The 287,422-nt window shown below is 42.6% G+C and overlaps 10 protein-coding genes and 2 long non-coding RNA genes across 24 annotated transcripts in view; 5 read left to right on the forward strand and 7 right to left on the reverse strand.

Moving 5' to 3' along the window:
* Nucleotides 1–3,563: 3,563 nt before the first annotated feature.
* sdk2a (sidekick cell adhesion molecule 2a) lies at nt 3,564–96,442 on the forward strand. 4 transcript variants are annotated; one of them, XM_065964919.1, is made up of 45 exons: nt 3,564–3,873; nt 52,289–52,448; nt 54,035–54,141; nt 54,418–54,565; nt 56,890–57,023; nt 62,032–62,143; nt 62,574–62,764; nt 63,032–63,115; nt 63,233–63,427; nt 63,946–64,062; nt 64,306–64,473; nt 64,924–65,026; nt 65,905–66,081; nt 66,378–66,514; nt 67,172–67,319; nt 68,610–68,750; nt 69,079–69,260; nt 72,776–72,891; nt 73,165–73,360; nt 73,457–73,555; nt 73,673–73,864; nt 74,049–74,170; nt 74,315–74,424; nt 74,807–74,957; nt 77,525–77,762; nt 77,870–77,985; nt 78,408–78,597; nt 78,957–79,055; nt 79,262–79,456; nt 80,005–80,206; nt 80,335–80,438; nt 80,661–80,731; nt 80,819–80,954; nt 81,278–81,334; nt 82,147–82,248; nt 82,376–82,491; nt 82,618–82,804; nt 85,155–85,292; nt 85,978–86,160; nt 86,262–86,387; nt 86,481–86,645; nt 86,743–86,883; nt 88,611–88,779; nt 92,160–92,289; nt 94,397–96,442. In XM_065964919.1, exons 1-45 carry the CDS (start codon nt 3,717–3,719, stop codon nt 94,814–94,816), a joined length of 6,732 nt encoding a protein of 2,243 aa, XP_065820991.1. In that variant the 5' UTR covers nt 3,564–3,716; the 3' UTR covers nt 94,817–96,442. The 4 variants fall into 4 exon arrangements, with proteins under 4 accessions (XP_065820991.1, XP_065820993.1, XP_065820992.1 ...); XM_065964921.1 differs by having other exon boundaries at nt 3,565–3,873; nt 88,635–88,779; XM_065964920.1 differs by having other exon boundaries at nt 3,565–3,873; nt 85,999–86,160.
* On the reverse strand, nt 71,394–85,119 carry LOC136183061 (uncharacterized). Its single transcript, XR_010668887.1, has 3 exons — nt 84,564–85,119; nt 74,761–74,989; nt 71,394–71,728 (listed from the first exon to the last, which is right to left on the reverse strand). It is a non-coding gene; the product is annotated as an uncharacterized lncRNA (long non-coding RNA).
* Nucleotides 96,443–103,138: 6,696 nt separating the features above from the next.
* cdc42ep4a (CDC42 effector protein (Rho GTPase binding) 4a) lies at nt 103,139–117,988 on the forward strand. 2 transcript variants are annotated; one of them, XM_065964885.1, is made up of 2 exons: nt 103,139–103,436; nt 115,316–117,988. In XM_065964885.1, exon 2 carries the CDS (start codon nt 115,447–115,449, stop codon nt 116,515–116,517), a length of 1,071 nt encoding a protein of 356 aa, XP_065820957.1. In that variant the 5' UTR covers nt 103,139–103,436; nt 115,316–115,446; the 3' UTR covers nt 116,518–117,988. The 2 variants fall into 2 exon arrangements, with proteins under 2 accessions (XP_065820957.1, XP_065820958.1); XM_065964886.1 differs by lacking the exon at nt 103,139–103,436 and adding an exon at nt 112,846–113,074.
* A 19,285-nt stretch (nt 117,989–137,273) lies between these two features.
* On the forward strand, nt 137,274–140,033 carry pmp22a (peripheral myelin protein 22a). Its single transcript, XM_020647769.3, has 5 exons — nt 137,274–137,433; nt 138,180–138,271; nt 138,450–138,543; nt 138,673–138,813; nt 138,951–140,033. The coding sequence occupies exons 2-5, from the start codon at nt 138,194–138,196 to the stop codon at nt 139,100–139,102; spliced, it is 465 nt and encodes a 154-aa protein (XP_020503425.1). The 5' UTR covers nt 137,274–137,433; nt 138,180–138,193; the 3' UTR covers nt 139,103–140,033.
* Nucleotides 140,034–166,388: 26,355 nt separating this feature from the next.
* Nucleotides 166,389–181,633, reverse strand: hs3st3b1a (heparan sulfate (glucosamine) 3-O-sulfotransferase 3B1a). The gene is made up of 2 exons (XM_065965007.1): nt 180,822–181,633; nt 166,389–168,289 (listed from the first exon to the last, which is right to left on the reverse strand). The coding sequence occupies exons 1-2, from the start codon at nt 181,313–181,315 to the stop codon at nt 167,671–167,673; spliced, it is 1,113 nt and encodes a 370-aa protein (XP_065821079.1). The 5' UTR covers nt 181,316–181,633; the 3' UTR covers nt 166,389–167,670.
* Nucleotides 181,634–200,298: 18,665 nt separating this feature from the next.
* Nucleotides 200,299–232,023, forward strand: arhgap44a (Rho GTPase activating protein 44a). Of its 6 annotated transcripts, none has more exons than XM_020655392.2 (23): nt 200,299–200,625; nt 213,085–213,124; nt 214,614–214,733; nt 214,857–214,933; nt 215,069–215,180; nt 215,365–215,441; nt 215,551–215,665; nt 215,850–215,918; nt 216,106–216,187; nt 216,674–216,801; nt 217,733–217,844; nt 218,309–218,390; nt 218,562–218,642; nt 219,274–219,387; nt 219,508–219,599; nt 220,821–221,004; nt 222,421–222,438; nt 222,544–222,732; nt 223,848–224,360; nt 226,288–226,433; nt 226,532–226,606; nt 227,570–227,621; nt 228,675–228,814. In XM_020655392.2, exons 1-22 carry the CDS (start codon nt 200,573–200,575, stop codon nt 227,575–227,577), a joined length of 2,487 nt encoding a protein of 828 aa, XP_020511048.1. In that variant the 5' UTR covers nt 200,299–200,572; the 3' UTR covers nt 227,578–227,621; nt 228,675–228,814. The 6 variants fall into 6 exon arrangements, with proteins under 6 accessions (XP_020511048.1, XP_020511047.1, XP_020511046.1 ...); XM_020655390.2 differs by having other exon boundaries at nt 200,301–200,625; nt 226,532–226,933; XM_020655391.2 differs by lacking the exon at nt 227,570–227,621 and having other exon boundaries at nt 200,300–200,625; nt 228,675–232,023.
* Nucleotides 232,024–233,901: 1,878 nt separating this feature from the next.
* On the reverse strand, nt 233,902–236,236 carry LOC110000191 (RING finger protein 222). Its single transcript, XM_065964459.1, has one exon. The coding sequence runs from the start codon at nt 235,516–235,518 to the stop codon at nt 234,892–234,894; it is 627 nt and encodes a 208-aa protein (XP_065820531.1). The 5' UTR covers nt 235,519–236,236; the 3' UTR covers nt 233,902–234,891.
* A 245-nt stretch (nt 236,237–236,481) lies between these two features.
* Nucleotides 236,482–246,184, forward strand: ndel1b (nudE neurodevelopment protein 1-like 1b). The gene is made up of 9 exons (XM_020655386.3): nt 236,482–236,640; nt 239,719–239,815; nt 242,108–242,261; nt 243,013–243,161; nt 243,360–243,496; nt 243,606–243,773; nt 243,873–243,964; nt 244,167–244,312; nt 244,430–246,184. Exons 2-9 carry the CDS (start codon nt 239,730–239,732, stop codon nt 244,518–244,520), a joined length of 1,023 nt encoding a protein of 340 aa, XP_020511042.1. The 5' UTR covers nt 236,482–236,640; nt 239,719–239,729; the 3' UTR covers nt 244,521–246,184.
* A 185-nt stretch (nt 246,185–246,369) lies between these two features.
* Nucleotides 246,370–254,408, reverse strand: LOC110000193 (medium-chain acyl-CoA ligase ACSF2, mitochondrial). Of its 3 annotated transcripts, none has more exons than XM_065964458.1 (16): nt 254,179–254,408; nt 251,204–251,399; nt 250,931–251,059; nt 250,588–250,641; nt 250,318–250,436; nt 249,627–249,789; nt 249,437–249,532; nt 249,202–249,353; nt 249,021–249,112; nt 248,860–248,936; nt 248,643–248,750; nt 248,411–248,562; nt 247,127–247,268; nt 246,850–246,960; nt 246,675–246,743; nt 246,370–246,623 (listed from the first exon to the last, which is right to left on the reverse strand). In XM_065964458.1, the coding sequence occupies exons 1-16, from the start codon at nt 254,298–254,300 to the stop codon at nt 246,483–246,485; spliced, it is 1,923 nt and encodes a 640-aa protein (XP_065820530.1). In that variant the 5' UTR covers nt 254,301–254,408; the 3' UTR covers nt 246,370–246,482. The 3 variants fall into 3 exon arrangements, 2 of the variants coding, with proteins under 2 accessions (XP_065820530.1, XP_020511039.2); XM_020655383.3 differs by having other exon boundaries at nt 246,370–246,601; nt 254,179–254,406; XR_010668849.1 differs by lacking the exon at nt 246,370–246,623 and having other exon boundaries at nt 246,706–246,743; nt 246,850–247,026; nt 254,179–254,407.
* A 701-nt stretch (nt 254,409–255,109) lies between these two features.
* Nucleotides 255,110–261,947, reverse strand: LOC110000195 (medium-chain acyl-CoA ligase ACSF2, mitochondrial-like). The gene is made up of 16 exons (XM_020655385.3): nt 261,686–261,947; nt 260,592–260,787; nt 259,905–260,033; nt 259,435–259,488; nt 259,215–259,333; nt 258,110–258,272; nt 257,925–258,020; nt 257,690–257,841; nt 257,509–257,600; nt 257,353–257,429; nt 257,140–257,247; nt 256,908–257,059; nt 256,649–256,790; nt 256,411–256,521; nt 256,244–256,312; nt 255,110–255,547 (listed from the first exon to the last, which is right to left on the reverse strand). The coding sequence occupies exons 1-16, from the start codon at nt 261,802–261,804 to the stop codon at nt 255,497–255,499; spliced, it is 1,830 nt and encodes a 609-aa protein (XP_020511041.2). The 5' UTR covers nt 261,805–261,947; the 3' UTR covers nt 255,110–255,496.
* Nucleotides 261,948–277,394: 15,447 nt separating this feature from the next.
* metrnla (meteorin like, glial cell differentiation regulator a) lies at nt 277,395–284,118 on the reverse strand. Its single transcript, XM_020655382.3, has 4 exons — nt 283,777–284,118; nt 281,631–282,019; nt 278,405–278,464; nt 277,395–278,262 (listed from the first exon to the last, which is right to left on the reverse strand). The coding sequence occupies exons 1-4, from the start codon at nt 283,872–283,874 to the stop codon at nt 277,949–277,951; spliced, it is 861 nt and encodes a 286-aa protein (XP_020511038.1). The 5' UTR covers nt 283,875–284,118; the 3' UTR covers nt 277,395–277,948.
* Nucleotides 284,119–287,073: 2,955 nt separating this feature from the next.
* Nucleotides 287,074–287,422, reverse strand: part of LOC136183009 (uncharacterized) — a 32,029-nt gene continuing 31,680 nt past the window's right edge. Inside the window, exon 4 of one of the 2 annotated variants that reach the window (XR_010668853.1) lies at nt 287,074–287,328. This is a non-coding gene — a long non-coding RNA (uncharacterized lncRNA). The other variant, XR_010668854.1, reaches the window with a different exon arrangement.

A 287,422-nucleotide genomic window follows, 5' to 3' on the forward strand; every position in this document is an offset into this window, starting at 1 on the left:
ACTCTGCTGGTGACATAAAATTAACTGCTAGTGTGATACAGTGAAACTCAAATGAAAGGCTTTTTGACTGCATGGTGAATGAATCCAGTAATACCGGCACGTGTGTGATAAATTCAGCCGATACCAATCGTCACTTGTATTGCTAATATCGTCCGATGTTATCGGCTGTCCGATTAATCGGTCAGGCTCTAGAGATTATATAGATGAGGTGACAAGACTGATGCAGCAACATAGCTCAGTGTATCTACTGGACACATGCGTATATGTGTGCATGCTTACACTTTTGAAAGAATGCTTTTTATTTCTAAAGAAAGCACATCCATGTTGAGGGAGAATCAGTATCATATTAGACAAATGGCAGCCAGTTATAAAGAGGTCCACAGAAAACAAAAGAACAAAGCTGAAGTGAACGGCTGAACTGTTTTCCTGCTCAAAACAGATACACCAAAGGAACTTCACTGTTTGTACCCTGCAGATTTTGATGGGCAGAGGCTGGTATTTCATGGCCATTTTATTTCCCTTTGCACTATCATGCCTGCATGCATAAGTGAGGCAGGCAGAGGGGCCAATCTCAAATGAAGCTCATTTCAATCAAGCCATTTCAAATCAGGCGAGCTGATGGGAAGAGAACAGCTTTCTAAAGGCCAATGTGCGTTCCCCCCATCTCCCACACCAACTCGAGCATTTATTTAGTCGTGGTGCGACATGAGAGTGCATCTCTGTCACAGTCCCGCCGCTCTGCCGAGGAACTTCCAGTGACCCTGAGAAACATCTGCAAAGTTTGAACATCCAGCCATCCTGATGCTATGACGAAAAAAGAGTCAAAATGCCCATTAAAAAAAGTTATCTTAAAAGGACTGATCTACACTGCACAGAGCACCTGCTGTCTTTGTAAGTTGTTCTTTTTCTCAGACAATCTCCAATGTTACAAAGGAAATGACACTCTATTGAAACGCAAGTGTACTCCTTTCACAACCTGTTGAAAGGGAGCCTAAAATACCTATCCAAGGTTTCAAAATGAAATTATAGGGTTGTGTTAAAAAGAACAATGTATGTGTTTTTTTTCCCTTCCATTTTGTCAGTCAATGTAACAAAGTAACTCATTCTGTGAATATCTATACTCAATTAGTCCATTAAGGACTCCTGGGGTACATTTTGATAAAATGTTGTCACTCAATAAACTGCTTTGGCTCTTTTTGAATCTACGTTGTAATTTTGTGTTTTTGTGATATTTTGAAAATCAAGGAATTCTCTCTTTATGCTTGCATCAACAGTGGATGGAGCAGTTATAATGTTAGTAGATGAGTAAATTCTGTATATTTTTAAAGGTCCTGTGAGGTGTTCATAGCTGGTTATGAAACAGACTGAAACTACTTTTGTCGCTTCATGACAGGACATGCCAGCAATAAGGTTTATTATACGTATTGGTATTATTAGTGCCTGAAACTGCTGACTCAGGGTAGGTGGCAGACAAGGAAATGAACTGCACACTGCTATGACAGCCTTTGTCTACATCTTCCACAGCAGAGAGTCTCAATGAGAGACGCATTAGAAGAAGAAATATAACATAAGGTGTACTGCTTTGTCCACAGGGGCTGCCAAAATTACCACAAAGCAAAAGTTCCTCCCAGGAGCTTTAATGTTCTGAGTAACACAGCTGATTCTGACTTAGCCAGTAAAAGTAACCGTTTCCTGTGAGCAAGAATGACTGTCAGCTACACAATAATACCCAGAATGTAGTGTCCCCGATTCTCTCTCCAGTGTGCCTTGTAGCATCACACAGCCTCTGTTCCCTCTGCTAACAGTTATAGAGCCGGAGACAGAGCACCTGCCCTCGCGCCTGAGCACCGTTCCCAGCAGCTTGCTAATGTCAACCTGCCTGCTACGCACAGCGGGGTGGGGGCTCCAAGACAGCAGCAATTTTCCACTGCATGCGAATGAGTCTGGAGAGCAATCTGCTGGCCTAAGAGCCTCATAATCAGCACATCATTATCAGGAGGGGGTGGGGGGGAAGGTTGGTGCTTGGGGTGGCAGCAGGGTGGGGGGTATGGGGAGAGGAAATAAAGGGAGTGATGACACCAGACGAGCCCCTGGTAGCAATGAGATGCTGTAAGGCAGAGGGGGAATGTGAAGTTGGTTATTTGTAGAGCAAAGGACAGAGGGCAGAATCACTGTGGGACTACACAAAGCACACAAAAAAGGGAAGCATCCAGCAGTCAGAGAGCTCTACATTTGAAAAGCAGCAGCAGGCTTTACCTGGCTCATGGTAGCCTGGATGTTCCCTGCTAGTCAGTATAAAAGCTGGTTCTCCAAAACTCGCAAAATCTAATGGCACACATACAGGTAGGGGTTTTTTTTTGAGGCAGAAATATTGTGACGGCTCTTTGAAGCTTACCTTGCCCTGCATGCATTTTTCAGTGTGCTCAAAAGGAACCAAGCACAACAAAGCTGATATTACAGCTCGTGTGTTGCCCGTCAGAAGTGGCCACCATTTCTGTGTCCTTAAACTCCCCCCTTTCATCCTTTTGTCTGCTGATAGAGGGAGCGTGAGCGTTCACAGACAGTCTGCCATCCTGCTTGATCTCAAACTGACTTCTGAGTCAATTGAAATTGTTCAAGTGTAAGCTATTTCATATGCTATTTGTCAGTGCAATGATTCTGCCTCTCTGCTTTTAAACCACACCACAGAGTCAGGGCTTAACCGGGGCCAATGCAGAATAAATAGATTTACAGAAAAAGGGTGCATGCCATTTACTCTTAGCCTGTGGCCCAGTTACTGCTTTATCCCAAGCAGTGGCAACATCCAAAAACAGCTTTTTTAGGGCAAAAAAATAAATAAAGATTGAGTTGTCATAGGTAGTCTCGAAATCCAGGCATTTTGGTTTTAACTTGTCAACTATCAATCATATCTGTTCAAATAGACGTTTCCTACCGCTCTCAGCCGCGTGGTGGCAATAGCGTACAGGGCACATGTATGTCAAGCCAGTGTACGGCTCAGGCTGTGCGCACTGCTTACATCTATGTGATGGTCAACTGTTGGAAAAAAAACTACCTGAATGTTTAGCCAGTGGACACCCCGAATGAAAACAGAATAGTGTCGTTTTTTAAGTAGAAGAAAAAAAACATTTTGACCTCTGTAGGAAGGTGGAGAAAATCTATTTACACTCTTAAACAACACAGACTCACCTGGGAGTTTTTGCTACCTACAACTGGATGATGAAAAGGGGCAGCTTGCTGAAGCTCAAGGAGGACAATATGCAGTGGACCTGACACCCCCCCCCAGATGACTGATATATGAGTGGTATGAAATTAGGCAAAAAAAACTGGCATGACAAAAACTTGGAGACTGTGTTCAGCCACCTCTTTCTTACTAATGCCATGTCACTATAGGCTATATCTCTGTGTAACATTCAGAGGTTACAGGGGCAGTGAAACAAAAATGATGTCAATATTCCGTCTCGCACACTTGACAGCCGAGCAAATTCAATTGGACTGACTCCGCCTTGCTCATGCGGGACTTGTCCACAGGCTCCTCATACTACCGCGTGCTTGTCTGCATGCCTGGTGCTCTCTGACGGCGTGAGCGCTCTCCACAATCCTAGTCACTCACACCATATCGCCAGTGAGGAGCAGTCTGACGCACAGGACCAGCGGCAGCAGAAGCAGCAGCAGCAGCAGCCAGGACTCTTCCCGGGAGTGTTTGGCCACTGAGCAACATGTTCCCAGCGCGGAGACCGGGAAGGCGCACCGGGGGCTCGGCGGTGGCGCCGCGGACCATGGTTACATCTGGACGGACCGGACAGGTCGGACAGGTGTGGGTCTCCTGTTGGATTCTGCTTTGTGCTACTTGTATCCTCAGCGCTCAGGCTCAAGGTAAGATGCGCCTCTCTGGATATTTTCTCCACGTTGTGTTGTTGGAGAGGAGCAGAAAAAAAGGCGCACAAGAAAGTCTGTGGTAGTGTTAAATTGTTGGCACAGAATGTGAGGCGAACAAAAAACTGTTCAAAGATGATACAGTTCTGTTTTTTAAAGACATTGTCCTCAAGGCAAATTTGAAAACCAAATCATATCAAATGGCACACACTAGATAAGATGTAATTCGTCAAATGTTAAATGCGTTTCCTCGTGCAGGGACGTGTTCAAACTGCCACTTTCACCTCATTCCCTCTGTAGCAACAAGGCAATTTACATCGTCCAAAAGCCAAGCAGCACAGCCTCCTCTGCAACACTTGATACTTCGCTACATTAATGATAAATGCATGTTGGTGAAAATGAGCTTGTCATTGTGAATAACTAAAATTCATCAAACGGTCACCCTTGAGTCATTATGGCACATTATGTTGCTCTTAAGTGGTCGTCTGTGACTTTAAATCTGCTAGATATCACATTTTATATGCAATTACTTGAGCTGTTTTACAACATTAGTAAAAAAGGCTAAGGATCAGGGTCCTTGTGATCTGTCAAAATGTACTTAATCCCCAGTGAAAGCTATAAAAAACCCCAGTGGCCCTGGCTGAGAAACCTCAGAACAGATTGTTTTACAGCTTCTACATTGTGCCGCCCCTCCAGCCTATAGGCCACCTTAATAGCCTAGCTGAACCAGCCATTAACTTGCATGAATATGGCTATGGGACAATGAAGCAGGGCCATTATTTGAAGGCTGTGTTACATTTCCCTAATGTCCCCTTTTTGCTCTCCTGCTCACAGGCTGTGTGAAAGTAATCTGCATGCTCGGAAATGAATAACCACAACATGCAGCAGCCACAGACATGTAGGATAAAGGCATGGACATGTTCTACAATAATCACATTATTACTGTGACATTGGTACAGCTTGTCACTTTCCATCTGTGAATGCATGACCTGTGCCTCCTGACCAATGAGAATGTGATGAGACATTCAGTGTGGATGGTAGATCAAGACAAAGAAAGCAAGCGAAAGAAAATCCTTCCTTCCTCCATATTTCATAATTTGGAAAGCATTTCTCAATAGAAGTGAAGGTAAGTTGATGAAGGACAAGGATTATTATGGGCGGCTTACTGGACTGTGAATTTAATCACCACTGTTGCTGTACATTCACATTAATGGGTATTTACTCTTGTGTTGAAGAATTCAACCACAGGGTCATGTTTTTTCATTAGAGGGTCATTGTGAATGGCAAAAAAGAAAGATGCATGTTTGACTTTCAGTTCCTTGAGGCATGTACTTCAATAGGTCCCAAAAGAGAAAAAAAAAAGTCTCTCATATGAAAGCTGATTCATATGAGAAGTGGCGTCTCCATACAATCCCCATCTTCTAATCACAACACTCAGAGCAGCAGAGTGCTAAAAGCAGCATAATCCCTTTGCTTGTTTGTCTTTGAACAGGTCGCATTGCTCTAAAGTGCTCCCAACCTTATCTAAAAGGAGTCTCAGGCGTGTCTTATTATGCAGGGCGACGTTCCTCTAGCTGTTATTATCATCCTTTGCTCGAGCTAACATGCCTGGAGTCTGTGAGGATCTGTTTAGCGCTTCAAGGCTACTTCACAGGGCTTTACCTTTCCTCCCCAAACAGACCTCTTTCTCATCCGTGCAGTTGGTATTCAGGCCCCTTGAATGTTCCCGGCTGCGCATTAGCATTGCTGAGAGATTCACTCCTCTGTCTGCCTGCTCTTTCAATTGAGAAGGACCTCCTCTATCGGGCACAGTCGTTGCTTCAGGTTCTTTAGTGATGATGCAGTCGAAGTCCGTGCAGGGGGTCCTCAGCAGCCAGAGAGGGCTTGTTCTTCTGAAGTAGGAAGCAGGTCTCGTCCTCATGGGGCATCCTTGTTTGCAAATGACTGGCAGTGCAGCTGTGCCTTTGCATAAAGTTGGAGGTGCTGCTGTAGTCGTTCCCTGAGAGCCGGGGACCTCTGAGGATGTCATAAATTAGGTGACATGCAGGCACAAGAGGCCCCCGGGGAACTGGAGGCATGTACTTGTTTTTCAGCAGGTTCCTACTGAGGCTCCTGCTGCGTTTAGTACTGCTGGCTGCTCAGTTTCTCGAGAGGATACCTGATAAAGACCACAGGGGAACCTCTCTTCTGCTGCAGGCTGCTCTCAGCAGGCTTTTTTGAAGACTAATTTAGACCCACTCAACGAAATACCAAGTAAATAGATGTTAGGTGTTGTCTTTCTTCATCAGTAGCCTTCGTATCCTTTCACTCGTCCTCAAAGTCTCTCAGACTAAAATCTACCCTTGTGTCTTGTAATAGATTGTGTTTCTATGCTGTGTGCAGCAGTGTGTGTGTGTGCAGGAGCTTACTGTATGTTCCTGTCTATTGAGCTTTAATCTAGATAGCAGCATTGACATTCTGCCAACAGGCAGCTGCTATAATTTTCTGGACCTTCGTTATTATGCAGCCTGACAGCTGTCAGCCATTTCCAAATCTTTAAATCTTATGATAATCCACCATGCTTACAAAAAAGCATTTGTTTAAAACACTCTGAATCCTTGTGTGATTAAAACTGCCTGCTCTAATGCCGGCACCAGATCATAATTCGTCTACATCAGTGACACACTAACACACACACACACATGCATACGTGCGAACACATCCACCGAAAGACAGAAAAATCAATGTGTACACGATTACACAACTCCATCAAGAGAAATATAATACACTTTTAATGGAATCAAAGGCATCTCCTAGTTCCAACAAAGACTGATGACAAACCCGATCGTCTGCGCCCACACGTACAACACTCCATCACAAATAATAGAAAGCTTAATCCGTTTTGCATGTAGCTTCACAAAAGTAGCCCCACATTCTCACATTGACGCCACACTGGCTGCAGGCGTCTGATTTTCAACATGATATCAATTCTGAGCCCCATGTGATGAAATAATTGCGTCTCCTCCAACTTAAAGCACATTGATCACGTCACAAGTTCCATATGGGGCACGGTCGGTGACATGGGAGTGGGAGTGCTGAAACTTCTGAGCTACCATACCATAATTACACACCGTGCATATTTATGACATATGTATATCCCTGTTTGGTGAAATCCAGTTAATTAAACATGTTTACAGCTCCAGAGAGCTAGCAGATGTCTGCAGAAATTTGGACTAAATGCTTGTTTTTCTTCTCGCCGTGCATGGCTCGTGCCCAGGAAAAGCCCAGCTCGTGGCTCGCAGAGCCTCAGGTGAAATGCAGTGGCAGCCTGACTTCCAATTCAGACTTCTTGTGTGTCTTCAGAGCACCTCCTCCCATGTCTGGCTGGTTGGTTGGATGCTTTTTCCCTGGCTGCCAAATTCTGTCTCCACATGTTTATTCATGTTGCCACAGGATGCTTTATTCACCAAGATGGAACATATCACAACTAAATTGGAAAAAAAAAAGGAGAAAATCTGTGCTCATTGGCAGCGACATTTGAAATAAATGACTGGAAAACAACCTGACAGAAAATATGTTAAATAAATAATGGTAATTTCTATGAAAAAGAAAGAACATAGAATTTGCCTCAAACCTGTTTAAGGGTGACAAATGATTTCCATCTTCTGTATTGTTGGAGAACAATGTGGCCACTACGCTGTCAGTTTTTTTTTTTTTTTTTTTTTAAAGCTTCAGGAGGCCTTTAATTGGCTCAGTCGAGCAGCAAAACTGTGTTTATAGTTCATAATGGAAATGTAATCAAATTAACTTGTACCACAGGGTTTTGGCATTCACCCTTTGCCCAGTAATTGCCGTTTGCCCAAAGGGGTATGGTAATGGCTATTTGCATGGGGCAAAGGGGCCTTTTTCCCACCATGTTTCTGTCGTCCTGCCATATTAGGGTAGCTGGATGAAATCATACTGCAAGAGTTTAGTTTTACACTGCTAGTTTTTGGTCTTTTTTTATTATGGGATCTTTGTATTGATAATTCTGTGGGTTGAAACAGGCACACAGTAAACCAAACCTGTGTCTTTTTAATGATTAGCTGCTGGCAAATAAGGCAAATCCTGGGGAAGGTATATGCTTCGTCTATGAAAATATTCAATAATAGCAGCATTGACTGAGGAGGCATGTTCTTCATCTGGAGCCAGTTTTAATCACATAGCTGAGAGTGGTTCTGTTTTCATGTCTCCTTGTTTACTGATGAGACTAAAGGGGAGAAGCGCTGCAGGGGGAAACAGACAAATTCTTCACATATTAATTCTCCTGGCTGAAAGTCTAATCAATCTGACACAGGACCAGGAGCCACCTCTTTAACTATCAAGAACACAAAAAAGAGAAAAGAGAGAGGAATGTCTCAGAACAGGCCTCGAGCTGGGACAGAAATTAAAAGTGGAAATGACCTTGTGAGTGGGAGTGGGATTTCGAAAGAGGAACTATTGGTTTCATTTGTCTGATATCATTTTGACAAGGGAGCAAAGATAGAAAAGCACGCCGCTTAATCAAAGCATCATCCTAAGGAACGATTTTGAAAAAAGCCCTCAAAATGGTGTCATTACTTTCATCCGGGGAAAAGAGGGATTGTAGTGAGTCAGTATACTTGGACCATACATCTGTCTTCAAGCCCCCGAGCTGTTCCATGTAAACATTTGAAGGAACACAAAGGCAATTCAAGGAAAGCTGTGGTGAGGAACAATGCTTTTTACAGCATCATGTCAGCATTGAATCTCTGCTCTCATTCAGCATGCCCCTCCTGGGGACTGTTGAGTGTATTCTTGTGTTGTGAATAAAATGGCAAAAGAGGCAAAGAAATAGAAAAATGCGATGGGGGGTGCATGGCAGGCCCATGTTTTTTCTCTCTCTAAAAAAACAACTGGTCCTACCAGTCCTTTGTTTTTTTGTACTTTCATGCGAATGAATTCACATCTTGTCATTCTGCTTTGTTTAGTTGCAAAACCACAAACCAAACCAATCACAGCACTCGGTTAGGTTGCCGAGTCCAGCAGCAGCAAGTTCCTCTGCTTAAGATTGTGTCTAAAAAAAAACAATGTAGCTGTTTCAGTTAGGTTAGAAACATTGGAACCAGACAAATTTCAAGATCTCATGTCTCTCGTTCCAATCCTTTTTCCAGATTTCCAACTGACCTGATTCCAGTTCGGACAATCACATCTTTCTACGTAATATTGGGCATGTTTTATACCTTAACTGACTCTTCAGAGAGCACTGTTGCAATGCGGTACATTATTCTTTGAGGGAGGCGTGCACTTCCTTCAAGATGGACCGGGATGTACATCTTAATTCATTAGCTTGATGCTATTACATAACTGAAATTGCCTTTGATGGGCTAACAGGACTAGCATTACAATGTTGTCATTCTAACTTTAGAAACCATCTATTTGTCTTGATAATATAAAGTAAAGCAGATGGTTTCTTCAGTAATGAGATTCTCAATGAGTTTTCTAAGTATCTCCACAGTCAGTAACGCTACTGTTGTGTCGTTGGTCAAAAAGTCGGAGAAGCGAATCAAGGGTGGCGTGCCATGAAACCTGCCGCTCTTCTACACCAAGTGAATGAAAGAGAACACTATGGTGCTTGGTGGACTGTAACAAAAATGGCCATTAAGAGGTATCACTTTCTTTTCTTGTAGATTCAGTTGCCACTCTAGGTTCTACTCAAATATAAACCAATCTGTTCTGGTACACTCAACATCTGTGCTTAATGTTAAAATAGAGGCTATATCAAATGGGTGTTGGAAACAGCTCCCTAGCCTAGCAGGCATCTACAAAACAAGTTACTCGATCTGATTGGTTGTAACGAATCTTGGAAATCAATAAATGAACCGGGTGGTTTCAGAGTCTTTTACATTTACGTATTATGAGGCTTAGCCACAATACAGAAACATTAAAAAAAGGAAAATACAAGTGAGATACAACAAGTTAACAGGATCTTAGGAAGACTTTTAAAAATACATATTTTTTTGGCTGCATTGATGTCTCCATCAACTGATGATTCAAAGTACGCATTTTCTTGTATACGACCCATGTGTGTAGATGGGGTTAGAGGTCACATGGTTGGCAGGGTTGTGTGAACGGATAAATGATTGGGGGGCCATGGCATACTTTCTGTCCATGCGCAGGGTCTCGTCTGGAGAGAGGGAGCCTTCATGCTCTCCATCTGCAGGGCTGACTTTGCTGCTCCGCTAAGACTGTGCTTGGCAGCACGCCTACCGGTCCCGCTAGGAGGCCTGGCAAAATGCCTCAAGCTGCATCTCAATGCCTTGTGCTCAGTATTGATTAGGGCCAGAGCTGACTCTCACTCCCCATTGTCCTGTTCTCAAACACAAGGGATTCGATATCATGTTTGATATCACTTTTTGTTTCCTTAAGCCTGCCTTCTTCCTCTTCCCTGAGAAAGGCATAAGCACAGCATCAGGCCCTCCCTGCTCCTGTCCCATTTTGACAGTTCTCCACCTTCACTGTAAACAAATGGTTCACGATAGAGATACCAAGGGATGTCAGAGTGAATGTTAAAGCACAGAACATGCAAAAGGCATCAACTTAGACACAACGAATAGAAATATTTACCTACAATCTCATCCAACAGATGTTTCCCTATGTTTGTTGATAAGGAATTCCTGTCTGGTATGCATAACAGAGTAGATCGGGTTGTCATTGTAGCATGGCAGCACTTCAATACACACATATCTTTGATCACTGTCCTTGCCTCTAACATCAACAGAGTTTCAGTTAAGAAGTGTGCTGTTGATGGGAGCTGACAGCAGAAGAGGGCTTCTTCTCTCTGGCTCGTGTCACATCTGGATTCCCTTTCCTTGGCCCGTCAGCACGAGCCATGAAAGCGCTTCAGGTGCGAGACTGATAGCATATGGAAGGATTCAACCTTGAGTGAAAGCCCAGACTCCAGCCTTCATCCAACGCATGGCAGCTATCTTTCCTCTCATAAGGCGCAGTGCATGTAGAGAGAGATATTCAGACGTGAAAAAAATTAAAATAAAATTCAACCTCATTATTTCTGTGGCATTTTTTCTCCTCTGTCACAGTAATGGGATGTTTATGCATCCTCCCTTTTTTTAGGTGACAAAGAGTGACAACATATTTGACCATAATTCCCTGTGCTGATAATGTCCTGGATCATTACGTTTTCATTTATATGCTAAGCAAAGAATTGTGTGGTACACGTCGCATGGCTTTAATTGAAACATACAAAATGAATGAGGATGGCAGAAAAAGAAAAAAAAGGTTTCTGAGAGCTTGACTGCTTAAATGAAAAGAATTATGTAAGTGTACAGTACATAGGAGAATCAGTACGGAGAAGCGGCTACTTTTAAAAATCAGCAAATTGAGAAACTAGCGGTATTATCTCGGCTTCTACATGCATACAGGATTAATTGGTGCTGGGCCATGGAGAGCCAGTGTTTCACAATGAAGCATTGGATCTGCCAATTCGCACGCCGAGTCTGTCGTGCGTCTTCTGCTTGGCGTGATTTAGGATCAGTTTGGGAGAGCTCCTCAGGGGTTAAATGGGAAGTCTGTGGGGCATTGCACCTCTGAAAGCAACCAGTACTGACAAAGACTAAAGAGATCCCGTGCAGATACAGATGCCTATTTATTTTCATTCTCAAAGCCAGCTTGAAAGAGGAATCTAATAAAAGTGCCTTTATTGCTCTAATGCATGTAAGCAGATGCACAAACATGCACACACCCAAAGCGTGCATGTACACTAATACACAAATACATCTTCCTCCCTCTAACACATGGATCTGCACACAAACACACATGCAGATTGATTCATTATTGCTAAATGGAGCTTTCTCAAAAGATCAGTATTTGAATGCTGTGTTTTTTTCTTTTCTTGGCTCAACTGATGAAAGTGGGGCACATCCTCTGTGCCTCGTGTGAAAAGACAAAATCAGAATCAGCTTTTTTTGTCAGTGTGAAGCGTCATGCTCGGATGGCCCTCTGTGCAAATATTTTCCAATTTAACCTGTCTCCCTACCGTGTCACATTCGCCGCCAACTGCGGTGATGTGGGGGAGATAGAGGAACAGAAAGAGAAATGAATATTGCTGTGGACATTGTATGGTGGCAATAGGTGGGGGGGGGGGGAGCAGGGGTATTGATGGAGGATAGAAAGGAGAGCGCTGCATCAGTGGGGTAGAGATTGCTGTGGTGTACAGTAGCACAAATCCCAAATTCTGTGCAGATCCGATGGTAGCTAGGAAACAGCTGACAGTAAAATGGGGGGATCAAAGGGATTAGTGTGCCCAGTTTGAGTCCAAACAGTAACCCTTCCACTTCTCCCGCACTGCCGGCCTTTTTAGACATTCACCCGCTGATTTCAGTAGTGTGCTCGGCCTCTTAGGCACAATCCATTTCTGGCTATACTCTCCCAATTTTTTAAAACACTCTTTAGCTCTTACGTACTTTCACAGACAGGTGATAAGTAGAATAAAAGGTCACAGTTTCAATTATAGAAGTGAAGTAGGTTAAACAGAGGAAGGCACTCCTTCTCCAACACACAAGGACACACGCAGATAAAGCTGCACAAAAAGAAATGCGGATGCCAACGCAGGAGTGATCCAGACTAAACAAAGACATCGCATCTGAGGGAAGAGGATGCACATGTCAGACTCAATCAGCGGGGCCCTTTGTGATCTGAGTGAGATTTCCTGTCACAGGGGTTTGAGACACAGCCTGTTTAATTCTGCAGGGGACCGCCATGTCCCAAAAGCTTCGGTCACTGTCTCCTCTTGTCTCGGAGCCAAAGAGACGTACCTAAACCAACGAGCCAAAGCGTCCCATGTTGGGGACCTTTACTGTACTGCAACAGAAGGACTTCTGACAGTACCCCTCCTCCCTACACTGGAGATGCAGCGGACATGTGAACACACTCAGGGTTTGACAGAAAGCTTTACCCAAGAGAGTAAAGCCAAATCGGATCTCCATCACATGTGACGTACATATGACGGCTCAAAACCGATTTGTGATGCCTGACTTAAGCAAAAGCGCTTCAACAAAGACGGTGGATGGCTGTCGTCGTTCCTCTCTGGGAGCAGACTCTGCATACGGACACATGGTGGCTGCAGCTGCTTTGGCTTGTGCTTCCGGAGAAGCGGCCTCGGGATACATTTCTGTTTCTTTGTGCTCAAAGCTTTCACAAATTGCCGGTCAAGCTATTTTAATTTGCAATCCGAGTGGGGCTTTTCAAATAGTAATTTCCCTGTTCTGTGAAAGGAAACGTTTGAGAACATATCTTCGTGTAGAAACATGTACTCCGCCTGTGGGGACAGAGGAAACGGGGAGAGTCAGTGGGATTATATCAGTTTAATGAAGTTGCTCCAGCCCCATGTTTAATTTCATGAAATTCAATTAAAAAAGCCTTATTTCCAATTCTGTAATCACTCAAGAGGTCACCGTCATTACAAGGGATTGTAAGAAGTGACCAATCTAAAATATGTTCTTTGAGTGCACTTTATGCTGATCCGCTTTCAAGTGCTTCACAGTAAATATTGTGGCTCTTTTAAGGAGGGAAAAGCTCCAACAGAAGACATCATTTAATGGTGGGTAAAGAAACAAAGTTTGACTAAGAGCATGGCTAAGTTTGTGAGGGATGCAAAGATAGGATGAAGAACAACTGCAAGTAGAAGCAATCAGTGTAGCACATCTACTTTTAACACACGTGTCTTCCTCTGTGGACCCTGCTCTTTATGCTCTGGTTTTATTGTTGTACGTCCTGTAATTGCTATATATGGCGCAGCACTTTCCTTTCCCGTCGGTGCATTAGCAGGGAATAGCGAAGAATAGAAACAAGAGACAAGGTAAACGACAGAGAGAACATGCAGCCCACCAGCCTTCCTACAAACACGGACTGCAGAGCTGACATATGCAAACTCAAAGGGTGGCGGTGTTTAAAAGCTTTAATCACACCGCTGCTCAGAGCCCAATGTGGCGTTGCACTCTGCATCATTGAAAGCTTGTTTTATTAATGTTGTCCAGAGTGAGGTACGGCGGGGTAGCGAGGGGAGGGGAGGGGGGTGTTGCATTGTGCTCTTGATTTAAAGTGGGGTGGAGCAGAAACAATGGCCATGAAAAAAACATGGCAAGGCTGTGAGAAGCAGGCAGCACTTCCATTACTTTAGAAGGCACCGTGCCCAAAACGGTGCATGAGAAAATGGATAGAAAGCATCAAGGAAAAAACACTCACAATTCTTTCTAAAAAAACAACAACATTTAAAGGTCAAAATTGTATTGTCATGTCAGTCTTAGCAGAGAGGAGGAGTAGGTGTTCCCAAGATATTAGGCATTGAGATGTCTTTGACTCCTGCGCTCTGTAGTTGACTCTGAAGGATTAGTTCATCATTTGCTTTATGTGACACATACAAGCCAATCAAGGCAAAGCGTGCTGTCTTGGAGCGAGTGGGTGAAGTCAAACCTCGTGTGAGTCTGATGCCTAATTGCTCTCATTAGCAGCCGACGTTCGCACCAGTTATTCTGCGCAATTAACTGGCTGCCACCAAGGTGTTATGAGGCGGAATATTGCGGTGGGTCAAAGGGAAAAAAAAAAAAAAGAAGTTGTAATTAATTCTCACTTAAATGAATGATTCCATATTTCAACGGCTGGTACAATGGCATTTTTTCTGTAAAGATTCCCTAAGGGGAGACGACTGATGAGTGTGTGTTTTTTTTTTCTCCCCTCCGTATGTCATGTGGAAATGAGGAAGTGCGTGCAGTTGATGGAAATCAGGAGCCATTGTTGTTTGACAGTAGGCACCTTTGCAGTGATTGCCTGTGTTATTAATTTGTGAGATGAGAGGCGGCAGGCTCCTCTAGCCTCTGATGGTTACACTCGGCATTAAAGAACTGCTGCCATGAATGACACTCGGGGCTAATGAATATGAATACATTTACCAAAATAGGCGCGGGCTCCCCTCTCAGTGCAGATTGGGAGTGACAGTCACATTGGCTGGGCATGGTTGATGAGAGAGGGAGCCGCTGCCCCTGGAGAGGGAGGATGTTGCAGGGATCAGACAAACAACCCACACACACACACACACACACACACACACACACACACACACAGAGCCACACACACACACACAGAACCACACACACACACAGATGGATGCCCTAGTATGATGACATTCAAAAGCCTCCAGTATTTAAGAATGCCAACCCTGTCATCTTGTGATACAATAACCGCTGGACACAAACAATCTGCTATATCAAAGCCTGTATCTACCTCATTGTTATGTACCTGCAATAATAACTATCTCAGTATCCATCACAGCTAATTACCGTTTAAAAAAAAAAGAATTTATTAAGTTGCAGCAAATAGATCATTTATTATTATGCATAACGCATCGAGCAGGTGGGTGGCTTGAAAGAGGATTTCTCTTACTTTTGAAACTCCACAGGTGTCATGTTGTTAGCTATTGATTTATGCTGCACAAGAAACACATTCACATTGCCTGTCAACCAATTTATAGACCGTTTCCTGTGGAAACAAAGTGCAGTCATTTATTGTCATTATGCACAATTCATTACTTTGCGACTGACTTTGGGGACACAGAGAGATGTCAATTTGTCTCTCTGTGGTTGTAGTTGGCATTTAAATACAGTCATTATCGTACATTGCCATTAATAATGAACCAATGTTAACCGACTGTCTCATATTGTGTCCAATATATGGAGGAGGACGATTTGTGTTCTGCAGTTTGCTTCTGTGCAGCATGTTGTTACTGTGTGGAAAACGTTTCTTTTGTACTTTTTAGAAAAAAAAAAAAAAGAAAAGTCACTGAGTAATCTATCACATGTTCAGTCTGTCTCACCAGGCCCTTTCCTTCAAAAATCTATTACATTTTTCTATTTCTCAGCATCAGCTACTCTGACCTAAAAAAAAAAAAAAATTGTCATTCCAGCGTGCTGTCATCAGAGAAATTTGGTCTATCACTGAGTGTCTTAAACACAGATGAGAGATATGACAAACAAGAATATGCAAATGTGCTCATGTCTCCCTCGGCAGGCGATGCTTTTTAATTGATTAATAGAAAAAGTTTATTTGTGTTTCCGCGGCTTAATAAACCAGAATGTTATTTGTCAAGCTGTTCAGTTTAGGTGCATGAGTGTGGCTGATTCCCCTGCTTTTCCTCTCCCCCCCATGTAAGTAAATGTCCTTATTTTTGGAAAAAAGAAAAAAGACACAAGCAAGACCAATCCCTGAAAGATTAGTGAAGGACTTTGATTGAGATAAGTGGGATACTCATTGGCTCTGACAGACGTAACCTTGGTGAGTGTTCTCTGGCAGCCACTTGAGGAGCGTGGCAGACTGTGAGCGCCGGACATCGGGGCTTGACTGACACTGTGGTACTAACCTTGAGCCAGGTTTCCTGTAGAGCGGCGGCTCAGTATTTAACGCCCAGAGAAAACTCATTGAGCATCTGACTTAACTGGGTTAGACTTGCACCCATGGATGCAAGCCATCAAACTGAACTAATTAACAGCTGAAACAACCTTGAAAGCTGCAGACAACAGTGTATTAGCGGCGTTTACCCCTACCGCTCTCATTCCCCCCGCCTTTTCTCTGGCGTTGCTGGTGCTATGTGCCATGCTACTCATTTCATTTATTTTGCACTTGAACAACAGTTACTTTATAATCTTTTCTCCCCGGCTGAAATTAGGTTAGAAGTACCTACCCATCAAACCGTTGTGTTGAAAATTGGAGAGGCATAAAAGACAGATAAAAGCACTACACGTCGCCCTTGAAAAAACATGTTAGTTTGTCAGGTTTTAGACACAAAGTGAGAGAAAGTGAGAGCAGATGCAAGAGCAGGAGAAAAAAACGTTCACAACTTTCTAGGATGCTCTTTAAAAGAATCTGCTAAATAGGGTGACTCATTTATTTACTTTTTTTTTGTATGTTGGCATGTTGGTCTTTATGTTGCTGCCGTGGAAAGTGAGAAGTCTTTGGTTTTGACTTATGTTCGCTTGAATCAAAGGCAGCGAAAAGGATTTACTGAAAAGGGGAGGCTCATCAAATTCTGTCAGATTTGAACTCTCATACCACGGAGCCCCAGGGGTTCTGTTTGATTTCCCCCTGAATCAGCACGGCTGCCATTTCTTTCTGCTGGTAGTTTGCTGCAAAAGGGGGGGGGGGGGTCAGGGGGCAATACATCGTTATTGAATAATAAATAAATAGAACTGTGTTCCGGCTGTCGTTGATCCCTGTTGTTTCTACGCCTCTCACTTCCCTGTGCAGACAGACAGCAGCTGCGGCCTTGTATTCGCTGTAATGGCCTGTATATATGCAGGGTTTCATATTTCAATCACTGCCACGGCAGCTGAAATTGGTGGTTTAAGATGAAGTTGAAATTGGAAAGTGGCTATCGTGTCTGCATGAGGAAACACATTTGAATCCCGGCAGAGAAGGTGCTTGGCAGCTGCATCTGGAACGCAGACAGTCGAGTCCTTAGGAGTGGAGTTAAAGTTAGAGCCACAAGTGCTCCGGCGCCTTTCAAGCCTTAGCCAAATGATTTTCCAGCGGAGGTCGCATCGGGGACGGGAGATTTGAGGAAGTATTTCATAATAACCCCCGTAATCAATGATTCATCACTGGAAATATTAATGAGCCATAAATGATGTATTGGACTCTGATGAGGTAGATCTACAATCGCATCGTTAAATGTCACGGGGCTGTTCATTCATGGTAATAAGGTATTTGTAATAATTAATGTTTCCCGTTATTTGTCTTGAAAGTCTGCATGGAGAATGATATCCCAGCGCACGCTCCTCTGCCTTTTTGTTCTCCTTCTGTGAGGGCCGCGGAAAAAAACGAGTCACAGAATTCCACCTTTCATTTCTCGCTGTCACTTATTTCTGTAACTCGCTCGGTCTCCTCTCCCTGCTACATTTACTGAATATTCATTATGTGGCTAATAGTGGTGCCTTTGAAGAGGAATGATCATATTTAATTTTCTCGCCTGAGAAGGAACAAGTCGGTGAGGAGAGGAGTGTACGGGAGAGATAAAGGGGAGGGAGTGAGAGAATTAGATCAAGCGATGAATGAAGTGGCAGCGGGGCATGGAGTTTATGGACTGTCAGGGGTGGGAGGATGGTGGGGTGGGCTCAGGTTGTGGGTGGGGAGGTGTGTGTGTGTGTGTGTGTGTGTGTGGGGGGGGGTGGGGGGTGGGGGGGGGGAGTCTCCATGTGCCTGATAGTATTGATTGACCTGCACCTGGGGCTCCTCAGCTCCTCCCTGTCTTAATGCCAGTGCAGCATATGAAGGTGAATTGTTCTCCCCCCCTCCGGCGTTGTGCCTCTCCTCCTAGAAAGAACACACTCTTTCTCTTTCTACTTTCCCCCTCTTATACTCTTGGCAAGAGGGGATCAGATTATGAGGGGTGGAAAAGAACTCAACCAGTGGCCACCAGTAGTTCCTCGCTCCAGCAGCTGCAGTCCCTCTCCGTGTTTATCGCTTTATCGATTACCATCACAAGGCAGTAATTTGCCGGGACTTGCAGGGACATGATTAAAGATCCACAAGCGATGCAAGGTGGCTGGATTTGGTTCCGGTGGGGGGGGGGGGGGGGGGGGTCGTCATGTTGATGAACACGCGCTGACACACAGACACATAACACGCTGGGAAGCAGGGAGGGTGGTGGAGGGGGGAGCGAGGGTTGCATTCCTGTCATAGACATCAATGGCTTTAAATCTCCTGAGCTAACCTTTTAATGCTCTCAGATCCTTATGGCTGGCTGGATAATTGATTGTGTTTGGTCTAATGGGATTAAGAGGCAGCAGTGGCCTTGGGCTGGACACAATGGTAGTGGCAGGAGAGGTAGATGCATTGGAAGATGGAGAGGTAGATGAAAGCACAGGGTGAATGCTGTGAATCCAGAGGTGTTAGTGTCTGTGTGTGTGTGTGTGTGTGTGTGTGTGTGTGTGTGTGTGTGTAAGACGGACAAAGACAAAGAGTGACAGAGACAGACAGGTAGGGCAGAGACGGCGAGAAAGATTGAGAGGAGAAAGGATAAAAACAGCGAGGAGAGATAGCTGGAGGTCTACTTCTCAGTCCATCCCTAATTAGCTGTATGAGAAACGCAGGGAGCTGACGGTAACCCAGAGGGAAATGCTTGTTAGCGTAAGAGATGCTATCTGCCGGCTATTGGTTTTGGTTGTGTTTTGCACACTGGGTGAGTCACCGGGTCCTCTGTGTGCAGCGAGATGAAAGCGGCGGGAAAATGAGAGCCAAGGTGGTGAGGCCCACCCCCTCACCCCCCTCCCCTCCTCTCATCACCCAGGATAAAGCCTGTCCCATCCTAACTCATCAACAACCGCTGTGCTTCAGCTTCATCCCAAACTCCAGAGCTTGTTTGAATGTGTCAGTCTGCTAGCCCCCCTTTCTTCTCTGAATTATTTTTAACTTCCCTCCACACTTGGGATGAGATAAAAGCAGAAGTTTGTGTGGGAGAGAAGCTAGGGATGAGGCTGTGGTTAGTCCATTTTTTTTATTTTTTATTTTTTGCTGGAGTCTTCACTGACTGCTCGTCGCCTGTATGTTGCGGGGCGTGTGTGTGGAATCCCTCGCCTCTTTATGTGGCGCATGGCTCTATCGTGAGCGCACACGCAACACAGAGCTGTCATCATCAGTGCCAGTTTTCTTTCTGTTTTTTTTTTTTTTTTTATGTTTCCCTGTTCTCTTGTTCACACACAGGAAAAACATCCCTCTCCATCTATGTTGCATACAGGCTTTCACAGCCTCATAGTATATGGGTTAACAGAGTCTGTAATTGCAGGATTGCTGGCTCTATTCAGAAGTCCAGCCGGCCAGATCATGCCACAGATCCAGGTTTTGTCTCCAGTGAATAGAGAGGCGGCTGCAGCCCACCGGCCCTTTATGCGGGCCCGCGTTTCACTTTGGCTCAGAATATGCCAGGTCAGGATAACAGTTGCCATTTTGATGGGCGACGGAAGGCACTTTGCCAGCTTCCTGTTGTGAGGGTAGTGAAACTAAAATGTGTTATTGTGCGCGTAGTTCTGTGTGTGCAGTGACACTGCGAGCGCTGGTGAAAATGACTCAAACAGAGGAACGAGAAGAGCGGGTGTGATAAAAAGTGGATAATAAATTCGATGAGCATGCTATGTGTGTCTACTTGCGCTCTTGCAGGATATGAGAGAGAATTGGGGACCGGGCGGCACATGAAAAATCATGCCGTGTGTGAGTTAGAGAAAATGTGTCACTCTGACCTGGCTGTCTGCCTATTCTTGTCGAGGAGACGACAGGTGAGGGGTTTCTATGGTTACCTGGAGTAGGGGTAGGGTTGGAATGAGTGGGTTTTTTTGTGCGGTGGCCTTGCAATTTCGCAGTTCAAACTTTTTTTTTTTTTTTTACGCTTCACATGTTCCAGTTTTGTTTAGGTGATGGGTGATATTGTTGCGCCATATGGGTGCAGCAGGTGTTCCTGGTAACTGAGTGCCAGTCCCTGCATATAGTGGATGTGAGAAAAGAGCTATCAGTCAGCCCCTTTCTCGCCCCCCAGAGAGACTTCCCAGAGAGCCGTGTTGTCCCGACAAGGGCCAGATGCTTCCTTGGTTTGCTCTGCTGCCCTCTTTCCTCTCTTCCCTCGTTCCCAGGCCCACATCAAAAAACGTGCAGCCCATTTTCCCCCCACAGCTCTAAATCTCTTTAATTCCATCATCTGTTGCCCATTGAGGGCAGCAATTTAGTCTTAACACAGCATTTTAGTGTGCCATTAAAAAATTCTGTGAGGTTGGTGGCCAGGCCCTGTAGCAGAGAGGTGGCCGGTCTTCAATCTGTGTCTAACCTCTGCATGGCTCTCTCGAGGGACACATCCACCATTAAGAGAGTGTTTGAACAGCGCAGCCTGGACACATAGAAAATACATTACACAACCTCTACACGCCAAGCTCAGACACTTCATCACTACGGCTGTTTCTACATCATTCATATATTGTGACCGAGGCCACACTATTGGGTAGAAACTGGCTGCCTGAGCAGTTATCAGATTGTTCCTTGGATTTCTGCTAACCAGATGAGCTCTGACCTCAACCATCATCTGTACAGGAACTTTATAAGCACTGCTTCTTGCCTTTTATAGACACTAGTTTTATGCTATTTCCAGCAACTTCACCATTATTTTTTACAGTGATTGGAAACTGACTTTGCTCCGTTAATGACTTCCCTAACTCCCACATGGAGAGCAACACCCACACTGAAAACAATGACAGAACAATGAGTCGCAAAATAATTCTGCCTCTGAGAATTATACCAGTATGAATTGTTTACATTCTTACAGCAGCAGCACTCTAGACTAACCTCAAGCAGCCCCAGCTTAATGGGCAGGCGGTTTGGCCCATGGACAGTGTCAGAGGGGTCTCCTGAGGTTGGGTTTCATTGGCTTACTCCCACTAATGCCGGGATGGTTGAACTGGTGTCGGCTCCCTGCTGTTCTGGACGGATACTCTCCTCCTCCAAGGTGAGAGCGAGGGTATGTCCTCAGTAGGCCCGACAAAGACACAAAGAGTGATTGGCCGGTCTTAATCAGTGGAGTGTCTCGCAGCAGCAGGGAGTCCCGATGCGTGGTGCCGACCTGACCTGTCCTAATGCCCTGCTGCCCGGCTCTCTTCCTCACCCCTGGTGGGTTGGAAGGAAATGATGAGCTTCATACTATTGTCTTTTAAACCTTCTAAGGCCTCTGGAGTCGTTATAAAACATTCTAAAAGAATGAATTAAGAGATTAATTTTGTCATATTTTTTTAACCACTGGAACTTCAAACCTTTTATTCCGCCCTCCAAGACTCTTTTCTTTTTCTTTGCCATCCTTGACTGTTTTGTTGTTATTACCATCTTTGTTTCAGCACTTAACCCTTCCTAAAATTGACCAAAAATACTACATTTGTTTTTAATATTTAGAAATTGATCAGTTTTTGGTAAAAAAAAAAGATTTGGGAAAAGAAAATAATGAGACAGTGACTCATGAAAACTATCCAACTACTCACATTACAACAGATTGAGTATAAAAAAAAAACACAATATCATCCATATTAAGCATAGTGTCCTCCCTCAATATATCAAACTACGTCTACAATTAGTCTACTTCAATATGCAAAAGAGGCGACATTGCCTTATGGAATGCATACTGCATAAAGTGCAGAAACTGAATCTCCTTAAATACCTGATGAATCCATTACGATACATGTTGACCTTGTATACCTGCTTTTTCAAATTTGATACACAAATATATGACACAATTTTATATATCGCCTCAATCCAGCACACATCCCTGATGACATATCAGTCACTATTTGAGTTTCCGTCTTATTCTTTTTCAGAACTGGGGAAAATTAGATCCCGACCGATATGGTATTGGGGCCAATACTGACAGTCACTTGATCTTGATATCGGCCGATATTATTGGCTGGCCGATTAATCGGTCAGGCTCTCGAGAAAATATTCTTAAAAAGCCACATGTATCGCTGATCGATTTTTTTAATAAGCTTTACTAAGGTCCTATGATTTCGGTCCCCTGGTAAATGATTTGTGCACTGCATGTATCTGGTTGTATTCACAAGGTTTTTTCAAGGATAAAATTATCTAAATGAGGAAGCAGGTGGTCTAAAAAAACACAGTTAATTGAAACTTTAAAGTACTCTTCTAGAAATACCCAAGCAGAAAATATAGCAGTACATAATATGTTCAAATAATATGTTATCTTTTAATTACTTTACTCGGCTGGAATATCTTATTTCACCCAAATCATTCTCCCTGATTTGCTGATGCCAGTTTAGAAACCGTAAAAAAAAAAAAAAAAATCCCTCTGGATGTCTAAGAAACCATAATCTTATCAGGACTCGCACAATCTTAGAGGGTTCACAGTGACCAAATGTGAGAGATCAGTGTCAAGTGTCCCTGAAAGGAGCAGTGCTACCAAGACACACTTAGTGAATGAGTCAGAACTTATCAAAAAGAAAAAGACAGAATGAATCATTGTTCTATCTGTGGCACAATGTGAATCATTCCCTTTCAGTCTAAGTGTATGTTACGGAAACTATGTTTTGGTGCATTTTTATCACATTCCCTGCATTTACCAGGACAGATGCAGGATGTGTTGTTTCACACTGTGTTCCTGCCAGTCTAACACAACAAAGAAGATGTTTGTTGTTGAGGAACGGGAACCTTCATTCATCTGTTTGATAAGATTATTATCAGTAAATATTTCCTGTCTACCTATTTACTCTGGTATGTCATTGGCAGCGGCAGGCTCCCATCTGGGAGTGTTTTTCACCCGGTATCTCACTGACAAAGATAAACACTGGGGTTGTTTGCTGGTGAGCCGATGTCAACACCAGTGATGTCACGGATACCCATTGTAACAAACAAAATCACGGAACAATGATACAGGATTAGCCGCCCGCCGATCAGGGACAGCTCAAGGGTAGCAGAGAGATACGGGTGCGGACTGCAAAGCGCCTCAGTTTAGCAACATCTTGCTGACAGCTGTCTGTCCACATGTCAGCCGGGGCAACAGACCTAATCCAAGGCTGTGAGGCACCTCGAACATACAACAACAGTGACAGTAAGGGGAGCAACAACATGCCCCCCTCCCTCCCTATCACCGTGGAATTGCTAGGTGCGAGATTCTTCTTGGTGTGGCAGATCATCCGCGGCCCTCTCACCCGGCATCAGAGGTGGATTAGCGACCTGGTAATCTGACTGTGTGTAGTGACACATGTCAGCCATGGCATGCTTAGAGAGAGGAAGCGGGGGGTGAATTGGAAATGTTGGAATAATCCAGGCCATGCAGCCAAAGGGTCTTCCACTTTATCCCCACATTGAAACACATACGCATAAAACTCACATGTAAAGGCACATATTGCACACTTGCGCTGACATTCTGGGCCTGTGGGCTTCCTTGACATTACCTCCCTGACATTCCCTCCCCAGCAACAAGCCCGGCCTGGGATTCTTGCTGCAGCCCACCATGGGCAAGACTCACATTTTCATTACAGCAGAGCCAGTGGCGCCGTGCAACCTTTTTCTCCTCTCTTCTTCCCCTCTTCTTCCTCTTCATCACGGTGTCAATCATCACAATGCTGTCACTCCGGATCTGTCTCTGAACTAAGCCGTCTCTGAGCTAAGATCCAGACACACTTGAGAGACCGAGGCAGACTACCCACCCAGACGCTTCTCTCTTGAAGTTGTGCCAGTATCTCACTCCTTTCTGCCTCTCGACACTTCCCTAAGTTCCTTTTTTTTCCCCCCAGATGTTCCGTTATTTCTTTTTTTACTGATCTAATTTGCAATATTTCCACATATTAGATGAAGCCTGTACATGCGGAACAGAGTACACATGGCCAGGGAATTGAGAAGTGCAAATAATTCCCTCATGTGGAAAGGCTGCAATTAACTGGGGATGTCAGCCTTTGTAAAATATAATTGAGTTCAGGACGAAATGAACGTCTCTAATCCGGCCGACAGAGCACTGTCAATCAGCGTTCCTCGCATCCCCAAAACCAACTGTCATGCTTGTTTATGACTGTCTCTGTACTGAATTTTGGACACTAATGCTCTGGCAGCTGCCTCTTTTTAATGCGTGGATGACTCTGTGACTCTGTGCACGCCCGGTGGGAGCAGGATGAAGCTCTATGGGGAGACGCCGGACATCTGTTTTCTCTGGTCGAGCTGAAGATAACATTGTGAGCTCAGGCATTGTGTCAAACACCTGTGTGATTGAGGAAACTTTTTTCCCCCCTGTTAGCGAGCATAAATCTCCTCTTGTGACATGTGGAATGATATAAGCAGGGTATGAGGCTATTAGCATAGCCTCAAACTCCTCAATTCACCTCAATTTTCAGGGGGTCAAATTACAGTCAGCTGTCTCTCTTGTCAATATGCACCTTCCTCTCCCATAGATATTGTATGTGAATTACCCTCCCCATCATCGCAGTGCTGCGCTAAGCATCTTCAAGACATCCTCCTCCTGGAAATGTCAACCGTTTTCTATGCTCAAATATTGCCTGTCATGGCAGAAAGACAAGTGTTGACCTTAAAGTGCCAGGATAAATGAGTCCACTTAGAGAACAATCATTTTTTTCCCCTCTTTAATGCCTTTCCGGCTGTCTCTCCTACTGTGGCGGCTGCTTCAGGCTCTGATCTTTGGCCTTTGTCTAATCAACCCTCTTACACTGAGGCTAAAGTGTTGTGAACACATCAGATACCTCGGTGTCACTCAAATCAGGCCTCTTTGTCTTGTGCGTGTCACACAGTTCGCTTGTGTGTGTCTAATGATTGCCTTTCAAGGGCCTCCTCAGTGATCCCAACAGACCCCCAGCAGGCTCCCATGGAAATGGATTAATTACAGGGCGCCTGACAAATGGCTGTCCGTGGTTGCGACAGCTTTGTAAACTCTCCCGACTAATCAGCTGCAGACAGGACCCAGTCACTCAACACGACCTCATCACCAACCTGACACTGTGGCTGTGGCTGAAGGGCCTCAGGCCGGAGATTAATTGTGTTGAACTCTCAATGTTGTCCACCGCGAACTGATGCTGTCATCTTAGTGCCGTCGGTGAAAGCGGCGGTTCTTCACCCGAGACACCTGGAGACCTGTTGTGATTGAGAAAAATCTCTCTGGTGCTCTTCAAAGCCTTTATCTCTAAGAGTTTTGATCTCTTAGGGAGAAGAGATTTTCGATTGATTGTGTGCGTTCTGCGGTTGGTTCACTAAGAGTTTCTGTGTTTGTTATGTGCACTCATGCTTTTTGTGCTGCTCTGTTGTCTCCGGGATTGTTGAGCAGCTGAATGCTCTGTTTGTTTTTCTTTTCTTTTGAGGCATCAAGATGAAATTTTAGTAGATGTTGTTCTTATCGTAACCCCTCAGAATCTGTGTGCCAGATGCACAATGTGCACCCCGTGCACAGCGGATACGGAAATGTGTTAATACTAACAAGCCATGTGCAAATATCCAACATGGTTTGGTTAAAATATTAACCACAATTCTTTGTGTTTCATTCTCAAACCCTCTCAGACATGCTTTTCAGTCTGTAGCCTGTTTTCTCAGCTGCATACCTACCATATGTTCCCTTTGAATGTAGTTTCTTATCCAAAGCTTCAAAATTAGATATTCAAGTCGGAATACTCATTTAATATATTCAGTCGGCATTTTCTGAAATTCAGAGGAATGCCTGCAGCGTTGTTTATGAATTTGAATAACCCCTAAAATCATAAGAAAAAACAGCAGGAGTGCAGAGCAATGCCCCGATGTACCTCTAAGAACACCTTTGTAAGTAAATGTGTGTGTCTCTGTGTGTGTGTGTTTACAGAGAGAAAGAGAAAGAGAGAGAGAGAGTGAGAGAGAGAGGAGGAAGTGGATGAGAGAGGGTTGGTGGGGTGTTGGGCATGCGTGATCCCCTTGACTGGGATCCAGATCCACAGGCGGAGCACGCTGAGCCCTCAGTCAGCACATCACATAAAAGCACCCGGCTTTGCAGGATTGCAAACCAAGAGTTTATTTTTTCCTCATTTGTTTCCCCTCCTCTCGGTGAGGACAGGTTTTCTACTCTTGTGAGGAGCGCACAAAAGAATCTACCATTATCACAGCCGTAATCGACCATTACGCTTTCTCTCGCATCAGAGTGCTCGTTAACTGCGGGACAAAAAGCCTCCAAAACAGACAGCGTGTCCTGGTGCAAACAACAGGGTGGCTCATCGTGCCAGCTTAAACCAACAGCTTGTAAATTGAATCCTGTGGCATACAGTCAAGTTTACAGTGTTCAGTGAAGCTTTGCCACTATCAAGCAGCCAGCAGAGCCCCAAACTGACCCTGAGGCTCAACAACACCTGGCTCTTCCCTTGTTAATCACGGGCAAACATTCAATCCAAACAAAAAGTGTCTGTGTAGCTATCGCCTTTCTTGTCAAATGGCGACCAAGATTCAACAATCCGGTATATTTTTATACTTCAAAATATATGCTTTCCCTTCATGTGTGCAGGTTTATAGTCTATGTCAGCTGTGCTGCATTGCGCCTCTTTTTCAGGGTTACTTTAATTCACTGTGCTTCTCACCATGTCTGCATCCATTTGAGGTTTTTGTTCCCTTTGTCAAAGCGTTTCATTGATGCTAATGGACTTAGATGCCGTACATGATTGGAACTGTTGGCATCTGGATAAAAATAAAGGCCAGTTGAAGACGGAGTTTGTGTTGTTCACGTGTGTGTCTGTGTCTTGTGTGTTTGGGGGACACAAACTGTTACCTGTGTGGATGTGTGCATGCAACTTTACCTACGCTTCGGGTGGCTCATTCTGCGGGGCGCACTCACGACAAATATCCAGCCGCATCAGAGAAATGATGTGCGACAGCAATCACTTTACATCCCCAGAACTGAGCAGATGGAGCGTGCCATACAGTGAAATAAACACACTGGTGAGCATTACGCTGGTTAGATCAAGCCGGCTCTGTCGGGAAGGGGGAAGCATGGAGAAAACAACATTTGGCAGGGCTTTTGTTCAAGGGGGCCTTGATGGACTTAAGGTAGAGAATTAATCTGTTGTTCAAAGTCACATTTGTCCTTAACACAATGTCATCCGTTTATTTCAAACACATCTTTTCATCCCTCAATCAGCGCTCTCCTCTTCAGATGTCTTCCACTTTAAGTGTTGTGGTCAAATGGGATTACAAGGGGACTGGACCACATATGGCCTGTGCTGGTCCCCATCCCCTGTCGGGGGATGTAATCCTACTCCCTACCCCCCTTGGCTCTGCCTCATTATCAGATGGCCAGCATGTGTAGCAGTATTACACCACATAGCAGCAGTTTTAGCAGCTCTCTCTTTCACAGAGAACATCTTCAAGTTTTTCCTCGGCTAACTGCCTCCTTTGTCTTCCTTTGTCTCCCCCTGATTGTGGCTGACCAGGGTGTTTGATTTTCTATATTTGGTGGATTGGAGGAGGGGGGGGGCAGAATGGACTTGCAAGGAGATTACAGTGAGAGAAGTAGAACAACAACAATGTACGGATTACAGACAGGATTTGTGTGAGGAACACATGATATCCTCTCTCATCCCTTTATCAGATTGGCCGTGATGGAGCGGCAGAAGTGGCTGAGACCAGAGAGAGGAGTAGGTTTGGATTCATTAGGACGGAGCCAGATCAGGACAGGGAGCGATATAGCGGTTCATAATTCAATAGAGAATCATCTCACAGTCGAGACGACGTGGCTGACTGCAAAGTCCATCATAACAAGTTATGTTAGAATTTTCTTTTTTTCAAAACAAGAGACAAGATTTGCCACTTAGATTGGATAATTGTAGCAATCTATGATTCAGCTTGACTTGATTCATGTGTACGCGTGATTAATTCCCTTCACTGTGTTTTAGAACAAGTGCAGTGATTTCACAGACAATGGCACTTGTTCCTGAAGCAAGAGAAAACACCAGAGTTAAATATGTTCCGTTAACTAAGATTTTAAATGCCCACATTATTTTTTATTTTTTTACAAGACATTTTTCAAAAGTGTCCTCTGCAGGATAATGACAGCTTCAGTCGTTTCGACAATTCATCTTGTCTGTAGCAAATGAGGAAGTCAGGTGAAGTCACTTAAGACTAATTTAATCTGCACAGGGAGTATTTCAAGGTGCCTTGGTGAGTCAAAACCTTGGCAGGCCAGTCTTCATATTTTGTACACTTTTGTATTTTTTTGTACACTCTCCTAAAACAAATTTTAAAACAACAATAACAACCAAACAAACACAAAGCTCTCATGCTCATGTCAGCTAGAGAAACACCAACCTTATGTGAACCCAAGTGGTGATATTTTCCTGATAATCAATCATTCAGTTTGGGAATGAACATAACCAAACCTTTACCATAAACCTATTTTTCCAACATTGTTTTCAAAGGGACTGATTGATTATGTGATGTGCTGATAGAAGTAAGTTATCAGATGCAGTGCCAATTCTAGAGTTGGTTGGAGCCCTCTGCAAAAATCAGTTGGGGGGGCCCTCCAACCGGCGTTCGTCACCATCATGTCTGCCAGTGTCCCAACGCTTACTCCTCTTCCTCTCTTTTCTTCTCTCGTATAGATTGATAATTCCTCTTAATTTTTCTTTCACTTTGACAAACTTTGGTTTTCAAAGCAATCATGCATGCAATAGAGCAATCAAGGAGGGCCAAAGGGCTGGATGTGCTAACATTGCTAACTAGCCACAATCAGCAAATCTGTATGACATCACTTACTCGCTGTATTAGATAAACTGTGTTCAGTTTAAGCTGTTCTCTGAGTGTTTTCTTAACTTTAGTCTGGATGATTAGTCTGAAATCAAATTGGCTTTATTTTGAAAGGGAAATAAGTCACATTTGGGAGCACACCTCTTCAGTATGTGTTGCTCTTCAGGTCAGTAAGTGTTTTTATAAATTGACTTAAAAACACAAGTTTTTTATCTCCCAGGCAAACATTGGGTTGATTTCAGTTGTTGTCAAAGTTACCTGAATGTTCCTGGTACACTGTGTCTATAATGTTCTCTACTATAGACTTGTTTGTATTTGAATGGTGGGAAATAAATCCAAGGTTTGTTAGTTGATTGCTAAAGCTGTATAGAAACAGAAGCAAACACAGGAACACAGGATGGGTTTTTTTCTGCAGTGAAGGCGGCTGAATGGTTAATGGGAACCTCAGCAGTGAGGGAATTATAATTTAACCTATACAGACAGAAAATCTATTCTTTACCTCCCATGAAGCCGTACGCAAACACAGAGCAATCAACAACTTGCCCTTTACCTATAGTTATCTGCACAGTTTGAAGAGAGGGAAATGAATAAACAGTTCCTCAACGCATTTACGGTGCTTGTTCTGGAGGAAACCCGTCTGTTTTTCGGCAGCATCAAAAAGACAAGGCTGCGTCCATCACTCGTCAAAGCCAATACACCTTCTCACGGCGCTGTCCTCCCACGCCTTCTCTCGGCTCCCTTCACTTGTCTCCGCCGAATAGCCACAGTACATGTTCGCAATGCTTTGCAATCACTGGAAAAGACAAAACCGGCTACGGTTGACTCTCTGCTGCTCCGTCACAATGGCAGACAGAGAGAGTCGGGGAAAGTGATTTACAAATGAAAAGCGCAAAAGAAATGAAATAGCTCGAGAAAGAGGGGAGAATGGGGAAACTAAGAAGGCAAAGAGTTTCGGAGGAATAATGGAGTGAGAGGAATTGGGAAGGAAACAGATCGAACAAGAGGATGCCATGACAATTATAGGCAACAGAGCCCCGAACGTCAAAGTGGAACCCTATTTCGGGGAGCCTGTCTATTCTTCGAAATGTGAGACAGTAAATACCTTGTTTCTATCTTCCCCAGACGTCATTGTGACCACCAGAGCCACAATGGAAACCCTGATGAGGAGCACATGCAATTGCGCTCTCTTAATAAAATCTCACAGTTCCCATTACACTGCAGCACAATGGGCCTCTCGTCTGGCCACTGATTGAGTTCCTACTCTCCAGGAGCTATAATAGCAGCCAAACCACTCCCTCCCAGCACCCTCACCCATCCTCACCCTGCATCCTTCCCCCCCGTCTTTACACCTCCTATACTCTTATTTTTCGCTCCCCTCTCCCCTTTCCTCACTTAATTTCCCTTCCTTTCCTTACATTTCCTTTTCCTTTCTAAGAGACGAATACCTGCTATTGATCTGATCGATAAGCAACTACTTTTGAGAGTGTTACCCCAGCATATTGATGTGAGGCACACCCTCATCAGGGCGGACTCAGTAGCCGTGGAGACCGAGTCTGTCAAGGAGCAGGCGCTGATTATGAGGGATTGTGAGGAGGTTTGCTCAAAGAGTCACGAGGTGGGCTGGATTCCTGTGCAGGGGAAAAGGGCGAGATGGTTCTCAGAAGTGGGTTAGGGGTGTGGGAAAGAGGATTTATTCCGAGTAATTGAACTTTCTATTCTAGCAGCACTTTGGCCTCAAGCACACACAGACCTTGAGGGCGATTTTTAGCCCAGAGCAGAAACACAGCTTACAAATGTAACAGTGAATGCCGACACAAATAAGTGTGAGTTTTAATAATGAGCGGTTCAATGACAGGTCACGTTCACATGGATGAGACACATTCAACTTCTGCAGAATATAAAACTCAAAACAAGCTGTAAATTGCCTAAATATGTCTGTTAAAAAGGGTTCTTATGATGCAAGAATAACATGAACCTTGTTTGAAATTTTGCAACCAGTGGATCCTACTTGGGAAATTAACATTGAAATGTTGTCGAAAACAGGTCTGAACCACTGAGAACTAAACTCTTCTTTTACCCCCTTACATATGGTTGTAACATCAATGTGTCAGAAGCACCATTTGTTTTTTTTTAATTATGACTATTTGGTAATTTAAGCTGCATCGGAAGGGTGATGGGAATCATGGTTGTAGGGGCGTTCGTCCAAATGTCTTTTCTCAACGGTGTTTGAAATCCCGTCTTTGAAAGATTTCATTTCAATCCATTTTATTTTGTGTACAAAAAACATTTATACAGCACTTTATACGGGCTGAGTGTTGTGATCAAGAAGGCTCAGCGACATCGTAAAGAGATCATTTTTTCAACATCCAGAGACAAAACAAGAATAAAGAAGACATAGAAGAGGCTATACACATCTGAGTACCAAAGCAGAAAGAACCCTGGGTGCCGGTGCAGTTACTTGGTACCTATAAGTGAAGAAATTCAAAGATATGTAACTTGAATGCATGCAGTTTAAATAACCTTAACAGGTTTCTCTTGAACACATTTTTTCACTGGTCGCTGTGATACTCTGCTCACTTAATGATTTTTCTTCTGTAATTATCATGGCATCCTCTTCTTTTTCGATCTGTTTCCTTCCCAATTCCTCTCACTCTTTTTAGTTATTCCTCAAACTCTTTACCTTCTTAGTCAGAAATCTGGGAGAGAGAGAGAGTGGGGGGGATGTCATATGGTAAGGAGCCACAGTTCAGATTCTAACCTGGGCCGTCCGCTTTGAGGACTATACCCTCTGTACATGCGTGCATGCAAACCACTAGGCTACCAGCACCGAAATCTGGTCTTAACATAAAAGTTTTATCAACGTGACATCACACTTATGGAACCGCCCACCTGGCGGCCAAGAAAGGCTTCCTACTGCTGCATGCTACATAGAGGATGCTGGTCTCAATTTCAACTCTTAGAGACCGGTCTCAGTTGCCACTTCTGAGCTTTAACCAGTTTTATCTTTTGAATTTTTAAACAAAAAACAGTAGTTCTTCAATGGAATGCACCACCCATTGAGGAAACTGTACTTCTACAAGATCCCATAGAAAACCCAGAGAGGAGGGGGGATTGTGGATTAATACTTTAGACTAGAGGTGGGCGATATAGGAAAAAATATCATATCACAATTTTTTTGACCAGTTCAACCTAACTTATTTCCCTGTATAATGTTTTTAAATGCACAAAAGCTGTGCTGACAAGTTTAATCTATTTGAAAAACATCTTTGTAGAAGGTCTGGAGGTCTCACCCAGAACATCTTTAGCAACAGAAATGTCTTTCCCTCAATTTGATCAATATTTATGCACAATTTGAAGGTTTTCCTCACCACTTTGAAATGATGATTTAGTTATGTGTCCTCTTTTTGTGTTCATCAGGAACATTTTCACACAGTGATGCATTCATTTAAAAACATGTAGACTTCGAGTTCTTGTGTTTCTGTTCTATTTAGCCCTGCAGAGTTCCTTCAGCTGTAGCTTCATACAGGCTCTGCAGCCTTTGTTGTTTTTTATGACATCATTTAGTTTGGTTTATATAATCAAACATAATACAGAATGTGTTCATTCTGTGACACATGATCAAAGTAAGTTTTACTGACAGAAGAGTTTAATTCATAGAGGGGGTGGTACATCGTTGATTGACAGACAGACAGTCACCATGGTTACTCACCTGCCTGCTGCTTTGTAACATCATTTAGCCTAATCCCTATAGGTTCCGTTATCACAAGAGGTGAGCTTCGGGTGGAGAGGCTTGATAAGTAACTTTTAAAAACTGAGAGAGAGCAGAAAACACCGACAGCAACATTTTAAACACCAGGGTTATATCTCTCATCACTGTCTGTCTGAGCTCCTCTCTGTCTGACTCTCTACAGGACTGTTAACGTCTCTCTGGCTCGTATAACGGTTTCTTGTGTCGCTATCTGAGATGTAAACTTATCTGTGCACACTATGCAGATAAGTTAACTGTTGCTCACAGCGTGTCGGTTTGGAAAATCATCAGAACAGTTGCATATAACCGAGATGGAGTTGTTTTTGCGGACTTAAGTTTCGTTTTCGTTTTCACCGCTGCGGAGCAAAAAAAGGAGGGAGGGAGACGCGTCTTTGTAGGAGCATAAACTGCAGCATGATAGAATAAACACATTAGCCCGGTTCTATGATCTCTCTGCTTTGGCAGATCGTCAGCAAGTTAAAATCCTTCACGATCTAATATCGTTATATCACCCACCACTACTCTAGACCACTCCACTGTCCCTGTGAGGAAACAAACAAACACACTTGTCTTAACCCTGCCATGAAATATTGTGTGAACTTGAGCTAAAGATTATTTTCTTTTCACTAACATCACTGCCCCGGAACACTGACTGAGAGTGACAGCTGACTCTGATCCTGATGCTGACATTCTGTGAATTTTGTATTATTCTCTGTCTTGCTGCTGCAACGCCCAAATTGCCCAAATAATCTTATCTTATTAGGTAAGGTGAACTAGCAAATGTTAACTATTTTGTACTCACCTGTGCTTTGATGATGAAGAAATTCTTGCACTTCCCAAATGGCAGCATTATTGACCCTGCCACGTCTGGACTTTTAGACTTTCATCCTGGCGGCGTTGTAAGGATTCTCCTCTAAACATATGTAAACATCCTCAAAGAAGTGCAGTTCTGATGAGGACTTTGCTGTTTGTAGTGATTGAAATAGTGTCGCAGGTGCTGTATCTTAATATCTCTGTTTTTCTGTGGTTTTCAGGTGATGTAAACATGCATCATTTTGAAAGAGACGGAAAGTAAACAAGCCTGTGCTGCAGCTCCGCGGGGTTCAATGGTGGCTGCGAGTTTTTAGCCCACCAGGCTTCTGAAAACTATAAAGAGTGGGAGAAAATACTGTAATTTTCAGCATCTTTTTATCGGTCGCCATAGTCGTCTTTGCAACGTCTTTTCAGCGGAAAAAATGTTTGCTGGGGAAGTTGTGGTTTTGGTGTTCAATGCAATAGCGGTTGTAAAACTCTTGTTACTAGAAATGAAATGTTTATCAATAAAGTTAAACTTGATTTATTTATTTACTGTTGCTCACGTCCACTGAGGGCATTTGTAGAAGAGCTTATATGCTAAGACACTTTGTAGTGGGTCAAACATTTTCTTTTCCCTGTTGACTTTTTAATCAAAGCGTTTTGAGAGTATGTAACCCAAACGTATACACACATGCAGAAACATCAGTAAACGGATACGCACACGCGCGCGCACACGCACGCACGCACGCACGCACGCACGCACGCACGCACGCACACACGCACACACACACACACACACACACAGCTCCTCACAGGTGGAAGCCCATTAGAGACATTTTTGATTAGCTGTTTTCAAGATGTGAGTCAGGTAAACCGAGGTGCTCCCCGCCGCTGTGTGATGTTTAGTAAAGGTCAGCAGCTGGTGGCTCTGCTCCTGTCTTCAACACGCTCCCTCCCCCGAGCAGAGCTCAGACACCCGGGGAGTGAAGAGAGAGGGTGGGGAGGGAAAGAAAAAGAAAAGCTTGTGTTCACAAGCCGGCTGCATGTATCCTCCAGAGAGGACACACAGAATTGTAAGCAGACGTCTTAAAAAAAATCACAAATGCGATGTGCAATTTTGTGCTTTACACCGCTTTTTTTTTTTTTAGATAAGAGCATTGCTTCCAGATATCTTTTTTTTTTTTTTTTCCTGGCAGGGATGATTTCAGATTCTCAAACTTGGCAGGGTGTTTGAAAGCGAGGAGGAGAGATAGAGGAAGGGAGAATGTGCGTTTTGGCACTGTCCAGTCCACTGTTTAACTTCACTGAAGCTGTTTGTAGGTCAGGACTCTGGATGCTGGCTTTCCCTAACTCTGATACTCCCGGGGCCTGACATCAGCTGCTTATGTCGTATTAACTTCATATGGAACAGTAGATGGGCAGCCTTTGATGTACTTTATATTGATTTTTTGTTTGTTACTTATATTTGCTTCGGTTGGCTGCCTTGTCTATGTGCGAGGGGGAACAGATACCATGAAGATAAGGGTGTCAGATCAGTCGGGGTGCCATGCTTTATTTCCCCCTCGACAAATCTGCGCAAGTTTTTCCGCATCTCATCCCGGCGCCGCGGTGACAGGCCCGACAGGAGGGGTCCGGCCCGGCACACAACGACAGACAGCTCACGCTGACAATAATGCCACCGTTGCTCATGCTGACAGAGCCCATCCCCTCTCATTTCATTGAGAAGGGATGTGGAGTGAGAAAAAAACAGAGAGATGGAGGAGGGGAGCGTGGAGAGGTGGGTGAAGAGAGGGAGGCTGACTGGCATCCAGTCAAGGAAAAAATACCGATTTTGGAGCTCCAGACAGACTGTCACCGCAATGGGTAATCCTTCAGTAACACCCCTCTTCTGCTGTGTAGGTAGACTGTCAGACTGATAAACACATGCAAACACAAACACAGATTATATAAACGGGGCCTTCAGATACAGTATACGGAAGCAACTTGAACGCATTATAACACATCACTCAGTTATATTCTGATGCAGAAATCCCTCTCTCAAGTTCAGAAATAAAAACACGGATTCCGATTCAAATATAACACCACACCTCTTCTCATGTGTCTTAAAAAACACAACACCTACTGAGACATTTCCAACAAGTTTACTGTAAAACTAATTTATATGCATTCAATCCCCTTTTGAAAACTTTTCCCACCATTCTCTTTGACATTACCCGGCTATCAAAATGCAATTTACATCAGCAAATGGGAAATTCCAGTTTGTTATTGAACGCAGACTCTGACCTCGTAGGAACAATGATTGCTCATCTCGTTTACGCTTGTTTGTGTACACAGTGATGTTGCCCTCGTCAGCAACATAGCCTTAGCTGTCTTAAAGAGTCTGAAAACATTGGTCAGTGGGTTGTTTTCACCCACGTTAGAAAATCATTAAACACACGCTTTCTCTCCCCCCCCCCCCCAAAGTGCAGAAAGAAATGTCGAACTCCCCTCCAGCGAGAACCTTGCCAAAATCACGAGTGATTTCATACCACACTGAAAAAGCAAGCAGTGATTTGTTGTTTTCTAAATGTGGGTGTGTGGCTCTCCGGTGCTAATGTGATTAAGCTCCCGCACAAATAAGTTCAAGTTGAATCCGTTATTAGGGGTTGGACCTGTGATTACTTTCAGCCTGAATGTCACCCAATTTTTACTCATTCAAATGACACACTCCATTTTAAGATACATTTGATAACTTTTCCTTGAATTTGAAGTCAAAATTAAAAATGTTAAGAATGTATTTCATCCTTTTTTGATCGACTAATGACCTGTCCAGCCTGCTCTATTCAACAGGGAATTTCAAAGTTAACCTTTTATGAATAAAATAAAAAAATGAATGCAAGCAGTTATTTCATGCATTTACAAAAGAAGAGCCATGAAGTAATCAGGGAAAGGATTAATAAAATGAATAGGACAAAAACCTCAAATAGCAGCATGTAATGAATACCTTTGTGGTAAAGGATCCTTACCATTTTATAGCGTCGCATGGGACAGCACAGCTAAACCCCGAGCTCTCCATATATAAACATGCCTTTCTGTGGCTGATATGCATTGGATTAGATGTGAGTGGATTAGAGGAATGTGGAGGCAGGTTGGTGAGAACAGATCACCTAGATTGAAGAGGGATTTTTAACACTTCCAAATGAGATATGAGCACGCATTCAGAGATAAGACGCCGCACATGAAAATGGGTCAATTGTTCTGCAGGTTTAGCTCGTGATTAAGAAGATTACGTTCCACCATCGCAACAACAATGGCGAAGTCAGACAGCGGCCCAGTTGTACTTAGCCACTCCGTCAGCCTGGCTGATCCCTATTCTGTCCTTTCTCACCAACATCCAGACTTTCATGTCTTGAGCGATGGGACTTAAGTACCGAGGCATTGCTTGTCAGGCTGCAGATTTTCCGCCGGAGCAGAACATAACAAAGTGCAGTGTAATTTGACTCATTCCCAGACCAAAGAGTGTTTTGATGAAAGTTTGTGCGAGTGTCTTGCTGGTCCCTGAACCTCACCCTCCATATTTCAGAGGAGAGAGATTAGAGCAGGAGCACTTAGGCCACAGAGACTGGGCTGCTATTGATTGATCAAACCTGGCCGTTCGGTCCTGGAGAGAAGGGAGGTTTTTCGACACAGTTCTCTATCCCCTCCTAATGAAAGGGAGGCAGAGCTTGCTGTCTCCTTTGATCCAGAAGGGATTAAAATAGTGTTGCTTATGGAAGTAGAAAGATCAGGGCTGCCTGTTTTCGCCGGACTGCTGGGAAATATATACAACTCTCCTCTGTGGAGTCTGGGGTTGGGTCAGTTCACAGTGGGGGCAGGACGTCTTATAGTCAACTAATAAGAAAACTGCTCAATGCTGTGATCGCAAGCATCACTTGCTCCTCTTTTATTTATTTTCAACCTTTGTTTTCTCTCTTCAGTGGGGTTTTTCAAGATATTGGCTGTGCCTCTATATCTCCTTTCTGTGTTTGTTTCTAATTTCCTTCCAGAACCATATCTGTGTTTGCTACCATTACATGTTTCCTGTGTCTACAAACAGTTGTCTTTGTAATGCATCACAGGCTTTACTTTGGCAGCAACAGATCTGATTTTTTTTTTTTTTCTGACATTGATTCAAACCTGCTTTCCTTGTTGCAAACAGACAGATTGACTGAGATCGTCTTTGATATGCACAACGGCTCCTTGGACAGCTATTTGAAGGAAGTCCTGAAAAAAAAAAACCCCACTAATAAACTTAAAACCATGCTCTCAATAATTAAAGCTGATTTTCTCTGGGAGAAAATATTTTGGAGGGGAGTTGGTGAGGTGGAAGGCTTTGATACAGCCTGGAAGCCTTCATAAAAGTTTTAGATGTAGGGAGAGTAATTGACATTTTTCGCAAGTTGGCAGTCAGAACCACACGCGCTTTGCCAAGTGGGCCCTGAAGTTGGTGCGGTCAGCCTCTCGCTCCTTTTCTCTCTTGCTCTCTTCTTTTTTTACTCTGTCTCTTTTACACACACACATGGATTATGGATTATGGATTTCCTGCATGGCTCGCTTGAAAATTCAATTAATTGAGCCGTGCTGTGAAATATCTATCAGATCAGGATGTAGTTGTTTTTTTGCCAGAGAATGAACCAAGCAGTTTTCATATCTGCATGATGCATAGAGAGTGCAAAAAATAGAAAATAAACTACGGCAGAACAGCTGATTTATGCACGTATCTGCCTGATTTATCTCTGCTGGTGCACGCACACATACACGGTGGCAGGCACTTTAGGTGATGAAACAATCGGCCAGGTACTTAAGTTTTCAAGCCTCGGGGCGGTGTGATGTGTAAGGTGACATGTGGCTTCGCTATTAACCGTGCACTTGTTGTATGCCCGAGTGAGGCCACTGTTTGTGCAGCCTTCAAGCAATTTCCAATGGTCTGTTTATGCTAAATCCAGCCACCAGAGGGTTTATGCATGGCCATTTAACACACACAAACACACACACACACACACACATACAGTTTTCCAGTGTGCTACTGCAGAGAGAAGGTGGAGTTGTTAAAGAGACACTGATAGCCGCTGGCAGAAGCTGTAGTTCTGTCTGATTGTTCTCTCTCGGAGCGTTGTGCATGAGAGAGCGAAAACACAGCAAGTGGCATCAGAGAGAGAGAGAGAGAGAGAGAGAGAGAGAGAGAGAGAGGGGAAGCTCCGTTCATCCTCTTCCCCCAACTACCTGCTCATTAGGTTGGAGACCGGGGAGCTGCGTTAGGCCTGTTAACTGCGCGCCTACCGGAGGAAAAAGCTGACATTATCGCCTATTTATCAGAAGTCGCAGAACTCGTCAATGTGCTACCAGACATCAGCGCATCAATAAATCAGCGATCACTCTGGGCGGTCCTGACTTCTATAGCTTCCTGCCGCCCTGACACACTTTTATATACTCCCTTTTATTCACTTTTTATGTGCTGGGTTGATGTATTTTATCGAGCTAGTTACTACAGAACATAAACTAGGGATTACAACCTTGTGCATAAAAAAAATCTGCCCCCAGAGAGAAATGGAAGCAATCTGTTTTTAATATACCCTACTTCTTATTCTCTGCACTGCCTCCACACTTCACTTTCCGTCACTCAGCCTGACTTCCTTCTCCGCCTCCCGATGTATGCAGAAAAGGAGCAACATTGTTTTTATATCCTATTATCCAGAGTATTTGCCTGGCCTTCTCACCCCTCCGTTTCCCCGGTACCTTTCCGTTTTCCTACCTGTTAAGACTTCCAGAGGCAGCCGCTGTTATCTCCCAGGCTTTCAAACAGCCTGTCACATCCACTAGCTTCTCCCTTCTTCAAAAGCTGTCTCCCACTACTTTTCTGGATGCACTCCCTGCGGTTGCTAATGCCTATTGGGAGGCGCAGTCTGCGATGTCAAACTTGGGAAAAAAACGGAGTGAACCAACACAGGGGTCAGAAGAATGATGGAAGGAAGGCGAGAGGGTATGATTGAAAGACTGAGGGGGGGCTGCTGCAATAAGGTTGTTATTTATTTCTTTCCTTCTGTTTCCAGAGCTGACGTTATTGATTTTTTAACCTGAAACACAGCCACAGTAGAACCTTCCATCGTCCTATGGATTGGAATTGATTGCCTTGAGGCTCTCTTGTCCTGTAAATATTTGCAAGGCTTTATTGATTCCATTAGCAGCTATGGATGGTTGCTGTTGGTGGGACTTGACCAATGGTGGGAGGCTGATGCCTTTTTTCACAGCACGTTAATGTCTCGTTTCACACGTGTATTGTTGTATACGAGCTTTCATCGCAGCCATTATAAGGCGAATGGTCATTGTTTGAATTGTGTCCCACCTTTTGAAAGCAAGCCTTTCAGGTGGATGATTTACAAGCTCACAGCCCTTCTCATTAGTGCATTTATCCATCTCCAGAGAAGGCATCGATACTCTATTTACTGCCAGGTGCTTCTGTCTATACGTTTCTGGAGAGACTTTTTTTTGTTGTTGGATGGTATAAAGGGCCTAACCTTGGATGTGACCCTCACTTGCCAGAGCTGATTTCCACATGATAGACATTGAAGGGAGGAGCTCTAAAAGAGCTGTTGTCTCACTCTCGTAAAGCCCGGACACAATGCTCGTATAGGGGCCAATGATGTACAGCACATATAGACTGTGGGTGTATCATCTAAGGAAGCGAAGGGCCGGGAGAGCGCCGCTTAAGAGCACATGGGAGAGCAAGGTGGCCCACGCACTGCTGCTCTGTTAACCCGCATCTCCTCAAACTCCCCACCTCCTGCATATTCTCCTGTTGTCTCAGGAACACAAAGACTATTTTCAGGCAGCCAATCCACAGAAGAGTGGGAAACTGCAGCCCTGCATGCCCCTAAAAGCCTTCATGACTTTTTAATCGGTGGCTCAGGGCTCTGCGTCCGGCGGTTGGAGAGTGGACCCCACAGCTAGAGCTGGGCTCCACGGAGGGATCAAATCCCCCCTGCCTGAATCTCTGGCCTGTCAAAGCAGTCAGGCATGGAGGCATCGGACGGGTGGCATCTGAAGGTGAGAGAGGGGGAGAGAGAGAGAGGGATTTGGCAGTGGAAAAGAGCAGTTTGCGGTTGAGTAGGGCGCATGGTAGAAGGGAGCCAGGAGGGTATGTTTGTAAAGAGAGAAAGAATTTATGTGAAACTGCTGAGAGAAGGAATAGCCCTGCACCAAAATAGCAATTTCTGAGGTGAGAAAGAGTTTGTTCAGTGGAGTCGTAAGAGAAAAGTGATGTATGTGCGTGTGTTTGTGTGTGCAGGGTACATCGGTAGCACAGCATTTGGAGGTGATGGATTGTTACAGCATACCAAACAGAGTGGGAAAGGTGGGTGGTGGATTTTATTGGAGAGCTGGAAAGGTTTTGTGATGAATAATAGTCATGAGTGAATTGGTCATTGTCAGAACCCTCCAGAGCCTATTGAATCAGCAAGGCAAGGGTTTTACAATGAGCTTCAGCCATGAAGATCGGCCTGTTGGGTCGTAATAGATGGAAAGTGAGTTGATGGAGGCAGGGGGTACAATAGATGAGGCTGGCTCTCACCGCTGGAGCGGCATTTGTCTGTGGGGAAATGGGCCTCAGGAGAGACCTGTGTTCCGCCCACACGCTGTGCAGAGATCAGAGAGCAATATGGATGCATTTGATGATCGCATACAAGCGCGCACTATGGCACAGGTGCACACACACACACACATACAATAGGACTCAGGAAGTAAACACGCTGCATGGGTAGCATGCTGCCTAATGATACCCTGTTGACCCATCGCTAATGATCCCCCTAAACTCAGCCAGGAACATGATGCGCTTTGATCTGTCTGTCATTAAAGGACTGTGGAGTACATGCACGTCTCTTTAATCTGATGAAGAATTCAGATATACATGGATCAACTCACAGGAGACACACAAACACACAAACACACACACACACACACACACACACACACACACACACACACACACACACACACACATACACACAAACACACACACACACACACACACACACACACACACACACACACACACACACACACACACACACACACACACACACAAACACACACACACACACAGGTTTGCAGGCATGTATCCACAAATGAATAATTATACATGCACACACTCACATGTGAAGACACCTAATGTTTAAGCACCTACTGCGCCCACACATCTGCATTTTTTGTGTATTAAGGTCAACAAGTATGCAGGCGCTTACAAAGTTAGGCTTTTATGCACTCACACACACACACACACACACACACACAGGACAGCACAAAAAGCCCTTGAATCCATGACAGAGATTAAACATGTCATTTACTCGCTGTGGTAAAAGAGCAGTAATAAATAAAACAGATGATTTATTAATATCCACTTGTAATCCACTGCATTATATGTGTATTAAAGCACATTACTTACCATGGCATGGTGAGCGGTAAAGTGCTTCTAATAAAATTCTGAAGTGCGTACAGGCATTTCAAAGCAGCGGCAGCAAATCTCGAAGCAGAATCTCCTCCGTGTCTCACTAATGGGACTGATGTAAATATGTTCATTTGTGAATCTTCCTTCCAATTTAGCAACGCTCACATTGTAGATGAAGATTATCCTGGGATTATGAGGTTAGAAAAAAAATGCTATTTGATGTGTATTTATGCACGGCTTATAGATGTAGTAATATGGAATTAGGTTCTCATCATGGGCGGAATATACAAATGTGAAAGAAAAAAAAAAGTGTCCTCCCCCATCTGTGTCCCCGTCAGGTTGTCACTGAGAGATATTCATTTTCCAAAAGTGGAAATTTACCAGACGTTTATGATGCAAATCACAAGCTATAACTCTGTGTGGTGTGGAGAGCTGCATTAAGCCTTCAAATCACTCATGCTGCCGCTTGGGCTCCATGTACTTTATGCCACATCGGCTTGATCGTACGCGTGTATTTCAGCGTGTGATTGCAGCCAACAACATTCAATGCCTCCCGCCTCGCAGGTCCTCAGAAGTGGAGAAAGTTCAGTGAATTATAGACATGGTTTGTTTTACACTGGTGTGTTAAGAGCAGTGATGGGAATATTTCAGTAACATAGCATGTGGGAAAATGCTCTCTGAATACATTAACCTGATGGAAGATGGTGTTACTATTTAAATTTATGTAATTTTTAATGATAACCTCCAGGAATATGTGACATTGTGTGAAGACTGAAACTGCTGTGGTTGTAATTCCTTTTTTTTCTAATATAAAGAGCTCTTGCATATGTATAAGACCGTGTCATAAAAAAAAATAGAGCTAACCTTGGTTTTTCCTTTTCAATTCCAAACTTATTTACAGCTTCCCATTCTTCACACCCTCTTGCATATGAGAAGGAAAAATGTTACCATGTTGAGGTGCAAGAGAGTTGAAGTTTCAAATCCAGAATGGGACAGAGTGCATTCCCTTTAGCAAGGTTCTTAATATTTACTCCCGTCCCAAATGGAAGAAACCAACCCTGCCAACATCTATGCAGCAACACTTGGAGCAAAGTAAGCTTGAGTGCAATCCTAAGAATATCATAAGAAAAACATCATCAGCCTTTTGTATTGGATAGCGTCGTTGGCAAAGGGATCCAAGCTGGAGCTCGTGCCATTGTTATGAAATCTATTGATCCACTGCAGCGGTATGTGGTTTTGTTTTCTTGTTAGACAGCTTGCATTTTTTTAACAAGATGACTCAATGTTTACAAGTGGAAGTGTGGGCCTGTTGTGGACAGATGACAGGATTTTAGAAGGATAAGTTTGATTAAGTATATGGGGAATTTGATTGTAACAAACAAATGAATTGGTTATCCTTAAATGTGTTCTTCATTAACCGAGAGAAATATACACTACAATGTTCTGGTTTGGTCTGTGAGGATAAAGCGTCTCATCATCCTTTATTAATTTAATTTTCAGGCGTGCATAATTTCATCGTATTCACTTAGGCTGTGATTATGCACACCCGATTTTAACAAGTTGTATTTTTCACACTAAACCATCCAGGATCATGTGGAGGGGGCACAACAATTAGTATCTCTGACTAAGATTTTTTTCCCCCACGCTTTGTACAAATTGCATGCATCTCACTGAACAGCCGCTACTGTATCTGATAATTGAGATGAGCAATGTGGTGTGAAGTCATGTACGAACCAGCCAAACGCTGCTATTAGCATAATGTCAGGGCGTTCAGATCTTTGTCTGCCTGCTGGCATAGTGGCTGCCTGTCTTTACACAATACCACCAAGCTGTGTTCTGTCGTTCCTTGCTTGAGGAGGGGCGGCATGTGCACTTCAGACGCAAAGGAGTCTCTTCCCCCTGCGCCGATGCCACAGAGGTCACCGATGAGGCCTGGCGGGGATGTTGGGTATGGAGGCTGACAGCTTTGAGGATCCATCTTAAGGAAGTGATTTGGGGCTGATGCCGTGGCTATCACACCATCACGGAGCAGGTCTTGGTTCTCTAGCATGGATGATGGAAGAAAATAGTGGTCAGAGGGGCCTCCCTGTAATGTGCTGTAGAGAGGCAGTGATGTGACAAGCTCCACTCTGTCAGCTCTCACACTCCAGAGGTCTCCATTAGGAGCAGGGAGTCTGAGCTCCCACAGGCTTTGCTGCTTACAAAGGTGATGATCCTGCTTCACATCACCTCAAACCACCCCCACCAAAAAATCGCACACAAAAAAATCCCATTCCATCTTCCATCCACTCTTCAAATCTACTCATCTTTCATCTCCATCTCTTCCCTGCAGACGATCTGTTTTTTGCTCAATTGAATCAGTGTGACGTATTGTCAATTTAAGAAACTCCTGAGATGCCAATGCCGGGCGTGGATGATGCATTGACACCGGAGAAGGTGTTTGTCTTCTGCAGAAACAGGTAAATAAAGCATTGCCAATACCGATTGCCGTTCACGCTTTCTCCCAGAGGAAGGAAGTGAGACAGACAGCCAGGCTGTGTAAATGTAATGAAGGGAGATAATAATTCTTTTCTCTGTCAGCTGCTCTCTGCCATTAGCATTTACTGCCAGCCCCTGCCACTCACTGCTTGGCGCCCATGCACTCTGCCACACTGATAAGAATCACAATCACCAGCCTTTCCACACGCATATATTACAATGGCAGCCGCCCCTGATACCTCGCACCTAGCAAAACACTATTAGCATGCCAGCGGTATCTCTTAAATTCACAGATTCAAAGGGATCGGCTGGGGAGGAAGGCACGGATGGGACATGGCAGTTTGAGTCCATGCATTTTGTCTGATAATATTCTGGTGTCTGTCTTTTTTAAACACGCAAGGAAGAGCATATTTACTCGTTTTTTTATGCACAGGCACACAACCTGCATGCACACTTGTGAACAGGGTGCTGACAGGTATTCATAATGTCAAGAGCAAAGATGAATCTCTCCTCAAGAAAAGTACAACTCTATCTTTATTTTAATGGTGGGAGGGAAAGATCCAGTTAGTGTCTGGTGCATCAGGGCAGTTGAATCAAGGTGGGTTTTTTTTGTGATGTACTTGTTCGTGGAGCTGCCCACAGAGGTCCCAGGATGGACAGACAAAAACAGCATCGCAGGTGCATCTGATCATCTCCATCTCAATGCGTGTGAAGTAATGTTTCCCTCACCATACCATCCACTAATTAGGATCTAATTATCCGGGCTAGTGTAAACAATCGCAGCAGATGGCATAGCGCGCAGTATTAACTCTAATGACCCGGGGCCCTGTGGAATTCACATTTCAGCGCGTTTGTTTATTTTCCTCCATTAGTCTTTGCCCTACTTTCTAAATTCACTTAGGCCTATTTCCAACCTTCTCTTGCCTTGAGAAAAAGCGGCCCGCCTCCTATTCCCGATGCTGCTCTAGTTGTTGTTTTTTTTTATTTGCCGTTGCTTCCACTTATTGTCGTTTATCTGTTTTTTGTTGCCTTTTCTCTATCGTTCTTTTTTTTTTTTAACAATGTCAATTAGCTCTCACAGAGATCAAGTGAGAATTTGTACCTATTGTCTCCCCCACCCATCACTATCTCCCCTCTCCCTAGTGAGAAGAGAAAGTCAGAGAAAGAGATGTATGTGATCTGGCACACTAAAAAAAACCTTTACTTCTTCTTCCAAACTGTAGAAGCCTGTCTCACCTGGGAAATAATACTGTGATGTCAGTCACACACGCACTACAACGGATGGGAAGCCTGGATTATTTCCCATTGTTTTCCACCCTAAAAAAGCTCTGCAAACCTCACTTCTGTAAGAAGTAACACTTTCATATATCTTGTCCTTAGAAAGGAAGAAATTGCCACAGTGTCTGGCTTACATTTCTAAGTTGATACATTGATCTGTTGGCTCCGAGAATATGCTCACAGCTCAGTGTTGCAAGACATAAATCTTATCAGTGTCACAACATCAGACAAGAATCCGTGCTTTGTCTTTTACAAAGCTACGACTATCCCTCTGTGATTTAAGACACAACTTTCTTACAACCAGCTACAGTTGTTCGGCTGCGTTTTTTGCTGCTGTTCATCGGACATGGCTGAGCTGACTCGAGGCACGATGCTGCAGAGGGCGTGTAATGGTGGCCGTGGGTGTGTGAGGTCTCATTAATTGACGCCGGGCCTTGTGCCTGTGCTCCTCTGCGTGCCGTGTTCCCTGCCAGGAGCTGGACTTGCTAATTAGGCTCCTGGATATCACAGACACGTCCCGAGGTACGCCATACAATACACTGCGAGTGACTCAGAAACAAGAGTGCGAAAGGGGAGGAGAGAGCGGGGCAATAAGGGGGAGGAGGGGGGAGGGAGAGCCAAGGAATTAGGAGTAAAGCAGACAGACAGAAAAGGATGGAGGGACATCTTGACTGAGATCTGTGAAGAAAAGTATGTGAGGAAAGTGAGAGAGATGACAACTGATGAGGGAGCAAGGCGAGAGAGAGAGAGTATAGAAAACTATTGTACTGGGAGATATCAAGGCGGCCAAGGGAGAGAGACTGCCATAACACACAGAGAGGATACCATTATGTGGCGGGGGAAAGAGGAAAGAAACTTAGGATGGGAAGAGAAAAAGAAGAAGAAAATCAAAAAGAAAAAGGTACTTTGAGACAGGCAGAGCATGGCAGTGAGGAAGAGGAAGACACTCAGAGGAGCAGCGAAGCAAACAGAGAAGAATCCCTAACAGAAAAGAGTTTGTGTGCGACTGTGAATTTGTCTGCGCTGCCCTCTGGAGTGTGTGTCCAGATAATTCAATCTGCTGCCCATTGACTGGCCTCTCCGCTCCATCTTCACTCCTAATTAAATCTCCATTTGTTGGCTGCATGCTACTGCCTCTAATTGTGTTGCTGTAGCATCAGATAGGTACACCTCAACCCACATACACACACACACAAACACACACACACACACACACACACACACACACACACACACACACACACACACACACACAGACCCCACGGCAAGTGGGATCCCACTACCGTCACTGCGCTACATTACACCTCAATTAATCTCACATCAATTACACATCAATTAACCCGTAGCGATCCACTAAACACAGCTGGGACGCCGGCAGTATTTCATCTGAGGGGACCTGAGGACTTTTTCTTCCGAGACATCAAAGCAGACGCATCATTTTTTTTTTTTAAAGCTTAAAAAGAAAATCCATATCCCTTCTTCGTCTCTTCCTCAGAGTATTGAGCACGACTGTTCCAGCTTTTTAAAGTCATGCTACTTGGGCCATGAAGTCTATATTGCCACAGCACAGTTACCCAGAGATCTTGTGTAGTTCGCAGTCCTACAAACATGTTGAAGGGACTATAAATATGAAGAGGGGGAGGGACATATCGAGCTCTGACGGACTGGCACTCGCATGCGGCATGCAGATGTTGATCCATGGGCCATTTTCTGAAATGAATATATAGGGGTTGATGGAGGCTCTCCGTCTCCCTCCCCGTCTTTCAAGCCTGGCCTGCTTGTTTGGCTGTAATGGGTCGCTTCACCTTGCTGCCTTGTGTTGGAGGACACCCTCCTCTTCTCTCTTTTACCCCCCCCCCCCGCCTCACAGTCTCTCACCTTGTACTGTGCCTACATCACTTCCCGATCTCGAATCTCTGCATATCTCTCACCATCTTTCCCAGTGTCACTCCATCTTCGTCCTCTCTGTCTTTTCTTGTACACGCTCTTTCTTAATCCCTCCCTTTGTGTCTGCCTGCTTTCTGACTCACCTAAGTGATGGAGTGTAAATCGGTGTGGTGCCTGTTGTCCCGGTGACAGCAGCTTGTGACAGAGTGACAGATCAGTCTGACCTTCAGGACGGGCTATGTTTTCATGGGGGAAGGTGTGAATATCTGTAGGTGTGTGTGTTGGTGTGTGTTGGTGTGTTTGCAGAGCTTCATTTTCCTGGCTCAAAGATGCTCAGATCAACTTGTAAAGCGACAAATGAACTTGAGAATACAACTCAGCATGTGTGTGTGTGTGTGTATGCATGTGATGTGTGTGTGCATTTATGTGCACGTGTGTACCCATAAGGGAAATGTTTCATCAGCTTTTAAGATGCTTTTAACCTCCCTCCATCGACCACACAACACAAAACCTTTTCACCAACCCATTACTAGGCCAAGGTCAGTGCCATGACTGTTACATAACCCCCATCAGAGAGGCTAACCATGACCCATCTCGCGCATTAAAGTCCAATTGTGGAGGCTAAAGGATAGCTCTAAATTTTCCTGGGTGACACACGATGCTCCACAAGGCGGATTGGAGGAGGTGGCTGGTGCAGGGGAGTTGTGTCTTCTTGGAGCGAGAGTGTCTCAGAAGAGAAAAGAAAGGTGTAGAGACAGAAAGCAGAAAGGGTGGTAAAGTGAGTGAGGTCTGGAGAAAAAAGTGAGTGGATATCAAGAGTGGACCTCAAAATGTTTCAACAGGCAGGGGCTCCACTCTATCGATGCATTTCAGTGATACAGTTGTTGCTGAGTGCCACCTAGGATGTGGTTACATCGGTTCAATCGCAGGTGCCTGAGGATTAAACAGCAGGCAGGAAGAGCTTCCTGCTGCTGGAGAGGAGCAGGGGTAAGGAGGTGAGCGCCCAAAATAAGCAAGAGAGAGGATACAAGACAAAAGTGGAATGTGAACACCATCTGTGTGATAGCATGCCAGCATGGCACGATGGGGAGCACAATGGGCCTCGGTTTTATAAAGCTGCCCCAATGCCTGTGGTCTTTGTCTTACAGCTATTAAAATTCTGCGTATGCAGCGGGGGGACCCGGCTGGAGCCATGCCACCATTCAAGCTCAGCTGTCAGGTTAGAGTAAGGTGTTTTATATCTGCAGTGAATAGGCCGCGGTGGTCCAGCTTGACTGTTGGGGGCAGCTGCTACACACAGCAGCCACATGAAAGCCATCCCGGTCCTCCCATGCCGCTTTTTGGTCTTCCCTAGATCTGTCGACCCAGATCGGTTGCCTTTTTATTTGTGCTCAAAGTGATGCAGGAATTCCTCGGTACAGAACAACGGCCCTCTGGCTTTCCATCTGGATGTGAAGCCCGCGTCATGCACTGCCATGAATCCAAAATGCACCAGGGTCCCTTTGTTCATGACAGTAAAGGAGGAAGCGACAGTTATTCCCAGCCAGTGCTGTTCCAATTCCTACTCCTGTCTCTGCATGAGGGATGATAGCTTCTCCTTCTCTCAATGCAGCCAATCAGAAGTACACAAGGTCTCCAGTAATTAAGCCGAGTCTATAGTTCCCTTTTTGTACATTCCTGTGTTTGTGTCTTCAGGCTCTGTTCTGTTGCTTTAATACAAGTTGACAACTGAGACAAATTACGGATCACATCAAAGTGGAGGCAAACACATCGACCTGACACATTAGTGACAAAAGCGTACTCATCAACAATGAGCCATCTCTACTGTACATACTGTACGTATCAACAGAGCATTGTACTGTAAGCGCCTATACGCGCCTAAGTGTTCTCCATGAGCAAAAATAGACACAGATGGTCCCACATTGACATACACATACAACCACTCTCCATACACTTAAAGGGCAAGGAAATCTGAGGAAACTGAGAGAACACACCTGAATGGCATACAGTGTTTGTCTTCCTCGGACACAAATACGTTGCTGTTCGATCGCGGTGGCTCACTGTGAAGAGCGGAGGAATAGGCCCTATCTGATTCTTTCCTCAGCAGTAGGAACGGTTAGCGCTCAGTGGTCAGCTGCAATTTCAGTTCTCGCCGAGTCTCGAAAAGGAGATCACGTAACCGAGTGTGTTACAATCTGTGGAATCTGTGGAACAATCTTTGTGATGTTAAAACGTTTTTTAGCAGTGGAATTTTGTCATAAGTTCTGCAGATGCGACTGTTTGGGGATTTATAATCGGAGTCCAACTGGATGGGCAATTTGAGGCAGAAACGGATGTGAACACATAAAATTGCACTCAAACTGCTTACCACGGCGATGATTCCTGTGCACTCAATTTCCCAGTTATGTCATTTCACATCGGTAACTTGGTATTATGTATATTCCTTGCTTCAGACGATTAATGTGCGAGTCTGGGTTTGGCGTTTACGGGTCTCTAATGGAGGCACGTTGATGGAGCTGCATTGCTAAGTGCACGATGCCACAGAGCCCCTAAACCAGCTGGGAGTGGTTGGTGATGCCTGTGCGCATTTGTTCAGGCATAAGTGAATGTTCTCGAGTTGTCTGTGTGTGTGTGTGTGTGTGTGTGTGTGTGTGTGTGTGTGTGTGTGTGTGTGTGTGTGTGTGTGTGTGTGTGTGTGTGTGTGTTTACATTGTGTGTGTGTGTTTACAGAGTGCCTTTTTTTTGTGTATGTGCGTGTTTCAAGTGCGAGTGCATTTTTCTGGTGGATGGAATTACCATAAAGCCACCACTCCAGCAGCATGTGCTTGGGGAAAATGTGGATGGCTCCTCCATTGGGGCTCAAACAGGGATCAATTTCAAGTGCCTGGTCGGGTTTGGTGGTGATTGTTTCTAAGGGTTTTTTTTTTTGTTTGTTTTTGCGATGGTGGTAGAAAGAACAGATTAGCCAGGTAGAGGAGTGTTGTTGCTACCAAACAGTGAAAAATGTTGGGACTGGTTTTGAAACAGAGAGCAATGAATTGGCTGTTGTTTGTTTGCCTCTGTTTATGAGTGCTGTGCTTGTGGGTTATAGATTGGGGAGTAAGCTGCAGCTTTCGGAAGTGTGCTGGTGTGTGTGTGTGTGTGTGTGTGTGTGTGTGTGTGTGTGTGTGTGTGTGTGTGTGTGTGTGTGTGTGTGTGTGTGTGTGTGTGTGTGTGTGTGTGTCCTGGGTTTTTCTGTGTCTATGTGTATATGCACACTGAGTGCATGGCTGCTTGTGTGAAACACAGAGGTGCACAGTCATTCTTTTATTTACAGTTTCAATCAGGTTCAATTTTCTGTCTCCTCTTCCCTGCTCGGCACGCCTGCCCTCACATGCACTCTCTTCTGCCTGCTGCCGCCACACCATCCTCCGTTTCAGCTCCATAAATCTCTGGTGTGAACTTGCGTACGGACGTGGGGAGAGACGGCGAGGAAGGAGCTCCAGTAATCAGACATGAGAGTGAGTCAGCTAGTGTGGAAGACCTAGAACCAGGCGTGCTTGAGGCCTTGGCGGCTTACTGCAACTATTAATACAGACTTTAATTAGCCCGCCACAAACACTGGCACAATCGGCTCAGTGTCGCCCGTGGCTGGTGAGGCAGACAGATCAATAGGTCTGATCATGCCTTTTTCATCAGCTCAAATGAAAGCACTTTGTCTCCGAGCTGAGCCCTGGACCTTGTGTATCACCTTAAAGGCTTTCTGCGACTGCACTGGCTGTGTGCAGTGTTGCGGATGGGGCTTGTATAATCTGGCTGCATTAGGGAACTATAAAGATAAATGAAGGGAAGCACAGAGCATAACTCATCCTGTCAGAGAAGGGGGGTTTAAGGCTGTGAAACTTTGTGTTTTCTAAACCCAGCCCCTACCCCCATGGCTTCCCAGTTTCACACTCTTTCTTCCTCCTACTTGCTTGTGTTTCTTCTTTTTTTGTTGTGTGTGTTTGTGAACAATCTCGGCTGTATTTTTCTCCATCTGCTTTCTGTCTATTTTCTCTCCCAACCTCTTTCAATCTCCCTTCTCCCGCCCCGTCTCTCCACTCTCTCTTCACCCATCCTTTTTAGTGATCTAGAGGTATGGACGTGTTCATTTACACTCCCTCTGCTGCACAAATTGCTCCTCTATACCTCTTTGCCAGCGCGTTTCAAATGAAATAAAAGAGTAAGCTGCTTTTGCAGTAACAACTTATTCCATGTGCTTTTTTGGCAGGCTTCTCTGTTGACCTTCAAGTTCCCCAATCAGTGCACAAGAAAAATGGAAATAGCTTGTTCTGAGCCCTCATTTCCTGTGAATTGCTGGAATTGTGTTGTGTGTCTGCTCGGAGGGGTTACTGAATCACCGCCTTTTTCACCAACTATTCTCTGCTTCTCTTTTTTTTATTTTCTGTCAGTCTTTTCTTGTGTCTTTTTATATCACAGTAACCCTCTTTTGTCTGTCTTGTCCCACTTTTCAATAGATGATGTCCCACCTTATTTCAAGATGGAGCCTCCTCAAACCCAGGTTCATCTGGAGGGAAACCGCCTGGTCCTCACCTGCATGGCAGAGGGCAGCTGGCCGCTGGAATTCAAATGGATCTACAATGGGACCGAGCTGACACGCTTCTCCCTGGAGTACAGGTGAGGAATGCAACCCTGTCTGCCAGAACTGATTCTCTTATCGTTCTTTGATTATTATTATTCATCAACTATAATTAGCTTACTACACAAGGACATTTCAGCAGCGTTTAATTGTAACTAATAGCTCAATTGCTCATTTTTATTCATATTCGTGACTCATTTCTATGGAATTATTCAGGACCGATTTGGCTGCATGTCTCCCTTGAGACATAACAACCTGCGTTTGGGGGATTGTCAGATTTATTCCCGATTTGTATCTCGCACTGTATTCAACATTCAGAGATGGTGGGAGCTGATAACTATTCTACTCTCTGCTGTTTGTTCAAACTATCATCGCCTGCAACAAAACCTCACAATGCATATTGTTTATCAGATTGTATAGCGTGTGGATGTTGGCCTACTCCGCGATGTCAGCAGAAAGATGCTGTTTCACTGACCGGGGAGTTCTTCAGGGCACTTACTTCAGCCTGTAAACACAACGCTGAGCAGTTTTACTAACAGCGCAGGAGTGTGGCAGGAAAAAAGCCTCAGCCTGCGCTAACAAGGCGTCTCTGTGTGTATCTGCGCCTATGCATCAGTACGCCTATGTACTGTATAAGTGTGGTTCCAGTTCCAGTCCATAGAAAAAGTCAGTCTCTCTCTCACTCTAGGTGTTTTTTTTCTTCTCTCTGCTCCACTCACAGTCAGACTCGTCCCTGAGACATGGACAGACACTCTCTGGTGGCATTGTCTGATTGCTATCAGGAGCTACAACCCTCCTTAACCACACACTCATTCCTTCCTCTGTCCGTCTCTCTACCTCTCTCAAATCCTCTCCCTCTCCCCCTGTCTCACCCCTCATCTTCTTCTTCTTCTTTTTTTTTTTTTACTCAGCATTTGGCTGAGCTCTCACGTGGCTTAGTCTCTGGCTCTGCTTTGCAGGCCAGCCCTCTGCTTGTTATTCTTCACCAGCCCTGATCAAAGAGGAGAACTGGAATCCATTTAATCAGACCCCCTACACCCCCTCACCCCACCCACCCACAACCACCACCACCCTTATCCAAATTGCAGTGCAGAGGGGAACATGGCAGGGGCGGACAACACACTCCTTAGTGGCTGTAGCAAACCAATTAAAAGGGGACTCTGCTCTGGGGTTGTCTCGCTCGCATTTCACACAGCCCATTTAACATGAATGCACATGAGGGGATAGACAGACAGACTGTATATGGCTGCACATGTGAGAGGTGCTCGTATGATTGTATTCCCCTGACTGGAGATACAAGATAACAATGAGGTTTTTGTGAGTCCTGCCAGTCTGGAGCTCTGCTGTCTTTGCTGTACACTCCAAGGAGAGCTTTAAAAAAAAAACACATTTCCGCTGCTTTAGTTTGCTATTTACCGGGAAGAAGTACATCAGCAACAAATCTCCCTTCAAGGCTTCTCTAAGTAGAATGCCATTTAAGACGTGCTTAAGGTGCCCAGTGAAACATCTCCATTAATTTAACATCTTGAGAGTGCCGGACAAAAGAGCCGCCGAGATGACGAATGTCGCTGTCTGTCATGTTGATGATGACTAACGGCACTTTGTTTTTATGTGTGCCCGTTAGGTACTTGATCCCGACGCTGGACCGAGCGAATGCTGGCCACTACCGCTGCATTGTGAGGAATCGAGTGGGTGCTATAATGCAGTGCAGCACTGAAGTGCAGGTCGCCTGTAAGTGTGGGCTCCTTTCCATACATCTGCAGCTCTGACAGAATAAGGGGAGGACAGTGTTTTTGTTGAAGGCTTGTCATGGGGATGAGTCACTCTGAGTCAAGTATAGTGAAAAAAAAATCTACAAGACTGGGTACTAATGACAATTCCACCTTTTCATCTTCATTGTTGCAGGCATGCATTTGCAACATTTGGGCAACAGTTTCTCTCACGAGTTTTCATATTGAACTTTTCTTGTCTCTCCCTTAAAAAAAAACATTTCTTTATGTCCGCAAGACATGGGTGGTTTCGTGGAGGGCGAAAGGTCTCAAACTGTATCCCAGGGTGACGGTGCTCTCCTCCACTCTCCGCGGATACACAGCTTCCCCAGGCCACAAATCACGTGGTTCAGAGACGGACGTAAGATTCCCTCCAGCAGCCGTATGTGAGTCTACTCTCTTCCCTCGGCTTGGTTTGTGTGGTGTGTGAAGAAGAGCCTGTGTGAGTTTGACATGTGCGTTTCTTTCTGAGTTGCTGGTGAAAGACGGAATGTTTTTCAACCTCACAGAACTCTGAGATGGCTGATACTGCTCACAGATTTTCTCTGAACCCCCCCTCACACCAAAAGCAAAAGTTTAGCAGGGTAGTAGTTGATGAACGAGTTTTGGCCCTGTGTTCATCATGGAATCACCTCTCAGTGATAAAGCAGGTTATTATAGTTCCCCTATTGACTCTGCGAGGCAGAATGATTGAAGGGTAGCGATAGAGCAGGCAGCGGGGGAACCAATTAGACAAAATTGGACAAAGGGCCTCAATTGATGATATGTTTGACTGACAGCTCTCACCCCTGGGTGGATTTGTGTGTGAAAGGGCGGGTGTGTGCATACTGTATGTGCATGTAAGAATCATTGTGAGGCTGTATGTGCAGAGTGGGAGTTTCTGTGGGTGACGGCATATATCTCTATGCTCCATTTGTCAGTGTGTGTTTGCTGCTTTTTTTTGTTTATGCATGTCAGATTCATGTTCAGTTATGCATTTTTCCTGAAGACAAAACTGTGAAGGGAACCACCTGAGATTAATTTTGCCATCCCGACAAATAGAGGAAGGCAGCATACAACTCCTCCGAAACCTCCTCCTCATCGATTATTCATTGACAAGCTCTAGCATGTCGTAGCTGACATGAAGATTTCGACTCTGAAAAATGCTGCATGCTCTGGCTTGAAGGTCGGATTGTATCGTCTGCCTGGGGGCCGCTCCAAAAAAAGCAAGTACAAGCAGTGAGGGGAATTGAAATAATGATAATAATAATAATAAAAAAGAAACAACAAGCTCAACCTCTTCCATGAATGTTTGGACCAGTTCCAGAGCTGGTTTACTATGCCGCTGACTCTTATCAGAAGTGAAGCGCTGAAGCCTTGCTCTGTGACAATGAGAGGCACTGACAGGACACTCTGCATTTACTGCTTGTTTGCCCGCTTTGTGTCGAGCCACATTGATATTCCCAGCCGTGTGTGTATGAACCGTTGTTTGTGTGTGTTTGTGTAAAGTGTCTGTTGACTGGGTGAAAAAAGTACAGCTTGTAATTGTCCAGGAGTGTGTCTGTTTATCCTGAACCGATCGCTCAGATGCCTGCAGATACCGAGAGGCTAATCTGGCCGTGTGCTTAGCATCAGCTCTCGTTTAATGGGGTCCTTCTCAGGCGCTTCAGAACCATCAGCCTAACCAATCCCAAGGCCACTGAGACCCAACAGTCATAAAAGTCTGAGTAGCTTGATATTTTCAGGCTAATTGCTTGTATACGTTTCTACAAGTGTTGATCCTTATTATTACAAATGTTTGAATCAATGTGGGATCATCTTACATGACGCTCATATAACATGTTTCAGTACGTTTAAAGGCTCGAGCATTTAAAGAAAATAAAAGCTAATTCTGCACATCACTTAATTAAGGACTTGCGCTCCTTTTAACATCTGCCTTTAGCAATTATTAATATCTATACTCGTGGGCATCATGTCTCACAAAGATGGACTTTGACTGTTGTTACATCTTACAAACATACTTCAAATATGTAGACATCCAAGTTCATCAGTTTCACAAAGCTGTTGAGGGACCAATTAATTTGTCGGGATTTATTAGAATTTCTTTATAAGTGGAGGGAAAAAAAGAACCACACATCCAACCGCGGAGCTTTCTCTATGAACCTAGAGTATCTCACAAGACCAGCCTAACTGATCTCAGCCCCCCCTGGGTTTCTACAGTGATTATAATTATGGTTCAAATTTGTACTAATAACCAAGAATATGCAGAAATGGAAAAATTCTCTCTTAATTTTATTCTCACTGAGATATTCCTTTAAGACTATGCAATACCTTGTAGAGTGAAGGGCTCATAAAAGTTGTTTTTGTGCACTTTTTTTTTTCTTCAGATAATAATATATGCGTACATGTGTGTGAGTCAGTCTACCCTCAGGATTTATTGACTGTGAGAAACTACTTCACACTGATTTAATGATATGAGCATGTCTGTGTGCGGATGAATGTGTGTATGCCTGCAGTTTGGGGTGTTCAAGGGCTTTTTTTTTTTTTTTTCAATTCACACCAGTTGTCTGTTTAATTAGGAGCCAAATTGGTGATCCCAAATTAATTTAACTACATTCAACACCAACTAAATCTTTTTTGTGTCTTTATTAAGCTAGGGCGTTTGTCATGACTGGCACAGCAGTGTCCTCAGAAGTATGCTAAGCTAACGTCCTCATGAATATTTCCTCAGTGCCATCACTCTGGACAACACGCTGGTCATCCTGTCCACCGTGGCCCCTGATGCGGGACGTTACTACGCCCAGGCGGTCAACGACAAGAACGGGGAGAACAAAACCAGTCAGCCTGTCGTACTCACAGTGGAGAGTAAGTACACACACACACACACACACACACATGAAAAACACACACTCTTGCATCCACACAACAACACACTTTGTCGCACACTTAGCGATGCACACTTCACTGGCAGATTGTTCATGTCATCAACAGGTTGTTGCAGATGATAGAAAAGAAAAAAAGTTTCATCCTTTATTCTTCTTTAGCTCAAGCGCTTCAACACACATGCATCAGAGCAGCAACACAACAGGTGGCTCAGGCAGACAAAAGAAACAGAGATAGCGCCCTCTACTGGCAGTCCCTTCCTTCATTCTTTCTTCCCCCTTTTTCCTGCAGATGCAATCATACCCATTGCCTTCAGCTCAATAGTTGTCCTCTTGCTCCTATAACCTCCGGCCCCAGCGGTGAATCACTGTCATATAAGGTTGTGTTTTAGCTCCAGCAGCATCTCCACGGCTGCCTGGATGTAAAGGCCTCATAAAGAGGACCTTCAGTTTAATCACTCCTCACAAAAAAGCAGATTTATGAAAATGACACTGAGCGAACAGGGAATGATTTAAACATGCACACACCCACACTAAACACACACTCTGGATTAGAGGTCGGCCTCACTTTAGAACTTTAAATAAGGTTTGGCACATTTCATGCAGGCATGGTTCCACGTGGAATCACAAACTCAACCAGTTGCACCCTTTTCATTGTCACCTTTCATCCAAACAAAGTCAAATAAATTCTCCCGCCTGCTGTTAATACTGTATTTAGGATGATATTTCATACCACCTACATTGCAGCCTTTGAGAACAGATAACACATGATCCCTTGTGATATGCATTATTCATCACGGTGTATGAGATTTTTGAACCTGTTCAAATGTAGTGCTGCACATTTTAATATCTCGCTGGCGCCTGCTCCATGCTCATCATGCCATTAATACAGTGTTTGTAATTCAGCGCTCAATACGCATGACACAGCAATCTGCGGGGACCAGATATCACAGAATCTCTCTCCGAGACTGGCCTTGTGGATCACACACGTATTTTGCATCTGAAAGTCAATACGGCTTTTTTTTTTACTGCTGGATTTGTTCATTTTAGCAACTCTGCGGAGGGGAAAATATGCAGTAGAGGAAAGAGTGTCGATCCAGAGGGAGCATACAAATGAGACACTGCTGAGTCTAATAGAAAAAAGCAAACTGACAGTGGCTAATGCTCCAACTGGGCAGACATTTTGTTTTCCTTTTATTCCTTAGAGTGTGAAAGTCACTACCACTGACTTGGGTTTTACCACTGTCTTTGGACAGGGACACATGTAAAACAATATGGTGACATTAGTTGTGAGGATTTGCTATGCAGGTCATCAGGTTGTTTACTTCCCCCTTTTAATTAGGAGATTACACACTCGAAGTATTCTCGACACTGAGAGTTTATGAACTGCAATACATTAATTAGTGTCTGTCAAGCAGAAGCAGTCATGTCTTGTGGAAAATAAAATGAGTTGTGCGACTAGTCGAATGGATTCCCCCTTCTCATTGTGTTATTGGCAAAGAAGAATGTTGTGGAATTGGAAAAAAAAATACTTGAAGAACTTTAAATAACACCAAAAAAACATGATAAGTTTTGTTTGTTATGTTAGCACAAGAACATCTTGTACATCTTGAAGAGGTTTTAAGGGATTATCAAGACTTTCTTTACAAGGACGGATTTCACAAAAATTGCAGCAACAATCCATCCATTATTTATAGTGCTTGTCCCGTGCAGGATGTTGGTGGGGTGGGGGGTGGGGGGGCTGAAGGTGATCTGAGCTGTCAGTGGGCGAGAGGCGGGGGTACAACCTGGACAGGTCGATACTCGATCAGAGGACTGACATATAGAGACAAACAACCTGTCACACTCACACCTATGGACAACTTAGAGTCACCAATTAAGCTAATGAGCATGACTTTGGATTGTTGGGGGGAATTTCCCCGGATTTCCAGGAAACTAAGTCTGACTAGAGATTCAGACAAGGAGCTTCTTACTGAGAGGCGGCAGAAATAACCACTGCACCAATTCAAATCAATAAATCCACATATTATGTATATATGATGTGCTGTTCATGGCACTTTCATCTTATCTTTGGCCCGTTTCAGCATGCATCTGTACATGTACATTACATCTATGTACATTCATATTGTGATTCTGGAACGACGTAATGCTGGTGTCCCAGACTGTGAATTTGCATATGGTTACATGATGAGGAAGCACGACGTGAAGGGAAACAGCAGGAGCTGTACATGCACATGCACACACACGCACAGTGCTGTTTGCCCCGCTGCCCCACAGCCGATCCCATCACGCCCCTGTAACGCTGTCGCTACTTCAGAAGGTGTTTCAGAAGTAGAACCACTCTGTCCATACATTACACCTCTGAGACATTCACAGTGAAGCGGAAAAGTCACAGGGACGTACAGTCTGATAAGGGCTTTTTTTATCTCTTCCTCATGTTTGTAGAAGTTGAACATTGTTGTTAATAGAATTCTCCGTCTCCGGCCTTCACCTATCAATTCTTCTCCTCTCTCTCGGTCTGCTTTGTCTCCATTAAATCAGAAGCTTAGAGACCACAAGACTTACGCCGATCAAACTCTCCTGCATAATCTCATGTTAATGAGGCAACACAAATTACATCACAGGTCAGCCTGTGATCTTTCATTTGAGCCAATACCTTCTGATTCCAAGTGATTACGTTTTTTTTCCTCCCAATCCTTTTGGACCCTATCGAAGCCCGTTTGATTTCTTCATTTTTTTATTTTTCCGGTTCTTCTAAAAGCTTGACAGGAAGCCGTTTTCCTCTGATTTATTGTTATTCACTATGCTAATTGATGATCATGTCAATAATGCCCTCAAGATGCTCGCACAAACCGTGATGAAATGGATTAATCGAGAGGTCTAGTAGGATTCTTAAAGCTTTTCATCAGCCAAAGCATCGCGTCAGTCAATTGGCACATCGTCTGCTTCCACACATGTTTTTGAAAATAGAGCGCATCTCTTTGAAAGGACACGTTTTGCTGTTCGTCAGTGGAGTCCAACCTTTCAGATTCCTCACTTCAAAACTACTGAACACCGTGAAAAGCCTTCACAGGTCAGGGTCCATCATTTAAATGTAGCCGTTTTATACTCTTCAGGCTACTGTACAGAATCATCTTTTCAATCTGTGTGGAGGTATTCTGAATGCATCAAGGTTAATTAAAATGTACCTCTAAAATGTTAAATGCATTCGCTAAATGTTCTCGTAAATGTCAGCAGCAGTTTAATATGACGTTTTTTCTTTTGCTTTGTTTAACTATTTGTGCATTAAGCTGCACAGTCATAGGTAATAGTGTTTGAATCATCTTAGGCTGTCTCTCATTTTCACATAACACCTAACAACAATGGGCTTTCCTTGTCGGGCGGGGGCTGTCTCAGGAGGCAGGATGTGCAGAAATGGCAGACGAAGCAAACAGTGTCCCTGACCCTATGAAGATATAAGATAGTTTTTGTCTTGATATCAATGCTAACTGTTTTTGGAGGTATTCACAGCTTCACTTTATTCACAAACGCTCGCACTGGTCATTCACTAGAAGCATAACTTAAATGCTCTGTGAATTTCCTGGATATTTCTTGCTGCATTCACAAATGCTCACCTAGACTTCACGCACCAAAATTTGGCTTTGAGGCTGGCAGGTAAAGTTGCAGTTTGAGTCAACCCCAGAAATGTTGGGACATTTTTCAAGGAGTTCTGTGTATGGGTGAAAACATCACTTGTCTGTTCAACATCTGAACTGATTTCAAAACTTAAAGCTCCTGTGAGGACTTTCAGACTGGTAATGAAACAGACTGAAATTAGTGATGTCTCTTTATGAGCTACAAGAGGAAAAAAGTGACCTTCAGAGATAAGATTCCTTTTTTTAATGCATCATTTTTTTTTTTACATGCCTGTTGCTCCTGTCAAGGGGTCGGTGTCAAAATAAGCACCCTGCCGAAAATGGCTTTTGTTACATTTTGCCCAGGAAAGATTTATGTTTTTGAAAATTAGAAGAATGAACGATATGTGATATGTTTGGAGAAACATTTTATTACCTACACATGTACAAGATAAAATTAGCAAAGACCACTTTGTCCACAAGGGGCGCCAGAATCACCACACATTAGAAGTTTGGCACAGGAGCTTTAAAAAAAACATTTTAAGTATTTGTATTGCAACTTCTTTAATTTACTGGATTGAATTTGTTTTTGTTTTTATGGTGTGCCACTGAAATCAGCCAAAGAACGAGATATCTGAATGAAGCAATGAAATAGGGAGCAGAACCGAACAATTACCCATGAGGAGGGCTGCCCCACATTCAAGTTGTGTTTGTAGAGGAAGCTTTGTCATTGCTCTGCTGAGATCCCCACACAAAAAAATTGCCTTCATAGGGTGGGATTTACAATGATGTAGCACAAAATAAGAAGTGATTCTAAAAACTGGATTAGGACCCTTATTAATCTTGGGTAGCTCTGAAAAAAAAAAAAATTGGGACTTCATACGCACAATTACAAGACACTGTATAGGCGCACAATCAGTCAACACACATTGACGCACACAGGCTCTGGTACCCGTACACAGGGGAGGTGGGGGAAAATGAGATCAGATTCAGAGAGAGATCACTGATTGAGGGCAGTGAATCGATGGCTGGCTGGAGGCTCCGTGAAACCCGTGAGTGATGGTGCTGCATTTAATCGCCTTTTGTGTTTGTCTCAATTATGCTACATAATGGCTTCTAACACCTGGGCTAACACTGTGCTCAGGAAAAGCTGTGTGCACTAGAAAAAGGATCCAAAGTAAAGACAGGGGTGTTAATAGTTGGCTGATAGCATGCTGGCTACCTGCTGGTGATAGTGACAGATTGTCAGCCTCCATGTACAGATCTGCTCATACTCAACTGGCTGTATCAGGCACACATGCACGGGCTTAATCTAAGGTGTGCATAGAGTTTATAGATTTTTCACTTTTCTTTCTGTCTGCCTCGTGTGCGTGATAGATGTGGGAGGACCTGCGGACCCCATCGCCCCGTCTATCATCATCCCCCCCAAGAACACAAGCGTAACAATGGGCAGGAACGAGGCGATCATGGAGTGCGTTGCAAATGCAAGGTAATATTTCCCACAGACACACACGGATTCAGAGGATTTAGTCATGAATGCGCAAATTATCAAAACAAACCCCGCCATCTCTCCCCTCGCCGTCTGGTATTTTTTCATTTGAATGAATCCGGACATCTTTTGTTTGAACATGATAGAAAAGTATTTTGTTCGTCCTTTATTTTCACACCTCAGCTTCATTCTTCGCTTTGATTCAAGACTTCACTCTTTTCTCCCGATCTTGCGCCATCCCGGTCTTGAATTCTGACTATTATCTCCAATTCAAAGACTTAATCAGACTGACAGATGTATCGCATCGCTCCCCCAATGCTCTGTAACCTTGAAACAGAATATGAATCAGTATTAAAAACCAGACGCCTCACTATCTATTGCTCTCTTTTTCTCCTTTTCATGTTTTTTTTTCCTTCTCCTCCTCCTTCAGGCCCCTTGTCAAGATGAATATTACTTGGAGGAAAGACGGCGCAGTGGTCAATACAGGGATCCGAGATTTCGGCCGTAGGTTGGTGATCAGTTTGCCTGCGGTCAGTGACAGCGGCTACTACGAGTGCGAGGCTTCTCTCCGCAGCAGCAGCGTCCCCTCAGTCACTGCCGGGGCTTTTCTGCATGTTCTTGGTAAATAACCCACGGTTTGCATTTGAAGCTCCACACAGCAGCTGGGCCCAAATCATCCAAATATTGCATCAGCTTGTTAACTCCCATGTTCTCCCAGAGAACATTTTGTTGCCATTTTAGACTACTGTAATTGAAGAGATGTTGTGATCCGTGCTCGTTTTTTTAGAGAAGGGCCAAGTTACAAAGAAAAAAAAACTCAGATGATTTGTGAGTTGTTTTTAAAGATTTTTATTGAGCGCTGTTTTTTTTTTTTCTTTTACACAATAGAGTATCCTCTGTTTGTCAAAGAGCCGCCGAGTCACATCAGCGCAGAGATGGAGAAGGTTGTGGATATCCCCTGTCAGGCGAGAGGTGAGCCGTGTTTGTTTTTCTTTCTACTATCGTGTGTGTGAAAGAGCAGGAAGAAGATAAAAAAGGTGGGGTCACTGTGACAAGGGAAGAAATTAATCCTCTCTCTTTCCTCTGCAGGCACACCGCAGCCAGACATAGTGTGGTACAAAGATGCCGTGCCCATCAGCCCGGTGAAGATCCCCAGGTACAGGGTGTTGGTAGGAGGCAGTCTGCAGATCAACGGCCTCCTGCCGGATGACACAGGGATGTTTCAGTGCTTTGCCCGTAATCTCGCAGGGGAGATCCAGACAAACACCTACCTTGCTGTTACTAGTACGTCCCCTTGGAAAAATGTCAAAACCATCTACACGCCTGCTGCTTAATTCTGCTCATCTTTCCCTCTCTGTTCCCTGCCTGCTTTTTTTATTCTTAAATCCGCTTCACTGTTCTCGTTCCCTAATCCTCTTTTCTGCCTCTCTCTGTCTTGCCTCCTACACCCATCTATCTTTATATCTCTCCGCATTGACAGATTTGTCACCTTGGATGCTCGGGCAATTATCGGCTATTTTTGAATCAGAGTATGAGCAGGAGACGCAGAGAGACGGGGGCGCCCTGTCAGACTCTCAGAGCTGTCCCCGAGAATGAGACCTGACAGCCGCCCCTTTTTGTCAAGTCTATTAAGCTCTCAGCTGCCGTCTGCTTTGTTAGGGAGAAAGCTGTTTATGTCCCTCATTATCACCTCTGTCTCACCTCATTTTGTTTGCATGTGTGTGTGTTCCTGTGTGTGTGTGTGTGTGTGTGTGTGTGTGTGTGTGTGTGTGCGCGCGCGTGACTGAACCTTCCCCTTACAGGTATCGCTCCAAACATCACCGCTGGCCCCTCTGACAGCGCCGTGATTGACAGCATGTCAGTCATCCTGCATTGTGAGACCTCAGGAGCCCCAAGGCCAGCCATCACCTGGCAGAAAGGTGCGTTTGGCAAACAGCATGGTGCTCATTATGCCGCGTTGTCAAAGCTAGAAAAGAGTTATGGATAGGATTCAGAATATTTACTTCATCCAAATAAGCTACTTTTGCTTGCATCACTTTCCCTGCTGTTTGTTTTTCCATGACATTTCTCCAATAACCCTAATTCCCTCCTTCACCTTGTTCCCCCCCCCCCCCCCCGTCCTCCATGCCATACCATAAATCACCCACGCCCCTTCCCTGCAGGTGAGCGTGTCTTGGCCAGCGGCTCGGTCCAGCTGCCCAGGTTTACCCTGTTGGAGTCGGGCAGCTTGCTAATCAGCCCCTCCCACCTTTCCGACGCCGGTACCTACACCTGCATGGCCAGTAACTCCAGGGGCATCGACGAGGCTTCCTCCGACCTGGTTGTCTGGGGTGAGAAGAAACAGAAACTCTCTGCACATCATTTATGATGTTTGTTCTGCTTGTGTCTACATTTCCTCACTTGTCCAGTGAAAAATACTCCCACAATTCTGAGTCCCAGCTGTTTGGGAAAATATAAAAATAATAAAATGAAATGTCCTCCTTTTTTTTTTAAATGCCTGACTTGTTTACTTGAAAATGCTTGGATTCTGGAGGTCATTATCGAGATATTCCGTCTATGGTCTAATGACTCATCCATGTGCTTATTTTTTTTACTGCATAAATTCATATAATCAGTCCCTAAAAGCCTAATACTGCACCCGTCAGAAAAATCCTGTATGATTCACCGTCTCTCAGAAAAGACGTTGAGTGAAGGACGAGACTGAGTCCAGGAAGTAAGCTCTGTTCAATCCGCTGTTCAAACACAGTCTCTTGAATAACAACCTCTGTGTGTGTTCGCAGCACGAACCCGCATCACTAAACCCCCGCAGGACCAAAGTGTCATCAAAGGGACCAAGGCTGTTATGACCTGCGGCGTGACCCACGATCCTAGTGTGACTATCAGGTAATGATGACATCAGCTTCAAAATCTCCCGCAATTATGGTGTTCGTTTTTTTTTTAAATCACATACAATTTCGATAAATGTCTGACTTTTCTTTTGCAACTATTTCTTGATGCAACCCCGGCTTAGGAAACAAGCTCGGCTATCTTGTCGTGCTTAATTAGTTTATGAAATCTGCAAGCGATCTTGCGGTGTTTATCCACCCTTAGACGACCTCCTATGGGAAGATTTTGAAACTCTTAGAGAGCCTGATTGAGGAATTAGTCCATCGCGTTCCCCCTCACTCTTCAGACCGTCTTGAGCATGATAGAGTGCGTATACATGCATCTGTCTCAGAGGGAGCCGAATGATGTCTGTGGAGCCCAGTGATTAGAGTGCCTGTCACCTGTGGGCCCGCGGCATTGATCAGATCGCGGGGTAAACAGATGAATATGTAAACAGAGTAATAACTTCAGACAGCGCCTTTAATTAAACGCAACACAGAGGAGATTAGCTGGAAAGCCCGAACAGTCGCAATTAATCACAGGCGCTCCTTGTGTGTGCATGTGTGTGGGGCTGGGTGCAGGAGGGAGTGGGGGGGGGGGGGGGGGGGGCGGGGGGGGGGGTTCCATATGTGCTGTTGGGTATGTGACAAGTAGAGGAATGCATGCAGGGAAAGGTGGAGTACTGTATGTGTGACAGAGCGAGATGGTGTTCAGATTCAAATCACTTCACCATCAGACTTCCGAGGCTTTTGATCGGTGTCAGCGCCTCTCTGTGTTCTGCTGTATGACCTGACACAAAAAAAAAAACTGTCACAACACTCACACACACACACACACACATCATTCAAATGTGTACGCGCGTGTGTTTGTGTACCGCTCTTTGTTCACACCTCTAGGTATGTGTGGGAGAAAAGCAGCTCGGTGATCGACGTGAACAGCTCGCCCCGCCTGCGGCTGGATCCCGACGGGACCTTACACATCTCCCAAACGTGGTCGGGTGACATCGGAACATACACCTGCAGGGTGACCTCAGTCGGCGGCAATGACTCCCGTAGCGCCCACCTCAGAGTCAGGTCTGTATTTTTTATTTTTTTTTGCTTGTTTCATGTCTCCCCTTGTTTTATCTTCCCTCCTGTATTTTTTTTCCTCCCTCTTATTTACGTCTGATGGGGACATGATGGATGGATGTTTTCTCCGCTGTGGTGCTTTATCGCTCCTCTCCTCTCTAATCCATCAAATGTTCGAATATTTACAATGCAAGGCCCTCGCTTTGGCTCTTTAATTCTGTTATTTGCCGCTTCTCTTGTCTGATTTTATTTCTCTTTATCACTTTTTCCCCCTTCCCTCGTACACACATATGTCAATATAGGCAGCTGCCACATGCTCCAGAAAACCCAATAGCAGTTCTGAGCACCACAGAGAAGAGGGCCATCAACCTTACATGGGCCCAGGCTTTTGACGGTAACAGCCCCCTGATCCGCTACATCCTGGAGGTCTCAGAAAACAGTGAGTAGAGGTCATAAACAATGCGTGTTGCTGTTGTTTCTTCCCTTTTTAAAGGTAATATTGTTCCTTCATACTCCCCCGAAAGCTTGTATTTGCCAGCCTTGTTACTGTAATATATATTTCCATTGTGTCCTTAAATTGGCTGCACAGTCCCCTCTTACCTTCTGCAATCATTAAAACACAGTTGCCTTTGCTTGGGAGTGATCAGGGGAGGTAAAATTGTGTTGATGCCCGATGCTTCTTCTCCACTTCCTCTGGCTGATAAAAATCAAAGCAAGTCGGAAACACTCTCACCCACGGAGAGTAAATCGTTCAGCCGTTTCTCATCGAAGCTCAGGCTAACTGAGAGGATGACAACTCATTAAGGGGAAAATGAATCCGAAGATGCAGATGGGATCTGCTTTTTCTGGATAATTGAATTTCAATCTGATCTTTAGAGGGAGTGTACACAAAATAAATGACTTGTTTTTTTATCAGTAGCCGCAATATTATTATTGAAAATGAGCAAACAGTGTGCAATAATAGTCCGGGATAACACTGAACTCAAATCAAAGTTTCGCTGAGGAGATATTTTCCTCAGGAATGTAAATGCTCTTGCAAGGTCATTCACCGTTCACTCGCCGTGCCTCACAGCGCCGTCTGTTTTCTCCACCTCAGATGCCCCTTGGACGGTGCTGCTGGCCAATATTGAACCGGAGTCCACCGGGGTGACTGTCGGTGGCCTGATCCCAGCACGCTCGTACCAGTTCCGGCTGTGTGCCATCAACGACGTGGGCAGAGGCCAGTTCAGCAAAGAAACTGACCGGTTGGTGCTGCATATTAGCAGTTCTTCTGCATCCTCTGCATATTAAATATGCTGCTGTGTGTCTGTGTAACGTCGTGTTGACGCTGGCGGTGAGAACAGCTTTGCACTTTGAGGGCTTTCACAGTTCTAGAACAACCCGTTCTCCCTGCATCCCACCCCACCCCCCCACCCCCCCCCCCCCACCCCCCCCACCCCCATCGTCTTGGCAGTTCAATAGAAAACCCTGTGATTATTTCCTGTAAGTCCACTTTTTGGTCCTCACTCCTGTGAAAGATGAAGCGGCTTTGGGACGGGCCTTTTTTAAGATAAAGCTGTGAATGAGCTGAAATTGTGCTTTGTGAAGACTTGATGGGTGTGCTGACCCAACTTCATTTCTCTCCCCTTCTATTAACTGTCTTTGGCTGGTACTTCATGAGTGAAATACAGAGAGGCTTATAAGAGCCGGAGCTGCACACACAGACTCCAATCTCAAGTAAATTCTCCTGACGAGCAGGACGCAGCTGCCACACTCATTCACACTGCGTCTACACATACTCGCAAACACACATAGACACACACACATGTTTTGAACTTATCACAATACACCTACACATACACGCTGTTTGACCTTGTCCACATCAACACAATCATCGCAGCTATTGAACCTGCAGGAAGTCACCACGCACCTCCTGCACCACACGCTCATTCACAGGAGCTGTAGTCGTGTGTGTGTTAATGTTTCCCAGACAAGAGTGCACTGCAGGAGGGTGACTAAGCGTCAGAGAGAGAGAGAGAGAGAGCGAGAGAGAGAGAGAGAGTGCCGGGCTTTTCTAAAGGCATCTCTCGGGCACACCTCTTTGATCCTAAACACTCTGCTTCATCTCCTCCAGAGCAGTGCTCCGGTGGACTGGGAAGAAATCAAGATGTCATCTTAAATTGACTTAAGGGAAAAGTCTGCCTGGATCGCTCTTTCTTGTTCTTTTATATCTTTCCCTCACCCTCTGTCTTCGCTTTGTGCTGCTCGCATCTTCACCAAGGCCTCTTTGATCCTTGTCATGCCACTGCGAGACGTCCCTCTGCGGACAGCAGTATAGAGGATATGTTTCGGACAAAGACACAGCCACCCTCATCCCAACTTTCCTTCATGGTGTTTCTTTTAAAAAAAAGAAGTACAGCTGTGTTATGATTTGATGTCTATGATGAAATGGGATAGAAATATGCAGAAACTCACAATAATTAATGCATGCTTGTGTCTCTTGTCTCTTATTTCACCTCTGTTTTTTTTCTGCCCTCCTCCCTCGCTGTTTGCAGACTGACTCTCCCCGAAGAGCCCCCCAGCGCCCCCCCTCAGACAGTCATTGCGAGTGGCCGCACCAATCAGTCCATCATGATCCAGTGGCAGCCACCCCTGGAGAGCCATCAGAATGGTCCGCTCCAAGGCTACATCATCAGGTAAGAAGACCGTGACAACCTGCCTAATTCCTACCCAGGGATGGGTGCCTGTCTGGGCGAGAGCCATTCACAAGTGACAAAAACTGCTATGGAGGCTCCTTTTCTTCCTCTCCATTTCACTTCGTTCTCGCTCTCTACTGCGATAGAATAATTGGTGCCAATTAAATACCTTCCTCTCCATTCATCTGTTGTCACCTCTCTTTTAGTTACCATTTCATAACCTCTCTGCATGGCTTCTCTTCTGTTAAAATTCCCCCCACAGAGAATTTGTCATATTCATATCTGTCTCTCCCTCCCTTTGTATATTGATTCCTCCCTCTGCTGCCAGGTACTGTCTGTCGGGGCTTCCTGTTGATTGTCAGATGAAAAACATCACCAACCCGGACCAGACCAGCCTACTCCTGGAGGACCTCATCATCTGGACCAACTACGAGATCGAGGTGGCAGCTTACAACGGAGCAGGCCGGGGCACCTACAGCCATAAAGTCACCGAATGGACACTGCAGGGAGGTGAGGGCAACACAACAGAGGGTGTGCATCGTCATACTGCAAAACTGTGTATCCCCCCAAGGGAGCCTGCCAGCAAACCCCAAGCAGCAATACTCAACTTTAAGAATGTCTGCAATCTTCAGGCTATTAGATAAAAGTTTATCAGATTTAACAAGTTCCATTTATCACCTGCAGCCTCATCATCTCAGTGCCTCCGCTAATGTCGAGCCTCGCGACTGTTAATCCAATCATCTCTTTTTTTAAATATCAAATTAAAAGATGTAAAAGTCATGCTTTATTTCGCCCACCTTGAAAAAACGAGGATTCATACAAGTTGTCAGCAGTGAGTTTAGACTCTGGCAGAAAAAGCTTTCACAGAAATGTAAAGGAAGGCAAGGCCGTCTAAGTGCTCTCCGCCAAACACCACTCCTTGTTTGTTTTTGTCAGGTTCAGTGTAGTTAATTTTCGCAATAAGTGCTGCAGTACAGCAGAACAAATCGTGTGGAGGAATGAGCTGAATGCCTCCCAACAGCCTGTTTTTTTTTTTTATAAACTCCTCTAGAGGCTTTTACTTTGGATCTGAGAACATCACTTTATTCTTCAGATTTTTGCTGCATCATGTCATAGCATTAGATTTGTTTTTACATTGATAAAAAAGCAGTCTCTCCTCAAAGCTTTATCTTTTCCAGCTGCGGCCTTTCAACAAAAACACATATTTTGATCCTGTTTTGACCACCTGGAGATGTCTGTCGACCCTCAAGAAGCATGTTTTTTTTTTTTTTTATCAATCGTGCACATATACTACCAGGTGATGATGTGCGTCTGACTTTCTACATACCTTCCACTGTTCCCTGCCAAAAGGAAGCTGCCTCGCTTGACTTCTCTTCTCATTGAACATGCTGAGTAGAATAATTAGAACACACATTGTGAACTTTCCCGGGTGTCATACAGCTACGTTATTTCTGTCACGGCTGTTGATTCCGACACCTTATGTTCCTTGCACGCCTGTCTATTCAAATTCCCCGTCTATTCAACGTCTTCAGAGGGCGAGAGTCACATTTTGATACTGTGGAAGCATACTAAAGCGAATCTGAGAGAACCATTTGCACCAAAACTCAAAAGAGAACACAGCTTCAGAATCTCTTCAGAGGAAAATGAAGAACGTGTGATTTTGACAATGTGACTTGCACCTTAAAACAGCACATTAAAATGCTATTTGTCATTAAGAATTAAAGCCTATGTAAGCTTTTGTTAATGCATGAGGACGTTGAAAAGTTAATCCATGTTTTTTTATCACAAGAATACTGAATGAAGCTCTCTTTCCTGGCTTTCCTAGAAAGTCAATTCATAGATTACAGCGAGGGAGAATTGCTGCTGCTGCAGCTGCTCGACTTTTAACAAACACAAGGAAAAAAAAAAAGGGATGTGGCTCCTGGTTTAAGATATGCTGTGCTGGCTTCCAGTTTGATTTGAAATTCCTTTAACTTGTACATAAAGCTTTGAGAGGCTTAACACACTCACATATCTCTGAATCCCTGTCATGTAAAATCCACTCCATGAACAGAGACCCTCAGCGACAGACTCCCTAAATATTCTCAAGAGCACTCACAGGAAAATTGGGGAGTGTTTCCATTTCCTATTCTGTTCCACTCCCTGCTCGCATACAGCCATTAGAGGGGGTGAATCAGCAGATATTTTGATTTAATTAGGTTTCGCAGGTGTTCATGATTCCTTATATCTGCCTGCGACACTTTAATTACATTTTACCTTTGTATGACTAAGACGTCCCACTGTAATGTAAAAACCCATTTCTGAAAGAGGAGGGTATAACAGGCAAAATACAAAAAAGGACAGGGCACCAGAAGCAGAGAGGTTAATGCTTGCACACCATGTACAGGGTCTTTAGCCCTCCGAGCGGGCGGCCCTGGTTTGAATCTGACCTGTGGCTCCTTTCCCCCATGTCATTTCCCTCTCTCTCTACCTGATTTCTGACTCTATCCACTGTCCTATCGCTACAATAAGGACACAAAAAGCCTCAAAATAAGCTGTAAAATAATACAACACAGAGAGACAACAACAGGTCTCTATCATTTGTAATGCCCTTTAAATTGATTAATGGATCACATGTACACTAACAAAGTCATTAAGTGTTCATTTATTTATATTGCTTTTGGTATTATTAGGTCTCAAATAATGAATAGGGACAAACAATTTGAGAAAATAGACAGAAAATGTTGGGTACCACAGATCACTTTTATACCAACAGCTGTGACTCACTTGGTAGAGTCGGTCATCTCTTAACCAGAAGGTTGGGGGTGCGATCCCCAGCTCCTGCAGCCACATGTCCAATTGGGCAAGACACTTCACCCCAAATTGCTTGGTAGACGTAGGTGAATGTGTCTGAATGGGATTAGTTGCTTCTGGTTGTTACTTTGCATAGCACTCATCAGTCTGCCAATCTGCCATGGGTGTGAACGGGTAGGTGTGACCTGTGAAGAAAACTGCTGTGAGTAGTCAGACTCTGCTCAAATCCATTTACCATTTACTGATACCTCACAGGGGCCCCTTCCCTTGCTATGCATGCAAACACAGAAAAGTGCTCCTGATGATGTCACTGATTCACCGTTCTTATTTATTCATATGTGTGTTAAAAAAATATGGCTTCAATTTCTGTCGCTTTCATTGGCTGGATGGTTTTAAAACACTTGAAATGCTTCAGGATAGCTTGATGGATTATTTCTGGCACAGGTTATCGTTAAAATCTTGGATCCTTCTGCATACGTTTTGTGAATCCTGATCAGTCGCTTGATCAAAGACTCGAGTATGTATCTACAAATGAACCAATGTACCGCAGTGGTAAACAAACAACAAGCTTGCTGTGTTTTGTATGCACAGCTAAAAACTTTGAAAAAAAAACCTCGACAGCTGGAAGGTTTGGCATCCTGACCTTGGTTCCAAAAAATTAAAAGACAATAATTTCATCATCCAGGTCTGTGTCAGTGAAAACAGACAGGAAACAAGTCGGCCATGCTGTGTAGCTCGGCTCTCATTAATTGCATGTTTCCGTCACTCACTCCATTAAATGCAAAAGAGCAGATCATGTTCCGAATTCAAATCCATTCAAAGAGAATGCCGGATAGCATAAGGATGAGAGGACCAATACTGGCCAATCAGCTCCATTAAAGCGGGACTGCCCGACTGTTTTTCCTCTGTTACATCAGAATCGCACGCTCACTTCAAACAAACTGCTGCAGGGTTCACCTGGAAGCTGCCTGAGGCAACCGCTCTCACACCCGGTTTGATTGGCATGTTCTTACCTCCCCAAATGAGCCCCCCCTCAAAAAAAAATCAAATAAATAACTTCAGCCTGATTCTCACGCTCTGGTCTGCAAATGCCTGTTGTACATTTTCAAGTTATTCCCTTCCCTATCTCATCACTATTCTCTTCTTTCCTCACTCCCTCTGCTTTTCTGCTTTTCCCTCCCCCACCTCTTTATTTTTCCCCCTGTCTCCGTTTTCTTCTTCCTCTGGATCAGTGCCCACTGTGCCACCAGGAAATGTACAAGTCGAGGCTGTCAACTCCACCACGGTGCGATTTACCTGGAGTGCCCCGAGTCCTCAGTTTATCAATGGAATCAACCAGGGATACAAGGTGAGCAGCCCCTTTCTGTCCACCGGTGCTCTCTAGTGGCCGGAGGCAGATTAGCACTGTGTTGGCCAAGTCTCATTATGTTGTCAGATTGATGACTCTAAAAGCCGAAGTCTCTCAATATATCATGAACCTGACAGATGTTCACAGTTTCATGACGAGTTTACTCCATGAAAGTAAATCTTGGCATCTCTTAGTGTCCTTGGTTGTTTTTCTGGAACTAAAATCTACAAATGGATACATTTGTCTTTTATTGCATCTTTTTTTTTTTTTCAGCTTTTGGCGTGGGAACCTGGAAGAGCAAATGATGTCACCGTGGTAACAGTGCGTCCCAACTTCCAGGACAGTGTCCACGTGGGCTACGTCTCCGGCCTGAAAAGGTTCACAGAATACTACACGTCAGTGCTGTGCTTCACCACCCCTGGAGACGGCCCACGCAGCCCGCCGCAGCGCTCGCGCACCCATGAGGATAGTAAGTGTTCCCATTCAGGATATTATAAAGTTTTTGCAGATAATTACACGTCAGGCTGTTGGTTTAGTTGCCTGATTTTTTATTCTTTTTTTACAGCCCCTGGTGCTGTGGGACACCTCAGCTTCACTGACATCTTGGACACCTCACTAAAAGTCAGCTGGAAGGAGCCGCAGGAGAAAAACGGCGTTCTCACAGGTGACCATTAAAATCTAACTATGTATCATTAACGAGTCCTCTCTGCCTCTACCAATTTAGAAGTCCCCCCAGCATGTGTTGACTAAACGAGAGCTCACTATGTGACACTTCTTCCAGGCTATCGGATCTCCTGGGAGGAGTTCAACAGGACCAATACTCGAGTGACCCATTATTTACCCAACTTAACTCAGGAGTACAAGGTGACAGGGCTCACTGCCTTGACCACTTACACCATCCAGGTGGCAGCCATGACCGCAAAGGGCCAGGGCCTGCTCTCCGCATCCACCATCTCCTCGGGTGTACCACCAGGTCAGTTGTTAAAATGAGGAGATTAGCTGTTTGACTTTTAGCAGAACATTTATAAGTACTTCCAAGTATCCACTCAAGTGCTGCAGTCTGCCTCCACTGATTTCTACTCCTCTATTTCTGAAAGTGCTGATAATTGGATGTTTTTTTTTTTTCTTAAGTGTCTCCTCTCATTCCTCCACCGCAGAGCTGCCTGGTCCTCCGACTAATTTAGCTATCTCCAACATCGGCCCTCGCTCAGTCACACTGCAGTTCAAACCAGGTTATGATGGCAAAACATCCATTTCCCTATGGCTGGTTGAAGCGCAGGTAAGTCTCACCCTTTATACTTGATTGTATGTTTTTCTGTCAAGCTTTAAAATATGTCAGTACTGGTTTGAACGTTTTTCAATACCTGTTAATGTATGTTATTTTACTCTGCTGCTTTACATCTATTTCCCATGTGCATTTCAGATTGGTATAATCGGAGAGAATGAAGAGTGGCTGATGGTTCACCAGATGACTAATGAACCTGATGCTAGATCACTGGAGGTGCTGGACTTGAACCCATATACTTTCTACAGGTAAGCACACACACACACACACACACATAAACACACACATATATACAGGTGAAATGAGGACAAAATCCTGCACAGCAGTCTTTAAAAAAAGAAGTGAAAAATCCTCTCTCCTCTAAAGTTATTACTGATTATCTTTGATCTTAAAGAATCAATTAAACTGTTATCTAGGATGTGTTGCTTTCTTAACATTTATCTTCTCTGTTCTCTCCTCATAAGATAAATCATATTCTCTGGCACTATAATGACCCAGTTTTCATTTGCACAGCATTAAAGTTTCATCTAATCTAATCTAAAGTAATCTAATCCTTTCCCGTATCATCATGATTAAACGCCCACCTTTAGACTCGTTTATCCAGCATCAGCTGTTTCTTCCTTGCTCCAGGTTTCGAATGCGTCAGGTAAACATTGTGGGCACCAGTCCGCCAAGCCAGCCCTCCAGGAAGATCGAGACCCTGCAGGCCCCTCCAGACATCTCCCCGGCTAATGTCACGCTGCGCACAGCCAGTGAGACCAGCCTGTGGCTGCGCTGGGTGGTAAGTTTGTCATGAAGCATTGCACACTGGGCCTGAATCAGGGATACAAAAAGTTATGAAGGTGAAGCAGAGATTTATCCCTGTTGGTTTAGGAATGCATGCTTAGACGCTGTTTGAAATTGCTTTTTTTTTTTTTCATATTCTTTATGAAAAATCACATAGCGGCTCAGCTGGCAATACACCCTTGAGATTATAATTAAAAACATTCAGAAGATAGAATGTGCTTAACAACATTTAGGCCATTTCATTTTCCCAATCAATAATAATTCAAATTTTTACACAATAAAAGTTTGAAAAGAAATAACGACTGAGTTGCCTTAAACTCAAATGACTCCCTATTGGAACACTCAAATCACCATGTTGGTGAAATGCGGGCTATTTCTGTAAATCTGTCCTTCTCATGCTGTTATGTGATGAATACAGGCGATGGCATTGATAATGTTTAGAAAGCTGCATGCGCTCAATCCTTGATTAGTGCTTCTGTCTGCGTCAGCATTTGGACGGTGTACTCTTTGCTGCATCTGTCCATTATCATCGCTTTGCCAGGAAGTGAGAGAGACAGAGGCAGGGTCGTCCTGCAGCTCCTGCAGGATTTAAACAAGTGCATGTTACCTGGACTTATCTGCAGAGGAGTGTCAGCTCTGTGGGATACTGCACTCACATAGCTCCATTATTACAGCTAGTTTTTTAAATCTCTGCATTATGTTGTCAAACTTTGTGGTCCACTTCATCGCCGTGTCACTGATGTCTTTCATCAAGGCAATGTTAAAGCTCCTGTTTATGTCACAGAATTAAATTAATACTGATGCATCTTCAAGACCTACAAAATAAAAAGTGACCATCAGTAAGAAGATAATTCCTTATTCCTTGATTATTTCTAAAGAGTTACTTAATGTGCCTGTCATCACTGCCACAGTTTAGGTATCAGATAAGGCGTTCTTATAAATGTACAGGACAAGATCAGCAAAATAATAAATCATATATCTTTGTCCGAAGGGGGCGCCAAAATCGACAAGACAAAATCACAACCCAATTACAGGAGCTTTAATTTCAAGAACTCTTTGACTTTCATAGAAATAAGCTGAATACACATTTAGGTTAGTGGACTCCTTTGTCAGGCAAGGCCGATAACTGCTTGGGGCCCCAGGCCAGTAGGGGGGCCACTGAGGGCTGACAAACTTTAAACCACAGCAGTGGCTCAAAATGTGCAAAGTTTTCCAATGAGTGGAAAAAATAATGATGATGACATTTGAAAGTGACTTTGGTAGGAACAACTAAGGCTTAGGTTTCCAGGTCTGTCGGCTTTGACCAAGTGGTGTGTGCCCTTCTGGGGGTCAGAGGCGTGTCAACTTGTTGTCTTAGCTAGCAGGCTGAAAGAGCATGAATAAGCCTGTAGTTACAGTATAAAAAGCGTTTAACCAGTCAGCTCAGTCCTGGGCAGTGTTACCAAAATAAACATGGTCTCAGTGGGGACCTTGGGATATTAAGAAAATCAGTGTTTACTTTTAGCATTTTTTTGTTCAGACTCTAAAATTGCCACAGGCTCAGATATGAATGTTGGTGTTAGATATGCAGCATATACAACAGATGCACCCAACCCTTTACTTATGCAAAGCTTTGCATAGCAAGAACCAGTTTTTATAACGAAATATTAACATTTAAAGGTAGAGTAAGAAGAAATGTTCATTGAGACTTGTAAACACAACATTCAAATTAGGCCCCTCCTCCTGGCCCCATCGCAGGACTTAAGCGTGAAGGTTAACTTCCTGTACCTACACTGCAAGCTACCTGAGAATAGGCAGATTACATTTGTTGTAATGGAAAAACATACAATTAAGAAAGCTATGGCAAAAGCTAACTGTTGGTGTTTGTCACCTGCCTGTCCAACAGAAAGTAGGCCAACTCCACGTCTGTGGGTGAAAGCCAACCTCAGGTTCACCCTCGTTTTGGAACAAGCTTTATCTGCGTGAAGTTTCTCCTCATTTTGATTAAATTTCCTCTTCTATACCACTGTATCCACGTCTTACATATTAGCCGCTTTGAATGGCTAACCATTCCTAAACTAACCTGTGCTGTCATTGGCTGGGGGAAACACTTCCACTCCCCACCCAGAAACTTCACGAGTCAACCAAAACAACACAAAACATCAGGCAGAGGACAGGGTCTTTGTGACACAGTTACCACACCTGTATGGAGGCCCATGGGTGATGATTGGGCACCATTACTTTAGTATAGGTCTATATTTTATATTTTTTAGGAAAAAGCTGCTGACTCTGCATTTAAGGATTATGTGCTCAAACAGATTAAGGGGATGTGCTATTATTGTTTGACAATGGTTACCTTATTTTGTTAAAACCACTCAATACAGAGCTGAAGTGTTGAGAGGGTTCAGCATTTCCTCCCATATTGCTCCTCATCGTCCCTGTCAGTGCCTCTTACCCGCTGTTAAAATCCCTGTAAAGTACAACCTCGCCTCGCTTGTTGCTTCATTATGCGCTCAGTTATGATGTCATTTATATTGATTGTGCTCAAACTGGGTGAGTAAAAAACAAAACAAAACCTCTCAGCCTCTTCCAGAGTGGGAGTACAATGGGAATCCAGACCTGGTTGGCTACCGGGTGCAGTATTCCAAAGCTGGGACGAAAGGCGGAGTTCTTTCCCATGTCATCATGGATCGGTTGGAGAGGGAGTTCACCATTGAGGACCTGGAGGAGTGGACCGAGTATGAGGTCAGAGTTCAGGCCATCAATGGTATCGGATCCGGGCCCCGGAGCCAGCCGGTGCACGGCAGGACGAGGGAGTCAGGTGAGGAAGGAAATATCTGCAAACACTACTTGCCATGATTTATCATTCGGGGGTGTTTGAGGTGAGCTGAGCTCTCTCCTTCAACTCTTTTTTTTTTTTTTTTACAGTACCCTCCAGTGGTCCCGCCAACGTATCCGCCTTCGCCACCACCTCCAGCAGCATTCAGGTGCGGTGGGGGGAAGTCCCAGAGACGGACCGAAACGGACTTATCCTGGGGTACAAGGTAAGGGGTCAACATCCTGCTTATAAAATTGGAAAATGTTATCTATTGATGTTTGTCAAAGTGTTCAATAATTCAATTCTTTTTAAGGCTGAATGTTTTGAAACGGAAAAAAATCTCTTTTTTTTTGTCAGTTGTTTCAAAATGTAGCAAAACTTTAAAATAACTACAGGTCATATTTTCACCCAAAAGCTGCTGCAAGGTAGAGAGAGAGCACTGTCTTAACTTCCCATGTGTGACGCCAATGTCTTTGTACAAGTTAGACTGAATGTAGGTGTTTTCTTGCAGTTTTTGGTCATTACAAAAATTACCCTACATTGAGTTTTAAGGTTCCTGTGATATCAAGACAGGTATCAATATTGTCTGATTTTTACTGGGATAGAAACATCCACTCAGCTAAGAAGTATGTTACTGGTGTTATACAGGTGGTGTATAAGGAGAAAGACTCGGATACGGCCCCCAACTTCTGGGAGGTTGAGGGAAACACGAGCCACAGCGTCCAGCTCAACGGTCTGGGCAAGTACGTCCTGTTCGAGATCCAGGTCCTCGCCTTCACGCGGATAGGAGACGGAAGGAGCAGCACACCTTCCATTTTAGAGAGGACCCTGGATGATGGTAAACAAATTGGTTCTAACCTACCTGCTCAATCTCGTTGTTATCTTTGAGATTGTGTTTGTCTCTAAACCAAATTTAAAAAGTTATTTTCCCTGTGCTGAGATCATTTCACTGAGAATCAATTTGTGATTTGAGAATTTTCTTGTTAAAAGTGTTTTTTCAGCGAATGATTGCAATGTTCCGCCTTATTACTCCTCATCAGAAAAGGAAAAACATCTCACACAGGGTGTTTTTCTTCTTCTCTGTTTGCTCTTAATAATTGAAAAAAAAGTGTCCCCGCATTTCAAGATGGATATTTTCCTTGATCATTTTCAGTGTCTTGCTTTGGTTTTTCATTGTGGTCCTTTTATGTGCGACAGTACCCGGCCCACCAGTTGGCATCCTCTTCCCAGAAGTCAGGACCACCTCAGTCAGACTCATCTGGCAGCCTCCTGCACAGCCCAACGGCATCATCCTGGGTGAATACACACACTTTCATCTACGACCTCAGATACTATCATCAGACAAAACTTTAGTGCTGGTCTGGGGGAAAAAAAAAGAAAATGTCCTTCAAATTCCTCCATAATATTCGTTTGATCTTGTAGAGCACATGAGTTGTTATCATGGCTCATGCTGTTTATTTATTTATTTTTTTGCTTTGTATTGATATGTTTGCCTTTTTCAGCCTATCAGATCACATTCAGGAAGAATTCTTCAAACAGCAACGCCGCCACCGTCGACGTGCTGAGCCCCAGCGCGCGTCAGTACACAGCGACTGGACTGAAGCCAGAAATGGTTTATGTGTTCCGCCTCACTGCTCAAACACGGAAGGGTTGGGGGGAGGCTGCGGAGGCTTTGGTGGTCACAACAGAAAAAAGAGGTAATCATTTTTTTAAATGCAGCTAAAATATTTTATTTAGGGGCTGCCAGGTTAGTGGAGTGAGTGCTTGCATCCCATGTACAGGGGCTGTAGTCCTCAAAGCGGGCGGCACGGGTCCCTAATTTCTACTCTATCCGTCTGCACTATCTCTACAATGAAGCCCAAAAACTAATCAAAATAAAGCATGTTTTATTTTGATAATTCCAAATATTAAAGCTACAGTAAGGAACTTTTGCAATGTGTCAAATTTCTAGACCAACGTGAACAAATGGGGAAGATTGATCTCTTTGCTGGTCTTGTCCTGTACAGGATTAAGTAGCTCACCATGTATCTTATGCATCCCTGTCTGACACCTACCCCGCGGCATGGGGTCATAGAACAATATAAAAATAATCAGGTGTCTCTCTGATGGTCATTAAGCTTGTGCTGGTCATTTAGAAGTGTCACTATCAATTCAGTCGCTGTCATTTCTAGTTCAAAATCTTCCCACAGGAGCTTTAAGACTGACCAACCACTTGTATTTGTGTTCCTGTGTGTTTCCCCTTCAGCCCGACCCCAACCCACGAGCCGCCCCGTGGTGCCTCAAGAGGAAGTCCAGGCCCGCAGAGTGCTGTTGTCATGGGAACCAGGCAGCGACGGCCTCTCCCCGGTTCGTTACTACACAGTCCAGTACAGAGAGCTGCCAGACAGCAACTGGACCGTCCACTCTGCTTCAGTCAGCCATGAGACACACTCGTACATCGTGGACAGGTAAATGTCAAGGTCCTCATTTTTATTTCCTTTTAGTGTCAGAGGCTTTTATTATTATTCACACAGTCTGAACATGCTGTAATGAACATGAAAAACACTTCTTATTCCCCCCCCCTCACTCTTTATAGGTTAAAGCCTTTCACTTCTTACCAGTTCCGTATAAAAGCCACCAATGACATTGGAGACAGTGAATACAGCCAAGAGAGCGAGGCCATCACTACCCTGCAGGATGGTAAGATCTTAAAATGAGTTAAATCAACTGATTTCTTTATTGAGGTGAACATTTTGGTCACCGTGTGAGCATGCCTTTGTGTCCAATGTTTTGACTTTGGCTTTTTGCAGTGAATACTTTGCATCAACAGTGAGCGTGTTTACTCTCCCACCAGGCTGTTTGAATTATATATCACTCTCCTCAGCCGTGCTCGTGTGCTAACACTTTGCTTATCTCTTCCAGCGCCGGACAAACCCCCCACGATCCTGTCCGTCACACCTCACACCACCACATCTGTACTGGTTCGCTGGCAGGTATTGTCACCGATTTCTTGGGCCGGGCCGAACATTTCTTTTTGTGTTGCTTATCTTCTAATTTCGGCACCTTTTTCTTCTTCATAGCCTCCTGCTGAGGATCACATCAATGGAGTCCTGTTGGGGTTCAGGGTCCGGTTCCGGGAGTTACACTACGACAGGCTACGCAGCTTCACAGTGCGCACGGTTAACAGCCCCTCTAACAACTGGGCTGATCTCACAGGTGGGTTGACTGTTTTTTTATTATCTTGCATAATTTTTGCTGCTGTTTTAATTCAAGTATAACATATGCATTTCATATTATGAACTTTGCTATCTGTTTTTTATTATTAAAACTACCCCCTAGCCTTCTGTGCAGATGTTATTAGAATCTGTTCTATAATGCTCTGTACCTCAGCAGCATTGTCAATAAATTTGACCCCTCACTGTGTTTTCTGAGGATTAAATACATTTAGATGGTGATGATGATATTCCTTTAGGAACAACTATGTCTAATCCTATCTTTTTTCTTTTCCCAACCCTGCCCATTCTCTATCCAAACTCCAGCTCCGTACAGCATCAGGAACCTGAGTGAATCCTCTCTCACCCAATATGAACTGGATAGTAAGTCTTAAACTTCCCTTAAGATTAAGATTAAGATTTACTTTATTGATCCCCGCAAGGGGAAATTCTGTTTTTACACTCTGTAGTCATGCAACACACACATAGGCTGAAATACACAAACAGGATCCTATGGACATGCACTAATGGAGAGGTGTCAGAGTGACGGAGCGGCCCACAGCTCCTGAGCTGGTGGTGGAGAGGGGGTTTGGTGCCTTGCCCAAGGGCAACTCGGCAGTGCTCAGGAAGTGATCTGGCACCTCTCCAGCTACTCTCCAGCTACCAGACCAACTTCCAGATTTGGTCCGTACTGGGACTCTGGTTCCCAACCCAAGTCCCTACAGACTGAGCTACTGCCGCCCTTCTATTCCATTTTTCTCCATCTGTATGCACATGATCTGTTGTATTATACAAAATGTGCCGCTTGCATGATAGTTTACAGCGAGTTCACGCTGCGCCGTCCTCCCACTCAGCCGCATCCGCTGAGGGGCCGCCACCGCCTCTTATGATGTGTGTGTGACTTTAATCTCTCCAAGCTGCCCTGTCATTATTCCGCTGTGTTTTTTTCTCTGTCTTTTTAATCACTGACAAATCTTCCGCGTGTCCCCACCACAACCCCCATCTTTTCATCAGTTTGCGTTATAAATCCACCCGTTCCTCTTTCTGTGCCGTTTTTTTTTTTTTTTTCTTTTTTTTGTGATGTCGTCTTGCCACAGGCATCACTACGACTGCATGGTCTCTCCGGAGTAACTTCTTTCGGCTCTTTTTATCCTAACTGTTCTATTACAATGCTGCTGTGGGTTCTCTCCTTTCAGATTTGAGTAAACACAAACGCTACGAGATCCGTCTCAGTGTGTACAACGCTGTGGGAGAGGGTCCCAGCAGTGCACCACAGGAAGTGTTTGTTGGAGAGGCGGGTACGTTTCTTCTCTCACTGTGCAATGCGGGGAATTAGTCAACTAATCTGCATTTCCTGACTCTGAAATGAATCATATTACATTACAAAAAAGTTCAATATTTTCTTTTACACTCTACCCCATCTAGTCCCAACATCCCCTCCCCAGAGTGTGATGATCCAGTCCTCCACAGCCACACAGCTGGATGTCATGTGGGATCCTCCTCCTCTGGATGCTCAGAATGGGGACATACAGGGATACAAGGTATCGATAATGTCTACTTTTCCTGTGTTGCTGCAAATTAGCTCAACTTACATCACGCCTTTCTTACTTTCATTGGAATAAATGATATACATTCTGCACCATGAATTCTTTTTACTCTGTTTCTAGATCTATTTCTGGGAGTTTCAGCTCCAGAATGAGACGGAGCGTCTGCGTACTCTGTTCCTGCCCGAGCTGGGCGTGAAGCTCAAAAACCTGACCGGCTACACCACCTACATGATCAGTGTGGCCGCCTTCAATGCTGCAGGGGATGGACCCCGCTCCCTGCCCACCAGAGGGCGCACTCAGCAAGCTGGTGAGTTACTCCTCACTCCAGATGTGAAGAGTGAGGAGACTAAAGTGACATCCAAAAAGACCTGCGGCATTTATTCTGCAGCTAGTACCTTCTGCTGACACCGTGTTGCATTTCATAGTCTCGGTTTCTGGAGCTCTTTTTTTTGTCCCCTCTGTCTGACCTCCATTTGTCTCCCTCTGTCGTCTGCACTATGAAATTCTGTCTTATAATTCACCATATTTTTTTTGGATTGTGCTTCTGCAAAGTAGAATCTCAAGGTGAGTCCTATATTCAGCCACAGAGTATGGTGAGAGATAAGTGAGAGTCTTGATTCACAAAAACTGCAAACTGCAAACTTGGGTTAGTGAAAGCACTGCGGCTTTAAGACTAATAAAATCAGTGCTGCTCCTCCTTGTCAACATTTTTTGGAACATTTTCACTAAAGAGTTTAGTTCCGTCCTGGGAGATATGGCATAAGAGATCAGAGTCTTCTTGGCACCTCCAGCACGAGAAGTCACGGGGGTGGAAGCCTAATGACAGCCGCGGAGAAATGAATACAGAGTGCGGGGGGACAAATGTAGATTCGTTTTTTTTTTCTTTTTGGCCGCCGCTGCACAAAGACGTCTGTGTTTACCAGCAAGCGAGAGTCCCTCCTCTGCGGTTTCAGCACAAAAAATGGTTTACAGTAGAAATGTCTCTTTTCTTACCCGCCCCCCCTTTAAGGCTGTGATATTGGCGAGAGGTACAAAGTGCTGAGAATTAAAAAAAAAAAACACAGGCAGGAATTTTGGCTCTCTGCTCTACAGGGCACGGGGAAGTGAGCCAACACAAGCTTTTGGGAGTTTTATGCAGAATTTGGGGCGAAAATCCTGACACTTAGCTATATCTGGGTTGGGTCAGCAGGCAGAATAATCGCAGCTCTTGTTCTTCCTTCAAGGTCCCAGAATGATTTTGCACACTATTGTCCCAGCTTCTACTAATGCTTTCCAATGACTCTGTTGCCAGAACAGTGTAAACACCGCAGCACCTGTTCTACATGCACAAAATGTTTTATTGCTCAAGCTCAGATAATACACGACAAAACCGCTTTCACTTTTAATCTCTGTTTCTGTTTCATGCCATCTAGCATTACGTCTTTCCTCTTTTTTTTTTAATACTTTCATGAATACATCCGATTGTTTCGCGGCAGACTAGGAGGCCTACCTTTGGGGTTTTTCGCTTTGTTACACTCGTCCAATGCTATTTTTACTGCCAGTGAAATTAACTCCTGAGAGTTTGGAGCAAATGGAAGGCACTTTATTAGCCGATGATGTTGTAAATTACCACCGTGACACAAGGAAAACACTCCAGAGGACCTTAAAGAGTGCATAGCATAGATATTGCTAAACTTTCAATTGCTCGCTGAAAGGTGTTATGAATACGTTTAATAATGTTTTGATGTCTTCTAAGTTGTGTGTGTCCAAGCTTTGGGCTTCAATTCACCAATTGACTCGACATGAATATGTACTGCACATCGACGCTGTTGCACTGCAGCTTTGCAGTTTTAAGTAGGCAGAGCATGAATGAATGAATGAATAATGATGAAAATAATAATATTCTTATTGCACTTTTCAATACAGGTAACAAAGTGCTTCACAATAGACAATAAAAGCAACAGACAGGCAGTAAGAAAAACAGACAATAAAAGCAGACTAATAGAATAAATGATTAAAAAGAAAAAAGAAATCACAGAGTTAAAGCTTTATTTCTCTTAAGTAGAGAAATAAAACAAGGGACTCACTCTGCAAGTCTGATCTCCTCTGGCGGGCCGTTTTAAAGTCCCTGTCCCCTTTTAGTTTTCAGACTGGACTTTGGAACAGCCAGTAGAGCTCTGCAGGAGGATCTCAGACTGTGTCCTGGTTCATAAGGGGTTAAAAGCTCAAAATTATAGGAAGAGGTTAGATCATGTTGTTCCTTAAAAGTAATTAAAATCTTTAAATTAAGTCTATCATCAACAGGCAGCCAGTGAAGGGTTGCATGAAATATTTGACCTTGGCTATATTTCTGAGCTGGTAAAAACAGGACTGTACAACCTTCTGCACTTGCAGCTCAAATCAAATGTCCTGATTCATAGCACTGCACTCAAGATAGAATGATTACACTGATAGAAATATATATATATATATGTACTCCAACACAGCCTCCTAAACTCAAGAAGCAATACATACATTTAAAATAAACAGTATTCATTTTCTCCAGTTCTTAAACCGGTACATTGCATAATGAATAGAACCTGAGCGCGTGTCTCAGCGTTTTCGTCTCAGCGTTTTCGTCTCAGCGTTTTCGTCTCAGCTATGTCATCACCTCTTGTTTCCCTCTCCTTACATTTTAGCGCCGAGCGCTCCCAGCTTCATCCATTTCAGCGAGTTGACCACCACTTCGGTCAACGTGTCCTGGGGAGAGCCCAAGCAGGCCAACGGTATCATCGACGGTTACCGCCTGGTTTATGAGCCCTGCACGCCAGTAGATGGTGAGAAACTTTTGCCTGGAGCCTTATAACTCTGCACATGTCTCGACATTCCTCAGCTGGCGTCCTCTGACACTGATTTACAACCTCTTGCTTAGTTACCATATTCGCTTCTTTTTTTCTAACTCACGCTGCTTAAGCTCATGCTCTAATCTGTTACAGATGAGTTAAGGCCCCGCAGTTACATATATGGCAGAGCTGATAAAAAAAAAATATATGCTGGAATGCTCTGGTGAGACTTTGCACAGTTTCCTGTCTCTCACTCAGAGAAACATGGCTATTAGCTGGCTAAGTGTGGTTCCCTCGACCAGATTGTCAAGTAATTGGGAGCAGAGGTGGAATGCTGATCTGAGGCTGCTGTGCTCCCTGGGCTTCCCTCTAATGGACCCAGAGCAAAGCCGAGCCGAGCAGTAAAGACAGGCAGTATCAGTCGGTCTATTATAAAAAAGGTCTTGGTGTCTCTTCCTATCTGGAAATCTTGATTGCTGCTGGAGTTATAGAGCTTTTTTGTGTCATATACAAAGATGTTTCGTGTGTGTGATAGCCTGTGGGTGTGTCTGTAATGATCCTCTAACTCTTTGTGGAAGTGAATATGACCGTGTCACACTGTGTCCGTCCTGTGCACAAAGCTTGGCTATTTGGACGCTTGTAGAAAGCAGCATCTAGAGTCTTAGTGTTTTCTGTACAGACTCCTCTCCTCGCACTCCAGGTGTCAGTAAGATAGTGACAGTAGATGTGAAGGGAAGTGCCCCCCTGTGGATGAAGATCAAAGATCTGGCTGATGGCGTCACCTACAGCTTCCGAATCCGGGCCAAAACGCTCACATATGGCCCGGAGGTGGAGGCGAACATCACTACTGGGCCTGGAGAAGGTGAGGCGGCTGTTTTTCCAAAAACGTTTTGAATCATTTAGAGCACTCATCCATTTTTATTTTCTCATATCGTTCACCTTTTTTTTTTTTGTCTTCTAAAGGAGCACCTGGCCCTCCTGGGGAACCCTTCATTTCTCGGTATGGCTCTGCCCTCACACTGCACTGGACGAGCGGCGATCAAGGCCGTGCACCCATCACAAGATACGTCATAGAGGCCAGACCCTCCGGTGAGTCACATACTGCAGGTCAACATTTCATAAAAGCTACAGCTTTGTTTTCTTGAAATATCTATTTATTAAAAGTCATCATGTTGCCTTTAGATGAAGGATTGTGGGACATCCTCATCAAAGACATTCCCAAAGAAGTGACATCCTACACGCTCAATCTGGAAATGCTACGAGAAGGCGTCACCTATGACTTTCGAGTCATTGCAGTCAACGACTATGGCTATGGGTCACCCAGCGCCCCCTCCCCTTCTATATCAGGTACTCATACTACATTTAAAAAAAGCTACATTTTGACTAGAAATAAAACTTTGCCTGATTTCTATTTATTAATGTCTCTTCTATGTCCTACGTTCAGCCCAGAAAGTGTCTCCGTTCTATGAGGAGTGGTGGTTCCTGGTCGTGATAGCTCTGGTCGGCCTCATCTTCATTCTCCTCCTTGTTTTCATCCTCATCATCCGAGGCCAGAGCAAGAAATACACCAAAAAGGCCGATTCAGGTATGGAAAACACTTGACTGTGTGCTTTACAAACAGCTCCTGTTCCCTTTTTTCCATTTTTTCAAACTAAGCTCTCCACTCAAATCTGTCAGCCATGTGGACAGCCCTGCTTCAGTTGCATTTCTAAGGATTTCACGTCCAGAGTCTCGCTTGAGAAAGATGGGCGCCTGAAGGCTCAAACAATTAGACAAATGACCCGGATTTCCTGGACATTGTTTGGGTGACAGGGGAAAGATGAGAGTAAAGGTTACCGGTGAAACGGCTGCACAAGGCAGGTGAATAAACATTATTGTTCATGTTGAACTGCAGTGAGAATCAATAGCGGGATAAATAGCTTGGCACCGGTTTAATGCTCAGGTCATTAGTCAGACACAGAGTAATTATGTTACCACAGCACTGTATCAAGAAGCCGATTTTCATGATTGTGAAGTATCCCAGGTGACATTGCTGCTCCTGGAAGCTCTTTATCTCACTTCCTTTCTTCTACATCAATGTTAGTGGACTTCTTGTTGATACTTCACATTAAGGTTGGCAGGTAATCACACAGAGGGCAACTGAGGCTAAGTTTTTGGGTCATGGTCTGATCTGCAAGCTGCATGGAGGAGCTATTAGAAAAGATGGACGGAGTTGTGTTTACTAAAGTCTCATACTGCTGCCTTTTTAGCTTAGTCAGCATTTTAGCATGGTGCCAGGGTTAGCAGGGTCAGTAAGCAGGACTCGGTGAGAGCAGTGAGGACAAGGGCTGTGTCTGTGTGTGGGGGGGACACAAAGAGGGCCTCTTTAGCCCTCTTAACCCCTCCCCAATTTTCTCAGCCATGAAGCTGATCTTTGCTACTAGCTGTTTGTTTTACTGGTTAAGGTCAGGACTGGACCAACTTGATAGTTATTTTCTTCTTATCAAACTAATATATCCCCAATTCCTAAAAAGTTAGGATGCTAACTGGGATGTTTGCAAAACACTGAAACCTCATATTTAATTAAAAATGGCACAAATGCAACATAGAGAGAACAGAGAGAAAACCATATGCCCATTTTGAATTTAATTTTGACAACATGCTTAAAAAAAGTTAGCACAGTGGCAACAAAAGACTTTAAAAAAAGCACCTGCTTTTGTGAACATTCACACCCTGATGGCAGATGCTGCTATGTATATGTATTACTGGCCATCAGTTATAACTAATGCCCTTCATACACATTTAAATGCAGCTGACGAGGCAGCAGGAGCAATCTGGGGTTAAGTGACTATTACCGTGCCTATTTGATCCGCCTTGGCACTGTGAGTGTGAGTGACAGCTCGCATTAGTCATGAGGGATACACTTGCTGTACAGATGAGCAGATTTGTCTGTTATTGTGAACGTGTGTTGGCATTTAAAAGTCTAGATCCCAAATAAAACATGATCCCACTTTCTTCAGGAAAATCTCTAGGTGCTCTATTCAGCCCAATACTGTACTCTTTAGTGATGACCAGTGGATTAAGGAGAAAGAGCATCCAAAGTCTGTGTAAAAAAAAGTTTTTTGTTTTATGTTAAATTCCAGCAGAGGGGAGATGTGTCAAAACAGTTTTGTTCTGATTAAAGAACTTGCTCAGTAACAGAAGCAGCTGTTTGATCAAAGTCCAAGCTCTGTAACTTAGTTTGTCTGCATTATGTATTTAAATATTCCACCAGACTGAAACTGATCTGACAGAGGATCAAAAATCACTTCTTTCATTCCAAAACCCACACAGTGTCGTCCTCCTACCCCTGTCCAGGCAACCACTCCAACTGCACAGCTCTGCCTCTGACCCACGGAGAGATGGTGCGTCTGGACGAGGGACGTTTCCCGGCACTGGAACTGAACAACAGACGCCTCTCCGTGAAGAACTCCTTCTGCCGCAAGAACGGCATCTACACACGGTCAGTCCAAGTTACTGTAAACACTCAAACAAACATTTGTGGTGTTCCCATGAACATTGCGTTCATTTCCTGCATGCTGCAAGGTTCACATCTCAGACATGTTGATGATTGTTGATGCAAGTCACAATCGCTGTTGGCTATCCCTATGGAGTTAATGGGGGTGGGGGGTCTGATGAGGCAGAACATGATGTAAAAAAAAGCAGCATGGAAATGGCGGAGTAGGCAAAAGAATCCAACGTTATGGTGATAACTTATGCCTTTATATAAATGCTTTGTTTAAGGGCTCACTCACACAAGGCAATCTGTACCGTGCCTCAGCACGCTTCACCCCCAAAGTCATTTGACTAGTGTGAGTGCTCCAATCCGTGCTCAACCATGGTACACTTCCTTGGCCCTGGCACAATTGGAAGAGGTGTTTTTCTGCACAGTACAGTTCATGCACGAGCACAAGCACAGGTACATGACATAGACAGCGAGAAATCCTGGAGTGTCATGTCTGTATGTATCTGACTAAATGACTCAAAATAAGCCACGAAGTCAGTAAAGACGCTGTCTTGTTCTCTGTGTTGTTGTTTTATTTTACTAGTCTGCATTTCTTGTAAATTTAGCATGATTCATGATCATGTGAAGCCATTCATGTGTTGTATTACGGCGTTATGTACAAGAGGTAACCGTGCTCAGGCCCGGTTAGTCCTGGAGCAGTGTGAGTGCAGGCCAGCGGGGGAATGGGGAGGGGGGCTTAAGCACGATTGTATGGGACAACTGGGCCTAGTGTGAGGGCACCCTAAGTTGGCATATTCAACGTAGCAACAAAAAGAGCAGAGAGGAACATACAGGTGACTGGTCACGCACCGGTGGCAGGATACAACTACCTCACCCCCTCCCACTGACTTGCAGTGGATTTCATTTGATGTGTTGTCACATTGACTTCATTCGAAAGAATGGTATCTAAGGCTGGCAGAAAAAATTCAAGGTAAGGAGTGAAAAGTTCAGCTGTTCACAGCTCGCAGCTCACCCTGAAGATTTCAGGAAGCTTTGTGCATATGTGAAAAGGGCTTTAGTCTGAGTTTCAACGTACTGCTTGTGGTAATGTTGTTGTCCTCTTCCCTCATAATAGTCAGAGGCTCTTGAGAGAACAACCCGAACCTCGAGGCGCCCAAGCTGCTGGTTTTGGGCCTCCTTCCGCTCCCCTCGTTGATATTCAGCGTTTGTCTGTAGCAACAATTTATAGAAAGGGCCAGAACAATAGTAGCTAATTAGCATTCATGAGCTTCTGCATGTGCTCTTTGTCTGTCCATCACCGCTTTAGACAAAGGGCGCTTATGGGTCCGAGCCGGCCATGTTCTATTGGCCCTCAGCCCAGAGTTTCTCTGGAGTGCAGCGCTGTGAGAGCACTACACCCACGGTACAAGAACACGTCCTTCTACCCGGCCACCTGGACTTTGACATGCTAGCTCTTTTGGTTTCAGGTAAACATTAGATAAGAGGAATTTCACAAACTCTGCAGCCCATGGTGCAAAGAGGAATGTCCTGTGCAGAGCCATAGGTCACACATTTAGTGACTGGATGGTAGGTCATGTGCTTATGTTGGGTGGGTTGGGGGTCCAGAGTCTGCTTCATGTCAAAGAAAAAGATGTTTTTCGCTCTTAAATGTGCACATAATGGTGGAAAGTGTCAGAAGGGCAGGCATGGGGAATCTTTGCTGTTTTCTCCTTGACCATAGAGTCCAAAGAAGGGGGGATCAAAGGGTCTCTCGTTGCTCCATCTCTTTGAAGAGCTTCAATCTGCTAGCGTACTCTTTGCTAATGATCTGTGGACCAAGGAAGAGGAGTGGGAGGGCTCCCTGCGGGATATTTGAAAGGGCGAGAGAAAGAAGGATGAATGAGACAGATAAGGCAAGGGGAAAAATACAGTGCTCCTAAATAATTCAAAGCTCACTGGGAGGATTCCTGAGTGTGATCGGTAGCAGGATCCACAGCCCCTCCCCACTACAATCACATGGCTCCATCTTTTTTAATGTCTGACTCAACCTTGTCTGAATTCTAAGCAGTCTTTTTTTTTTTTCTCCACCCCCACCCGTCACCCCCTTCAACCCAGAGGAGCTGTCCCTTTGTTGTGTCAGCCCCCTTTCATGGCCGTTGTCATGTTGTGTCTTCCGAGTTCCTGTTCTTGGCAATCCCAGGGATTTAGCTCGCTGCGTATACATCTCATCACATGTTCATTTTCATTCGAGGAGAAGTCAAGGTTGTCTGCTGTACGCCGTAATATTACACTTGACATAACAGCTTTTTTTATGCTCGTCTATTCTGCCCCCACATCCAACGTTTCCCATCCATTTCACATCATTTAAACATTCGCTTTTCGAGCCCATCCTGGTTTTTATAATTCAGTAATTCTGCCGTCCTCTTTCTAAACCCAATGGAGCACACTCTTCTTTTTGAATGCTGCGTTAAGTCTGAGTTACATACTGAGCCCACTGATGTAGCTCAGTGATGTGAGGGTTCACATTTAGCCCTCTGACCATCTGATTCAGTCTCAGCGGACCTTGAACACAGCCGCGGTCATTACTGCAGAAGGAGAGAAATAATTGTCCGCACAGATGTTTTTCTCTGCTTCACTTTTATGGGCCTAATGACTGCAGCTGAAGGAAGCCGCGGGGTCTTTTTACTTGACCTGCGCTCATAAAAGAAGTTTATAATTCTTTGCTGAGCTCAGGGCCACGCTTAGTTACGCAGCTTTTCTGCAGGAGGTCTAAATCTCCGACTGACTGTGTGAGTCAGTGTTACACTTTAATCACCACAAAAAGCCCCTTTTAGGAAGATGCACATAAGTTATTATCCTGTTTGTGCACCGCAGGACGCTTGAGGTGGGATGAACTCACCCCCTCTGCCAAAGCTGCTTAATGACACTTTGTAAATATCCGGCGTAAATTAGTCCAATTATCAACTTGTCCCTGTTTTAATAAGTGGCTCCTTGGAATGCAGAAAAAAAAGCCCTCTCTGTTTGTCTGAACTAGGCCATCGTTTCCATTTCCATAATCAATGAGTCCTTGCATGTTGATCCAACCGTACCCCCTGTTGGATGTGAAGCTTCTTCATTTTTAAAGACCTATTTTTCAGCCTCCCATTAGTCATCTGAGTGCTGTCAGTCACCAGAATGATGAAGCCTTTTATGTTTACTAAAACAAGTTATCAAAGAAGAGAGAGAGAGAGAGCTTTTGAAAACCAGCTTGAGATCCCCCGCAGGGAAATATGAGGATGATGATCAAAAATCGAAATCTTATATAACCATTAGTTCCCCCTCTCTCTCCCACAGTTTTTTTTTCTTTCTATCTCTCACAGACGCTCTTTCTCTGTCGACTTTTCTCTCCCGCTGCGCAGGTCCCCACCAAGACCAAGTCCCGGAAGTCTGCACTACTCTGATGAGGATGTCAGCACTAAGTACAACGACCTGATCCCAGCAGAGAGCAGCAGCCTGACCGAGAAACCCTCGGAGATATCCGACTCTCAGGTAAAGCAGTGACCCTGGCTTGCAGGTTTTTTTTTCTTTAAATCATGATTTGGCAGTGAACTTAGGTGAAAAAGTAAAGTTTCTCAAAGTGACAAATTCCTCCAGGGCAAAGTCACAACCTTCCCAAACACACTTTCCTCTGTTCTTGCAAACCTCCATCCCCTGCTGTTTATTAGATGCAAAATCTAGAAAGCTAAGAAGCAGATTTTCAAAGGATAAACTAGTGACAGTTAGCAAAACAATCTGCCTCGATTGCATCATCTGAAAATTAAATATTATCTGTTAGGCTAGCCATAGCTGACATCTGAGTTTTGAAACTGATTCCTCCCATGGGAAGTTAGCACTGGGATTATTCTCATGTCCCATGTGTTCTGAAATGCCCTCAAAACTAATTAATTTTCTTCAAACAGGAAATGCTATGTTAATCTGGGCCTGCTCTGCTCATCATGTGACGATCTGAATGACTCACTGTGTGTATGTGTGTGCGGGAAACGGAGGTCCATTGAAGAAATAGGGAGGTTAGAAGTGATTTTGCGATGACAGATGTGAAAAAGCAGAGAAGCTGCTTGCATCCGATCGTGAACATCTGTCTTCCCACACTCACACTGGGTCTCCATGGCCAATTTATCTGGTACCTGCACAGTCAAAACATTGTTCAACCCGGTTCGAACAAACACTGCTCCTTTGGGACACACAAACTGGTGTTGTTCCTCTCTTCTGCATGGCCTCCCACTGTTTACCTGCCACTTGTGCAAATAAATGCCGCTTCAACATCTGCTAAGCCGCGCTGTCTCAATAGAGCAGTAGAAGGCCAAGCACTTGTCAGGCACACAAATGTACCGAGTGATAATGCTGTCTGTGAGAGCACTTTGTTCTTTGTTTGTGTCTCTCAGACAGTTTGTTGTGCTGGAAGGTTGTCAGGATCCACCAACACAAACCTTTGGTACTTACAAGACCTATGGCTAAAAAAAACAAGATGAAAAAAGTAACCATGTAAACATTGTTCTTGTTCAATTCTAGGACACTCTTGTGTACAGTTATCACTTCTGTGCTCCACAGAGCTACGGGTAGGCTCCTATGTAGAAGATAAGAAATAGCTAGGATTCTGTCTGAGGTGTTCCAATACCAGTATCAGAAATGGAAGCTAATACCAAAACCAATATGGATATCAACCTCCATTAATGTCTCAAAAGCTTCATGGGTTATTAGCAGTTATGCTTGCCAATGCAGTTATCCAACACCATGTCATATTAGCCCCAAGAACCTGCTTTTTTAGGCAAAGTATCATAATGGATCAAATACAACATCAATGTGATACAAGCAGTCAGTGCAATATGAGTAAAAGTTAGCAAAGTGTCATGAATCAGCATTTTCCCCATCAACATTTTGTATGTTTTCTAATCTCATTATTGATGAGGGGATACCTGGTACTAGCCAAACCTTGAATCAAGGTAACAGAATCAGAATTGAGAAGGAATAATTGGTATTGGAACATCTCTCATTAAAATACATGGATTAATAGATCTCCAGTTGTCTCTTTATACATAAATCCTACTGTGTTGGGACTTAGTATTGTGCACACTGCAACAATACAACCCTGAGCAAGTGCATCTGTCTACTTCTAAGTCTAATTAAACTTAATAAAACCCATATTCACCTGATAAGTCCCGATAAAAATCGTATTTCAAGATGTAAAAAGTAAAATATAAGGCCTGAATAACTCAAGATAAAATCTGCCTGGGCCAAGAAAATGTTACTTGATAGTTGTCTGTTAAATTGTACATATTACTAGCTGTTCATGTCTTATTTTTTGCCTGTAATATCTTAAAATTAGATTTTTATTTGGACTAGTCAGGAGAATGTGGCTTGTATAAAGTATAATGACATATTTTGGACTAGCAAGTAGACAAATAGCCTTGCTTGGATTTGTGAGTTTGCAGTGCAGTTTGACTGTAAAGCTGCTGTATTGGAATTAAATAGGATCGTACTGGTGGTCATTTAGCTGTCATTATTCTTTGTAGTAAACATCCTGAACATGTATCTGCTTAGTCGTCTATCGTTGTATTTTCATTGTTTACATGTCTTCTAATCTTTTTTCCGTCTCTAGGGTAGCGACAGCGAATACGAGATGGATCAGAGCCGACAGAAGACCCACTCCTTCGTCAATCACTACATCAGCGACCCCACTTACTACAACTCCTGGCGGCGGCAGCAGAAGGGCGTCTCCCGCCCGCCGGCGTACGGCTACGCCCAGCCCGAGCCTTTGGTCGAACAGGAGTCACGGCAGCACCCGCCTCCCGTACCCCCTCTGCCCCCTCTGCCCCCTCTCCTCCCCCAGAGCGCCCCGACCCCGCAGCCCCAGTGCCAGGGCCAGGGCACTCTGTTTAGGTCAAAGGGAAGCCGGACTCCCACCCCCTCCCTGCTGTCCTCTGACCCCCCCAGCCAGCATGGCACCCTGTACCGGCCCCCCAGCAGCATGGGCTGTGCCACACAGGCACCTACCGCTGGCTTCTCCTCTTTTGTTTGACACACAGCTCTCCTTCCAATAACAACACTGAGGACGAGTCTTTGAGTTGGGTGTTGTTGGTTTCTTTGTTTGTTGCTCTTTGTTGATTTTTCTTCTTTTGTTTTTCTGTCTGTCTCACTGACAGAGTTGTTGCTCATTATTAAGCATTGCAGGCATCTTGAATAGCGTTTTCTCCTCTGTGAAGAGTGAGTGTGTATGACTGTGTGTTGGCGCGAATGGTTGGTTGAGTCATGTGAAATGTATTTCATCGAAAAAGACAATCATTCGAAAGTTTTATGCGTTGCTTGAGTACATTCCTTTGAAGGTATGTAAACAAGGGAGAACCTGAGGTTCTGAAAAAAGAAAACCTTGTTTTAAAAAAAAAACACTGTATTATTGTTTCACGAGAGCTTTACGGAAGAAAAAAAAACAACCACATTAGAGTACGGACCACTTGGCTTGCTGAGACTGAACAATGGAAACCCAAACTCTGATGTGACGTTTGAACTACAAAGGACAAAGTGAAAAGTGAGAAACAGACTCTGAAACGGAGAGCGGCACCATGAGGTCAACGAAGCCCTCGGCTGCCTTTGAGTTTTTTCACTCTTGCCTAATCATTGATGGAACTGCATTCTGTGTTTACTATATGTACTCGTCTCATATTGTTTACCACAGATATTTATATCAATCGGCTTCGAGCTCAACATTTTCAAAAACATCGCTAGTGACAATGTTATGAATCACATTAAAGCATTGTGGCACCTTTTATAGTAGTCCGGGGAATGTGTTGATCGTGTGCTGGTGCTCAGTTCCGTAGATAGAAAAGCTAAGACAACTTTTTTTTTTAAATGTGCTTCCGTTTGCTTTTATGTTTGTTTGTTTTTTCACAGAATATGACTTGAGGACCAAATGCACAAATATTCTTGGTTCAAATAATCACAACTGCATCAAACAAAATTTGGAAAGGAGGGTAACGACTGTCTTTGAGCAGGTTACAAAGACAGTAAAAACAATTGGAAAAAAAAAAAAGTCTAACTTTAGGTTTTAAATTGCAAGAGATCCAAACTGTCATGGCACTTTTTTCACGACATGCTAAAAAGTTTTTAAAGAAAATCCCAACATGAAATTGGTCGCTAACAGACTGAAAACTCAAAAAATGCTGATACTGTGAATTTGCCGAGCTCATCCATGAGGCTAGGGGAAATGTCAGCTTGATTGTGTATCTATATTTATTCAAAGAAAAACTTTATTTAATGGTCTACAACAACAGGACACAGGTATTGTACATGCATCACCAAGAGACCGTCATGTGAGATTATGTGTGTTGAACATGTTACAGTGTAACATGGCTTTAATATGCTGACTGAAAACGTGTTTTATTGCTCAGAGTACATACACGTGTTACGATAAGATGTTTTCTACAACACTTTTGAATATGCTGGATCTTTACACAACAAAAAAACAAAAAAAAAAGTTGAATGGGACTTTGCTGTGCTGGAGGTGACCCCATAGTGTACAAAGCTTAGACAGTCGGTGGAAAATATCATCTGTCAAATTTACTATGTGAACTTCACTGTATACATCTTGAAGGAAACACTATGGACCTATTCATGGTAGCTCTCGAAAATAAATTATTCTATTTTGCAATGGCTCTTTCTTCATGTGTCACAAGCTGCAGGCGAACAGGGGAAACTGGACCCAAATGCAGGCACAAATATACAGGCAGGCAGGCTGATGCAGCGAACAGAAGAGATTTAATCACGTAAAAATCAACATCTTGCAAAATCCTGGAATGGCAGACAGGCAGGTGAAAAAAAAAACAGAAAAGATTGAGGTACTAAAAGCAGGACAAACAGAATGAACCTACTGCAAAAACTCACAATGAATTTGCAATGTAAAAGGGAAAGCTGGCTGGTTATGTGCAAGGGAGCTGACAGAGTAAACATGAAACAGGTGTGTGTGTGTGTGTGTGTGTGTGTGTGTGTGTGTGTGTGTGTGTGTGTGTGTGTGTGTGTGTGTGTGTGTGTGTGTAGGAGCCAATAGGCTGGTGAAACAAATGAGGGTGTGACAGGCAATCAAACAGAAAGGCAGGAAGTAAAACAGGGAGACAAGAGCTACAAAATAAAACAGGACTAGGACAGTAGAATGTCACAGGTAGGGAGTGTGTAAAGAAACACGAGGGTGAAAATGACAAAGTAGAAAATGTCCATTATCCACTATCTTCAACCCTTTACTGTTTGGGGTCGTCGGGGGGTTGGAGACAATCCCAGCTGTCATTGGGCGAGAGGCGGGGTACACCTTGGACTGATCACAAGTCAATCTCTGATATATAGAGACAGACAACCAGCCACTCATATTCACACCTATGGGCAATTTAGAGTCACCAATTGACCTAAAGAGCATGTCTCTGGAGTGTGGGAGGGAGCCAGAGTACCTGGTAGGAACCCACGCGTGCGCAGGGGGAACATGCAAACTCCACACAGAAAGGCTTTTGACGGGGATTCACAGCAGGAACCTCCTCTCTGTGAGGCAACAGCGCTAACCACATGCACCACTGTGCAGCCAAATAGAAAATGTAATCTGAGCAAATGAAATGAACGACTAAACCAAACCTACAGAACTCGTGACAATAATTAACACTAAATCAAGTAAGAAAAACTCGTGACATCATGCCTCAACTGAAAACTGAACCGAAAATTGCAAGAAATAGTATGCATGGGTAAACGTGAGGGTTTAAGGAGTGGTAAATCTTTGAATAAAAAGTGGTATAAACAAAGGATTTGAAAGAAAACAGAGACAATATCCGACCCTGCAGGCAGTCCAGAGTAGACATATTTGCATGGTTTGCAGACAAAGACAGTGTAGGTGACATTTGATCCCACAGTGTAGAAATGACCTGATTCCCTCAGCCACAACAGAGATGTAATTTGGATGCAGAAAGAAGCATGAGTTACAGGCAAGAATTTGAAGAAAAACCTGATCCGGTGCAAGCATGCTGAAAAGCTGGGGGAGGGTGGAAGAGTGTGCCTGGGTAATCTCCTTATTTCAGCCTGGAAAACATTGATCTTAACCGAGGCAGAGGGGGGAGCAACAGAGGGATCAGGCTGGAAGGTTTGAGGGCAAAAAAAAAAAAGAGAAAAAGTCATGTCAAGGGTACATACAGATAGTTTGGTGTTGGAACATCTTTAAGTGCCCTGCTCCACCAAAATGTCAGTGTAAGTCGATATGACAGATGGTTAAATTTCCCTAAAGTGGATGGATTATTAAACACGGATAATTAATCATTATAAAATAGAATTAGTCATGGGTTATTAAGTTACATTAGATAATGGGAAGTCAAACTTCTGCTGTTGCATGAGAGACATCCACAATATCTTATATCTCATTTATTTTTTTAACCCTGGTGTTTTATCAAATTCTGCTAACCATCAAGATGTGCTTCCATGCACCTCTGGGCCGTACAGGAAACATTATTTGACAGGGGCTTTTCATCTCAATATATGCTTCCTCTAAAATCCTTAATGAAGGTTTTATTATAGAGTATGAAAGCATGCTTCCCGTTTCCCTTCTGTGCAAATACAGCAAGTAGGGGTGTTTGAAAGTAATTCTGAATTATTTGGCAGGGGATAATTGTCTATCGAGATATGCTTCCCCTGGAATCTTTAATAATAGAGAATAAGAAAACTATCTCCCAATACTCAGTGTAGTGCATATAGAGTGAATAGTGGTTCAGAATAAAGTTATGTTGTTCTGGTAGCCTTAACTGATAGAGGATAGCCTCTGCTGTCATTCTGTGATATTGTAGCATTTTTTGAAAGGGCAGCAGATTTCAACAGAACACCGGCTTTTTTCCGTCAACAAATCTGAACAGCTGTTTCACAAAAAAAAAAAACATAACATCATGCTTTGTATCATTTTAAATAATGATATTGTGTAAATCCCAACACAAGTAATGTTTCCAGCTCGTTAATGAAACGACTGTTCACAAGCTGCAGATTCACTGCAAGATCACACCGAGTAATCTTCTGTTCACCCATACACACTGGCGGCTTCACATCAACAAGTCTGTCACAATTTTTGCATTCCAGGTCAGCATCTCCTCTCGGGAGCAACTAATGCAGAATACGTCCTAATTCTGACTGTGCTTGTTTTATAGTGCCTCAGAGTATGTCTGATACTCAGCTCATTCTCTTTGACTGCATGGAGACTCTAAAAATGGGACAAAGTCACAATGTATGACATAGAATCAAATTGGACAAAACAACTTTTTAAAAAGTTTTTGACAAACGAAGATTTTGGTAAAACGAATGCAGAAGTCTTCAGCTTTAAATTTGTATTTTATTCTGTATCCAACTCTATTTAGTCACATCAGTCTGCTTCAGAGTCAGGAGAGTTGTTTAGATCATGTATTTGCACCATAAACCCAATCCTGTAAATATGATGTAACCCATCAAAAGTGATTGGTACTACATTTCCCCATTGTTCTCTATGAAGCACCCTGCTGACAGTAGCATGCACTTGTTATACCAATCAGGGCAGTCTAGTCTGCACCTTTCATATTTGCCCAACTACAAAGCAGATTGCTATCATCACTCAAATTGCTGGCCACAAAGTGACAGACTTGTTGAGCAGCATGGTTAAAAAAAGTTACAGGGCACAATCTTCTGTCCCTCTAATGTGGTTGACAGAGGGCTTAGACTGGCAAGGAACTTTTGAGCCGTCTTCCAATCCATCCCAGGAGAATGGGAGTAGCTCAGCTCCTTTGCTGAGCTACTGTCCTCCTATGTTGTAACAAATTAACCTCAGACTCTAAAGTTAGCATAGCTGCAGTGACATCAATAGTAAAAGTCTATGGTTAAATATTTCTGCCATTGCTGCTTGATTATTTGGAGCAAGAAGAGAGCATATTCTGTTGACAGGGTGGATAGGTGTTGTTGGGTTTCTCTCCAGGTTGACATGGTAAGTGCCCGTTAATGACAGGCAGCCATGCCCTCTCATTATGCTGTCAATTATATTCTAAATGTACCATAATGTACAAAAAGAGATGACACTTAGATACCAAGAACCTGGGTCCTAAACTCTTCAGTAAAATCTTTCCTGAGGTGATAAAAACATTAAGACGTACGGTAATTTCTCATCTGGTTGCTTGAAATCACGCTTTTTTTTTTGCATCCTGTACAGGATGTTGAAAATCATAATTTCTACCATAGCCATGCAGAAGTGGACGATTCTGCATCATGGTCCATTGATAGAACATAATCGACATTTGTGTTTAAATTGAATTTTAAAGCACTTTTCTAAATATATTAAATAAGTGATTTATGATTCATCAGTTTGCTTGTCTTCATTGATGAGAAAATGAATGTGCAGCAATACAAATTGAATGGTTGACAGGAAAATTGTAATCAATCAAATGCTGAGAGCAGTGAGGATGCACAGCACTGCTGTACAGCGGCCCCTGCTGGCCATTCTAAGAATGCATTAGCATAAATTGGCAGTTTGGGGTGGGGGCTTGGGTTGGGAACCGGAGGGTCGCCGGCTCAAGTCCCGATGCGGATCATAATCTGGAAGTTGGTCTGTTAGCTGGAGAGGTGCCAGTTCACTTCCCGAGCACTGCCGAGGTGCTCTTGAGCAAGGTACTGAACTCCCAACCACTCTGCTGCGCTCCCTGCATAGCAGTGTGTAGCAGCCTCACTCTGACATCTCTCCACTAAAGCATGTCCACAGGTCCTGTTTGTGCATGTGTGTGATTTGGGCCTATGTGTGTGAGAAGCATGCATCTCAATAACAGAGAGTAAAACCAGAATTTAGCTCAGGGATGAATAAAGGATATACAATTTTAAAAAGAAGCATCCACTTCTAAAAAAACAGACTACAAACACCTTAAGTAAGGCCAAACTCCAAACAAGTTCTGGAAGGCTATAAAGGAGTACAATTGTACTGTTTGGGGAGAGATGTCAACACTGACCAGCTGAGATGACAGCAGATGGTGCAGTAATTTGGAAAGAAAAAGGAGAAAAAAAAGATTTTTCAGAAAGTACACCCTGCCAGAAGTGAGAATGGAGTTTTTGAACGATTCAAAAACGTTGACTGTGCAGCACAGAGTAAGTCAAAGGCAAAGGCACCCCTGCATAAACAGCCTTTTCTCGTGTACTACTGAACAGAGCTGTCAGAGCTGCCAACGCAACACAAAGAGCTGCAACAAAGGGACATTGTTGTGTTGTCCCAAAAGCTGCACTGAGGACTGAGCAGCCCTCCATCGGTGATCACAGCAGACATGAAATACAAACTTTAATGGAAATGATCAAAATGTAATTGAGGAATTTGTTGGTGTTGTTTTTTACTTGATGGTGATTTATTCTCACGCTGGAAAAGTTCACCTTCCAATTATTTGAGCATAAACTTTGTGAAACTTATGCATTACTATCAGAGAAGCCATGCAGGAATGGTTCATGACAACTTCACTCAAATGCAGGTTTTACATGAATCAATCTATAGCAGTATTTGGACGTGCATTCTTTGATTTCCTGCCTTAAACGGGAATCAAGCGAGGAAACACTTCATTGAAAAAACGCTGAGTACAAGCACTATTTGAATGAATGTTTTACGTCTGTGTTGGCCACAACATATCGTGTTACCATCACTTCTGGATCAGAGAATGTGAAAAAGTAACTTATAAAACTTGAACGCAGCTTGACACAGAGCAAAGGCCACAGCAGTCACATTCTCACCATAAAGAACTGTGTCCTTCCATCAGCTGCAGGGACAGAACATACTGGGAACGTAGCCAAAGGCAGTAAGTAGCTTTTGAAAATGTGTGATGGACAGTCTCCATGCAGCTCTTTATATTTACACAAAGAACAGCAGATAGGCTTTCATACAAAAATGACTGTTAAAGAATAAAGTGAATGGTTATTCTATCCAGGTAGGAGAATGACTTTTGCCCTTTTGATAATTATCGACCATTCACACATTCCTTTCTCCTGAGCTCAGGGTGAGCACGCACAGCCTTGGGGTGCACCGTGGCTACTTCCCTCTCATTTCCATCGCAAAAGGTACTAATGAGCGGTCACTGGCAGAGCGCAGCTGATCAAGCTGGAATACACAAGGACGGAAAGAAGGAAAGAAAACGCTTCACTCACACATCACAGTCTGCAACGATCAAACAGTGTGAGAAATCCATGAAGGCTTTTAGACTTCAGTCCTTATATTGAAATCATTTAATGCAATAGTTATTTTTTAGTGCTTGTGACTCCACAGGAAACCTTTTCTTAAATTCTCACTCTGCCTTCTATCCCTCCAAGAATCAGCTTCTGTTTCACGTAACGTCCTGAAATTTTGCAAGCTTCTTGTTTTTCAAGAGGTGTCAGCACACAACGATAAATGACTAACCTTAGCCTTGTTAGCTTCTATATTCTTATCTCTGTTAAAGCCACTGCGAGGGGATTTTAGCCGGTTATGAAACAGACCAAAATGAATTCTGATGCCTTTTATTTCGCTGAAATAGCGAAACCATAACATCTGTCACAAACTTCCTGACACTGCTGCTGCATGGGTGTTCATGCACGCTGCCCATACTGACTTTTCTTTTTAACATTTCCTATGGCAAAGATTCTTAATAAGTGATATATTTCACTGTTGAAAAAAGTGGTATTTTTCACAATCTTTACAATGTACAGGACAAAATCAGCACTAAGAAAAGACTTAGTGCTAGTTGGTCCGCAAGGGTCGCCTAAAAAAGGAGACCTACAAAAAAGTTCCCAACAGGAGCGTTGAATGAATGTGCTACATTATGCAACTCCTTAAGGTGACCTGAAGGGGTGATAGTATCTGAGGCAATATTTGGCTCTTTACTTCACAAATATCTTCTGAAACTGTATACTAGATTTCTCCCCTTTTTTAAAATAAATATTTTTAATTTCATTGTTTATAATTTTACTGTCTAAAACAAAGCAATGCTTCCTGGGTATATTATGCTTACAATATTCCCCTACCTCGTTTATATAAGGCAAGCAAATGAATTATTTACATGGTCAGGATTATTTTAGCTCACATTGCATTCTTTGGCATCTATCCCTGGAGTCATACTGTCAACATGTTAGTCTTATATTGTACCTGGACATTACTGATTCTGAATCAAGTATGACTATGCATATTTTCCATAGAACATAATGGAGTATTTTTCAAAACACAACCTGATTTGCAAATGAAAAACACACTCTGAAAAAAAGGTGTTGTGCTTTTCCTGTTGTGTCATTGTGACTCAAACCCCGCCTCTAACAGTGGAGGACTGAGGCTGGTCGAGACGTCTAAAGGGGGCCCCATGCTGGCAGCCTGTGTCTTTAAGGAGCCATGTAAAGAGGGCGTGTTCAAACACACTACCGAGGCAGCAGGAGGCATTGTAGTGAATTATTACTCTTCAGAGCAGCAGCACCGCTTCTGAGGATGCGGAGACAGCAGCAGCAACCTTTTTTATCCTTTAATAAGAGAGATCCGTGTCGCTAACTGTGCTCTTTGGATATCCGGGAGTCGATCTGAGCGCGTTCCGCCTCCCTCCGTCTGATGAACGCACCCCCTCATTGTCTACCTGCTGGGGGCCTTAAAGTGAAGCAGCACCCGGCTTTATGAATGGGGATGCTCGGTAAGTGTGTGTGCGTGTGTGTTTCAATCTTTATTCTTGCACTTTAAGTTCACCACATGGAAGTGTAGCATGTGCATGTGTTAATACCGCACACACTGAACAGACAGAGCGGCTTTTATTCGGAGGCTGAGCCGAGCGCACCGTGCGCAAGGCAGCTGACTCTTTTGTGGTCAGCTACTTATTGTTCTGCTGCCATTGACCCACCCAGAATCAGAGCTTTATTGTAACGTGATCGAGTCAGCAGACAGTGATATATCCACGAGTGGAGTAAGTATTGTCAAATGCACCATTAGAAAGCAGTATTTTTTTGTACTCTTCTGGGGCGTTTCTTTATGTAGCCTAGTCAAAGACTGTCGCGAGAATTGAGCTTATTTTGTCTGCAGCCCCCAAGCGACAAATCATCTCTCCATATAAACTGATATTAGCTTACTTTGGGAATGCTTTAAGCTGGAAAGGATGCATTTTTGTTGTTTTTTTACGTCACTTTTTTTTCCTCCAGCCTCAAATTCGCTTTGGCCTCATGAGAATACAATGTTGAGCTTAGAATATTCAGACAATGCTAACAATTCTGTAAATGATGACTTGCACCAATGCATGTTCCTTCTTAATGTTTTTTTGAAATATTTCTAAACTTTTGCAAGAGTAAAATGTTGTTTTGGGCAGTGAGAAACACAAATTAGCATATATTGAGTTGCAGCAAGAGATAGATTCAAAAGGATTAGATGACTAAACAAAAATCTCACATTTCTGCCTCAGCATGCACTGCACGCCTGCCCTGTCCACTTCATTACCCATTATTCCCAGGGTCTATCGACTTGGCAGTCCTGCTCAGTTTGCTTGGCACCGGTGTCACGATGGCATCTGATGAGCTCACTGACCGGGATAATAATAATGAGGTGGTGGACCTCAGGTCTGTTGGCCATCGCTCTGTCACCGTCATGCTGATAAGAACTCCTCAGCATTTGTTTGTGGAGATAATGTTATCAGCAGTCTCTGCTTCAGAGGCACATTGGGTGGTTTTCTTTGTTTTGGCCTGTTTCAATGTGACATTCGACCTGCCTTATCCAGAAACGTGCAGAGGGGCTTTGTGAGATGTCAACTCGCTCTGGCCGGACGCCGTGATGGATTTAGGGTGATGACACGGCAAACAAGCCGGCTTCATCGCCCAGATTTCTGTCATATTAGCCTGTTGACTCTTTCACCCAGAAGTGCCTCTCAGAGCAGGCACAGGCTCTACTTTTCCTCCAAATCTTAAATTACAAAGCTTCTAATTGCCTGCAGGAGACGTGCCTGGAGGTGAAAGTTATCCGTGCTTGTTGCGGTAGTTCAACACTGTGCCAAACACTCTGTTATTGGTGCACAGCACAGTGGAGATATAGACATCAGTGTCTGGCTTGTAGCCCACACTGGGAAACACTACCTGCTCAGAATTATGTTTGCAAAAGTGAGTAGAGAGTTCGCGCACCGTACTTTCAAGTTGGAGGCAATTAACATCTCGTTAAAAAAAACCTCCTGTTTGTGGTGCACAACTGTCATGTGTTATTTGTGGTCAGTGAATGTGTGTAGGCCCCCGCGTCCTGTGTTTGAACACGTCTGCCACATTTGTGTGCTCACTTGAAGCAATGTGTGTCTCCTGTCCAGCCCCCTCACACTCCAGGAAATACAGATACAAACTGTTATTTTTTTCTTCTTCCTGGAATGCCTGTGAGGACATGATGGCTTCCTTCTGAAGGATGTGCATGCTAAGTGACAGTCAGTTTGCTCTTTCCACAGGCCTGCAAATTCTATAAGCTTGGTTGCATAAACGTTCTCAGTGTACATGTTTATGGATATAATTTGCTAGTTTTTCTCCTGATTTAAAGCAGCACTTCATTTGTACGCTTATTCCCACTTACCCGCTTTATGACCTCGTCGCCCCGACGTCTCATTGTTCTAAGGGCGTCTCGTGTCGTCGCGTGTCAATGCTGTGTTTGTTCCTGCGTCTCATGTTTGGTTGCATTGTTTTCTGGTTGTACCCAGCATGGTTTCATTGTGACACTGGGGTTGGCATTATGAGCTGGAGGAAATGTTTATTCTTCTCTACCTTCCTGTTTCCTTGTCAATAGTAGTAAATATTAGATGGTGTTGACATCAGGGTAGCAGACAAGTTTAGCGTTTCTACCCTCAAAGTGTCATGAATCCTGCCTGTCCAGTAGACTCTGAAAAAAGTCAGAGCTCTTCTTTATTGTTTACGGGAGTTGTTTTAATCCATTTTTTGATGCAGAGTGCACTTAATATCCACTTAAGAATCAGCCTGTTGCCAAACAGAAGTCAAGTGGTTTTCTTTTATTGTGAACAGAATACATTCTCTCTGCCATTAAGGGCCCTCATAGCTACTTCTTTGGATTCCCTCCAGCCTGTGAAATTTGTGTTGCTTTCCTGCACTCCTGACCCTATAATTATAGCACTTGTGCATTTTAAAAGCAAGATTCTCTGCATCCCATAATTTCCCTGCATTCTTTCCATTGAGGAACGCAGGTTTCCACTCGAGGGTTTAAAAAAAAAAAAAAAAAAAAAAAAAAATGTAACCCTGCTCTTCTTCTACAGCTTTTTTTAAGAGTTACTTGACCGGTCTCTGGCAGTCTGTCAGCTGAGACTCGTCCTTCTGCAGCGAAGAGGATCAGGTTTGAAAAATAATTAATGTCACCCAACCTGAGGCCCTCTGGGTTCTGATACGAGTTCATATGGGGTTGTTGATGAACACACAGTCCCAGCTTTAGCCCCCCTGCAGCCCCCTGTAGGTTATTAAAAGCTGCGTGTTGATGGAGATATGAGCTGTGTTTGTTTGCTGAGTTCGTCAGTAATGCCATACGATGGAGGACAGCCGTGTTTACATTACGAGCCGTCAGGAAGGGCAGGCTGACTAGATTTCCGGAGAGATGGGAGGGTTTGCTGCATTATTTTTCTCCCGGCCCCTTCCTGTGGACGTACCCCAGAAAACACGATAACACGTCCTTCATGTGCAGCATCATGTGTGGCCATGCTCGGGTGATTGCTCACTGGTGTTGGTCACTTATCCTACTTCTGCTAGTTAGTCACATTCTTGCGTTTCTTTGTGCGTACATAGTTTTATGAGTACTCAGACATCTCAGGGAGAGTTAATAACGACCTGGAGCTGGTTGTTGACCTCGCAGGTCCAGCTGGACGAGAATGAAAAAAAATATATTAAAAAAAGGCTGGGAAAGTATCCTGCCATGTCTCATTACAGCAAAAAAAAAATAAAACTTGCAAAAAAATGCTAAGTGGTTATTTCTGGCACGCTCTTCTGTTGATATTGCCAGTGTCAACTCGCTTTCTGTTCATTCTCTGTGATTATAAGACACTCTAAAAAGGCTGGCACCGCGCCAATGTCTCCCACCACTCATGCATTTGTGTTGAGACGCCATGCTCGGCACACGGCTGACGCTGACGCAGAGCAGTGCTGGCTGGGAAAATCAGTTGCATGTTGGTGACTTTTATTCAGATCAGAGGCGATGGCAACAAAGCAGGAATGTGTTGTAGTGTTAGTGGATAAAAAGGGCATTGTAGATGTCATTACAAATCAGCCATGTTTAGCCCAAATTAGAGTTGTCACTATGGCTGGGCAATATATTATATTTTCAAACGAGGTATAGGGTTAGACAATGTGGTTTGTGTTGGGTTTAAATTACGTTATACTTTTCTTCCTCTGATGTTTCGCTTCCAATCTGAATGTCACAGAGTTGTGAAGGGGGGATAAAGTGTTCCCCCCTCTTGTTACCGTTTTTTGGAGGTAACAGAGGCGTTACAGAGTTTGGGCGGAGCCAGCGGCGGAGTGCAGCGCCGTGTGTGTGCATGTCTGACTTCGTGTATATGTGGAGCTCCCGCTGCGCCTTGCTTCCGCAATGCTGAAACCCAATGTGAATTCACAGACCGAGACACCAATAACACACCATCCTGTAATCAATATGAATGTACAAAGTTGTGACGATGGCTGAGCTTAGACGGCACTTTTTTCCTGAAAAGGGCTCCTGTCTGTCACTCTCCAACCTGCTCTGCATCTCTCTCTCCATCTGTGAGCCAAACTCCAAAAAAGGCCTGCATTTGTGATGCCACAAAGGGAAAATCTCCAAATGGCTTGTTTGAGCACACATTTTCTGTGGAGCAGCATAATACAAGCATAATTACTTATAATTGGGGGTTTGTAGACAGACTAGGGACACATATTAGTGTTCGAAAGACATGGTAAAGTGTATTTTGCATAATATGAGACCTTTAATAATAGACATAAAGGTGTATTCATCTATGTGTAAAGAGCAGCAGACACCAACGTTGTTGCTGTCGTGTGCACACCATAACCCAACATTTTCAGTAATTTTACACATTGATTTCACTTGATTGATTAAATTATTTTAATTACCGGTATACGTTTTTTTTGAAGGCATCTTGTGACCCCCCCCCCTCTTGGGGTCTTGCGGCCCCATAGGGGTCCCAGCCCACACTTTGGTAACCACTGATTTAAAAGGATAGATTAGTTTTAAAACACGTGGAATCAAAGAATCTAAAAGTATCGTACAGCATCAACAATTGTGACGACCATCGCCCACAGAATACTTTTTCATTCGTGAACGTGCCCAATCGGAGGACATAATTTCCTCCGCCGTCGGCTCCTTCTCGCTGCTTCAGTCTGTAACAATAAAAAGCTGCCGCTTCCATCAAAGTGGACGACAGATCGGGAGAGAGATGGAGTGTCGTGTCTGGAGGCTGTGTTGGCAGTAAATGTGAAAGAGACAAGTCATCTCCTCTCGGGTAGCAGAGGTCGGCTGGTACACGTCGAGCTGACTGGCTGCGGGCCTTTTCTCTGCCAGGAAGCCTTTCATTGGCTGTCGGGGCTCGTTTGAAAGCTACAGTGTCTGCTGCCCTGTGCTGACCCGGTCCTCATCCGTCCATCACTTTTACTCCTTCCCTCTAGCCTGTCTCATCTGCTTGTGTAGCTCATTTTATAGCTGGTATATTAATAAATACTGCCTTCAATATCTAGGTGTTACCTCGTTTATCCAGCCACCAAGGCACTTTGATTACACAGCATCTACAATGTTTTCACTTCATTTAACAGTTTACAACATGTTATTTCTAAACGCTACTGAGTTTCTTGTAAGTTTGTTCCCCCAGCCCGAGCTTCTTACTGATCTGAAGGATAGCCGCAGATTTAGAAGTCGGTTGATATGAATGCCAATTCAAAAGCCCACGGGCGCTTTTATTAACAGGAAGGCTCTAAAAGTCTGTCGTGCTTTGATCCTTACCGAGCAAGACGCCCTGCTGGGTGAGGTGTGATATTAGCATAACAGACCGCCTCACACCAACATGCCAGGTATGAGTGGGGATGGGTTAAATAAAAAATAAAACGATGTCTGAGGTGTATATTCATTTCCTTCTGCTTTGGGATACTTTGAAGAATAGTTGCGACACAGTTGTCATGATTTCCTCATACAGGTGCGGCTAAAAATATTTTTTTGTTATTTTGCCGATTAATTGATCATTTTTACGAGTGTTTGAGGTTACAGAATAATGAATACTTCCCATCACAGTTTCCCTAAGGCCAAAGAGAGTAGCTTCAGATGTCTTAATTTGACTCATCAATGGTCCAAACTGAAAACTATTCCATTAAAGATGACCAAAAAAACCAGACAAAAGACGCAACTCTTCCCATTAGACAAACTGGACCACCCTTTTAGTCAACAATCTACTGGTTTCAGCTCTAAATCCATTAAAGTGCCATTAAATTGTCTGTCACACAAAGAAATGTGTCAGCATCTCCGTTTGCTGTGTCCTCTATTTCCCCAGCATTTCACTGTAACAGATTTGTGGATTTGCCTTGCTCTTTGGACCACAGCGGATTTACACTTTGATCCAAACGTGCCCTCGGCATTCTTGCTGTATCGGTGCTGCGTGGTGGAGAAAGGCGTGGGAAATGTGTGGTGGTGGCAGGAGGGCACTGGAGATACCCTGTGGCTCCGAAACAACTTGCTCTGAATCCACAACACCATGGGCAAATGGCTCGACTAAATCCGCCTTTTTATGCAAGTAGGATGGCCCTGACTGTACATTTTGATTAGAGCTGCTTGTTTTCCTATTGCTTTATATATCTCAAAGGGCAGTGTCAGCTTGATGCCTCTTGTTCCCTGTCTGTGTGATTGAGAGATAATGTGATTTCCGCTGTTTGTCCTTGGGCTGCTCCTTCCTAAATGAGATATTAAGCCCTGCTAACTGAGTTGCAGATACCTATCTTGCAGAGGCCATTTGTCTGCTTAATTAATGGAACATGTGTGTGCGTGTCTTCCTGCACTTAAACACATGGGAATGAACGACACTAACAAATGTCTGCAAATGGTATAAGTAGGGTTGTGACTAGGGCCTGACCGATATGAGCTTTTTTGGGCCGATTTTCTCAGAGAGAGAAAATGTCAGATACTGATGTTCGATCTGTAGAGATTGATAGATATACTCATTTATTAGGTTGATCCATCAACTTGAAAGTAACTGTGCATGTACGTGCATCACTGCTTGACACTCTGGGGAGTGATAATGCTTGACAGAGCACACCCTGCTAGTGTAATACAATGAAACTCAAACGAAATGCTTTCTATTTGATAGGTGAAAAAAATCTAGTTTTGTTGGCGCATATCTGCTATAAAATGTGCAGATTCCGATAGTCACTGGAAATTATAATATCTGCCGATATTATCTGCTGGCTGATTAATCAGTCGGCTCTAGTCGTAACAATATCGGAATTGTAAACTTTTGATATGATACATCAAATTTTACACAATATAGATACCTGATTTGATACCCTGGCAACCAAAAATAGAAGTCCGAGACACCCAATATTTCATCAGTTCTTGTTTGGAATTGCCACAAATTGCAGGCAAACTCGTGCACCCAGACTAAATTGAACAAAAAGGAAACGTTGATTATATTTTTGTGCCATTTTGACCATGTGCAGGAGTTAGTTTGCAACGGATTCCTTACTCTCAGTCTTATGAAATAAATGTAGTTCTTTAAATTTCCGGTTATTTTCGATACTGTCGATCAGTAAAGTAATGGCCATCGTATAGTTTTAAACTCATGGTATTAAAAAATATCAAAGCACTGAAAACTTTGACAACCGAACGAGTGATTACTGTAGGCAGAGCTGCTTAAGACGTCAATAGGAGAGAGGAAACCATCCATTTGCAGTCCCAGATTTTAGGTCGCATGTGACCCTCCCTCCCCCCCCTAAATGTCATTTCACCCTCAGGTCATGTGGTTGTCCATCCAGGTCAGTGACTTCTAATGAAGCAGACAGAAACCCCCCCCCACCCCCCAACAACACAGCAGCAGTGGCCCTCTCCCAGACAGTGGAATACACACTAGTCGAATTAAGCACAAAGAAGCTGCATCAATACTCAATTAGGGAAATGGACCATTAGTCGTGTTTAAGTGTGTCTGTGTGTGTCTGTGTGTGTTTGAGTGAAGTAGTGTTGACTGGCCCAGTGTAAAGTAAGCAGCCATGCACCGCTTAAAAATCTAATTATCCAAGAGGTCAATATTTGGTATAAATGTTTTAAATCATATGATACCCATAAATTCACTTTGTAGTGTTTTTTCCTCCTGTTGTCTGAGCTGTAAAAGCTTGAAGATTAAGTGATTTTTCAGCATAGTTCATTCCCTCTTATATAGCATCTTTTTACAGTGTTTAAAAAAAAAAAAAAAAAAAAAGCAGTGATACATTTCCTTTACAACACAAAATGTTCCCAGGTGAATTCACCCAGGTTATAGCGTCTGATTTAGTGCTCCCTTTCTCACCCTGTTCTGTAAAAGAACTCATTTCTATTTATCTCCCTCCTACGTTATTTCTGCGCTTTTCCCTCCAAGGAGTTGGGTGTGTATTTTCTTCCCACAAAGTAGTGGCTATATAACCATATGATATTTAAGCAGATTTGGAATCCTCCCCTAGCTAGTCCCGGCAGGCTAGGTATTTACATTGATAATTGGGTTATGTGATCTATAAACAGAGCTTACTCTACATTCCCATGACAGAAATACATATGAGGGGAAATGGGATGGAATACCATTTACCCCAAGAGATGTTAAAAAAAAAAAAAAAAAAAAAGATTAGAGAAGTGAAGCAGTGTTGGTTTGGAAACCAGTCAGTCAGCTTAAAAATCACATATCACTGCAAGGGCTCAAGGTCTCTCGGTCAGACAGACGTGTGCAGTTTGTGTTGGTTTCTTTTTCTTTTAAGCTTGTTAACGGCTTCAGACTCCGCTGTCCAAATGAAATGATGCAGATGTGCCTCCCTTTTCTCTCTTCCTGTCTGTTTCTGTCCTACATTCTGCATCTCACTAGAAGCCAGACCCCGAGTGTTGTGAAAGTCTGTTTATAAAGTCATCCCCCCCCCTGCTGGGACCCCATAGTTCCCACGCTAACGGCTGCCTTCTCAGGCCCTTTTCCACTTCTTTTTTTTTTTTCATTTCACGTGTACACACCCACACGACGTGCATGCACGAACACTCACACAAAGCTGCACAAAGCTATAAATATAGCAGGGCTGTGAATCCGGCTTGATGTAGTTGCTGAAGGCCTGTGCTTGTGCAGAGCTTTTTTTTTTTTGGATCTGATTTAGATTCGGCAGATGAAGAACCTGTATCCTTGCAGTGGGCTTCTATTGAGCTTTTCAGCTTGATCTTGGCCTGGGGTGTGAGATGAAGGAGTCGGAGGCGGGCTTTTCACCATCTCTCCCCTTGTTCCATCTGCTGGTTGTTTTCTTTTTTTTTATCTGTTTGTGCCACCCAGAAGCAACTAGTCAGAAAAAAAAACTGCCTCGCTGTGAATTATGTCCGCCTCATTATCCCCCCCCCCCCCAAAAAAAAACAAAAAAAAAAAACAGTTTACAACACGCAGCTTCAATAATATGCATGTTCTGCGGAGAAAAACAATTAACTTGTTTGTGTGTTTTGGCAGAAAAGTGTTGAGAGTTCATGGAAAGTTTCCACATCGTGTCTCGGCTGCCTCGTTCCCCATCATATAGATTCTTCGATGTGCTTGTCACCAGTAGCGGAACATTTGTGTATTTGAATAATTCCACTTTTCCCAAGACATATACACACGACATGGATGGAGTGACTGTGCAGAAAAACAGAGCAGACATCAGACAAGAAGGCCGTATTGTACGGGCTCTAGGTTGACACAGAAGGGTGCCATGTGTTGCACGCTCGTATGAGGCCTGAAGCGTTCTGCAGCCACTGACAGGAAACGCTGCTGCGGGAGGGTGTTTCCATAGAAACCAAAGCAGGTAAGGGCATTAACAGGAAGACAAGTAAAGGCTCAGCTGGTGAAGACGAGAGGAGGGGGGAGGAGACCCAAGAACGAGGTCAATGCACTAAAAAGCTTGCCTCATGAAACAGCCAAATTCTCCCGCCGGCACTCCTACTGAAAACAGCTCTGACTTGAATGTCTTTTGAAGGCTTGCCTGCGAGATATCTGAAGTCAAGGTTAAGTTGCTGACTGTTTGGATGATACTCTCTGTGTTGAGCGCGAGTAAACAAACACAGAGGCACTATGTGTGAGCCGACACGGAGGCGCTCACTGGAGCCGGCAAGGTAAGCCTTTCCTTCAGGCCTCCTTACATGAAACCGACGAGATGTTTTCCACCCACGAGTCAAGAGGTCTTTTTGTGCTTATGATGTCTGTCTGCAGAAAAAAAAATGCCTACACTCCACTTGAAGACCACCGTGGCAGTGCTCTTTTTGATGTGCGTTTAATATGTGGGGGCTGTAATCGCTAATGAGACGCCCTGCTTCTTCACTTCCTAGTGTGGCACCTGAGGAAGAAGCATGGCAGCCCTGTGGTGAGGTTTCCTGTCTGGGCTGCGTGTCTCAATAATGCAGAAACACGTTTTCCACCAACTGTCAGTCAAAACAAAACCCAGAGGGGCTTAAACACTGTCTGAGGAGAAGCCGGAGATATATTGCCTCTCTTCTCTTTTACCTGATCACGATGTCTTATACATTTGTCAAAAACTCTGCTTCCACACCTGCTGAATAGCTCATCCAGTTGATAAAGCTGTTTTTTTTTTTTTTGTTGTTCTCTGGTGTTTGTATAATTGAATTCTTCTGTGCCTTGGAGATAAGTTTCTGGACACATACTCTATAGCTGTGCAGTCAGAGTTGAGTTTTGCACCCGAAAAAATCCCCAGCCAGCACTCGACTATCCCTCTCCCATTCATGCTGCTCTGTGGTTGGTGTTTTGCTTTTCAATTATAAATCGGCATGAAAGCAGAATCCTGTGGTGTTCCCCGATGTTTTTTTCTTTTTGGTTTGTTAGTGTGTCATAGGTCAGCTCACAGGGATCTCAGTAGTGTGTGGCTTATCATTATGGGTGTGCAGAATTGAAAGCTTCAGCTCTTGTAATTAGAGGAACATTTTGGAATTCCTTAAGATGTTTTTGTTTACCTGATGGTACAACACAGCCATATACCAATATTTACAAGCAGGATGTAATGTGCACAACACAACCCTGGGATTTGAACCTTGTCTAGGGCTTCCAGGCGTCTGCTGCCCGTGGCATAATTGCTTGCGGCTGCCGACTACGGTAAGGGGGACAGACTTTTACCTGTTGTAGTCTTCTTTCGGCTGCGTCACTCTCTGGACCAGCTCACTCTGCTCGGTCCCAACGCGTTCGTCTCCATGTCGGATGACAGTTCAATATTGTAAAACTAAAAACGTGTGACATTAACTCAACAGACTTAGTTACCAAGAAAACAGGAAGCAATAAACAGTCTCTCGTCATAAAAACTCACAAAGCATCTCACAGTCCCAAACATTTGTCTCCCAGCACACCTGCCCGCCTCAGCTAATCAAGACGGTGGCTTCCCAGTCATTGGCTGTACGACCAGGCAGGAAGGCCCACCCCCCCCCACCCCACTAGCTTGGCAGCCATGCCATACAACCTATCAGAGACAGTGTTGCCGTAACAATGCTAAAGAATTCTGTGATGTGCCACACATGCAGCTAAGTGTCTACTTAAAGTGTCTTCTCCTTCTGCACATGTGCGATGAACAGTGCCGTGAAACACAGTTAGTAAAAGACAGAGTGCAAACATTTAAACAGAAGAGTGTTTTGTTTCTTGGGATGCACTGATGCATCGGTTGAACATCTGTATCAGCAGATATCGGCCCAAACATCTGCCCATCAGCAAATAAAGTGGCATGCACTGATGTCGGTAGGGGATGTGTATCTGTTGTGTTGCAGTAATATAAAGCTTGTAAAGCTAGTAAACACAACCTGATTGAGAGAAAATGTATTTTATTGGGCAGAAAAAAAAAAGTCTCCTGTTGGTCAAACTGATTTGCATTCATGGTCAGACTTGATAGAAAGTGTTGGCAGTGTGGGAGTCTAACTCTGTCACTGAGAGAGATCTGCAGCTTTCTGTTTGTGATGCATGCTCCAGTGACATTTGAAGAGGAGGGACTGCTCTCAACAGTTATGAAACATCAAATCTCATTTGAAGGACAGTCACAGAATTACAAAGAAGTATTAATGAAAAAAAAAAACATCATTATCAGCCTTGATTTTCACAATCGGTGCATCTCTATTTTTGGATGCATAAGAAATGCAAATGTTACCCTCCAGTCTTTTTGTAAAGCTTATAAAGAATCTTACTGCTCTACCTGTTCTCTCTCTGCCATCGTCTCACCACATTTGCATGCAGGTAGTTACTTTAGGTGCGTATATGTAAATCCCGTATAGAAAAAGGTATTGCAGTGTCAGTTTTTTTTTTTACCGATATCTTGCAGCCCTTATTTGAAGTGTAATTTATTTTTCTCTATTTTCATATTTCAGGTTCTCAGGCTGACTGCAATTGAGGATTCAATCCAAAGTCTCTAATAAGGATTATACTTAAAACCCTTCTCAAGGCCCACCTGCATCTTGGACTACTTTTGCATAAATAAAAAACTAAACAATCAGCCACCATGCCGATCCTGAAACAGCTCGTGTCCGGCTCCGCCCAGACCAAACGTCGCTCCCGCATGGACCTGACCAGGGAGATGATCAGCGCTCCTCTGGGCGACTTCCGCCACACTATGCATGTCGGCCGCAGCGGTGATGCGTTCGGCGACACCTCCTTCCTCAGCAGCCGCTCAGGGGAACCTCCCCCCGAGTCCACGTCCTACCCCAGCTCCCCCCGGCCCGGCCTCCTGTCTCGCACCTTCAGGAGCAGCAAGCGCTCCCAGTCGGTGACCAGAGTGGACCAGCAGAAAGACAACACTCTGGTGCTCCCTGGTGGGTCGCCCACTTATGTGAAGAACGCCATGTCTCTGCCTTTTCTCTACGATGAAAGCGGAGGAGACAGTATTGTGTCTAAAAGTTTGTCCTCGAGTCCTTTAAAGCAGCCTGCTGAGGTGGATGGCAGAGGTGCATCTGCTGCTACAGCCACTCACTTCTTAGAGCTGGAGGAGAGGAACTTCGGTGAGCTGACGGAGCTTCCGGCGACCTCCCACCACTACGGAGGCGGAATGAAGCGAGCTGAGTCGGTCATGTCTTTCCATCTAGACCTGGGCCCCTCCATGCTGGGCGACATCCTCGGGGTGATGGAGAAGGAGGATGATGATCTGGGCTACGAGGAGGGCAAGAGCAGCGAGGGCCGGGCCTCACCAGCCCTCAGCGCCCACGGCGAGGAGGATGAGGAGGAGGAGGAGGACAGCGTGGAGCAAGAGAAAGAGGAGGATACAGAGGAGCAGATGGAGGCAGAGGTAGAGGAGGAGCTGGAGGAGGCCTCCATGCATCCAGCTGGCTCTAGTGATCTGGAGCCTGCAAATGGAGGCCCCTACACGCCCGAGTACACCCCCGAGACTCGTCCCAAACACTTGCAGCACCTTGACAGCTGCTCCATGTCCAGCTCCGGCTCGGCCGCCCTGGATGAGAAACCCAGCAGCCAGACCTACACAGGAGACACAGACAGCGCCACCTTCAGTGCGCCGCCGGAGGAGGAGAGCAACTTCTCGTCTTTCTTGGAGGACGAAGACGATGAGATCCGCGTATGAGGGCGGCACAGAGATGATGGAAGGAGTTTATGTGAAACCATAGCAAGTCCTTGACGGTGTGGATTTGCACTCGAACGGGAAACGAGGCGCTGCTTGTCGAGTGCTGTGAGACTGGAATACGGGAGGAGACGGAAGGACTCTGTGAGGAGAGAGTGACTGCTCCTTTAGGATGAGAACCAAACTCTGTCTGTCGCAGAGTCTCGCCCTCCATTCTTTGTTTGTTTTGTCAATCCATTTCTCGCTTTTTGAACACTTCAGTGAACTGACGTTGGAAAAGCAGCCACTTTATGACTCTGGATCATTCCAAAAGTAAGCAGGGAGGACGTGTCGGAAAGAAACTTTTTGTAGGGAAAAAAAAAACACTTTGCGTAACTAAAGCTCGGTTCACACTTTCTCTCTCTCTGTTTCTGTCTCCTCCTCCTTTATGTGTCACATGTTTTTTTTCTTTCCATTTCATTCCCCTCTCCTCTTCTTGTTGTGCTCTCCCTCTCTCTCTGCCTCTGGGACATCAAGAGGCCCGAGCTGAGCAGAACAGGCCTCTGTCACCACAGGATCACTGGTAGGTATCTTGTCACCATAATAAAGAGGGCTGTGTTTGACGCTGCAGTGTGAAGCCCTGCCTTAAGCCTCATGTCACTTGAAAACATTGTAAGTGCCACAGATCTTTCAGGGTTCTCTCCCTTATGCAACTCAGGATCCTTGTGACGCTGCTCAAAGGCTTGCCATTTCCGGCAGTTTAAAAAAAGGCCGGACCACAAAGCCCCAAACCGAAATTCTGTTCTGTTTTTGATTCCCTGTGAGCGCCACACAGGCTGAGCCTCAATGGCAATTTGAGAGTAGAAGGTTTGTAAAGCTAGCAGAGACACATTAGCCTGCATTTACTGCAAACTATGGTGTTACTACAGGAAACCAGTGTGGTGGGAGTAGCTTGTGAGCACACTGGAGGAGGACTTTTCCCTGTTTTTGTTTTACCAAGAAACTGATTCTTAACTCCTGCTGCTTGAAGCCATAACTATGATAATGATTTAGCAGATTTCTTCAAACTGACATGAATCAGCCATCTTTCTTCTTCTTCTTCCTTTTCTTCTTCTAATCTGTCATCAGAGCTAAAACTGAAAACCGTGTAATAACCACTTCCTCTTTATTTCTGTACATCCGAGCAGCTGCAGCGCTGCAACTGAACTGAAAAAAAAAAGAACAGAAAAAGATGTTGATCCTCATTAGTGTAGAGGCTGCCTTAATGCATCAAACAGATTCCACTACCACTCATGAAGCGGGCTTGAGGGTGTGTGTTATTGGAAAAACGAGTGCACCAGCAGGCACAATTAAACCAGACACTACTTGTATTTGGTGTTTAATACCTGTTGTTTTTTAATCTTTGAAAAGAATTTAAAAAAAGTCTTTGCTATGTTTGTGTTCAAAGAGTGGATGAAAAAGGAAAAGACGCAGCCAGCAATAGATGCAAGAAGAAGTCTAATTTGTCTATTTTTATGCAAGTTGCATAGTCATTGCAGCTCCACTGTATCTCTTGCATCATTTAAAAAAAATAAAAATAAGAAAACCATGGCCAGAAGTAGCGAGGCTTCGTCGCTCTGATTGATTTCAATGCCTTAACTGATGCTGACAAGATGTGCCAAATCATAATTTTCTAGCCAAAAATAATTTTCGTTTGTGAAGCCGACTTTTGGGAGAGCCTGTCAAATCCGTCTGTCACATCCTCCACTGTGTGGGTAATCACTGTTGAATTTGAGTTTCTGCTTGTTGGTTTAAAAAATAAGAAATAAAGGCCTTTTAAGATGTGATATTATGCAGGAATAAAGTAAAAAAAGTATACATTTGCATAACTGGATATTTATATTTCCAATCACTCAAACACTACATTATATATTCAGGTAATTTCTGGGTGGACGATGTTGTGCAAATGGGAAGATTCCAGTTTTTCTGTGTCGCCCTCTGTGTATACATTTAAATATTACGCCTTACTTGTTTCTCTTTCTCTTTCTCTCTCTTTTTTTTCCTCTGTATTATCTAAAGTAACCTATATTTTTCAATAAAAGAAATCCTGAATATCTTTGCTGCTGCATAGTTTTTTTCTTTTTTATTGCCGCTTTTGTCTCATTGCATCAGCGGATAACGCAGAAGAAGAGCTACTCAATCAGCAAGCGCTTACAGAGGAATTCCTTGAGTGCTGTCTCGGTTTCCTGTCACTGTTCTCTGGCTCTCCCAGGAGAGGAAGGAAGGAAGCAATCGAGCACTTGTTGAATATGTCTCTTAAGTATTAAAACCATACAAGTTGAGAATGATTGGATGACTCATGACTTAACGTGTGTGAGAGAGAGAAAAGGACTAAATAGGCTTACTTTAAAAGATTCCCCCATGGAGCCGCTTTAGTCTTCTGTCTCTGTTATTTTAATGATCGATATTGAGTATAGTAGTATAAGTACCAAACCTTTAGAATAACCTCATTTTTTAAACCAGAAGCTGCAGCGAGTGAAAGAGAGAAAGCACTTTCAAAATAGTACAAATACCTTTGTAACATATTTTTGCTATTCCGACGGGGGACACTTGAGTTGGCTTGTAATTTTCCGCAATTGGATACGAGAAAAAACTGATATTGGGTGCCCAGAAGTGGCTGGCGAGGGCCTCAATTTGATTTGCCACCCTATAATCCTAACCCATTACCATTTGCCTTGTTGGAGGCAGGATTTCTATCATATTCAACTGTTTGGGCTATGTTGGGACAGTCCAGGGCTGCCAGGTTGAGCCGTGCTTTAGTGCCCATTACCGTACATCAAGAAGGTTCCAGGTTCAAGTCCCTAGTTGGACAGTGAGCTTGAGGGAGATTGCACGTTCTCCCCGTGCATGAATGGGGTTACTGCAGCTTCCTCCTGCAAGTCATAGTTGTTAGGTTAATTGGTGGTGACTCATAGGTCTTGTTTGTCTCTGTTTATCAGCCGTGTGATTGACAGGCGAGCAGTCCAGGGTGAACCCTGCCATTCACCCAATGACAGCTGGGCTCGGCTCCTCTTCTATTTTGGTTTCCATGGTATTGAATAGATGTATCACTATCTTTTCATTTTTTATTAGTACCCTGCCTAAGTTTAAAACTCTGATATCTCGACAAGTCAAATACACAATGATGACAGGGAGCCCTTTTTTTGATGAGTCATGAGATGCTTAATGAATGAAATCCTGTTTTATCATCACCAACTCTGAGCTGTTTGTCATCTTTGATTTTTCCATCCACCTTTTTTGTTTTTTTGAACCCGCGGTGAACCCCCCTCACTGCAGGCTCAAAGTTCACCGCTCTCTGTTTAGTCAGCCAACAATACAAAGTCTGCACCCTGTGTGCCAAAATAACATCTCCATTCTTCTTTTTTGGATGTTTTTTTTCTTTTTCTAATCCCATCCTTCATCCCCCTCTTCGGGGCATGTTTAATCTCCTTCCACTTTCAGTTTTTCACAGTCACATTAGACCAGCGTCCAATCTGCCAGAGGGCAAGAAAAAGTCATTATTCTTACACTTGTGGTAAAAACAGGCCATTTATATCGATCGCTGTAGTCAATACAAACCAGTGGGGGTATTGATCCCACTGTTCTCCCTCTGTATAAAGTCATTTTTCTTTTTAGAGCTTGTTGGGTTTTTTTCTTGTTTGTTTCCTGGAGAAGGAAAGTCTAAATCTTCTCTAGTCACCACTTTCGCCTTTGTACGTAAAAAAAAAAAAAGTGTTTTATTTTGTCCACTATATTATATATGTGTCTGGTGCCGCTGGTCTAGTACTTAGTCTAAAGCTTGTCACCTACTGCCATCTAGTGGTTGAATGCAGCTCACATCTGGGGATGGGCGTGTCAGTGAAATAGCTTATTTGACTTTGGGGCTGTAAAATGTATCTTTTTAATATCTCTGCATCATCGTACACCCCCAAACATTATTTTGATTGATTATTTTTATTTCATTTATGGTGTCTACAGAAAAGTTACCACAAAAGAAAAATCTCCCAACTCATCACCAAGTCTGTCAAGTGAGGGTGATTTGGATGATTTGTAGAAGGAGACAGGATGTGAACACAACTGTTCGAGTTGTCCCTCACATTTGAACTTGATACCGGAGACGGCCGATTTGTTCTGGAGACTCTGCCCCCCCCCCCCCCCCAAAAAAAGAGACTCATTGTAATTTGAGTCTGCCCTGCAGCTGTTTCTCCCTCTCAAACACCCTGGATGTACTTTCTCGTCTGCTACAGAGGCTGTCAAATGTCATTTCCCTTCACTTTCCAACTCCTCTTTGAAAATCATATTTTCTTACTTGATCGGCCAATGGGAGGCGCTCATTGCCTTTCGGTTTATTATGTCAGGAGCCCCAGCCTGGACCCACAACCTTTTCCGCCAAATTCCATCAGCAGACTTGCAGCTCTTCCAGGAGGCCGACGGCATGCTGAAATCTGGAAAGTATTAAACAACCTGTTGGTGGAGGGGGGACCAGGGAAGGGGAAGGTGGGGAGGGGGATGAAGGAGGGAGCGAGGGGAAGTATAGAACGTGGGGGATGGGGGAGAGAAGAAGCAGAATGCAAAATTGTTCATATCCCGCCCTTTGCCTGGCTCTGCTCCCTCTCCCCTCCCACACACACACACACACACACACACACACACATACACACACACATTAGCGTGTGAGTTCCCCCCAAAAATGCAGACCACTCCCAGCAGCTCCAGCATTTTTCCTTTATGTTTGCAGCACTATTTTGCAAGACCTTTTTTTTTTTTTTTTTTTAACGGGTCATAAACAAACAGCCATTTCTGCTCTGTAGCTCTGCTCTGATGAGAGAGCCGGGGGAGTGTGTGGGGGTGGTGGTGTGTGTGTGTCTGTGTTTGAGTGAGTGTGTGGAGTTGTTTGCTGGCAAAGAACTGGAAGGGGAGTATGATGGTCGAAAGCCCTTACTGTGCTTTTGAGGTTGGGAGTGAGAAAACTGGATGCCATCCAGACATCCTTTCCCATGCCTTGATGCAGATATCTCTAACCAAATGTATGCAGAGTACCAAGGGTGGGGGGGGGGGGGGGGGGTCTCACTGTACCCGGGGGAGGTAGCCCGCCTAGAAGAAGATGTATAGAATCTGATCTGTGTGAAGTTGAAGAAAGAGAGACATCAAACTTCCAAGGACTGTTTAAGCTCCTATGAGGAGTTTTTAGCTGGTTATGAAACAGACTGAAATCAATATGTCTTTTTATGAGCCACGAAAGCAAACGAGACCATCAGCTACGAGAGTGACTATCTTTATTCAGTAATTTGTAATGCCTTAAACTGCTGGCGCAGGGTAGGTGTCAGACAAAGTTTATTACTGCATGCTGCCGAAACAGCCTCTTTTTTAAAATCATTTATTGTGGCAAAAATTGAGTGTGCTGTATTTGACTGTTAAAAAAGTAGAATGAGATGTACGCTGAAAAACATTACATGCACATGTGCAGGTACCAGATAAAAAAGCGATAAGAAGTAATGCTTTGACCACAGGGGGCACCAAAATCAAACCAAAACAAAAAGTCCCTCACAGGAGCTTTAAGTGCAGTGCATATATATTCCTTTAAAATAAAGAAACCATCGTTGCTCATCATTTATATGTCAGACATTCTGCAAATACATTTCTCCCTTCTTTTTATTTGAATAAATCTCAGCACTTATTGCCAGAGTGTCTAATTCAAACGCTGAAATATCTGCCTCCAAGCCGATCTGCTGACTGATCAAACAGAGTCTAACACAGCCCAACTAACAAACATGATTATAAGGAAACATTATCATTCCCTTTCTGTCCTCATAGGCTTGAGGTTTTCCTCCAAGAGTGCATGAAGCTGCTCTACGGATATTGGTGTTAACAGAAACAGCGAACATAAACATTCCAGTACCCAGATTTGACCTCTTGACCTCTAAACCCTGGAACTACAGGGCTGGCAAGAGGAGACCACACACACACACACATATGTGGTGGGAGGAGGAGGATGATGAGAGGGTGTGTGTGTGTGTGCAAAAGCCTCTCCGGTGTCCTTCCCTTAAAGAGCTTCAGATGCTTGTGTTGAAGACTGTGAAAAATTAGCCCATCCTCTTAGAATCACCGCAGTTTCCCCGCTCAGGGATGGCTGCAGGTATGTCAGCGCGTACAGATGGCTTCCTCAGATGTCAAAAGTTATTGGAAGGGAAACACAGCCTCTGTCTGTCTCCCCTCTGGTGTCTTGCATAAAAAGGAGTTTCCCTTCAAGAATGCAGAAATTGTGTCATGACTTCTATGGGCCAAAGTCAAATGTGCAAAGTTAACGTGTTTTTCCATCTAGCAGATTTCCAATTCTTTAATCTTTCAACTCAGCAGGCTAAAACCATGAATTTAATACAGTTTTATTGTTGTTTTTGCCATGAAACAAGCAGTTTGAACAATTTATTGGATTTTTACTTGTTCTTCTTTCTAAAGTAATGATTTAAAAACGAGGTTGTAAATCTTAAAACCAGCTCCCACCATGAGTCTGCACATACTGTCCCATCTTCTGCATCCGGCTTGAACCAAAATCTGAAGATTCATTTTTGCCACTTCCACAGAAACAATGATTCATGTCTTTATTTTTTTCCATTCTTCTCCTTGTGTCTGTGCCGTGCCGTGCTAACCATGTCTCACTCCACTGAAGAGAATAGCAGTTCCTGCAGCCATGTGCGTCCCCAGGAGGTCTGGCCTGGCCTGCACTCAGCCATGACCACATAGAATGGAGCTGGGGGCTTTTACTGCTTTTACTACTACCCCTCCTTCCTCTCTGCCTGAGGCTGCTTCCCTGCCAGATCCTGTGTGCGCCTGACTGACACTGAAGCCACACATTATGCTCTCCTCTACTGCCCACACACCTTTAGGCAAATGTGAACTTCCACACATCAACTTTTAAACAAATCTTGGTTTAAAAATAATCACATTTTTATAAAGAGCTCTGTGATTGACCTGCATGACAGCTGGCCTCTGCTCCAGCCATCCCCTACCCTGAACGGGATAAGAGGTCTAGATATTGGATGGATTGTTGGACATTTTCGAAAATCAGGATCTTAAAAAATGATTGTAAATTGATATCACTCATGATGTATTCAAACTCCAGAAAATTCCCCCAAATCATGGGAAGGCCACATTTTTACCCAGATTTTTTCTAGCCAGCTCCCCCAAGTAAAATTCTCATGCGAAGCCGGGGTGAGTCGATACGTGAGCCCAGCTGAGGAACATTCGTCGTGAGTGAGCGGGCAGGGCTGACGACGTGTCGGACTCTGGAGCTTCTTCTGCCATCATGGATTTTTGCAGCGTTTTTTTACATCATGTCTTGAATCCTGAGACCCCTCCCCCACTGTCCAACATGAAAATCCTGAAACTGTAAGCTCCTCAGGAAGAATTCAGGGACCAGTCCGTCTTGACATTTTCAGGAGTGCATGTGTGAAAACAGCTATAGAGAAAATAAGAAGACAGTAGCCAATTAGTGGAAAAAGCGAGTTCATCAGTGAAACCCAGGACTGATAAAAAAAAAAAGCAGCTTTATAGATGTTGATCACACAGCAAGGCTACATCCTCGCCAATCTAGACTTGGCGCCTTCCCAACAGGGGCGTACAATACCCTCCTTGTTTAGCAGACTCTGCATGCCCACTGTGAAGCCAAATGTTCTAAAGCTGACCAGGAAGTGAGGGATCACAAAGGGTCACTCCCCATAGGGCCAGCTTTAAACTTTAACCTTCAACTTAATCTTCCCTCCCGAGTCCCGACATAATGAGTGATACCAGTGCCACTCAGTGACTGCAGGCACAGAGGGGACTGAAGGACAGTCTCGAGGTGGAAGAGGGACAAGAATCTGGCAGTAAGTGGCTCCTTTAGTGCAGCACAGTTCTTACACTGGCAACGTCTCTTCTTCTTAAGTTATTTTTGTAATAAGTCTTACACGCCTAACATATCTGATATCCTCCAGACTAATTTCATCTTTTCAAATTCTTCAAATTACTTTAGAGTCTCGTCAAAAGTTACATCACCTCAAAATATTTTCAAATTCAAGGCTATGATGAAGGGTATTTCAACTTTCTCTCATCCTCCACTTCTTGCTTCACACTGTTTGGGGTGAGATGAGGCCTCTGCGCATTCCTCCGTTAGCTTTATAAAACACAGTCTCCACTGTTCACAGGAGCTCAACCTCAGTGATTTCATAGTGCACGCTAATATCAGCCCAGGCAGACTTTCCATTACAGCCTATCACCTTCCTGTTTTTTTTTGTGACTTGTGGAAATACTGCAGCGTCTTAAAAGGCCAATTCACTCTCCTTAAATCCCGACTGCATCATAAATCAGGGCGTGTGTAGAGATAGAAAACAACACTAGGGGGAAGAATCCCAGAGAACCATGTGGAGAGAGGGCTTTAAAACAAGCTGTACTGGGTGTTGGTCCTCCTTTTTTAACGACTCCGTCATCCAGTTTATGCTCCCCTCCCTCTGGTCGTGGTTCCCTCAGGGCCGAGCTGGAGAGGAGAGGGGGAAAAGTCCGGCCGATGCTGGCTCTCTTCATCGTCCTGCCGGCCAGGCTTTGGCTCTCTTTGGCCCTCCTCCTCCTCCTCCTCCTCCCCCTCCTCCTCCTCCTCCTAAGAGATTACACAGCCAATCAGAACCAGCAGACCATAAACAGTATTATGTGTGTTTGTTTGGGTTGGGTTGAGTTGTAATTATTTTATTTTGTTCGAGTATTAAATAATTGCACCAGGCTTTATTTACAATTTAGCTTTATAAAAAATAAGAAACATTTCAGTTCAAAAGAGCGACTGAAAAGAGCATGATGTGAAGAAAAACTGTGACAACCTGCAAATGTATACATCTTGCACATATTTAATATCAATCATACATTTGTCTGCTCTCTGTTGAATACCAAAAAGAGATCATAGAGCAGTGATAATCTCTCGTACAAGCAGCAACTGTCCTGCAGGCATTTGTGCTACAAATGTTCACACATACACCAACTTAGGAAAAAACAGCACAGCACAATTATTTTATCCCTCAAACAAACCTTAACTTTCTGACATTTTTTTTTCTAGATGGATTTAGGCTTGAAATTGGGATCCATCTGCTGTGTTTATTTGAAACATAAACACATCATGTAACGCTGTGCATGTTATGTCGAGGCGTGTCTTGCCTCTGAGCTCGGCAGCTGAGCATGAGGCCATCTCCTGGCTTTCCTGTATCAGACAATTGCCTCTTGGCGGTGTAGCTAGCATGGCAAAGCCTAGCTAAAGCCCACTCCAACCTCTCCATCTGTAGCTGTTTACTGTGATTGACAGCTCACTGGGTAGAGGCAGGGAAAGTTGTACGAGATTCCTAACCCAACAAAAGTTCTGTCTGCCTCATTCACACCACTAACTCAAAAAAGAAAAAACAAGAGAAAAAATGTCATGTTCATTGAAAAACCTCAAACTTGGAGGTTGTGGGGCATGCGTATGTATGTGTATGTGAGTCCAGGAATGCAAGAGTGCTTACGTGGGTGATTGACCGACTTGGTGAGTAAGAGCGAGGTTGGACAAAATGTGAATCAGAGCAGGAGGGAACAAAAAGAAAAGGAATGGTTAAGTAATCAGAAAATCAGTTTTTCCTCCACTATTCTCCTGTTGCACGCTCCAGCTGTGCCCCTGCTGCTGCTGCTGCTTTTTCGGGGCCCGCCAGGAAGTGTCGGAGGAGGAGGAGTGTGCGGCGGGGTGGAGGCAGGGTGAGGTCACCGTGCTGTTGGCCCCTGGGATGGGAGGAGAGAAAGGATTGACACTCGGCCCACTGTCACAGCTCTATCTCTTCATTCTTAATTGTATTGCTAACTGAGGCCTTCATCTGCAACATGTGGTGTATGGAAAGCATTCCAGCAACACACGCTACAACCGGAGCGCTGCACACAGAGCTTGACCACTATCAAACACTGACCCTCTTTTATTTTTTTCACACGTTCCCATGCACACACAGTGAGAGTGAGTCACCCACAGAGCCGTAGGCACATTTAGAGAGTCGAGACCTCTGTGTGAGTGCCGGGCGCTGCGTGTTTGGGATGCCTTGGGTGTGACCAGGGTGGCCTGCAAAGTTTGTTCTTGAGTCTGTGTGTGTGTGTGTTGTGTGTGTGTGTGTGTGTGTGTGTGTGTGTGTGTGTGTGTGTGTGTGTGTGTGTGTGTGTGTGTGTGTCTGTGTGTGTCTGTGTGTGTGTGTGTGTCTGTGTGTCTGTGTGTCTGTGTGTGTGTGTGTGTGTGTGTCTGTGTGTCTGTGTGTGTGTGTGTGTCTGTGTGTGTGTCTGTGTGTCTGTGTGTGTGTGTGTGTGTGTGTGTGTGTGTGTGTGTGTGTGTGTGTGTGTGTGTGTGTTATGGTCAATCCAGCTGGCTGTCGTCTGCACTTCGTCTCAGCTAGCCAGACAGCGACTCCAGCAGACACCACACCACACATACACAGAAACACAGACACAGAGAGGAAAGGCTACTCGATGGAAAGAACTGCTGACACGATTTGGAATTTCCTGATCACCGGCAGATTCATCGGAAAAACAAACACTGGTCATCTTTAAGCCTTTACTGTGGCACTTAAAATCTCACAATAAATATGAATATGTGAGCAGGTTCAATAATGAAAGTGAAAGAGGAAGCGTTTTGCTACCTGTCATGAGTCACAGAGGTATTTGGGTACCGTATAGTGAGAGGGGAAACTGCGTTACGGTCACTGCATAGTTTCCAGTTTTACATGAACTTTGCAGTCATCCATTGTGTGACGATTACACCATCGTTAGTCTGGTGATTCTCAGGAACTCAACCAGCTCCACCTACTCCCTCCTCCCACAACCATGTGTGTAGATTTCTTTTCTTTTTTTTTACAAACTGGAGATCTAGAAACCCAACCGTGACCTCAGAGAATTAAATACTCTCCACTGAAAAAAACCTCCAACAATCCCAAAGTAGCATTTTAGCTTGTCAGCTGCGTTTGTGATTGTGTGTGTATTTTCTGTAAGAGCTTGTGGCTTTAAATATGCAACTGTTCTCCATGAGCACGCATCTCTTTGTGTGTGTGTGTGCAGTCAAAACATGTTTGTACTCTTGGTATTTATACCATAAATAAGTTATTAAGCCAGAATGAGGGACATTAGGACTTGAAGGAGCTCACGTTTTCTAACAATGATAAAGCTAAACTGCAGACCAGCTGTAATGAGAGCCCAGGTAATTGTTTTTGGAAGGTTAACTTTATAATGGAAAAATATAAAAACAACCCCTGTTTTCAATTAAGTCTTTCCATCCCATCCCCCCACTCCTCTGCAAAAGTGGGGAGTTCAATCCAAGCTGCCATGCTATATATTCTCTTCTCTTGGTTCAGCTCTTTCTGACACCAAATGGACAATCAGAGTTTGAGATAGTTTTTTTTACTTCCACATTCAAAAAGCTCCAATTTTGGTAATAAATAAGGGCTGAGGCCTTATTTAAGTCAAACTCTCCCTACATTTTTTAAGTCAAAAGAGGGGAAAAAAGGAGGAAATGCCACCAGAAAGCATAAAGTTGAGAATGTATAGATGTTGTTCTCTGTCTTTGCAACGCTGCTTTTTGTTTCTTACCACGCCCAACATGATTCAAGGGTTTGTAAGCGTAACACATGTCTTGTTACACTCATATGGGTGGGGGAACGCAGGCTAAGGTCTCATCTGGAATGCATAAAGCATAACAATACATCCCCAACATCTCTCGTCACTCTGGATGGAGAGCGAGGCCGGACTGGGATGGGATGGGATGGAAGTGGGTGGGTGGGAAATCTGCAATGTCTTAAATCCTGCTGGAATAGTATAGCTTTAACATGAAGTCTGTTGGATCAAGCCGTTCTTCCTGTGCCTGGCCCCATATATGTGAAAAATGTCTCCCTGTTGTGGGAGGACATTTTTTTCAGTTAGCCTTGTTTAAAGTGATAATCCACAAGATCGATGTGGGAGACACATCTTTCACGATAAGCCGTGATAAGCTGTTGTGTTCCTGCTATAAATTTGACAATTTTATCCCATATCAAAACAACATGGCCATTACTGTGGTATGTAGGCCCTTAGAGTTCTTTTGATGAAGTTTCCATTCATGAAGGAATAACAAACCAAAGTGTTTGTTGTCTACATCTTTCTTAACTGAGGATAGGTTGTTGTTATTAGCATACATACTTATTGTTCATACATCCTAATGACAAATTGCACCCCAAATTTCTGATTAAAAGAATTGTATGAAAAATAGTTTTTTGTTTTATAAATGCTGTTTTGATGGTTTCATGGCTCCATGTGCCAGCACTTCAACACGACAAACAACACTGACATTTGAATCAGAGTCAGAATCATTTTTCACTGCGAAGTACATTTACACATACAGTACAAATAATTTGACTTGGTGTTTTGGTGCAAAACAATTAGCAAAGGAAATATAAAAACAGCAGAGCTCCTGCTGACAACTTAAATAGTTTGCCCTTTTAATCCCATGTTTCATGTATTCAGTGTCGTGTTGCGTTTCTCCATTCTAAACTGTCAGCATAAAAACTTTACACTTTAAAACATCCTCTTATTTTGTCGTTTAATGGCGGGTGACAACCAGTGTCCAACACTTCCAGTGCTTGCCCACTGCATCGAAAGGAAACACATTTCCTTCAAATTATTGTTTTTTTTGCCAGAACGCAACCAACTGAAAATGGCGCCATTATCGATACCACTAAAGAAAAGGGAGTTGCAAGAATCTAGAGTTGAGCGCAGTGGAGCAGTAACACTGAATGATTATGTCTGCATGCCAGCATGTTCACAAGGTCACTGTCTTAGTTTAGCATTTAGCTAAAAAGCACTAGAAACATAAACATTGGATAAGAATGGTTTTAGTTTGCAGCTTTGAATGTGTATACCAACATTTGTAGAAATGCAGGTCATATAACTAAAAAGAGAAAATGTAAACCTTCTGGTCATGCTAGAGGGTATAGGAATAGGTATTTGTATAAGAATTCATCTGGGGCCAATTAAATATTCATGTAATATTCCATGGCAATTTATCAAATTAGTATTTCAGTCTGTGTGGACTCAAATGTTGAAAAAAACATATCAACGGTCTTATTATTATCCAAATTTGCAATCCCAAGGTCCATCCTGCCACATTTATAAAAGATACTGTATCAAAGTGTTAAAAGGACTTTTTTCACAAACTACCAGTATTGCTTAAGGTCAAAGAGAAAGATGTGTTACAACAAGGTTTTTGGTAAGATTTGGTGTTAGGGAGTGTTTGTTAGAGCTAATTCAAATGTATTGAGGAGTATTTGCATCATAAATGTTCAGACTTCAAACACATGCTGGTGAATCTCTGAGTCTGTCTGCCCAATCTCGTCTCCTCCTTCACTCCTCCACTGAGAGGAACAGGAGCTGTCAGTGGGTTCTGTTTAGATCTCGTGTTAGTGGCTGCTCTGGGCTCCAGTCCAGGCCGATGCCGACGGATGAGCACACACACAACACGGAGTCTCTGCTTCGAGCCGGGCTTTACAGCATGGCCACAGTTTCCTCTGGCCAGGCCGCTGTGCAGTCATTAAGCCAGCCATCACATGTGTGTGTGAGTGTGTATCACCACATTCCCTAAAGGCGACCATGTTTGACCAGACAGCCATCTTTTTCTACTGATACTGACATGAAACTAAAACAATGTGATTGTTATGGATTCCATTATCAAGTTTGGTTTCATGTATCACCAGCCAGATGACTCACAACTCCAGCAGCGAGACTGATCTAGAAAAGATCAAACTAGAGCTTGTTCAGCAGCATGCTCATTGTTCTTACTCTGCAGGCTCTTTTTCTTTGACTCAAGGCTGCAGCTAGCCCCGTGCTGTAAATCTATCAATCAACATCTTAGCTGCTTTACACAGAATTGACTATAGTCTGTGTTTTAAGCTCCTGAAAAGAACTCTAAATTTCCAGGGTGAGTTGCATGTGTGAACACAAACAGACCCCAACTTCACCCACACCTTTCTCTACCAGCCCAGGTAGTAAGATGTCTGCAACTACATGGTGTGAGCCGATGTTTCAATTCAGCAGGGAATATTCAAGAAAATTCACCACAGGCAATCGAGCTGGTAGATGACATTCATAAAGTGCAACCTGCGGGTCGACTAGTGTGATCATGGTGAACATAGTGGAAGTGAATCATTCTCTTCTCTGCTTGCCAGTCTTCTTTATGTCATTATTCTTTATGTCTGAGACACCCAGCTCCCATCCATCCGACAGTGAAAGTCTCCAGCTGGTAAGTATGGCAACTCAGCTGCAGATAAAAGCTGCAGCCTGCCCTGAAAATGTCTCAAAGTTTTCAGGAGTGCATGAGTGAAGAAGGCTTCAGACAAACCTCCAGATGACCTCAGGCTAACAGAGCAGCACTCACTTGTGCTAATCAAGTATATAAATCTTATCTTAGCACGTAATTTACCTCATGGCTACGTTTATATAGCATGATCTTTGACCCCAGAAGCAGCTCTGTATTTCATTTCGGTACATGAAAGTCTTCCCCTATTCTCCAGGTACAACAAATGTACAATAGCTCTAAAGTACTAGCAGCGCTTTAAGAAAGAAAACACTCACTGGCTGACAACTTTCTTTAGCCTACAGAAAGTGTAAATTGGCAGGATGTAAAGGAAGTGCTGCACGGTTAGCTGTCAAAGTATTGCAGATGCTGCTCGCAAGAGTTAGCGCATCAGCAGGAATGAGGAAGCCGCTGATAACAAGTAGAATTATTGTTTTTCTCCGGGAGTTAAAGGGGGATTTTAGCTGCAGCGCTCAAAGCAAATGAATCATATTCTCGTATGAGCACGAGTGTTTACTCAGACACATTTGATTGTAGTACAAGAAAAAAAGGAATGAGCGCAATCAATGCTGCCTTGATAACTTCCAGCAGATAACAGAGCTGTGAGATCTGTGCAGAAATGAGAGCAAGGCGATTCAAATTGAATTCTTTCATAGCTTTTATTGCTTCATCCCAAACCCCCGAGGCCAGTATAAGTCTGATTCGCAGCAACAGTTTGTATGCTGGTCGTGCCTGTTGGGATGTGTGCGCTGATGACATAGAGTCCAACAGGAAGCCAGGGGCTAATGATTAGCACATGTTTATGATCACTAGGGTGCCACAATCTGGAGTTCTTCATGCTGTATGTCACTGATTCATTTGATTGTTGTTGTTGCTTCACAGGGAGGGACAGGCCCTTTCTTTCCTTTTTAAAAAAGCACACTCCCCTCTATAACATCTAGGCCTGCTTTATCTGATTTTGCTTCCAGCCAATTGAGATCTTGGGCTTGGTCACGGTCCATTTTGCAGCTTTTGAGTTTAAAATGGGAGAGGTGAGATGGAGCATGCATGGAGCATGCATGGAACAGATGCTCAAATGTGGCCCTGCTTTAAACTTGCACAGACCGGCTTTATGTGTTGTTTTCACACGCAGAGAAAAGATTTTGACAGGCCAGACTCTCAGTAATAATCTGCAGATATTGTGTTTTTGCAGTTTGTTGTTATATTTATTAAGCAAGTGATAGAACCTGTTTCAATATGGATTCTGCAGATTTTTATACTCCGGGTCGACATGCAGTCGAGCATCAGTGTCATTGTGCATGAACAGTTTAACATGCTATTGCTAAGACTGCGATCCTTTAGCTCAGGGTCCTCTGCAGCTCCTCCTGTGTGCTCTGTGGGATGTTATCTGATAGTCACTAAGTGGAGTAACACAAACACTAAGGGCAACGAAGCGAGGTCAGTCCAGGCGTGAGGATCGGGCGACACAAGGAAAGAGCCATGCACATCCTGGAAAGCAGAGAATACATCTGCAGGAGGAATGTTGCTGTCTCCTGTTTCAAAGTGAACTGATGAGATGCATCAGACACTGCAGCCCAAACTAACCCGAGCTGTAACAGAAACGTGAAGTTCTGCGAGCAGCTGGGTTAGAATCCTCCGTTTTCCCAGCTGTGACGACCTGGAGATGTCCGGCGAGATGACCTATAAGGATTGTCTTGTGGACAGGCGTAGTCAGCTACTACTGATGACATTTGACCGAACTGACTTCATAGTTTTAGTGTTTCTTCTCGTGTTTTGCTGGGACTTCCATAAGGTGTAGGCGCACCGAGGCGTTCCACCATTCCATCATATTCCCAGAAGTGAAATATGCCTGTCCAGCTGTCGCAGATGTCCTCCAGACGGCCAGGCCATTTCCAAAACCATAAACCATTTAATCCCTGATTGTCTCATTCTTCCTTCAATCCCATTTTTGCTACAGGAGGAGTCCAAAAGAGTCATTTTGCCACTCCTGCAAGTGGAGCCCAGTGAACCAGGGCTGGGCTTGAACTGAGGCTGACTCATTTAGTCAGAAAGCAGAGGACTGTTCCTGTGAAAGAAATCAACTTTATCACAAGTCTCAACTTGACTTTATGAGGCTGGGCTTCCTTGGTTTTGATTAAAACAAACATGATGTCATCTCTGCAAGACTGAAAGTGAAAGTCAGAACTCACCTTCAACCTGAGCTGTTAACACTTTAAAGCTCCTGTGAGGAGTTTTTACCTGGTTATAAAAATGACTGTAATTAATACATGTGTCTTTATATGAGCTACATCAGTGAAAAATGTTTTTTTTTTTTTTTTTTTAATCAGCTTCTGCTGGGTAGGTGCCAGACAAACAGATGTAGCCTTACTTTTATTTATTTATACATTTTCCACAGCAAAGTGAGTGTGAGACATTTGAAGATAAAAGTTAATGCAGGATTTCATTTTTTTGTTAAAGAAAACACCACTCACACACTTGCAGGACAAAATCGGCAAAGAGGTAAAAGACACCGCTTTAAGGAAACAGGATCTTTAAACACAACCAGCAATATTGTTGTGATTAGACATTCATACCTGAATCTTAATATCCATATGAATTCAATAAGAATCATCACGTTATCATTGTCAGGATATTACAAGAATAAGAGGATAAGAGTCCAAACTTTTTGGAGTTATCCACACACACACGCATTCTCTTGAAGCTTGCATGACTTCCTATTCAAATCATATTTTCTCCAATAGAGTCCCAGCCCAATGTTTCATTTTGACTCTCATTAAACGCAGCAGTGAAATCACAGTGACGCCCCTGTGGTTTTTTTCTTTTAGGTCAACTGTTTTGCCCGAGGTTGTATTACACAAACAGCTCCGGAGCTTGTCTGTGAGGTTCATTCTGGGAAACAGAAAACACTCCAGTTAAAAATCCACAAACTCTGGCTAAGTCAACTAAATAACCAGCTTGTCTAAAATAGCTCACCTGTGCGCTTTGGTGAATCCCTCAATGAGGCAGGGTGTGCCGGTTTTAAATTTCAGCCAAGAACTCCACACAATGGCCGTGACTATAGTTACTGCAGCTCCTGCCCGTTGGCTTTGTGATCCCTCTCTTTCAAAAAGTAGAGGAGCAGCTGTGTGGGATAGTTTTGAGGGTAAAAAAAGGTTTTTGGACGGTTTCCTGTTTTATCGGCCATGAAAGAACGATCATAACTCTTCAGATATGGTTGAGCTATCACTGGCACACAAAGCAATCAGTCCAAGCGGTTGGCACTAATATACTCGTGGGAATAAGTGTCTGAAACAAGATCTTTTTAAGAGTCCTAGAATAACTGGATTCTCTTGTGAAGACTGCTATAATGTACATCAAACTTTAAACAGAAACTGTATGAAAAAGATGCATTAAATCCAAGGTGTTTGCATGTTTTAAAGATGATGATGATGATTATTATTATGATGATCTCATGAGAGCATCCTCACAGCTTGTTCAAATTAAATACAGTTGCTGTAATAAAGAGCGGGTGTGGCACTTTGAATCACACTGCAGTGATGCTTCATTTCCTGAGGAATGTGTGACAGATGATGTATTATGGGAGTTTACGACGACAACAACAGCGGCAACAGTGTAGCTATAAACCTTAACGTTATCCTCATAGTTGTTAGTGTTACTGATTCGTTTTAGACTCACAGAAAGTAATAGATCTGTAGTCTTCTGTTCAGTGTATGTCCACTTTGTGAGTTATAGTGTTCAGGATGGTGTGTGAGTCCTCTCTGATCTTACAGGAGTGATGCACCACTCGGGTATTTATAGTCACACACACACACACACACACACACACACACACACACACACACACACACACACCTCCTCCAGCCGGGCAGCTGGGGTTTGTTATTGCTGCTCCTGCTGCTGTTGGCACTGCCTTCCACCTGACCACTGCACAAATGACATCTTCATAAACAGCAGCACATCCAGCCGAGTGGTCGGCTGATTGTCAAAGAGCTCTCTCTCTCTCTCTCTCTCCTCTCTCTCTGTCTTTTTTTCCTCTTTGCCTCCTTCTCCCAGCTGCGCCAGGACTCAGGGCACTGCGTCGCTTCGGCATCCCACCGCGCGGCTGGGCAGCAGCCCGCAGCTCTCCCCCTCGTGTGTTTACAAACAGAGACCGCAGGAATCCACCTGATGAGCCAAAAACGGCAAAGAAAGCCGGAGAGTAGAGAGAGGCCGACAGGGGCAAGCTGTGTTCTCTGTCTGTTGCGGCTGATCACATTCATGTCCGGACTATAAACAGCAAATGTGTGCTTGTTCTTGTCCCAATCTTGTTGTTTGCATCCCTGTTTGCTTTACAACTTTGTCACTTGTGAGGAAATGGCCTGAGACCGCAGTGTAATGAGGGATGCAGAACCACAGTGGCGGTGGTGGCGGCGGCGGCGGGCTGAGGCTGACAATCTTTGTTGTCACTCATCCTTGAATCGTGCTTGCATGGAGATCCAAACTGTTCCATCAATTTAGCATGACGGAAACGTTGCACCCGGTTAACTCCCTTCTTTGGCACAGGACAAGCTCTCCGTTCTCTGTCTAAGACGCAGGAGTAAACAGGAGGCCTGCTTCACACACTCACAGGCATTCTGGGCATACCGCGGGGCCTCCAGAGGGCTGGACTACACACATGCAAACACACACGCACACGCACACTATCTGAAGAGAACACTTCTGGACATGTGTTGTGCACGCTCAGTTAGTCAGCGGGGGGTCAGTGAGGCCGGTCCAGCCACCTTCAACCATCTGGTACCAGGTAAAGTGGCCTGTAAACAAAGAACACAAACACATTCATGGTGTAAAACAGAGGTGGGACAAAATATCGGCACAGCAATATATTTGATCCTGGTTGCTGTGATACAGCTATCGATACACTCGATATGCTGAGCTCTTCACTTTACCATCTCACTACTTCACATCAGCGCTTATGACATAGTTGAGTGTAACATAAAAGAAAGTTAAGTGGCCAAAGATGAAGATGGAGGCGGGATAGAAGATGAAGAAAAAAGACTCAAGGATAATGTTGGACAAGGGGAGAAAATAAGTAAAGAGGTGCATCAAGTTTAAATCCAGAGTCTGGACCCACTTTGGGGCGGCTGTGACTCAGTGGTAGAGTCAGGTCATCTCTCAACCGGAAGGTCGGGGGTTCAATCCCCAGCTCCTGGAGCCACATGTCTACGGGCAAGAGTTAGAAGACAAGAATACAAGCTCAAGTCCATTGACCATTTACTTTGACTGAATCTTTAATTAAATATATTCACATCATCCTGCACTTCAACTTTTTAGCGGTGTATTATTTTCTTCAGTTAATCAGATAGCGTTGTTCTCAATACATCAATATTGCAGATTCGCTGTATCATGACATGGGTTATCATGGGCCATGCATCAGGTATCGTATTGTGAATTACTCTATGATTCCACCCTCTTATGTAAACTGTAAACGGTCAACACAGTGATGCAGGATCATGCTTTAAACAAGTGAGGTTTCACAAAATCAAACGAGTCTACTAAATGCAATAATTACAAATGAAACTTAAATTTAGAGTGAATCAAAGAATCTTCACGATGAATGAATACGTTGTAGTATACTACACAACAATAGGATAACTACTTTGATCTTTTCAACCAATTAGAATCGATTTTCTTTACTTTGCTTGCTATGATTACTGTAACTAGTATTTTTTTTATTATTTTTTGTAGTAGCAGCAGTAGTAGTGGTAGTAGTAGTAGTAGCATTTTAGTGGTTGTTTATTTCATTTTTCCCTCCTTCTTATACTCCCCCATGCACACATGCCCTCCTTCACACAAAATCACATTACACTCACACATGATCAATGGAATTTGATTTGTTTAGTTGTAGCCTACTGTCATTAATCTTACCTCTTCCTATTCTCTCTCTTTCTTTTTTTTATTATTATTGGATAAAAAAAAAAACAGTTTAATTTTTCATCCTGAAAGTACGTCATTGCTTCTTTCTGCTGTTATCTTTTTGTGTTTAACATTTCTACTATTTCACTTGTTTTGTTTAGTGTAGCTCTTTTGTGCAGTAGGCCACAAATGTCACAAGTTCACCATTTTGTCACTAAAGAGGGACGAAACGAGCATGACTGGAATGCCACTGGTGATGTCAGAAAGATGTTTTATTTTCAAATCCGGGATGTTTTTAAGGCATAAACACTGAGTGAGACATGTCACGCAAAAGCTTACATTTCGCGGTTTGCAAAATAACACTGGAGGATTTCTCCATGCAATCCTGTGGCCTTTACTACAATCCAGATGATAGGCTGCCACGGGGAGGAGAAGGAGGGCTGGGGGGGGGAAGGAAAAAGAGACGTTTTTTTTGGAGCGGGCCCCCCTGGTGACGTGCAGAGGGCCTGCAGCAGGGCGGTGTTTCTCAGGCGGAGAAAGAGACGGACTGGGGTGTGTGAGCCACATCTGGAATAGTAGCTACAGAAGAAGAGTCGAGAGGAGCAGAAACTCGCGGAGACTTTCCTCAACTCTTCACTTCAGCACTCCCTTTTCACCGAATCAAACCTCCTGCTTGCTTCGCACCTCTTTTTGTAAGTTGGACTAATGTTTCGGAGCTTTTTTTTACTTTTTCAAACTGAATTTTCATTGACTTTTTCCCCCCCCCACACTCTTACAACAGGACTTCATCACTGGATTTTAACACGAATTTGGATTTACTTATATGGCGCGAAAATACACGTTTTCCTGCTGTTTACTTTGTGACTCGCTCCTGTTGTCGCAGTGTCAGGTTGTATTTATCTGCGCAGAGAATGGAGCGCTTGACGCTGAGACGCATGGCGGCACTACGCTGGAATGTTTTTCATGCAGATGGCTTGAGTTTGTGTCCAGCAGGCAGCTCGCATTGATCAGTCGTGAATCTGTCTTTTTCATATCGACCCACAGTTGCTTTTCTACGGGGCTTTACATTGCAAACACACATCGCTTTTAAATGATCGACTTCTAATTAAGAAATTGACTTTTAAATGGAGGGAAAGTTCATAAAGTTGAATTATTTCAGCCCTTACAGCCTGACTCTTAACTCCACATTGACTGTTTCAGCCCCATAAGGAAGAAATTATAGCTCCTTCCTTCTTTCTACGTTTGAAATGTAAGGGGATACTTTCACATTGAGGTAAACATTGCGGTTTGTGTAGAAATTAGGAAACGGCGCCATCTAGCGGTAGGATGAGGGAAACATGGGTTTGTAGGGAGTGTAACTTCATGTGGTTTGACTTATTTTGTTGTTGTTGTTTTTTTTTTAACTTATTTTCTTGCTGTTGTTTTTGTTTTTTTTAAGACCTACTTGACAAAATGCTGCTCATCCTGCTTGGAGTGCTCGTCCTGCACCTCATCATCCTCGTTCTCCTCATTGTGTCCACAGCAGCCAGTGTAAGTAGAGAGTTTTACACTTCTTATCAGGATTAGGAATGAGACAAAAATGCAAAGCAGACAAGGAAATGATGTGACAGAAACAGAACACAATGTACTGCACAATTAATCACTTTTTTCCCCTGTGTAATGGATGCTGTTGTATATTGAATTGTTTCTGTGTTGTTGTGTTTACCAGGCTTGGTCTGTAGGTGGAGACAGGAGCTCAGATCTGTGGTACAACTGCATGACATCTAATGGAGGCTATCACTGCAAGCCTGCAAGCAATGAAGGTTTGTCAGCACTGCAAAAAAATAAATAAAAAAATGATGAAGTTGCCTTTTTTTTTGTTGCCTTTTGCGTGTATGAGTTGTGAACGTGTTTGAAGCTCATGCTCTCCATCGTTTCTGTCCGTCTTCCAGACTGGATCCAGGCGGTACAGGCCCTCATGATCCTGTCCTTGCTCTTCTGCTTCTTCTCCCTCATTGCGTTCGTGTTTCAACTGTTCAAACTGGTGAAGGGCGGACGCTTCTTCCTCACGGCCATCTTCCAGATCTTGGCGAGTAAGTATGACTTCATCACACAACGAGGTCGCACCCTGAGCAGATGAGAGGGTGGAGCTGCTGAGAGAGTGACATCATCTGCCTTTAGATTCCTTCTCATCCCCCCCCCCATTTTTTGTTCTCTCCCTTTGCTTAAGGTGTGTTTGTGATGTGCGGGGCGATCATCTACACGGTGATGAGTCCGGATGACGTAGCACAGTTCGGCTACGCCTACGTTCTGGCCTGGGTGGCTTTCCCTCTCTGTCTCATTAGCGGCCTCATTTATATCGTGCTGAGGAAGAAAGAATGAGAGGAACGAGGATGAGGAAAGAAGGAGGGGGAAGCTAGGAGTACCCCTGTCAACAACATCGCACTGTGCCTACTGCCCACAGACCAAAGACTGACATCCCATCATCACAACAAAAGTGCACGTGTCACTAACAATTGCAAACACAGAATGGAGACTCCATCTCTGCTGGGGATTCTTTCTCAGCTCTTTTGATCCATTTTGTTTCCACCACATGCTGAAAAAACATCACAGCTGCTTTCCTCTTGAAGTTTTTTACGACGTGTTTAAAAATGCGTTGGTGATATGTTGACTTTTGTTGCACCGCGACTTCCACAAATCCACCCCGTGTGACACCAACGACGAGCAATCCTGCCTTACTCCAGTACAAAGATGTACATAGTGTCTGTGGTTTTTAGACATATTTATAACATTTTGACATTACATTTTTTTTTGTACATAGTGTTTGTCAAGTTAACATTGTCATGCTCATCCACGTGATAGAGTTTCCTGCCTCTCACAAATCATGCAGCTGTGCCAAAGAGATGTCGCATCGTATGCCAGAGTATCAAGCTTCCTCTTTTCTAGATGTTTGTCTTTAATGCTGTTGCTGTGTGTCGGATGCTTTGTTCCATGTGCCTTACTTAGAGGAGCATCTTGAATGAAATGAGAACATCTTCAGCAATAAAAAAAAAAAAGTAATAACAAATTAGAGGTGTCAATGAAGTCATGAAGTTTGTTTGTTTTTCCTGAATAATCTTTGTACTTGATAAGCCAAAATAAAAATGTTTTGAATTTTTCTAATTGTAGTTTTGAAAAATGGTGCTTTTTTTATCTACTTATTCTTGAAATGTATAGCCTACTTTGTGTCGTGCTCTGTGATTAATTTGCTTTGTACAAACCCAAGTTTGCATTCTTTTGTCAGTATTCTTCTAAATAAACCGTCTGAAATCAACTCCACGCGCTGCTGTGAGTCGTCTGTGTGCATGATTGACAGAAGTGAAGTAGAACTAACCACTGATGAGAATAAAAAGTGTGTTTACATCAAACAGTGAGAGTCACAGTTTATATATCGTGATCTTACTCTGAACTCATACTGGCTGATACATTGACTGTGGAGACCACAGAGGGGTCGTGCCTGATCTTTGGTGACATGCTACTCCTTGTAGTTGCTTGATTATTCCACTTGGTGGAGATGTGACACACTAAACATTCCCAGGGTCCATTCAACTACCTGTTCACTGTAATATTTTATTGCTTAATCTTTATTTATAAGCATTCCAAGGGAATTCATACGTAATATAGCAGCATTTTATATTATAGACTGTTGATCGAACAGTAAAACACATGATTTATGTGGCATTAATGGTGTTTAATTGTTAATTCTATGGTAAAACAACATTTCTTTTAATGGTAAAAACTTGCATCCAAACAGTAGACAGTTTTGATATCATTTTACCGTAAAAGTAGAAAAATGTAGCACTGCATTTTTTACGATGAGGCTCTGACAACCACAGCTGCCAGAATTGAGAAAAAAATGCAATTTATTTTAACAGTGAATCTAAGGGTTATCTTCCTTTGGGTGTTTATTTTATTTATGTAAGATACACCGAGTTGCCTTATAAATATGGCTCTATTTAAACTAGAAAATCATTGAGAGCATAGCCCTCATTTACAATGAGGTTGACTCCCCTGCCTTGTCTTATATGTCAAGAATCTTGGTATCACTTGGTCATATTTTAAAGATAAATGCATTCAACAGTGAATGGAAGTCAAACAAAGCTTATGACAAGGTTCAATTATTGTTTTTTCTACAGTATGTATTTCACTGTGTTAAAATGTGCACTTGTGACTTTTATTATAGTGATGACTATCAGAGACCTGTTAATGTTTCATGTTGACTCAGCACTTTTTTCTGTCTGTAATGGAAGCTGATCAGTGCTTCAATCAATGATCACTGTTGGTTCTCCAAAGCTGATATATTCTCTTACATTTCCCTCATTAGCTTTTTCAATGTATTTTTTATTTGGTCTTTTTCTGTCCTTTTTAATGCCTTGCTGTGAAACCAATCACCCTTCAGGGACAAACAAAGATGAAGTTGGAAAAGGACTGCAGTATTTTGCACAGTGACTCTAACTTAAATTATTCCTCATTTATACTTCTGATCCAACAGCCTTTTGTAATTTCTACATCTCATTCCAAAAATCCAGCCTGTGAATATACAAACTTTGAATATAACAATAGCACCACCTGGCTGTATGTCGAGGACATGCATATAAATTGCTGGAAACTTGGCCCCATTGCACGGACAGTATTTGAGCAAAACAGCATAAATCAAAGTAAACATTTGAAAGTGGTTCAGGAAAGAGAAATGTCTCATCAGCATCTCTGAAAGGAAAAGGACAAATCAGAGATATTTGGATCACTGGTTTGTGCAAAGTAATCTGAAGCTTCATGCAAAAGACTCTAATCTTTCTTTGTCTGACAGATTCTCCTGTCCATTTATCAAATGTGACACTTCACATTACACTGTTCACTATGTAGATTCAACACCAGCACATTTATAATTTCATGACATCCAAAATGTTGCAAGAAAATTGGAGACTGAATGTACCAAAGTCAAAGAATCACCACAAGAAAACATTTAATTATATAATACATGCAACCATTTACTTTAGTGATGGACAACATGTTCATACCTTTGATTTAAACGTAGTAAAAATTCACTTTAAAGTCTGTCACAAGTAAGCCCCGGATTTCTTCATCTTTTATTTACAAAATGTAAAAAAACAAAAAGTTAACAAAGGTTGAAGTACTCATTATGTAATATGGACAGTTTCAGAGAAATATCCTTCATAGAACTGCAGTTGAATTTGTTCTGCGTTCATGTTTAAACACGACCAAAGTTTCAGCTAGTCGAGGGGAACTACTAACAAATATTATTTTTAATGTTGCTTAGATTATAACAAAACATCACAGTTTATGAGAGGATTTTTATTCTGCATTATGAATCTGTATCTATCAAAAAATGAAGCATAACCAATTGACTTTTTCTTCTTGAGATAAGACAACATAGAAACAATGAGATAAAAACTCTACAGGCACACAAATAGTTAATTATTAAAGCAAAGGATGGTAGTCCCAGCTGCAAATGCCTCTCCTTTCCTGAAGCCAGCAGCAGGTTTTTAAGCTCTGAGGCCAGGTGCGCCTCGTTGTGCAATTAGCTTCACCTGTGCTGGAGACAACAGAAAGAGAGAAGGGACAAACAGCACAGGGAACAACATACAGCTGTAACTACTTTCATACACATGTACACGCACACACACACGCACACACTCGTACACATGGCACATACACACATAAAGTACGTTCACATGCACACACACACACAAAATGACATGTATGTTGTAGGTACATGTTAGAAGAAAATGAGTCAAACATGTAATAATCATAAGCTAACTCAGGCATATACATGATTATATAGCTAAGGTATAGCCAGAGTAACGACTTACTCAACCTTTCAAAGTATAATATTTACCTCCATAATGTAATGGAATGTTACATAAAATACATCAGGGACTGAGGTGATGTCTTCAGTTATGTGTCACTGCTGGATTTATTCTACAGGTTGAAGTGACAAGCAGTTTGTCTGAGTTTTTATCTCAACCCTTTAACTATGTTTTAACCCACAGAGAGCAGCTGAGCATCATCCAGTGAGTGATGATGAGAGGATGAATACCACTGAGGAGACCATTGCTTATAAATCCACTAGGTGGGGACTAAATCACATGTTTGTCATCATTCATTTTCTCTATAACCCTTTAGTTTGCTGTTTTAGTCACATAATATAACATATATTTCTGTTCCTCACATATGGAAGAGGGTGCATGTTCCCCACTCTGTGTACACTGCGTGAAGCTCACAATGGTTGGGGTAACTTGACACTAATCTTCTCTCGTGTTTCCTCTCAGACGTTGGCACCACAGTGGATTATTGAAATAGGATTCTGCCTTTGATCAAAAGACGTTTATAGATGTCTTATACTTCACCATCAGAAACAAAGTTTGTAGCTGCCAGCTCTTAAATCTACAGAAACACAGTGTGAGCACATGATCTTTAACTCCGGAACAATGGCTGAATTTTCTGACAAGTTTTTCCACACTAATTAAATATGCTCAATCCACCCGTTTGAACAAACACACTTTGCCAAATTCACTCATTTTGGCCTTAATAGTACATGAAAACATAATCTGCCTATCCTCTGTGGTAATTAGATCTCAAACCACATAAATATTCCAACGTTTTTCATTTGATTCTGAATTTTAAAGCATGAAATATTTCTGTATCTAACTTGGTTTTCTACCTTGCTTGGGCTCATGGGGTTGATTGTTGTTTCACTGTAAAATCCTACAAGTGCATGCACAATTTCATGCTAATTTCACATTTTTTCGACACAACATGAGAGCATCTTCAGACTCCCAACATTTTCACAGATTACACCAGCAGCCTTTTTTTAGCTGCCTACCAGACGCCAAGGTGCAACAACCATTAACTCACATGCTACCATCTGTGCCCACACTCACATGTGCATGTGTTTGCCTGCTGAGCGTTATGCAGGAAGAAACAGAATGCCCATGCGTCACAGCAGACAAAACCTGGGTGTATTTTTTTTTTTGAACACAACATTTCCTCAAGGCTGCTGAGCATGCAGGCCAGATTAGCTCCTTCTAACTTCATCAGTGCTGACACAAAAGAGAGGCCAGATGATGCTGCTCTGGTTGAAGTCCCTGGGCACACAGATAACATATTGGGGATGTCAGGAGAACTCTGGAGGCCTATAATGGCCTCACAGCTCCATTTCAAACGTGGTTAACCTTAAGGGTTATTTATCACTGGGAGGGTCATCGGAGGGCACTTAGTATTTACTGCAGGACATGCAGGAATGGGGTGGGGGGAGAGAGAGGGAAGAGAGAGAGGAAGCCACCCTCATCAACATCCACTGGGTGCTTTAGAGGCTGTATACATGCATCCAGAGTATTTCACTTCCTGATGAAGATATTCACTGACATGTCTGGCTCTCTTAAGCGTCAATCTGTTGCAGAACAAGAGACGAATATGTATACATGTCCGCAGCTGAGTGCTTTCTCTGTATCCCAGTAACACATCAGAAACATTTCCATAAGACTAAGGTTGGGAATGTCTCTGGTGAGGCAGTAATGGTCGTGAAGGAGCTCATACAATGGGCCACAGCCAGCTGATGGCTCCCTGAATGGGACATGTGAGGACTTCAGAGGAAGCTGCAGCCCTCCTCTCTTCTTTCCCCTTTAGATTTGTTGCCTTTTTATCCAGGGTGTCTGTCTCCCAGAACAAACCCCGGAGCCTTCAGATGTAGCTAAATGATAGAGAAAATGGCCAAGCCCAGTTCATTCAAAGCTGATTTCATCACGCCCATAAATCTCAGAGAAATCAAAGCCCATCTTACCCCCTCCCCGCCTCCTCCCCTTTTGTCTTGCTAATACACATTAGAGTGCGGCTGGCTGCCCACTTTGACAGCAGCCCGAACAGGATCTGGGCAAAGTTGCAAATCTGGAACCCAGGGGCACCTTTGACCTATGACCCTCGGCGTTAAATCTTGCCACTAGTGTCCGCCTTAGACCCCCGCCATGTAGAGGAATCCCCCTGCTCCATTTCCTGCCTGAAACTGCCTAAGACTCAGAGGGAGACATAGGATGCAGATGACAGGGAGATTAGAGACAAGAGCCGTTTTCACATATGGAGTGAAAATGTCTAGAAAATTTCAGGCAGCCTGCCTACTCCTTCTATGTTTGCTTGTTCACACATGCACCTCCCACCAGGAGACTATCCCTTCCAGATTGGCGGAGGGGGGGTTGCAGAGAGGGGGGGTTGCAGAGATCCAAGACATGACATAAAAAGAATGTCATAGAAGTTTCCTTACTAAGGGTCCGACAGGATTATTCCAGGGTGAAGTCGGAGTAAAAAAATCAGGTGTTTGCTTTCACACATGCAGCTCATCCTGAAGAATTTCAGGAAGTTTTAACAGGAGTTTTGTAAAAGTGTGAAAGCACCATAGAATATGTGTTCTTCCTCCTGACAGCTCCTGTGAGGAACTTGTGGTTTATGTTGATTTTTGGCGCCTGTGTGGATAAAACAGTTTCTCTTATTCCTTTGCTGATTTTATCCTGTACATGTGTAAGTATGGTTTTTTCCCCAAAAAAATGTTGTCCTGCTTTCTTTTAACAGTTAAATGTATCACTCATCCAGAATTTTGTTTAGGCAGTGTACTGTTATTCACTGCAGTTGACACCTAGTTTCTGGCATTAAAAATAACCAAATACAAATAGTCAATCTATAGTCAATTGTTCTCATTTGCTTTGTAGGTCATACAAAGATCATCAGTGTTTTATTTTAGCCTCTTTTATAATCACCTAAAAAAAATACTCACGGGAGCTTTAAAGTAACACTAAAATGACAAGTGTGAAATAAAATCTCACAAACGTCAAGTAGTTATTCCTTTATGCTCTTCATAGTGCTTCACACTAAAGAGAGGAGCAGAAGTGAAACTTTGCCGTCAGATGTCAGGGACCGAGGAACAAGAAGTAAATGTAAAACTTCAACACCGCAAAAAAAAAAAAAGAAAAAAAAAAGTTGTTTCTCTTCCTACTTCATGACCCTGAATAATATTTGATTGGAAACATTACTTCTGAAACTTGAGACTTAATTAAAACAGTTTGATGTTAATAATTTAGTGCCAGCAGCGACAGTCAATCGTCATAATCACTGAGTAAGAAGGAGGATGGTTGCATGAAAAAAAAAAGTAGGGGGAAAATAAATTATTCACCGCTATTTTTACGCATATTAAATCAACTTCCATAAATATCAGGAAGGGGTTTGGGAAGCAGTGATAACATTTGGTGCTCCAATATGGTGTTTCCCTCCATACTTCGTTCTGCCCGTCCTGCTGTCACAAACACACGATCTCACACACACACACACACACACACACACACACACACACACACACACACACACACACACACACACACACACATCTCAGATGCATACTTGAGACACACTCAAAAAGCTGTGTGGCTACCAGCTAGCAGCGAGGACCTTCTAATCCAGCTCTGGTGGCTAAGGGTTACTATACTGGTGTGACGAGGCTACTGAGGCTAACATTTCTCCTTTAATTATCCAACAGTGAGTGTCTTGCAGCTCTCTGGTGTTTCAGGCCTGAACGGAGCTCCTCCAAATTAGAGAGCAGTGTGTGACAGTGCCGAGATGCATCACTGTGTGGGGAAACCTGGAGCAGCGGTTACACGGCTGCCGATCCATTTATGGGCTTCCCACATTTGAGTTTTGCGATGAAAATATGCAGATAATTTGAGAGAGCTTGCGAGAGCTTGCACACACAGGCACGTGAAGATAATTACACATGAAGTGGCATCAAAAAAATGATTTGAAAACATGATGCAGTTAAGCGCAAACACATTCTCTTCCTTTCACAAATACATGAAGGGTCAATCACCCTGAAATGAATTTTGTCATTTCAAATATGTTTTACAACAAAAGTATTATGTCAAGTCTTGAGACCGGATACTGAGTCAGCCTGTAAGGAATTCACTTTTAACCATTTTCTTTCTTTATATGACAATGCTGCACAAATCAATTTGAACTAACTCAGAACACTATTTTGGAAAAAATTGACAACTTGTGAATATTTCCATTTACTGTAATAAAACAGGAACACAGGGAAAGTCTGACAATGAACTGACAACCAGAGGGACTGTACACTGAAACTAAATAGACAATTGGGTAATAAGACACAGGTGAGACTAATGACGACACAGGTGAAGACAATCAGGGGCAATCAAAATGGAGGGAAACCCGATAAAGGGAGGAAGTAAGACAAGACAAGAAACACTGGGGACAAGAACTACAAAATAAAACAGGAAACACTAAAAACACAGAGAACTCAAAAATCTTAAAGTAACACTAGATACAAGGACATAGAGAAACACAAGGATAAGAAATTACAAAATAAAACAGGAAACACTAAAGACTAAACTGGGAAACATTTAAACAAAGAAACACACCATGGAAACAAGCAACACCGGGGAAAACTAAAAAAAAAAACTAAAACAAGAAAGGAACTCTAAACTGTGAAATAAACTAAATAGATAACTAAACAAGAAACTCATCAAATATATGTTAGTGATTAGAAAGTAATGAGGTTTTTCACCACCCCTTGCTTGTTAGCTTGGCTCATTAAATATCCAATTAGCCAGTTTATAATAAATGGTGTACTTATATGGTGCTTTTTCTAGTCTTCAAAACACTGAAAGTTATTTTACACTATTCATGCATTCATACACTCGTTCATATGCTAATGCTTATTTAATGAATAAGAATTGAGTATAACTGAGAAAACTTAGCTTAGTTAAATCACAGTCCTCACAAGATCCACCCCAGCGTCCAAAGATAGTCACTTCCTGCTCTACAACCAAAATGGTGGATAAAATGCCAAAGTCGAGGCATCAGTGGTAGTCCACAATGAATGGGTATCACAATTACATTTTCATCATAACACTTTTTTTTTTAAAACCAGTTAATGGTTTACATACACAGATCCATGAACAGCCACTCATCTGTCAGTGTGCTAAATAATCCCGAGAAGCGGATGTGATATCTCTTGGCAGATCAAATGAAGGATGGCGGTCGTGGCCTAATTGAGGGGTCAAACTGAAGTGGCTGTGTTTTTTCAACCTCACTGACCCCGGTCACTGGCCCCGCAGTCTCCCCGGTGGATTTCAGAGTGGATGGGGAGCTGAGACAGAGCCGAGCTGTATAGGTGTTTGGAGTGGGTGTCTTTGTTTGTCTTCCCAGCCATCAAACCCCTTCTCTGGTGACTGATGAATCAGAGTCCTGAAGTCTGGCACAAGGAAAGCTAGAATTACACCTTAAGCAAACACGCCATGCCCAAAGTTCAGAGAAAAAGGGGCTTGAGATCTTAGCCTATATTTTATCTACAAGCTTGACATACCCAACACGTTTCTAGGCCCTTCATGCTCTCATAGATAGCCAGAGTTCTACCAGGAAATATTTTTTATCTGACTCTGTGGCTATTGTGATGGGTTAGTTTATCAGCAGTAAAATCCCATTGAATCACCTGAATCCTGATTGGATGTAACAGCCTGTTTTCCCCGTCTTCTCCATGTCAGCGGGCTTGATTAACACCAACACCAGTTTTGTCATCCAAAACATAGACATAAAATATCTTATCATTTTGTGAGTCTATTTCTTCTGCAGCTGCACATGTTTGAGAGTCCACGTCCCCTTATGGCATCAGGACCACCCCATGAGCTCCAAACATTGTTACTGTGTGTTTAAATTGCTTTTGTGGGTTCTCTTAAAGTAACTGACAAAGATTCAGACACAACGTCTGACCCAGTGTAACACCTTAAAAGGCATTTTGACACATTTTAGATAACGAGATACTTGTGTTATTCCCATTGAACCTAAATGTGCGTTTACTTTTACAACACTTAAAATAAAAAAGTGTGTCGTACATAGACTCGAAACTCGAGTTCAAGAATGTATGAGTAACAATTCCCAATAATAGCTTTAAAAAGTGTTGATGTGATAGACACTGAACAATGTAAGCAGCATGAAGGCTAAGAAAAGCCTTTTTAAAAGCTGCTGGCATAAAGCTGTAAACATTAAGGAACCCCAGTTGTAAGCAGCCTGTTATCCCATAGTTAACTCTGTCAGTGAGAATCCTCAGACATCTAAACATTAAGGCAGAGCAGCAGGGACTCCTATAGGTTGCAATGGGGTTAATAGGTTCTCCTAAAAGTCTGCGTAGTGCAAATATTGACAGTGACTCCATCGTCTCATCTAATGACCTGTCCCATGTCTGATCTCTCCTCTTGACATGTTGCTTACAGACTGAAGAGCCCAACAGCTGCTTTGGAACGGCTCCATAAAAAAAATGGACCAGGTCAGCAGCATCTAGACCTGCATCTCTTAAGATTCCCCAGACTGCAACACCGGAAAATGTAGAAGATTCAGAGATTTGTAAAAGTAAAGCTGCATAAAAAGATGGATGCACATCGAATTAGTTCCTAATGTTTCACTTGAGAACAATCTGACTTTAATGAGAAGTGTGTAACAATATCTTCCTATAAAGACCCTGCGATAGATAATGATGCAATTATGTCTGGGGAGAGACTTTATTCAATTATCTCTATATTGTAATCTCCACTCAACCGTGATATTACAGGGTAACACGTCCAATTTTAAACATTCAAGCAAGTTAACATGAAATATAAGATTGCGACGGTGTTTCTGTCACTGGAGCCGTGTGACATTCCACATTACAACGACAATCTTCTGTTAAGTTGATTAAAAAAAGTTAAGTTAGTTTATGACTCACTTTTCTCCTGGTGAAAATGATTGGTTGGAAATGAACGCTCTGCCCCGGAGGAGTGTCATTCTGCTTCGATGAAAAGAAAAGAAAAAAAAAAAACATTTTTTCTATCACGTTGCCGCTCGTGTCAAAAAAAGCATTTAGATGCAGTGTGACAGGTTAATTCAAACCTCTCCAAGAGCCTCTTAGTCAGCTTCTCATTCACGGTGTCAGGCAGAGAAACTGCCCCAGGCCCACACAAGGCTGTAAACTCTATAAATGTGTTTTGGAAAAGTCTGAACTGGTGAGTGAATTGTGGTTAGGCAAGAAAACACTTAAAATAAAAGGCGTCTTCCCAACAACAGGCGCACCCTCTGCACAGCTGGCGTGCACCTCATAGCTGCCTGATTGATCTTTTCTTACTGGAATGAGACTTATACGACTATCTACATCTTTACATTTCCTTATTATTAAACGCATTAAGACATAGATTGAATGGACAATATAATTCTATCCTGCAAGCAAACGTGTGCAAAGCCTGGTTGCCCACTCCTCAAAAAATGTGACTTCAAAAGGAATTTTGCATTCTTTGGATATCTTATGAAGCATCAAGTGGCAAAGGCAAACAATGGTGATCATTAGCCGTATCATAAAGAGCATCGACTAATGAGCCAGTTAACCTTTCAACCTGCAGACGCAGGCCTCCTGATTGGCCGGTGAAGCCAAGCATGAAGCTTTGTGTCACCTCCATCAAAGAGGGAAAGCAGGGCTTTGTGGGAAATCATCCATCGTATTTTTTTGCAACAAAGAAAAAAGCTAATTCTTTACGTCGCTGTTCCAAATGAAAACATTGAGTAGTGACAATTCTGAAACACTGAGCATAATAGGTCGTTTTTTTATTATGTGTTAGTTTGACTTTTTCTTTCTTCACGCTACAGGTCTCCATTCCCCGAACTTTCAAAACGCTTTCAACTTTAAAGCATTTCATTTCCAGACATAAACTGGAGAAACTTTGTAATTGTTTCCTCCTCAGCTAAGTGCTTAGACATTGATGGCTGTCAGAGCCTTGACCTTTGGGCAACCTACGTTTGAAAGAAGAATAACCAGCATACCTTCCATAGATTCATCCAAGTCAAATAAGTCTGCCTCTCTGGGTTTTTTCTTTTTTTTTTGAGCTGCAGATTCTTTAAGACGCAGGGTCAATGGAAAAAGGCATTAACGTTTCCCATTAGCTATTGTTATTAAGAACTTTTGTACATTTATTTAAGGGCTGAATAAAAGAGCAGCACAAAGTACCTTATGCCATCAGTAAAAGCTATAGTAGCTAAGCTTCTGTCTTTAACAGAATGTTCTTTTCCCACTCCATTTGCACATCCAGTGTGCATAATGAACTATAGTATAATAAGACTCCATTTGCTGCTGTCAAGGTGTCAATAAGCTTTTCAACAGCTCCAGATTTCCCTCCATGTATACTTTCTTCAAGTTCATCCCCCCTGTTCTGACACAAGACGAGCGGTGAAGCAGACCTCAACATCAAACTTCTGGGCCATAAAAAGCAGGATTCATGAGAGGAAGTTGTTGGTTAGCCAGAGGTAAGATGAGGGTTTGTGTGCTGTAAAGCCTGCAGCGGTCAAGTGCTGACTTGAACTGCGGCCTCAGAGCTGTTCATCATCCTGGTGAAGCTCAACAAGATGTTTATAAGTCATCATGGGTTCGGTTACACGCGGAGATCTTTTTAACAGATTTGTCAACAGTTAAAGTCATCATATTGGAGCAATTGGAAAGGCAATTTGACATGATGAATAAAGCAATAACAGAGCAGCAATCAAAATGATGAGAGCAGACGTTTTCTTCTCCCACATCACTTGAGCCCCTTTCACACATGCACTACACACCCCTGACAATGTCTCGGCGCTTTACACAGATTTTCTTCCTGCCAGCTTACTAGTAAAAACTATGACGTTGGGTTTAGTCGATGTGTGATAATAGCAGGAAATAGTCTGGAACAATCACGGTGACTATGACGTTGTTCAAGATGAGTTTCCCCGCCTGACTGCAACTTCCACTTCCAACTCTGCAGCGCCGCTACCATTTTACTCCGTATCAAATACCCTGCTAGCCCATTTTCAACAGAGCTCACTGCAAGAACACGTCAAACTGGACAGAATAGATCGAGCCGGACAGGAAGTCAGACAAGGAAACGCACAGAGTGTCCGCTCAATTCCAAAATAAAACAATACACAGACTAGCGATGACATTTTCCATCAGTTTATGAACGTTAAGTCAAAACAGGCCCCGAATGAACACCAAATTGACCCCAGAAAGTGTTGCTCGCATGTTTTTTCTCTGTGTTCCCGCGTGATCTTGTAGTTCTCCTGTGATGTGTGTACAGCTGCTCATAGCTGCGGATTGCTGCACACGGACTATGTGGAAATTGGCTGTAAAACTATAAACTGCCTTCTGCAGTTGCCAGTGTCATTTTCTGTGTATTGTTTCCTTATATTGAAATTATAGTGTGGATAGGTCCTTAGATATGTCGTAGTGATATTAACCCAGAAACAGACTCAGTCTCTTAAGCCTCCTGGCTTTAGAGAGCTCCACCGATTCTAAAAGTGTGATAGAAGACAGGACTGTATGTCAAATGTCTCACCTTTGCCCCCTATTTCCCACAGTCACAAGCAGCATCATAAATCTGATCAGACCATAAAACACAACATTTAAAGGTAAACACAGTCACTAACACATTAAGCGCATAGACCAAACAGAGTGCATGTGTTCTTCTTGTCTCATAATCCTTCACGTCAACACAGATACATCATGCCAGATGCCTTTTTTAATGTCCAGTGTGTGTGGCTACTGCTCAGCCAGATGCGGGGACCACAGCAGCCTCATGCTCAGCCTGTGAAGGCTTCACAGGTCCCGTTGAACCGCTGCTAAAGAGGAGTGGTGAGAGGAGCTGACCAACCCTGACAGCTGTGGCTCACCAAGAGGCTGTTTGATGTTGCTGAAGTCTGCTGTGAGGCAGGATGTTGAAGGATGTCTGTTATGGGAAATATGGAGTTAATTGCAACGTTTTGCAACAAATAAATATCCAATAGGGACCTCCTTTGTAAGCACACCTGGAAAGAATTGGATTCTTGTAAGGTTGTCCTCGTCAAGGATATGTGTTAATTCCTGCAGATTGATTTCAGTGACACCATGCTAGTAATGCTGTTTCAGTCTAACTTTCAGTTAACCTAACGACAGGCTGAGAGCTGGAGCTCAGGCGGTTTTAAGCCTCCTGACAAACTGTTACACTGCGCCCGGTTGTCAATTAGGTCAGTTTAACTATGCATAACTCATATCATTCATAAAATCAAAATGAATTTCTTATAACCTCCCCCCCTCCCTTACAGTGTGTGCCCATGAGGACAATAAGTAATCAGACCAATACCGGTTTTTGTACCAGGCGGTGTATATGTGACTTTCCGGGGCTCCTCCGGTGCTCTCAGACAACCTGCAAGTTTTTGAACTTCCACATTGACTTCACTTTTCAACATCGGAAGTGACCACTTGGTCCTCACATGCAGCTCACCCTGAAAATTTTAGGAAGTTTTCAAGAGTTTTGTGCACATGTAAAATCACCACAAGACATGCACTTATGAGTGTGGGGGAATTTCTGTACCTATGTATTAAGATAGAAGGATGTATAAATGTATGTATGTATGTATGTATGTATAAACCTTCTTCAACTTAAGCCATCTGAGTCAACTGAATCAGTGTGTGTGTGAAGTCAAGTTCTTAGTATTTTCCTCAACAATGAGAAGGACTTTGTAACAATACAAACAGTTGTTAGATTCACACTTCATTTTACACACAGGTGATGAGAAAACAGGAATCTTTAACGTGAAAATTATTATTCCAAAAGGAATTTTATCATTTTATCATTCAAAATCTGTTCAACATGTCGTTTTACAAGATTTAATCAAATTGTCAAAAAATAATTCCCAAATAAAAGTGGGCTATTGTACAGTTTTTTCAAATCAAGAAACTGATGCACAATATGTTGCATGAATTCCTTATTCAAGCGCCTTAAAGAAGCTCTCATGATATCCTTTGTGAACCCCAATCTGTTGCTGAAGTTTGACATGGAGTTTTGTTTGGGCACTTTAATATCCAGTGAGAAGCAAAGACGAGGATGAGGGCAGAGCAGCCGTGTCAGCTATTACGCTGCCTTCAATTTAAATTAAGAAATTGGTGGTGTGCGCTTGCTTCCTGTCTTAAGAAGCTTTTCCAAAAGATTAATTGCTCCGGACCTAGGCTCTTACAATGTAGGTCAGATATTGAGCTTTATTTCAGCCTGTTCATTATTTTGCAGAAAGAGGAGAAACAAGAAGAGAGAGAGAGAGAGAGAGAGAGAGAGAGAGAGAGAGAGAGAGAGAGAGAGAAAGCCCTTTCAAAGGAACGAAGTGCCTCTGAACCTTCTGAGCTAAAGTCATTCTGTCTCCGGGTGGAAGCTGAGTTCTTGATGAGCTAAAAGCGATTTTTCAAAGTTCTTGTAGGGCATGAAGCCATCTTTTAAGCTGACAGGTCTTTGATCCTGTGGTTTGCCATGATTTGTTTCTGATTAATGTGGAATTTGGGCCTCTCATTCATGTGGATACGTTCCCTCCTTTAACACACACGCACACACACACAGACACACGCACACCCGTGTACTCATCCTTAGCTCTATAACTCTGCTTCCAAACAGTCACACAGCGCTGACAGACCAAATGTGAGAGACGCCAGCACACAGCTGACTCCAAAAAAACAAAAAAAATCATTTCAGCTCTCCGGGGATAACAGGCTGTTTTTCCTCTTGTTGGAGAGCAGGGAAAGAAAAATGTCACCCTGAAGGCAAAACGTTAGAGAATCAGAAAACATGGGGAAATAATTTGCAAGAATTTTACTACTGGAAAGCAGTGGGCAATGGGTAATAGTTCATTAAAGGTCCCAGTAAACCGAGGATGTTCCATAGAACATTACCTTCCATTGTCTTTTGCCTGCAAAGCCAGTAGAAAATAAAAAATGTCAATACTAGTGTAATCCTCGATGTCTCTCTAACCACAGCAGACAGTTTGGACTTCTTGACCTCTCTGTCTGGATTGTACGGAAACTTATTTTAACAGAGCATTCCTGATTCTTTGTCATCCATCATGGTATCTGTTTTCAAACTGCCTGACCTGGTCAGTGTTGTAGTGGGGGGAAAAAAGGAGAAGCAAGCCAATAGGAACATGTTCTTCCACTTAGTTTTGGAGGACCCTGAAGTCCTTCCAGACCATCTAAGACATCAAAGTTGAATTAATTTTTGACTGTGCACTTAAAGCGAATGTGAGTTTATGGACTTCATACTCTACTCCTAAACAAAGAAAAAAAAATACACACATATTTAAATACATCCCTGTTACGACGTTAGATGTACATACTAAACCTTGGTAAAGATACACAGTTGTTGTGGTAATCCTTAGACATGGTTTCCTGCTGCTCTGAACGAGACATAACGAGAGCTTTGTGAGATTTGGTCAGTACCTGACGTCAGATTCTGCCGACGTATTCGAGCAAAGCATGGAGTGAAGTTGTATGACATACCCACCCTGGCAGCTCTTCCAAGGACACGCTCACCTGGAATCTCACTCAAATTTACCTGCAACTGCAAACAGATCTGGCCAATCAGAGGAAAGTGAGCATGTGGGTAGGGGGGCCTTAAAGAGACAGCAGCTGAAATGAACCATTTCAGACAGAGGCTGAAATGAGGGATTTTACTGACAGCAGTGTAAAATATTTAGGGAGCTTATTGAGCTATACATCTCACAAAGCTACTCAATAGGTGTCCCATACTGACAAAATTAATGGTTAAAGGGAGTAAAATATATCTCCTTTAAAAGCATTAAGCATGGGTCACTCGTGGCCTTGTGGTTAGTTTATGTGACCCATGTAGGCAAAGGCTTAATGCATTTTAAAACCAGCCAAAATGTAAAAACACCTCGTCCCAGCAACTTTGTCCAATTATGGCGCTGAAAAAAAAATAATTCACGCTAAACCCATCCAGAACTAGATCTCAAGAGGCTGAAAAATTGTATGCAAAACAGTGCAAAACATTTCACTCTAATAATCAATCCTGTTGGTTCGCTCATTTGCTGGGCTCTTTGTGGTTGTGCTGCTTATTTATTTAGAAATATCAGCCTTCGCAGTCTAGGCCTGTGAAGGCTGTTTCGTCATGAGCCGGGGATCCGGCCGAAGATTTCTGCCTTTTAATAAGGTAGTTTTTTCTTACCACTGTAACTTTTGCTGCTTTGCTAAAGTGTTCATGATGGATAGGCCGGGTCTTTGTAACATAACAATAAGTAAGGTCTTTTACCTGCTTTTTGTAACATAACAATGAGTAAGGTCTTTTTACCTGCTCTTTTGTAATGTTAACAGACAAAGAGTAAGGTCTTTTACCTGCTTTTTGTAAAGTGTCTTGAGATAACACTTGTTATGAGTTGACGCTATACAAAATAAATTGAATTGAATTGAACTGAATTGAAAACCTGCTCTCCCCTGGGATTCATAAGTCTTCGCTGCTGTGGCCCCCACGATGACCACATTACACCGACTCACAAACAATCAGAGGTCGATCCAGTTTAACAGAAAGGGAAATATTTGGAGGTAGCAGAGTTGAAACTCAGGTAACACCAAACCAATCTCTCCCCTGTCATCATCTGCTTCTCTAAAGCTAAGTATTTGATTCATGAAGGAGATTGTCTCTTTAAAATACTCATTTAAATGTTACACAAGAGAAAATGTTTGCTAGCTTTAAGCCGATGTTGGGAACTGTTGATTTTGGTGCCCATTGTGAACAAAGCTGTATCTCTATGGTCCTGTATGTGTATGTTCCCTGACAAACAACATCTTATCCTGCTTCCTTTTCATTGTTAAATGTTTCCCGGAAATCTCAATGTTTTTTGTGAAAAATTCAAACAAAGGCACTTCTCGGCTGCACAAAGTCATTTGCTCCTCTGACACAACGTGGCGGCAGCGGTGACAGGAATTAAAACTTAGATCAGAATAATCCGTCTTCTCACTGGTGGTCTATTTCCTTTTGTAGATTAGAGTCATCAGTATGGATTTAAGTCTAAATTTAAGTAATAATTATGATTAATGACCACATGCAGCCTTTGCTTGAAATAGAATACAGTCATTATAACAATGATATTGGTAACTGTATTATACTGCTGAAATAATTGAATTAGTCAGCCTTGTCTCCTCTAATAAAGAGCAGCTCGTCGTTCTCTGAGCCACGGGTCACTGGTTGGAGGAAAATGCTTTGCCAAGTGACCAGAGAGGAACACAAAGTGTTTAACTGTGTGGAGTTAATAAGTGGGTGTAGCAGGGATAATGTCCCTGTACTGTAGATGTGGGATGACATCCACTAGAAACTGTGCGTGTTTGTGTCTGCACGGTGTGTGCGTGCGTGCGTGTGTGTGTGTTTAAGCAATGAGGACATGAGTTAGAAAGCTGGACCACCAATCCACCCACATTATTATCCTCTCCAACTCGTTCCTTCATGTGTGCTGTTAAAGGGTGCGGCAGTCAGCAGAGCTGGACAGGGAGCAGGATGGAGAGGGTTACTCTTTCATAATAAAGGTGATTATGATTACCATCTTATCAATTCTTGTCATCTGGTGGAAAACTTTAAAACCCCCAAAGCAGCTGGTTTGGTAAAAAAAAAACATTTGATGCCACCTCTGTTCGGCCACTCATTCTATCTCGCTGCAGTTTGTCAATAAGGGTCACTGTATCAACTTTCTGAGAGCCTTAAGTTTGAAGAAAGAAAAACTGACAAAGGGAGTGCAAGGTCTTGGTTTTAGCGATTGTTTGCAAGTGTTTATTTTGCTGCTGATAACCAGCTGATAGTGTCAATTTCCTGAAATGTGCAGTATTGAGCCCTCAGCCAGTTTCTCTGTTTGATTTATTTATTTAGAAATATCAGAACTAAGATAAGAGACAGCTCATAAGTTGTAAATCTTGTATTTAACGTAACTGAGGATTCAGTCTTTGTTAACTTAAAAATGGCAGAGGATATAAAAAATGTTTTGCACCAAACATAATCAAAGGTTTCCAAGGAGCTTTCAATAATTGCCATTCTCATCAGGCCATATGCTTTCAGCATCAGTACAAGTTGGAGGACAAGGACCTCTTGAATGGTTTATTGCTTCGCTTGATAGTAGTCAAAACATGTCTGAAGTGGGCACCTCATTTATTTTATTTTGTCCATCATTTTGTGGCCTTTTGTGACATTTTCCAGATATGCTGTGTTGGTCTCTTAGATACTGAGGACTTGAATGAAAACTGAGTTAACAAGATCGAGGGATCAAAAATCATCCAGAAGAAGACTTTTGTCTCTTTTGTCTTCCCTGATGATGCAGCATTTATTTAAAATAATGCCAAATTTAGAGCGAATTCAAATGTCTAACTCAAATTTTTTTCCATTTATTGGGTTACTCTTCTTGTAACTGCTTCTGAGTCGCTATGCAGCCTCAGACAGGTGAGAAAAGAATGTTTAGTGTGTGTTTAGAAGATCGCTGTTAAACTAGATTTGAGGTACTTGATGGAAACGAACCTTGATGGGTCCGGAGCCTCACCTTTTCAAAGTAGCTCAGCTGCACTCGGCTGTTGACGTAAATATAACACTCACTCAATAAAAAGTGAAATGGAAGGTGACATGTGAAGAAGAAGAACAGAGTACAGACAGTTCCTGCCTTATAGATGGAATGGATGACCTAGATAAATACCTCTCATGTGGTAATGGCTGAAATTAATTCCAAGCTGCAACAAGCCTCTTGTCCCAGTCGTCAGGCGTTTGCTTGAATGTATAAGTAAAAAAAGATGGGAGCATATCGATTGGGCGACTCATCAATCAAAGAGTTAGCTGTGGCTCAGAGGCCACAGAGACTCAGTCACCCTCCAGTTAGAAGGTCATCAATTCTATCTCCAGCTCCTCTGGTCTACCACTACATTGAGATTGCATTCCGGCATATTAACAAAGTTCAGCTGTCACTCTGTCATTGTACATTTACATTGAACCCCGCAAAGAAGTAATATTGGTGCCAAACTGTGGGATTTTACATTGCGTTATGGCAAGCGTGAATCACAGTGTGTGAACCAACAGTGGGAGTTTAACATACACAAACACTCACACCGCTGTTCATTCCTGTTGGCTCTGACGATCACAGTGATGCTGTTGTGCCTCTGTTTCACCTCGGTTACAACCATAGACTGTTAAAAACATGAGGTGTTCTTTTCTTACTAAACAGTTTACTTTCTAGAGAGGAACTATCCACTAGGGAGTTCCCTGAGAACTGCACACCATGGGGACTTTTCTGTGTCTGCATTCGCACCGCCATGGTGCTGAGAGACTCTGAAGCAGGAGCTAAAAAGTTTCCCCTAAACGAGGTTCTAGGAAACCAAAATAGCAATAAAAAAGGAGGAGGGATCCAACAGTTCCTAAAAGTATGAAAAAGGTTCATGTGGTCCAAAAATGCCTATGGACACAGTCTCAGTGTCGTCACCCATTGACTTCTGAAAAAGCGTTGAACAATGCTGTTTGCCATTTTGTAAATGCTGACTCTGCTTAACATTCGGTCAATCTAGTAACAGGCAAAGAGGTGGATTTGAGGTGTGCCTTTAGCCTCCTAAGCTACAAAGTACCCACCTATCAGGTAACCCAGCCTTTCCCATTATCAGGCACATTTTTGAAGATTTATTGGGCTAAAAAAAAATCAAAACAGGTGAGTTATAAAATAAATTCACCCCTTGTAAAGTGTGAACTAAAAAGAAATTAGCTATTGGTTCCAATGATTTTTTACCAGGCTATAAACATGTTTTTTTTCTGCTGATAAAGAAATATATATTTCAATACGGGACCTAAAGGAGATTCCTTGGCTTTTGCACTCAGCCTCTAGTGGACACTACAGGAACTGCTGCATTGCTTCAACATTGGCCTAATGTTTTCAGCACTGGAGGTTGCCGTTGGTAACTTCATCTGATGCACACTCCACCTTCACTTATCGTTACTTATATATTGCTAGCGAATCCGTCTCTAACAGGCAATGTAAAAAATACTTACATGTCCAAGTATCCTTGGAGAAAATAGTGATTCCTTATGGCTTCCAAAGCCTGCATTGCATGAATGAGTGTGAGTGATTATTTGAACAATCGCCTTGCTTGGCACTAAATTAGCTCACGGATGTGTGTGTGAGGGAAAACACTACCATGTGGAGCACCGTGTTCAGAAGAAAGGCTGCAGTCCATTTACCATTTGTCATACAGAGAAAACAGCTCTGCAGATACTGGGGAAGTTAATGAGACTCGGGGAAGATGCAGAGTATCTATATGTCGTGTTTGGATACTAAAGCTACACCAGAGCAGCTCTATGTTGCTGCAGGGATGAAACAAGAGATCAGAGGAGGTTCTGTAATAGTTCCCCCGCCTAACTTCCACCAGCTGGCATACACCCACAGAATGGAAAAATTTGGCTTTGGGGTTCAGCCTGTTGTCTCACAATTTGACTTAATGAAAGTCATCAAAGAGGAAAAAGCAGGGGAGAGGAAGGTTTTGAATGAATTACAGGATAATTGCCGAAGCTTTCAGCTTTCAAAGAGGAAGAAGAGTGGGAGGATTCTGGAGCAGAATATCTGGTAGTTTGGTGGATCCTTGCGTGTGCTTGACTAGAGATACATTCCTTGGCACATTCAATGTTTGGATAAATTAATGATTAGGGGTTCTTTGGTAGCCTGCAAATAAACCATCAGCATCTGTGTTCCTTCTCAATTCATCTGACAAGTTTTGCTCTTCTGCCTGATTCGAGTTGGAGCAACAACTCAGAGAAGAGGAAAATATAGTTGCGGAAAAAGAAATGAGAGCTTGTCATCTGGGTGACAATGAGTGACAGCACTCCCCTGATACCATGGCAACACAAGGAATTCTTCTCAATAGAGCCCATGACAAATCAGGACCTTGATGTTCACTGCTTTCCAATTGAGGACAGCGCAGAGAGGTAGATCAAGGACGGATATCATTCAGTTCAGGAGAGAGCTGCAGGCTAAGAAATAGGAATAGAGAGTAAAAGTGTTTTTTAGCCATTTAGGGAATAAATATGAGACTTATTTTTGTGAATCAGACCCACAGTTTAGAGGTGGGTAGTGTGAAGAATGTAAGAAAGGCAAAGACAAGTGGTTAATATATCATTTATCTTAATTCTGCAGCTTTTCTCATACTGTTTCAGTGTTTAAACTCCAAGAGAAGAGTGTTGGGTGTTTGTGCTAAGAACAAAATATTTTGAAGCACTGCACTGCAAAGCAAATAAGACCCGGGAAGTGTTTTCAAGAATTTACATGAGGTAGATTGAATAAATCAGGAAAATTGAAAATGCAAAAGTAGATCAAGATTTCAGACTTGCATTTTTCACCCTACTTAACAGATGAATCAGGATCTTTTAAGTGAGACTTATAATATCCAAACACAATAGATACTGTTACGCAGTTTAAAACCCTTTTCATGAAAGATTTTAAAACTCAAGACAGTGAAAAACAGTAGTTTTTCCTCTTAGCAATTAATATAAATGATAGAAAAACCATTTTGCTAATTTGAGCCTCGAGGAATACGATTGTTGTCCTTTACACAGCAGCGACTGTCAGCTGCAGATAACGCAGCCACTGTTGATTGATTGATTTGATCTCCTCTTGTGACAGTCACATCATGAGAAATATATTTGAAAAAAGTATCTTTTTTTTCTGTACTCGATTTCTGCCTGTCCAAAACACAAGGCCTTATAGAAAACAAGCCCCAGAAATCCAAAACACTCGAGGAGAGATAAGTGATGTGTTTGTATGGATGGCAGATAAACAGACTGTGTTGAAGGGGCCGTCTTGGGAAATTTCCTGAGTCATTCCGGCATTGCTTTAATTTTGGTTTAATCCCAGGAGCAGAAGTTTAACGAACCAATTAATTGCAAAATCACATTAAATCCCCGAAAGCAATGATGTCAGTGTAAAGTGTTTCTCAGATGCTCAAGGCACAGATGTAATTGTCCCTGGTTCATTTTCATTGTAAGATCTCTGTTAGAAGGCAACAAGTCCTTGAGTCATGCACTCTACCCCTTTTTATCCTTGTCCACAGTCATAATAAAAGATGTTCGACTAGATAACTATATTAGATATGATGTGAGCTTGTTTCTGCTATGTCCAGAAGAAAGTGTCCTATACTCAGAGGCTTGTATTTAAAAATATCCTTATCAATGACACACACATGTACAGATAAATGTAACTGTCTGGCCCTGAGGACAGCTCAGACGGTGCTCTGCCTTCCACTCCAGATTAGCACCAGCTAAAGGGCAAAGATCCTCCTGCTCGGCCCTCTCTGTGTTGCAGACAGACGACAGACCGCACAGCAGACAGCCCAGTGCGTAATCCCACCGAGGGTCCTGCATATCCCACTCCCCCTTTAAAGCCCCAATCTTGGATTATGAAGGTGACACTGGGTGCATAGAGAGTATAGGGGGTTACACACACCTCATTACAGAGAAAGCAGGATAAGACTGGAAAAAAAGCACTGCAATGTCTGAGCTTGGTGGGGTCACAGGTGGTCGAGCCTGAGTGACTAATGCTGATTACTGATTCAAATTTAGGGACATTTAATCAAAGCAAAGCAAGCTACGCGTGTATACAAGTGTTTTGACTATAGTGTTGTTCAGAGTTTGAGTTCTAAGACGAAATTCCCCCCCAAAAAAATGGTTTGCATCAGGGACTCAGTGGAGTGGCTACACTGAGGTAAAGTGATAACGTCATGCCACTGGGATATGGAGGGGACTGGATGGGCCTAATGCAGGGTCCAAAGTGGTACCAGGCAGGCGGGCGGCTGCAACAAACAGCGCTGGGAGACCACAGAATGAACATTAACTACACTACTGCCTAGGTTGGTTAGAGGGCACTTCTTCCTTTATCCCTTTTCCCCTGGGAATCTCTGGTTACAACATGTGGATTTCACTGCCGGTGATGCAACTTCCAGTCTTTGCAATATCATAGTGACTGTTTGTCCTCTGGGTTCGAATGGAATGGCTTTACGAAATCTGATTACATTGGGGGGAAAAAAATAAAGAAAACACTGATAAATCTGAGCATCTTCAAAGCTCAAATTGTCATGTTTGGTACCATATGTGAAGTCTAAAACAAAGACCCTCATGTCTAAGATGACTAGGGACCATTAAAACCAGCTTTTTGCATGAAGTGAATAGTTTTAAAATGGAAAAAAAAAGGTTTCTTTCTCCTCCAAACACTTAAAATCAAACAGAATCTTTAATAATTACAAAATAACAATCAGCATCAAAAAGATCACGAGGAGACCAATTTTGAAGTTGTTTTATTATACCAACTATAGTTAAACTTTGCTAATGTGTGAAGGCTGATTAGTGTCAAAGCAATTACTTAATCAAAAAATGTGATTAAAAGGAGGTCTGATGTCTTGTTAGCCATCTGTTTCTGCCCATGTTGAGCTAAAAATAAGTCACAGATTAAGGAGACTGTGAACATGAGCAGAATGAAACCAGTTAGAGACGCTGTCACATTCACAGATGTTATGTGAAAGTGTGTTAAAGTTTTTTTTTACTTTGAGTATCGCTTTTCTCTTATTATTTTGGTACAGAAGTAAAAAATGACAAGAAGCTAATATTTAGCAATTATATCATATTTTATTTCAGCTTTTCTGATGAAGTGAACATGTCTTCAAAGTGAACTATAAATGGAGCACACGCATGCTAACCTCTGTGCATCGACACTGTCAACCCGCATGGTTACAGAGTGCAGCACTAAGTACTTACTGATGGCGTTATCACAGGGGGGATTACTCCTCCTTCCTACTGGTTCAAATTCTCAACTGTTGAATAAGCACTTTAAGCTCTTATGACACATTATGAAAATTCTTCACTGTACAGAGTTGTTCTTTTAATACACCAAGCCAAGAAGCAATGATATCCATAAGAAAGGAACGACCATCCTCTTACGATGCCCTAAACAACATTTGGATATGAAAAGCTCTGTTGCACTTGAACAGAATGCCTTGCTCTTATTATTACCAAGACAACATGTTGGGAAATGTTTAGTTACGCTATGTGTTTTGACAAGTTGTTTTCAGAGCATGTGTAGCTCTAAACCCTGCCAATGAAGTGCTGATGTACCGTGGCAGCACATCAGCACTTAAATCTGACCTGACAAGTCTAAAGTGTGGGTGTGTTTGTGTACAAATTAGTCATTTAGACAAACATCTGCCTGTTTTCAAATTGTTGTATTTGAAGTCATGTGAATCGAGTTGGTCCCACACGATGCAATGCAGCCCTTCTAGAAGAGGGATTAGATTGGGATTAGCTATGCCAGCACATATATGTCAACTCTAAGACTACTGTCTCAGATTAATGCTTGCCCTTCCTATCGGATTAGGATTAGGGTTTGGACAATGCAAAGGAAAAGATTAAGGGACAGAAAAGGAAGGCAATTGTCTTATTAACCTCTAAAACAAAGTGAACCTCATAATGATTATCTCCCTGTTGTTTTCTTCCATGACTCTGGCACTCTGAACTTTTCTAAAATGCCTGAAGATTTGCTTTTACTTTGCATGAAGATGGATCCATCATGTATTTCAAGAGGCTTCAGCAGCTTCAGGACATTTCCACTTGTCGATGACTCAGCAGAATTGTGCAATCCTTTAAAGCTCCTGTGAGGACATTTTGCCTTATAATGAAACAGATTGAAATGAATACTGATCTGTCTTTATGAGCTATAAGAGCAAAAGTGGCCATCAGAGAAAAGACTGATTCTTCTTTCTAAATTATTATTTTATACGTCTGTCATTCCTGAAATAAAGGCAGAAATATTCCCAAAACATTACTTAAAAAAAGGTTGCTGAGAGCAGATGTTTGACAGTATGAGAGTATAAGTGCCCTTGGTTTCCTGTTTATTTTGCTATGTTTCCGTACAGCCTGAGGCAAACACTATGTTACAAGATAGATTTGGTTTTGGCTTGGCTCTTCTCTTTCTCCAAGTTGTTGCATCTAATGTCACACAGAGACAAAACTTTTGACCCCACAAGCTGATTTTGGAGCATGACACTTGACAGGTGCGACTCAGCCCCACAATCAAATTGAAATTAAATGCAGTGAATGATTGGATGACTGAGAGTGAATGACAATAATTTCTGCAGGCACAGGCGAAACCTAGGCATGACTGACAGTTTTTCACATTGATATATAATGAGGCTGCAGTTTATCCTGCTTCCAGCACCCAAACTCCAGAGATGGTGGATGTGTACCCAAAACCAAACAGTCGACTGATGTATGATGTTTTGTTTTGTTTCACTTTTATGCAGCAGCTCTGATTTTATTCCCCTAAGGTAGCTGCCAAGTGGATGTGTGAAGTCGCTTGAAGCGCTGGGCTGCCAGGTGTCTATTTTCTCTGTCTTCTTAACCTTCAAACAACAGCAGCCGTCTTTACAACAGCCTGCAGGGATGTGTGCTAACAGCAATTCCCCAGTTGGGAGCCTAGCAATTACAGCACCCCTCCTCTATCCCTGTAATTGCAAAGGGAGCTGCTTCCTGAGTGCTCAGACTGCTAGCCTGCCACCAGGGAGATCGGCTTCATCACCTCTAGCAGCGCAGGTAAATGAGGGTGTTTGTCTGCAGAGTTAAATAAAGGTTGTTCGTTAATAGAGCTGGATGATTCATATATGGCTTGAACCATAACCTTCTTCCGTGGGGTTAGCTGAGCTGCATGATGGATGGGACAGGTTGCTTGAGGCAAGTGCATACACAACCTGTAGTGCCTCACTAAAATATGGCAGGAAGATAGAGTGCCGCAAGGATGACATACAATGACATTTGTTAGCCACTCGGAAGTTAGCATCACCCTGGTTTCCCCAGGGAATTTTCCACCAGATTATAGATTTGTCAGCAATTAAACATTTATGTTATTTATTATATCTACATCTTTGTTCAACAACTGGGCTCTTCAGAAACAAATAACAATTTTTGAATTGTGAATGCAATTGCCAGAAGCAAAAAGCTAACATTAGCTTCACATTAGCAACTGACTTTCCAAGAAACGTACAAAAAAATTAGCAAGTGGTGTTTTGACTTACATTTTCTTTTGCAGCACAAAATACCAAAACCTACCCTAAGGGTTCATGTTGATCACTATCTTTTTCCGGCATTTTACCAAAAAACCCTTCCAATCCCCCTTTCCTTTTAGGATCAGAGAACCAGTTGCAAAAATACTGACTTGTGCTTGGGTGAAATTAGTCATGACTTCACCACTTTATAGACAGATTGATGTTTCTTGTATGTAAACAAATGAGTAGGCTATGTTACAATATTGTATCATCAGCATAAAATATGACCTTATCTTCAATTCATGCCTCAAAAACACAAACAAGAAGAGGTGCCTCGTGTTTACAACCACTTACACCCATTTAAAAAGAGGCTGTGAAACCCGACCTCACGTTAAATTGTGCCAGCATTTTTCACATGTAATTTCTCTACAGATGGGGAACCTGAGACTATGTTATGTGTTTGTGGAGGTCATGGCAACAAAACTCTCTCGTAGGTCTCATGTGTGGCACCAAGGGGTGGGGAGGCTACGACAGCTAAAAGTAGTTAATTAGCCGGTTAGTACAATGAGGAGCAATATGGTTAATTAGGCACAGCAGTACACCTACTTACTTCTGCAGGGATCAAGAACTCAACACAGGTGAGGTGGGGGCGTAAAACACGTTACTTTGGTATACATAGAAAATGCATTAAAAACATTTATTTAACAGTCATAGATGAGAGACCATCAATGATTTTGGTAAGACATATTTATTTATTTTCTTCATAAAAACGACATGACTGCATTTTATTCAACTTCTCAGTCAAACCTGCTTAATTTCCATATTTGTAAAGCAATGCATACAGCAAAAATAGTGCCTCTACAACAGCGGGGTCGCACAACATCATTGTAGAATGATGTCTGTTAAAATGCTGACGATAGGTGTTTGTTAAGGTTGAATAAAACTCAACCGTTCATGAAACTAAAAGGAGGATTTTTTGGCCCAAGGTACGTTTATTTCTATTCCCTTCAGCTACTACTTAAAGTACGCTCCAAAGATATAGAGAATTGCTTTTCTCATCAGGTGATGTGTCCGGGTTGAGGGTAGGATTAAAACATTTACTATGACCTGTCAAAACAAATCTGTAAAGTATTATCCATGAGAGCCAAATGTATGAATGTCATTAAGCTATATGAGTTCTTTTTGGAATGAGACATAAATTATTAGGTGCTCTGAAGCCAAAACAGCAGGTTTTTGGAAAAAAAGTATCTTGACTTGACTCTCTCTCTCTCTGATTGGATCCTAAACAACATTCCTCTGTAACAACGGTATAAATAGTGGTTAACTCTAAATATTGCAGTGGAAATTTGTATCATTATATTAACCTGAAGTTGGCTCAAGGGTTAACCATAAAGTTACTACCATTAATGTATCCATGTTTTATTGCAATGCTCGAGAGATCAAGGCAGTGCCATCACTCAGGTCTAATTGACATGATGAGGAGCTATTACTGTATTGATCCACCTGGCAAGTGGCACTGGATCAGCTGAGGCCTTTATCGACCTCCCTAAGTGGGTCCACAGACCTCTGAGGGTCAAGCAAATGTTAAGGGGATATTACCAGTTGCTTGTAAAGTTGGATCCCATTCAGATTTTAAGGTAGAGGCTTTTGGAAAAGCAAAAGGAGGAGACGTGGTTATCCAAAATGAAGACATAAAAATATTCCGCTGGGAAAAAAAAGAGATACTGACCCTGCTCAAAATACCCGTAAAAACATTGTGCTTTTAGAAAAATGTTCATATACCTGATGAGAATTTAATCTGGAGCAGAAAGTCTAGATCATGGGTAAACCTGGTTAGGCAGCTTAGTGAGTTAATATCATAACAATAAATTATCATAAAATAGACTTCTGAATTTTTACACATCCACCAAATACTGTACATACACTGTATAACAATATCTCCAGAGTGATAGAATTATAAAAAAAAACAAGGACAAGGGAGCGGCATCAGTCCGTCATCATTGGTTTTCTCTTAATCCCAGCCAAAGTCATGACCCGTCATGTGGTAGAACTTGCTGTTAAAGGGTTTATAAAAGTCCCTTAGCTTCTGCACCACCTCTGGGTCAATATTAGGATGGGTCCTGCCTTTGGTTTTTCCTAGGCAGTGTGGCTTGCTGTTCCCCTCGGGTCTCTTAAGGCATGGGAAGCCTTTTGCTGGATTAAAGTGGAAATGCTTCTCCGTGACTACCCTCCTGAGCCCAAGAAAGTCCTGGACGCGTGCCATCTCACCTGCAGGGTCGCTTATCAGGCGCTCTCCGCTAACAAACAGTAGTTGCTCCATGGGGAAGTACTGAAGCCAGCGCTCGAGGTGCTTTGCGTACATGCCGATTTGAACGGCGCTCCATGTGGTGTCGATCAAACCTGCTGAGATGTTTTTGAAGGTCAGGCTCTCAAAAGAAGGGATATCCGGCTTCTTGGAGCGTGTTTGGGTGTAGTCAGAGATGGCCCGAGTGACGGGATCCCTGACCACTACAATCAGCTTTGTGTCTTTGGACATAGTGTAGATTCGAGCTGGGACCTCCTTGGTGACGTAGTAGCTAGGGGTTTTCTCCATGGTCAACTGGCCATCTGAAGACTTGGGCATCAGTTCCCTGCAAAAGATGCAAACACACAATTAACATTTGTGTTTCTGCATGCAAAACAAAAAAACAATAAGTGCCATTTTATATTGTATTCATCCCTGCAATGCTATGGCTGCATCTCTGATTTGGAGTACTGTCAGGTAGGACAACATTTACAGAGTGCACCCAAAGAGACAGGAACTGGTAGGTAGCACAGGAGTCCATTTAATCATTTGCGATTGCATGCCTACACAATACACAGTTCATGACATGTTCTGAATGCAAACCCCAAAGGAAGACATTCATCTCCTGCTGCTGCATTTAATCTACCTTAAACCCTCAATCCTCTTTCAAACCCCACAGTCCTCGCATTGAAATATTCCACACCTTCATTACATTATACAAATGCCGGTTTAACTGTGAATAGGCGGTATTGTGTCTCTTAGTGTCAGGCCAAGGCAGATGACTATGACTTCACCTCTCTTCTCATGTTTTTCAGTAATTTGGTAGAACATGTGAAGAACTGGAGAGGCCTAGCATACCTCATACAAAAAATGAAAAGCTTTGGAGCTGTCAATTCCCATAACTGCATATTCTTTTTGACCCTGGATGGCTCTGGTTGATCATAATATAGCCTGTTAACTGCAGCCCTGCCTGGATAATGGCTAAAGTGAGCCAAGGGGGATTAGGACTAAGCCAAACACGCTAGAGCATTAGAGGCTGGTTGACTGCCTTGTTGGCTTGCTGGATGGCTGGCTTGTCTCTGGAGAGAGACAGAATGGAGATATGTGGCCACGATGATCAGACTCAATGGTAAGTAGTTAATCCGTGAAGACATTCAAGTGATGTACGCAATACCACAAACTCCTGTGCAGTTCAATGCGCCTGAATATGCAACATGAGAGTGTATTTGAGGTTTTCTGCATTTATTTTTTATTCTGTCAGAAAATATTCAACATAAAGATAAGGTCACTGTTAGCAAGGGATGTGATCCATTGTGGTCCATTGTTGATATCAATAATACATTTAATCAATCAGGATGATAGACAGGTGCAAAAATGAATATTGCATCAACTTTTTTGTCTTCATCAAGGACAACCTTTCAGCACCAACCTATTCAAAAGCATCTCAGTGCACATGTTTGATCAGCTCCCTTGAGATGGCTATCCACCAACTGTGTGTAGTTGTAATTGCCATTATTGTGCTTCTCTTATTCAAACAACAGCTTGCAAAAAAATGTTTTTCCAACACCACAAGGTCCTGCATGGACAGCATGCAAACAAAATCTCAAGCCAGGAAAATAAATTGTTTTCTTTTGAGATTTTCTTTTGAAGAGTTTATGTCAAGGTTAACGCTTCCCTTCTGCAATCAATTAAAATTGGTTCAATATCTTTAGGTCTTTGTTTACTGATATTTCTAAGTGTTAAGATGAGAGTGAATTACAAAAAAAGATTATAATTGGAATATAAGGCTCCAGGTAAATGTGCTTGAGTCAAAGTGGTGCTAACTAAACTCAGTGCTTAAATGTAATGTGAAGTAGTTTCAAGGTTAGGTAACAAAAAAATAAATTTAATAAAGAAAAAAATATATGTCATCCAATTCATCATCACCACAGACGGCCGACATATTATTCGTATGAGGTGAATCAACACTTCTCTTTCCATGCCACCAAAATGTACCACTTTTGGAGGTCACATTTGCATTAAGTTTTAAGGTGCTATTGTATCTGCATTGTTTTGTCTATTAACTTATTTCAAACAAAAAGCTGGCTGTATAGAATTTTAAACTCTCCACCAGCTATTAATTCCTCCACACTTTGAATAATATATGTGTATCTGGCTGTTGTACAGTATGTGCACATCTCAAATCTCTTATTGAGGTGTAGTGGAGACAGGCTCAATATTTTCTTGGGAACACCACATCAATCCATGTTTCCTTGCCTCACTTGGTGGCAGGAAAGGAGATTCTCATTCTCTGCTTTTGCATTCAACAGATTTATTTATTAACTACATCAAACATGCATTGTGGTTAGTGCAGTCCCTCACAAGGGAAATATTTCTCATACTGGATCAACAAATATTAAGAATGCGAGGAGCGTGAGCATATATCTCTTTCTGCTGAACATAAGGAATGAAATACATTCAAGTATTGATGTGTGTCAATTCCTGATGTACCGTATGCTGTCAGTCAAAATGTAAATTGTACACTTATTACAGTGTTTGTATATATTCTTGAGTGGTTATTGAGTGCTGTTGATCTTAATCGAATGACAGGGAAGCAGAGGAGCCATGTCATTAAAGTGATTACAATAATCTCCAACCATCTGCCACAATACCCCACTCCAAAACCCAGCAGCTTTCATCTTGCAAATTTCCGTGGTGAAAACGAGCAGGAAAATGCTCTGCAAGATGTCGCTGTGCAGAGCACTGGGAAAAGGATTCCCTGATTATGAGAAACGTAGGCATCACCCATACCTCATTAGCGCCATGCAAACACACAAGGGGTTCTATTTCTTATGCAGTTTCATCACCTGTCACCTGCTTCTATTTGCCTTTCAATCGAGGCCTTATAGGTCTTTCACATTTATTCCACTTTCCTCTCCCTTTAGAGTCTTAGCCACCCATTGTACATGTTGGAAAAACCTCCTACCTAATCAAGGTAATAGGTATGAGAGACACAAACAACTCTATCAGAACCCTTGCAATTATCCGCAGCATCTCTTGGCTACACACAAGCACAGCACTGTAGGCCTCTCCTGGGGGCCCCAAGGGACACAAAAACTTACTACCAATCAAACTTTCCACTTAGTCCCCGAGCAAAACAATCTGTGTGAGAAGAACATGCATTATTCATTCTTAGCAGAGAGACAGAGCTGGGGAGAACATCTCAGACTGAGCGAGGAGTGAGAGAGTTGCCTAAGGGGGGCAGATGTAGCAAGCTTTCACAATTTGTTCTGCTTAATAAACAATGTCGCCTGGAACCAATAGGTTTCAGTGCATCCCCATCTATCAATCAGCCATGCAAAGGCACCATCATTGCGCTACAAGACAATCAAAAGTAGTCCTCTGTCTATAAATGAGCCACAGCGGGCTGACTTTTGCCCCTTCATGAATATTGCATGTTTCATTTGAACTGAAAGCTAAAAAACGGCTTTACTCTAAAGGTGTAACATCTAAGTGGGCTGGTAATGCACTTTCAACATTGGAAAGCAAGCAGCCGAAGCTTGAAAGAGTTTTCTAACTTAATTGGTGAACTAAAAATAGTGTAGTTGTGGGTTGCGCTAACACATAAACATCCTCTGCCCTCTAACCTGTCCTTTTAAACTTGCAGGAGAGCAGCAGGACTGAGGAGATAACGGAGCGGAAGACTGCCTGTGAACGAGATAAAGCAAGAGAGGCAGGAGAGGATTAGATGGAATCAGGTGCACTGCTGGAGGTTTGGGGGACAGCATGGGTCGACCCCACTGACACAGAAGCCTACGTTTTAAGTCACTGGCAACTTGTGCAATGCTGTGTTTGCAGTTTTTTTTTGTGCAGCAATAGCACAAGATACATGACCACCACTACTACAACCTACAGACAGATATTAATCCAGGAGTGTTGTGTAATGCGTGTTTTGTCTGCTGGTCAGTCAGGTGTGTCCATTAAACTGGCTGCCTGCAAGATAGCGTTTAAAATTTGGTGCCGTGTTTACATTCACTGTTATCAGGTAGCAGGTTCAAAGGTAGGAATTTACAACACTGCTGCATGCATGGCTTTTTGCTCGACTGCCGGATGATTCCCCTCAGTAACAAGTTCAGGAAAGACAGGAACAAGAATGCTGGAGAAAATGTTTTTTTTTTTTGTATTCCGCAGAATTATGCTTGACTGAATTTGCATCTATATTTCAGTTTTTCAGGCCACAGTGACAAAAGACGGTTGCAGAAGGAAAGTGTTGCATTATCTGATGTCAAGATGGGTTCTTATCTTACTCTGCAGCCCTAAGAGGGGTGAGCTACTGTGGGAATTGTTCAAGCTCTCACAGACGGGATGAGAGGTGGTGGTATGCAGCCACTTATAACAATCAGACAGATACACTGCGAGATGAGTTCCAGACAGAAATCAAAAAGGGAAAGTATCTTTAGCGAGGGCTCTCTTTGGTCGTTGCAGCTCTTCTTATCATGATCAGAAAAGTCATTGTCATCGCTCTGTGCACTCAGGACCTTCCATTATGACATTGAACAGGATTCAGTATCTCAGCAGCATTCCTCAACAGCAATGATAGTGCAGAGAATGCCTCTGTGCCCCCCCCCCCCCCTCCCCATCCTCTGTTATTACTGTCAGTATGCAGAACTCAAGGCCACCTGGCTGTCTGATGGAGACAGGCCCAGTTTGAAGAGAGAAGGAGGAGGAGAAGTAAGAGGAGGAAGAAGAAGAGGGGGAACAGTGTGTGAGCCATGCTGGCTTCCCCCTCACACAACTGTCAGCCTTGCATTAGCACATAACAACTCTGACACTCGGGTTGTTTATAGAACCAGTAAGCACTTTCTATTAGGAAGTTGCCGCTTGAAAAATGTATATTGAAAGGCGTCATCAGAACAGGGGACGGTGATACTTGATGCCAATGTTCTGAGCCAACAAAATCAGATGAGTCTCAGTGCAATGTGTTTTACTGTGAACAGGTTTTTTTTTCTGATTCTAATTCTTGATTTCATCTTAAGGGGGCACAATCAACAGGTGGGACATGGAAAAGATATGAAAAACAGAAATCACTTTTTTTTAGTCGAGCCAGAATATTTTACAATATCCAGGAGCGAACAAGGAAATACTGTATCAGCAAGTGACAAGCATGCCAGCAGTGAACCAATAAGAGAACAGGGTTGGTCCACAGATTTAGCATATTTCAGATGTATAAACCCTTAATCATTTCAGGGGCAGCAGTGCAGGTAAATTGCCCCAAGTGATGTCATCTGCGTCAGCATCAGTCGCAGGAGTGTACACATGCAGGTGTGGTGGCTTAAGCCCCCCCTGTAAACTGAAGCCCATTTACAGATTACACTTCTGCAACATCGCTGGAAGAAGTTCTGCCGTCATTATGCTCCCCTACCTACACATTGCTGTCATATTCACATTGCATTATGCCGTGCAGAACTGCGAGAGTAGCGAGGCGCGGCGTGTGAGCAAACAGTGGGAATTCTCCACACACATTCAGACATGCACACACAAAGCACTGTTACACATTGCCAGCTCCTTTTACCTATTACTCCTCTGTTACTACCACCAGTGGCGGATAAGGTTGGAACAACACCACTCCACCATTCTGCAACCATGCACAAAATATTGCATTCAAATTGTACAACATGGACGTAAGTATTCTGTCAGTTAAAGGTCCCATATTGTGCTTTTTCTGGTTTCTATATGCCCTTTAGTGTGTTTTCCAAGTGTCCTGTGCATGTTTAGGCACATCTATGTGCAAAAATTCAAAGTCCGTGGAAACGCGGCTTCTCCTACGTCCTCCTGTTAGCTGTAGCATTAGCTGCATGTAACGCTCGGTTCTAGCCCCCCCTCGATAAAAATTTGTCAGTCCGGCATCATTGTCAGTGTGAGATCACTGATCTAAGCCCATTGGCTCGTTGTGGCAAGCCCTGTAGCTCATGTTGAAATTTCCAAGACGCGTGCTAAGCAACTGACCAATAACGACAGAGCGGATCGGCAGACCAATCAGAGCAGACTTGACCCACGTGGAGTCTAACAGTGTGGGCTCAACAGAGTGTAGCTGATGGACTCAGAGCGTAGAGGGAGCAAGGAGGAGCAGTACATGAAAACACTTTTTTCAGACTTTAGCTATTGTGAACGTACAAAAGTAGGTACATAGATTAAATATACGACCCCCAAAAAGGGCATAATATGGGCTCTTTAACACCTTCTGATTGACTGCACTGCCATTTAGAGGCGGGACTTATGATCAGGATGTGTTTCAGCAGGCTCTGAGGTGACATTTTAAAGTGGCACATTTTCTTTTCTTGATACTGTATTCTTCTGGTTAACCAGTTTCTCTTTTCAGCCCTTAAAGCTTTGAGCATTGATTATTAATATGTTGCCACTCAGTAATAACTGTATGATGCTAGTAGTTACAGTATAGAACTAGTGGTAATTATACATTATTCTGACTTGATTATGTGTGCACATATATACCACACCTGCAGAATGAAAGGTACCAGTTGGGCCTAAAAATGTTTGGACACGACTCCAGTTGGCTAAGGTTGAAGACTAAAAAGCTTAAATAAGAAAATCAATCTGTTGGTGTGGAGTAGGAAAAAACGTCCCTGACCTTTGAATCATGCTGCTCCTCCGTGTTTGATGCTTGGGAGGTAGCACACACCTGAAATTTCTTACCCAACTGTCAGAATGGGAGGTTCATTTAGGGATTATTTGGGTGCAAAGTCAGACAAGGACTTGTCAAATTTGGGTCCATCTCCTGCTCTCCAGAAAAATAACCAAAAAAAAAGAGTACCCCAGTCACTTTTTAGTACTTTTGTTAAATGTTTACTTCAATAATATCTGCATCCTTTATCCTGTCATTACACACACTATTATGATGTCACATTTTATGTTTGAAGCAATACGAAAACCTATTCTTTGCATGCAATTCATGTCTCCAATGTATGTAGTGGTTGCTACAATACGATAATTCCTCGCAGACGCATGCTGGTCTAAGAGGATCTGCGAAAGCAAACAAGACTTCAAAGAAGGAAAAACAAAGATGGCTGGGCCAGATTGGTTGCTCTGACTTGCTGTCAGTAAGTCTCCGCTGAGGAGAGAAAGACAGCAGCATGAAACAACACATTCTCTCTGAAGATACAGCAAAAGACAGAGATGAGGAAGTCAACAACTCGAGGGGATATAATGGAGTGAACTTGTTTTGTTTCGGTGTTTCCAAAGTGCTGTGGTAAGTGCTGTGGTTTGACAAATTGCCTCAAGCTAAAGCCCAGGGGGTTGTTGCAGCAAAATTAAATCTTCAATCTCCAGAGAAAAAGGGAGGAGGGGTGAGCACATTATCAGTATTGACAATCAAGTGGTCTAATTCTTGCATCATTTCAGTCAATCAGTGGAAGAAATTTGGCAAAGACCGGCTTTCTTTTTGCAGCACACAAACTTTTAAAGTGCAAGGTATGGTGGTTTCTGGAAATATTTTAGGAATGTTTGAAGCAACAGGTAGCATGTGGGATTTTTTTCTCTCTTTGAAGCATCTCATTATGAACCCAGTTTTCCTTCCTTTTCCTGTCAGAGTGCTGACACATTAGTTTAAGCTGGGGCATACCTATATTGAGAGCTTCTCTCACTTTCACCAATCCCCCTGTGTCCTTGCAAAGAGCTAAAAAGCGTCGAATAAGCAAAATGCCACCGGTGGACTCGACTGAACCTACCCCTGGGAAACACAACTTTCCACACAGAGATCTCTGAAAGTCAACTTTCAGGCTAAAAAGCTTAAGTGTAGTGTTTGAGTCCTTTCTTGGGCCGATTCCAATGAATGCTCTTTCTGATGAACCCCCTGCTGGGCTTCGTCAAAGGGCACTTTCACCCTTCTGAGCACATTTGCATACAAAGTGAAGGCAGAGAAAACATGTTTCACACTAATTGTCTACTCCTTTATTGTCAGGGTTAATGCAGACCTCAGGGGTTCTCCAGCATCCCTTTTCATTGAGCTCTATAATTCTGTTGCGCTTTCTAAAGACTCACTTTAAATTTACTGCCCTCTATCTGCCACTGGCCTGCAGTAAGCCTCCCTGGGGCTCTGAGGAGGATTAGACCGTCTTCTCTGACACCCTCAGTGAGTTATAAGACGGCCGCTTATTGTTCTACATAAGGAACCTCAAGAGGAAAACAGCAATGAATTCACATCTACTGTATGGAACACAGAAGGCCTCAATTTGAAGCAGGAGATGAGGAGTTAACCTGCCAAAATAAGACATACGAGAGGAAGTTTGGATGCTCTTATTAAAAAAGGAGGGGCCTATTGCATATGTGTAAGCATGCACATCATCCGCCTCCTTCTCTTTTCCTGCCCTAAATGTGCTGTATTGTGGTCGGGGTCCTGCTGTGCGAGGGGGCCTCTCCTCAATGTGGGGCTCCAGCAGGATGGACACAGCAGACCTCCAGCAGTATGGACACACCAATCACAGCAGATAAATGCTGTGGGCACAACTCAATACCACCACAGGAGCAGATAAGCCCACCCACTGGACCGCTCCTCTCCACAAGCTCCCACAAACCATTATAGTCTGGGGGCAATGAAGTGAAACATATGGGGAAACAAATCAACACAAAACATTGTCTGACTTCTTTTTCTTGGCTTATCTTAAAAGACTTCAAACAGGACAGCAGACTGTAGGATAAAAACATTTTAACAGGAGACACAGTACAAAAAAATGCTCATTTTGTGAGTCCCTCCAAGCGCATTTTCATCTGCCTTGCAATTTTGACCTCACTGCAACTTCTTGCAAATTTACCAATGAACATATTTCCCCCACAAGTGTCGACACGCTTGTTAATTATCTAACTTCTTTACTACTGAATTATTACATCTGCATTACCTCTTGTAAGCTGCATGCTACAGACCTACTCAGTTTTTCACTGAGTTACAGACATATTTGCTGTTTTTATTTTGAAAACTATTCCACATTCTTTAAATCCCTTCCTAACGTCTTGTTTGAGTCAAATGACTGATACTAGGGTGTTTCACACATGCACAAAACTCAAGAAAAATGTTCCCAAAATTTGAGCTGCTAGTGTGAATACAAGTGGCCAAATTTTCCCTGTGGATTTTTTTCCTGACAGCCCTCTTGTAAAATTCCCGAATGAAGTTATGGTGAGCCATTGAGGAAACACAGCAGGAAATATTCAAGAAAAATCACTTCTACTAAGCAGGCTGCTGATTGTTCAATTTCCATGCACGTATGTGAGGCTGCATCATATCCCTAATATGAAGGTAACACATTCTTATTATAGTGTTAGACTCTGTTGCTTTGTCTGCTCAGGAAGATTTCAAGGGCAGGATGTTCTGAAATGTTGTCTGAATTTTGTGTGCATGTGTGAAAAAGGCTACAGACTGTGCTCTGAACTTTCAAACAACCAGCTGTTCTGTTACAAATAAGAAAAAGTGTTGACCTCAAAAGCCGTTTGCACATATGCAATGCTGAAAATGTCCTGACAATTTCAGGGGGACTGCATCTGAAGTCCTCCTGGTCTGGTTGTTCACAGATGCGCCTCACAGCAAGAGACTATTTTTGGTCTCCTGAGGCAAGATATGAGGTTTGAAAAAAAAATGCAGAAGTGGTGGACGAGTCTGCTATATAATGCTATAAAGAGAATATTTGCATTTTGTATCATCGCTATTTGTAGTTCCACAGAATCACAATATCAACAAAAGAGTGGAGAAGAACATACTGGCGAACAGGAAACATAATAGAGCTGTTATATTTCATTCAAGGAGATGGTATGAGTAGCATACAATCTAAGGTTGTGTACTGATCACAGGGAAAATTCTCCTGATAATGTTCTGCTGAGTTCTCACATAAGATCACTCAGACTTTCTGTGGAAAAAATACTTAGGGGGCTGGCAGGAGAAACTCTAAATAAAGTTAGAGTAAAAAATGTGGCTGTTTGTGTTCACACATGCAGGTCATTCCAGAAAGTGTTGTGCAAGTGTGAAAGCACTACGAGAGTATATGTAAAGTCAGATAGTACCCCCCTGTCTTGAAAGCGTAAATGTGGTAAATAAATGTAATGATAAATAAAGATTCTCCTATATGAATATGGATTTCATTGCATAGCCAATGCACAATGAGAAACTGTTTTTGCAATGGCAATGTACTTCTTTATATTCATTGCAGTTTTTGCACTTTTTTGGGAGGTGGGGTTGGGGATAGAGGGCATCAGCAGTCAAAAGTGATGTGAGTGAGTAGAATGCTTTGGCGCATTTGTCCCAGTGTTGATGTGTAATGTGTTACACAGATTTAAAAAAGCCTCGTAACATTGCAGCTTTCATTGACACCTTTAAAATAAAAAGCTGCAGCAAAGGCTCTCATTTGAGGCCTCAACCATTGCAATCTTGAATGAACTGAAGTATCGAGTCGAAAAAGGACAGTGTTGTAAAAACAACAACACACAAACAGGCTAGGGATTTTCTCCGAGCTTGTCTAAATGATCATTAAGCGCTGTTTCCATGTCGTGTTGGCCTGCTTGTATAAGTGGTCGACCTGTGGCGCGGTGCTCTCACTGTGACAACTCAAGCCAAGATGTTTTAATTAACCAGTTCACCTATCTGGGAAAAAGCAGCATTCATTATAATGTCTCAAGATGAAACAGTTTCCCACGTCAGATATCTGTGTGTTTGCTTCTCTTTAACCACTCAGAGCAGGCAGCTGAACGGTCTTATTTATATCCAGCTGCTTTAGTTCTGTAACATGCATTTGTATCCATCATTGATGAGAGCTTCTCTTTCTTTTTAGACAATACTCATTCGAACATGCATTGGCCACTCATGCATCACCTGTGCATGAAATAAAAACAGGAGTAAATCTCTTTTAAAAGAGGTAAAGAATCTCCATATGTATATTATGATTTCACTTTGCTCTTATTGCTCAGTGTGCAGAGATGGACAAAAGACCACTCACTTCACAGACTGATCATCCAAAAATGCCCCAAACCTGTCCGGAAATTCTTAAAGGAGCTTAAGCGAGAAGTCCTTTGAACAATGCTTGGCTTCCTCTATTGTATCTCCATGGAGCCAGCTTTGAAACAGTGTCTAGATCCTTTGACATTGCCTGTTAATCCCTGAGCTCAGTCAGATGGACACTTGAAACAGCAGCATCTCTTATTATCTTCCTATTAACAATGTGGTCGCTCTGATGTGAAGCACTCAACGACAAAGTGTTTCCGGCCATGTTTTGGGAACATTAGAGATCAATAATTACAATATAAGAATATAGTGGGTTTGTTGTGTATTTCCGCTGAAAGAAACAATTTGAGTAATATCGCAGCTGAGTCAATAATGAAGAGTTTGCATAGTGAGATGCAGTGCACGGTACAAGGACAACAGTTGCCATGGCAGAGAAGATAATACAAATGTTACGTTGCAGTGTTAAAGGTGTAAGCAGCCTCAGAATAATGATCTCTGCCTTTGACATTGAAGTCGATTTGGAGTGAAGATCAAAACCAATTGCCCTCCTTGAATCAATACCCTGAAACTCATAATGTAGGATCACGATCCTGGCTGCTCAAGGATGACAGCGTGATGTAACTTGCTGACTCCAAAACCATAAACCAAAGGGCTTGTTTTTCTTTGAACTGAATGGAGAATTTACGTCATCTTTTTTTTTTTTCTATACCTGCTGCCCCCGCCCTGTCAGAAAAAAAAACCCCACAGCGAGTCTGCATCCAAGGACAGGTGGAGAAAAAAATCCACAAACTCAGATTGAAGGTCGGGCAAACAAGGAGCAAATCAATCGCGCTTTTGTAAACGATCATGACGGAGAAGTTGTGCCTGTGAAGTCCAACTTTGAAATGTGGGAAAGTGGTGTCTTTGAGTTCTGTAAGCTGCAGTACACTGAGGGTTGCACCTGCTGTTGTTGTGAGGCTCACAATGTATTCTACATAATTTGATCAATAGCAATATACAGAACATAAATTGTACACTGCAAATTCTTTGTTATTCCACAATCGATACAAAAAAATATAACATATAATTCACTCGTGCTTTGTGGTTGCTGTGGCCTCAGGCCTTAAGCATAGATTAAACTTGTGAGGGGGAAAAAAAATCAATAATCAAGGTAATCAACATCAAGCTGCGGCCAAATTTGGTCTCTGGTTTAATAAAGAGCTGATATTAAGGGATTGAACGTAGAGCTTTAGTTTTCTTTCCAAGAATAATTGAAGAGAATGAATTTAAAAAAAAATCTCTGCACAATTCAAACTTGACTTCAAAAAGGACTAATCTACTATTCAACAATAATCTACCAACATGGTCATATGATGCACTGCACAGGCTCTCTGTTATATTTTCCCACTTTCTATGTTCTAAATATTTCAGCTTAGACACATGATAACCTCCCAGGAAACTTGGTGAAATATCAGTTGATTATTTTCACACATCTTGTATATCTGCTGGAGAAAATATGATGGGATTAAACCTCTTCTCACAGTATTTATGTCATGTCAGTTCATGGTGACAGAAGGAGCAAAGTCTGTATCTGACATGTAAACAAAGTTGTTGGCTTAGCCAGACACGACCAGATGTTTTATCGTAAATTGACTTTTATGACTCCTATTAAAAATAGATTAATATGGTTATAGCATTTGATAACAGGTGTTTATGATTCTCAGAGCAACAAAGTAGGCCTAAGTGTTTTATTCTACCAGGAGGAGTTATGATGCCAAAGTGCGTAAATGACTGAGGAATCAGATGCTTTATTGGCAGCCCATGCTGCATCAATATAAAATTAGACATAGCAAAGCTCAGCCGACTTTTTTCTTCTTCTTTTGAGTCGTGTTTTAATGATAGAAAGATGAGGAGGTTGATGTACCTGTACCACTCCAGCCCCTTGTCGTAGTTGCGGTCGAAGAAGTGTGGCTCCGCTCCCACCGCTCTGATGTCCGGATGCAGGCGCAGAAACTCCAGCAGCGCCCGGGTCCCTCCTTTCTTCACCCCGATGATAATCGCCTGCGGCAACTTCTTACTTTCCGACTCATTGAAGAAACCTGACATGGCATTATCATCCAACGCCTTTGCCTCGCCTTTAATTTCATCCCAGTCCTCTCCTCTGCTGTCCAAATCGTTCTCGTTATTCAGTAAGTCCCTGGACGCTCCGAGAGAGGACTCCTGATTGTCAACTTCTGCGTCGTTTGTGTGTCTGTTCAGCGAGCCCAGCGCCACGTTCGGCATCGTGGAGCAGTAGCCAACACAACAATAAATCATATACACCCAAAGGGTCAGCATTATGCAGAACACAAAGAGTTTGTTTTTCACGTGGGATGATGGCACAACATGTAGACTGTGTAAAATCGGACTATATTCCATAGGAACGCCGTGAAAAAGTTATATTCCAGCTAACAGGCATTTTGGCAAATGCGTCTCACTCCTCTGCCATGACGGAAATCCTTCAGACAGATTATAGCCAATATTGACACTGATATTGAAGTGTACATCGGACGTTCACCTCCTTCTGCCAATCCAATTCTGCTCCAAACAAGATAGTAATAATTTTCTCTAAAGGTGAATCAAAAATCTGAAATAAAAAAGAAAACCAGACAACAACAAAAAAATGTTATGAAAATATCGCCAGGTGAGCGACACGCGCTTCAAGGACGCAGTTTGTCTCCCATCACTTGCTCTCAGTGTGTGAGCGCTCCCACAGCTCCACCACCAACTTATCTACGCCCGGCAACAGCGTCAAGCCCGTCAGAAGACGGAGGAGAACACTTCCGCTAGAGCCCTTCAAAGTAAACAAAACAACTCTCATAATAAAATTGTTTTTTGAATTCTGGCAAATTAATATTGATCATCCGCTTAACCCCACCAATTTTTTTTTGACATTTACTGTTTGCCATATCATAATCTTTTCCCCACACACAATTTGTTGGTTATTGTTGGCTAATATTATTTCCTTTTTTTTTGTGTTCACGTGTATTCCAGTGTCAGGCACCAGCATGCAAACAAGTGACATGACATAAAAGTATTGTGTCATAGATCAGCTGTGTCTTTAACAGGGTCACACTTTAACTGGCTGTTGATTTCCATCTATTGTATTTTATTGGTTTCTTGCCATGTGTATTTTATTGACCTACTGTATTTGTTTTTCTCTCAGTATGTGTATGGTTGTCAGCCAACATCAGGAAAGTTACCTTAAACAATAAACCTGATCCTGATTCGGTTTCTGAGGCCTGTATAGAGTGGATACCATAGCATGGCTACTGCAATGCCCCTCATTGATATGAGATGTAGTAGATGTAGTTTATTAATAATAATATGTTGCCAAATCCATCAGTTAATCAGGGCTACAATTGTGTACACCTGTTGTTAGCTTTGGTCTATTGATTGTATAAACCTAGTCTTTTTCAAAACATGCTTTAAAAATGTGCTTCTTTGTAATGAGTTTTATTTTGAAAGCTCTAAAGGTTCCGGTCTTGATTTGCCTGTTTCCACTTTGACGCAGATGTCAGGTGCTGTTCTCTGACACCTACCTCACGGCAGAGGTCTCAGGCTTTAAAACAATACAATAAATAAGTCACCAGTGTTCTTCCTGCTGCTATTGTTTACTTTTTTGGTCATAAAGAGATATTTTAATTAATTTCAGCCTGTTTCATTACCGGTTAAAAAGTCCTCACAGGGGCCTTAATTACCCACGTTTTTATGAGCAATCTTTGCTTCAACACATTCCTGACTTTTTTTTGTTTGTTGTAAGAATAAGAATCATTCTGCAGAAATTTAACAGACATATAACAAATAAATTAGGGCTGTCAGCATTAACTAGTTAATTGTTATTAATTAAGATCTTAAATGAGTCCATTCCTTTTTTAATTGGGGTTAATCGCATGCTATCTTGTCCCTTTGGGTGCACCGTGGATACGGCTCCGCTGTGTCTCCCTGTAGTCACAGTGATGTAAAAGAATGGAACTACTGCATCTTTAAATGTCTCATTTACTTATAAAAACTCTCCCACATCAAACATTTCACCTTTTTACTGTTCCTTTAAACTGTTTTCATTTCATTTAGATTTAGAATGTCGTAACATTCAATCTACCAGAAGGACTCTCAGTTTAAGACTGTACAAAAATTCAAAATAAAAGCTGAACAGTTTTTATTTTGAAATGCAAAATAATGGAATTTCAACCATGCAATATAAATGTGATTAATCATGATTACAAATTTTAGCCCTAAATTAAATACATAAATAGATTCTTGAAAACAGAATGTAAAAGTCATGCTAGTCATGAATTGTACGTAACAGAGTTTGCTTGATAACTTTGAAATGCTTTGGCCTATCTGTTTGTATTTTTACAACCCAACACGTACACTTGTCATGTGATCTGTACTCAAAAGTCAGCTACCAGCAGGTAAACAGGTGACGTGACATACCTGTGTCATGGACCAGCTGTGTCTTTAATCAGCTACGTCACACTTTTCCCGGTACTGTGGGGAAAATGATCCAGTTAGTCGGAGTTAATTGGCCTCATAATCTTTCCTAATTACTGCTGTAATTATTCAAAACAAGGTGAACACACTGTCCTACATAAACAAATGTTATCGGAGTGAGTTCAGGGATCCATAAACGTTAATCATTCACTGCGATGACGGGGAGTGGTGGTGAAGCCACTGGAAAGTTTCTGTCCTGATGAAGATATGTGACTGTGAATTCTCAAATGACTTTAAACATTTGGTGTGTGGGCATGTGTGTGCGGTGGCACCTTCTCTTGATGTGGGGTCAAAGGCCCCCCAGTCCCACCGCACCCCTGAGTTAGCAGAGGATTAGCAGGATTACCCCAGAGCAGCCATGTCAGTCAGAGTTTCACCAGAGACAACCCTGCCCCCTCCATGTATAAGCCCCTTATCTCATCTCTCAGACACCTCTCTATATGATACACATACCTGTGTGTGAGTGTGTATGTGTGTGTGTTTTTTCTAATCCCAATGGTTGAATTTCCACACTTCATGAGCAGAAGATAACCTGTTTGGGAAACTGTGTGCGTCCCAGGGTTTGGTCCAAGCAACACAGTCACATGGTTTGCCCTCTCTGCTCTGTGTACACTTCATGTTTGTCTTTGCACTGTGGACTTGTAACTCTCTTAGAGGGAGTTGAATGGCTGAGTTCAAGTATTGTTCAAGTATTCACTTTATATTTACTCTTTAAGTCCATAAAAACGTCTTGGAACTTGAGCAATTACATAGCATTTTACAAGAGGTCATACCTACTTATGGATTGTCTTCCAAAAAACTTGATTCCACACGCAGAGATCCCAGAGTGAAGAAAAATACCAGTTAATAAAACTATCAGGAAACCAGTACATGTGTACTTGGAAAGAGTTACAATGTGTTTGTCTAACCTTGGCGTTTCTTCTGACAAAGTATTAGTCACAACCAAAGTTTTTCCTGCTAATTCAGTCAGTTCTTGCCAAATGTAAACACACTGGAACACTGTGATGGAGGGCAGCCAGATGAACAGAGTAATACATATAGAAGCTGTATGGTCTTCTTAAAGGAATGCATAATATTGTTTCTGGAGATGTCGGACTCATGGAAGAACCTTAAATTTAAGTCTGACCAATGATTTGCATTAGGTTTCATTAGGCAGGACACGCGCAGCAGTAATCAGCTAACAGCCAGATGATTGAATTGTTGCTTCTAATCACACACACACACACACACACACACACACACACACACACACACACACACACACACACACACACACACACACACACACACACACATCTCATTCTCACATCAAGGCGGTCCATTTAAACACAACCTCTGTCTCACTGATCTTTGCTACACCAATGCTACACAAACTCAGCTTTGCGTCCCAGCCATGTCTGCAACCTTACGAGCAGAGCCTTCAATGCCAAGCAAAACTGTATTTCCATTTTTGCGATAAAATGGTTAAATTTATGAGCGTGTTCCTGACTGAAATGTGTAATGTGAAATCTTTCCACACTAAAATGGCTTAAAACCTAAAGTATGTTATAAATTCTGTTCGGGGGTCGTGTACTTTATGTATACTTTATTATGGTATGGGCATAAATATTATCTTCAATGTCTCCAGACCCACAGAAATATTTTATTCTTTTCATGTTAATGGATGAAGAAAGTAGGCAAACTGTTTTGCCAGCTAATATACCTGCAGCTATTTCCATCAATCATTTAGTCCATTCATTATTTATTTTTTTAGCACCATTAAAGTATGTTCCCTTGGGACACCTAACGTAAAGTGCAGGTCTAGATTATACTCTTTTTATAAACAGATATCCACCATGAGCATAGTGCTAAGCAACATTTAGCAAAGTAACAGTGGTAAGGAAAGACTTCCTTTTAACAGGCAGAAACCTCGAGCAGGACCAGACTCATGTTGAACAGCCGTCTGCAGAAATTGTGTTAAGCTTGGAAAGTGGGACAGAGGGAGATGGGAGAAAGAGATTGGCAGATACAAACAAACAGAGCAACAACAATAACACCCGCTAATACAAGCTTATTGCTACTAGCTGTATGTCAACCTGGTTGTAATCTACAGGTCTAAAATTAGCATTTACAATTATGTGGATGATAATAGGGGGACCAAGCAGCAGGGGCGATTCTAGAGTCTGTTGGGGCCCTAAGCAAAATTCACTGGGGGGCCCCTCCAACTAGCATTCATTGCCATTATGTTCAAAATTAATCTGATACCAATGGCAACTTTAAGTGACACCTTTAAGTTTTCACAGGAAAGCCGTGCAACCACAGTGAGTCCTGTCAGATGGGACCACCTTAGGGAGTTTTTCTACTGCAGATCCACGAGTGTCCACTTGAGGCTGGCTCAAGAAGTGCACATACACACCCGACATCAGAAATTGACATAATAACAGCGTGGTACAAAAACACATTTGGTCTGAAAAGTTTATGTCTTTATCAGCACAAACAGATTTTGTATAACTTATTGGTTATCTCTTTTTTTTCAAAGATAAGTATTATGCATAAATAGTGGCGTGACTGATGTGACAGCAAGCGGGCGAGTTGTAGGCTTAAAGAATGACTCCAAGTATCCACATTTAGAAAAGAAAGATCAAGGACCATATCTTTCCCCTTTCCTGAGGTTTCAGGTTCATCTGCATGGAGGGGATTGACGGACTTCAAAGTAAAGCATGGTGAAGGTAGGACATAGGACAAAGAGTGAGAACAAAAAGACATCTGAGGGAGCATACAAACACAAACATACATTACACAATCTCACAAGCACCTAGACACCATTTTTTCAGAGCTCCGTAAAATAGTATGTGCTGATTCGTTCTATCTGTTATGCTTCACGATGCACCTCACACACACACAGGCACACACACACTTACACACACACACAACCGTCTGCCCTCTGTGTCATCTCACGAGGACTCTGGAGAAGTACACCGGACACTCTAAAGGGAGTGTTTGACTTGTTTTTCACATCCTCAATACGATTACATTTGCTGAACCATGTTAACACTCTTCTTCTGCAGCCTAAACAGATGACATAAACAGCACTCAGCTCATACATGAAAGCCAGACTAATGAAACCCTGCAAAAGGACACACACACACACACACACACACACACACACACACACACACACACTTGTGCTGTATTCGGACAGTATCAAAAAATGCAACCTGATCTAACCTTTGTATATTTGGGTTTTCATTCTGCCATTTTGGCTCCATTTTCTAATTTCATTTCACACCACATGGGACCATTGTTGCTTCGCTGCCAGGAGAAGAAAGCCTGAAACTGTGTCTTTCTAACCTAACAAGGACATGTGGCGTCCCACACATATGCCCACACAATATAGCCTCAATGGTGCTGCTAACAACCTGTGCTTGTATATTGCCATGTCCTTTCAGCATGCCTGCAAAATGTACCTTTCAGCACTCTCCCACACATGTGTGACTAAAGTGTGAATCAGGTGGAAATTAGAGCTCTTTGTTTGAATGTGTGTGTACTGTGCGCATGCTATGTGAAGAACTACAATCTGTGTTAGTGTCTTTGTGTGCACAAATATAATAACAAAGACAAACAAACATCACATTGCACTAACGTCACAGTTGGAGCAACCTCCAGATGCCAGAGATCTGAGCCCATTAGTGCGTAAAGTGGACTGATGGATGATCTCATCTGCCCGCTACATCTCCAGAAAGAACAAACAAGAGCTAACAACAGTCGGTCTTACACACGCAAAGCCTTCAATCTAATGACAGGGTTACTAGGTGAGTTAAGGGGCAGATCAAGACACTGCTGTTGCTCCTTCAGTCCTCCTTTCAAGGCCTCCAACTCTGGCTAAGGCCGTTTAAAACGTCTATAAATTCTTTGGAGCCGCGCACGGAGACCTTCTTTATCTTCCGTTAAGGAAAAGCCGTAGCCTGAGCGGATTTCCTCGCTTGATCCTGTAGAAAAAGGCCTTATCCCCTCGCTGCTGTCCTCCTGGGCATGAAGGCAGGCCGTTTGGCAGGTTGGAGAGCTCAGGCAGGCTTAGATGTTCTGGTCCTGCCAAGTCCTGCAAAAGCTGAGAAATCCTGTAATGCTGTTAGCTCTTTTGTTGCAGCCGCTTTGTTACATTGACACAAATATAGAGGCTCGGAGTTTCACATTAATGTGGCAATGTTTCAGGGAAATGATGCAGGGTCTAGTTCTTTCTTCAAAGTATAGATTGCAATCCAGAGGTATAGAACATCAATTGACTTGAAAAGTTAGACATGTGAAATGACCTCAGTCTGACATTTGTTTGGCCCTTCTTTTACCCTATAAGGACATGTATCATGCACAAACCATACTCTGTTAGAGGAATTATCTTATCCTCAATGAACCACAAAAAAAAAAAAAAGAACTCAAAATAAGCATTTACAATTAAGGTACTGGCAGCACTATTTTTTTTAATGTAAAGTTGTCTTAAAACTATCCAAACTGGTTGCGTAGTTCTGTAATCATGTGAGCTGTCTTGATATTTTTTCTCCTCACCCAGATGGTTCACAAGTTGCAATGTTGCAGTGTCAGCTCAGGTATATCTTTATCACCTAATTATCAGGTCTATTTTCAGGTTAGTTCATTTAAAGTACATCCTCATTATGTACAGCAAACTGTCTGGAGGAAATGTTCATACTACTTTAGATAAACTGATATTGAAAGAGTTCTTGGAGTTTATAGGTAAAATAACTTTTAATCAAAGGGAAGACATTCAGTCACATATGTTGTGTCCTTCCATTTACAACTATTCAAACATTTGAGTTTGTAGTCACCATTTCATCAGTGCTCTACAGCCATGGTTCTCAACTGGTGGGTCGGGACCCAAAACAGGGTCACAATGTGGTTTTTAGTGGGTCGTGCATGTGTCATGGGAACAAAAGTTGTGGCATAAAGACAATGCTACTCTTTTATTTTAAAAAACATGTGTTGTAAGGTGGTTTATTTATATTCATATTGACTGTCGGTGGTGGTAATGCACCTCAACACTGGTTTCTCTGCCATTAAATGAGAAGAAGAAGAGGAGATATGAAGTCATGCTGCGATCTATTTGATCTCGAAGGTTGGGAAATTCCGTTTTTTGCGTCATCAGGAACAACCCCCTGAAGTCGGAATCTGACTAAGAAACTCTGAGAAAATTCAGTAGCTCGATCTAAAATCCAACATGGCTGCTATGCGCATCAACCATAACGTACAGTATAGGCGACAGAGGAGAAGAGTCTAGATCAAGACTTAGACTTAGGTCCTTGTTGTGAAGGTTGGCTCAGAACCCTTTCATTGGCAAAGCATAGTGGGCGGGAGGGAGTTTAGCGCTTTATTCACAAGTATAACGGTTATTCGAGCAATAAACGTGTTTTATTCATTGTTGTTGTTGTTACTGTTACTCCTCTCTTTTTATGTAAATCAAACACAGCTGCAGCAGGCGGCTGTTCAACATGAGTCTGGTCCTTCTCGAGGTTTCTGCCTGTTAAATGGAAGTTTGTCCTTGCCACTGTTGCTTTGCTAAATGTTGCTTAGCGCTGTGCTCGTGGTTGATTAATGTTGTTCCTTTGTAAATAACATAACATAGAGTACTGTAATGTTTTTTTAAAGTGTCTTGAGATAAAATTTGTTATGAATTGGTGAAACTGGGCACGCCCAAATGGGATGAGACCCCGGGGTAGACCAAGGAGCTGGAGGGATTATATATCACCTCTGGCCTGGGAACGCCTTGGAATCCCCTAGGAGGAGCTTCAAGACGTTGCTCGGGAGAAGAAAGTCTGGGTTGACTGACTGCGCCGCAACCCGACCTCAGATATGCAGAAGAAGATGGATGGATGGATGGATGGATGGATGGTGCTAAACTAATACAGATTGATTCATTGATTGGACGATGGATTAATTGATCAACTTTGCACTACTCTTTCCAGAAAATGTGACATTTAAATTAACTTAAAAATTAATATCAGTAAAAAGACAGGTGAATTATCTGGTACTTTTAATATGTAAATTAATATTTTCCTACTTTTGGTATCCCTTCTTCATCTTTTTTACTTATTCAGAAAATATCATTATCCATCAGAGTGTTAGTACACCAACTGCAAAATACTGCTTTATCATTAATACAGATAATAACTTCAAATGCAACTCAGCCTTCCCTTAAAACCGCTTAAATCAACAAACAGATCCTACCAGTGAAAGAACACATGTACACTAGTGTTCAAAAGACTGCAGTGAACATTCACTGGCAACTAGATACCCCCGAGTTGAAGGCTGTGAGGCTGGGCGTCCCTCAGGGAGTATATCCTGGATGAAAATGTGGCCCATTATTCGAGCCGAGAACAGGTGCTTTCAACAAAGAAATCTGCATTGTTATGGCCCTGTGGGAAATAAGGGGGAAATATCAAGGTCCAGGAATTTACGATGTGGCCTTTTTGAAAGCAAAGCAGATCATAAACTCCATGTTGTGAGTCAAACTAGTGATGCCATAATAGAATAAGACAGAAAAACAAGAAAGCATTGGGATGGAGGAGAGTTTTCTTAACCAGGAAAAAGCAGGTAAATTATATAAATTCTGAGTTAGACAAAAACAGCTGTTCTAAGTCGGGTATGTATGATTGATGGCATTCATTAAAGTAAAACATTTCAAATTATTTTCAAAGTTTGCCATTTTGTTCAATCAAATAAATGAATTCAACCTTTGATACTAGTTTGGTTCTTTCCAAGCGTTCTCAAAACTATATTCAGGGTTTTTATTCTGCTTGGAATCCTAAAAAAAGCTATAGCTGAAACACTTTTTTTCTCTTTTTTGTCCATCTTAATTACTTGATCTTTGCTCTCAGCCTGTATTTATTGTTCAGTGGAGAGACCGCGCATGTCAGCAGAACTCTGGGGTCACAAGAAAGCAACGCTAAGGCCAAAACAAATCTCTCACTGAAGCTCCGTCTGGGTGGAGGTCCTCCAAAGACGCATTACGCTCCATAATTTCCATCACTTTTCCTATCCCAGTGCTTTTGTTTTAACATTCTTGACATGCTTTTTCTCTTACTTTGCTTTCACTTCACTCATCTCTGAAGATTACAAGCGCTTATGGATACCTATATCAGATATCTCAAGCATCTCATGAGCAGAGTTAAAGAAACCCTACAGAACATTGTCCCTAAAGCTTCCCCACCCATTGAAACCTGTACAGTACAGACATAATCTCCCTCTGCCACCCACCCATTCTCCCTCCATGCTCACTATAGCCTTCATCCAGGGCCTTGACTCCTGTCAGATCCGAGCAGGGCCCCTTTGATCTGGACTGAGATGACAAGGCTGTGTGGTCCCAGCGCCCCAGGCCTCCTCTGTCACCACAGACACAGTATGACAAGGTCACCCCGGGGAGGGCAGAGGTAATACACAAATGATCTCCAGTCTACCTGTGTTAGAGGGTACAAGTTGGGGGTAACTGGATTTGCAAGGACTTTAAATTAAGTCAGGGACCTTAATGTGTTTGCATTTACATACTCTTTAAGGTCATTATAATTTTTACAGTAACCTATGAATATTTAAACCAGCAACAATATTTCATCTGGATACAAAAAAGGTTTATTCCTCATGATGCATGGGGCAAATTCTTCCTTATTTAAAAGCAACGATTGTCTGATAGAATATGGTATAAACAAAAGGGAAAGATCTCTGTGGTGTGTTCAAGTACATTCATATCATTATCTAAATAAACAGGCCGGATAAATTATCTCCATGAAGAATTGACTTTTTTTTGTGAGTGGTTAAAAGGAAGAATGTGTAACTTTTTGATCCAGTAGAGGTCGCCCTTGAGCACCAGCATGAAACCAAAACAAACTGCTGTTTGGCGACACCTCCTCCATCCTGAAGCCTCCGCTCTCCTCCAGCGACATGCGTCCAACCCCCTTTCCTTTAGCGTTTGCAGGAAGAAGTTAGGCGCAAGTTGCGGACAAAATTGTCTCGAGCTGCAATTACCTGTGGCCTGCACTGTTGTGTTAGCAGGCTAATGTTAGCGCTCTTTAGTTAGCTCGTAGCTTCACATTGCATGCAGATTTACACGGAATGACATTTAGCTAAAAACGCTTATGTGACATTCAAATAAGCAGTGAGTATGTCATTCTTCTTTCCTCTAGTCCTTCACTAAAACAGCTTATATTTGTATATTGCAGAAATGTTTTATCACTGCAACACTGTCTTTTGGTGTTCATGTGGTGCTTCTATGTGCATGACATTAAACAGCATACCTAATCATCACACTGCATGTAGTGGAGTAATTCCTTGTTAAATAAATGATGCATGGAGCCTCAGTTTTGCAAAACTCAATGGTTTAATAAGAATACAATCACTGTGCTGATTGCAAAGTAACTCCAGACATGCCCAGTCAGAAATAGCTCCGACACATGCTGTTTGTCCCGAGCTCCTCTCATTAGACGTGTATAAAGTAATTTTTGTATTTTCCATCCCATCAGTCACACAGTTGTCATGTCCGGTGTTCTGTGTGGAAAGTGTGCTGAAATGAAGTAAAGCTGGTCTGTGGGCAAGCAGACAACCCCCCTGAGGAAGAGACAAGACAAACATGATAAGAGGCTGTCGGTTAAATTACAGACTGCAGGCAGCCCTTAATGGAGTTCAGCTCAGGGTTGAGGGAAGTAAGGTCGGTCAGACATCAGAGCTGCACGCTGATGCTTCCTACATTCCGCAACACTGTTGTCAACAGGAGAGAAGGCGTATTATTACATTAAGTTCAGCCCTTTGAACACAAATCCAGGGACGGAAAACACACAAAGTTACATTTATTGTATTTCCTATCCACAGAGAAGCCTCATTTCTATAATAATATACTGATTCATCCTATAAAAAGTCATATGAAGCCAATGCAAACAGTGTTTCGGCCATTATGAACTCTCTCGGAGGGGCCAAGCACGCTCATTAGCATTAGATAAACACACTGCCGCACTCAAACCATGTTTAGTGAATGCATATTTCATAAAGGTTTTGACAGTCTGGTGAAAAAGTACCCTTTTACAGATTTACAGTCTAATCTACAGCAGTAAGGGTGGGCCTGTACAAAAAAAAACCCACATAAAACCTCTTTATTATACATACTTCTCCGAGGTCAGGATCAAGATTTTTGCCAAACACTGCACGCATCTTTAATCGAGGAGTCGGAGCTCTCTGAACATTTGATTTATGTACCCTTCAATGTTCAGCTTGGCAGGGTAAGTCTTGACCTGAGTCTCTAAAGCGTTAGGTAAAAAACAAGTGCTGAGGGATCCAGCACCAATTTAGCTTTCAAGCCTCCAGCGAGGATACGGTTATTCGTGTGTCCATTTTACATTTCCCATGCTCTACGAGCAATCAGCTGAAATATCCTGCCTGTAAATCTCTCCGTCACTGGTGGCTGGCAGCCCAGGGAGGAGCTGGCTTGTCCCTCAGGTTGCTCGCCTCACATCATAAATCCTGATCCATCTGAGCTCAATCCGTCTTTCAGACCCATGAAATGCCAAGGCTACCTCCAGGCCTTGGTTTCCACAAGTGTTGGTCTCATATCAAACCCTGGTGTATGTGTGCGTGTGGGGGCCAGTAGTTTGTGTGCGTGCATGTGCAAATGTTCAACTTGCAATAACATCTTGATGTGGAGACGTGGAGAACAGCTGCTTGTAGCAATTTTATTTAAAATTATTGCCATCTCAGTATATCATCTTAAATTCCTCTCAAAAACACATGCACAAAAACGTGAACGTGTTACTAACATAACTACAGAAGCCCTAAGCACAACATGCATCCATACATCCATTTAATTTTCTCCCTTTTCCAGTGAGAACAAGCAATTTCCATGTTGTTTTCTCAAGATCTCAACTTTTTTTTCACGCTACCTGGACATAACAGCACTGGTTTTCCTGTGATGAAGAGTTCATTTCAGTTGCCTTGACGTCTTTCGAGAGCTTGATATATTCATCTTCTTTGAATTGGTTTAATTTCTCCTATAGAGACTGTCCTTGCCATCCAGAAAACTACGCAACAGCAACAGGCTGGTCACTGTGATAAGCCACGGCACGATAGACAACATGCCATGCAGACATTGACAACTCTTATGATGTAAGTTAAGCCTGTAGCTATGATTTTGAGCTTTTGCAACTCTGAGGATACAAGAACAAAGGAAAATGAAGTAAATAAAGCATTTAGTTTAAACACTAAATTCCAATTTGCTCATTGTAATGATCCCTCTATGACTTTGAAATTTATCTTGAAAGTTATGTCTGTTTAGCTCTGCTGAGAAGAAGTTTGACACATTGATCCCAACAACAAAGAGAACTCTCCTCTCACAGAAATCTGCTGTCTTTCTATCATTACCCTACCTTTTTTATGTTTGTATGCTTGCAGGTATAAACATGTTGTTTCTCCGCACACAAATGCGTTGACAATACAATGCAGCTGGAGTACACCACACCCTGCAATAACAGTTATTGAAATTATATTGACGAAACGGTAGCAGAGAATAGCATGCCCAGAACATGGTATTATCGGAAGACTTAACGCGTCGATGAGTTTGCCCCGGGCGAAAACCTGTCACTCCTGTGAACTTACTGTTTATGAGCTTATAAAAGTAATGATGGCCTTTTGTGTGATTTAGAGCAGTTATAACTGGCTCTCAGATCATTAAACTACTTAATGAGGAGTTCAGAGAGTCACTGTAGGGTGGAAGGTCATAGTAATATCTGCCTGACAGAGTTGATGCATGGATAAACTGCTTTAGAGGATCTTAAAAATAATTTTACCTCATAACATTTGGTGTTTTCACACATGTACAAAAGCCCTGAAAATGTCCTGAAATTTTCCAGGGTGAGCTGCATGTGTGAACTTAAGTTGCTGAATTTTCCACCCTGACCTTATCCAGACTTTTTCCTGCCTGCCCATCAAATGCCCATGAGTACTTGAGGTGAGCATGTGTGAACGCGGCAGGAAATATTCAGGAAATGTCACATCTTACACCACACAACTAGTTTGATTCTTCAATCACATAATTCAACTGCTTCAGTATATTTGCTGTTGCCAGTGTGTTATTTTTTTCACTCATTCTGAGACTTTGAATACATCAAATTGCACAAAGCATAATTGAAGTGTTGGACTCTGCCTCAACCGCCATCTTGGATTCCACAAGTGTCATTTTTTACGTAATGTTTCTCCTCCTGAGACGTGAGGCTCTGTTGTGTCACATAATGTGCTGTTGGCATATCTTTAAACTGCTGTTGGTTTTCTGCTCATTTCTTTTTTTTTTGTTCAGTACTTTTGTATTAGCTTTAGCTGTGCACATCATAGCACAGGATGGACCACAACCAGCAAATTAATTATCTGGTAAGCAAAAAAATGTAAAATGTAAAAACAGAACTTTCTTCAACCGAATGGTTTTTTTTAGATTGTTCGGGGAAATAAGACAGAAGTGATGAAAAGTTAGATATGACACTGTGGGAAAATAAGTCTAATTTTTTTTATCTGTTCAATTTTATGGTGCACAGAGCATTAATATGAGGTCAAAGACACTACTTTCTTCCGTTTTTAAATGACAATCCATTCTCACTTCCTGTATTGTCTATGTCTCAGTTGGTAGAGTTGGTCATCTCTGAAACTGGACGGTCGGGGGTTTGATCCCAGAGGTCCTGCACCCACATGTCTGATGTTTCCTTGGGCAAGACAATTAATTTAAAGTTGCATATTTTGATATGAGTAGTTGGGTAGTTGGGTAAGAATGCAATAAGCTAATACTGATGGCCACTTTGCATAGCAGCCTTATCACCAGTGTGTGAATGGGTAGGTGTGACCTGCTGTGTAAAAAGGCTTTGGGTAGTCTAAGGCCACAAAAGTGCTACACAAGCTCAAGTCCATTTACCATTTATTATAAAGTTTTAGATAACATTACTATACATGTGTACACCTTTGTTTATGAAAGTGTTCACTATGATTTCAGTCCAGGTGATTTTTGATGCTGTTTGCCTTGTAGTGAACTAGTCACTCAGATTATACTGCAACAGGTTTGTGACAAAGATTTGGGGAAAATTTCAATAGACTTTTACATTCAGTCACCAGATATGTTTTAAGGTATACCTTTACTGGTCTTCATTCTGCCTGATTATGTTCATCTAGCTCTCAGGTTATTGTTATTTTCTATGACCGTATGTTTTCTGGGAGATCTCTGTGATGAAAGACGGGCTGTGAAATGTGACACCTTCCAAAGCAGAATCTTCTCAGTTTTACGTCACACACACATAAATATAAGTTATGAGTAATCCTGGTAAAGTGTCGAAGTCGCCCTCACCTTTTTGTACTTTCATGTTGCCAGCTCTGGTTTGTTTTATTTTCGAGATGCCAAGCTTCTAACGTGCCATCTGTGTTTAGTGCTGAGCTCGTGTCTCTCAACTCCAGGCTCCCCCCCCCCAGCAGCAGACCTGCATTTAGTGTCTGAAAGGTGTTTGTGATAACCATCATTTTCTGTCATTTGATGCATGTTAAAACAGCCCACTGTCGTTTAGACCTGTAATATCTCTCCCCCTCAGATGTCACTGCATTTTCATTAGGCCTGGCGCTGGGCTTGCTGGGGCTCATTATGGCCCAGGATAACCCTTTTAAAGACACAGCACAAAGTCTGGCCTCGGTGCTCTGGTTTACCTGAAAGGCTGATGTCAATGGTTCAGGTTTGTTTCTCCATAGCTGCAGGTCAAAGCAAATAACATGATCCACCACTACTTAGCGTATGTCTTTTTGAAGTTGACGTTAATAGCAGTGATTGGTCCCTTTTAATGTTGCTCGCTCGTCTTTGTCTGAGCTACAAGTTCACCTTACACTTAACTTTTTTATTAGCAGCGTGGAATTAGCGTGGAAGTTTTCAAAAAGCAGATCAAGGATTATTTGACAAGTGAATACACATGCTGCTGACTCATTGTTTGATGTAGTTTCTTTTTTCTTTAAGTCTGTAGATATGTCTATTATGTGACATTTTTATGCTGCTGTCCAAGCCAGGTAGCTAGTGAAAACTCTTTGGAATACTCCTAAAGGTAACATTTAAAGAAATATTTGGCAAAGAATGAACAGAAAATTGAATTTCTTTTGATTCAAATTGAGGCCAAAATTGAGTTTTGGCCACGGGGTGTACGACTCACTAACCTGTTGACTTCAGCACACCTTCATGATGAATATGTCACACTTTTCTTAAATGACAGACCAAAGGCTTTCCCGCCTTCTCACACCCAGACTGATTGATCTGGGTAATTTGATGCTGCATGTCTGAAGATAAAACACAAGCATGATGAACGTGGCGATCCCTGCAATCTCCTCATCGTTTTGAGCGGGCAGCTTTCAACTTGAATGTGCCATTAGGACATTCCAGAGGCTCCACCCTTGTTCGTTTTTTTTTTTTTTTTTTTAGCAAATCTAACACTTGTTGACGCAGCAAACATTGTTTTCTGTCCTAATGACTGCATGTGAGGGTCTTGTAAGTGCTGCTTTGCGGGACTGACTCCTGTAATATCACGCTTCAGCAGTGAAACAACAGGGCGTCTGTCCGACCAGGTCACTGTGCAGCCCACATATCAGTAGCGGCAGCGGGTCATCGGGTGGAGAGGCTACGACCTAGCAGAAGGCTTCATTAGGTGAACCGGGAGCCAATTAGTCCCCAGCTGTCCAGCAGAGGAGGGAGCAACACTCAATAACCCCACACACTGACAGGAACAGCAGGAGACCAAATGAAGAAGTGACCGTCAAATGTTGTTCTTGTTTTCCTCTCAAGAAACTGAAGCTATAAGTCGCCTATAAGGCATTGAAATCGACCTCACGTTCCCCTTTTTGCTAGACTTTATGTTCACCCCTCCTGTTACTCTTCACGAGGACATGCTGCATTGTGGGGGGATGACCGGTGAGAGAGTCTCTGGAACAGGCCAGCGGATGTGAAGCATCATCCAAGCTGATTTAGAAGTGTCCTGAGACTCTCTCTTTCTCTCTCTCTCAGAGAGCAGCAAGCAGCAGCAGCAAGTTTTGGGGGTTGGGGTTATGAGTCAAGAAGACCCCTGGAGATGCTTTCAGAATTGGTCCCAGCACCATGGGGGGGGGGGGGGGGGGGGGCAGGGGGGTGTCTGGACTGGGACTGGCCAGTTTGTCTGAGCGGGGACTAATGAAAACAAATGATCTGACAAGGTCAATGGGTTGAGATGAAGGCTTCGCCCCTTCTCAATTTCCAACTCAGGAGATTAATGAGGGTGGGGAACAACCATCTCTCTGTATCTTTTACTCCCTGAGGCCTTTGGGCCCTGTGGCAGCGATGTGCAGCCCACCTGTTGGCTAAGGCCTTGTGACACTGAGCTGGAGGGCATCACTCCTGACTCTCTGCTCTTTCCTGTAAGTATCAGACACAGGAACATGTTGTTTAGTCATGGCTCAGCTCAAACTCCTCTAACGCCTTGTTTATTCATTGATATTAGGGACATGAAACAGATATCACAACTCATACAAGTTTACAGTATACCACCTCGCCTGTACTAATATGTGCATATCTTAATTGGACATTTAATTAAATACTTTTCTCAGTAAAATTGTGTTTAAAATCTTCCAAATCCTCAAATGTGGCAGTAGCCTTGATTGACTGATGAACATCAAAGTTGTTGAGTACTTGGATGGATGGAGCTCAGCAGATATTACACACCAGGTTTAGGGGCGCTGGTGTAGCTCAGTCAATAGAGCGGGTGCCCTATCTACTAGGTCTGTGCGTCTTCACTGGTCTTCATCGATGCAGGATGAGACTAGTGCATGTATGATCATTTCAAGTTCTGCAGTTGACACTAAAGTTCTGCAGTTTACTGATAATTCTTGACTGGTAAAAGCAGGATCTGGTTAGCTGCTTAACGTGGCTTCAAGTGAAGAATCAAAAGCCTCATGAAGTCACCGTAGCCGTCAGCTTTCTGACGCTCAACCTTCTGTCTGATGGGCTGAAGGTGTCTGTAAGACAAGACTGCTCCCTTCTGGACACCAAACCTAAAAGCAGCACAAAGTCAAAAGACGATCAGATGTTATGGCAGCACTGTCAACTGCAAGAAAAGTATTCTGTCCCTCATCATTTTTTCAGCATTGTCCATATTATGAACCATTTAAAAATAAGTAGGCTACACTCAAGTAAATTGCTTCTAAGATATATATTTTTTAACCATATTAATAACAACTATATTATTCTCACCATTTTAAACAATATTCATATTTCAATTTGTTGTTTGTGGGACAACTAAGCCTGAGTTCATGTATCTCTTTTTCCACAACATTCAGGTGAACATGATTAGTGTTAAATCCAAGCAGCGCTATCATGTTAGTGACATCATATGACTTTGGTGGAAGGACAGGAAGTACCCCTTGTGAAATCCACTCAAATGCCAGTGACATATTGATTTGCACAAATATTAATGTTAAGAACATACATCCGTGATAAATGAAATAACTTTCCTTATTGTTGTTAAATTATCTTGGTGATGTATCTGTGTATCAAATTATGCAAAAAAAAAAAAAAAATTTATTTGGAGCAATCTGAAGTTGTACTAGGCCTACTTTAAGAAAGGTTGCTGTTAAAGTGGTACAGCATGCTTTGACTTATGTGAGACTGGTAAATAAAATGTTATTCAAATAACAAACGATGTATTTTGGAAATGATCTGCATTTTTGGAAAGTGTTGCGAGCAGCAACTGTTTTTGGTTTAGATTAGGACTCTAAACGATCAATGCATGATTTGCAATGAGGCTAGCATATTGTTTAGCTAACTAGCCACTGAAATGGCTAAGTCAAATATTGCAAATGAGATTTCAGAACGGAATAGGCAACATGGGAAAAAAAACTTAATTAACCACCGAGTTATATTTGTGACTTCATGTTTATTGTAAGTGTTTATCATTCTTGCTGTCTAAAATTAAAAATATTCCATCTGATAAAGACAGAAACGACATCGTAGACCTACATTTAACCATGAAAATTATTCTGCTTTGCATAAATCAAAGTATTTTTTAAGCCTAAAAACTACTGTCCCAAATTTCAGCCAATGCTGTCCCACTTTAGACAAATGCTTTGCCGAAGGAACAAAGACATATAAGCACAATATCGGCAAACTTTCTTCTGAGTTAATAAGAAGACCATTTTAGGATTTCATTATGGTGTTATTGTGTTGATACTTTGTATTTTCTTCACATGGAAAATATGTAACAGAAATCCAAATGTCACAAAATGTCCCACTTCTTGGCACCACTTTGTGCATTTTAGCTGCATTGGCACACATGAGACACCAGATGGCGATGTTACCCAGGCTGATTCAGAGAAAGGACTCCTGTGAGCACTAAATACAAGCCTTGTGTGTACAGAGTGACGCGCCCACTATTTTAGAGCTGCGAAATATAATAGTAAATTATTCAATTTATGCAATAATATTAAAAATGAAAATACGACAAAGAAACGTGCCCACTGATTAAAAATAGGCTACATGGTTTATATTTTTTATGTTGGTACTTTTTGTTACCATTTGACCACAAAAAGGTAAACAACAGCTATTAAGTAGAAATATTGTGGATATTTTTTATGATGAGGCATATCTCCTCATTCTAACATAGGCTATTAGTTTCTTAACATTTTTGTTTAAATGATTTTGATCTGCGCTTTCAGGGTTATAGCATAACCCAGAGTAGTGTTAAATAGCTCAAATATAGACTAATGAAATGTTTTAACCTTATAACACGTTTGTTTGATCACGCCTAATAGCCCTTTAAGAACCGGCACGTCCAACCTTGATTTACTACATTTCCCAGACTGCATTAGTGCGCAGCCGCTACTTGTCACTGCTGTCGCTCTGCCTGCGAGTGCCCGCGGTGAATTGGTCCAGCATCCCTGCGCAGGCGGTGTGGCAAATGTAGCTACAGAAATAACATTTGAAAATATGTAATCGTAGGAATAAGTTTTCGGCGTCGGCAGCTTGCGATGAGGGAAGGACACTATGGAAGACAGGAATTTGTGTTGCGCCTCTGTGGAGCAAGGACCGTTATATTGCGAGAAATAATGCGGAATATTTCCCCCTGTAGGTGTTAACGCAGAAAATACAAGATGAAGAAGCAATTCAATCGGATGCGACAGCTCGCCAACCAAACGGTGGGAAGGTAAGCAAAAGCACTACCGTGCGCTGCACTCGCCGGGCGAAGTGAAAGGGAAGAGAAACCCCCTAAATGGCCCCATTAGGATGCGATTTATATCCATGCAATATGATTAATGATACATGTTATTAGCCTTAATGCAATGAATAGGCAATGATCAGTGCAATTGTTCTTATTCAATGGGAAAAGAATACTCTATGTTGAAAACGCCTTTGGTGCTCCTACGCGTAATGTCCATTGGAACAGGGTACCGCATAGGCAGCGTGTAGGCGCATTGCCCCAGTACAACCTGCCCACGGAAATCCATTAAATAGAGACGATCGCAGTGTCACAGACACACACCACAGACACGACCCCCCTTTGTTACAAGAGGGTGCCACCCATGGAGTATGAAAGACATGCATTAGTAAAGATGCAGTGTGATTAAATGTGGCTCCTGTCACAGAACCTGTCAAAAGGTAAACGTGATGCAGACAGATGCGGTGTGGGCTGCGACGGGAGGGAAAATGGAAAAAAAAGGCGCAATGTTTTCATTACGCAGTAATATCAGCTGTGAGCAGGGGAGTACCTCCTAGGCGTGGGTTATCAAGTGCATGCATTCCTGAAGGTCGCGTTGTGCACCTGACATTTACCTAACATACTTTTGTTTCGTTGAATGTTATTTTATACTGCGCCTTGACATTTTTCTCTACCCAGCATTAGTTCCATAAACAATATGCTTAATATCTTAATGAGAGGTTAATGAAGGGTTTCCCAGCCTCCCCTCTATGTCATGTGATTCCCCCTGCATTTGATGGTCCACAAATCCCCTCCCACCTGCAGAAATAGATGCTTTGTGACCTTTTACACAGGTCCTACAGGGGTTATCACTGTCCCCCCCCACCCTGTTCATTTCTCTCTCAGGGAGGCGGAGCAGCTTGTCAAGCAGTGCAAGCCAGGAGGTGTTCTCTGCTCTGTAAGGGGGGAGGATTAGGACCTGGAGGTGTGTGGGTCATTAATATTACAATACTGCATGCATGTCATGCACTATAAGGGAGGGGACACACCTTGCAGGGCCAAGTTTGTAATATCAGTGTGTATCAGGCTGCTTATTCTATCTCCTGTCATTTCTGTGTGACTCATTAGCGCGTGTGTGGGTGTGATTCTGGATGTGTGTGTGGGCAGGCGGGCTGTCGGTACAGCCTTATTTGAACGCACTTCCCACATGTAGTGCACGCTGGTGCTGTGGTGAGTATAATATTCTCCTCACACTCGGCTGTTTTCTCCAGCTGTCTCTCTTAAGAGCAGGAAAAGCAACCTGCTGAGGTGGTCTGCACGTACCACAGAGCCATAATGATAATAACAGTTTTCCCTCTGAACAGTACCCCCCCCCCCCCCCCCCCCCCCCCCAGCCCCTGCTAACAGTGCCCACTGTTCACATCCAAGAGAGCCACTCTCGAACGAACCCTCAAATCAAAGCATAATTGGAAAGTAACAGCAATCGAATACTTCTATTCATTCAGACTTAATGGGGAGCCCAAGTCATGTTGGTTTGGTTTTTGGTTCAGGGTGAGGAGTAACAGGTTTGACCCTCTGGTGACCTTCAGTGGTGTGAAACATTAGGGTCGTACTGGGAGAAATGGAAGGAAAAGATGATCTGATGTCGAGGAGTATATTAAATCTGGGCAAGTTCAACATCAAAGAGGGGAGAAAAATCACAAAAAGCTTTCTTCTTGATAGAAACAGGAACAGTGCAAACTGAGTCTGAAAGTTTGTCTGCTTGAAATTTCTCATAATAAAGGCACCATAAGGTGCTCTGGATAAAATGGCCCATCAAAGGTGTTTTTATGTTGCCAAGAAAATTAAAGTCTGCAGGAGTATGTGCTCCCTTAAGGTCAGCATGCTGTTCGTGGTTATTACATCCCATTTTTTTTCCTTTATCACTTTCTCCTTTACTGATAACTTGGAGGTGTTGTTGTGCTGATTTAAAGTGCTCTCTCCTCTGTTTGCATCATAAACAAAAAGGGCGACAATGTCCCTTTGAATCACCACCACCCATAAAGGAGAAATATATTAAGTGTATGAATCCTTCACATACGTGTTTTGATTCATGTGTCCTTGCACACATGCCTTGCGGGAGCATGTTTTATGCATTAAGAATGAGGCATCTTCACCTCGACATATCGAGGTTCAAACACAACCTCGATATGTCAGAACTCTTCATTACCACTTGTTTCAAAACTATGCAGTCGTATATGAATGATCAACAGTATCAAAAAAGTACAGAAGCTTGCAGCACTTTAGTCATATTCTTAACCAAAAGCTGCTTTATAATAATAATAATACTAATAATAACTTTAATTATATAGCACCTTTTAAAAACACAGGTTTACAAAGTGCTTTGACAAACTAAACCAAACACAGAAGACCATAAACAACAGCAAGAATATAACAAATGCAAAATACTCCAAATAATTAAAGACAATTCAACAGAAAAGAACCCATATAGCAAGGTACCCAACAGACATACAGAACCCGCCCATCATAAGAACCATTACAAGAACCCAGGCAAAACTCTCTCTCTTGCTTTAAGCATGAGAGAGAGAACTGTTTACATTTCCCAAATTTGTTGGCAATGTTTTGGTACCAATATGTGGCTATCAGATTTGTGCAATTTGTGTTAATGAAGCACACAAAATCACCCAATAATGGGTGCCTAGGACTTGGAGAGACAGGACAGTGTATCGAACTGGAAGTCAGGGAGAGAGAGGAGTGGGGAATGACATGTGGGAAAGGCGCCACATGTTGGATTTAAACCCAAGTGGCTCGCTTCAGCCTCTGTACATGGGGCGTGCAACCTAACCCCTCGGCCACCTCTATTTTTGTTGCAGTGGTATCAAAAAAGGTAAAGAGATCATTTCATTTTTACCAGTATCATTTTGAAATCCTGGTATTGTGAAACCCTACTCCCAACATTCCCATCATGCATCACTTCTAACACTCCCCCTGTCTTTACTCCACACATCACTTGAGTTCCTTTTTTTTTCAACGAGTGAGGAGAATGGCATAGCAATTTTTTAACAGTTGATGAACACGGCCCGTGGGGAGTAACCGTGCTGTGCTGACTGAAATGGAGATTGTTCAGGGAAAAGAGAAGGTCTTTTCTTTTTTTCTGTCAAGTGAGATAAAACACCAGCTAGCAGAATATACGCCGCCCTGCAGAGACGAGCAAATTCAGGAAGATTTCACAGATCCCAGTTTCGTCTTGTTGTCACTGAGGCTTCAGATATACAGTATACGCTTCTGCTGACTCAAACTTCACCCATCTTAAGAGTGGGTTACTCTGCTGGTTTGAGCATTTGACCTTCCATGACCTCTGCAGTCCCAGTGGAGCCGTTAATACCACAGACCAGTTCTCCACGTCTTCAAACCAGCTCACCAAAATCCACAAGAAGCACTCTGCCATCCATGTTGGAAATGACATGCCTTTGATATTCAGAATCTGTGTGTAGGAGGCTGTGTGTGTAGAGGGAGTCTTTTTTTCTGCATTGACAGCATTAACATGTGTCTTCTGCGTGATGTGAGATTGAAGGTCTTTTTCAGTGGGGGGGTTGGCAATCAGGTGTGCTGTGTCAGCATCCCTCCGCCTCTCCAAGGCTGCTGCTGCCGCTGCTGCTGCTGCTCGCCTGGGTGGGATCCCTGTCATGTGATCGTCCGCTTGACCAATCACCTCTTTGGAACAAGACTTCATACTGGAGGATGTGCGGCCATGCATACCATAGAGCTAAAGGAAACGTGTTGTGGTAGAGCGGAAGAGACAGGAGGGTGTGAAAGCGCTGTAAAGAGCGAGAGAAATGATGTCTGAAATTGTTTTTCGCGTTTGTTAATTGCTGTACGTTTTTTGATGATTTTTTTTGTAGTTCTGCCTTCGTAAAGGCCTCAGTTTTTAAATGGCATGGTACTTTTTATGCCCTCCACACCAAACAAGCCAGAGAACGATTTTTTTTTTTGCTTCAGCAAGCTCCCACTCTCCATTTCTTTTGACCTAATTCTCTATTCCCAACTCACTGCCCTATCTAGGTCTAGGACAGCCTGCTTAAAGAGTCCATGATATGAGTCTAAGACTTGAAGTGAATGTAATACTGAAAGAGAGGTAAATACAAAAAAAAAAGAAGCACCACTGTCTCCAGCCCCCAAAAACTCCTGACAAATTGCCTCCTCCTCCGCCACCATCCATCTTCACACTCTGCATCACTCACCTGTACCGCGCTCTCTATTGTGTTAATAGCGTTCTTCCTGCTCATGCCTTTAGGACACAGGCTTTAACTCACCACTCCACAATGCAATTATGAGAAAATGGCAGCCATATGTGGGCTGGAAGATGAGTTGTGGATGCTTTCTCTCTGCCACATTGTCTCACTCGGTTTCTGCTGCCCGACATTGTGAAGCAAGAGAGTGAATGCAATGCGCATCATGGACTGGCCTTGCAGTGACAAAAGATCCAGAAAAAGTGTTTGTTGTAAGAGTGGGACATATTAAAAAAAAAGTTTTTTGCATGCTGAAGTGGAATTGATTTTTTGCTAACGTTTACTTGTCGGACTGCTTTTGTAAGGGACCATAAAACCAAAGTGAATCACTTATGTCTCTCTGAACATATGAATCTGCTTCGCCTGGTTTTACATCCAGCGTGGCGTTAGCCCATGTGCACCTCTTGGCAGGAGTGTGTGCAGGACAATAAAAGAGCATATGGTAGCTGACAGGTAACATGAGATGTAGGAGGCGACCCTGTTGAATGCCAATGCAGCTGTACTCTTCTCCTCCTCTCTCTCTCTCTCTCTCTCTCTCGCTCTCTCACTCTCCGTCCTCCACCTCCTCGATGCCACTATTTGCTGGCTTGGCAGATGAGGACAAAGCTGTGGAGATCTGCAGAACCGTGGCCTTCACAGGGCAGGTGAATCACCGCTCCTCTGGGTTCACGCTTGTATAGTTGTCACATTGTTTGTTGAATCTTCTTCACTTTCAGAATGTTTTTCTAACAATCCAAGGCCCTTTCATGGTGAGACTTCTAAGATGTTTTAAGGCGGTAGAGTCTTCAGCTATCAGAAATGAGTCACTACTTCTGTTCAACATCTTCATTTAAAAAAAAAAAAAAAAAAAAAGGTTTAGTGCCATTCGGTGCTGGAATCCGAGGTCCATGATGATGACCCTCCCATAACCCTGTCAGTGCCTCTCAGAGACGTCATTCTGCAGGGTAGAGTTAGTGATAAAGAGCCTTTGTAGAGGGGCCATTTTGGCCATCAAAAGAGAGATGATGTAATATCTGACAGACGCGCGGCCTCTCTCTTTTTCTATGTCACTGATTCCCTCAAAAGACTAACCTCTTTAAGAGCCCGTGTCCTGGTGGTTTTCTACTAATTCAGCAAGCTCACATGTAAGAAATGATACAGGAGTGTTTGGAATGGCTGCTTGCTCACATCATTTGTTGTACTACTTGATCTTCTGCTTATTAAAGTGGGTTTGATCACAGCTGTGATCTGCCACTGGTGTCCGTGTTGACCCAGTCTGTTCCTCATGAGCTCATCGAAAACAGGAAGTGACCTCATTGCCTGACTGAAATACACCAAAAAAAGCCGATGCAATCAAAGCTGTGAGGCTTCAGGAATAAGACGAGTTAAAGACGACTTTTGATACTACACATGAATACAATAAGCATTTCTTTTGACAAGAACTTTTCACTTCAGTAACATCATACTAGGGTTGTTACATTACCATTTTAAATTAAGGTATGATACTAGTAAGATCTAACGATATGGATACCTATTTTGGTACCATGGCAACAAATATAGAAGTCCTAGGAATCCAATATCGGGTAATTTCAGCATTTTTTTTTACAAAAAAATAACAAAATATGCAGTGTAAAAGAAGTTGTATTTTATTCAAAGATTGTGCTTTAAAACAGAAACACCTGACATCTTGTTTCCGAGGCCTTGACTGTACAATCATTTAGAGAATGCATTATTCTGTGAAACTTTGACTGTTAGTGAGAGTGGCAATACTGTAGTAGAGGAGTATTATTGTTAGAAATAACTAAGCAGCCAGGCGACTCCCTTTCAATTTGCCCACTTCCTTCCATTCAGGAACGCCAATAGGGCAACACAGGAAGAATCAATCCACCAATAATCATGTTTTGTTTATCCATCATGGCTTTTAATCCAGGATCTTATTTTGTAGGATTTTTTTTGCAGATGATTCCTTATCTCTGTTTTCCATACAGCAGATACATCAGTGATATTCATTAATTGTTTCATCCCATTCTCTTGTCCTTATGTAAACCAATGTTTAATTTCACATACTGTATGTACAGTAGGAGGAAAGTCTATTAGAATTAAGAAAGAATAAAGGACATCATTGATCTTTGATGTCTCATCTTTGCCTTTTGTCATCCGTGTTCTCTATCAATCAATCAATCAATCAATTTTTATTTGTATATCGTCAACTCATAACAAGTGTTATCTCAAGACACGTTACAAAAAGCAGGTAAAAGACCTTACTTATTGCTTATTCTCTACTGGACATGTGACATCATTCAGGTGCAGTACGTTTATGCTTGGTAGTGTAAAAAGTGGGTTAAGTCACAGAGAGCAGAGTGCTTCTTGTGCAGATTATTCACCATGAATAAAGTTATTAGAGATAACTCACTGCTTGTGTTTCAAGTAAAACATTGCCGAATGCTGCAGGCTCTCTCTCTCTCTCTCTCTCTCTCTCTCTCTCTCTCTCTCTCTCTCTCTCTCTCTCTCTCTCTCTCTCTCTATCTCCATCTCTCTTCCTCTAAGGTTCACTCCCTCTCTGGACGTGTGTGTGTGTGTGTGTGTGTGTGTGTGTGTGTGTGTGTGTGTGTGTGTGTGTGTGTGTGTGTACACTCCTCACAGTTATTCTTGCATACTTAACAGAACTGTGACCTAGTTTTGCTGGACAACTACAGTAAGTGGGTTTCTCTGTTTTAGTAACCTTGTAGCCCATCAGCCCTCCGCCTTGTCATTTGGGAGGAAACTGAGTGGGCCCCTTGATGCGTCTGCACGGCAAAGGTCTGGGGAAAAAAAGCATTAAACAGAGAAATATTCAGAGAGCATTTCTAGCATGAACACTGCTGTGTGTTTTAGTGTGTGTGTGTGTGTGTGTGTGTGTGTGCGTGTGTGTGTGTGTGTGTGTGCGTGTGTGTGTGTGTGTGTGTGTGTGCGTGTGTGTGACAGTGTGTATTGCTCACTAGATCTCATGCCAGCGCTCCAGGCTGTGTGGTGCCCTGCTGAGGCCCAGGGCCACCATTCTGCTCCACTACCCTCCCCTCGCAGCACAGGACCTAGCATCTAGCACAGCTCTTCCAGGCCTAGCACTTTGTTAGCCATGTTAGCAGCGTGAGCAAACCAGAGCTGATTTCTGTTCAGGCTTTCTCAGGTGGACCTGTAGACTCAGAGTGTTACAGCCAACAATTGGCTGCCCATTATTGAAATATGTTCAAGACTATGAATGTTATTTTATCACATTTTGATTCTGTCCACATGGATTATTCATGCTTTCATAAACCATGCACAGTGCTGGGGGGCTGAGCATGATGGTTTCCAGCATTAACATATCTTAAGATAGAATTATTTTTCATAAAGCCTAATACATATTTGTACAGAATGGCAGAATGGTCAGAAGAATATCTGGTACACATATTTTACTTCCAGCTTTATGGAATTACAGTGACTTGTAATGTCAAAGGTCCCTGCAAATATGCACATTAAAATGACTTGTCTCTATTGCCAGCTGTGAATACACAAGCCCAGATGTCCAGACCCTCCCTATTATTAGCACTCAACATGTTGCTACCAGAGGGTGAGAGGGATTTATACAAAGTCTGGCAGTCTCTGTCTTTGTGTGAATATTGTTTAAACTAATTAATCCCCCTCCAGGTTCTGCAGTCGTTCTTGTTTGTGTTGCACAGATTTGAAGTTCTCTTTTCACTGTTGAATCTAATAAACAAGCAGGATAGCTTTTGAAATGGTGTCTCATGTGTCAGTGTGAGAGCTAATGGTAAGTTGCACAATAAACCTTCAATATTTTTAGATGTGCGAATGCGCATGTGTGTCTGTGTGAGAGTGTGCGTGTTTGTATTAAGTCATCATCAGGTAAAGGGATGCCTGCAAAGTGGCAGATGGTTGGCATCAACTTGGCATTGCACCCCCCCCCCCCCTTTCCATGAACACACCGCCCACATGGCTGCTGACTCTCCCACGTGTTTACTTTCCTCCAAGGACTCATTCCGCACACTATTTGCTGAGACGAATTTTCTCCGCTCACCTCCAAAATCTCACAGCTTTACATCAGGTTCTCTGTAGCCAAACAACCTCACCTCACATCGTCCCTGTATTTCAGCAAGTGCAGTGTTATTTTGTCCTTGTGTCTTCACAGGCCGATTATGTACGATACTGCTCTCCTAAAAGGAAATACCACTGTCTGAAAACAAACAAGCTCAGAGAACAAGGCGGTGTGCTGTCTTTGAAGATAGGCCCAAATCTGTTTGAAGTCTGGGTCATAATGGCCACATCACTCATGGTCAGTGAGAAATCCAGATGTCTGGGCTTCAATTTTCATACCCTTGTTGTAAAACAGCAAATGCACTGCATAAAAAATGTCTTTTTATGCAGTCTTTTGGTATCTACAGCCCCCAAGTCGTTTCAAGCCTTTAGTAAAACCAGCACTGTAGACAAAAAAAAAGTAGACAAAACGATGAATCATTGATGATTAGTATGTTGAATGCCCTTTTGAAAACTTAAAGGTCACATATGATTCTACTCTTCAGCAAGTTTAAATAAGTCTCAGAGCTCCCGAAAACATGTCGGTGAAGTTTATTGTTATAAATCCACTCTGATCCTGTATTTTATAATGCATGGAAAACCCCTCTCTCTTTCAGCCCTGCTCAGAACAGGCTGTTTCTGTGTCTACAGCTTTAAATGCAAATGAGCTGTGTTTGACCACGCCCCTCTGGAAGGGCTAGGGTGGCTCAGGCTTTGTTGCATTTTGCCCTACTGTTTATTGTGAAAAGGTAGACTGAGAGGGCAGAACAAACACCTAGCTGTGGGAATGTCACCCACCTGGGGGAGGGGTTACTGCCCTTTGTGATGTCATGAAGGGAAAATCTCACATTTTCTGAAAAGTGGAGCAGGCAGAAGACAGAAAGGATGGACTTTTCTCATAATTTAGGGGTTTGTAGATGGGCTAAGGACACGTGATATTGTTAGAAGCCAGCCTCAAGTCGCCAATTGTGGAACTGCAGTTTTTGGCACTTCCGTATCAACTTCCTTTTGGGCCTTTGGGTTGCTGCCTTGAAACAGTTTCCCTTTTCACATTTTCTAACCTTCTAACCTTTTCTAATCATACTGTTGAGAAAGTTTGGTGGTTTAGCTAATCAGAAGAGCTCATCACACAAACAGCCAGACCAGAGAGACTCACTGGTAGTCTATGGATTACTGCGAAACATTGCTAACAGGCTAGCATTTCCACATCACTGTAGGAGGTCTTTCCCCATCTGTGCTTTTGTGCACCCATAAAGGCCCTCCAGATACCATATCCTCACAAGGGACACCTGGACAAGCCAATGTGAGGCCAGATGGACTGTGAGAGAATTACAGCTGCATTGCAAACCTACAGGGTACACTATCAGTGTATAATACATGTCTCAGTCTCACCTCCCAGGTCTTTTACAAAAAATGGAGATAATGTTTCGAGGCTGTTGGGGTGTTGCAGCTAAAATGAGCCAAACCGTTGTGCCCTGCTTGGGTTATTTTTATCCCCCTTTGTCATGTAATCAGCAATCTGCGATCACACTTATCCTCTCAAATCAAGCCAGAAATCTCCCACCCCGCTGTCATTCTCTCTCTTGGGGGCAAGCATGAACTCACTCACTTCCTGTATTTTTCCTCCTACTTCAGTGAGCAAAGCAGTCTTCCTAGAGACTGGCTGTGATTAGATCCATTGGAACATGCTTTGACCCAGTTCCCATGGCTTCATGCTTGCAGCTTGGCACTGATTCCAGGGATGCTAACGGACATTGTTAGCTTTATGACCCTGGCAACAATGTATGCATTATAGCTACATGTCAACATTTTTTGCTGTGATTTCTGGTCAATGAATCAGCGATAGACAACACAGAGTCACAGCTTGCTCTGTGTTTGACCGCCTTGGTGACAAAACATCATGCATAAAAAAAAGCATTTGAGCTATGTGCTGCTGATGTATTTCTGTCTGGCTGATAAATAATAGAGTACAAGGCAAGGTCTTTTCCATTCTCTTTGTCAACAGTAAGATACATTTAGAATTTTTCTATCAAGAAATTATACAAAGAAAGCTATTATTCCAAATTGGCGTTGGCATGATTTGGGCACAATAGCAGGAAGTGGTTGTGCAGACAGGAAGGGGAAATGCGGAGTGAGTGTGTGCACTATGGTGGGGGTTGCTGGGGGTCTGCAGTTTTGACTCAGTTTAAGGGGCTACACTGTCTTTAATATGTCCCTTGCCAGTTTACTACCCTACCCTAGCAGAAAAAAAACTCTTAGATATGCTCTGTGTTGTAAGGTTGCCAGAATTGTCAATTCTTTGATACTTTTCGATACTTTTTGATACATTTATATACTCTAGGCGTCTTCTCCACGCTTGACCCTCCGATCCATCTGCTGTAGGCAGAATCTAGACTCATGGCTGAACATAACGTTCCTCCGCATGTTCAGGTTCCACCTGATTGTCAGCACCTGGGGTATCAGAATCTCAAAACAAGAGTCATTAGCAACAGCAGAATAAGCTGTTCAGCATTGGCAGAGAAGATTTGGCAAGTTTTTCAAGGGCACAACCCACATACTCAGCTCTGCTGCTCATCCCTCAAAGGCATGTTTTTTACAACGGTGTGCAGGAGTTTCTTGCCATTTTTGGTGCAGTAGTATCAAAATAGGTATCAATAGGATATAGTTTTTCTAAAATCGTATCAAAGTTTAAAATTCTGCGATCATGACAACCCTAGGGTGTTGTATCCAAGTTTGTTCAAATGATCCCTGAGAGAAAACTCCAATTAATATGTAAAAATGGACTCCTAAGAGACAGTCTATCTATTTTCTTCTATAAAAGGCATATTAAGCTCCATAGGGAAATCTCCTCACTGGAAAAACCCAATGTCTGAAAATATAAGCTGACTGAACTGAGCTGACACCATACATTCATGATATCCTGTGGTTTGCTTTTTTTTTTGAGCTTATGGCTCATTCAGTACTCCGGATGAGTAGTTTTATCTGCTTCAGCGGCACTGAAGCTCTGCCCTTTCCTTCATTCTTTGGCTAAGTCCCCAGTCAGCTGGATTCACAGAGGGGTGTGATGCTCCTCAGTATGAACTGGCAAATTTGAATTTATTAGCCTTTGCTGAGCCTGTGAGATTCATTTTTCACATGCTCTCTGTTTTGTTTATGTAGTTTTTTAATATAGTTTTTGTCATATGTGTGTGAGAAGAATAATAATAATAATAGTATAGAATAATAGTATAAAGATGCCTCAGAAGTTTTTTTTATGCATATTAGGATGGACATATTTTATATATCCCCTGTCAGATTAGGACACCAATCTATAATATTCTCCTTCACCTGCTGTGCACCCTGAAAGACGATGTACGAGCAAGTTCTGAGTTTGCTGGTTTGATACTACATCAGAGGAATGCCCCCCTGAAGTCAGACTTCCAACTTGAAAACTCAGGGCAGCTTCATTTGACCAAGCTAAAATCCAACATGGCTGCTAGGTGCATCAACAGTAACGTTAAAGCTGTAACTATAATGTTTATTAGCAAACGTTTAATTAAGTCAGTCACATCGATAGTATTGGGAAAGTTCTATCTGTGGAAATATTGTCATGTTCGCACGCAAACGATCATGTAGTGTGTTGTTATCACCAGGAATTAGCTAACAAATCAAAGTTACACCTGGAGGCGTTCATGTAGCTCGTCCAACATGTTGCCAACTCGCACCTGAAACACACTTAACTCAGGTGTGACGTCATTCCAAGCTCTGAGTTCTGAGGTAAATGGAATGCACCGTATATGTATGCAGTGGTTTCTCAAGAGAAATCCTGCGTCAAAGTTATCACTCATTGTAAATTTGATGCAAAAATGTCAACAACAAAAAAAAGTAGTTTCTTCAGCGTGCTGCTAATCATGTTGTCTGACACCTATCCTGCCTGGCTGTTTCAGGTATTACATTTTACAATACAGAAAATAATCAATCTTATCTCTTAGGGTCTTGTTTCTTTTGTTTCTTTTATAAAGCCACTGGTATCATTTTTAGTCTGTTTTATAACCAGTTCAAAAATCCTCACAGAAGCTTTAACGCAAAGCCGTGTGTGTAAAAAATGCCATCAATTGTCATATCTTTTGAATTTTTGCTAACAGTTTCACACTTTTTTTTTTCTTTACAGGGCAGAAAAAACAGAGGTGCTAAGCGATGACCTTCTTCAGGTGAGCTATAATAAAAGCTTATACCATCTACCCATGTGTGTTTGTTTTAACAGGAGAAATAATCTAACACCTGTGAATCAGGTGCTTGATTAAATGAAAGTCTCGAAGCAGTTAGTGCTGTCATTATTCATGCTGTGTTACATTAAGAGGTGTTAAGAATGTGATTATGATGACTGTTTTTAGTCATGATCAATGGTTCAAACAGTTTTGTCTTACAATGCCTTACAGTGAGGCAATGTTTCATTACATGATACATACTGAGTGGCTGTCTCTAAATCCCCCACTGCTCACTTATATAGACCCTTGTATTTAACACTGTCAATAACCAAGGTCTTACCATCTTAGATCGTACTGAAAGAAAGAAACAGAAATTACATTATAAAGTGCCCAGAAAAAACTCCAAAGCAGTTTCCAAACGCGGATTTCTCATAAACAAAATGTAAAGTCCTCTGCATTGAATATCCTGTACAGGTAAAGTAGGATGAGTAAGGTGTAGTGAAAACTGTATGTATGTAACTTTGGAAACCAACAAGCATCTGCTGACTCGTCCTTTTCCACCTGTTTAATTTGGGCAAAATGTGTAAATGCAACAGGTATGCCTACAAGATTATCCCTTAGGTGCACTCATCAATCTAATTTTGTGATTCATAGTTATTCTAATTATGCCATAGTTCATAGATTGCAAATGTTCATCACAACTTCAACTCAGAAACAAATTCAAAACATTGGAGAGAGCTTTGTCCCCCTGCGCCCACCTCCCTAGAGTCGATGCGCAAGAGGGTTTCCAATTCAGGGAAACGGAAGCTTCAGTGTTTAGCCAGCTCTGCATCGATCTTAAAAATGTTCTGAGCTCTAACTCTACATTTTTTAAAAAGCATCTCCAATATTTATGTTTCTGGTCGTGGAAATTTTTTCGAAAAATCCATTGGCCTTTTGGGGCATTAGTATAAGTTATATCTGAACCAGTTTGCTTGCCCCCTTCTATTGGTTTAACAACTGCTGTCGTTTGAACTGAGGGGCATCCAAAACGTCTGTGTGCCTTAAAACTGCCTACCTACTCTGGTCAGCACAAAAACAGACCATTATAGACCAGAATTGAAACTTTGGAGGAGGACATACTAGCTGCCTCATTTTTATCAGAGAAGCCAGCACTTTAGCAAATCATCTTTTCTTAATGTCTGATGATATAGTAAGGTCATTTTATTATTGAATTCAGTAGTGCTCCTTTAAAGCTGCATATTTAGTCTAATGATTTTTTTTAATAATTTACTGCATGAAATCACAACATGGCCTGATATACCTGCTTAAAGAAGTACAACCCCAATGTTTGTTGTCAATACATCTATACCATTGGGACACTGTCAGATGCTGATTTATAAAGCTGCGGGTTGCAGGAGATGACAGTTGTTGGTGTTTTTTGTCAGGATGTGGGAGTGGACATTCCACAAGGTTTCTTACGTGTGTGTGTTTCATTTGTGTGTTCGTCCAGGTTGAGAAGCGTCTTGATCTGGTCAAGCAGGTGACACACAGCACTCACAAGAAGCTGACTGCCTGCCTGCAGGGTCAGCAGGGCACTGATATGGAGAAGAGATCCGTCAAGTCACCGTCTGTGAGTACCCGCCGCATCCATCATTCTCTCGGACAACCACAACTGATATGATGAGTGATGATGCGACGAACAGTATGCATAATCCTGCATGAGTCTAGTGACGGTGTTTCTCTCCTCTGTTAGAAAAAACTTCCGCTCACGATGCTTGCACAGTGTATGGTGGAGGGGGCTGTAGTGTTGGGGGATGACTCTCTCCTGGGGTAGGTCACGGAAGTTTGCTCACACATCATCATCTTTATTGATTGAGCCATTGATTTCCTCTCTGTCCTACTTACCCGTATTTGTCTTTCATCTGCTTATGACTGCCTCCATGTGACTTTGTACTCACCTAACAGGAAGATGCTGAAGATGTGCGGGGAGACGGAGGAGAAGTTGGCCCAGGAGCTCATCCAGTTTGAGTTCCAGATAGAGCGAGATGTGGTGGAGCCTCTTTACGTGCTCGCTGAGGTGAGCCGGCACTGCTTTTAATGAAGGCACCAATTAAGACATAACACCTCTCTGAAATGATTAGAGCATTTTTTACCATAAAACTCAAAGCTGAACATGTTCTTCATTTGCATAAAAATGCTTCACTTTCCTTCTCGAGGCTGACTTTAATCCTTCTTCGATTTGTTTTTTTTGTTTTTTTTAGGTGGATATTCCCAACATCCAGAAACAACGAAAGCACTTAGCAAAACTTGTCTTGGACATGGACTCTGCACGGACAAGGTGCACATTTAAAAGCTTCTCTAAATGAAATAAAAACTATGTTAATAGATACATGTAATGAAAGGATGACATATCCTTCTTTCTTTTTTTTTTAATCTTGTGCCCAAAGATTTCATCAGTCGTCCAAATCTTCGAGTCACCCGAGCACGCTGCAGCCAGGTGCCAAATCCGAGTCCCTCAGAGAGGAGATGGAGGAGGCAGCCAATAGGATGGAGATTTGTCGGGTGAGTTGCCAGTCAGTGCCCCTTGCATGTTATTTTCTCTTCCAGCTCCTTTGCTCTCAGTGTGATTTATTACCCTCCTGCATGTATCAGACACAAATGGACCACAATGCCAGGATGATATTCCAGCTTTCTGCAGATGAGACAGTTTCTGAAGGGATGATTTCTCTCGTACTTTCTGTTTCAGGATCAGCTATCAGCAGATATGTACAGTTTTGTGGCCAAAGAAATAGACTATGCAAACTACTTCCAGACTGTAAGTAAATTTATTATTAAAACTGAAGTGTAAAATACAGGAAATACTGTATTTTTTAATCTTTTCTGGAACTGAAATGTTTTTTTCCTGCAGTAACACAGGTTATTATAAACATTTAAGATAGTATATTACACACACGTGCAGGACTGTTTGTTCTAATCTCTTCCCCTGATGCCCCCCCCTTTAGCTGATAGAAACGCAGGCGGAATATCACAGGAAGTCATTAGAGATTCTTCACAGTATCCTGCCCCAGATTAAAGCTCACCAAGGTGAGTCACCCACTATTTGTGTGTAGGTGTGTGTGTATGAGCGTGCGTGTGGATGTGTGTGGAAAGAGAGAAAGCGAGAGAGAGAGAGAGAGAGAGAGAGAGAGAGCGATCTGCTCCGATTCTGCACCTGAAGCAATTTCAAGAGAACAAGTAACGGAGATAATAGCCCTGACGTGTCACATAACAATCTTGTTAAGGTGTAATTATCCTCCTTCACATTTAAACAGTTGCTACTTTACAGGTGTTAAACCAAACAAGAGTCCTTAAGCACAATATTTTCCACGGCAAAGATCAACAAATAGAAATAAAATATACTCAAACATCTAAAGTCATAGGAAACTGCAGTCGGGTTTTAATACAGTATGTTAAAAATAAAGACTCTTACATAGAATGCTTTGTAGTCACTGGTCTAAAGAGGTCCAGGAGGAGATCTGTGCAGGTTTGTTTGTGTCTGTGTGCGATTCAAGCTGCTGTTGTGTGTTGCAGAGGCGTGGGTGGAGAAACCATCGTTCGGCAAGTCTCTGGAGGAACACCTGAATATTAGCGGGAGAGAGATTGCCTTCCCAATCGAAGCCTGTGTCACCATGCTGCTCGAGTGTGGCATGCAGGAGGAGGTATAGGGCATGCATGCACACACACACACACACACACACACACACACACACACACACACACACACACACTAATTTAACATCTGCAGTCCCTTGGCAGGTCACAATTTAAACAGCGGTGTAACAAAGTTCTGCAGACATTACACCTCTGTACTTATACATTAAATTTGCAACAGCGTAATAATGCTGGTACCTTGAAATGCACGGCTGTAAACCCTCAACAGTAGCTTCACATACACACACTCAGGCATGCACACACACACTCCCTGCTCTGACGTCACTCATCACCACTGTCTCTCCTGTAACTTTTCTGTCACTACCTTCGATGGCAGATCAGGGGCAGAACAACTTTGCCCCAGCTTTCCGCCGCTGTGCGTTACACATCGCAGAGTAGGCGTAACAGGCGCGTAAATATCTCGCCTTGAAATGGCAACCTGTACGTGACATTATTCAATAAATAGTTTTCAACCTGGCTTTATCTTACCCTGTCAGACTGGAACACTGAAATTGGCTCTTATCTTCTTGACCTTTAAATGAAGATTTCATTAACGTGAGAAAAGGAGAGAGAGGACAAGTAGCAACATCTTTGCAACGGGATACAAGATAGTCTGCAGCATTGAACTTTAAGGAATATAAGCAGTATAAGAGCTGTGCGATGGGGCTCACTTATCAGATAATGGGGTTTTTTGTTGTTCTTTGTAATAAGATTAAACTCTTATGTTATATTATGTTAAAAACAGCCTACATGTTTTGTAGTTTATGGATGAAAAAATGTCACAACACCACTTTGTTTTCATGTTGTGTGTCATCAATCAATGTTAAGTACTCAACGATAAAGGCTATTTCTTTGGCTCAGCCTTGATTCACACTGCAGGGGTCATTGTTAGGTGTGATAATTACACATGATGATGTGTTTCCTGTGTGTGGGCTGCAGGGCCTCTTCAGAGTGGCTCCGTCAGCCTCCAAGCTGAAGAAGCTGAAAGCGTCCCTGGACTGCGGAGTTCTGGATGTGCAGGAGTACTCCTCCGACCCGCACGCCATCGCAGGTGAACTACACCCACGCGGATGCCATGTTTCACAGCCCATTTCCATAACAACAGCCCCTACTATCTGTTATTGTAAGGCAGCGGGGAAAGAGTGGGACATATCTATGATAGAAACAGAGGGTTGTTTTTGGTGTTTTATGTGTTCTGTCCACAGGTTTTTTTTTTAGTTGAATTAGGACCTGGTTGGCAGAAAATGTGGCTCTTTGGCCGAGCATAAGAGCCGTCATCAGTTCTACGCTCAGTGCTCTTGTCCTGAAGGCTTTATCCTGTTATCGCTGTCCATTTCACACATTAGCATGAAATCTGTGTTGAGCAATCTGAATCTGGCAGCTGTGCTAGCTACAAGGGCCTGCTGGAGGGGGGAGTGGAGATACTGTATGGGGCATGGCCTCATCTGTACACTGAGGAGAGAAAACAACCCCCCCCCCCCCCTGCTTTAAACAACCTGTTTTTCTCATCCAAAGGGGCTCTGAAGTCATACCTTCGTGAGCTCCCTGATCCACTGATGACCACTGAACTTTATGATGAATGGATTCAGGCTTCCAAGTGAGTAGATTGTTTTCCTATCTCTTGAATGATGCCATTGGCTTTAAAAAAGAAGAGAAAATAGTCTGCAGTCTTTATGCAGAAGGTTTCAACTGCCAGGATGAAAAATGGTGATATTTACTGAGAAGTAGAGCAACAATCAGCCATATTGTTTTTGTTTTATTCCTGCAGCGTTCAAGATATGGATAAAAGGCTACAAGCATTAATGACAGCGTGTGAAAAACTCCCTACAGACAACTTGAACAACTTCAGGTCAGTTGCTTTTAGTGATTATTTCAGCATTTTCCCGTGTGGCTCTTTAACTTTAAAATGTAAGAACAAGGATTGTAAGATACCATGGCTAAAAAAAAGTATGGTTTTGTTTGCATAACTATCCAAACAGACAAACACCGATCATTTCATGCAATTACAAAATCCTTTCAGCCCTCCGCAGTCTCAGTGCAACCTGCACCACCTGCAGCCAAGAAAAGTAACAGCAGCAGCATTCAGATATCAGGGATTCAGATATCAGGGATTCAGATATCAACACCTGCAGGCTGTTGACACTTACAGTCAATGACTTTTACATATGCAGTGATCATTATTCATTACCTGCAGTGCAAGTTTTAGAATGTCAGATATTTTACCTTTTTTTTGTCTTTTAAAGCAAACACAAAGATGGCTGCTGATATCACGTATTTTTGTATTTGGTAGAAATCATAGGTTGAATCCGTTCAGAATGATCTGCCTTCTACACTCTCTGCAACCTGCTTAAAGTGAAAGGCTACGTTTGTGAGTCAGGGACAATGTGCAGGAAAGGGTTGATATTGATAATTGTGAGTGTTTAAGAAAGAAAAAGATGTCTCATGAATGAGAAACTAATGAGTGTATCCAAATCCCACAGATATCTCGTCAAATTCTTATCAAAGCTAACGGAGTACCAGGACGCTAACAAGATGACTCCCGGTAACATGGCCATTGTTCTTGGTCCTAACTTGCTTTGGACACACACAGAACCGTATGTATCTTTACACTTCTATTATTCATGTGTGATTTTATTTTTTTCATTGTTTGATTATTAACCCTAACATATCCAATCAGGGTGACACTGTAGTTCTGTTTGTTCTCTTGTTTGCAGGAACATGACGGAGATGATGACCACCCTGTCGCTACAGATTGTTAGCATCATTGAGCCCATTATTCAGCATGCTGATTGGTTCTTCCCTGGAGGTGGGGATCACATTCTACATATGTATGTAATAATGTAGTCAGGCTGGGCCCCAAATGGGGTCTCGCTGATACTCAACTTGTAGTTTTATATTCTCTGGAGTATTGTAGTTTATGACTCAGAGTGTTTGGGCAATTGTGAGCAAATGAACACCAAAGAATTGTGAAGTCAGACTTTTACTTCTACTGCTTATATTTCGACTTGTATCGTGATATATGTGTAAGTCAGATGGTCATTGTTATTATTTTATCTTTTTTGCTTTGCCCCTCTTACGAAGATACCGTATAATCCCATGAATGTCAATAACTTCAGTCCACATAGGTGTTAAAAGAAAAAGAACAAATACATTCTGCATAAACAGCAAAAAACCTCTACCTCAGGTCAGCAGCACATGCTGTGTGAATATTTAAGGTTTATTTTGGCCTTTTCATGTATCTAGTCAAGAGACATGACATGTGACAGAGTCAGAAATCAGGGAGCGAGAGAGTGTAGGGAATGACATGTTGGAAAGGAGCCACAGGTCGGATCCCAACCCGGGCAGCCCACTTGGAAGACCACAGCCTCTGACACATGGGCCGAGCGCACCAACCACTAGGCTACCAACGCCCCTAGAATTCAGTTTTACAGCAGACATTGTTCTGGTCTGGATTCGATTGTGCTCCAGCACTGACAGCAGCTTTGCCAGAGGCATCATGTTGTAGGGTTGTCAACGTTTCTGTCGGCCCGTTGTACCATCTGTCCACATAAAGGCCTTCACTTTCCCTTTTTTCGACCCTAATATCTCAGACATTCAAAGTGGGAATATTTAAGTATCTCATTTATTTTTATTCTTTATGACTTACTGCACCTCAAGCCCTACTGTCACAGAGGGTCTGCTGATAGTCACATGCTCTGCAGAGAAATAGTGTTTTTGTTGAGTCCTTTATGGTAATGGTTGCGGTGCAGTGTTATGCCACTGGTTTGATTGATGTCCTTACAAATATTTTCAATACACAAATCTATCCCTCACATCGGCCACAGTGCTATGGTCATTTATTAAGACCAGTGTAGTGCTGTATTAGATTAGCATACACAGTAATATCACTATTTATATATCTGTGGGCAGATACTGAAACTCCCTTCTTTGGTAAACTCTAAATTCTACTCAACACAGACCCACTCATATATTCATAAACCAGTAGAACCAGTATACTGTTTGCTGATGATGTCTTCTCCTCCCTCAGAGATTGAATTCAACTTGACGGGATGCTATGGCAGCCCAATCCACACCAACCACAACTCCAACTACAGCTCCATGCCCTCGCCGGACATGGACCAATCGGAACGCAAGCAGCCACACGACCAGAGCCGACGCCCACTAAGCGTTGCCACGGACAACATGATGCTGGAGTTTTACAAGAAGGATGGGTATGATGCCAAGTGTGTCCTTCTGCTGCCTACATATCACTCTCCCACTCTCTTTCTCTGTCTTTCCACCCACGCCTCCTCTTTGGCATGTGATAATAAGTTCTTATTTCACATGCACTTTAATAATCCATTAGCTCGGGGGAGTATTTATGCCTCCTGTTTGCTAAGTTTTGGCTCCTATGAGAGGTGAGGGATGTGCCTTTTATCTCACCTGTTAATAATTCCAGCACATACAAATACATTCCCTATGATCAGCATTCATCAGGAGAAGAGCAGGCTGAGTCATTTGAATACATGGGGCATGAATTACCTTGAGTGGCATTGTCTCTATGGCAACAGGTCTCTGATGGAGGGCTGCCGGTTACCTCTTTTTTTTTTTTTTTTTTTGCTCAGGAAATATTTCTTCAGGGCTGTCTTCCCATCCATCCTCCCACACCCAGCTCCTCCTTCACAGTCTGGCTAGCACGTCACCTAACCTGAGTCATTCATCCAGCCGGTGGAAAATCACTGGCAGAATTTGAACCAATGCCTTCACCAAAATACCCCCATTTGATTAAGAATGAACTATAACTCTGCGCATCCTGAATTCAGGAACAAGCAGTGTGAGGTGAAAGAAAAAACAAGCTTTTATCTGTTCAGAATAATTAGGAAATGAAGTGTTTGCTCTCAAACTGAGTTTTTAAAGAAAATAAAGCCTTAGATTGGAAGATAAGTGCAGCTTGGTTATGCTGTATGACATCCTCTCACCTCTGGAACATCACTTCTGCTCCCTCATGCTAATGTGGATCTTACCGCCCCCCCCTCCTCCTCCTCCCCCATCATACACAGACTACTTGCCCAATTCCACTCTCCACACTCACAGACTTTGTTCCCAGTAAGTGTGCGAGTGCTTAGTGCTGTCCAACAGTCAAATCACCAAGTGCATGAGGGCTCTAATGCTAACTTCAAAACTCCAAATGACGCACTTTACTCAAGTATCCATTTCTGCAGACCTTCCTGAAGGACGTGATTATTCAGCAAACCACAAAAAGTTAGAAAAAAAAGTTTGTACAGTTTTGATAAAGTTCGGCGAAATAATCAAAATATAAACAAAACATGCATTGATGTGCCCGAGAAAAACAACAACAACATGATCTATTTATTAGTTAATTACCTTCCTGGGTATTTTAAGCAGGTTGAATATTCACAAACACTGAAATGGAAAAATACACATTAGAGCTGGGTTATTTTCTCATTGTTTGACGCCGCAGCTTGTTTCCAGGCAACAGGTGATGTCATGAAAGTCTGTGAGGGTTCAGTATTTAAGCTTGAGAGTGAAGATTGGGATTTGGCAACTGAGATGTACACCATGTGAACCATTTCTGCATCACTTCTGACCTCGTATCCCTTTTGCCTCTCTTCCCCCTACTAACGCAGCATTAGGAAGATCCAAAGGTACCGTATCATACCCTTTTCCCCCTCTTTTTTTCCTCACCAAACCAAACTAATCTCTTCCTTCATCATGATCGTATATGACTCTGTGTATGTACTTGTCTCCAGTATGGGCGTCCGGGTTATGGATACTTCCTGGGTGTCTCGGAAGGGTTCTTCCACACTGACACGCAAGACCTGCTCCACCCCTCCAGGCATGCAAGGCCCCGGCTCTCCTGCAGACACTCTCATCCCCGAGCAGCCCGGAGAGCTAGCAATCTCCCCGTCGGCGACACCGCCACCTGGAGAGAGGGTTTGGTAAGTCACAGTGTCCTCCTCTTCCTCACGCATCCAGTCACCGCCACCATCATCACCATCATGAACTTTCTGAGCTATGAGTGATCCAGATCCTTGGCCGTGTTAATCATTCTCTCATATTTTTTGCAATTGTCTTCATAGTCTCTCTCTTATCAATCAGTTTGTTGTTATCATGATTTGTCACTCTCCACATTTTGTTTCACTTCACCCTGCTGTTTGTCAAGTTGATGTCACTGTTATGTAAAAAATTAAGAAGGATCAATTATTTTTTCCGACTAAAACTTCAAAAGGTTATACTCCAAACAACGATAGAGTTTTGTTTTTCAATACATGGCGCACAGCTTAATTCTGCAAGTCCTTTGCTAGCATGCTAATATTTCCAATATCCCATTGTTGTGGCTTGGCTTTTCTCAGCTTTGGTTGTGATTTTTCTCCCTTTCTGTTGACACTGATTTCACCATTTTTTTAAACATGATTATCATAGTTGAGCACATGAATAATCACCTCATGGTCGCTGGCTCTGCCTGTGTGGCGGACAAGAGATAATATGGCTTCTGGCTTGGCTGGCTTTTCCCTCCTCTCCTGTGGCTCTTTCAGCCGATGAAAGGGTTTTGTGTCTGTTTCACACTGCCCTGGGCTGACTGCAGGACATGCAATGCAAACAAATCATATGCTATACTGTAGGATACGGGCAGATAGGGTTTCCATATGCAGCAAAGAGGAGATATTTGGTTATTAGCTCAGCTTGATAATATTGTAAGCTGCTGACCAGCACTGCACTTTGACAACAGATCCTCACAGCTCCATGCAGTGTGCAGACACAAGGTGATCAACACGCTAAACTCTTTTCCTTTGGCAATAAAACTTTATTTTCCTTTGCTCTTTCTTTGTGCTTGTCTTTGTATTTGCACTAAGCTGACTGTGTGCTGAGCTTGGTGCCCACCACCCACCCTAAAATGCATTTATTTTTTCTTCTGTTTTTTGGCTCGGGATCAACTAACACACTAACACCCTAATCATCAAAACAGCTTATCCTTTATCGCTCCAATGCGTCTCCCTGTTCAATCACTAGAGCTGTTTTTTGTGTGTGCTGTCTATTCTCTTAATATCTACAGCTCAGACAACGTGTTGCCAAATCGGCCGGACACCTCTCATGCCCACCCACCCCCAGGGGAGGACCGGCCACCCCCCCCTTACCCAACCTCCTCGTGCCACGCTGCACCTCACCACTTCTATCCCAAACCCCCACCCTGTGCTCGCCCTGTGGCACCGGGTCCAGAGTCTCAGCCCCCCGCCTCCCCCCCTCCCCCGCTGCGCTGGTCTGGCTTCACACCCCCTGCTCCGCCCCCTTCCTCCTCTTCTTCCTCCTCCTCCTCGTCACTTGACATCAATTCCAACCCCAAACCCAGCTGTCTGCACTTCCCCAAGCACAGCCCCCCAGGCGACATGTTGCATGCCCCCCCACCAGATACTAATGCTTCACCACTCTACATCAAAACTCCCTTGGTACTTACCCGCCATGACCAGTCCCTTGGCAACCCCCCTAGCCTCCCTTCGTCCGCGCCCCCACCCCCGCCGTGGGCTGCCTGTCCATGTGCCCGAGAGAGAGGACCCCCCAGGCTGACTAGGTAAATACAACACACCCTCGGCCGCTGTGGATGTCTCACAGAGTGGCAGCTGTATCTCTCCTCTCCTCTAGCTCGCTGGCTCATATTTTCTTTTTTGCTTTTTTTTCTCCCTCCCCCTTCGAATTACATATCTCAGATTCTGTAACATTCAGGTTGTCGGGGGATGCCTCTCATGGGGGTTGCCTAGCAACTAAGGATGTTACTGGCTTATATAGCGCTCAGTTTCATGCTGGTATTGAGTAGATGATAAATACATGGAAAATGCTGCATATGGCTACCAAATAGCATATGAATGTATTTATTCTACAGTTTGCAGCAGTTTGTTTTACTAACCAGTGGAGGGGAAACATCATGTTTGAAGATTTGCAAAAAGGAAATCACAATTACGTCCTGGTAATAATGTATGGTATAGAATATAACTCTATAATATGAGCATCGTTCAGCCAGAGCCAAAGTGCTGAGTTTGTTTTGAGTGGCAGTTGCAGTCCCCTGACTCATAGGTCTTTGGTGATACAACGGCCGCATGGGACGGTCTGTATCATTACAGCAAATCTTTGTCAGCAGTCAGACACACGCTCGTTTGATAACACCCGTTCTCTTGATTTGATATATCCATGATGTCCAATTCAAATGGCTCACAGGGATTTCAGGAGATTGCTGATAATTGGAAGTCCGATAATCCAAAACGTGACTTCTGCAGTATGGGTGCTCTCTTGTGGTCGTTCATGACAGTTAAATCATGATTGGTATCTTTGTATGAATGAGTTATCCTTAATGCAGAGATGAATTACAGATTTCCTTCAGTACCCAAGTGACTAAAGTTAATATACGCCAAATGTGAGGACTGTTTGGAATCCGACATAAGGGGGAAAAATCTATTTTGAACACTTGCTAATGCTAACACATTACTGCTGTCTCATCTTTATAATTGTAAAACCACTGCAGTGCCTTAGAACACAAGACTGCAGATTTAAGAAATGTATGTATTTAGTCACCACAAGACCAGCCAATGTCTCAATATATACGTATCAAATAATTGACTACAGTTTAGTTAGCACTACAGCAGCTATCAATCAAAAAAAATTCAGCACAAAGATTCATACTGGGGTCCTTGGTAGAGTAAACAAATTAACAGTACATAAAGTAGGTAACCTGCAAACACTATTTCAGGTGTGTCAGTCTTTCCAGTGCTATACAAGGTACACACAAACAAACTGAACATAGTAAATATGTGAGTTTCTGCCACAAGAGACATTCTTGTACTTCCTTCTGTGTGTTTGTGGATATAAATGTGTACACCATCTGTTCACTGAGGCGGGAAAGAAATCTTTAAGCTCAGTGTTTTTTGGGGGGTTTTTTTTGGATACCATTTTGAGATTGAGTCTTACAGTTTCAGTTCCGATCCCAGCTGTATCTGTAGTGGGCTGTAGATGAGTCAACATCATAGCTATAAACCTATACAGAGGTCATGAATTGAGTTTGATTTTGTCTTTTAACAATTCAAAATGCAACTGTTTGACATGCCAATGCCATCTTATGTCCTTTTTGTATGGGAAATAAATCAGTGTCCATCATTTTTGATGTTGTTTGAATGTGCGGACGGATTCAATGTTTTGTTTTTTTTATGTTAAACTATGAAATTAAGAGGTGTAATGTTAACAGATGTTACTCTGTTTGGATTGAAAACGATTTGCTTGCCTTCATTAAGCTTTGTTTGACATCATGTTGTGGGTTTCAGAAAATACTGTAATGTTAAAAACAGTGTACTGAATGCAGTGATACACTAACATGTGTTGGTGATGATGATGATGATGATGGTGGTGGTGGTGATAGTGGCATTGAGGTAATATACATACATGATATATACTGATATAGTGCACACAGTGTCTGATGCTTTCACATACTAATGTCTGTTTGTCTTTTTCAGTTCATTGAAGAGTAAAGAGCTCTCCCCTGTAATTGGACACAAAGCCATCCAGGTGGCAGGTCCAACAGTCCCCCCCAGCAGTAGTCCTCAGAGCAGCAGCCAGTCGCCCCACTCCACAGAGCACAGTCCACACACCCTGCGCAAAGGTGAGCCTCTTTCTCCCACTATAAGCTTTCTGCCTTCGGTCTGAGAGGATTCTTCTTCACATCAGACAGTATAATATGACTGTGTTATTTGTTTACAGGTTCCAAGAAGTTGGCCCCTGTGCCCCCAAAGGTCCCTTACGGCCAGTCTGGTGGGATGTCCGACCAGTCGACAGGTCAGCCGTCACCGGTCAGCCTGTCACCCACACCACCTAGCACCCCTTCCCCTTATGGACTGGCCTGCCCTCCAGGGCAAGTGCCCCCATCCTCCCCCGGGCAGACCCCACTAGGGGCGCCCCACTCGCTTTCGTCCCCACCGTCCTTGACAGGAACGCTCACCAAGTTGCGGCCCGCCCCTAAGCCCAGGCAGAGACCCAGCCTGCCCCCTCCGCAGCCACCCACAGTCCCCGCAGGGTTCACTGGTCAGGCCATGGCCCCAATTCCCCAGCCCCTGGAGCAGGGTCTCCTGGATGGACTGTCTCCCGGGGAGAGCATGTCTACAGGTAAACATCAGCCATTGGCAACAACACCCCCGCCGCCACCACAGGTGGGGCTGCAGCGGCCCTCTCTCAGACTTGCTGTGGCTCTGTCCAATGGAGACGGTGGACGAGTGTAGGACTCTGTAGGACTTGTAGATGTAAAGACACCTTTCCCCTATAGTGACTGCTCCCAAATGAATGTCTGAATGAAAAAAAAAAGTTGCCTTTTAGACACAGATGCCTGAGAATGGAAAAGTGTAAACACTAGCATATTTTTTGCTACTATAGTGAGCAAACCTCCTGACCTATGTATTCATTGCTTGTGTTATGTGATGATGTTTCTGGGTAATGTGTGGAAACATCAGACAAGCATAGCCCGTCCTGCTTGTATGGAAGTTGCCATTAGATTCATCATGTGCTCTCTGTATATCTGTGTTACCCAGACCCTCACTCGGCAGAGGTAGGTCAGAGGCTTACACACCAGTCCAGTATCTCTAAAGGTCCAGCAGGCGTGGACACATAGCCAGACAAACCCCCAGACTCTGTCTGCAGTATGATGTTCTGATGATGAGGTGTTCTGTCATTTTATACCAAGCATTCTGTCACTTTGTTATATTTATCATTCTCTTGTTCCCCCTGCTACTATTGTGCACCTTGCAGCTGTGTGAGGCCAGGGATTCAGTGTGGGCTAAGTGTGAGGGGGACTTTTAGGGTAAGCCAGAACCGTCCCCGCCCCATGCGCTCCATCTCACTGCCTGGCCTCGTGCTGTGGCTGCCTCTGGGGTCTCCTTCAGCCTGTCTCAAACCAACCAACCAGTAGCTCTCAATCAGAACAGTTTCCCTAATTCCTCCTCTTTGCATGATGTTGTAGTCCAAACAATAGTGCATGGCTTAAGGACTTCCCAGAGTGCACCACACTGCGCTCACATTGCAGACGCCGTCGCTTACAAAGGTCCATCCTAAAGCCCCTCTCCCTTTTTTTCGTTGCCCATTCCCAGCCCTATGCCAGCAGACATCCCCCCCTCTACACTCTAACACCCCTGCCACCGGTATCAGGGGGCCACAGGTAACCCCCACTCCTCCTTTTGGCAGGTTCATTGCTTTTTATAACCTCTGCTCCCTCTTACTACACTGCCACGCTCCATCCCATTCCTACACAGGAGTAGTCATCAGTCTCTGCTTGGACCTGCTGCTTTCAGTAAATGCAGCAGCGCATTAGAATACCTTTATTTAGAGGAAATACTGTATCCGGTCCTCATGAGATTTCCATTGTTACTTCAAGCCCACTTGGTGTCTTGGTGCCATTTTTTTTCACAGAGTTCCACACACATCTTGTTGCCTCTGTGTTGGTTTATCTGGCCATTGTTGTAAACGTGTACAGTAATGTGTCATCGTGCAGTCATTTTGACTTGTTATTGTATTTTATCTGACAAAGTATCTGTTATTGTTGTCTCTAAAGACAAAAGAAGAAGCTGTGACTTATTACACTAGTTGCTACCAAGTTTGGTGTGACTATCATCACACTGAAAACATCCCTGTGTAGAATGTGAAGCACATGCAATTTACTGATTACTTCAATCAGAGAAGACATCATATGCCACTTACCATGAGTCCAGACTCAAAACGATTAATATTATTTCTGCTCTCTTCCGTTTTTACACCTCATTTCCATCATCATGTGCCCCCTTCTCCTCCTCCTCCTCCTCTTGCTCATCGTCACCATTCTGCTCATCACACTCACCTCTCCTGCCATGCTCACCATTAGATATCTTCAATTATGAAATCCCCTCCATCAATGTCAATCTGGACAGCCTCATCGATGAGTTCAGCGGTGCCCCTTGCAGGAGGTCCAGGGCAGTGACAGACTCTCCAGAGGGGGATGCTGTGCCTGAGGAGGAGCCCCAGAGCACCACTCTATGACGCTAAAGCATCACAGCTTACCAGCACCCCTATGGCTGCACATACTCTTAACTGTCGCCACCTGCTGGCCCTGATGGAAACACACACTGGCCTCACCAATGCCCACCTGAAACCAGAAGTCCAGCACATCTGCTGCAGGCCGCAAAGAATCTCATCTCTTACAAATGCTCGCTAGAACACAAATGTAATAGAACAAAAAAAAAACACCAAAATGCCATAGTGGAGGAACAGTTGCCTTTAGGAGGAAAGACTGGATTAATAGATGAGTATTACATTTAATGATTTTTTTCCTGCTTTGCTTTGTTCATTTTTGTTGTTTGATGCAGTGGTCTGTATTTCTGTGGGGTTTTTTTTAAACTTTCTTTTGCCTTATTAGAACATGCAATCAAATTGCAATATGATACTCACAAGTTGTACAACTTTTGGTTAGGGAAACTCAGAGTCCGACGTGGTTAGGAGCAAAGCCCATCCTCAGGGCGAAACGGAGAGGCAGAGGGAGAGAGCAGTCTGGTTGTTTTGCTCACAGGGTATTCAAGCTTTGTGCACATTAGGAAAAAAAATGCTGAGCCCTATAGAGACAGGTTTGGCCTGCAGGATGAAACATTTGATGCAGTTTGAATCTTATTACACCCAGTCTTTACTTCTCCTATTCTTTCACATATTTCAACCGTAGTTCTTTATCTGATGTTTACCTTCGTGCAGGTAAACACACTTTAACTCACTTTATACCAGCACAGTATAAGAAGAATGTTACTGTAAATGACCTTTTTTCTTTTTTGGGACATGCATCTCTTAGTCAGTTTTTAAAGATAGCACCATGTCGTGTTTGCATGACGAGCCAATAGGAACTAACCCGCTTCGGATCAAGGGCCTCAGAGTGGCAGCGTTTTGATTTTTGTGTGAGTGTTTTCTGCTGTTGTTGTCCTTGGAGAGTAAATTTAGACCACCCCATGTGCTGTTACAGTTTGATGACGATGGATGGATGACTACACTGCCTTTAGGTTTGTATGATTCTCTCTTAACCTTGTTTTCAAGTGCTTCAGGTTCAGCAACCTTTTGATCCCTTGTGTAAATACAAAGACTGTACATAAATTGATGTATATAAATCTGAGAGGAAATCTATATGTAAAGTGCATATCTGGAGAATATATAATAATAATAATATATGTGCTGATATTTATCATGTGTAGAAAAATGTAATGATTCAAAATTTGATGTTATTTTTGGTCTCCGCACACAGTGAACAAGTTTACTGTAGACTCATAATGTTTCACTTGAACACCAGGTAACAACGATGCTGCAGCACAAATGCAGAATGTTTCCTTCTGCTAGACATCAATTGTAGTCTTTAATAATTCTGTCTCCTGAGCTTTGACTTCAAACATGCTAGGGCGCTAACGGGTTGCAAACCAACCAGCCTATATTTCCTTTGTTTCCTTATAGTCCTTAATTTGAACGATCCTGTATAAATGATGAGATCACTTTGAGCACTGTTGGACCTTTTGAATTATTCATATTGAGGATCAATGCAGTCCTATATTATTCTAGGAGAGACTACAGCGAGTCGAATAAATATCTGCTCGCACAATTAGAGAGGCAAAGTGTAAAAAATAATAATAAATCTGACACTTCTAAAGTGGATAACTGTGGTGTCATTTCTGGTGTTGTTATTCTCACCACAGACGATGAATCGAATGAATCAGAGGTTAACAAATTCAGTCGAATAACAGATGCTGCAGTGTCACTTTTTTTAAGTTCCATACAAAAAGCGTCTCGGGACAATAAAATGTGTCAATTAAAGTGCAATTACAGTGTTTACTGATCCACCTCAATCCAAAAAAAAAAGTGGTCAAAGTCACCCCTCCCCAAAAAACCTACAGAAAAACAAGCCATCCATTTTTATCGCAAAGACCTTTTCTTTAAGTTTATTTAACCTGTGAGGTTACGAGTGACAACATAAACTCTGGGTTCTCTCCAAAAGTGGTCTACAGTACAGTATGCATCAGTGTGTGTTCTAAATGGACTCTGTTTATGAAGATTTTGGTGATGTTGATTCTTATATTGATAGTCGTGGTGATTATGCTGTATGAAAACAATTGCAAGTGCCCTCACACTGGTTGTCATTTTGGAACTATAGACATGATTAATGTGTACTAGAGGTTTTATTTTCCTTGCTGGATCCATACATTTATACGAGGGGGTTCGGGGTCTCTCTCTCTCTCTCTCTCTCTCTCTCTCTCTCTCTCTACAGTATGTGTGCAGACTGAATGTGACTCACTCCGATTTCAACTGTAGGCTACCTGATTTTTTAATAATGTGCAGGGCAAATGAGCACTTGTGTTTGGATGAAGGTTAATTAGGGCCTGTCGGCATGTGTTGTTATCAGTGCAGGGCAGTGTTACTGTAATGCTTTTGTGCATCATATCTGGAACTTACAGTAAGCATGCATTCATATTCATTATAGATGTGATAATTCTGCTGCTGAAAGGAACAAAAAAAGCATCTGTAACCTCCCCTGAAACACAAGTCATGATTTTAATCTCATACCTAATTTCAGCCTGTTAATGAACTCACGTTGATTTTAAAGAGCATATTCATGGGAGCCACCTTTTTGCACCAAATGGTGCATTGTTACATAGTTTGATCAAGCTTTTTATGTACTGCATAGACCTACTTTTCCTATGTCACCTCACCGCCAATATTAGGGTCTGACTTAAAGCTCAATTTGTTTACATTTTGAGGGGTTGGGGGTTCTAAACGAGAGAAATAAAAAAAGGTAAATCTGAAAATGTGTCATGCATGCGCTTAGATAGTCTTTTTGATAATCCACGTTTTGTGTCAATCACTGTCTTTTTAGGGATTGTATGAGGGGTGAAACGCAAAGACGGACTAAAGAGAATGTGGATCAGGGTGAATGGTCCCCGGTGTGGTTTTGAGCAATACGGTAGAGGAGTAGATGTTGCCTGTGGATGTACTGCCTCCTTCTGCTTTCACTACTAGTGTACAAAACGAAACCTGCCGCTTGTCGAGCCCACCATGCCCCCCGCCCCCCCCCCCCCCCCTCCCTCCCTCCCTCCCTCCTCTGCTTAGCATATCAAGTGGAACACAGTGTGTACTGTGAAGCCTACCTGCAATCCTTATCAGAATGTCAGAAATAAATATATATATTAAACTCTACATTTGTAATAATCTCACCTGGTTCATGTGGATTATTGTGTGTAACTTTTTTTCTGGGAAAGATATTTGAAATCAAAGGAATACTTGAGTTTTTTTTACTTTCTACTTTTCTACATTTTGAAAATAAAATTTATTTGAATATCTGCTCCACAGCTACACCATTACATTATTACATTAAAGTTTAAGAATGGCTACTTTTTGAAACTATTATTGTGCATTTTATAAAAACATTAGAAGAAGATAACATACTGTACTTGATTAATCCCAGAAGGCACTTTTTTTCTTCTTTTTTTTCACTTTGTGATTGAACAAGCTCCACACACAGGCCAGGAATAAAAATACATGCACGTATACGATCCTGTGGACATGCAATGATGGAGAGATGTCAAAGTGAGGAGGCTGCAGACCTTGCTCAGGGGCAATACCAGGAAGTGAACTGGCACCTTCCCATAAACCAGTTTGGTCTCTACCTGGACTTGAACTGATCAGTCCCAAACCCACAGATAGAGCTACTGCCTCTTCATTTAGTAGGCTTGTGACCTCTTAGATCATTTATTTCTGGACTTGTTTAGGATGTCTTCACTTTGATTATTAGCAGTTCTACTAAAACAGTATGTCCCCCTCTAAACTTGTTCTTGCAGGAAATCATTTCAAACAGGTTTTAAATCCAAACTTGTAAAAGTACTGTATCTGGAGAAAAAAAAAGATTAATAGGAAAACAAATGTGTGTATTTGTTTTTTTCTGTACCTTTTCCATTTATCCCATCAAAACTTTTGAGTGGACATCTTGATATGAGAAAGTAGTTGAATCTACGTCACATCAACAACTACAACAGTGAAAATGCAGCTCATATGTTGATTCATCAATACTGTAAACCAACAATATACATTATATGAGTGTATAATGTTAAATCATTCTACAGCAGAACCACCAGTACTTTTACTTTGATACTAAGTCAATTTTAAGATAAAACTTTTTAACTTTGAGGACTTACAAAATAGTTGTATAAATAGAGGAGACATGAGTGTCTGTATTTGAAAGTGAACAGTCAGAGTTTCTCTTCTACTTCTCCCAGTGGATGAATCCTGCCATGGCTATCTTACCGGTGGAAAAACACAACAAATTGCTTGTGTTATTTGATTTTTAGTTCTGACATTTTGCTTTGAAATTAGTGACTTGTACTAATTTTACAGTTACATAGTCCATTTTGATCAACCTACTGACAGTCAAGCCTCCATCAAGAATATGATTTAAAACATCTGATTCATCAAATAATACATGAATGAAAATTACAGTCATCCTCCTCCCACACTCAGGGAAACCAGGTATGACTTTAAAAAGCAGAAGCCTCTTAAAGTGTGTAACCTGTAGGACAGGCCGAGCAGGATGGATGAAGGCTTGACACAGGAGGAAACTGTAGGAGTGAACCCGTTTGTCCAGATGGTGGTGATACTGCGAATGCTCTGTCTGAAAACCAGCCTGGGTTGCATAATGCTGGTCCCCTCTTTTCTGTCTCAATCTGGACTCTTGAAGAGCCACGTGGTAACTTGATGCTACAGTCTGTCAGTGTATCTCCTTACAGCCATCAGCCAGACACAGCTCATCTCTGCTTCTTCAGAACGGCTGCATCAATTATTTCTCACTGACAGTTTTAAAGGTGGCTCTGTTTACACCGTCTTTACACCACACAGTCACGCGTTGTATAGGATGATACTGAGGGTCTAATACAATTATCTGCTCTTTGTTTAACTCTGTTTGGAAAGTTGTGTTTGTGAAGTTTTTAAATGGAAATTATGATCATTTCAATTTTAAAGCTCCAGTTAGGAAACAGACTTAGTTTAGATGCCTCTCTATGAGACACAAAAGCTCATTTAATTCTTGGCATAAATATTTCTGTATTGTTATTCCTAGAAACTGGGTAGGTGTCAAACAAAGTTATTTACATCACTCTGCAGAGACAGACTTTTTTAAACATTTTTCGACAGCAAAGATTATCATTGAACGATACATTCTACAAAGCAGGGGAGACTTTTGTTAAAAAGTACAGCTTACTGTAAAACTTCAAATAAAAGCCCAAACCAATTTACTGGAGCTTTGAATATAAATCTGATGTTGTGATGTGAGAAGGAGAGTCTGTCAACATGCCATCCCAACAGCTTGAACTGGATCTTTATTATCATACTTAGCTCACTGAAACTGAGCTCACGACCTGCTGCCAAAACAGTATAGCCTATGGGCAATAACAGACAGAGAGACCACTCAAGCTGTTTGTTCTTTAGTTGGACAGTTTTTGTCTTTAAAAGTTGCTTGGAAACTGGTATCTAACAACAGGGTAACACAACAATACATGAGATACTTTTACGTGCAGTGGGATTGAGCTGAATGGATTTATTGCATTTTTTTTCATTGACTTAAATTACAACTTAAATACAAAGTCTGCCCTTTTAATGTTTAAAATCCTTTAGAGACATTTTTGAAATTGTTCACAATTTTGGACATGTTTTCATCTGATAAAACAGGTCGAACATGTCACTGACAGGAATGCAAAACAGAAGAGTATGTCAGGCTTCTTCCACTGTTGCCTGGTGACGCTCATAAATGTCATAGGCATGTCTATTCACTTCCTGACTTTACCTTTAAATCAGATAAGGGAATACTAATGTAATCATACAGCCTGCCAGACAAGCGAGCCCAAATGTACTTTTTTATTTACTATTCTTTAAACTGCACCAAACATGTTTTGTACGTCAGGACAAACAAACTGCTCCAAACATTTATTGCAAAAGTTCTTGATGAAGTTTTTCCTTGGATCACAAGATGTTTTCCATAAATGTCAATGATTCCATTTTTAACACTTCATAATCCAAACATCCATATCACTGGGCTATGCCAACAAAATCCAGGGTAAGGTTGCTGCTACAAGTGCGAGTATAGTAAAGGCTGACAATAAAACAAACAGGCACCGTGCAGTTGTGCAAATCCTGCGTCTTCTCCTGCGCTGCTGCTGAACCACAGTCATTACAACGCTGTGCGCATCTTCCTCAATCATGGGTCGCCCTTGAGCGCTGATGATAAAGATCTGAGACGCTTTATGGCTGGGTCTGATCAGCCTTTGTCGACGGACTCGCTCAGACACCCACCTGAGGCAGGGTGCCACCCAGGTAAACCCCCTGGGCAAAGTGTTCTCGGAGGCGCGCCGTGCGCTCTGGAGCTGTCCAAGCGGCAGAGGGAGAGGTACCTTCAACGTCTGCCCTTCATCTGGATCCTTGTCCGGCGCGAGGGACAGCAGCGCTTCCTTCTGTTTCTTGATGAATGTGAGATGTCGGCATATAGGACAAGCAATTGTGTCTCTGATTTTTCCATCACTGTTGATGCTGACCAACGTTTTGACCAGACAGTCGTGGCAGAAAACATGCCCGCAGCTCAGAGTCCTCTCAGCACCCGACAGGCCCTCATAACACACTGGACACTCTTGTGCGTCTTCCTGGCTATCGTCCTGGTAAAATGCCATGGAAGGAAAAACAACCACTGTGGCACGAGAGTTGAGTAGATTCCGTGGTAAACGAATGTGCGAATTCCTTTCAAGGTCTTGTCCTCTCAGCTCATGACTCTCTCTTTACTTTACGCTTTGGGTGGAGGCGAGAGCTGCGCCTTGTAAAACAGGGCCTGCCACCTGGAGCTGCAGTGACTTGACTGATTGGGTCCCCTGGAGGTGTTATTGGCAGTTCAAGTTGCCCAACTGGTTCACGTTCTTTTTCCTTAAATTGTGTTATATGTCCTTATAGTTAATTCCATAACAATTATCCTACATTCTTTTAATTGATGATTTTATTTAAAAACTTTGTTTATCTACTGTAGTCATGGAATTTCTAGATTCAGGCTAGCATGTCTATTTGACTTTAAGGGTTGTACTGTATAGCCTTTTTGTGAAATAACTTAAGAAAAATTATTCTGTGACTTTCATTTTTTTTAAGTAGCAATTATATTTTATCTTAAAATTATTAAATGTACAGCGTAGGCCTTTTTTTTTTTCTTTTTTTTTTTTTAGGTTAGGCCTATTTATTGGATTTTGGTACAACTTCAAATAAGCCCCTAGGCAAAAGCCCTCCTTGTTTTGGTCGGTTTCCAGACTTACAAAGACATGGTGGCTCAATAACATTAGAAAATAAATTATAAATATATATATATACTTTAAATATAATTCAATATAATAAACTATTTATTGTGGATATTACGGTCGTATTATGTTGGTGTTCAGTGACCCACTGTCGTGGTTTATTGTGTAGCAATAATATGCCACCTTGTGGTCATTGTAGGGACAGCTGTATAGCCACATAACTATAGAATGACCGACCAAATAAAGAAGGTGCGGCTCATTCTACTACATCTGTTTCTGTAGCAGCCCTGCCCTTTTCTGACGCAAGCGTGCATGACGTCAGCGCGTACGTCTGAGTCAGGATTTACGTCTGTTCCGGGAGACGCGTTGGCAATTTCCTAAACACAGGTCTGTCACTTCAGTATCATCCGAGGCCGGGGCAGGGTAGAGGTGTGTGCGTGTTTGTTGGATGTAATACCGACTGGGAGAGGACTTGCTGATACAGAAGACACTGGAACATCGATTTGACATGAGCAGGTACCGAAATTAACAGTAAAAAATGCTTTGTGGTGGGTTTAGTGTTTGGTGTGTTAGCTACCGTGTTCAGCCTCGGTTTCTTTATATCACTGCTCGAGAGGTGTTTCGCTTCTATGTCTACTTTAAATGCCATTTACTCTCTCCTACCTCTCATACTCGGTATTCTCTGTTGTCGCTGTAGGCTATCACAAAACGGGTACAGCTAAGCTTCTCATTTACTGTCTGTCAAAGCCATAGACTGTAAATTTTAAGGTCAAACCTCGCAGTATCATATATCCAGACGTTTACAAGAGAAGAGGGGAGTCCTCATTTAGATGACAGCATGCCACTTCATGAATAGGACCACATACAGTAAATGTGAGCCTGCTCACTTGTAGGCCTCTTTAAAAATAATTTGCGTGAATTGGATAATGTTGTCTGTAAATGACCGATGATTGGCCGGACAATAATTGTAATAGCCTGTAAATTTAAACTAAATCGTGATGATAACTGTTTAACAGTGTCATTGCTTTTTGACCTATAGGATTTGGCTTTATTCCTGCTTTTTATTCGCAACCTATGATGGTTCAGGAGACCATATACCACCACACCTGATAAAGCTTTAGGTCTTAATGTTGTTAACATGACAGCAAATCCATGCAGCTACAAAAAAAGATAAGCATTTGGGAAACCCTCCTCATCCCTTCCAGTGGCCTCCATTTACAAATGTGACTAGGCTACATCAATGTCTACGCTTTAACTCTTAGTAAGCACCCGGTCATCTGCAAGAAAAGAGGAAGTAGAGAGGAGAGTGTGTGAACAGACTCTCTCTTTATTCCCCTCCCGTGTCTACTATTAAGAGAAAGATGAGTGCAGCGATATGACCACCTTAGGTCCTGTCAGTCTGGGTGTTGTTACAACAGACAAATAGATCCAGGGGTCAAACTGACACTGCCCCAAAGGATGCTGAAATTAGAGATAACAGGAACTGTCATAACCTGACCTGTTACGTGATTCAGGGGATTTGCATGTAGGGGTAGACTATGTCTATTTTACCAGTTTTCTTAAACATAGCTATGGCTTTTATTGAGGAAGTGATTATATGTGTAAGATTTTTCATCTGAATCACCATGGAAACAGTTTCCTGTCACCCATGCCTTTTGTAGACCCACATAGATCGATAGACATTCACAGGATCCCATTCAAGCCATTCAGCATCATACAGAAAGAGATCTGTTGTGTTTTTCTATAGTTCACCTGGATATTTAGAGTCTCTCCTTTGTCATTCAATACAACAAACATGTTATGTCACCAGCAGCTCAGGAACATTTTCCTTTCTCCACCCATTCTGTATTTGGGTCTCCAGTTTCCTTCGTGATTTTCAGAGTAGCACACTGACATGTGGTGGGTAAATTGTTGATGACGCTACCTCAAAGGAATGTTTGAAGGGAAGAGCAGGCGGTCCAGATTCTGAGTCCGAACCAGCTTCTTCTTGGAAAATACTATTTGCCCATAAGGCCAAACATTATGTTCAAAACATTTTGAAGGCTTTACTGACATATGCTAAGCTAATACTCCTTGACCTTCCCTCAAGCTGAGGGGTATCCTCCTGTGCTACATATTCTGGTTGTTTGACCTGTCTGCAGGAAATCCTGATAATCTCTGTGGGGATTATGAATATTCCTGGAGCCACAGCAAAGGGGAGTGTCGGTCGCAGTGGCTGTATCCCCTCCACCCACACAGAACACACACAGTTTGGCTCTTTCCAGATGTGCTTAATCATCTTCTGAAACCTGCCATGCTGGTCCCCATAGATCACAGAGTGACGCAGAGTTTATTAGCTGACCAGAAAAGAGGAACAAGCGTCTTGTAAAGTGTTAATACAGCAAACAGGAAGGAAGATGAAACACTCGCTCAAACACATGTTTACAATTGAGAACTATAGGCAAAAACCGGCAGCTTTGATGGGCTTGATGGTTTGCCAAATGTATTAAGACAGGGAGCTGTTAATGAAGTAGTTATGTGGATATCCCATCATTGAGCTGGAGGGATACAAACTGATTGTACAGGAAGCACTGGACACATAAAAAGATGTCATGATGACCACTCAGTCTTCTGACACATCGGTTCTTTAGTCAGTGTTTAATGAGTAACTACAGATCACATGACCTCAGCAGAATGACACAGTCGGACATTTTGGCATTGTTTGGACTTAAAAAAAAAAAAAAAAAGAGATCTGTTCGATTATCTTCTTGGTAAAGAATGAGGGGAATGTGACATCGTGCATTCCCTGATTGTTTAGCTTTAAGATAACAAGGGAATGCACTGAACCTGATTGTACATGCCAGAGGATGCAAATAGTTTGTACCAAGTCATTTGCAGGTTTGTCCTACTTTCAACTATTTTAATTTTTGTATTGCAGGTATCTTATATCAAATGATTTGCATTAAAATGTCTTCAAGTGGGTCGCTGATTAACCTTGCAGTTAGGTTGCGCAACCCATATACAGAGGCTTTAGTTCTCCAAGTAGGGGATGGACTCGGACCCCCAGCCTCTTTCTTGCATGCCATTCCCCATCCCCGCTCTTGTACCAAAGTATTCCACCCTATCCAGGTCCTATCTGTGAGAATATAAGCAGACAAACTCCAAAGCCCCTAAATAAAGAAATACAAAAAATCCTATAATATCTAGAACTACTACATTCTTGAGTGTTGTCAATCTGTAATTTCATTCAAGGTCACAACTGTTGCTTTGGTCACCTGGTTCTGGAAAAAATTTACAAAACGCTAGCTGACAAGTCTCAGAGTGGCAAAGAATGTCAGCAACCAGTTTGAGTGATCTGAGTGATGTTAAGCTTTATCATTATAGTTACATTACAAAATAAAGGAGTTTATTTCAGGAAAACATATAAAGCATGAGCTTTTCTTTGAACAGTATTTCTGTCTGGGTTTTCGTTTGCAATGGTGGTTGTTTATGTTGATTAGACGCATGGGATCATGGGAGTTGTTGTGTTCATAATTGAATCATTTATTTATTTTTTGATTGAGAGCAACCTTTTCAGCTAACGGGCTAATAAATATGTCCCTCTGTAATCCTCAGGTTGCCCTGATATGGACAAAGAGATGATTCCCAAATTTTCAACAAAGGACGAGGAGGTTGACTACTGGAAGTCCCAAGCCCTCAAATATAAGAAAAGGTAAACCGTGTGATTTCTCTCTGCTGTGTTTAACATCTTGTCGTGATCAGTTATGACATACTGGATACATTTACCTGAACAAAACATGTTCTGCTGTTTGCTCAGCTTTCCAAACATGGAGAGACTACAACCGTTTGTTTACTAAACTTAGATTATGTAACAATATGTCAATTTGTATTTTGTGAACTGTCTTTCAAAAGATGTTGAACCAAATATGAGATGGCAGCACTCCTCATGATCAAAAAAAATAAGAAAATGCTTCAAACTTGAGTCAAGTGTAGGCAGACTTTGTTTGAAAAGCTGCACTCTCTCACTCTTATGTAAAAGGCAAATGCTAATTTGCTGAATGTGTGGTTATATCTGTAATCAGGACAAATTTAAATACACAATCATTTCCCTCCAGACTTTTTTTGTATTGGTCTCAGTCGTACGTTTCAGCACAGAAAGCCTGTGTTTAAGGAAGCCTTATAGGGTTAATGACCAGACAAGCTTTTTTAATCAGTGCCCACAAAGGTTGGGGTTTTTGCTCCAGAGGAAATGATTCAATCTTTGGCTCCTTCAGCAGAGACCGTGGCCTACTGTATGTTGTAATAGAAAGCAGTTGAGCATGTGTGTCTTTCTTTATATTTGTGGATTTGGGGGAACGTTACACTCTGTACAGAGAGGGTTAAAGTCCTGGTGGTTTTCTGAGAAATTCCTGCTGTGGGTACTAGGGGGAAAAACTTCCACCCATGGAAAAAACAACACCAAGTATTCAGTTCACCATGGCCTGTCTCACACATGTTTTTAAGATCTGTTTTCACAGGATCACTTCTACAGAGGCAGCATGCACCGTTGATTAGTTACCTTTTGAAAAGTTCTCTCCATGATGTAATATGTTCAAACTTTAGGTTGTGTTGACACTGGGCTACTTGGACATCACACAGTTTATGATTTTCAAAAAAAAGAACACACTTATTTACAAGAGGTTCACCAATTGTGAAAATTAGGGCTGATACTGATGTGTCGATTAACATTGTAGCCAATTACCGATTCTGATACTGATGTTTTTTTCATGTCTGTCATGTTTGACCATTTAAAAAAATTAGACTTTGTGTAACGGGTGATTTCTTCTGCCAAATAAAAAAAAAAAAAATTCTGTATCAGCAGTTTGGTATAGTAGCTAGATTGATACAAGCTTAAATCGATGCGACACAGCAGATTCACATCGGCTACACACATTGCTGCATCCCACATCATATGTTGATGTTTGCCAACGGGGCAGATATCAGCCTGAAGCAAAGTTCAAACAATACATCGATGCATCCATAAAATCCATGTGCATTCACACATTTGCTGTAAATTTTCACACACTGGGTGTTATTCATTGTAGTTCTACATCCCACATACAGAATACTGTTGGTTGTTTAAACCATGAAAAAGTATGAACGAAGTATGGACTGTCAAACAGGGAAATTATAGGGCCTAGCAGTGTGCTGATGAAGCAGCCGCTGTGGTGTTGGTATGTATGGAACGACCCCGAGACAACAACTGATTCATGGATTCCACAGTCACTATGAGGCCATTATCCCAGTGCGAGTCAGCTGATCTCAGAACAGGGTTCACCACAGTGTCATCGTGAGTGTGAAAACTCTTGACAGGCAAGAAAAAGATTAACTTCAGTTTGGTTGAAACAGATTACCTCCAAGTATTTCCTCTTCATATTCCACATTTAAACGTTAACCTGTACTACATTATGAGTTATTGTGTGTTTTTGGATTTCATTCATGGGGATGGCCCTGACCAGCTCACAAACACACATCCTGTTTTCTGCCCAGTGTCCTCATCCTGTTTCTGAACCCTCTCCTTGCACCTTTGACCTTTAGCCTCTCCCACAGCTGAGGAAGCCACTATGGCAGCAGGGCTGTTTTTACTACTGAGCTACTTCTTAACCCCCTACTGTCACAGTACAGCTGTCTCTTTAGAGCTGTATATTTAGAGTGTTTAACCCGACAATGCTGAGCCGTGCACTGTTTCCTGTTTGGAAGAGGCAGGAATGAAGGTTAAAAATGTCCAAATATCTGACAGACTTTTTATGCAGGTTTATTTCTGGCCATTGGAGATAGAGCTGCTGGAACATACCACCTGAACCCGGCTCATCTTACAGGACAAAAGCCAGTGGGTTTTCTAGAGCTCATGCCCATGAGGGGTCATTCAGCCAGGCAGCTTTACACAATTGAATGGCCGACAGTGAACAGGCTGGATGGTAAATGGCAGTAATTGTTAATGTGTCTTTTTTTGTGTACCATGCAGTTGCCATGATGCCCAAGAGGAGCTGCAGGAGTTTCAGGAGGGGAGCCGAGAACTGGAGGCAGAGTTGGAAGCACAGCTTGGCCAGACTGAACACCGCCTTCGAGACCTTCAAAGTGAAAACGAGAGACTGAAGATCGAGGTGTCAAACCTCAAGGTACCTGATGACCTGTGTAGCTTGTTTTTGATTGAGCTCACTTTTATGGTCACAACAATAAACTCATTTGCAAGTTACTTAAGAGGTTATTGGATTTATGTTGGATCCTGAGTGACAAGGTTCAATGTGTTACTTGCATGTTGGTCTCAATAAAGTACGCTTTTATGTAATCCTGCATCACTCCTTAAATGGCTGTCAGGATTAAGAGCAAGAGAAAAGAAAACTACTAGGACAGGTCTGGTCTTTAATCCCTATAAGCATGGATGGTACTCAGGTGATCAAATTCCTATGTTTACATGCTGCATAATTACTTCAGCCTCTCTACACAAAGCACAAAAGTATTGTGAATGAACTCCTGGGCAAACATGTTAGAGTGCTAAATATGATCTGTGTGTGTAACGAACCGGAGAAATCATGAATCATGCATTGTGCCACTGCGGCCACAGCACAGACACGCAGGCCTGCAACAGATTGCACTGTGAGTGAGTGAACAGAGTGGCTATTTGAAAGTGAAATAATGTGATAGAACATCTTTATGTCCTGTCTTATGATTCACCAGGTAATAAAAACAACAATAGGGAAACTCAAGACTATTGTAAAGTGTATGAAATGGTACTTCAAAACAACATGACTCAGCAAAAAGATCTTCAACGTGGAAGGTCCATTTGATGTCCTTGTTTTTCTTTTTCTACACACATGCACTCACTCTAATGCTCTTTATTCTTCTTCCCTTGTTTTCCCTCTCTATCAGGAGAAGCTGGAGCACCATTATTCCCAGAGTTATAAGCAGATTTCTATGCTGGAGGATGACCTAGGCCAGACGCGCAGCATCAAGGAGCAGCTTCACAAATATGTCCGAGAGCTTGAGCAGGCCAATGACGACCTGGAGAGAGCCAAAAGGTCAGACAGTCCGGACTGTCTCATTACTCTGCATTTTCACTTTACTCGTTAAGATTTACTCGTTTTTTTTAAATTGAGGAAGTGAAGTAAACAAGCCACATCAAGGCTTTACGAGGGGAGGTGTTTAATGCTTTAACTTTTTCTACTGTAACATCCATAAAATGTTTGACAGTCATGTTGGTCACCCTCTATATACAGGGCGACAATAGTGTCTCTCGAGGACTTTGAGGGACGTTTAAACCAGGCCATTGAGAGAAATGCCTTCCTGGAGAGTGAGCTGGATGAGAAGGAGTCTCTCCTGGTGTCCGTGCAGCGGCTGAAAGACGAAGCAAGAGGTAAAGGCGATGCACAGAAGAATGAATTCTGCCCTTTTGGAGTCATTATGCCACCTGTTTAAGGATTAATGGAGGATCATTCAGTGAATTGAACTCTTTTCTTCTGCAGACCTGCGACAGGAACTGGCAGTACGGGAGCGGACTACAGACAGGATGTCAGCACCCAGCTCACCTACTTTAGACATCGACCAGATTGATTCTGCAGTACAGGCTTCTTTATCTCTCCCAGCTACACCTGTAGGAAAGAACATAGAGCAGTCTTTTATCACCTCAAAAGGTCAGGACTAACTAATCTTACTCCTTGTTTTTTTTGTACGTGTGAAATGGAAAGTTCCCTTAAATATAAACTGTATATTGTTTTGTGTGCTTTGTGCAGCGTTGACCAATGGCTGTGGCAACTCATCCCTCACTCCGTCTGCTCGAATCTCAGCTCTTAATATTGTTGGGGATCTCCTGAGGAAAGTTGGGGTAGGTATCATTCCCATCATATATGGTGTTGTGTAAGTTCTCTGTTTGCATGATCGGGCTGAGATAGAAATCTGTGCTCCATACTTATAAATAGGTTGCAGAGCACAGAAGAACAGTGTGTCCTCAGCCACAGGACAAACAGAGAGATGTTTCTGATGAGGCGAAATACAAATTGTGTTTTTTTTGTTGTTGTTTTTTCTAGGCGTTGGAGTCGAAGCTCGCTGCCTGTAGAAACTTTGCCAAAGACCAGGCTGCGAGGAAAAATTACTCGAAAGACAACAGCACACTCATCAACAGCAACGCCACCAAGTTCTCTCACTCTCTACATACGACCTACTTCGACAAGACGTGAGCGTTTTGACTCCTTCACTTAGTACTCGTCTCAATTACATGATAATTATTGCATTAAAGCCGTTTTTTTCTTCATATTTTCTAATATTGTACACCTCCTTCTGGCAACTGCAGGACTGTTAACGGATTGGACCCCAGCTCTTTGACCTCCATGGCAGCAACCAGAGCCGTGCCCCCGCCAGGCATGCTGCCTCTGAGTGTGTGAGGCTGTCCCCTAACCACATTAACCTCCACCAAATACAACGTGGGAACAGAGAGGACACTTGAAAGACCATTACATTGTGTGTGTATGTGAGTGTGTGTGTGTGTGTGTGTGTGTGTGTGTGTGAGAGAGAAAGTAAGAAAGTGTTTGAAAGGAAGACGTGTGTGTGTGTGTGTGTGTGTGTTTGCCTGGTTGGGATTGTGCATTTTTCTGAACGTGATGTGTGAAAGAGAGGTTTGACTTTACCATGACCTTGCCTCCAGGTTGCAGCTCTAAATGCATCTGTGAGTAGGTGCACAGACGTGTGTGTGCACATATGTTCCTACCACATGCTTGCATGTGCCTAAAGCTGTACTGTACTGTGCTTGTATGAATGTCACTGCAAATGCGATGCTCTCTAGATGTCAACTCTGAATTGGCTCCTTTATATTCTTAGTTCCACTGTTCATCTGAAAAACTTCTCTCCTGACAAAAGGTCTGTTACTGACCACAGCTTCCGTATCAACCTTCCTTTCCTCCTCTGTTTTCTCTTAAATTGCACAGCTAAGCTTAATTCAATTCAGAATGTATTATATTTAAAAAGGGATGTGTGTTAACTAATTTATCTTTCACAGTTTGCTTTAAAATGCAATATTTCTATTTGCTCTTTTTCTTGCATGTTTGCATATGTAATGTGGGGTTGGGGAGGTCGAGTGGGACCCCATATTCTTGACTGAAGTGAATGTTGATCGTTCAAAGCCATGTAGCCATAGTGCAGTTGCTCCTTTTGTTACTGGCTACTTGCTTACATTATTTTTTTTTTGAAGTAGCCTCTTTGTTTAAGCTTAGAAATATCAGCTGGTTCTGTCCTCTGGGTTAAACCTGCACTTAAACTAACTGATCCCACAGGTGGGATGTGGACATCTGTTGACTTTTTGAGGGAACGGTTTTGCCTTTTTTTTTTATTGTTTAATGTATACTTTTTTTTATCTTGTGGCTGGCTCATTTACCTCATTCTGATGTTGTTAAAGTTAGCTGTAGTGCATTTTTATTTTATTTAACCAGGTTGGTCCCATTGAGATCAATAACCTCTTTTTCCAAGGGAGACCTTTTAATATTAGCAGGTCAATTTGGATACTCAAGCAGAAGTAAACTGACTCCAGGTTCCTTTTTATAGGAAGATCTTTCCACTTTGGCAATTGTACACAAGTACATGGTCAACTGTGGCCTCTATATCAAACAGCACATTGGCTTACCATCTGTGGTGTGTGTTTTCACTTGACTATTTGTTTAAACAGGTTGGATATAGAAAATGCATTCACTCAACATCAGATAATTTGATTGTCAATTGAAGTCAATATTACCCTCCAAAATGCCCCTTCTCATAGATCTGTGTGTCACTATCTTGAAGCATAAATTGAATCATTTTAGTTTTCCTGTTAATCTGATAATATAAGATGTCATTTTTGGGCACTTGATAAGCCTGTTACTAAGGCTTGTTTTACAACAAGTGTACATAGCTTGTAAGGATGGTCATTTGTACATAGTGAAATTTGGAATTGAGGTCCTATTTATTTCAGATTCTGTATGGCATGTTCAGACAATTACATGGTTTAAGCCATTGTATTATAGTATTCAAATGTTTGTCAAAGTTGTTTAAGTAAATAAAGATTGAGATTACAAATGTGTTGAGGAGTTTGGGTCATACATTGTAATGAGAACATTGTAGTTTTTCAGTCACTTGTGGCCTCATTGGGGAATGGAGTTGCTCTTTATTGTGCAATGTCAAGACTGCCAAAATTTAAAATGTAAGTTAATTGGAAAACTAAGATTGTTTTCTTTGTTTAGATTGTGTCAGTAATAAACCACCAACCATGATGTAAAATCTGCTTTAATATAAACATTAAAAGATTCAAAGTTATAAGGTCAGAATGTAAGTTACAAACATGACAGTCCAACAGTTTTTTAAATATTTCATTTCATGGTCTAAAGGAAAGTATTCAGTCTGTATGGGTTTACATTACAGCTCTGCAAGTCCACCACGTTCAACCAAATTAAAGGCCTAGTTTCTTCTCCATTTTCTCCTTCAATACATTCTTCTTGATCTGGAATAACAGAAAGTCGCAGCTGTTTTATTTTGTTTTAAACATCCATAATACCATCACAATAGTATTGTACCTTTCCAGAGGCTGTCAGAGGGTAGCTGTCCACAAAGAAAACGTAGTGTGGGATCTTGAAGTGAGCGATCTAAGGGGGAGAAAACAAACGCACGGGGTTAAAAAAAAACAAAAAAAAACTGTACAGCCTTCATCTGAGTGTTGGGCTTTTGGCAGTTTTGTTCATCATCTCTTACTTGGCCTTTGCAGAATGCTCTTATCTCCTCTGCAGTGGAAGTATGGCCCTCCTTCAGTCTGATGCAGGCACACACCTGCTCGCCTAGCCTTTCATCTTTCACTCCAACCACCTGCAAAACAGACAGACAAGCAGAACAACCGCACACAACTCCGCTTTACTGCCCTGGAAAGAACACCTACAATTTTGAGAGACAAAAAAAAAGGATGACTTTGCTGAAAATACAAAGTCTGCAATGGCTTATATTTTTGCTGCCCTCCAGTGGTTTTCAGTCTCACCTGCACCTCCATTACTTTTGGATGAGTGAAAAGAAATTGTTCTATTTCAGCTGGGTAGATGTTCTCCCCTCCTCGGATGATCAGATCCTTCATACGGCCTTCGATGCGGCAGTACCCAAGACTGTTCAGACTGGCTGTGTCACTGTGTGGTAGAAAATCAAACATAATATGCATACCCTAAACCCCACTTGTATATCTGTTCACATGTGCATTTTCTGATAAAAACAGTAAACTGTGTTATGCAGAACATTTCTCAATTCTGTTGCTTTTTTGTGTCCAATAAATGACCCCCTCTTCTTCTGCATCCCTTGTGGCCCAACATATGTCAACATTTATTGCATGCCAATTCAGACCAAATGGTGGGCTTGTATATGTAAGTAATTGATTTCAAGTAATTCAAAAAGCTAGCGATACACATGAGAAAAAGTTAGACTTACAATCATATTGAAAAAATAGATTTAGATATGTGACATTACTAGCTAGAAACGTTGTAGTTGTGGAGGTTACTAAGCAACAGAAATGTTGCTTAGTAATGATTGGGTAAGGGCGGGAACAGTTGGTGATGCAAACAGGAAATTCTCAGTAGATTGGATGGGATTTCAGGTTAGCCTGCGGTCTATGCAGGCTACAAAGGCTGGGTCCTTGGTAGGATGCATCCTTTGAAGGATTCTATTTTAAATTGGGACCCAGTTTAAATGTTTAAGTTGTTAAATTCAGAATCAGAGGACAAAGAAGAAGCCCTGCCATCTCAGTATTATTTACTGCAACTGGTTTCTGGATGGTATGTCAAAAGATTTTTTGCTATCCATATGATTGTTAGCAGTTAGCATACACTCTAATTCGAGATGCGGCTATCCATCTCAAAACTATCACTACAATGCTTAACGATGGCTATGTAGTGTTAGCTAGTGCTGGATTTACAGAACACAACTTCCTCAGCCAGTGATTTGGTAGGCCAACCAAAGATGATCAATGGCCCACAATAAACTAGACAACCGTGTTAGATTCTCAAAATCTACGCTAGATATAAATAGCAAATATGTGGCTATTCAGGCTAATTGGTTCCTTAAGTTACCAGCATAATTTAAAAATAAATATCTACCAATACAAACCTCATCAGATACATCAAATCAGAAAAATAAAATAAAAGACAAACTCAATGAACTTGTACCTAAAGTAATTTCTGATACTTTTGATTTTAATGGCAGGCGTAGCTTACTAGTTTTGATTTGACCTTTATTTACAAAGCCAGTAGTCTAAAGGGTTTGTGATATAGTTTCTTACCCAGTCCTGTACCAGCGAGCTTGGCAGATGGCTTCACTGGTTTTCTGGGGCTCATCCCAGTATCCCAACATCACACAGCTGCCTCTGACCAGCAGCTCTCCTGAGGCCCCCACAGGGACTATTTCCCCGGTATTTGGGTCCACCACTTTAGCCTACAGCAAAGACATTTAGGCAGAAGTATCAGTGTCGTTAAAGTTATGTGTTGATTAAGGATTGTGCAAATTCGACAAACCTCTGTGTGGCTCATTATGCATCCAACAGTATCTGTCTTCAGCTCGTCATTGTCATGTGGGAATCCCAGAAATGTAATCGGGCTATTCTCAGTGGTTCCATATCCTATCTATTAAAAATGATGTACAAAAGGTCCTTAGAAGCTGATGAGTCTCTATTAGTGTAAGAATTGTACAGTTTTACTTAAAAAGGTATAGGAAACATAGCTACCTGCTTACCGTTATCTCTTTCATGTTCATGTCTGCTCTCAGTTTTCTCACAACCTCAGAAGGGCATGGAGAACCTGCCATAATACCTACAACACAAGAACATGTAGATAATGGTATCTTAAAATCACACCGAGAGTAGTTCAAAACGTTCTCTTCTTCAAATCTCTTACCAGCTTCAACTGAAGACATATCATACTTATGTATAACTTGTTGGCTCAGCATGTCAGTGAACATTGTAGGAGTACCATAGACGAAATTGCACCTTGAGTGGAAAAAAAATGGAACTGAAATAGATTAGAGTGTAAAATGATGTCTTTGAAAATCTTTTGTCTAAAGAGATGAGTGTCATACTTTTCGCTCTGTATGGCAGCCAGGTTGGCTTGACTGTTGTACCCAGCTGAAGGAAAGACCAGAGTGACACCATGCACCACCATACACATCCCTCCCAACACAGAGCCGAAGCAGTGGTACATGGGTACAGGCACACATACTCGTACCTGAGGCTGATGGACAGATGGAAAATAATAAGATTACTACCTTTCAATGTTCGCGTAGGCGTAAAATCAAATGATAAAAATGGACTTACTCTCCATCCATAACCCACTCTGAGGCCGATAAAGTAGGCATTGTTGACAATATTGTGGTGGGAAAGAGCTGCTCCTTTTGGACTGCCAGTAGTCCCCTGGAAATAAACACCACTTCTTAATTATTGTTACATTATACTGACACAATCCAAGTGAGAGAACAAGCGTGTCAGTGCAAAAGGTGAAGCTTACCGATGTGAACTGAATGTTGATGGGGTCATCGAAGGACAGCTTTCTCTGCAGATCCATAAGCTCGCTGTGGTGCCGACTTTCCCCCGCTTGCATGACGTCCTCTACGTGGAGCATCCCTGGCTGTCTGCTGTCTGTCACAATCACCATACGCAAGTCTGGAACCCTGGCAGACCCAAGACAACAACCAAATAAACTACCACCCTCCTAATGTTTGGGGTGCCGTATGTTTATTTGGAGGGTTCCAAAAAATATGCATGGACCGATTATCATGAAGCTTGGTGGAAGGGTTTACAATGGACCAAAGAACCAATCAAATCTGGACGAAACAAATGTTTAACTGACGGCAGCTCTGTTAATAGCAGATCTAAACAAATATAGACTTTTAAGTATTGCATTGAAATTCCATTTTCTTTAAACTTGATAGAAGGATTGTACTGGACATTTCTGGACTGGATGTGGATCTGACTCACAAACAAGCAATTAATAATGGATCTGTCTAATATATCCACACATTGTGTTTGCAGGCTACAGATTTACATCTATTAGGAGATTGGACTATTGGCCTCAGCCAAGAATCACACTCTCTGCGTGCCTTTCCGATAATGGATTGTGTAATGTACACAGTCTTTTTCTACCAATGAATCAAGAAAGCATACTTTAAATCTGATATTTGATATTAAATCTGTCATACCTGGAGCTTTTGATCATGCTTGCTGGCATATTGTCGATTTCGGGGCAGAGCTCCCTCAGCATCTCACAGAAGTTTTGTGTTTTAAAGTGAGAAGGGCAGACCACAGCTTTACACTGGACCTGTGAAGAACATTCACTTCTGTCAAAATTATGCGCTCACACAAATGTGTGTAGGGATTGTTTTGTGATAAAAACTATTTTCAGTTGTATGTAGATAAAGGTATAGGTAAATAGAGTTTTATAAGTGGCTGATTTCCTGCAAAAGTCATACCTTCTTTAGTGTGAACTCCACTTCCTTCACCTGATAGGCTGGATTCAGGGAAACCTGCACATATAACAGTTTGAAGACAACAGTTAATCCAACACAGTATTTTCTGTATACCATATCACATTGTACAGTATACCTTAACACAGATGACCTAGTTAGCATCCATCAACATATACATCATATCTCCACAGGGCCCCTGAAAGGGTTCAATGTGCAGCTAACTGACCCTCGACAGCAGAGTATTTGGTAACACAGGACAGAGGCTTATGTCATCTACTGAAGTCCAGCTCAAGAACTGTCGGTCAAATCACAAGGCTACATTGTAAATGCAATAGTTTAAACTGACCAGTATAATTCCAGCTTTCGCTGTAGCAAACTGGAACACAATCCACTCATATGAGTTGGGTCCCCAAATTCCCAGTCGGTCACCTTTCGTCATGCCCAGAGCAAGCAGACCTGCAGCCATCGTGTCTACCTGCAACAATAAATGTCACAATTGGCTCTCGCTAATTAAATCAGTGGGTTTATCATTCAAAAAGGAAAATACATTGGAATCAAGTTAATAGTTGCATAGGGATTATTATGCAGTAAGGCTAAAAACACAAAGACTTGGGCTCACATCTTGCTGAAACTGATAAAAGGTTTTCCGTATGCCATCCTGCAGGAAGACCACAGCTTCACGATCGGGCCAGCGTTGGACCGCCCAATCCAGACCCTGGCTTACAGTTAGGGAGAGTAGTGAGGCAGAGGAGGTACCGTGGACATAGCTGGTGGTCATAGAGGGTATGTGAGGAGGACTGTCCACATGGAGAGACCTGGGATAGAAAACAAGATTCAGGAAAAAGTTCATTGGTCAAGCAAATTAATGGACTAGACTTTGATTTAGGTAACTCATTATATTACGATTACAATGGGAATGTGCCCTTATAATGAACTATTCCACTGTTTTACAGAATACATAAGGTATTTTTAACAGACAACCTTGTTTTAGGATAGGATAGGATAGTACTTTATTGATCCCCAGAGGGGAAATTCGGGCGTTGCAGCAGAAAAGACAAGTAAGCTCAAAATACAAAATACACATTAAACAGAATAGATTAGATAGCTTAATGAATAAGAGATAGAAAACCTACACTATGGCATAAATTAAGACTCAGTGTCGGTCTTAACATCCGCTAAAAATCCAAGCATGAGGTGACTAATGCCAACCTAAAATGCCAGTACACTGTTAAACGAAACAGTCAAATGGCAAACTTCGAGCTCAGGCCACTGACTAACAATATAAAATGGGGAATGTGGGTGATCTCCAAGTATGTCCCTTACCTTGAGTGGGCAACGTCAGTGGACATATAAAACCAGTGAATATCCCTTTTGGTGGTTCCAGGCCATTACCTGGATGATCAGTGACGACCAAAAATGACGAGGGGTCAGGCCAACTTGTGTACATTTACTGATGAATCAAGTAAGTCAAGATACTTAAATAGGCCATTACTTGACTTCCAACAGAATCTGTTGGTAAATGACACAGAGAAAACCTCTGGACTTCCACTGAGAAACATCGTAATAGGAGAATGTTTGTCTTACTGGTCAGTTTATGGCCCGCAATGGAAAGTACAAGATTGTTAAAGTTGTTGACAAAATATGTTTCCCTGTGGCAAACTCTGGAAACTAATTGATGAATAGGGTTAGTTGAGAATAGAGGTTCCAACTGGCTGTTATGGGGCATCAAGTGAAGACCAGGATCAAATGTTCTCCCACTGGCTCCGCCTTCTCTGTCCTCCTTTGAACAACCCTCTTAAGGGAACGGAGACCCCACAGCAGGGTGCAGGTGACAGGGTTACTGGATGAGTTCTAGCCAAAACAGGCTTCTCTGTTTGGGTTGTGGTGGACATGTATGTAACTTATTTGCAGGGCATAAGCATTGGAATGGGGGTGAAACGTATGGGGTGTCCTCTCAGAGTACTTAGCTTTTCATTAGTGGGAAAGGATCTTCCGTTTGTTTTATATTGAATGCCTAATGATGAACAGAATTAATCATAAATAAATGTTCAGATATGTTATGAACTGGGTGTGCACCGTGGCATCAGAATCAGTTAGTAAATGACATGGACATTAGATGTTTGGCCAGTCCTCCCTCTGTTATCTTCTGCAGGATTAGACAAGAAAAGACGTTCAGCAGGCTTCCATCTGGACACCTTGTTCTGACAAGGAGTCGATAAATAACATTGTGAAAATATTCTACAAGGCCATCTTCTGCACCTCTACTTACCACAAGAATTAATACATAACTTGCATTCAAACCCAATTGACAGCAACTAAGCAACTATCTTGGGGTCCGACCTGCTCTTAATATTGACATTGGCTCCACTTTGACTTGATTTGGCTTCACAAACTTTGCAATTGACACTGAATGGAACAAGTCAATAATTAACATTTAATTTATTCAGTCATCTGCTTTTTCAATCAATTTGAATCAAAGTCAACCATAAGACTGTTATTAATCTTTGTTAGGTGGGGGTTGTTTCTGTAGTAAATGTTCAATGATGAAATCATGACACAGACTGTGGATCGTCTTAGGATTTATAAAGTGCGGACCATCGCTGACCCATGCTGACAATCATCTGACAATCGCTGGCAAAGTATTCATCCACACAGTGTTGCTAATATTCTGCTAGAAGGTCCAGCCTACCAATTCCTTTGCATCTGACTTCCCGTTTGACTTCCAATAGGCTAGAAAGAAGACATTAGCTTGACTCGTAAATGTCAGACATATACATTTCTTCAGTCTCAGAGTCACATTTCCTTTTCAGCTCACAACATACACATTGGCTCCAATCCAAATATAACTCTGCTGCTATGAGGCCTCTTACACATACAGTATGTATTACAGCTTCACAAACCTAAAAGAAGAATTACTCTGAGATGTTTGACACAATTCAAAGATATATCCACAAAATTATCAAGATGAATAAATTCATGAAAATATGTAGCCTACTAACAATCATCAAAGGTAAAGTGAAGTCTGGTCTAAGGTCAAGGCAGGTCCCAAGTCATGTGACTCCTTAAACTGGAAGCTGTTGTTCACCATTCTTGTAAATCAATGTATGAATAGGATACAAGATCAGAATAATCCAGCTCACACTTAAAGGTTGACTTAAAGTTGAATGCATGATTAAACATTGGAGTAAATGAGTTTCACATTCTGGCTTCCTCAGGTTTGCTCTGCGCTCCATTACTCTGATCTTGAAGGCTATTTGTTCCTTCTCTAGCTGCACCCTCCTGGATGAGTAGCACAGCTGTGCACAGGGCACCGAGCGATCTTTAAAGTATGTAGCCTACATGAAGAACAGGGAATACAGTTTTAGATGTTCTTTTGTTTTTTTCAGGTTATTTAACATAACTGTAGGATAACTTTTTTTCTCAATCACTGACCACATGGACATTAGACATACCACAGAGATCTGTTTCACCAACTTAAAAAAATGAGTTATTTTACCTATTACATCCACTGCAGACTTTAAAGAAAAATCCTACACTTTGTCTGGTACACTATGTTCCTATTTCAAACCCTAAAAAAGAACCACATGTACTAACCTGCACCAGCGGAGTAAACTTGAGCTCCATAGTTTCAAAGTCTTGCTTTGTTTAAATGCATCGACAGATCCGAGGCTGAGAGCGCAGGACCTTAGCAGTGAGGAAGATTTCAAGGCTGTCATTTTCCTCAAGTCTTACAGAGTCAGTCTGTTCCAGAAATACAGAGATTGGTGTGTATTTTTCTGACTGGTTGAAAGCGGCTCTTGGTCCCGCCTGCCTACACATGCCTTCACTTCAGTTGGAGTTTATCACTGGAGGGGTAATGTTTAACCACAGCTCTTCCTTATTGGCTAAGAGGTCAGAGTATCTTTGCTATTTGGCCTTTTCAAGCACATGTCAAGAAAATATTAACTAGAAATAACCATTAATATTTAACCAAGACTGACAAGGACAAATTGTAGGATTGTATATAATTAAAACACATTTGAAGTGGCAGTGTTAAAAAAAAAACACGAATGCATTGCATCAGGTCTTCATCAGGGTCAACAGTGGCTAGTACACCTATGTTGTATTGTACTAATTACTTGCAGGAAAGAATCATTCTCCTTGCATGTGCAAGCTTGAAAAACAAAGAAGTGATTCTTCATCAGTGGGAGGGGAGGACGAGGTAGGGGTAAGAGGAGGGGAGAGGAAAGGCACATTGTAATAAAAGCTTGCTTGATAGGCCATACTTAGGATTTTGATTTACAAATGTCCAAATATTTATTCAACCTTTGACACAAGGCACTCTATGCCTTTTAAAGCATGTACTGTCAGTGCAGTGTTTCTTTAAGGACCAGTGTGCTGGATTTAGTGACATCTAGCTGTGAGGCTCCAGATTGTGGATAGCCAATAACGTCTCCTCTGATCTTTTCTTCAAAGCATGTAGGAACACCTGCAGGGGTGTACAGTATATTCCATTGTGAATAGATCCCCTCAACCTTGCAGACAGTTTCTTTGTAAAATGTTTATTTCAGATCTGTACAGTTTCAAATATATAACCATAACAAAATGCCTGTCTTTTCACAAATGCAATCCTCTAGAAAATTTCTCAGAAAATCTTCCTGAGTTGTCAACATATGCGACTCACAGCTGGAGACATCCCCTGTTGGATGGGAGTTTGGGGGGTGTTGCAGGAAGCAAACTGTGAAATAAAAGCTTCTCAGACTTTACTAGTGAATTGGAGTTAGCTTGTCACTGTGTCATTATATGAACATGTTCAGTATCACAGTCCATACTCAGGTAATTTATAGAATTATGAGAAAGAAAGCATAACATCCCTCTGTTAGGTTTCTGCGTTTCAAAACATGTGCTCTTGGACCCATGATGGTCCTTGAAGTTAGAGGCCTAATTTCTTCTCCATTTCCTCCCTTAATATGTTCTTCTTGATCTAGAAAAAAAGACAGTATTATATCAGGTTATATCAGCTGTTTACATTATTTGCAGAATTTCAGAAAACTGTAAATAAATAAAAAAATATGAAACTGTCAAAGTATATCTCTGAAACTCTCCAAAAAATAGAAATTGACAATACGGCTGATATTGTGATCCAAACCAACCCATGATGTGTGATTCTAATAGATTTAAAATAATGATTATAAAAGTCAAGAAAAAACAAAATTCAGGTAGGAAGATGGTAAATGGACTTGAGCTTATATAGCGCTTTTCTAGTCTTCCAACTACTCAAAGTGCTTTTACACCACATGTCACACTTACGCATTGACACCCATTCACACACTGATGGTAGTGATGATCACTATGTAGTATCATCCATCAGAAGTAAATAATCCCACCCATACACCACCACCAAAGCAGCAGGAGTAATTTGAGGTTAAGTGTCTTGCCCAAGGACACATTGGACATTTGGCCAGCTGGGGATTGAACCCTTGACCTTCTAGTTGAGAAGCAACAACTCTACCAATTGAGCCACTGCTGCCAGGAAGAACAGGGATTCATTCAGGGAAAATATATGTTTTGGGAAATCAGTTAGGCCAAATGCGGAGACAAATATGTGAATCAGAGGGGATAAGAGTAAGTTGTTTTAATGAACTGACTATAAGTCAGTGTAAGAACAGAAGAATTATACCTTTCCAGAGGCTGTCAGAGGGTAGCTGTCCACAAAGAAAACATAGTGTGGGATCTTGAAGTGAGCAATCTAGTTGGGGGAGTGGGAAACAAACATCAGTACAACAACTGTACAGCCGTCTCTGCTCTAAGTGTCAAATTTTGGATCTTTTATTCATCACGTCTCACCTGGTCTTTGCAGAAAGCTCTTATCTCCTCTGCACTTGAAGTCTGGCCCTCCTTCAGTCTGATGCAGGCACACACCTGCTCGCCCAGCCGCTCATCTTTCACTCCAACCACCTGCAAAATAGAGAAATTAAAGAAATAATGAAATTAAAGAGCTCAGCTTTTATTAACAATCAAATTAAGGAAGGTCTTCATAAGAGAAAAAAGATTTTTGCTGCCCTTTAGTGGTTTTTAGTCTCACCTGCACCTCTGTTACTTTAGGATGTGTAAACAGAAACTGTTCTATTTCAGCTGGGTAGATGTTCTCCCCTCCTCGGATGATCAGATCCTTCATACGGCCTTCGATGCGGCAGTACCCAAGACTGTTCAGACTGGCTGTGTCACTGTGTGGTAGAAAATCACACATGTAAGACATATTTATTATTTCCCCATGTGCCCATCAAAACATTTGAATATGTTTTCTAACACATGCAGAATACATTGTGCATACAGTTTCTTACCCAGTCCTGTACCAGCGAGCTTGGCAGATGGCTTCATTGGTTTTCTGGGGATCGTCCCAGTATCCTAGCATCACACAGCTGCCTCTGACCAGCAGCTCTCCTGAGGCCCCCACAGGGACTATTTCCCCGGTATTAGGGTCCACCACTTTAGCCTATAGTTAGGACACGCAGGTATATGTTGCAGTGATATCATGGTGATATATTGAAGGTTTGTGCAATCAAAAATGAGTACCTCTGTGTGGTTCATTATGCATCCAACAGTATCTGTCTTCAGCTCCTCATTGTCATGTGGGAATCCCAAAAATGTAAGTGGGCTGTTCTCTGTAGTTCCATATCCTAGCTAATAAAACATAATGTACATGTGTTTTTTACATGCTGGACAAGCTATGCTCTTGTTAATATATACAGAAATATTTGCAAGGATACATGACAAGTAACTGCTCACCACTATCTCTTTCATGTTCATGTCTGTTCTCAGTTTTCTCACAATCTCAGAAGCACATGGAGAACCTCCCATCAGACCTAAAACACAGCAGCAGCTCATTAAAGCATCTCACCAAGTTTAACACATCATCTATGTTAAAGTCCTCAAATCTCTTACCAGCTTCAACTGTTGACAAATCGTACTTGTGTAAATCTCTTTGGCTCAGCATGTCGGTGAACATTGTGGGAGTGCCATAGACGAAATTGCACCTTGAGTGGAAAAACATGAACGGCAATTATTAACAGATTGTAATGCTGTGTATTTAAAAGTCATCGTGTTGATGAGCTGCTTGACATACTTTTCGCTCTGTATGGCAGCCAGGTTGGCTTGACTGTTGTACCCAGCTGAAGGAAAGACCAGAGTGACACCATGCACCGCCATACACATCCCCCCCGCCACAGAGCCGAAGCAGTGGTACATGGGTACAGGCACACATACTCGTACCTGAGGCTGATGGACAGATGGATTGTTAAGATTACTATACCTTTCAATGTTTGTGAAGTCAAAAAATCAAGTGACAATTATGGACTTACCCTCCATCCATAACCCACTCTGAGGCCAAGAAAGTAGGCATTGTTGACAATATTGTGATGGGAAAGAACTGCTGCCTTTGGACTGCCAGTAGTCCCCTGGAAATAAACATCACTTCAGAATCATTGTTAGACCGTTGATGCATTATACTGTCAATTCAAAATGAAACAGTATGTGCACAGCTTACTGATGTGAACTGAATGTTGATGGGGTCATCGAAGGACAGCTTGCTCTGCAGATCCATAAGCTCGCTGTGGTGCCGACTTTCCCCCGCTTGCATGACGTCTTCTACGTGGAGCATCCCTGGCTGTCTGCTGTCTGTCACAATCACCATACGCAAGTCTGGAACCCTGGCAGACCCAAGACAAATATCTTTGTATTGCAACCACAAAACCTGAGTCCTGTAAAGTACTTACAATCGTAATTTAGTGACGTGATCTGTTGGGACTTGGTTTGAGAATTAATGTCTGAAAGTTTAATGTTTTGCCTGGAGAACTGGACTGAAATGGTCAATTGGTTTCTGAGTAATGTAAAACGTTTTACCAGCAGCTATGCATGCCAACTCAACAGTCATTACTGTGCAGTGTAATTGTTGCTAAAATGTATCTCCAACTGGAATGCATTGATATCAAAATTCACAATATAACAGTTAGTTTATTCTGCAAAATTCAAGGTAATCTCTACACTAGACCTACTGGTTTGCTGACGGCAAAGTGAAGCGCTGATATTGTATTAAAAAACATCGTCAGTGATTTTAGTTTTTTTTTATATTAGCTGAATTATGTGGTACAAATTGCTCTGTCTGCAGTGATGTATAGCCTAGCTTACATGCCAACACTCCAGCCTGTTTCTAAATAAAGTTGCCAATGGACCGCCATCTCCTGGTAAATACATTTACTATTGACATAGCCCCTCTTCAAAAAGTTATTCCTTTAATTTAGGACTAACTGGTTTCCAGAGCCCCTTTTATTTTATCTGCACCTCATTAATTATATTACATTCATTCCCTTATTTACTTAAATCATCTTTTCATGCCTTTATAAACATGTCAGACATTTCAACCATTTTTTCCCAGTTCCAATCCCTGACACTCTTCTCTCTAATTGTATCTTAAAGGAGGGCTCAGCCCTAACAATCCCCCCCATCATACACCTGATTCATCCAATCCTTCCAAACTCCTGTAAACCCATTGCATTAACTACATTTCCCACTGTACAACAGCTTTGTCTTGTTAATGAAATGACAATAGAGGAACAACGTGTATTAAACATTCAACATTTGCTCTGTCAAACCTGGAGCTTTTGAGCATGCCTCCTGGTGTCGTGTCGATCTCGGGGCAGATCTCCCTCAGCAGCTCACAGAGCTGTTGTGCCCTAAAGCGGGTAGGGCAGACCACAGCTTTACACTGGACCTGCATTGAACAAATCAGTTCTGTGTGTGAAGATGATTTTTATCAGGAAAAAGGGTTGACCATTGTAAATAAGTGGTGCTACCCTGTTAAAGAACATTTACCTTCTTTAAGGTATACTCCACCTCCTTCGCCTGATAAGCTGGGTTCAATGACACCTGAAAATATAGAAACAGAAATATTTTCATACAGCATGCCTCTGCTTATTTTCATCTGGGATTATTTAGAAGCTACCTAAAACAGTCCCAAGATTCAGGCGATTTGATTTAATTTGGATTGTCCAAGTAGTTTTGGGCTAAAAACCTTGCTGTATGCTATGTGTCACACAACATTATATTTGTTGTCTCCCTTTGGCATCTAATTAGGATGCCAAATGCAAGTGATATATTGTCGATATTGGATAAACTGGAATGTTACAGGGTACATTTTTGAAGATAAGAAATCTGTCTGTAGGGCCTGTCTGATGACGGGGGTGTTTTTGTTTTCATTCATCCAGATTTTAAGGACTGTCAGTGTTACCACAAGAAAGTGCTGTAAATGTAATTTATAAGGTATGAACAACTCCCTGACGTACCAGTATGATTCCAGCTTTAGCTGAAGCAAACTGGAAAAGGATCCATTCGTATGAGTTGGGTCCCCAAACTCCCAGTCGGTCCCCTTTTTTCAGTCCCAGAGCAAGCAGACCTGCAGCTGCCTTGTCAACCTGAATCAATAAAAGTCACAAAAAAAGATTAGATAAAGACCCTTCAACAGCACTGTCACTTGTAATTTTAAGGCTATAATTCAGAGCTTGTATTCCTGCAATTGTGGTTGATTTTTTTAAAGCATGAAATGTAATACTTGTGTGTAGGATTACGTGAAGATGACAAAAACATAAAATACAAAAGGACCTCAGTACAGTCAGTACTTTGTTTGTCCTTTCAGGACTAATTTTGTCTTTGCAAATGAGCTGGCCAATCAGATTTCAAGCTGGAAATCCCTAGAGTTTGAGAAGCACTACACTGATCTCATCATATAGAAGAAAATTATATTTCAATTCAGCTATTAAATTTCCCCAAAGCTTTCCTTCAAGTTATTCCTGGAATTTAGAGTGCTTGATTCTATTTTTCCCAAATTAGAGCTGATGGGTGCTGCTCAGCAAATATTTTTGTAGGTGTCAGGAGGTCATAAATATATCATATGAACCTTGAAAAAAAAATCCCTGGACGATACATGAAGGTTGGTGAGAGCAGAAGCTGAAAGCACAAAATGTGGGACTCACATCTTGATGAAACTGATAAAAGGTTTTCCGTATGCCGTCCTGCAGGAAGACCACAGCTTCACGGTCAGGCCAGCGTTGGACCGTACAGTCCAGACTCTGGCTTACTGTCAGGGAGAGCAGCGAGGCAGAGGAGGTGCCATGGACATAACTGGTGGTTAAAGAGGGTATGTGAGGAGGACTGTCCACATGGAGAGACCTGGGATAGTGAGAAAAAGATTCAGATTGTTAAAAAAAAAAAAAAAAAGCACTGTTTTTTCCGCAGGGAGCCCAAAACTGACACAAACTGTGAGTTCGTCCCAGGGGCTAACCCCTAACCCTAACTGTGATTAGAAGTGTGCCGTTACAGAGTTACTGTACTATGCTGTGATTTTCAATACAAATGATCTTCAGATTTTTGCACTTTAGCACATTGGGATGTTGTTAAATAACTATAAACACTGTAAAGGTATAACTTAGTAAAAGATTCACCAACTTCAGTAAAACTGAATGAAATGTACTTTGGTCTCTTCATTTAAAAGATGCACCTCAAACCTTTTTCAGCACATTCATGAAAGAAACATGGCTGGACAATAAGAAGAGCCTATCTGTTTGTCATAAGTTATAACTTATGTACCCATACATTCAAAGAGCTGAGCTCCGGTAATCATTCCTCTTTTCCACACTGACTGTGAGGAATTCTCATCCTGATTTGATTCATGACGCAGATTTTTTACCTGAATCTTGATGTGTTATGTCATGTTCCAGTGGTTATGTGCAGCTGTTTTGTGTTGTGACTGCTTTGTCTACTTGTCTTTGTGTTCATTTTTTAGACACAGGGATTAATTAGATTGACTGAATGCCTGTGGGGATGTAAATGTTGACTAAATGTTTAAAGGATAAAAAATGTATGACCAAAAGCAAAAAAAAAGGTATATCTAGCCCAGGAATTTAACTCATTGACTGAATACAAAGATTACATGCTGATCTCATGAATACCTGTCTCCCTCTTTAAAAAACATTTTTCTTAATTATCAGTAATCCACTGTAGACCTTCAACACAAGCACCTTTTAAAAACATTTAAAAAACACTCTGCACATGAAGAATACAAACTCACCTGCACCACTGGAGCAAACTTGTGTTGCATAACTTCCAAGTGTTGCTGTTGAGTGCATCCACAGATCTGAGTCTGAGAGCACAGGACCTCAGCAGGGAGGAAGATATCAGTGCCGACATTTATCTCAAGTGTTGCACGGTCAATCTGTGCCTGGTGGATCTGAAGACTCTCTGAATATGACTTGTTTGTAGAATCTGGGTCGCCATTCCTCCCATTAGCTTATACCAGCAGCCTAAAGTTGGACTTTATCACTAAATGAATGATGTTTAAACTCCTCCCTCTCTTCTCTGAGGGAGCAGAGTGTCTGCCGTTTAGCTATGTTAAATAATTGTTAACATACAACAAAACATTAACTCCAGCACCACATGAACAAAGAGTATGAACTACATCTAGTAACCGAGTCCTGACACAACTATTGTTATGACTTGATTCAATATAAATATAAATTGATGATGGATTGAACACCAATCATTTTTCCCGCCTCATCATTAGTTCACAAAGATTTATAACAGACTCACAAACTTAGTTCTGATCTGAAAACTAGGAAGGTCTTGTCAGCTAGGTGGGTGGATCTAAACTTGCTTTGAGTTTCATTCTCTGAGCATCAACAGGAGAGGCAGTTGACGCGTGTCACACCCTCTGTTGATTGCAAGCTGAAAATCTGGGGCAGGATTTTCACGAAAATCCAGTTTAAAAGAGTCTGAATCCGAAACTGCAGCAGAACAAGCTCTGATCTGAAAACTAGGAAGCTGACATCTGACACTTCAGTGTGGCCACAGAGCCCAGGCATCCATGACTACGGCTTTGCCTATTTCCTCTGGCAATCTGCTAAACGCAACATGTTGCTACAAAGAAATCTCTGTCATTCATGGGAACAGGAAAAGACACATCTGTCATAGACAATGAAATCTTAACAACTTGTCTCTGCTTAAGAAAGCCTCTTCTACCCACCCTTCATTTACTTTGGCCTCTGGAACTGTCAATCTGCTGTGAATTAAACTGAATTCATCCAAGCACTTGCAGAAATGTCAGACATTCAGGCACTTGCCCTTACTGAAACCTGGATCCGCCCAGAAAATACAGTCACACCAGCGGCTCTTTCTGTTGACACAGTGTTCTCACACACTCCCCGCTCTGTTGGACGTGGAGGTGGTACAGGTATCCTCATTTCTAATACCTGGAAATTCAATAAACTCTTCCCACTGAGCAACAACTCCTCATTTGAATATCACACAATCTTGGTTACTGCTCCTATTAAAATGTACATTGCTATCATTTACCGCCCACCAGGGTGTAATCTGGATGATTTTGTTGTGGAACTGGACATGAACATACACACTGATAAAGCCCAGGAAACAGACTTCCTTGCTTTCCTATCCTCATTTGACCTCACACAGGTTCCAACTCCTCCTACCCACAAAGCTGGCAACACTCTTGATTTAATTCTGACTCGGAACTGCTCGACAGCAAACCTGACTGTCACCCCTCAGCATCTATCAGACCACTTCTTTATTCAATTCACAATCTCCCTCAGGCACACCCACAAATGGTGTCATACCACCAAAACATGCGATCGCTCAAGCCAGCTCAGTTGTCTAACGAGGTAATGGCTGCCATGCCTGCCCAAAAGGTCTTTACCGCACTCTCTACAGACGCAGCTACAGACACACTCTGCTCCACACTAGCCTCATCTCTGAACAAGCTCTGCCCTCTGGTGTCCAAACCCGCTCGCAAAACCCACCCTAGCCCATAGCTCACGGAAGTCATAAGAGAGCAAAGAGCAGGGCTGAGGTCAGCAGAGAGAAAATGACAAAAATCCTAACAGTCCGCTGACCTCAATGACTATAAGCAAAGACATGTCTCATTCTCCTCCAGCCTGAAAACAGCCAAGACAACATATTATCAGAACAATGCCACAGATACAAGAAAAATGTTTTCTGCTTTTAACTCACTGCTTCAACCACCTCCTCCTCCACCCTCCGATCTGTTCACACCAGACATGTTTGCCTCATATTTTACTGAACAGGTTGCAACCATCAGTAGCCAGTTTTCTGAGCCTGACCAACTCAGCCCAAAGGCACCAACCAAAAGCACCTAACTCGACTCATTCTCCTCTCTGACTGAGGATGAAGTCTCTAAGCTTGTGCTAGACTCTCGGCCCACCACCTGTCCTCTGGACCCAATACCATCAAGCCTCCTGCAGACCATTTCCTCTCCGCTTAATGCTGCACTTAAGCATATCATCAACTCCTCTCTGTCAACGGGTGTGTTCCCCACCGCATTCAAGCAAGGTCGGGTCACCCCTCTACTCAAAAAACCCACACTAAACCCAGCCCATGTTGAAAACTACAGACCGGTTTCTCTTCTGCCCTTTCCGTCAAAAATACTTGGCGCACAGTCTTTAAGCAAGTCTCTGAGTTCCTGTTCAGAAACAATCTGTTTGACCCAAATCAGTCAGGCTTTAAGCAGGGCCACTCTGCTGAAACTGCACTACTGTCAGTAACAGAATCGCTACGATCTGCCAGAGCTGCGGGTCAGTCCTCAGTTCTATTACTGCTAGACCTGTATGCTGCCTTTCACACAGTCAACCATCAAATCATCCTATCCTCGCTCTCTGAACATCTCAGGATCTGCCGTCTACTGGTTCGTGTCCTACCTCTCTGGGCGATCCTTTAGAGTGTCGTGGAAGGGAGAAGTGTCCAAAGCGCACAGCTTATCCACAGGGGTACCTCAAGGGTCAGTGCTTGGTCCCCTTCTCTTCTCCATATACACAAGCTCACTTGGTTTAATAATCTGCTCTCATGGCTTCTCATACCACTGCTATGTTGACGATACCAAGCTCTTCCTGTCATTCCCGCCAGACGATGTTACAGTCTCAGCAAGAATCTCGTCATGCCTTGCTGATATCTCTAAATGGGTTAACACTACCTTCAACTCAATCTTTCATTTTTTTTAATTTTTTTTTATTAGGTGCAATAAAGTGACAAACTGGTGATATACAAATGAGGCACACAAAAAAGAAACAGACAAGGTCAGGACAACGGCTCCAAAATACAGTAAAATAAAAAATACAAAAATAAGACAAATAAAGAGAGCGAAATAAGACATCAATAGACACACATCATACTACGAACAGAAAAACTACAAAACTATATGAAATACCTACGAAAGGATACAAAAAGTGAAAGAAGCAATAGAGAGAGAGAGAGAGGGAAGGGGAGGGAGAGAAGGTGCTTAGTAAAGGGGACTTGAGAGGTGGAAGAGAGTTGAAGAGTTGAGCAGTGGTATGTGTTGAATATGTTGATGCTAAACAATGTTGTGGTGTGAGAGGTGAGAGTTTGTGTAATGATTATGTTTTAGCGGAAGTTGACTGCAGCCAGGATTTTGGGGTTGGTTTGAGAAAAAATGTATGAAAATGCAGTCACTTATAAATTTAGTGTGTGTGTGTGTGTGTGTGTGTGTGTGTGTGTGTGTGTGTGTGTGTGTGTGTGTGTGTGTGTGTGTTTGTTTGTGTGTGTGTTGGGTGTGATTGGTGCACAGGAATAAAGAGCTGATGGGTGGGATGTTGGGCTCCATATTATTGATAATGATGTTGATGATGATGATGGTAATGACGATGGTTTTTGTTTGATAATGACGACTTATAAGATGGTTTCTATACTGATTAGAGCTCTCAAGAACTGCAGTCAATGTTGTGCTTTGCCTCTGGTCACTTCCTGTCAGCACCTGTGTGTCCAATCAGACTCAAAGCTGATCGTTTGCTCTTACTGACATTGTTACATTTTTTCTCCATTGTCTAGATTAATTGACTCTGCTGGAATTGCTTCTTCAAAATAATATTTTTTTCTTCAAATTCTGGAACGATTCCCTTCAATCAGATGACCATTGAAGACCTAAATGACACCTTCTCAGAAACTAATCTACAACACTATCCATCCTATATCATGTATCTTCTACTGAGGAGAACATTCACAGCACATGTATATAGAAGTCCAGTTTATTCCCTTCAGGAGTTTATAAATAAAGCTTTTCGTGTTGTTTTAGCTCCAGTGTAAGAACTATATATAAAATGGAGGGTGAAGTAAAAATAAAACTTGACATATTTGTGTTGTTCCTTCGTAGTTAGACTTGAGTGACCCCTGATGGTAATTCCTGTAAAACATTTAGATTTTTATGATGAGGAAAAGGTCATCAGTGTTCTCAGGCCCATTATAAATACCCTCACGGACCCCTCTCAGGCAAAAAAAACTGTTATTCTGTTACTGGATTTCTTCCCAGACGTCATGAACTGAACATGATCTGTTGGAACGTGTTTTCCTTCTAAATTTGGTATGAAATATCCTCCAACACTCACTGAAAATCTAACCCTTGTGGACACACTGACGAGTTTTTAAGTACACACTCGGCTAATTCGCCCTCAGCAGAAAGCAGAGTATAGTTTCTTTCCTTCATGCGGTCAGTGTTGTCTTTGGGACAGCGACTTTTATCCATCAGTTTTCTGCATCAGCAGGGCAGAAGAACTATTTCTTTATTTACTCATGATTTCTGAAGGTATAGGCACTGCCTCATAAACTCAAATTGATGCTTTATTGTGTTACATACATTCACTCTCACATTACACAGATTCAAGTCATCCATCAGTGCGTGGGCGTCTTGTCATGCAGTACCAATGATCACAGCTCAAGCCATGTTCCGGCTTTGTTATGACTACGGCGTAAATCTACATTTCACCACAGCTGGAAACATGAGTGCTCTCTCTGGGAACAGGGGAGAGACTTTAAACATACAGCCCACTCTCTGTGCTGTGTACGGCTCTGTTATTATGGTTTGTGGTCTAATACAGTGTATAACTCACTCCAAAAGTGCAGGCAGAGTGGTGATGATTAAATGAATCCAGCTACAACATGGTCATTGTCCCGTCCCCATGGTTCAGTGACAAGATGCATTAGACTGCTACATGAGACAATCTACTGCAGGGGGCAGCATCACTCTTACGATGAGTAAACCATCAAGCATGGAAAAAGGGATAATGGAATTCCAAATCTATTTTCCAATTTCATCTCTCAGAAATCACATTTTAGCCCAGCAACAAATACTATACATTTCTCAGACAGTTTTCAAAATTACTCAAGAGGTAAGTTTCGTATAACTTTATATTTGAATACTTGATCTGTAACTTGCTAAAAAAAAAATTGCCAATGGGTCTTCTGAGGGAATACTGAAGGCAAACAGCTTATTAGAGCTCAAAAGTTCAACAAAGATGCATATATTGTGTTATGTTTAAAGCTCTATATGAGCATTTTCTTTTCTTGTTATGAAACTGACTGAAATCAATACTGATGCCTATAAATGACCCACAGAGGCAAACTAGACCATCAGAGAGAAGATGGGTTATTTCTCTGAAGCTATTTAATATATCTGTCTCGCCTGCCGCTGGGTAGGTTTCAGGATGGGGGATGCATTGCATGGCATATAACAAGTCTTGTTTGACAATTAAAATAAAGAAGGCTTGTAAAATAACATACACATGTACAGATAAGATCAGCAAAGTGATAAAATGTCCTGCTTTGTCCACAGGGGGCGCCTAACTCGACCCAAACTGAAAGATCCTCATTGGAGATTTAATCCGCTGTACATTGTATTTAAAAAAATCTGTTTTCCCATGTCTCAGTCATTTAAAAAAGTGGATAAAATTTGTTCACTTGTTTGTTTTTCAACAGAATTTGGCAACTTGCTATAAACTTCTACAAGAATAAATGATGGTCGAAATCAAAGCTGCAGATGTTGAGATATTCTGGGTACAGCTCCAAAGACTCTGCCTCTTACACGTTCCATAATGCAACTTGATAGCACTTTTCACAAGACCCTCCTGGCCAACAAAATGCTCATGTCTTTCAACCTCAAGCTAGTTGATTCCAGTGACATCATCAGAATTGTTCATTCAGCCAAGTCAGAGGGTCCTCCAAAGGCACAGTGCTCGGGCACTACTGTCTGAGTAGTTGTTTTAATAATGGGTAGGATTACTTTAGTGTATGACGTGGGAGAAGTGTCACTTGACTAATCACCAGTTTTTTTCAAAGCACATATCTTTAGAGTTTCTGGAGTCAAAGCAGCATGAGTTTAAGTTTTTTTTTGAAACATTAAAAGACTTCTTTCAGCAGCCTTAGAAAAGTTAAGACAGCAGAGTGAGCCAAGATTTCACAGTCAGCACATTTGTGAGGCTCCTGCACCTTCATCGCCACTCTCTCTCTCTCTCTTATTTCCCCACTCAGACATGTTATGCATTCCACAGTTGAGTGGTGATAATCCTCCCGAAATCGACACATCATGTCATTCCAAAGAGCACTTGTCCCGTGGTTTTGAAAATGGGTAAACTTGGCGTGTCATGAACCCAGAAGTCCAAAACAGCTTTCTGTAGCAGCTCAAGAAAGACAACTAAAAGACAAAAAATACTGCATGTTAAAGGGGATGACATTACAGCTCCTGTGAGGAACTTTCAGTTTGGTGACCCCTGTGGATTTAGGAGTAGTACGTCTTTTCTCTTTTATTTTGTCCTGTACATGTGTTTTTTTATTTTATTTTTGTAATCATCCTGCTTTCTTTCAGAAGTCATTATTGTAAATCCTTGGAGAATATTAAATATGACTTTTTTGAGCAGTTTCCTGTTAATCAGTTTGTATCTTGAGTGTTGTGTTGTGTTTAAGTGTTGTGTCAAATGTTTGTATCTTTGTTTTAGTTTTAATTTTTGTGCCGCAAATGGAGCCGCTGTGATGCAAGACACATTTCGGACAAAGTCTGACAATAAAGAACTATCTACCTATCTAATCACTTCATCCAACACCTAACCTGCTGCAGCTGTTAAGGCATTCTTAATAACAATGTGATCAATAGATCTTATCACCATTGGCGATTCTAGAGTATGTTGGGCCCCTAGGAAAAAAAGTAACTGGGGTCCCCCTCCAACCAGCGTTCATTATTATTTACCCTTTCTTATTTCACTCCCATACAGATAATTCCTCTTAATTTTCCTTCGGTAACTTTCATTGACAAACTTCGGTTTTCACAGCATGCATGGGACAACGTGCAGGGAACAGAGAGTAAGTGCTATCAGATGGGGCCCCCTTAAAGAGATTTTCTATAGTCATTGCATTAATGTCATTAATGTTGAATTGATTTATGTGTGAGACACCTAGTTTTTTGTTTCTATACTGTCTTAGAGAGTTCACAAGCTTAAGAGCAAAAAAGGACATCAGAGTTTTAAGCCCTCACTAGTCGTGAAATCCATCCTCAAAGTTAATTAAACAGGTTGACCTTCGAACTTTACCAGTGCAGGCACGGTCCTGAACTCTGGTGAAGGGTCACTGGCTGCCACCTGTGCCCAGCTACTATGTGAAACATCTACAAGCGTGGTGCACGCAACTGTGTGTGTGAGTGTATGAGAGCGTGTGTGTGTTACCCCCTGCAGCTCTACTTTCCCTGGGCTCAGCCATTCTTTTCCCAGCTGACCGCTCAGCTGTTGCCAACAGTTGTCCACTTGATAACTGTTGCCGTAACTCTGTACTCAGCACAAGATGTTTACAACCAGTAATGATTTTAATGAAATCACTGCACTGCTCTCTGACATGCAGACCATCATATAACTCAACGGCATATCTGATTTTGAGGACTACACAGGGGGAAAAAAATGAAACAGTTCAAATCTGTTTTGACATTTGCTGAGCTATATGAGTTGGTAAATTACAGGCTCTAAATTCCTCTGATGTTTTCCTGAATTAGGCAGCTCTGTTGTCGGGTTGGATTTCCATTTAACGAGGGTTAAGAATCCGAAAAGGAAAGCACACTCAGACCTTTTGATCTTGTATCGTTTTGTTCTTTTTCTGTGGCAATGATCCCACAAAAACAAACTTAATTATGATAATGGGATGATTGAAAAACATTTCCTTGTTATATTGGTTTTTTTTAATTCAAAATAGTCTTAATTTAATCTGAATGTTTCTTCTTTTATACAGTTTAATAGTTTAAAGCAACACTATGTGACTTTTCCACCTTTAGATTATTGTTTCAAATGTCGATTTAAAGGCCCAACAACTTTCATTAGGGAGAACGGTGTCTCTCCCATGACCCCAGCGCGGCCCGATCGCCTGTTTACTGCATTATGTAACTTTGGCAGTGGGCCGAGGTCATCTCGCAAGAAGTGCGTACAGCTTTACAGCACTAGTTCTCAAACAAGCCTTCAGTTATAAAAAAGAAGTCAGTTAGCCCGTCTCTGTGTAGTTTAATACAATGACTGAGGTAGAGGAACGTGACAGATGAAGCTTAGAAGAGAAAAAGAGAGAGAGACCAAGTAAGAAGCAGAGTGTTCATCTCTGCAGTTATTATTCAAAACAGGTTGTGATGTAATGTTTGGCTGTATTCTCGTTGACTCGTTTAGCAGATTTACCGGGATGCAGAAAGTCATCTATCTCAAGTTATATCTCAGGGTTGGAGATAAATAAATCCATCTTAAGCCAAAAAGTTGTATATTTCTCTGTCAACCTTCAAGTTTGATTTGTAAGTTTGGAACCTCACAAACCGATCTCCAATGTAGCCATTTAGCCACAGCCCAGATATCAAGGCAACGGCTGAAAACACATACACATACTCCATATGCAAACACTTTGCAAATAACAGGATAAAGATAAAGATAAACTTTTCGGATGCTTGCAATCATATTTTTGTAATGAACCATGTAAGTCAACATAACTTAGTTGTTTGGCTTCCTGCAACATATTTGCTAACTTTACACTCTGCACGTTACAAACAGCATTATGTGAGTTTACGACAGTGTAGTTGCATTCTGACACCTTCAGTGGGCACCAAAGCGCACCACACCAAATTCCTACATGTTGCTGCTGTAATGTTTGTCTATGTTACTGAATGTGGCATTTGTATCGGAAAATGTTTGATCAGTGTGTTTTCATGGCTTCTGGCTTTAAATTGTGCTTAGGCATGACTCAGTATGGAATTGAAACACAAAAGATCTAAAAACTAAACGCCATATGATGAGCATGTTTGCTGTTTATTTACGTCCTCCCTATCCAGAAATAATCCATCATTCTCTGTCAAAAACCAAACAGCTCACATCCGCTCCTGTGTGAAACCCTAAGTGTTCACTTCCTACCTCTCCATCACACAACCTATTATGCTCCTCATTTAGACATCCATCAAACGTCACATGTTCAATTACACCATCCATCACGCTCTGCACTTGTCCCGCCATTGGCTGATGATCTTGGTCACCCCACAATGGCACGTCCCCGTCTCCTCCAGATTCTAATGGCTGAACTTAGACAGGGAACTTTTTTTTGTCTTTTTGCTCATCCAGAGGCCAAGGCACAGGTCAGAGGTCAGAGGGGGTTGGTCTGGTTGCCTGGGAGGAGTTCACTGACAAGGCAAAGCCACTGGTGCTCATTGGACTGTGCAAACGGCAAATCTGTCGGTGTCTGACAGGCCTGAGAGCAGATTTTATCATCACAATCAGACAAGAAGCAAGTGTTGAAGAGTGGAAATGTGGAGCAAGAAACTCTCATACAAAGTACATGTAATGGCTAGCTATCGTGCAAGGACTAGCTTTTGTTAACAATGCATTTTTCTTAACCTCAGGGAACGGCAAACATTTTTAGACAGTGCTAGTTGATATGAGTGTTTACACTTGTTCCGAGCCTGGTGGCATTAAGGCCCCCCCTAGAATTTGACACAAAAAGGTCTGAGGGAAAGGGGATTTCCAAGGCTTACTGACCTTCTGAAAAGGACTTCTCATGCAGATTTCTTTTGGTTTTTATATTTTAAGTGTATCCATTGATATCAATTTCATCAGGATCCTAACATCTCATCTCTTTGCAAAACACCGCCAATCAGCATGGCATGGTGACATCATGAGAAAGTTGTCCCCCCAAGTTGACAAGGCCGGCTGTTGCCATGGGGCTCCTGGAAATGGCACTGTGGATCCCAGTAAATGAAGGATGTTGGGGGAGGGGACGTGAAGGCAAGTAAATAAAAGTGCCATTTGCAGTCTGTTTGTTTGACATCCTCAGGAGCCAAATTCTGCTCAGTTATTGGACTGCTAGGCATCGGGGGTGGGTGGGGGGGGGGCTCCCAGTGGCTCCTTCCAGCGGGACCCCCCACTCCGGAGGACACGGGTGTGTTTGCTGAACGAACAGGGCACCCCAACACGGCCTCTGGGTGCCATGTGAGCTGACAGAAGCCACAGACATTCACTCATTTGTAAAAAAGAGCACAATGTAGGACAAAAAGAAGAAGGAGACAGTCTTGCAAAGACAGACTGAAGCAACAAATCACCATTCACAGACAGAAATAATTAGTCATAATAAAGACATCAGCAAAGGCAGAATAAATTACATAATAAAGCTTATCAATGAGGATGTCTTCCAAATGCATGAACTGTATTAGATTAACAGACTTTGGCGAGGGCTAATGTATAATGTTTCTAATTGGATTGGATCCCCAAAGTCCCAAACCCAGTCCCAAATCGAGAATAACGTTGTCTTGACAGGCTTCAATCAAACGAAACTGAGCAACACTGATCTCCCAAACATCTGACGAAGACCGTGCCTGGTGTACTTCCCATTACCTATGTCGAAGCACACAATTCCCAGACCCCCTTTGATACCTGATATTTAGCCATGCGGGCCTGTACTGTGACCCCGCAATCACTTTTTGCTTTAGACACCCAACACCAGAGTCCTTAATCCTGCCAGAGCACTTCAGTGTTAGAGGCGGAGCAAAGTAGGTTGCTGCAAGGCATTTCTACACTGGGGGAAAAAACACGTCCCTCTGGGGGTTGAATAGCATTCTGGGACATGCCTTATTGGCTTGCTGACCCTCACTTTCTGATGTGTTCATCTCGTTCTGGCTTCATCTTCATAAATTAATACTGAGCAATGCTTATGCTGCAATTTTCTTGCAATTTTAGCAAATGGTCCACCCATTTACTGTATATTAAAAATGGACAGCGCGTCTCCTTCCGTTGTACAAAATGAAGCCAAAATACCAAGCCAACAGGTGCTGATGTATTTCACTGGTGATGTAATTTGGAACCAAGACATGCACAGAAGGGATCTGGCTGCTTCAAACCACAGAATTGACTCTATGCCCATTTCTTGGTGACTCAGGATGTTTGAGCGGCAGGCACGAAAACAATAAAAAGGGTACCTGCTCTGTGCGGTGAGGCACCAGCGCCGCTGGAAGTACATCCTCGAGGGCACTATCACATTTTATCTACCACAGGGACATCAATGAGGGCACTTTCTTGCCAAAAAATCCGCCCGTGGATGGAGATCGTAGTTGCGTGCATGCAGTCTATGGTCGTGCACTGATAGCAGGGAATCAACGTCACCACCCCCTCCTGCTCACTCGATGTGAATTCTTCTGATTATATCCTGTTGTGTTCACAAATCAGCTCACACAGACTTTCTGTGATAAAAATTCTAGGAGGCTGGCAGGAGAAACTCTGTGTAAAGTCCAAATGAAAAACGTGACTGTTTGCGTTCACACATGCAGCCAGAGTTTTGTGCAAGTGTGGAAGCACTATTGGACTGTTTTTTGGGGTTTTTAAAAAAAAAAAAAAATCAGGAAATTTTCATACAGTTTTAGCACTGCTGGCCTCCGTATCTGTGAGATTTGACCAAGAACATGTGAAGGGGCTTGTTGTTATATAATACAGATAGTAACAAGAAAGGGATCCTTTTCTTGCTTGGGTAATTTTCCACTTTGTTCCTCGTAATGAAAAAACAGATAGATAAACAGATATGTCATGAACTATCTGAAGCATGTTGATGCCGCGTTACAGAGGTGTCAGGGTAGTGTTGTGTGTCAGATCGGAGGTGTTAAGACCGCAGCTGCAGAGCGATTTGTGGCTCAGTGTGGGTGGCGACTATCTTGCTGCTGGGGCGGTGTGTTTATGTGTGCTGCGGTTTGGGCCACGCGCACAGTGCTGGCATGTAGACCTAAACAGACACAAACACACACACACAAACACACACACACACAAAAAAACACAGAGACCCTATTGATTCCAGCTAATCAAGGCAGAGGCGCTGGGGGAAGCCATGCAACAAGTGTGTGTGTGTGTGCGTCACGTGTGTGAATGTGTGCGTGAAGTCAACACATTCCCCACATTCCACGACTTCCCAAAGAGGCATAAAATATTAGCCACATTAGCTCTTTTCTCTGCTGGGGTCTGACTGCTCTTTAACTTTACTGCCCTTTCTTTCCCTCTGCCAAGTGACTGTGCACTTTGCTGTGGCTCTAGTTTTCAACAGTCCATTTTTTTTCTCTCTCCTTTTTAATTCTACCCACGAGATGACCATGCAGTGACTTCTGGCTGAATCACACAGCACAAAGACTCCACATAGCCTACACATGTCTGGTTTCGACTGGTTCCTCGAAACTGGTACGACAATGATAACTGACTGAACCCACAAAGTAGCATGTGGACACACATTAATGGGATTAATTGAAGGAACTACACTCATTTCATCTAAATTAATCTGAGGACTAGATATTATAGAATTCAAGTTTTAGATGTTTTTTTTCTTATGGCCTGCTAACATTATCAAGCAGAAAGAAAGTGCACTATTTGAGGAAATAGCCAGTACCAAATTGTAGCAGGGAGAGATTAATAGAGATTTATCATGTTACTAGATATCATAAACAGTAAATTTCATATTTTTGGGGTCACTAACAACAAGTGCAGGGTTACCTCATTATTTATTTGTCCTACTAATATAAGTCAATATTGATTAATCATCCTATAGATTTTAGTGATCTTTTACAGATATAGCCTGATGCCCATATGCATTTTTAAAAAATCATTAATTCCACAAAACCTCAGAGAATTGGAAAAAATAACTGCATCATAGTGATTTTGAGCACAAAAAGTTGTCATTATATGACTTTTGTTTGATCAACAATACTATACTGGAAGATGTTCAATGTGACATATTTCAAGCAGATTTTTTTCATTATAGGAGTTGGAACCATCAAATCTTTAGCTTTTTTTTGTCTTTTTTTTAATAGAAAATCTATCATCAAAATAGTGGACAACTAAAGTTCTGCCATTTATTCTGCCATGCATTGTTTAAGAGGCAAATCTTTTCAAATCTGTGATAAATAAAATTATTTTGAGAGAGGAATCATTAAATGTAATGAAATATCAGTAGTGACTGGTTTAAATGCAGACCCTCCTAATAATCATTGCCACTGAAAGAAAACAAATTATAAGCCATGTCCAGCTCGGGGGATGAAGAGCTCATATGCACTGGATTAGTGATTCTAATATAGATTACATTGCAGAGGAACTACCTGACGACTTTGCGCATCTGTCACCAGCAGCTGAGAGGAAGGAGAAAGGGAGATGTGACAACCAGGACAGCTGGATCAGCCAAGTAATGACCCTCCTCTTCCTCCCTGTCCTGCTGGTGTTTAAGCCAGAGCGAGAAAGTTCACAGTAAAGGCTTCATTACCATAGAAACTGTGTTTGCATTTCCCAGTGAGCAATTCCAGGGCTGCATGCTTTCAGCTGGAATTCAGACTTTCAATTCAATTTACGGGGCTGTCTGGAAAAGCGATTGTCTATGTGGGGCAACTTATTGAAAGACCTTCTAGGTACGTTTCCGTTTAAGTGAAAAGGCAGACAAAAGGAGCCTTGGCTATGGACTGGATGTCGACTGAGCGGGCCTGGTTGGCAGGTTCATCATGTGGCAGGGAGAGACAGCAAAGAGCTCAAATAAACAGATTCATTCCTTGTGTTTTATTTGAGGTGATGAAAATGAAAAAATAAAGCCTTCATTTAAGCAGGGAGCCTTAGCAGAACTGTAGACGCCAATCAAAATTTGGAGTGTGGTCAGAGAGTGCTTCTCTCTGCTGCGTGCCCAGTCACAGGGCTGTATTCAGGTCTGTCTTCAGTCGTCTCCCTCATACCAGGCTGCTGCGCTGGAACAAAGAGGCCTTTCACATTGACCTTGACACACAGCCACCCCCATCACCACAGGAACCAACGCAGAGGAATCCACTCCAGCTCTCTGATATCAATCTCTCTGTATACCTCTGGCAGACAGGACGGGCTCAAGGCTGAGGTGAACCTCGGAGCGGCTAATGCACATCATATGAGTCAGGTTTTTATTTCAAACGAGAATATAGAGAAAATAACCTGTGCGCACCACTGTGAATATCATATCTTATCTAAAACCCATTACCTTTGCAATCCATGAAAGGTAAAATATGAAGTTTGGATATACAGTGTTATTATAAAGCAGCTGAAACTACAACAATTTTCTAAATCAATCATTTTCTTGTCTTGAGTAAAATGTAAACAAGAAGTAGAAAAATGCACATCACAGTTTCCCAAAGCTTTACTCTATATGTCTGTCTGTGTGATCAATGTCTAAAATCTATGAAATTATTCAGGTCAGAAAAAAGTTGTAAATATGTTTTTCAGAGAAGCTGCAAGTAAGTCATGTTTGTATACTAGACATACTAGTTTTAGATGAATCGCATGTTGAGGCAGCCAACATTTAAGCTCTATATACTATTTTACTGACTGACTGTAAGACTTAAAGGTCAGCAGGCACCTGTCCATTACATCTATATGAGCATGTTAGTATTCCCTTTGTAAAACTAATGGTAGTTGATGGAGTAGAACAGCATTTTGTGGCTGAAAAAAGGGGGGCTAGTCTTCTCGGAAAAAGCTTTCCACAAGATTTTTTTGAGTGGATCTGTGGGAATTTTTACCATTCAGCCAGAAAAGCGTTGTGATGTCAAGCACTGATGTTTGACAAGAAAGCCTGGCAAGCGACCGGCATTCTAATTCCTCCAAAAAGTTTTCAGTGGGGTTGAGGTCAGAAAACCTGTCCCACATATCCTTATGGTTTTACTTTGTGTACAGAGGTGAAGTCTTAATGGGAGAAAAAAATGACTTCCCAAAACTGTTGCCACAAAGTTGAAAGAACCAAATTGCCTTATTTCAGATCCTATAGCGTTACTAAACCCTTGACTGGAAGTAATGGTCCCTGCACAAACCCTGACAAAAAAAGCCCCAGGCCTTTTCCCTTCTCCACCAAACTTTGAAGTTGTCTGTTACAAGAATATAATAGTGCAAATGTCAATAACTAAGGATAAGGGTGAATTGGTGTCCAAACATAACAAATGCTGGTGAATCAAACTAGCCTGATGAATCAATGGGAAAAAAAACAACCACCTTACCTCCCTAACTAACCAATGAGACAACAGTGATTAATTCCCCCTTCTTACACAAAATGAACTAAGAATGGATTGGCCTGGCCAGTTGGAAAGGCAGGAAGATGGGGTTCCCACTGCACCACAGCAATGTCAATTGATGGGACTGGGACTGGCACCTGGTGGCCCAGGAGCCCAGGAGGAGGGGCCAAATACAAATGTTTTGTTTACAAGCTGCAGCAATAATTTCTACTGACTGCCACGTTTTTTTAAATGTATTTTTATCAAGGGCCATTCACAAAACATTCATGTCAAAATGGTGTCGCTACTAGCATGTTTCAGTCTAGCATCCCTTGGCAGCTGAGAGTTAAGAATGAAACAGAGAAACACAATTAAGTGTGCTCAAGTTAGACTTTGGCCAATGGAGGTTTTCAATTATTTTTGTTTCCCCTTGTGACACAACAGACATGGACACTTTTCAAGGAATAAAAGCTTTTATTCTCAAGAGCAAATAAAACTTTTTTTGGTTTGTTTTTTTAAACAATTGTAAAACCTAAAAAACAAAAGAATTCAGGAATTCAACTGTGGTTCATTTTTTAAACAAAATAGAAATAAAAGGCTTTCACATTATCCATTTCTGTCATAAGAAATAACTTCAGAACTGTACATCAAGCTTTTTTTACAAAGCACAAAGACTTTCAAAATATACAATGTTCATTCACATTTTATACACATTAAAAACCAATTGGGGTTTGCTACATTTAAGATCTTGGAATTCCACGTCTGTGAGAAAAGCAGTCTGAACACATTCCACGTTGCATCGCTTTAAAGAGTCCATCCAGCATGCTGCTTGGCAACATTCAGGAGCTCCATTTTTTCCTCCAAACAGTCATGAGACAGCAGGAGAGGAGAATGACTCTGTCTGCCATTGGGCCAGTCTGTCAATCAGTCTCTCTCCTTAGCAAGAAAACTCAGTCCAGCTCATCCGTTCAGGACTTGTCCTGTTTCCAAGCAGTGCAGGTAACACTCTCAGTCAGTGTCCACCTGGCAGGGGTTGGTCCCCTGCTGCTGCGCCTCATGATACAGCCGCAGGAAGTCTTTGTAGCGAGGAGCACAGCCCATCCAGGCCTCCCCAAACCTCACCGTCCCTGTGAAGAGGAACTCCCCGTCCCCAGACCTCACCCCACACTTGAGGGGCATCTTGATGTGTCCAGTCCACCTCCGTACCCTCACGCCCCCAGATACAAAGACCTGGGTCTTCTGTCTGTAGAGGCGGCTGATCTCCACAGTAACAGATGAGTGCTCCTCCTCTTGCTCCACCTTCTTAATGTTGCCCCGTGCCACTGAAAAATTGATCAGAGAGAGACAGGGTTTAGATAGTGGTAACGGCTGTTTTACATATAACACACAATGATGTTTATTAAATGGTACACTTCTGCACACCATACAGCAGATAAATATAATTTTGCAAGAGTTTTAACTTACCAAAGTCATTGGTGCACACTGCTAGTAGCATCTCAGCGTCACTGCAGGGCTGACAGGGTGCTGTGTGGAAATAAGAAAGAGAGAAGCTGAGTTTTGGAGCTAGAATTGTTGACTTTTCCACAACTTTCAGTTAAGTACCTCTTACACAAACAGAAAAGTGTGGAGCCAGCCACACATACACAGACAAACCATCCCATTTGGGGTCACAGTAATTTCCCTCCCCACAGATGATTATTTATTTACAAAGCCAGCAGCACGATTCAGCTGTCATGAGCTCGGGGTTTAAACACCGAGCAGAGCTGCCGGGCATGCTGCTGCTGCTGCTGCTGCTGCTGGCTAAAATAGTCATCTCTTATTTAAGCTATTCTTATGAGTGTTTAATGTCAGGGGGGCTGTTTGGTCAGATTCCCCACCATCAGAGGAACCCCATGACACGCCACGACAAACAAGAAGCAGATGAAGAGCATAAAAGGGGGTGGGGTAGGGGGACACACGAAGACAGGCCACATCTCTGACCTCAGCTCTGTTAGCACTTCAGCAGGCCTGCTGGGTTTGAAACAGTGAGTAAAACTTTAAAAACCACTAGAGATTTCTAAAAGTTTTAAAAGTAACACCATTTCAGGAAGGAGCAAGAAGAGAATAAACCCCTCCTATGTTATTACTCTCCCTGTGTTGGACTATATGGTCACAACTAGAGGGCCACTAATTGGTTGTAAAAAAGAAAGTGAAATAGGCCATCCTTTAAAAGCCCACTTCAGTCTACTTTTTTACCTTTGACTGGAGGCAAGCAGCAGCTCACTCTGCCCGCCCCCACACTGTTTTATAGAGGGAGAAAGGGCCCTAAATGAGGCCAGTCAAGTCGATGATTAGTTGACTCAGGTGGTCCTGCGGCTGGGCCAGACCAGAATGCCTTTATTAGCCCTAGATCTGCTGTGGTTTTCCTTAGAGGCAGAGTGGCACTCAGGGGCAGGTGGGGAGGGGAGGGGAGGGGGTAGAAGGAGGGGTGTCAAGTCAGCAGAGCGCGGTTAGTGGAGAGGCAACCGATAAAATAAATAAGAGGATGATGAAAACTGTGAACTCTGGTTTTTAAAGCCCCTGCGAGGAACTTTCAGGTTGTGCCGAGTTTGGCAACCCTTGTGGACAAATCAAGAATATACCTAATGGCTTCCTGTGCATGTGTAAGTTAGTTTTCTGACAGATCAAAATCTCATCAATCTTTATTTTAAATGTCAAACAGGAAACTCGCGATGAATCTTTTACATGAAAAAGGCTGTTTCTGCAGCATGCTGTTAATTGCCTCATCCGACAGGCCTATCAAACAATTCTACGAAAAAAATCAATCTCATCAATAATGGTCTGGTTTGCTTTTCTAGGTCATACAGAGACATCAACGTTAGTCTCTTTCTCATTCATAACCACAGGAGCTTTAACGTTGTTTCAAAATGGAAAAAGACCTGCAGCACGTTCCCTTGAATTAAGTCCTAAAACAAAGTGTGTCCTCTGTCTCTATTAAGGAGTGAAGCTATAGATTATATTTAGCTGGTTTGCCTAAAGCTGAGTGTCAAGGGCTGATGGGTAAGCATGTCTTGGGTCAGATTGTGTAGCAACACGAGGTGCTGGAGGGATCAGAGGTCAAAGAGCCACGAGCTTGGACGGCTTACGAACAGCTGGAGAGATGGGAGACTTCAGAGCGGCCGACCTCGCCCACGGCCTAGAGCAGAGAGCAGAGGCCCCTTTGAAGTGAGCGTCGGTGCTGCTGCAGCGTCAGACAGAGCAGGGCTGGGTTTTTCTTTGCTCCAAAGCAGAGCAGGGCTCACATGTCTGACATGAAAAAGAACCACAGGAATGGGCTGAGAGCCGAGTCAGCATCTCTCTCTGGCCCGTGCACATGCAGCTCCGCTCTGATCAGAACCACTTCACAGAGGCGGGGAGGGATGAGGGATGGGATGCGTGGGGGAAGGAGGAGGGGCACGATGCAGCGTCCTTGCAACATCTGGGCCCTGATGCATTCCTCTGTAATGGAGCACAACTTGCTAATGCTGCTCGGCACAGACGAAACCCACTTCAAACAGGCAGGAGGAGAAAGGGAAGATATATGGAGGGGAGAGGAATGAGAAGGAAAATACTAGAATGATAAATAGGCCAAAAAAGAAATGAAGAAGTAGGAAATAGTGAGACAGAGGGGAAGAAAGAGGTGTATAATTTAAGTGAGCTGAAAGGCAAGGCGAGGGAGTGGGGGGAAATTACGCCTGTGTGCTTCAAGAGGGTCCTCCCAACATCTGGTTGGAGACACATTCTAGCTTGACGGTGAGCAACTCAATCCCAGCACAGCGGGTCAGAGAGAAGAGGAAGAAAAAAAGATTAGAAGAAGCAAAGGAGCGATCCATCTGAGAGTCCGGGCTTCAGATGACACGAGACTACTGTCTTTGTGAATCATCCCAGTGCTATCTCAGGCCACATCACACAACCAGATTATACTACAGAGCTGAGCCGAGCACGCTAATGTGGTCAAAACAACTCCACGCTCGCTCCTCTCTACATTTAACCCTCTCCCTCTCTCCCTCTCTCTCTGCCGTGCCAGATAATGACGCAGGATGTGGAAATGTGAACCCAGAGAGTCCTAAAAACAGATGTGAGCCTGATACTGCTCACATTTTGCTTTTGGTGGAAAAAGAAAACACAGTTGCATGCACAGTTACGCAGCTTGAAGCTTTGCAGGTTTGGCAGGTACGCAGCGTGAAAATAGACGGTTGTTTTTCAATGGAGGGCCTCTCTGTTTGGCTGTGCCCCTCCACATACACACAGGCCATCCAACAAAAAGAAATAAATACAAATCAATTACAGCTTGGAGAAAAGTAAATCTAATGTGGATAGTCGAGCTCCATGAGATGAAATATGAACATTTTATCCTTGAAAAGCATTCTATAAAAGATTTTAAAGTAAGGGTTGATTTACAGACAATGCTACCAAAGAAATGGAGTTTGGCTTCACTGTTAACAGTTTTCTGGAGCAAATGTCGAGTTTCCTACTATTAAAATCAAACTTGATAAAATTTTCCACCAGTAGATGGCTGTATTCAGCGCAGAGCACACATCACATGGACGATGCACAAAGGAAGCCAAGTCTGTGGACCTTTTCATTAGGACTGAGGTCATCACAGGGCGATTATCTGTGGGCTTCTCCTCTCATATTCTACTGGAAAAGTGACAGAAGAAATGTCTCTTACCATTCAGTGAGCGTGACTCTGGTCCCAGCCGGTCACTGACCAGCTCGTACTGAAACGCCGTTATCCTGCGGCTGATGTCCAAGTGCGGGACGGCTTCGATGAATAGCGCCCCCTCCTTGATACTGAAGCACTGCACTTTGCCCTGAGCCTGGTCCTGTTCACGCAGCAGTAGCCGCAGCTTGCCATTACGGTCCAGGTAGATGTTGGTGCCCATGGAGTCTGCGGAGGGTTTAATGCAGACGGAAAGGCGGGCGGCGGCTGGCGAGACCGTGTTGGGTCTGAGATTAACGATGATGGCCCCCGTGGGATAGAGCCACTCAAGGGAGCCTTGTGAGCAACGCAAGTAGACCTGTTCCACGTCCCTGGCGTGGCCCTCGTGAGTAAGACCGCTGGGAGAAAAGAAAGGGGAAGATGTCAGTGTGAGAATCAACCATTTCAATTTTCTTTTTTCAAGAATCAGTGGAAAGAACACAGAACAGAAGGTAGTTTATTTTCCTGATTGATCTTTTAAACTTACACTGAACTCTTTTTAATGTTACACAGCATAAAGAGATTGTTCAGAAAGTCCTCTAGAAAGGATTTTCTGCTCGTTTATAGTCCTAGTTAACTGACCAAGGGGAAGACCTCTGGCAAGACCTCGGAGGATATTAGACCACATTCCTCCTCAGGCATTAAGAGCAGTCTGCGCGCAAGGCTGGCTGCATGACCAGTCACGAGCCGGAGCAGCCAAAATGACCTCAGCTCCAACACACACTACCCCCCCCATCACACCACATTGTTCCTCCAGAGCTTTGGCAAAATGCGCCACTGGCAGACTGCCTTTGGGAAGAGTTTGGAAGCAGGAGTGGATGAATGGAGGGACACAGGGGCTTCTGGGCAGACAACGGCGGCAACAGTAGCCGGGCCTGCTGCATGCAAGTGCAAATGCAGGTCACGCACCGAACCTCCCCTTGCTTTCATGCCACCAAAGAGACTGGAAGAGACTTGTCCGGGCAGCACTCCGGACTGTGGCGCCAGCGTGACCAAATGACTCCCTCCAGAACTTAATGCCTGGTCAGGGGTTTGAAAACTGCAGGCCGTCAGTCATTCTGTGGCAAAGCCAGAGGCAGGAAGCCATCAGCAGTCTACCAGCGTGCATCATGCCAAGCTAGTGGTTTGACTCCCCCAGAGGAGAAACGCCCAGTATCCTGAAAATGAGATGCTGAAATTCAAATTCGCCATAGATCTAAAGCAAGCCGTCGCACATGCTGAGCATATGTAGCTGAAGCCTCATAACCAGGCTCTCCTCAGCACGCCTTTAATTAAGTCCTCTTTAGCTCCATCACTTCTGCATGCAATTACAGGCAGATTAGTCAAGAGTCTCACTAATGAACAACAGATTATTGGTGGAGAGCTCAAAGCACTGAGCATATTCCACCCCTCCTGACTTACTGGAGGATGAAAAACAAACCGCACTATTTGAGGCACAGCTTCTATAAAGTGCAGAACAGATTTAAACAGATGTTTGATGGGAGGTAAAATTTTCCAGTTCTGGATTCTGCCTGCAGGATTAAGAATCTGTTACATATGTTTGGGAACATTTAACCAAAATACTAAAAAGCTGAGGGGAGAGCAGTACATTCAACACCGTGAATAGGCTCTGTCAGTGTGTATTTAGATTACAATAATGATTGGGATGTGATACATGATGAGTCCATCATTCTGTAGTCCCCTTCAACTGCAAAGTTACTTTTTCAAATAGGCCTAAAAGTAAGCACTTTTCAATCTGAGGTGAATCTGAGCTTATTCAGATCAGATAGCCTACATCTGTTAAATTAGATCAATTCAGCAAAAACCAGACCAAAAGTCACGTGTCTGTGGAAGTTCTGTACTTTAAATTGATTGTGTCTTTACATAAATAATGATAAAAGTCTAGGCCTACTACTTAATGGTTGAAACATATTTTTCTAGAATCGCCATATTTTTTAAATTTAAATTTCTTCTTCGTTTAACTCCGCTGCCCGCATTGACGCCACCGCGGTCTTGGAGTTTCGGGTTTCGGTCACACAGGTTCCTACACCTACATCTTTAATTTGTACTTTTTCTTATTATTATTTTGAACCTCAGGTAAACTTGTTATCTGATAAAACAGGTCCGTTAGCCTCACCTGCCCTTCCAGCTGCACTGGTCGCTTGAATACTGGCAGAAAGAAATCCGACAGAGCAGGAGAAGAGGCAGCAGGGAGGCCAGCACCGGGGTGAGCATGTTTATCACACAGCTCACTTCTTCGCCTCCTCTCGAGAGAAACTATCAACAAGTCCCGCCGCCGTATTTCCAGTTACATAGCGTTTCCATGTAGCCCCCGGTCCGCTCCGAGCTGCTCCCCGGGATTCTCTCAATGAAGGTTCAGAAAAACAAAACTTCTTATTCAAAATCTTTCGTAGCGTCCAGTGGTGACGGACCGCGGTGAAATGTGGACTGAGTTTCGCTCTCGCTCTCGCTCTCTCTCTCTCTCTCTCTCTCTCTCTCTTTCTCTCTCTCTCTCTCTGCAGCCCTGATTGCTCACAAACGTCACACCCCATCCACAGCAGTTCATCACATATGCTGCGTTCAAGGGCTCGGCTGAGGCTCCGATCTCTGAGCTTCACTGTATGAAACGATCCATTTGAAGTGTTACAGTAGCCTACTTTAGTTGTATAGAGTTTTAAATTAACAAATTAATCAGTTTATTTATTTGTAGTACCAAATTAAATGGAAATAATTCCAAACAGATTATTAGTTATCAACACATTATAGTAGAGAGATATGATGTTGTTTATGCTTGTTTATTTGTTTTGTATTTGTAATACCGATAGGCCTAGTTTTTTATTACATTCCAACCGAGTCAATTGAATTTCTAATGTTTACTTGAAATACAAAAAGATTGGTTCTCTTACAGAAGAATGATTCTCTGTGACTATGATGAAGAAAATGTTTGAGGCAAGAACAATAGGCCTAAATAACAAACCAAGCACTGATACATTAGACAAATAGTTCAGCATTTTTTAATCAAAACAGAAACATTTTGAGATGTGTGAACTAACAACAAACTCCGAAAGTTCCGACTGCACCTGAAGCACACATCAAAGTGTAGCATAAAAATCGAGACTATCAGGGGCTTTGCATTGCATCCCCATAAACTTTAGACAAGAGTAACACATTAGTCAATGATCATTATTATTCAATACTTTGTTCCCACATTTTTTATATCACATTCACCTAAAATAAATGGCTCCTTCCATTCCCCAAGGCAAATCCAACATTGCTATTCCTAAAATCGGAATAGGGGGGTAATAAAAAGGTGACTAACTCAGGATGTATACAATGCCTTTGGTAACATGAGCAGGACCAGAAAATCCACAGGCCTACTTTACAAAGTTAAGTTGTACTTATTTCCATATTGAAGCATATTGGTGTTTTTTTGTTGTTTTGTTCTGAGGCCTTCTTGGCTGGAGACAAGAACAGACTACAACAATCTTGGCTTTGTGCTCTTTTAGTAACACCACAGTTATCTATAAATATTTGGACGCATGAAGGAACAAAGTCATAAATGTCACTTTAGGTTATTTCATGTGACAGAATGGTGTAGCTGGGCCTAAAATAATTTCACAGTGGCAACAAGACTGTGAAACATATTCAGAATATGGTCATATGTATGATTGGGAATCTGGAAAACCACATGCAATAAAAACCACACCATGCCTTCCAGACAGCCATCAGGTCAAACAGCCACTTTAGTACATCCAAAGCAAATAATAATTATCAATTTATTGTATTTCTTTGACAGCGGATCTATGAACTCAGTAGTTTGAGGATAACTCTCCTTTGCATGCTCCTTCAAGTCCCTGAGACTGGAGCTGCAGGGACTTGCAGAGCGACTGGGTCCGTTACCTGTGGGTGCATCTGTAAACATAAAGTACTCATCACTCAAGTCAGGGATCCTGAGTTGTTTCCTAATGGAACAAGACGTTTGGCATGGGAAAAAAAAAAACCTGTCGAACTAGGAAAACCAGAGCAGTTTGTAACTGCTACTTTTTCTCTCTGGTTTCTTGAAATCACTGTTCAGTGACCGACGTGTCTTTATTACTGACCTGAGTTGCAGGTTGAGGCTGAGTGAAAGGGCCATATTCACCTCAGATGGGTCTTTTATTTGATTTGGCAATCTGTAATAAAATGGCTCCAGACCTACAAAGTGAGTAAGTTTGTCTGCTGAATGTGTGCTCTGGTTTCTGTACAGACCCTTTTCACATTTTCAGGCTGTCTTGCAGTTGTTGTTCTTCTTCCTGATGAGGTAATAGAACCTCAAAGCGTGTCACGACATGATGTCTGATGAGCCATCATCACAATGACACCTGCACAAAAACACCAACGTTACACCTGTAAGGGTTTCTCAATGATGTCTGGGAATTACACAACCAACTTGTCGAGTTTCTCGGATCAAAGGGAGCTCGTTTGATAAGGTACATCAGAATGACAATCAATATTATTATCATGTATACAGAATAAACCAACATGAAAAAAACTATGAGAGATTAGATCAAGATGAGATTTTTGAAAGGTCGTAAACATATATGAGCAAATGTGTGAGGACAGTTTTTTGTGGCTTCTGCACAAAGACTTATGCTTCCAGTGATGTCACTTGAGGTTGCATTTGCCACCACTGGCATCATAATGCATTCATGTGGTGTCAGAAAAATCTGGAATACAAATTCCCAGCTAAGAATTTTACATGAACTCCCCATTGTGTTAGATAAATATCTCTGAGAGGTGACAAAGGTTTTGGTATACAACTTGTTGGATGAATCATGTTACCCAGAAGCATTGTGAAACTTGAGAAACTTCTTTTTAATTGCACATCCAATTTTGCAATTTTTGTTTCGGAATTTGGCTTGGACTATACGTGGCTGTTCATGTGGAGTGATCTATTAGGTGTCAGAATCAGGTTTATCAGCCGGGTATGTGTGCACATTCAAAGAAGTTGACTTGAAAGTTAACTTTGTGCAATGGTCGGTAGTTCAAAGCATTCTGAAATAAACATGATCATGCAAATACAGTATGTAACAGACAGATTCATTTACATGACATTTTGATAGTATTTAAAAGTGTTGTAGTCAAGACCCCCACACTAACCAAGACCAAGACATATCTGAGACCAGAGTACTCTGAGACTGAGACAAGACCAAGACATTTAGGGGATCGAGACTGAGTCAAGACCAAGACCAAGGCAGGGCTAGACCAAGACCAAGGCCATAAAAATCAATGAAAATGATCATTTTGTGTGCAGCAGACATGTCACTCACGGCCATAATTGGGAGATAAAAATCAAAATATGAATGAATTAAAGTTATTGGTTCTTTTAGAAAGGGTTTTTTTCAGTTCAAATCACAGTAATGACATGGAAAAAAAAACCCGTAAGCAGTGTTCTTGACCGGCCTTTATTTAAAATCCAGAGTCCGCCCAGTCTGAGGCAGAGACAAGACAGAGTAAAAATGCTTTTGAGAACAAGACGAGACCAAGACCTTCAAAAAGTGTCTTGAGATATTGAGAAATACTACTCTAGTATTTACATTAAAACAGTGTGTACAGTTTTAATGTCAGGTGAGGCGATGATATTGTTGATAGCATAGCATCCATGTTGTTTCAGAAATGACTTCCTTGAGATTTGGACCATCAGAGGACCCTGTTAAAGTATAACATTACCAATTTTTAGAGTTGAAAGAAGACATGAAAGAATATGTGAAAGGAAAAATATGTCTGCTTTTGCAACATCACAT

Source organism: Labrus bergylta, chromosome 16, assembly GCF_963930695.1.
Source record: "Labrus bergylta chromosome 16, fLabBer1.1, whole genome shotgun sequence".
NCBI lineage: Eukaryota > Metazoa > Chordata > Actinopteri > Labriformes > Labridae > Labrus > Labrus bergylta.

Bases quoted from the DNA above. Each gene is read 5' to 3' on its own strand.
- sdk2a (XM_065964919.1), top strand. From the start codon at position 3,717: ATGTTCCCAGCGCGGAGACCGGGAAGGCGCACCGGGGGCTCGGCGGTG. The intron at 63,428-63,945 runs GTACGTCCCCTT...TTCCCCTTACAG, and splicing joins CACCTACCTTGCTGTTACTA to GTATCGCTCCAAACATCACC. The intron at 80,207-80,334 runs GTAAATGTCAAG...CACTCTTTATAG, and splicing joins CACTCGTACATCGTGGACAG to GTTAAAGCCTTTCACTTCTT.
- cdc42ep4a (XM_065964885.1), top strand. From the start codon at position 115,447: ATGCCGATCCTGAAACAGCTCGTGTCCGGCTCCGCCCAGACCAAACGT.
- pmp22a (XM_020647769.3), top strand. From the start codon at position 138,194: ATGCTGCTCATCCTGCTTGGAGTGCTCGTCCTGCACCTCATCATCCTC. The intron at 138,544-138,672 runs GTTTGTCAGCAC...TCCGTCTTCCAG, and splicing joins CAAGCCTGCAAGCAATGAAG to ACTGGATCCAGGCGGTACAG. The intron at 138,814-138,950 runs GTAAGTATGACT...CCTTTGCTTAAG, and splicing joins CATCTTCCAGATCTTGGCGA to GTGTGTTTGTGATGTGCGGG.
- hs3st3b1a (XM_065965007.1), bottom strand. From the start codon at position 181,315: ATGGAATATAGTCCGATTTTACACAGTCTACATGTTGTGCCATCATCC. The intron at 168,290-180,821 runs GTACATCAACCT...CATCTTTTGCAG, and splicing joins AAGGGGCTGGAGTGGTACAG to GGAACTGATGCCCAAGTCTT.
- arhgap44a (XM_020655388.2), top strand. From the start codon at position 200,573: ATGAAGAAGCAATTCAATCGGATGCGACAGCTCGCCAACCAAACGGTG. The intron at 215,442-215,550 runs GTGCACATTTAA...TTGTGCCCAAAG, and splicing joins ATGGACTCTGCACGGACAAG to ATTTCATCAGTCGTCCAAAT. The intron at 219,600-220,820 runs GTGGGGATCACA...CTCCTCCCTCAG, and splicing joins TGATTGGTTCTTCCCTGGAG to AGATTGAATTCAACTTGACG.
- LOC110000191 (XM_065964459.1), bottom strand. From the start codon at position 235,518: ATGGCATTTTACCAGGACGATAGCCAGGAAGACGCACAAGAGTGTCCA.
- ndel1b (XM_020655386.3), top strand. From the start codon at position 239,730: ATGGACAAAGAGATGATTCCCAAATTTTCAACAAAGGACGAGGAGGTT. The intron at 243,162-243,359 runs GTCAGACAGTCC...CTCTATATACAG, and splicing joins GACCTGGAGAGAGCCAAAAG to GGCGACAATAGTGTCTCTCG. The intron at 244,313-244,429 runs GTGAGCGTTTTG...TGGCAACTGCAG, and splicing joins ACGACCTACTTCGACAAGAC to GACTGTTAACGGATTGGACC.
- LOC110000193 (XM_065964458.1), bottom strand. From the start codon at position 254,300: ATGACAGCCTTGAAATCTTCCTCACTGCTAAGGTCCTGCGCTCTCAGC. The intron at 249,113-249,201 runs GTATGACACTCA...TTTCCACTCAAG, and splicing joins GCTGCCATACAGAGCGAAAA to GTGCAATTTCGTCTATGGTA. The intron at 248,937-249,020 runs GTAAGAGATTTG...CTTGTGTTGTAG, and splicing joins TATGTCTTCAGTTGAAGCTG to GTATTATGGCAGGTTCTCCA.
- LOC110000195 (XM_020655385.3), bottom strand. From the start codon at position 261,804: ATGTCGGCACTGATATCTTCCTCCCTGCTGAGGTCCTGTGCTCTCAGA. The intron at 258,273-259,214 runs GTTTGACAGAGC...TGGGTCTGCCAG, and splicing joins GGCATGCTCAAAAGCTCCAG to GGTTCCAGACTTGCGTATGG. The intron at 256,522-256,648 runs GTGAGACTAAAA...TCTATTTTGCAG, and splicing joins CTAAAGTAACAGAGGTGCAG to GTGGTTGGAGTGAAAGATGA.
- metrnla (XM_020655382.3), bottom strand. From the start codon at position 283,874: ATGCTCACCCCGGTGCTGGCCTCCCTGCTGCCTCTTCTCCTGCTCTGT. The intron at 282,020-283,776 runs GTGAGGCTAACG...CTTTTCTCCCAG, and splicing joins CAGTGCAGCTGGAAGGGCAG to CGGTCTTACTCACGAGGGCC. The intron at 278,465-281,630 runs GTAAGAGACATT...ATTTCCACACAG, and splicing joins AGAGTCACGCTCACTGAATG to CACCCTGTCAGCCCTGCAGT.